This window comes from Lepisosteus platostomus, chromosome 11, assembly GCF_059453375.1.
Source record: "Lepisosteus platostomus isolate fLepPlt1 chromosome 11, fLepPlt1.hap1, whole genome shotgun sequence".
NCBI classification, from domain to species: Eukaryota; Metazoa; Chordata; class Actinopteri; order Semionotiformes; family Lepisosteidae; genus Lepisosteus; species Lepisosteus platostomus.
Window position 1 is genome coordinate 3,456,524 of NC_142621.1, and position 243,793 is coordinate 3,700,316.

At 45.5% G+C, this 243,793-nt stretch overlaps 10 protein-coding genes and 1 long non-coding RNA gene across 30 annotated transcripts; 4 read left to right on the plus strand and 7 right to left on the minus strand.

The window, feature by feature from the left end:
* Window positions 1-43,144: 43,144 nt before the first annotated feature.
* LOC148651778 (uncharacterized) lies at window positions 43,145-87,894 on the plus strand. Of its 2 annotated transcripts, none has more exons than XR_015925165.1 (4): window positions 43,145-43,225; window positions 85,397-85,454; window positions 86,508-86,595; window positions 87,212-87,894. It is a non-coding gene; the product is annotated as an uncharacterized LOC148651778 (long non-coding RNA). The 2 variants fall into 2 exon arrangements; XR_015925166.1 differs by lacking the exon at window positions 43,145-43,225 and adding an exon at window positions 59,823-60,214 and having other exon boundaries at window positions 80,243-85,454.
* tmem275a (transmembrane protein 275a) lies at window positions 52,930-61,265 on the minus strand. Of its 2 annotated transcripts, XM_088597896.1 has the most exons (4): window positions 61,080-61,265; window positions 60,255-60,387; window positions 56,075-56,111; window positions 52,930-54,687 (listed from the first exon to the last, which is right to left on the minus strand). In XM_088597896.1, the coding sequence occupies exon 4, from the start codon at window positions 54,588-54,590 to the stop codon at window positions 54,030-54,032; it is 561 nt and encodes a 186-aa protein (XP_088454022.1). In that variant the 5' UTR covers window positions 54,591-54,687; window positions 56,075-56,111; window positions 60,255-60,387; window positions 61,080-61,265; the 3' UTR covers window positions 52,930-54,029. The 2 variants fall into 2 exon arrangements, with proteins under 2 accessions (XP_088454022.1, XP_088454024.1); XM_088597898.1 differs by lacking the exon at window positions 61,080-61,265 and having other exon boundaries at window positions 52,930-54,690; window positions 60,255-61,068.
* Window positions 65,990-85,248, minus strand: kncn (kinocilin). The gene is made up of 5 exons (XM_088597899.1): window positions 85,101-85,248; window positions 79,016-79,084; window positions 73,686-73,757; window positions 70,794-70,884; window positions 65,990-66,212 (listed from the first exon to the last, which is right to left on the minus strand). Exons 1-5 carry the CDS (start codon window positions 85,246-85,248, stop codon window positions 66,137-66,139), a joined length of 456 nt encoding a protein of 151 aa, XP_088454025.1. The 3' UTR covers window positions 65,990-66,136.
* A 4,228-nt stretch (window positions 87,895-92,122) lies between the features above and the next one.
* mknk1 (MAPK interacting serine/threonine kinase 1) lies at window positions 92,123-107,977 on the minus strand. Its single transcript, XM_088597900.1, has 14 exons — window positions 107,851-107,977; window positions 106,767-106,829; window positions 105,661-105,784; window positions 104,442-104,543; window positions 103,838-103,935; window positions 103,373-103,452; window positions 101,508-101,581; window positions 101,076-101,180; window positions 100,062-100,117; window positions 98,657-98,752; window positions 98,362-98,556; window positions 97,566-97,730; window positions 97,004-97,047; window positions 92,123-95,157 (listed from the first exon to the last, which is right to left on the minus strand). The coding sequence occupies exons 1-14, from the start codon at window positions 107,899-107,901 to the stop codon at window positions 94,935-94,937; spliced, it is 1,476 nt and encodes a 491-aa protein (XP_088454026.1). The 5' UTR covers window positions 107,902-107,977; the 3' UTR covers window positions 92,123-94,934.
* Window positions 107,978-111,344: 3,367 nt separating this feature from the next.
* Window positions 111,345-133,869, minus strand: mob3c (MOB kinase activator 3C). Of its 2 annotated transcripts, XM_088597923.1 has the most exons (7): window positions 133,755-133,869; window positions 132,382-132,479; window positions 126,883-128,024; window positions 124,837-124,962; window positions 121,596-122,186; window positions 118,641-118,843; window positions 111,345-112,184 (listed from the first exon to the last, which is right to left on the minus strand). In XM_088597923.1, the coding sequence occupies exons 4-7, from the start codon at window positions 124,880-124,882 to the stop codon at window positions 112,155-112,157; spliced, it is 870 nt and encodes a 289-aa protein (XP_088454049.1). In that variant the 5' UTR covers window positions 124,883-124,962; window positions 126,883-128,024; window positions 132,382-132,479; window positions 133,755-133,869; the 3' UTR covers window positions 111,345-112,154. The 2 variants fall into 2 exon arrangements, with proteins under 2 accessions (XP_088454049.1, XP_088454050.1); XM_088597924.1 differs by lacking the exon at window positions 124,837-124,962 and having other exon boundaries at window positions 133,755-133,866.
* On the plus strand, window positions 133,868-163,170 carry elovl1a (ELOVL fatty acid elongase 1a). 9 transcript variants are annotated; one of them, XM_088597917.1, is made up of 11 exons: window positions 133,868-134,008; window positions 136,058-136,148; window positions 144,832-144,933; window positions 147,305-147,399; window positions 155,592-155,701; window positions 156,267-156,457; window positions 158,439-158,519; window positions 159,064-159,120; window positions 159,900-160,005; window positions 162,038-162,174; window positions 162,814-163,170. In XM_088597917.1, exons 5-11 carry the CDS (start codon window positions 155,641-155,643, stop codon window positions 163,111-163,113), a joined length of 933 nt encoding a protein of 310 aa, XP_088454043.1. In that variant the 5' UTR covers window positions 133,868-134,008; window positions 136,058-136,148; window positions 144,832-144,933; window positions 147,305-147,399; window positions 155,592-155,640; the 3' UTR covers window positions 163,114-163,170. The 9 variants fall into 9 exon arrangements, with proteins under 9 accessions (XP_088454043.1, XP_088454040.1, XP_088454046.1 ...); XM_088597919.1 differs by having other exon boundaries at window positions 133,874-134,008; window positions 136,061-136,148; XM_088597914.1 differs by lacking the exon at window positions 144,832-144,933.
* A 2,481-nt stretch (window positions 163,171-165,651) lies between these two features.
* Window positions 165,652-173,287, minus strand: cdc20 (cell division cycle 20 homolog). Of its 2 annotated transcripts, none has more exons than XM_088597910.1 (11): window positions 173,180-173,287; window positions 171,777-172,005; window positions 171,109-171,248; window positions 170,672-170,768; window positions 170,203-170,331; window positions 169,677-169,873; window positions 169,453-169,547; window positions 168,817-169,045; window positions 168,589-168,714; window positions 168,073-168,190; window positions 165,652-167,137 (listed from the first exon to the last, which is right to left on the minus strand). In XM_088597910.1, exons 2-11 carry the CDS (start codon window positions 171,979-171,981, stop codon window positions 166,959-166,961), a joined length of 1,515 nt encoding a protein of 504 aa, XP_088454036.1. In that variant the 5' UTR covers window positions 171,982-172,005; window positions 173,180-173,287; the 3' UTR covers window positions 165,652-166,958. The 2 variants fall into 2 exon arrangements, with proteins under 2 accessions (XP_088454036.1, XP_088454037.1); XM_088597911.1 differs by lacking the exon at window positions 173,180-173,287 and adding an exon at window positions 172,997-173,019.
* A 1,450-nt stretch (window positions 173,288-174,737) lies between these two features.
* Window positions 174,738-193,079, plus strand: cc2d1b (coiled-coil and C2 domain containing 1B). 3 transcript variants are annotated; one of them, XM_088597906.1, is made up of 25 exons: window positions 174,738-174,886; window positions 175,412-175,605; window positions 176,644-176,785; window positions 177,570-177,673; window positions 177,802-177,915; window positions 179,454-179,591; window positions 180,011-180,260; window positions 180,472-180,596; window positions 180,796-180,871; window positions 181,375-181,479; window positions 181,680-181,810; window positions 182,126-182,198; window positions 182,440-182,579; window positions 182,983-183,115; window positions 183,315-183,487; window positions 184,252-184,377; window positions 184,619-184,677; window positions 185,796-185,912; window positions 186,314-186,387; window positions 186,711-186,769; window positions 186,915-186,966; window positions 187,333-187,432; window positions 188,242-188,332; window positions 188,757-188,879; window positions 189,789-193,079. In XM_088597906.1, the coding sequence occupies exons 2-25, from the start codon at window positions 175,540-175,542 to the stop codon at window positions 189,798-189,800; spliced, it is 2,583 nt and encodes an 860-aa protein (XP_088454032.1). In that variant the 5' UTR covers window positions 174,738-174,886; window positions 175,412-175,539; the 3' UTR covers window positions 189,801-193,079. The 3 variants fall into 3 exon arrangements, with proteins under 3 accessions (XP_088454032.1, XP_088454034.1, XP_088454033.1); XM_088597907.1 differs by having other exon boundaries at window positions 174,778-174,978; XM_088597908.1 differs by lacking the exon at window positions 179,454-179,591.
* An 851-nt stretch (window positions 193,080-193,930) lies between these two features.
* zfyve9a (zinc finger, FYVE domain containing 9a) lies at window positions 193,931-224,972 on the minus strand. 5 transcript variants are annotated; one of them, XM_088597902.1, is made up of 20 exons: window positions 224,722-224,972; window positions 221,191-221,267; window positions 216,271-216,356; window positions 215,351-215,458; window positions 211,472-213,237; window positions 209,439-209,538; window positions 208,967-209,143; window positions 208,240-208,409; window positions 207,807-207,948; window positions 207,134-207,256; window positions 206,516-206,671; window positions 204,892-205,116; window positions 201,351-201,433; window positions 200,821-200,925; window positions 200,105-200,255; window positions 199,055-199,135; window positions 198,143-198,305; window positions 197,896-198,001; window positions 197,163-197,339; window positions 193,931-196,564 (listed from the first exon to the last, which is right to left on the minus strand). In XM_088597902.1, exons 4-20 carry the CDS (start codon window positions 215,418-215,420, stop codon window positions 196,403-196,405), a joined length of 3,957 nt encoding a protein of 1,318 aa, XP_088454028.1. In that variant the 5' UTR covers window positions 215,421-215,458; window positions 216,271-216,356; window positions 221,191-221,267; window positions 224,722-224,972; the 3' UTR covers window positions 193,931-196,402. The 5 variants fall into 5 exon arrangements, with proteins under 5 accessions (XP_088454028.1, XP_088454031.1, XP_088454027.1 ...); XM_088597905.1 differs by lacking the exon at window positions 221,191-221,267 and having other exon boundaries at window positions 207,828-207,948; XM_088597901.1 differs by lacking the exon at window positions 221,191-221,267.
* Window positions 224,973-227,250: 2,278 nt separating this feature from the next.
* Window positions 227,251-234,187, minus strand: btf3l4 (basic transcription factor 3 like 4). Of its 2 annotated transcripts, none has more exons than XM_088597927.1 (6): window positions 234,101-234,187; window positions 232,501-232,562; window positions 230,715-230,828; window positions 230,053-230,254; window positions 228,458-228,517; window positions 227,251-227,669 (listed from the first exon to the last, which is right to left on the minus strand). In XM_088597927.1, the coding sequence occupies exons 2-6, from the start codon at window positions 232,552-232,554 to the stop codon at window positions 227,623-227,625; spliced, it is 477 nt and encodes a 158-aa protein (XP_088454053.1). In that variant the 5' UTR covers window positions 232,555-232,562; window positions 234,101-234,187; the 3' UTR covers window positions 227,251-227,622. The 2 variants fall into 2 exon arrangements, with proteins under 2 accessions (XP_088454053.1, XP_088454052.1); XM_088597926.1 differs by lacking the exon at window positions 234,101-234,187 and adding an exon at window positions 233,405-233,566.
* Window positions 234,188-234,313: 126 nt separating this feature from the next.
* txndc12 (thioredoxin domain containing 12 (endoplasmic reticulum)) lies at window positions 234,314-243,109 on the plus strand. Its single transcript, XM_088597925.1, has 7 exons — window positions 234,314-234,528; window positions 236,519-236,579; window positions 238,130-238,182; window positions 238,937-239,010; window positions 239,677-239,746; window positions 240,855-240,938; window positions 241,616-243,109. The coding sequence occupies exons 1-7, from the start codon at window positions 234,441-234,443 to the stop codon at window positions 241,693-241,695; spliced, it is 510 nt and encodes a 169-aa protein (XP_088454051.1). The 5' UTR covers window positions 234,314-234,440; the 3' UTR covers window positions 241,696-243,109.
* Window positions 243,110-243,793: the final 684 nt, after the last annotated feature.

Below are 243,793 nucleotides of genomic sequence, written 5' to 3' on the forward strand. Positions count from 1 at the left end.
TCCTTCTCCAGTTAGGTCCAGGGTGCCTATCGCCTAGTTTATTGAATTGAATCAATATTTGTTCATTAGGATCTTATTTGAGACTCCTTTTCAAAATCTGACAATCTCTTCAAAGTACGCCTCACCCTGCGACATCCTAGCAAGCAGAAGTTTAGATTTTGTGAATTAACTAGTTTAACTGGCAGGGGGTGAATACTTATTTCTTGAGTCTGTAAGAACTTCTGTAGGGTTCGCTTCCACACAGATGAAGATGGAGTGCGTTCCACGGGCATTGTCAAATGCCCTGTCATGAAGAATATCCTGTCCAGATGTTCCGGGTGAAGACAAATGTTCGAGTGCCACTTTTATTTTCTTCACAAAACATGGCTGTGCATACCAGAGATATTTATTCAGCGTGTTCAGAGAGATAGGGGACCCGCCTCCCACACACACTCCTTCACTTCAAGTGCTTCTGGAGAGGAAAAATATTCATTGTCAGATCACAGCACTCAGCAAACTGTCAAAGTCAACAAGCCAGTCAAGGGAAACTGGGCACAGAAGGCAGGCGGAGAGAGAGAGAAAATGAGAGAATGAGAGAGGAGTTGAGGCTGAGGCTCCTGGAGATCAGGCCATCTGCGTGAGCCCTTGATGTAGCTTTTCACACATTCAGAAGCCACCCACAGTGTGTGCGATGGGTCTCTGTGCTCCCTGCCACCACAGCAGAGCTCAGGCAAGGAACCTCAGGGGACAGAAATGGGGCTGGGTTTAAAAAAAAAAAAGGCATTGGAATTTAAGATTTCATTTCCTTTCCTGAACCTTTTCTGATGATTAAATTGGATACTGAATAGCTAAATTACATAGAGATATAATAAAATACAAAAAAAACATGGCTTGTGGTATTTTAAATGAAAAGAAATACCAAGAAAAGCAGGAATGTTACAAAATCTTATCACTATCTTATAATAATAATAATGTAAAACTGCCTACTCGTCTTTGTCTGTCTTATTTTTTTTTCTATAAATTCCTCATATACATTCTCCCCCTTGTAAGCCTGTGTTCTGAGTGTTGACTCCATTATCAAAAGCATGCCAGAATGTGACACCTTGCCTATAAATACCTGCAATGAACTTCTCCTACAGCACTGGGCCCCCGATCCCAGCCTCGCACACCGCCGCCGCCCAGAGCGGACCTGGTGCCCCCTGGCCATACCTGGGCCATACCTGGGCCATACCTGGGCCATACCTGGGCCATACCTGAGCCACAGCTGCTGCAGCGCTGTCGACTGCTGGCAGGCTGATACAGTGTTGAGGTCCCTTGCATTTATCCTTTGTCCTTTTTGCTGCTGAATTCCAGAATAGGCCAACTTCGTACGCGAATTTTTAAAAACACCTCCTCGAAAAACGTATAATGTGCCAAAAGCAAACCACTTCGCATTTGCTCATGATTTTCGATGCTGTCTGTGCTGCTCTGTGAAACGGATGTCAAGAAGACGCTAGGCGCCCTCTTCTTCCGCAGAAAACCAGGGGAAGTGGCAGCAGAACGAGAAGGACGCAGGTGCCGGCTGGTCCTGCTGGACACATTTCTGATGGTGTCCGTGTGGGCAGTGTCAGTGGTGCCTAGCCTGGGAAAAACCAAGAGAAAATCCCCACGTGTGTGAGTAAAACTGACCACAACAGCAAGAGAATAATGCTGCTCTTATTTTCTATAACACCTTTCACGATGCATCAAATCAAGGTGCAGTCCAGTTAAACGGTTACTAAAGGTTACAGTTACACAAGATTAGATATAAATAAGGATTAGAGCATTTTCGAGACAGAGTTTTAAAGTCATTTCCTTGTCATGGAACAACAGAACAGACAGCACGGTGTCCCAGGGTGCCGAGCTTCTGGTTGGGAACTGAAAGGAAATGAGAGTCTGTAGAGCTCAGCCAGCATGCAGAACTGTAGGGGGTAAAGAGTTCACTGTTCTAGTCAGGAGCCCAACATTAAGACCAAGACTAGACCTTAAAAGTGAACATATTTTGAATTCTACCATCCACAATGATCCAGAGCAAGGAAGCTAAAAGAGATGATACAGTGTGTGTTTTTGCATGTTGGCTTTGGTTAAAATCCAATCAGCTGTGGACTGAGCATATTGCAGCTTGTTAAGAACACGTTAGAGCTACATTACAGTAATCAGGCCTGGACGAGACAAGCATGCATTAGCTGTCTTGCTCCAGACTGGGGTATGAGTCTGGTGTCTGATTGTGTATGGATTTGTGCAATGTTGCAATGATGAAAAAAAGACACTTTCGCAATACTATGAACAGGTGTTTCAGATGTGAGGCTCAGGTCAAAGATGATCCCGATTCCTGACTGATTGGTACTTGGACTGATTCCAGTTCTTAGTCTAAGATTAACACATTTGCGGGGTTCATGTAGAGCACCAATTAACACAACTCTGCTCTTGCGAGAGTTAAGATGATAAAAACTTTGTTGCATCCAGTTTTAGTCATCAAAACAGTGTGATGAAGCAGATAGTGTTTGAGTAATGTCAGGATTTGAAATTTGATTTGTGACACACTAATTCACATTGTAGCAATATACAGTATCTTATTAATTATGGGAGGGCATGATTTTCTTAACTCCAAAATAATACTCCTGCTTGTGATTCCCTCTAATTTACTGTATATTGAATGTGTTAAATCTGTTTATCTTTCAGTATTCTTTTGCATTTAGTGCTTTACCTTGTGTTTCAATATGAAACAAAGAAAACAGGTGTGAAAAAATGCCAGTTCATACACAGTACACGTGTATAATTCGAATTCTAAGAGATCTTAAACTCATCGCCTTGAACTGGCAGAGATGTAACGCAGGGTCCCCTCCCCCATGTACAAGACAAGTGTGAGACATGAACAGAGAAAAAAGTAAACAGACTCTCTCCAGGGCTTTGTCTTCTGTCCTATTTTCCACTGCCCCTTACGCTGTTAAAAAGTCTTTTTCAGAGAGAATTTATGAGCGGAGCTTGAGCTGTTGACAAAGACACTGGCCTTGTTTGCCTTTCGAATATTCGTTTGACAGCCTGTTGAGAGAACATGTCAGTGGGAGAGTTTCGAGTGTTTAGAAAAGACTCCATTTTACCTCTCACTGCTGAAGAATCCTTGCCTCTCTCTCATTTGCCCCCTCCTGCCCTCCAAACCTCAGCTCCCAAACCTGCCCCGGGATTTTCACAAGAGTTTGTTAGTGTTAATATTTACCCTGGCCTCTAGCTGAAGTGAGAGGGTCATGTTCTTTCTCAACATATATGAGCTGTTCCGTGTGTTTTTCCCTGCATTTGCATCCAGGCTGGAAAAATGACATTTGAGGGAGATTTACGAAGTGTGAGCTGCTTTTCTCTCCTTTCTCCTCCGTTTTTCTGTTTTTGTCTCTCCTTTCGCACAGCAGAGAGCAGGTCAGGGGCTGGATAGTCACAGGGCAGGGATAGACCGGCACACTGCAGGCTCTGGCCCAGCTTGGCAGAGCATAGAACAGATAGCATCTTTATGGATGAATTTACAGTTTCTTTCAAACTTACCTTACAGTTACCACTTGGCAAACAATCACCTGCTTTGACAGTAATGTTTCAAACCTCCGATGTTGCAAATAAAAATGATCCCTGCTCACCCCAGGGCCTCCAACTTTCACCCCTGTGCCGTCAGTCGGGCAGTAACACAATGTGCTTTGTGTTAATGAAAAAGAAAGCAGAAAGTTAACCCCACCACAGAAATACAGACCAGTTTTACAGCGAATGCATTTTTGGGATTTTGTGAAAGACAGTGTTGCTTTGATTTTCTGTTTGGTGTTTAGGAGTTCCTGAACTTAACCACATCCCTGGCAACTGATGCCTAATAAACCAGCAGCATTCCAAAGGATGCTCTTCCGGTCCCTTACCTGGAGTGTTCCTGGGACAAAATTTCTAATGCAGAGGTCTCCTACCCTAGTACCGGGGAGCCCCAGTGCAGTTATTCTTATAGGTCTCCCTAAATCGACTGTTCTATAAAGATCAAGAAGACTTATCTAAGCAGTTGATGAATTGAAGTAGTGTTTTAATGAAGAGCACAGGTTCTTGAGGGCTGAAATTTATTCAGATGTTTTTTGCAGATGTTCTATAATTGCTAAATTGAATACACCAGCTGTTCAATTGATCATAGTTAAGTTGTTCCAGTTTGGAAATTAAGAGTTTAAGGGCTGCCAATGAAACCGGCTGGACTGGAGCTCTCCAGGACAGGGCTGGAGACCCCTGTCCTGATGACTAGCGCAAGTTTGTGCCAGAGGATGGCAATACAGAAGAAGCTGAAGCAGGGTTTGCTACAGGGTTCAGCTGAACAAACGAAAGCTGCCCAGGGTCAGAGCTCCTTCACGGAACAGTCCCTTGATAACTAACGAGGATTAACCCGGACCCAAAGCCCCAGAGACCTGCCTGGACAGCTTCCTCGCTCATGTCTTCTCTGTTGACACTGGGAAGTTAACAGAGAACAGTGCCGTGTTGCACTTTAAGCATATAAGAGGCAATGAGCTGCAGGTTCTGCATAGGAGACCTACTACACTTACAGAGCCGAGAAACGTGAAAGCACAGTCAAACTATTACAAGTCTGGCAAATGAAGACTTCTCACGTACTGTACTTCAACTACAGAGTAGTGCACATTTTCACACGTCAGGAACATGTCCTACTACTACTACTAATAATAATAATAATAATAATCTGCATTGCACTCCTCATCCCAAAAGATATCAAAGGACTTTACATTGAAGAGGGCAACCACATCATACACCGTTTGGATCATGCACTGCAGACCCACTGCACAGATCAGATGGAGATGTCAAAAATTGCTTCGCCAGTTAAACATGGGGGGGAACGTTCGTGAGGATAGATAGTAAAAGCGCACAGTGACTGACAGCTTCTACAGCTGGGTGTCCCCAGTCATCGTACTGAGGCTTTGGTTCGGACATTTTGGTCCAGTAAATAGACCGCCACCTGTTGGTTCACCAACACCACTGTCAGCAGACCCCAGGGTGTCCTGTTTTCTCCTGACCATGTGACCTATGGATCTCCTGTAGGAAATATAATCTCAGCGATCACAAGGTCATCAGCATAGAAACTGTGGTCTGTTGCAAGTAACTCAGCTGACACAATTAAAGCACAAAGAAATCCACAATTGATCCAAAGCACATCAGAGAACGTATAATTGAGTGATTGTGTGCAACACTACCCACCGGGTGTACTGTGTACAAACAGGTGTAACGTATTTCACAAAACGTGCAGTTTATCTTTGGACCTCACACTTCAAAGATAACAACAACAGACCAACATTTAACATCATGAATGCCTGGCACTGATCAGAGGGTGCCCCCTGTTAAATAAGAAGAAAGCTTGGGACGCAGGCAAAATGTAATTTATGATTTGACTGAGACGTTTGTGTGTGCTGATATTCCATTCCTAGAATGCAGTGGTGTTAACAAACATTGCTGAAGAATGTCTGTTTTGAAAACTCACCTCTTTCAGACAACACAACAACAGTTGGGTAGATCGAATATAATGATTTTTAGAATAATTCGTGAAACAAAATAAAACAGTGGCAGTAAATATACTTTGTGTTAAAACCTTCAGTGAAAGTGGTGAAACACTGACCGTATACTACAACACGGACCAATTAAAAAAGAATGACTGTTTCATGCAACTGGTTCACAGATTCCCTAAGGCAGTCAACCTCATTAACCCAGAAGGAGTGTGCAGGTGGCGTGTAGATCTCCTCTTGTTAGGTTAGATTGCAGGCTTTGACGATGACTGGAAATCTGAAGCGGATCAATAGGCTAAGTTACATTTATGTGCTTCTTGCAAGATTTTATACAGGTTAGTTAGTTCTATTCCAGGATTCGCTTTCTGATCTCAGCGCTTCCCTTTTCTGCCGTTTCGCGTTTTTTAACCTGGCCTAACCAGTTGCGTAGCCTTCGTGCTTTATTTCTGCTTCTAACAGCTGGTGGACAGATGTGCTGGCTTGTCTGCTGGCCAGTGCACTTGCACTAAGAGGAGATAGGGGGCGCCCAGGAGACGGAAGCTTGGATTTACTGGAGCCAGCAGAGCCCTAATTCCAGCTCCAGGATTGTGGGGACTCAGCCGCTCACTCAGATATTCAGATTTTGCTTGGCTGCAATGTGGGAGCTGAGATATTCAAAGTGGGCTCCTCCCCGCTCTATTCAAAGGCTCTGGGAATCCTTCAGATGCTGTTAAGAAGAGATTAAGTTTGCTGTTGAGAGTTAAGCTCTTTAAAGAGGTATCTTTATGCCTCTCAGTCTCCTGGTCAGTGACGGACGCGCAGACCGCTGGCCACAGGCTTACTCAAGCACAGGGGTACTGTTTGGCTCTGGAGGAGACCCGCTGGCCAGCTGCAGATAGACACACTGCAGGCCACTGCTCTTTAGATTTTGTTTTTTTAAAAATGAGCAAAACGCGGGCTCCTCATTTTCATGCGGAAAGATGAACCACGTAACGGCGATGAGTCCCTGAAAAAGCATAGCATTGTCTAAAACTGTCAATGAGGAGAAAAGATATGAAGAGGTGTTAACCAGCTCAACTACGTTCATACTCCCAGAATATGTTGCCTTTTTCCATTGGTCTATTTTGGGAAAAGCCCAAGGAATGTTTCATGAGCGCAGGTACTAGAAAAAGGTGTTCACCGCTGGAATGTTTTTTGTATCCTTTTCCACAAAGGGCAAAGGGCTTAGCGATAGGTGGCGGATATCTTCTGGAAGTCTGCCGTTCCTCAGCTGGTGATGATCATTATTTTCTTTTTCGTGACTGCCGCCGTAGAAAGGAAACCACGCTTTTAACTGTTGCGTGTTCAGACTCCTAAAGGTGGGATTTGGGTTCTGTATTTCTCAAGTGGGAATTAGCTTGCCTCGCTGTGGTCACGTGACTCTTCAGTGATGTTTGTCGTCCCCCCCCCACAGCATGAACTCGGTGCTCTTTTAACTGTTCAGAGCCCTTAGACCAATGCCTCTTTTCCTCTGATTGGAGCAGGACTGCAGACAGACAGTGCTGTGAGTCTGCAGGGGTTGAGGAATACTAAGTGATGGTGTATTAACATTCTGAGACTTCGTCAAGTTTGGAAAGAAGGCGTCACGTGGGGCAGGTAAAATAAGAAGAGTCTGTTCTATTCGTGGGAAGTAAATATGCATAGGTAAGATTTTTTTCAAATAAAAAAAGTATATTTGTTTGTATGATTAGTGTCACTGCTACCCGAGGTTCAAAGGCTTTTGCTTTCCTAATTCAATTTCATGCTCTGTTTTTAAAAGCCGTTCTGGAGCGCCCAACATTACTGACAAAATGCCTTCCTGACTGTCTCGGTGTCATTAAGTCAGGCAAAAATGAATGCAACCAAATTAATTAATTAATAAAACTCACAGGTGACACTTCAGGCCTCTGATTGGGTCCAGCAAAGAGCTGTTAGCGAAATGGCTTCTGCATCTTACTTCTTTCTTCTGCATGTGGATTGGGGAGACCCCTAAAATGTATCCACAACCTCTGACCTTTACTCTCACAGGCCATGCATAATGCTCAGGATTTGCAGGGTAATGGTCTCTCCAACCCTTATCCAAACAGCAGCCTATAGGATTTAGGCCTTAAGCAGGGACACTGTAAAAGCTCAGTGTGTGGGGCAAACAGGACAATTGAACAGCTGACACATTCCAGTCGTCACCCGTCTGAAATTCGCATGGATTCACTTAACTTCTGTCCTCCGTTCGGTTGCTGGTGCATCCCACTGTTACACATGAGGACACTCATGTTGTCGGGAAAATAAATGTAACATTATTTTATCCACAAGTAACGATCTTCCTCAATTCTGTAAATGTCTGTCCCTGCATTTTCACGCTCTAAATGCAATTAAACTACAAAAAAAAGGAAAAATATAACAAGTGTGTTGTTAAACTTCAGTATTGAAATATTGTGGATATAAGGATAATTGTGTAATGTTTAATAGTTTGTGGCTTTGGATTTTGTGAATTTACATAACAGTCTGAACACTGCAGAAATGTGTATTTAGTTTTATACATCTTAATCCTATCTAACGTTTGACAGATTTGTTTTTCAATCTAAATGCAAAGAAAACAACACTTGCCTACTGTGGCCCAAGATCCCAAAGGTGGTTCTCACCTGGCGTTCTGTACTCGAAGTTCATGAAACGTTCAGGAATAGTTCGATAAATTTAAGAGTCTGAAAGTTTATGCAACTGTGTGGAGAAACACAGTTAAGGAATTGATTTGTTTTTATTTAAGCTCCTAAACTGTCTAGAGGGTTTGAAGAAGTGATGGGGCCCGTCCCTACTGATGAGGTTACGATGTTCCAGTCCCCTTCTGATCCAGGCTATGGCCAGGTGAAACCAGGAACACGCCCTGCTGCTTGATCCAGGAATGTTGGCTCAGCCGTCCGGTGTGTTGTTGTTTAGCAGGAGCTGTAACTTAACACAGCAAGAGTGTCTGGACGCAGAGGAAGGTCTGCACCCGTGACCCTGTGATTTGATCCGCACTATTTTGATGATTCTGAATAACTTTCAAGTGCTCTAAGCTCATGCAGCAAGCAGGAAGCTTAGTGCTCTGTAAACCTGCTCTGCCTCTTTTATCTCCTCATGCAATAGGCTATCAGATAGGTTGTCATAAAACACAATGTATTTCATGATGGATGCCACGTTCATTGAGCCCATAATAATAATAAACATTAATGTCTGACATTATACCCCAATAGCCAAAACGCTCCAATTAGTTTTCTGTAGATTTTCTGGAGTGTTTGACACTGAGAGGACTTTTAACCCTTTTGCTCCTTATTATGTCCCAACCTTTCCAGAACAAAAGCTTAAGTATTTTCTATGTCTGTGTTGACATATCAGTCAGGCTCATTGCAGTCCAAAAGTGTGGTGGGGAGCTGAATCTGAAACAACCTGACTTCCATTATTCGGATCTGTACTTACAGCACACTCATTGAGGATTCATTTGCATTGCCTTATTTTTTATGCAAGCTTTTATTTTTTTGCAGAAGTTGCTTATAAAACTTATCTGTTGGTCTATGTCTCCAAGTTTTATATTGTACCATGGGATAGTTAGAGTTTGAGGCATGGAAGGTAAAATTTGCTTACTTGAATTCAGTTTAGCAGGACATCAAGACACTGCCCCAAAATGTAATGTCTCTAGTTTTTAGTATTTCTCAGTCAGATCCTTCCCACGAAAAGATAACAAACGTCTGTCATAGGGGCTGTTTTAGTTTCTTCATTCGGAGGAAGAAATATTTTTTTCTTACCTGTTAAGATTTTTCTTCATTTTTTTTTTCTTTTTACAGATTACTGAATGTACAGTTAAAAAAGAGCTGTTCAGGATGGGTGAAAATCTGAAATTTCTTACTGGTGTTAACGATGAAAGCCAGCGAAAGAATTTGTCCAAAAAAAACATATTGATGTTTTCTCCAGGGTGGACTTTATTGGCTTTGATTGGCAGACAGACAGATGGAGTAAATGGAGCTGATTCCTGCATTAAAAACAGATTTAGACTCCTTTAACTCAGATAGAAAAGGTAGAAAAAATCCCTTACGCTTTCTTTTAGTTGATTAACAGTAATGATGACTTGGTTAAACTAAAAATCAAATCACTTATTCAGCTTTACGCCTGCACTGGAAAAGCCTTATCTGGTCAATTCAAAAGGCTGTTCTCTCTTGACGAGGGATAAATGCTACCGTTCGGGGAATATCAGTAGCTGCCAATTGCAATAATGGCTTCTAATTCCAAATTAATTCAGTTTAAATGAACTGTCAAGGGAAGATTGATTTGTTGGAGCCACTGTCTTGATGAGGGCTGTCTTGGGAGAGAGAGCGATCAGGCCTGGTCAGTCTAGCACAGCCTCAGGCTTGATTTGAAGGGCAGGCCCAGGTCTAAGCACCAGCTGTTAGGCTGGCTAGCACGGTGAGGTGCTGCCACAAGGGGGTGTAGTGACAGGGAGGGGGGTGATTTTTCTCCTTGAGTGCTGTTGTTCATGACAAGGTGGAAGTTGCATATTCTTTACGAGTAATTACAGATTTAAATGGGTGACATTGAGTTTCAGACAGTATACGTGTTTTCTGGATACTTTATGATGAAATAATAAGGTAGAATATACAAAATCTGTTGTACAACATGTGACAGAAATAATAAAAAGTTCACAAATCTACTAGTGTCTGCATTGGGTTATTGCAAGGTGGAAACATAAAACAAACAGATTCAGGAACAAGTAATCTGATTCATCAGGCAGCAATTGTGAACACAGGGGAAACCAACAGCAATTCGGTCAAGACAGTAACTTAAAAAGATCCAATTTTTTTTTCATGTGTTTATGTGCGTTTCGAATGTGTTTAGAATTTTTGTGTTTTCAGTTATCGGACTAAGTACTCATTCAGTCTCACCGTAATTATGAAAGGGTGCCCCATGACCAAAAACAATGAAAACCCCCCAGGCCCTAAAAATAAAGACCTGAATGTAGCCAATACCTTCATAAATCTCAAGATATAATATGAAATTAAAAGGCAATTAAAATATTGAAAGACACGATTACTGATGTCTATATTGTCACCTCACTGTTTAATTCTATGAACATGTAGTACTGCAAAGAACAAGGCCCTTTGTTCCAAAGAGGGATGCACAAAAAACAGGAGGCAGAAGGTACAGTATTTCAGTTGATTGGTTTGAATTTTTCCACAATGTGCGTCCGTGAGGAATATCTGAGAATTCTTCATTGAATGCAGGAGGTTAAAAGTGTGGAACAAGCATCACAAAAGTGAAATGTTTCACTCAGTCGAAGAACCTTTGGTTAAATTAATGATACGAGCTTGCGTAGTGTAAAGAAATGACTATCACTTCAAAAATTCCATGCATGTGTATCACGCCTTTCATCCAAACACACTTGACATATAGGAGGGGCCCACTTCACCTACGACTGGAGTGCAGCCACCACCTGGGGGGTGTGATATATGCAGCAGCCTATATCACACCACACAGAAGACCAGATAGCGAAGTAATACAGCTGAATGAAGGGAAAACTGGAGGTTGGTGTACAAGCTCAGCATGGTATTTACAGTATACTCTTGCAAACAGTGCCCCAGGATCATTAACGACCTGTGACAGGTCACAACTTGTATCATCTGAAGGAGGGCATGTCCTACAGCACAGTGTCCCTGGTCCACATGCAGGGGGACTGGTCTGGAAATATTGGTAAAGAGGGTAGAGCAACACCTACAGGTCTACTAGTGCTACTGCAGCCACCTGGTTTTCCTTAGGTCTTTTCTTAGTCACCCATGCCTGTACTGAACTGGAACTTGCTATATGAATAGAAATGCACCAAAGGCGTTGCAGTAATCCGACGCTTTTCTTTATTGAAATGAAGTACCGGTGGTGGTTTGTTCGAGCAAATTGTGCCCTGCAAATAATTGGCTATTAAAGGCTTTGTTGGTTGTCGGGGTGTTTCAAGACCTTCTACACAGTGCGTCATCGAACGGCAACAAATGTAGGTAAAAACAAAATAATGTAGTAGTATAGTAATGAAGGGAAGGGAATGGCAGTTAAAAAGTCACAGTTGTGAATTAAACATGAAAACGGTAAAAGAATAAACCGTTGGTGTAACTGAGTTACTGTAACTTATTATAAAGCTCAGGCATAAGGGCGAGGGTCTGTTTGGGTAGCGTTTGATGTTGAAATCACTTTCTTTCAAATAATATATTAACTCCGTGACGTAAAGTATTGGATACACTTTCAAGTACCCAAATGGCATTTGATTTACTGTTATTAATTTGGACAGTCCTAAAATATCAATATGAAAATCCAAAACACTTAACGTTATTTTTACTCATTTTTTATCCCACTCGCTACGGGATTTTCCACATTTTTTGGTATATAAAATGGTTTCTGCTTTAAAACTCCCCATTTGTTTTGAGAAAAGTCATTTTGTACAGACAAAAATGGCAAAAAGATTTGCAAAAACGGAGATAAAACCGACTACCTCTTTTTGCCCACTAGACTTGTGGAAACCAAAAACAAATGATAAGTTTTAATTGTTTTTCAATATTTTAACACGACTGGAAGAAATACGCCCGTGATCTTGTTAGATTTGAATTAAAGCTTTTTTACAGTGGTAGTATTGTATAAGCTGGTGTTTTTGCGCCCTCCTCTCGGTTTATTATTTATCTTTTAACATGTTCCTTTGCCACGATTGACGATGTGACACACAATTATTATTTTCAAAGAGAGAGCTGTCCTTTGCCTAACATTGGACTGTGAATATGAGGAAAGTAACCTCCTTGCGGAGATTCGAGCGATGCATTTCCCTTCGTTCTGCTGAGATCTCTTTATCGGAAAGAGTTTGGTTCCGATATGGCTCTTTAAATATTTTAACCCCCCCTAGCAAGGCATACCTGCTAGCAGAACGCAAAAAGACGAAAGCTTTGCAGACAGAAAATGAGCCACGCAGTTTCTCTCTCATTCAACCGCAGTTCGTTAACAAACGCCACGAATTTATATTCAATATAATATTGAATCTTCATTAAGCCAATCATTTTTTCTCATGTTTTTTTTTACTGACAGACATTTCGGTAGATGTGAGGCAGAGATCACCGAGAGAAACGGAAGGAAGAAAAAAAATAGTATAGAAATGGCTGCAAAACGTTAGCAACAAAGTCCGAAAAGAATAAATCGTGGGATTTGTTGACGCTGTTGCCTCGATATTGTTTGCAGTCCGATACTACATTTCTCAAGCATCGGGGGAAGTTACAGGTCTGATCATACTGCTACAACGACACAGGTACATTTTTGTACACCAGTGGCTGTGAAGTTCAAGCGGAAACTGCAGTTTAGTGCTAATATACCTGCTCTGAAAACTGATGGCATATTAGTATTTAACTTTTGACGGCATCCACTAAACTGCGTGAGTTTGCCTTTTCAATCAACGTTAATCGAATAAGAACAAAACTAGCTATGAAACACCGTGGTCTTCCTTTCTCTTCAGTTCCTGGCTGAATGTTAGGATTGTGAAATTATAGCCAATAAACATGAATGAAATGCAAACACAACAATCTCTGACTGAACCTTCCCCTTTTCACACTCTTAATTGTAAAAGAAAAACGTCCTCTAAAGATCATTCAGCATTTACAGATTTGGCTGTTTTATCTCTGTTTTTTTTTCTCCATTATAGACAGAAAGCTCAGCAAAATAACCTTGTTAAGGCACTTGACGGGCCTACAAAGATCGCATTTAAATTATCACGATATCTGAGCGACCCAGACGCGAGGTACTGTACACTGCGAGCGGGGCGCAAATAATGAAAGCCACCAAATCGTTAACACTACACTGGCTGCTATTAAATTTAAGGAAATGATTTTTTATGGTGAGCGCAGAGCAGACGGGGCTCTGGATGCGATTCCGTAGGTAACCGTTAAGCCCGCCAAGCAGTGCCGCGGTTTATGTTCCTAATACCCAGACTTTGGGACGTGTGGTCAAGTTAATGAAACTCCATAGGGTTGATCAGCTCTACCTCTCCTCCCCTGGCGCAAACTGCGGGTGATCGGGAAACGGTTTTACTGTCTCACAGATCAGCCCACAGGACAGGAGAGAGCTTCTCATCACTCGGCTGAATTCTTTTTTTTCCCCTCGGTGTTGCACTGACATTTTTTTTTCTGTCTAAGAGGAATATATATATATTTGAAAGCATATATTGCTGCACTACCACTTATCGTTTATTTCATTATTCTATAGGGATACCAAAGTGACATCGTAGTGCAGAAACGCGAGGCTGCAACGAGAGGAGCGAAATATTTAACTTCATGCTTTTAACTTCAAGTTCCCCTGATATCTCGACACTACGCGTACAAAAATACCGTTTCCGCCTTTGGTGCCGTTTTGTTCTATTTAATAAAACATTTTATTTAATTAATTGATTAAATACTGCTTCTAAAATGCTTCGGAGAAAGATGTTCTTCGTGTTTCTTGAGGAAGGAGTATCGGTGAGGAAATTGTTCGGTGTCAGAATAAGAGAATAGTAAGTAAATTTCCAAATGATTGTGCTTTCAAAAGTGCTGGCGTCAGTTTAAAAGTCTGACACATTTTGACACGCCTTGTCTACTGTAGCCGCGCACCTAAGCCACCTGTGTTGAAGGCCTGCTCTTCGTCTTGTGTGGGACTGGGAGGGATCATTGGTGGAGCTCAGTCCTTTGCAATTTACACTCACAGGGGAACGGTGTTTGGTTTAGGACGACGTTCCACCCTGCAGTACTCTATGGGTATTGACCCGTTTGCACAACAACAAAACAAAACAAAACAAAAAGTGCCCCCCAAAATTGTAATTATTCGAGTCCAGAAGGAATTAAATGGGCAAGAGTACATTAGTATCAATAGCAGCTAGAAACCTAGAAACTTCTTTTTTTTTTCACTAGGAAGGGGATGGATGAAGTTGCGAATTCTCCTTCGACTTCTTAACCGATTTGAAATGGTGATTCTTTTTTTCTCTCCTCGCCGTGCTGTGTGTACTTGTCTCTCTCTCCCGCCTGGCTTCTCTCCTGCTCTCTCCCTTTCCTGCGTTCTGTTTTTCTCCAAAGCTGTTGTTGCAGTTTAGGCTGGGGATCAATACCGGGGCTGAGTGACTGAATGCCTAATATACCTCTGTAGATTAGTTTATCAATAACATTTAAATACTTTTCGCGGCTGTGCCAGGTTGTGAATTATTTATTCGGCGCTGGTCAATTGCACATTATCTCGTTAACATTAGCCTGTAAATTATATCGGTATACCTCAGACTACTTTAACGACCAGCACACTGCTGCTCCCTTTAAACATATTTCATTCTGTCACCCCTTCACACACACACAAAAAAAGGAATTTGCGCACTTGTGGAGATGGAGAAAATAGCAGGACACAAACACGGACGCCGGCTCGCTGTTCCACTCCCTCAGTTTCGCCCGCAAGGAGAGGGGAGTGGGACGCATCTGGCGCGCAAAGTTGGGCAGAGGCCCGAGGAACGACCTTCACCACCGTTAGTGCGTAATTTCCCACACAAAATAAACCGTGAACGACCGCTTCCATTGAAACCCACTGAACACATGTGCAGTGTTCGGCGTTAATAAGACTCTCGTAGATTAAGGACAAAGCGTGCGTATCACGCTTATGGAGTACAAATGCAGGATCAGTTGCAAGTCATAATGCAGTACCCGTGCCTTTGGAAAGCAAAATGTTTAGTATGACATGCGCTTTTGCTGCATGTTCTGCTGTGTTCTTCTGTGGCGGCGACGTCGAGCTGCAGAAATCGAGCTTTAAATCACTTTACTGTCAGGAAGTGGTGCTTTTAATGTCGAGGCCGCGGCCTGTCAATTCATAAGATGGGGTTTCACGCTGAGCTATTTGCTTCAAAACCAGTCTGATATCAAAACAGTATTTAAGGGCAGTTTTATAAGGCTTGAAAATCCATATGCTTTCCGAGGAAAGAAATATTTTTTTTTGTCTTGTCCGTGTTCCTCTATTAGACACGGCAAAGGGTGTCACAAAAAAAACGACCCCTTTTTCTGGTAAGAGGTGCAAGTCACGAACATGCATAATATCGTGGGGATAGCGTTTATGCCTCTTGCTACGGTTCCTTTATTAGCGAGCAATCGCGCACTGTGCATTGTTCTTTTCATATTTTAAAGTCTAAATTTTCATTAAGGAATGAAGGAAATGAGCCGTGACCTCTCCCCGCACTTAGAAGAAATTCAATTTGCATTTATACACAACCCAAGTATTTGATTATTCATAATATTTATGTTGCTGAATACGGGACGTGTTTTTTTTTTTAGATCTGATATTTTGTAAGTGCCGAAAACAACTCTGCTTAATTAGCTTATGCTGGCTAAGTAGATTCTTACGTTTTGCGGTATTTTTCATGGTCTGAATCTTCCGGCGTCGCTGTAGTTTTGTAAACGTGAATATTTAATCACAACTGAACGTCTTCAGACTTAATGCAATGTTTGTTTAAAACACTGGGAATGGAGTCATGATGTATGAGCTTGTGCGCAGAGTGCACGCAGTTAAGTGTGTATACTTACAGCAAATGCACATGCATGTTGTGTGTAAGACGTGCTGTAATTAATGAAGCAATGGTGATAATAACTGGAGTTTTCCAGCATTCCTGCAGAACTGTGTTCATCTCTTGACGCACTAGTCCGGGTTAGGAGGTGACCATGTGTTTGTGCCTCCTCTCTTCTGTGCTTGCTGTTTTCTCTGCATCAAGGCTCTGTGTGTTTGAAAATGACAGGACTGTTCTTCTAACTGTTATGAATGAAAAATGTTCCAATACGTACTGTCATGTTATAAACCCCCTCAGCAAACTCCAGCACACGGGAGTGTGTTTGTGGAGGATTTCTCTGAGCGCTCAAAAGCTTGGCCCCCTCTTCTCAATCCTCCTGTACCCCAGCTTTGCCTCTTTGACAGACAACTAAGTAGGGCATTTCAGAAAAGAAATACACAATCCAGTGGCACACTGTCACTTCAAGAAGGGCCTTTTAAGGACCAGTCTAATCTACTTCTATCCACTTGGTCCTTGGATTTATAAATTCTCAGCAATCTGGATTCCCAAATCCTTGGCGATTTTGTGAGAGTGTGTGAGTGAAGTGGAGGGGGGTGCTGGAGTGTGTGTGTTGGGGGGGGGTGTTGTTTGCGCTCTTCTTTAGAAAAACAGCTTATGGGTTCAGCTGAAGAAACGCGGGGAGCTAATGTGAAGATTTAGGACTTTCTCCCAGTCTCGGTCCTGCCTAAGCTCTGTTTGCGTGAGCCATTTGTGGGGTCCTGTGTGCACTAAGTGGGGATTAATATTCCCCTCTCCAGCCATCCCAGACTCAACACCCCTCTCTTCTGCCCCTTCATGGCCTCCGTCTCTAATCCTCACCAATTTCTTGGGACTTATCACTTTATCTCAGCTAAGTAAGCACTTTATTTAAGGTTTATGTTCATGCATAAAAACGTAAATGTAAAAAAAAATGTTTTTCTTTACTCACCGTTAGCAGCCCTCTGTAAAGCCCTGCTGTGACAGGATCCTGAGGTGTTTAATTAGTCTTTACTTGGGCTAATTTACTACAGTCTTCCTAATCATCTTCATATGGAAAAACACATGTGTATTTTCTTTTGTTTCATCCCGTATTTATTGATGTTTTCTTCATTTTCACACTACTTTTTTTGCAAGCACACGGTATAGCCTGTGTTTTAGAGAGCTTTTTCATTATCGAAATATCATGGAATTGCAACAAATCGAATTTTATGTTTCCAAAGTTAATATTGTATTGTCAGTGTTTCATAACGCAAGGAGGGGGTTCACAGTTTGTCTAACATATTTTAGTCCTAGTCTATGCTAACATATTTTAGTCCTAGGTTGAAGCTTGGAAAAAGTGTGCCACATTTCTATTTGAGTTCTGCACGTGCATCACCACAAAAAGGTCTCATTTTACCACGTGGAAAGCTGAGGGATTATAAATTGATTTTGCGGGAGAATATTCTTTCTTAACTGCTCTTACGTCCACTATTCACACTTCACACCCTGTGCCCTATTCACAGCCCTGTGCTCCTTGACTACCTCGAGGTAGTCGTTCACTTCCTGTTGCCTCTGGTCAGAATCTAACAGCCCTGTGCAGTGGAGCTGTTCTCTTCCACACCCCAGCGGTAACAAAACCGCAGCCTCGGCGCCAAACACCTACCACCGTACTCTGCCGTGAGCGCCACTTTAGTGCAGTTGTTTTACAGATTGTTAGCTCTCCTGCCAAAATGCCATTCAAAGCCTCTTCTTTCTGTTTTTTTTTCTCCTCTCCTCCAGAGCGATTTGCAGAAAAGAGAATAACAAACGTATTTGGAGCAGAGAGAAAGAGGATGGGTTTAGCTAAAGAGGCTGTCTAAACCCATTACCTAAGTGTCCTTTATCTTCCCATATGCTTTGTTGCTTAATCAGCTTTGTATCTCTCTAAATCCGGGGATTGAGATAACAAACAAATGGATCAGCCCAGCACTAGGGGATGCTGTATTTTCTCCTCGCAGAGACAAAAGGCCGACGCACTGCAGTGGTTGAGCAGAGGTGGCACAGAACTGTGGGTGTGGGAAGGGTCCCTGCAGGTTGGTGACTCAGGAGCAGGGCTTGCGTTCTCAGAGTGGAGGGCTGTTCTGGGGGAAAGGCTGGTATTCAATTCTCAAGCAGGCGGGTCTTGATTCAGAAGTTGACCGGACGAAGAAGCAGTGGGGACACAGCGTGCACTCTGAGCCCCCAGCCGTCAGGATGTGCACCAGAGAGTCACAACTGGACCTCTGAGTCACAACTTACACCCTTTCTCTGCGTGTTTTTTCCTTTGCTCTCATCTTCCACAGCTACAACTCGCATGTAAATCAGAATCACACTAAGCTGTCAGCGGTAACAGTTTTAATTTTCTTGGAAGTGTGGTCAATCTCTTTCAAAACGCTGAACACCACAGAGGGAGCCTGCTGTGTCCTGCCTGATTTCTTTGAGCTCTGTGCAGAGATTTTAATTGACTTATAATATATAAGCTGCATAATAACAAGTTATCGAAGTGGTATGGTGCGGCGCCGAAGTCCCTTATTGTGTGGGACCCTGCATCAGATGTGGCTTAAATAAATAGCTCTATGTTTATATCAACCTGGATCTGGGCTTATCCAAATGAACAAGGGGCTACAGGTCTGAAGTGTAGAGTGACACTTGTGTAGGTGTCAGATGGGCTAAGTGACCCTAGTGGTGCTTTGCTGCCCACGATTGTCCAGTCATGTGCTCTGCAGAAGTAAACGGAAGTCCATCGCTCCCAGCCTAGGCTGGCTGGGAGCCCCTTGGTTCCATTCCTCCACGCCTTGAGGAAGCACGAGAAATTCCACCCCCCCCCCCCCCACAGCCTTGCATCCGGAAAAGCCCCCGTTTTCCACCAGCGCTCTCTCTCCCCCTCAAATCAATCGCAGCCTAATAACCACTGACAGCCCCGCACTCACGTTACAGACAAACAACAAACACAAGCTGACAGATGTGCCAGGACACAGGCCTGGTAATCTATATCAGACAAATTAGGACTGGAGACAAATTTGGAGTGAAAAGATTTACTCTTTGTGGTTAATTATATCAGCTAATTAAGAGTCTTTAAGAGGCTCTAATTAGAGTTGTTTGTTCACACTCCATGTGCTCCAGTTAATGGCTGAGGGACATCCTGTGGCTTTTAAATGATGCAGCTGAAGGGGCACAGGCTAATCAGGTTATTGAACATCATCAATTGTTAAAGGCAGCTAATAGGTTTGTGTGGCCAGGGATGTGCTACCTCAGGCAGGCTAAGCGTCAGAATGAGCCCTCATTAGAGAGGAAGGGGACGCCCGATCATTCTGCTCACTGATTAGCTTTCAGTGGATTATCCAATACAAATCTGCACTAAGTTTACTTCTTTGAATTGCTCCTCACGTTGTAAATGGTTTTGCTGCCTTGTTGAGGGGGCTGGGTGGGATTCAGTCGGGACCCTTGACAACATCTGATCCGCAGTGTGTGTGTCGTCCGTGTTTCGTTGCTCAGGCTGAAGAAGTCAGCTGGGTTGACTTTTTCCAGGCCTTTGAGAATTGTGAGTACTTATTTCAGGTCCCCTCAGGTAATCTTCTCTGTTCAAGACTAAAAAGGTTTAGTTCCTTTAGTTTGTCAGCGTAGGACTTTCCCTTAAGCTCCAGAAAACATCTGGATACTTCTCTCCGGACTGATTCCAGAGCAGTAGTATCACTGCTGCTGTCTGAACAGGCTCCTGCAATGCTATTCATTAGTTTGTAGTAGACTCTACTGGTTCGCTAAAAGAATAGAATTCTGATCTTTTACGTTTGTGATGGTGAACTAAAGGAATAGCACAATTATTTACCATGGAGCTGGGTTTACACTCAATGTTTCCATCTCCTGGAGGGAAAATACAATTAAAATGTAATAAGAACCACTAACCCTTTCTAAGACAAAACTGAAATTCTCTTTGATTTTGACTGAGAAAATTAGAAGTTCGCTTTTGTCTTTTCCACAAACGTGGTAAGAAATCACAGTCGTTTGTGGGTTCGTCCAGCTTCGACTGTGAAAGAGGGATTTTCAAAGGGAATGAACGGGAACAGGAATGGCGTACAGCGCTCACCCCCAGCTGCAAACCCTGCAGAGTGGGTGTCATGCTCTAGTACTGGATTGCTACCAACACCGTCAAAGTATTTGTCATTTGGACAGTGCTGTTTCCTAAGCGGGGCTCCTGTCGTATTAGGAAACAGGAGCTCATCCATCCCTCTTTGGGACAAATCGGTGAATCACTTCCAGATGCCTTTGAAGCAAAGGGGTTTCAAATCGTGGTGTGTCTTTCTCTTCCACTCGTGTAGGAAGAATGAGCAGGAATTGAAGCCCGTCCTTCATTTTCCAAGGCTCTTCCTTGCATCTTGTACAAGTCATTTCACCTGCCCTCTGCGCTTGGAGACCCGCGCGCACACACACGCACACACACACACATACACGCTCGCTCGCATGCAGACAAACACATCCCCTCCCAGCACAGCTATCAGATGGCACCAGCTTGCTGCTGACCTAGGCTGGAATAGAGCCGGTGAACCCAGAGGTGACGCGCGCGCTCCACATTCAGCCGCCCGTCCGCTGGGAGAGCCGAGCCCTCTCTCCTCCCTCCCTACGGCGACAGAAGTTTTACAAAAGAACGGAGCGGTTTGGGAAATAGGGGCCATTTATAACAGGCGTACATCCTGCGCTGTCCCCGGTCGAGCGAGCGCAGAGACAAAGCGAGTCTTCTCTGTGCTAATGTCACACAATTACCTCTTAACTGTTAAAACAAATAGCGTGGATGGGGAAAGTGACATCAAATCAAAACTGTCACAGGTGATCGAGTTGAGTCATCGAGTCATCCTGCTTCCTGTCAGGAGATGACTATGAGGAGGGGGCTGGGGGGAGGAGGGGGGGGGTTGATTTGAGGTGATAACACAGTGCTAATATTATATCAGGACTCCTTTATTTTTCGCTCTGCTCATTTTCGAGTTGGGGACAGTGAAAGATGAATAATATGCAGCACCTTTTGAGCAGTCCCTCTTTCTCCCTCTCCCTGTCTTTCTCCCTCCCTCTCTCGCGCTCTCTCTCTGGGGCTTGGGCTAGCAAGCATGGAGAATGGAGTGGTTTGGATTAATGATATTGAAAATGATAGAAAGAAGATTGAAAATTCCTTCCCCTCTGAACCATGCAGATTGTATACCTACCAAGGAACTGCTTTTTAATGGATTTAAAAAAAAAAGGGGGCACACTCCAAACTGTATTTTAGTGCATTGCTGTCAATGTCAATTTATCTTCTATATCTTTCATAAGACAACTTTGTACATGTTAGAATTATACACATATATCAAACCAATATTTTGCTTTGCATGTGATGCAATTCAAATGCAAACGCTGCTTTGGATTTGTGTGCTGTTTTTTGGTATACATTTAAGGAGATAACGTGGTGTGCATAAGGCTGTTGACTCGTGAGATTTAGTATCTGAGCCTTGCAACACGTGTGGATGGCTCAAAAATACTTGATTGCATGAAAGAGTTATCTGCGCAACGTGGGAATGTTCACGGGTATATATTCCTTTAAGAGTCGATTGTCTTGGCTGACACTGATAACAATACTACATTATGACATTGTTAACTCTCCCATTGTGTGACCTAATAAATGAGACTCTCAGACCCACTCGCATACGTACTCTCTTCAGCTCTATAAAAGACAAGTTCCTCTCAATTCCCGTGAGGGTCAGGGGATGCCGGTGGATTACAGAGGTTTTGCTGAAGGCCGAGGTTCTTAATAGAAATAATCTTGCAATGTTCATATCTGCTTAAATTCTCCTGACATGTGTGTCCTGCTGGTTTGGAATGGGTGGTCTCCATTAATCACGTTCCTATGTTGAAAACAGAAAATACTGCAGTCTGTAAATGTGGCCAGTTTTCATTTTCCATCAGTCGGGATTTATTTATAAATGGAAAATGCTAGGCTGGTCCATCAGAGCCACAAGAGACGCACCAGGTGTGAGGAGGAGTGACTAGGGTCTTCTGAACAAGGGGCTGTGCGTTTACATGCCCAGGTGAGACACTTCTTTCAGAAAGGCTACAAATGAAAAGAGGCCACTTGGTCTGTCTAGCTGGTTCTGGTGCTCGTAGCCGGTTGATCTAAGGATTTCATCCAACCATGGAAGAGCCTGCTTTGTGTGGAGAAACTACTCTCTACTCAGATTGCTCCAGCAAACGATCAACTCTGTCCCAAAAACACAGACAAAAGCTTCAGTCAGATAAATGAATAATTCAATCAATATTTTCTTGCATATATTTCAAAGGGTTTTCTTGCGAAGCTCCTTCCTCCCAGTGAGGAATAACCGAAGGTGGGCTGTGGTGATGTTTCGACAGCAGGTTGTAATGGTGGAGAGTCGCCTGTGATGAAGGATGATCGCGGCCTCTAAACCAGCCTTGGATGCCATGGTTTGTTCTATAACTGATTGGGAAGTCATCAGAAACAATGAGACCCCTTATTGGGTTGAGGTGGCTGAGTCAGTATACCTGTCTTTCCATCAAACATGTTGTGAATCAGGGCATTGTAAGGCAAGCAACAGACTGATAGTCAGTCTATTGAGTTTTTACAGTACTTCTTGATGCTGAAACTCTGAGTGCTACAAAACATTCACCTTCATCCTCCAGAGCTGGAGTACTATTAAACCTACTGTAAATGACACCTTTTCTCGTCTTGAGTTTCAAGGCAAATTTAGTCTTGTCAAAGCAGGGTAGCAACAAAAATATGATCTGGCTTAGCTGGGTTTTTGCAAACCCCAAATTTAATTAGCACTAGATTATGATCGCAGAGCTGAAAAAGGCTGTGTCTCTGCTCCTTAAGGGACCATAAAGACACACTTGCCTCCTGTGCACAAGCTTGGATTTTTGCATTCAGTTTCTGATGCTGGAGTTTGTCTTTTCTTTGTGCTGATTAAGAGTTGGTTAAGAGGACCTGAAGTCTGCGGCACCTCAGCAGGACTGTCAGAGCTAAATTGGGGGTCATTCTTCGTTAGCCTGTGGCTGGAAAACGCCACCTGGAGCTGGACTCTGAGGCCAGCGCTGAGACGGGGCCTACACTGTCCCGCCAGCGCCCAGAGAGTAGGGGGCTTCGGGCCGTACAGCTGATGGGACAGGTGAGGTCAGGCTGCTTCCTTAGGCTGCAAACACGTAAGAAGAAGGTAGGATGAAAAAAATGAAGGTTGCAGCAATGCTAATGATATGCTAATAGCATGCAAATTAAAAGTTCTGCGAGCCAAATGGGTAAAGTTTCCTTATGGAGCGAAGTGCGAGACACTCAGCTGAGTGGGATGGCTGGGTGAGCAGTGACTACACAGAGTGCCAGCAGAGAGGACCAGTTAGCAAGGAGAAAACAGCACAGGCAGGAGTTCTCCAACCCCCTTCCCTTAGGCTAATGTCTGCTGATTGATTTCCAAATTAAATTTTACCACCGTTTTTTTCCTCTCTCTCTCTCTTTGTTTTAATTTTTTTCCATCTCCATCAGCCCCCCCCCATCTCTCCTTTCGTCTGTGTGTGCTCTTACTGTGCAGAGACTAACTGACACCATGACTCTGCAGAAGTGGGGCAGGGTCTGTCGGTAAGATCACAGGCTGGGTTTTGATAGGAAATCACTACACTGGTAAAACGGGTTTAAATTCTGACTTGTGCCCATTACCAAAGGCATTAGAGGCCCTTTGTCCATTTCTTTGCACTGTGGGCTTCCCATCCTTAAAAATATAAAATGAAAAGCCCTCTTGCAGCTGAATAAGAGTGTCTTCAGACGAGAAATTTCCAGACTCCAGGAAGGTTTTCTGGAAGCGGGAGAGACCTGTGGGTCAGAGTGGTGTTCTACATCTTTTAACAACAGTTTGGACAAACCCGGGAGTTTTCGAGAAACTCTTTCTGAATAGCTAAAGAAACCCATTTCTCCTTTTCGCGGCAAGCGAGTCCTGTCCGCCTGATGTTTCTGGGCGCTGGCGAGATCTAAACACAGTCACGATTCACAGGACAGACGCCTGATCTTCCTTCCCCAGGCGGGTGCAGGACAGCAAGGCGGAGTAGGAATGTTCTGAAAGTCCGCAAACACTTTTTCCTAACCGAGGACGAGGCCTGCTCTCCACCTTGCTTGGAAAATGTTGGATAATAGATCAGAAAGCTATTGGGAGGAGGGTTAGGGTTGAGTGCTTCTTTTTATTCAAATAGATTGAGCTGGAGCGGGAGCGAGCAAGAGGCCACATTACATCGTCTGTTCAGCTTATTTATTTTCTCCTTAGTGCTTTTTTGTATCGTGTGCAATACAGGCCACGGTGAGGATCGCTGCCACGTTAATGTTAATGTTGTCACTTTGTCTTGTTCTCTGCCAAATCCGACAGTCCTATTCCACTGCTGTCATCATTTAAATTCTAAAGACTGTGGTGGGGGGGACTGAAATGGGGAGGAGAGTTAAGAGTGTAGGCATGTTTGGTTTGGGGGCGCGCGGGTTTGGCGGTACTGTACGTGTCAGGAGATGAGGTGTGTGTGTCGGGGGGAGGGGTTGCTGGTCTGCTTCGGCAGAAGTAGAAACAAACACAAAGGCGTAACTTTGAGCACAGCCACAAAGGTGAGAGCGAGCCCAGTGATGAGACGGGGGAGGAGAAAAAAAAATAGAGAAAGTCATTTTATTTTTTTAACGAAATATTAATGATCTTTCATTCGGGTTTCATTTGCGAGGCGGGCGGAAGAAATTGCATTCTATTTGTAAGTCCGGGAAAGCAGGGGCCTAGGTAATAGGTAATAGGTGCGCAGGAAAGAGGAGAGGAGGGGGCGTTTGGAAAGGTGGAGGCTAGGGTGAAAAAAAAGAGGAAGAGATTGGAAATTGAAATTTATGACATTGAAAATGACTGTGATAGAGACACCAGGGCGTTTTGTCTTTTCTTTTCCTCTCTCTCGCTCTCTCTTTTTTTTTTTTTTTAGAAATCACGCCAGCCAACCTTGCAATGAGGGCAAATCGAAGAAAAATAGGCTGGTGCGTGTGTGCGATAGGTGTGCGCTAGGAGAGCGCGGGCTGGGGAGAGAGAGAGGCCCTGAAACAGAGGGAGAAGGACATTAGCAGCAGATGATGTTGTCAGTGGCCAATGTAAATTGGCGTACTACATAGTCAACAGACACAGTTGGCTGCCTGCAAGTGGCTGTACTCACGGACCTGGCACTGATAAATGGAATATTTTTGGAGGACTTAATCAGAGGAAATGGGGTTTCATCAGCAGGTGACACGTCTCCCTGCTCCAGCGCTCACAAAGAGAAAAATGATTGCTTGCTTCACTTTTTTTTCCCCTCCCTCTCTCTTATGCCAAGCATAGCCTCAGAACCTCTGGAAGGTTATAAAGGGGATGTAGCAGCTTCGGCTTTCAGATTTAGAAAAGAAAGGGCAGAGAAAGACGCACAGTCTAGTGAGCGCGCACGCTTCACACTCGCGCTGCTCTGGGGAGCTGGCGGTCACCTCCTGCACCCAGCGGCTCGTTTCTACAGTCTTGGCTTTCTGCAGTCCTGTGCCGGCGGTGCAGTGAACACTGCCCTGCAGCTGAGCTGGGATTTCCGAAACTTCAAAGAACGTGAAAGAAATAAAGCACTACGCCCCTCATTACAATCATCCAATCGGGCTGCAGACTTTCTTCCTTTTATTCTGCGCTCTTCATCTTGAGTTGCTTTAGTCCCCAGTGCGCTTGGCATAGCGGAAGGCCAATGAGAGCTGTTTCCTAACGGCTTTTTGGCCCTGAGCTCGATCCCAGTTGGGGGCACCTTCTGCGTGGAGTTTGCAAGTTCACTTTGGGTTCGAATGCATTTTTTTCTCCAATCACCCCCCAAAGACATGATGATTAGGACTACGTGGTCCTAGATTGTCCTTGGGCCCGTGTGTCCCCTGCAATGGTCTGGTGTCATCTCCCCGTGAGCCCTGTGTCTGCTTGGGTTTCATCTCCTGAGATCCAGGAGCATGCAGTGGCTGTGGGTAATAGATGGATAGCTCTCAGTGCATGGACTGTGTATTATATGGTACACTTATAGTACGCATAATTTTGACAGTGTGAACAAAAGAGCTTTGCATTGAGGAAATCTTAGTAATTCCTGCGAACAGAAGCACACTCTGTGTAACGTGCACACTCATGGTTCTCTGTAGTGTGATTGGGTGACGCATGTGTCCCCCATTTCTGCTCATGTGTCAGTTACGAAGTCTTGGGGCTTCAAAACTGTCCTACCCCGGCTGACATCTCCAAAAAGTGAGGGTACTGCAGCTTCCCCATAGTTAAGGTTATGAACTTTCCCACATTCCTAAAATTAAGGCCAGCTTCCTACTTTTTAGCTATCTTTTCCTCCTTCCTGGTTGATGGTTAGAGTCTGTCTGCACAAGTGGCAGCGAGTTCATCAAACCAGGAGATGTCCGTGGTCAAGTAAGTTGAGTTGAGTTCATGCACATTGACTAGTTTTGTTTGCAGTGTTACCCTGTGACATCCTGCTCTCTACTTTTGCTGTCGGGCAAAATGACTTTAATGCTTTCAGTGAGCATATTGTGGCTGGATGATATTGATCAAATAAAATTAAAATAAAACTTTTTTAATGAGAGGATTTTTTGCAGAAAATCACCTACAAATTATGTATAGATAATTCTAGGAAGCTTCAAAAATACTTAATAGGACCTTATTAGCTTATAAATAAATAATCATACCTTCTGTCCATTACTCCTTTAGTAAGAACTGTAACTTCAAATACATTGACACTAAATATTCTGAGCAGCAGAACATATAATCGAATCCCAGAGTGCTGGGAGATATGCCAAAGAGGAAAAAAGCTAAATGTAAATGCTTTGTAAAGTTTAGTTAATTGAGAATGAGCAATATTACTGTACTACTTCTATGTAGGATTTCTTGATTTTGATATTGACAAATCCAGATTTTAAAGAGTTATTATTGGTGTCAATACTATGCAGTCTTTCATAAATGTACGTCTTTTCAGTAATTAAAAGCCATTTGTAATCCTTGACATTTTGGTTGTTTTGTCAAACATTAATCATTAGCGATGAAACACTGTCATAACATGCGTCACCATCGCTGGAGAGTCAGGAAGTTGTTAGCATGACCTCGCTAATTGCTGAACAGATGATTAGGCAGCTGGTTTAAGCAAAATGGAGTGGATTAAAAAGGGACACAAATTTAGAAAACCTGGTGAAATGCATCCAGTTTGCATAGGGGGCCCTGTTTAATCTACTGCGCTTTCAACTGAGTTGGAAAAAGTATTGCTTTCAACCAGGAGTGAATATCAGTGATCTAAAGCAATCCACACTGGCACGTTGGATGACTGCTTTATTACTGTGAGCTGGGCATTATTATAACAAGGACAGGACTAACCTCAAGGGCTGAAAGCAGCTACTGTCTAACCCAGCTCGTGCAGTATGCAGATGGGCTTTGCAGACTCTTTTTGTTGCCGTTCAAGCGGTTCAGGATTCTCGAGCCAGTACGATGTCATCTTTCCTTCTGCCCTACATCAGGAATCATCTTTATCTGATGCCGCATACCTAGCAGTGGTTTTAACGGCCCTTGTGATGCAGTATTATTCCGTATGATGTGGCTATAAGCAGTTTTTATGTGCCAGGAGGATCGAGGTGTCCGGTTTAAGCCTTAGTGGGTTTTGCTACACAAGTGCGGTGCGTATCAGATAAGGGGCTGGTGTGTGAGAAGGCAGTGTGCGGATGAGGCTGGGTGTGCTATATATTGATATCAGCGGCACAGTGCAAGGAGGATGAAATCAGCTCCCCCCCCACCCCCCCCTCCCATATGCCGCCCCCCCCCCCCCCCCCCAGTTCACAGCATGCTGGGCTCAGGCAGCTCAGATTGGACTCAGCCGCAGGTGACCGCCGAGCGCTGGATAAACAGTAATAAATCTTCCTGCCTGTACTGGCAATCAGTCATCTATCAGTGCTCAGAGAGCTGCCTCAAAGGGGGGGGGGTGGGGGTCACAAGAAAGTGGGGGTTGAGGGGTACTGTACTAAAGAGGCTGAGGAGGAGGACCGAGAGGGAGAAAGAGGAGCTACAGTACAATTCCCCAGCACTACGAGTGGATGGGGTCAGTGCGATGTCACGTTCCCCAGGACGGACGCTTTAAGGCGGGAGCCTTTCGGAGGAAAGCACTGGGGATCTGTGAGGCCTAGTGGAAGTGTCATTTAAGGGCACGATAATGAAAGAGTAGGACTGTCACGTGCGGCATTTGTCACATTCTTACCCGATTACAGAGTTTGTCAGCTCAGAACCGCCCATAGTCAATTGCACATCTCCTTTGACTGCCTGGTAAAGTGTGAGAAAGAGCTTTTCAAAAGTATGTCGCTTCATATGCTTCCATAAATACAAACATAAAAGGATTTTTTTACAGTACATGTTTTCTTGAATGTGAAGCTGGAGAGTTTGCTAATAAATGTATTAAATGATACTGCTTTTTTAAGAATGTGGCTGTGCTGGCATTTGTACCCAGTTACTATCAGTAGTAATTGTACAGGAACCTTTTGTCCCGTGATAATCTCTTAATTGTTAATGCTATATGTTGGAGAAACGTTTTGAGTATAGTCTTGTGATTTTGCCACGTTGTGGAATATTTGAATATTTGTTGTCTTGTCCGTTCTGTGTGTTTTATGAAATTCCCACCCCCAAGCAGGTTTGTGTAGATAATGACGCAGAAGAGACTTGAGTTGGACCTGTTCCTGCTGCAGCGTGGTGTTATTGTTTCAAGTGGGGAGTGAAGAGATGTGATTGCACATTCAGTATAGATCTTCATTGGTGTACAAGCTACACCTTTTGGCAAGAAGCTACAAAATATATTCAGCCTTTCAGAGCGAAGATAGCTTCAGGGCTTTATTCAAACATGAATATCATTTTTCACAGTTTTTTTCCATTTAAACAACAACAGCAAACCCTTCTGTAAAATCGAAGAGAAGAGTTTTATATGTGAAACAATTCGGTAACATTGTTCCAGATTGGAACTGGCACACACACCAGTCTTTTTCCTCTTTTATTCTGTATCCGTTCCCTCCAGTATAAATGACTTTTGGCACTGTCCAACCTGTAGATTGTGCTGCAGCTCCATCCGACGAAGGCATTATCTGTTTTTCTCCTGATAAATGTTACAATCTTCTGCTCACTTGCCCAGTCATTGTAATTTGTCCTGATCTGTCATACTGTTTTATGTTGTTGTTCCTGAGTGCGTGTGGCCAGGCAGAACCCAGCTGTGGGGATCTGAAAACGGGAATGGAGCCGCAGAGAAGGAAATTCTCATCGGCATGTTGGAGTTAAGAGTCAGCAGGGAAATCATGAAGCATTGATTAAGTCTGGAAGCCTAAGTGAACTGAATTCTTCTAGATACTGTGAAATTTACCTACTGTTGAATCTACAGCATATAAATATAGTTAGTGAAAAAGCTCGTCCTCCTGATTGACAATTTTAGGTATTGATTTCTTTCTTTAATGAGTCCTATAAGGGTGGTACTCCCTGTGTGTGTGTGTGTGTGTGTGTGTGTGTGTGTGTGTGTGTGAGTGAGTGTGTAAGAGAATGTGTAGGTGTGTGGGAGAGTGAGAGTGTGTGAGAGAGTGTGTGTGTGAGTGTGTGTGTATTTGCCCTGATAGACTGGTGTCTCATACAGGGTGCACTTCTAGTTTACACCCTATGCCTTCAGAATAGGCTTGGACTTCAATCAACCAATCATCCAATTAACCTATCATTCAATCAATCAATCTTATTCTTATACAGCACCTTTCAATACAGTGCAGTCTCAAGCACTTTATAGAATGTATACAATACAAACAAGCACTGTATACAGAACACACAATAGAACCAACTATAACTGAGAAATTAAAAGAAAGAAATAGATTATGAATCAAAAGCTGTCTAAAACACACGTTAACAGGTGAGTTGCTGTGAGCCTTGTCTGGCTTCTGCTAATAGGAGGACTTTGTAATAGACTTTGTAGAAAGCACAAGTTATGTATCCAGGTTTTACTTTTATTTCTCTGAGGTCTGTGAGAGGGTCCTACCTGTAGGGGGCAGTAGTGTGGTCTATGTATGCCCCCGTTCAGTTTTATATCGTCACTTGTGGCCAAGATCGTGAATTTAAGTCTTTTTTTTCAGTGACTCAGTGACTTCACAGTTATAAAACATTGATGAAAAAGAATCACATTTTTTATGAACCAGTTTACAAATTTAAATTGATTAAAAACAAAAAAGCAGGTATGCGTGTTGTTCGTGTATTGCCACCAGGAAGATTGGTTTGTAACATCTGAGCAAACACCTGTTTGTTTGCTGTGGAAGAAACCCGCAAAGGTGAGAATAAGTCATCACCTTCTAAAGAGGATGCAGTCCACTCCTGCTGTTTTTTTTAACAAAAGGAACAGCAACGTATTTCGTAAAATGCCCGTCTGTAGTTTTACATTTTTGTAAATCTTTACACTTCTACACTTAATTTTTCCAAATCTGTTTACCGCTTTATGACAACTCACAAACTCCCAACAGCGATGCTGACGAAATATTGAATGCCCGCAACCTGATTTCACAGCCGCATGCACACACACACACAAAAAAACACCTTCGAAACGAGGAATTTTCCAGGGGGCGCCTTTGGAAAGGCTGGGCCCCTGGTGGGTGCGAGGGCCGTCAGCTCTCCAGGCGCACCGCCGGAGCGGGGGGCGAGAAAGCCGGCTGCAGCCGGTCACCCGCGCCCGGGGGTGCCGACAGGGGCTAAAGCCGGGGCATTGCCCACGGGTGGACAAACGAGACGGGGCTTTCGTTACGTCGCCAGCGCTCCGTGCCGAACACCGGGTATGAATCAAGCGGCGTGACTGAGAAATTTGTCACGGCGCGCTAGATCAATGATAATTACCTCCCTGACACGAGTACAGTTATTACTTTACAGGGCTGCAAACAGGATCAGAGACAGGGAGTGAGGACTGGCGGCAGGGCCTGATCGATACCCACTGAAATATGGCTCTCAGCGGCCCCCGCCTGGCTTTGCTGCTCAACAAGCCATTACAGCACCGCGGCTGACAGCTTAGCAGTGGATCTGCGCGTTAAGCCTCACAGTCCCAGTCCCTTTTAGCTGGGAGCCCCACAGTGGGTTACAGTGCGCGGGTCCGCTGCTCAGCCCGCTACCGCCCCCCCTCTTCCTCCCCGACACTCAATCTCCCTCTTCTCCTTGAGAGAAAGAGCCAGCCACCTGCCGCCCCCGGCCTGCCTCTCCCGCGGTCCTGCAATGACTCGGAGGGGTCAGCTGGATGGCCGTGCTCGGTGCGCACTAGTAAGCGCGCGCGGAGCCAGATTGGGCTGTTCGATTCCCCTGCGCCCCCCACCTCACACCGTCTCTCGGCAGAGCGCCCAGAATTACCTGTCACGGGCTTCACGACACCCCCGGCCTGGCGGCTGGGGGGGGGTCCCTGCGAGAGCGCCCCACGAACACCACACAGCGGCTCGGACCTTCCTCGATGCCCCACCCCGGCCTGGAGCTCGCTCCCACCCCGCAGTCCGGCCCCCTTCGCGATGCCCCCTGCTGCCCGCCTGGGTTGCTCTCCAGTTATGAGGTTTCACTGAAGCGTAAAACGGCGCATCTCCTTCCTCCTCCTCTTGTCTCTCACACGTGACGTTAGCATCCCGGCTGACTTCTGCTTTTATCCCCCATTAGGAGTAAGTTGCTCCTGAGGCCCTCGCCGTGGAGAGCCCTAAATGCACAAGCCTCTCAGGTTGTGCTGTTCGTGGGCCGAAGGTCAGTGTTTATCAACTTGCTTGAACCAGGGACCGGTTGCCTAAGGTCATTCTCCTTTGCGAGGTGCCTGTTTCTTTAGATGACCAGCGGGGACTGGTCAGCAGCGCGCCAGGGTCCCCCCTGCTTGAGGTGGGGTTGAGAAACGTGGGCCATCAGCACGTCCTCCACCCCCGAGTGGGGAACAGTGGAGCAGTTCGGTGAATTGTCTGCTGGCGAACAGAGAAACCTCTTTAACTCCCAGTGCCCAGTGTTGCTGTTGTAGTGGGAACCTTCTTGACATAATTCATAGGTGACAGGTACTTAGTTATTTGTTGTTTAACTGTAAGAGCAACCAGATGCATTCAGAAGCTTAAGGGATAGTCCTGCACCGACAGGCTGAGAGAACTTTCAGAACCTTTTTTACTCTTGAGCAGCGAAGACTATGAGGGGACCGGAAACGGGTATTTTAGATTGCTCAGAGACAGTGGGAACCAAAACGAACAGGGACACGCAAACGAGAGGACGCGAGTGGAAACGTTGTGGAAGTGCACTTAAACGTGAGAACAGGAGGCGTTTTTTTTGCCCAAATGGTTGTGGGAGAGTTGTGCAACAAGTTGCCCAGCCACGCTGTTAGAGATGATATACTCTGGCATCTTTCAAGACGTGGTTGGATGAGACTCTTGGACCAATTAACTGCTAACTAGAAATGGGCGAGATGACCCAAGATGCCCTCCTCTAGCTCATAAGCTTTCTGATGCTCTTATAAGACTCAACTAGAACTTGTGATATCAATTAGACTTTGCTGATCCCTTGAGGACAGACACCAGACACTTTCCTTCACATTTAGCTACAGGCACACTCCACAAAAGTCACGCTACTTGCTAAAACCCCGAGTCTACCTCCTTAGCAAGGATACGTTTGACTGTAAGCCTCTAAACGTCAACAACTAAACCTTGTCGCCGCGCAGCCACAACATCATTAGGCCGTTTTAAAACATTTCCTACTAAATAAAGGCGGATTTGTCTGCGTCAGAAGCAAGGAGCTACCAGCTCTGTGTTATGGTATTTCATCTACAATTAAATAAACAGTCGTCTTTTCTAATTCCTGCGCTGTTCCTGCCATTCCAAGCCCACGCAGCTCAAGGGGCCCAATGGCGCTGAGCTCTTTTGTCCTGAGGAAATTAGCGCTAAAGAGAGTCTTTTGTTGGCTGTTGTTTTACCTGCAGCAGACGAACACAATGGGGAGTGTAAACCTTCTCCTCTCATCTAGGCTAATCAGGCCCTCGATTCGAACAAACACCGCATTCAGGGGGTCAAATTTAATCCTCCTCCGTTTTTGTGTTCAGATTAGAGACTAGGAAGGATTTGTGGAAGCCTGTAGTCTCTTGTTAAAAGACTGCGTTCTCCACTTAACCTGCAATTTACCTGTCACTTACACCATCACCACAATCCTCTACACCCACTGAATAGGAGGGTCTGTACAAAAACTCTCCCACAGTCGGCTGCTTAGCCTGAATGCTTGCTTTATGCTCACACAACAGCAAAGGGGGGAAAACCTGATCACAAATAAATGCAATCTGTTATTCCCCAAGAATATCACAGGGAGAACACGCAGCCTATCTGTCCTCCGCCCTTTGTGGGGAGTAGATTTCATTTTTACAAACAAGTGTGAAAGTTGATCCTGGGTAATTCAGCTAGCGAATGGACTCCTCCCAGATTTTTCCTCTTGGAAATTTCTCCCAGGCTCGGTCTGCATTAGAATGAAATGATCAGTTAAATCATTACAGAGCATACTGACAAAAAAACAGCAACTGCACTGGCCAGAAGGGGCTGCATGTTTTGCACTTTTTAAACCCTGTTAAGAAAAAAAGAGGCTTTTCTGCTGAAGGTCGCAGTAGATGAACGGCACTGTGGGAATTACTTGCAGTGACCTGGGCTGAAGTGCTTGCGGTCTGGAAGTGCAAAGTCCACTGTTTGTCCTACAATCTGCGAAGCTGCACTGTCCATCCATTCTGACTTCTCTTGACTCCAGATAATCGATTTCTGTTAGAATTTATCTACCGAAGCCCCTGCTGGAAAATCGCTTTTTTTTAACGGAAGGTTAATTGTAATTAATAGCAGAAATATAGTTCTGGTAGAAGAGATGTCAAATCACCTGGCAGCGTACTTGCGGAAGATTTGTAGAGAAGCATTCTCTTTCTTTAGTGTGCTCTGGCCTTTGTTTTGATGATGTGTGTAATATTCCAAAACCATCCTTTTTTTCCTCTGTCCCTTCTTTCTCTTATGTGTGTTTGTTTCAAGTGTCTGTCGCAAGAAAGCTCTGCTCAGAATCCAAACCTGTCGCTGTCACCCGTTTTGATATTCGATTACATTTTCTGCCCTTAAGTGACCGACATTTGGAGTCTTGATGGTCGGAAAAGTAATTCCCGTTGCTCCTGTTGTAGAGCTTCTTACGAGCATGTCAGAAAAAGCAGTGCCACGTGATTGGATAATTATTGTGTGTTTAAGCACATGACTGTGACACAGGGTGTTTTAGAGGAACTGTCCTCCTTCAAGGATTTCATTAACATCTACTTTCAACACAAGCTGAACGTTTCAAAATAGCAAGAAGGAGATCGAGAGGACAGCTGTGTTCCTGAGCATGCCTTTTTCGCCATCAGACGCAGAATGAAAATGTGCGTAAAACTGAGCTGACAGCACGAAAGGCGCTATACCAGCTACTGTTAGAGGCTGTTATTGTCAAGACAGTTTAGAGTTGTGATGGAACATCTTCCTCTGCCTGTTGTCGTTCGGGAACTGGACGTAGATGGTAGATTGGTTTGTTTCAGACCTGCAGGTTTTAGAGGGGACATGAACTTCTTAATGGCTAAAGACCTGTAAAGAAACAGTGGCGGTTTAGGCCAATTAAGTGGATAATTGATTCCTTTAAGTCGTTAAAGGCTCAGGTGACATGAGAATCAGAAGAGCCTAGAGCTGCTGGAGTGATATAGATTCTTCCTGACTCAAAGACACGCCAGATAATTACCCTTCATAATGTTTTATGATGTTTCGCAAGGATCGTTTAGACCAACACACGCATGGTTGTTTGATCAAAATAAAAGAGCAAAGTGTGATTTGCCTTATGGGTGTGTTCAGCCATAATTGTCTCGCCCACCGGTCCTTCCCTAACCTGTATAATTGACCATGACATCAGTCAAGTGTCCAGACCTGAGGGGATTAGCAGCACAGGGAAGGACAAGGTCAAAGACCCCCTGTTACTGCCCGCTGACGAGGGAGTTAAAGCGACTCAACACTTGAAAAAAAAAAAGTTTTTGTCTAGAAAGACAGTTTTCACGTGTTTCACGGCTTTTATTTCAATAAAACCACAGCTTCAGGCAGCAGGATTCTCACGGTCAGCAATATCTCCATTGACCTCCATTGTCAGGACACGGCAATCCTCATTTCCTCAATCCGCAGGCTGAAGAGCAGAAAATACAGGGGGTGGCAGAAAAATACAGGCTTAAAAGTGGAACCCAAATTGATAGAATTTAAATAGGGGCCTTTCTTAACTATTTTTGTAGAGAGGCGCAGCGTGCCGATAGGATGGACATTTCCCTCCTGCCCTGAACAAAACTTATTGCACGCTGTTAAAATCGAAGAGTTGACGGGGCAGGTGTCAACACCTCATCACGTACTACACTCTCATTGTGCGAGAGCAGGAGCACGGGGACTGTGCAGGACAGGAGTTAGGGATTCTTTTCCAGCATGGGGTTTGCAGCCTCGTTAAAATCCTTCAATTTCACACGGGACTATGTTCGGTGTGAGACTGCCCTGCGAGTACCCGCAACCGAAACTGCTTCTACTCTGTCCTGGACCTCCCACCCTCAGGACAGCTTCCAGTGCTGAAGACTGGAGCCTGCAAGAGCCCGTCGATTCTTTCTCCCCAACTGTTCCGGAGACTGAGGGGCAGGGCCCTGCCTGTCCGGGGTGAAGAAATTAAATTGAGCACAGGGGACGGCGTTGTCCTGCAATCCAAGTCACTGGTTAGCTACATTTCTTTCTTATCCTCTAGAGTAATTTTCCTCGTTGCAGAGTTTTAGCTGCCTTGCGGTGAAAAAGTCAGTGAAGACTCTCTTTATGGTTTTTATGACTTGATTTGTATTGTAAGCCTTTCTCATCTAAGGTGTAATAAATCCTTCCTGTTACCGAGCTGAAATCTGGACGATCGCGACGATTTTGCCTTTTCTAAGCTTCAGGGTACATGAGCCATAATACAGTCTTCAAAAACAATGAGGAAAACTCTCTGTATTTCACACACAAAGTGGCTGTCTTAATGGCTGGTAATATGAACAAACTGTACAGCAGGTGAAGCATGTTCCCACCACAGAAAACAGGATGACTTGTATCTCTTTCCCTGCCACCTGCTAAAATGTGGGAAGATTTTTGGGGGGATGTTCCACAGATTTAAAAAAAAAAAAAAAGGAAGAGTATTTTTCCACTTTCGGAACAGAAAGCCTAATTACCAGAAACACGCCTATGTCCCCATTTTAAAAGCTGGCTGCAGATTCGGGGTCACAGTCATGTGCCCAGAACCCACACAAGGTAAAATTGCACAGGCTCGACAATGCATTCATTGTGCACTTTGCTAAACTCTCATTAAAGAGTGGGGAAATATGCAGGAAATCTGATCTGATATTATATCGAAAAACAAGGCTTAAACCCTGTGCCTTTATCTGGCCCGAACTTACAGATGTGGCTCTATACAGTGTCTCTCACACCACAAAGGGACTATAGCTTTTGTGCTGGACTTCCCAGGCACTCTCCCCTGAATTTAACCAACTTCGAATCATTCTGCAGAAGCATCACTGGGGCTTTTAGATGGCTCTAGGACTGATCTGAGAAATCTCAAATGCTTGCTTTTTCTCGCTTACCATGAACCGTAAGTTAATTATGAAAAACACAGATCTGTGATTCGAACATCATCATTGAATTAACTGTTCAATGCGACTGTTTTTTTTTTTTACACTTCGGTTTATTCTTAAAATAAAATCTGAATGTACTTAGATGGGCAGCTGAACGTTTTGTCATTTTTAAGAAAAGATATGCAATGATAAGGGCAGTGCTTTAGCGAAAAAGCAGGTCAGTCGTCCACAAAGGAAATATTATTTTCATTTTTCTGTCATGCAGACCAGTGGAAAGTGTCTTTATTTTTAGAGCCTCTGTTCGCTTCCTGCAAAGTCCCCTTTTCTCCAGCGCTGAGGAGAAGGGCTTTTTTTTTTTATTAAACGACCTGTCGGACTGTGTATCAAGCCTGTCCCTGGTGGGGCTATATGTTAAACTCCATCATTAAAACCCATTACAGAGCTATCAAAACCCCCTGTAATTCCGTCTAATGACCTCATTTCCCTAAGTGTCAGTTATGTCAGTCAGTCCCGGGCTCTGCTGATGTGCATCTTGGACTCGGAGGCTTGAACAGTGGCCCGGCTGGCCTCTCGTCTCTCTCCCTCACTTTCCCTCTCTCTCTCCTCTCGCCGTTAAAAAAAAAAAAAGAGGTTGAAAAAAATCAATGGCTAAAGAAAATGACAAGCCAGGGTGGCTAGGGACTGGAGGGGTGGTGTTGGGGGGGTAAACTATTCCGATATTCCATTTGCCTTCCACTCTATTAGTGGCTGCAGTCAATCGGGGCCCCATTTTGATTTGATGGAAGGCCAAGGAGAGACTCGGGACGAGGCAAAATGGCTGCCAGTCGAGGTGAGGCTATTCCAGCCCAGCCGAAGCACTCCTAAAAGTAGGTGTGCAAAAAATAAATAAATGGATTATTGCATTAAAAGTTCAAAATGTTCCTTCTGCTCCGGTTAACGGAGAGGCGTGCGTGCTGGCAATGTCGGAGTTGAGGCAGTGTGTGAGTGTGTGTGTATATGAGTGTGTGTGTGTGTGTGTGTGTGCACGCGCGCAGGGGTCTTTTTTTTCTGCTCCTTCCATCCTGTTCTCCCTAGCTCCTTCCATCCACTTCCCGGGAAATCATTTCATAAATACGAGAATGGCCCCCCAGGCTACTTGAGCCTAGGCACTCATTTTTAGAGTGGATAATTGACTCCTTTCACTTGATAATTCATAGCTTGCATATGCTGGCTAATACATCAGCAATCGAGAGACTGACCCCCCCCGAACCTAGCCGCCCCCCCCTTCTCCCCAAGAGCCAGGAGCTGAGAGAGAAGAGGGCGAGAATTGAGGGGGGGGCGAATTCAGATGATAGATGAGTGCATTGCGGCTTTATGAATGAATTATGTCTCCTAAATACCTTGAGCAGCGCAGACTGTCAGTCTGTATCTATACTAATCTGGGACGAAATATGACTATTTTCACGTTGGGGGGGGGGGGTGTTGGCGAAAAGAGATGTGGAATTAATTGCGCAATCAGGCCATTAGAAACGAATGCAGGAGCAAGCTTAGCTGGCCGTCCGTTCATTTATCATACCCCTGCGCGGTTTTTTCCCCTCTTCCTTTTAATGTAGTTCTTGTCATAAAACAGATTAGGATTATTGTGACAAGACAAAGGCGTCTTTTGTCTTTTCAATGGCGGTGTCAGTGCCCACTGTATATATCTTAACTGTCACTCCACCAGCGTGCAAGCAGAGCCCCTTTTCTTCTTCGGAAAAAGAAGTTAACGATTCTGAGCTCAGGCACCGGCACGTTACAGCCTTCTAAAAACCGTACGATCGCTGTCAATGGCTCTTCACATGGCCACCCGTCCTGGAGCGAACATGTCGGCCCGGAGAAGGCTCTACAGCCTTCTTCGGCCTCACCCCCACCGACCCAGCCCTGTCCTGGGATTACACCTGCTGCGCCGTATCAACCCATCGGAGAGAGGTAACTTGGCTCTGTCTGTCCTCGGCTGTTGGAACAGAGGCTGTCTACTGTGAGGAGCTAATCATGACAAAAAGGCTTTGCCTGAATCCGCTCACCGCAGTCTGATAACCACGCTGTCACACAGCCCATACCTGGGGCCCAGCCTGCTCTTAGAACCGCGACCTCTGACCTCTTGTCAGCGGCACTGCTTGTCAGTCCCCCGCTGAAGCACTGTACGGTGAAGCTGGTGATCTCCCCTTTAGCTTCTTCTCTTTCCCATCATACAGGACAATCCGGCCAGCAGAATATTTACGTCGTTGATCATGAGATTAATAAACACAACCGGTAAGATTACAATCACACCAGCTGGGCAACGATAGTTTGAATTCTGACTGTGGCTTTCAAAGGACCAAAGACATTGTGTTTCTGCATTCCCTGGTGTCTAGCGAGTAACTCAGATACGACTGCCTCCCATTTCTCAGTATTGCGTTTGACAGAAAAATTGACATTCATCAAATTAATATGTGTTTATTTTTTAAATATTGGGCAATAAATGAATCGGCTCCATAATGTGCACAGCCAGAGCTGATTTGAATAAGATATCAAGAACTGACATGTGCTGCACAACGATGGCAGTGGTGATTGTTTAGTCCTGTATTGTTCCTGCTCCTAACAGGGCTGGGATGTCTGAGACTCGGTCCTTGGAATTACTGGCAGTTACGGACAAACATTTGGGATAAGAATGGTTACAATCGAGACAGAGCTATGCGGCCCACCTTTCCCATCCACCCCTTCCGTCTCCTGAAAGAAGCCAGGCTTCACCAACATGACAGGGCAGCTCGGCCCAGACTCCCACAACCCTTTGTGTAAAGAAGTGCCTCCTGGGCTCTAAATGCACATCCCCGCAGCTAAGACTCGTGTCCTCCAGTTCCTGTTTGCTTCAATGCCGATTCTGAAGAAATCCACTCTGCTGACTTGTGCCTGTGAAGATTGGGAAAACTTCAATCAGCTCCTCCTGTGGACTTCACTGTTCTCACAAGGTTTGTTTATTTTAGACTTTCCCTGCAGGAAAATCTCTGGGTGCTCCTCTCTGAATTGCGTTCTGAACAGCAGTGTCTTGGAGATCAGGATTGTTCACAGTATTCTGGGTGAGAGCAGACTAGTGCACTCCACAGTCATACCAAGACAGCTCTTTGCCATTTGCATCTGTTTTGCAAATGAAATGGAGAATTAACGGTAGTGTGATTTAGTGGCAGGCTGCCACGAATCGACAGGCAACAGTTCTGAAGATATCGATGCTCGAGACAAAGCCTGCTTGCACTGTTGCACACTTCACCATGGGTGTGTCATTGCTCTGTGTGACCGTAGGCCCAGTGGCTCATGGTCACACAGAACGCGCAGGGAGAGCAAGCAGGGGAGGCTGAATCGGAGCGTTCTGCATGACAGACAGTACGTTGGCCTTGCTGTTCTCCCATCTTCGCACAGCGTAACAAGAGTGGGAATGTATTCCCTAAGGACCGCTTTTGCTTAGCAGGCAGAGAAGGAATCTGCAAAGGCGTATGAATCTGAACACAACCCAGAAACAAGGACGTCTCAAGGCGACAGACTTTCGCAGACTGTACGTCCCTTTCTTCTTCTGCTGGGCTCCAACCCGCCCCGGTCTCCTCGACAGCGTGCGGCATCTGCCCACTGTCACTGTTTCAGTTCAAACTTCTTCCAAGTTAGACGATGAAAACCAACATACTCCACTTCACCTGGGAGTTTTCCCGAAGTCAGAGCTTTTGTTTTTTAGGGGGGGCCGGGACATGAAACAAAGAATCTGCCACGCATCAGAATTATGTCGAGCAGTTTTCCAAACCCACACACCGCTGCATCACTTTTTTTGAATGTCGGTGTTGTTGTTTTTTTTTTCACCTCGCTGCGTAGATTCCACTGACAAGACAAAAATGGTATCAAAATCCACATAATGTCCACAAACGTGGTGAATGTCTGAGGACACCACTACTGTATGTAGGCATGTGTGTTTGATGGGCTCTTGGACCTCATTGCGATGTGTGCCAGTAGACGGTGCTGGACTGGATTCAGACGGCCCGGTCTTGTGAGTTTCTCTGGCCCGCTGCAGCTCCTCGGCCTCTGCGTGAAGCGACTCCGCTATCCTCCCTTGCAGCTTCGTCACAAGAAGGTCCCATCGCACCTCGGCCCGACAGAAGGCCTGTCCTGACCGTTTCCACCTCCAGAATACTCCCTCGTGTTCAGATCTGCCGGAATCGCTTCTCCGCCGCCTTTCGGCATCAGCCTTGCGGTCGCTTGTCCTTTGCGAATAGCTTTATCTCCCTCTAGTGGTACGTCTGCCTATTGCAGATCGAACATTCTCCTGTGGTAGTTCAGGTGGGGAGCTGCGTCAGCATGCGTAGGCTGCAAAGGAACAAGTAATAGGTTTATTCCATGCTGAAAAAAAGAAGAAAGAGAACACAACGTTTCGGCCGTGGAGCCTTCTTCAGGTGTGAGGATAGCGATGGCTGTTGATAGCGATGGGTTAGGGCTCGGCTATAGCCCTATCACCTGAACTTCTTTACACACAGTGCACGCAGTAATCCCTCCCGTGACTGCGTTTGGTAATCTTTTGCTGTGTTGAGTGTCCTGTTGGAAGTGTGACGAACTCCCAGACGCTTATCGGACTTGTAGGCCTCATGCTTTACGTTTCCACCGCTTTTGTCCAGGAAAGGATAAAGGCTGCAGACTAGAGTTCACGTTTTGAGCTTGGGATCTCTGCAGCAGTTTATGGTGAGAGAGAGAGAAAAAAAAACTGTGTTTCCTCTGCTGTTTTCAGAGCCACGGCATTAGCATTTATAAAAACAATTGCTCAGAAATAATTGTACAGCCAATTGGTCGGTTTTACTCATGTCTGCCTCCAAATACTGTGCTAATATGTACAGTAACACAATAACAGTGCAGAATTCCGCAAAACAGCTCAAGGAACCCCTGAGCAATGCAGTCACAGTAAAAATGTTTTCCAGTGGTGGATCACGGTACATTGTGGTTCTGAGAACAGTCTTGTTTCCACCCAAAGCTTCCCAGAGGTTAGAGAGCAAGGCGACAAGGGAACTGAGTGCCACTGTACAAGTCCATAGGGCTTTAGCGTAGCCGAGCAGTGCTTGTTTCTAGACACAGACATAGATGTGCCTTTTTGTCTCTACTACCAGCCGATTGCTGGAAATCGGACAGGCAACCTGGGCAACTTCCTCTCATTATCAACCTTAAACCCCCAGGACCGTTGATGGTGCTGTTGTAAAATCCCATTGGCACTGGAATATCGGTTGTGGTTTTTCGTCCCTTGTTTAGGACCTGTCGTAGTGTTGGGGTCTGGCGGTGGTGCGCACAGCCAGCGATAAACTGCGGGTTTGAACGCGTGCTATCTTTGGGAAGCATTTCGGCATTTCTGCCACTAGGTGGCACGATAACACAATGCACTACCACACAATGCACTACTTGTTCTGTTCGTAATGTGATCATTGACATTATTACTGCTGCTACAGTTACTGCTGTTACTACAGCTACTGCCAGACCTAATGCAGTTGCTACCCGCACTGCTGTTTCTACAACCTCTGCCCTTATTGCCATTGCTGTTACCTCTACTGCTACTAAGACCGCTTCTCCTACTGCTGTCGATACCACTGGGGACCCATGACGCCACGCTGCTTCGCCAGCAATGACCCTGAATTGCGTCTATCTATAAAGTTAAAACACCTTTACATCGAGAAGAGGAACCGTGCCATTTTTGTCGATGGTGGCGTTCTGCAGCTCCGCCAAGAGACTGTTTGACCACCACGGGCTCCACGCAGTGGGAAAGCAGCCATGAAATGACCTTGTTTCAGGGGAAAGAGAGACGGAGAGCTTCCTTAGGTCCAAGGTTGTTCTCAGGCGAGCGCACATGCACCTCAGACCTACAGTACAACTGTGTGCCCTGGTAGCAGAGCCACAGGTTGCCTAGTAACTAATTTGCTCCCTGTTTATTGCCTTATCCGCAATTAGCTCCTGAGACTCGTGATAAGCTATTACAGTTGGAAAGTTCCCCCAAATGTAGAACAGGGCTGGTGAGGCTCCTGAATTAAGCAGAACTCCTTCGACAACCTCTCTGATGTTTTAAATGTCTTCCTCAGCACACGCATTAGAAATAAATATCCAAAACAAACCACACACACAGACAACACAGATTCATCATACTGTCTTTCTTTAAAAGTCAGTTTCTGGAGTTGTGTCCCGCCTAGGATGTAAGTTTTCTTTTGTAAGTCTTTTCTAACGAACATAAAACAAATCTGCAAGTTTGCGGGGTTTTTACACCTTTTTTTAACCTTTGTGGTATTTCTGCGCTTATTTAGTACTCGGGTTTAGTAACCTGCGCATTCTCTCAGAGAGGCGGGTTTAAGTCTCTGAATGGTCAGAATTCCCTGAATGACGGCTATTTTAACCTATCAGATGAGCTTTCTCTGCAGCCGGTCTATTTGAAGGTGTAGGAGGATTCCAGCGGCTGTTGTTACAAACCTGCGAACTTCCAGAGTACACTGAAAGCCATTATTTCAAGGTAAAGAAAAACATGATATCTTTTTGCGAATGTTTGCTTTTGCGCTTGCATTTTGCTTGTCAGCCGAAAAATATGGACATACTTTGCTCCTTTTCTAAACTGAGACTCAAGATGAATATTCCTATGAAAAGGGTTGATTTTGCTTCATGCTGATGTACCTAGTTACATGTACGAAACAGTTCTGAAAAGCTTAGACTGTCTTGTGTTTTGTGATATTTACTGCGCGGTGTTGTGTGTTTTTTTTTTTGTAATATAGATATTTACACGTTGTGCAGTTTCTCTCTAAAGCGCCGTGTCCGTTTTAGCACAGCTGCTCTGTACTATTGATTTGTTTATGACAAAATTAGTTTCACTGCAGTGAAGCCAAACTTAAGGGTCCTGTTTAGGGGACACTGGAGCTCACTTGCATTTGTGATGTTTTGTGAAACGATTAAAAAAATGTTTGGTTTTGGTCACGTAAAGTGTAGCCATAAAAGCAAACGCAGATTTAGGCGGATATGCCTACCCGGGGGTCTATATTGTTTTAACTTAACATGTTTTTGCGGCTACTACTATTACTGCTATTGCTTCTTATCATAGTCTCTATAGCTACTACAGCTACTGATATGATTACTACTGTTGCTAAACTGCTGTTGCTAGTACAACTACTGCTGCCTTTACTGCTCTTGCCTGTACCTGCTGTTGCTCCTCCTACTACTAGCAATAATCAGAAACCACCTGTTTGTATCATTGACCTTTATCAACTCTTTACTTTAGCATTTCTCTCCAAGAGCAAAGAACTGGCAGCCTTTTTGTTCTTTCATTCCCTGTGGTAATGATGGTAATTCCCTGCTTTTATATTGTACTTTTAGCCCCTAAGGATCCCAAAGTGATCTAGATATAAGTGGATACATTAGCCACCACTGAAGTACAGACAATTTTCTAAATTGCTACTAAATGTTCAGTTCTGCGAAGAGCTGCTCTGTACTTTTAAAAATGTCTCTGCATGTAAAGTACGGCAGCTATATTCTGCAAAAATCCAAAATGAAGCAGATGACAGGTGTATGGTACAAGTCTACGCAGAGGAGAGAAATGACTCCATGCAGAATGGCTGAGCTTACACCCAGATGGTTTGTATTGGATGAGGAAAAAGTTGGGACACTGTTCAGCCATGAAGTTCCCGTTTTTTAAAATGATGCATTGCGGAGTTTGAAAAGACGTTGTGGAGTGCGTACAGTGCAGAGGATGTTGAAAATCAACAGTACCAAACTCAGAGAGGTCTGGTGTTGGAAACTCCCCCTGCTCTCACTGACCTGTGAAGCGGTGAGGTCAGCGCTGTGCCCATGTGTGTAGAGGTGGACGGGATGAAAGCTGGAAGGTATCCCATGGTTCAGTTTTGTCTTCTGGCGAACGCAGGTTTCAATCATGGCAACGTGTGGAAGAGAGTCCAGATACATTTGTAGGGGATTTTTTTTGTGTCTTCGAGTATCATCACGTCTCTGCAGCACTTTCACAGTACTTCAGTTTGAAGTGCTTTAGTGAAAGAGAGCCGGATGAAGTTTTTAATGGATTGTTTCCTCTGGTAAAGATTAGGTGGCTCAGCAGTTTAAAGGGGAGTCCTACATTTCTAGTTAAGGGATTACTTTCATAGTAGAGGGTAGTGATAACAGAGATTTGGTAATTATGCTCAGCTGCATTCCTGGAGGCACTGACACTCTACTTGATAGTGTACCGGTTTCTCCCGGAAAAGAAATCTGAGTTTTGGAACTGTTGCTGTGAGACCTTTTTATTCATACAGTCTTAACTAACAGGGATTTTAGGATTAAAGAAGTGGAGATTATTTATAATGTCATGCACATACTGGTACAGCAGTCAATTTAAATGCCTGAATTATTTCAATAATCCCTCATACCATAATTTTAATTCATATCAAATGCTCTTTGTGAAAGCCATTTCAGTCTTCCTGTGCTGAACAGACTTCTATAATCTGATAGTGTGGTGAAGAATTCTGGTCTTAATATAATCTGATTGCACTGTGAAGAATTCTGGTCCTGTCAAGATGTTTCTGCAAAAATGAGAATATCTGGCTGGAAAAAGACCTGCACGTCACAAGCATGTTATTTTTATCTTCACTTGATGTTTAATTCACACACCCCAAAGTTTATTCTGCATCATCTTTAATGTACAGTAGCTTGTATTGGCAGTGCACAACTGAGTTTGTTGAAGTCTGCATGGAAGAACAGTGGAGCACACAACAGATGGGATCTACTGGAACACATATCCAGCTGTTTGTCAGTGGTGTAAAATAAATGACATGCATTCCCACAAGATCTATGGTGGTCAGATCGGGGGAAAAATAGCTTTCGGATGAGTATAAAGAGGATTGTGCACCTGAAGAATACTTAAATACTTAAGGATGGGTTAGAATAAAGGTAATGGAAAGGAAACTCCAAGACTAACACTGGCTTAGCTGGCTAACTGGTCTTCAACAAAAGATCTAGGAAAATTCTCACTCATGTCTTGAAATTCTTGGACTCAGAACTGCTCACTTTAAGAGAGTGCGTCTTATCTGAATGGCATATCAATCTTATCTGCAGTTATAATTAAACCATGAAAAAATAAAATCTGTTCTACTTTTTTTGTTTTGTTTTTGGGAGTAATCAATCGATACAAACGGTAGCTTATTTTTTCTGGCAAAGATCCGTCCAAGATTAGTTGTCAGAACTTCGTCATTGCGGTGGTGTGAGTCTGAAACTTTTCTCATCTCATTGAGCACCCCTACACCCCCGCCTCCCATCACTTTTAGAAAATGAGCCTTTGTTTTTAATCTCCTGCTCTATTGTTAGAAATAATAATTTATAATTTATTATACCTCAATCGGAGACCTTTCCATAGCACGGGTCTAACTTTAAAATGATTTAGAGTATACTGGGAGCATCGTCCCAAAGGTGCTGCCTTTAATATCCAAGCTCCTTACTGAATACAGGGCTTCAGTCTTCAGGGATGGTAGCTTCCTGCCCTGAATAACCAGGATCTGTAAAATATTTAAAACCCTTATCAAAGATGCACTGCATTCTTGTATCAAGAACAACGGTCTCTCTAGGCCGACTGCTTTTTATATAGAAAGGAGAATGAGCTCAGGCTGCATTGTTGATCCGTTTTTTAAACGTTTCCCTTGGTTGACTTTCTGTGTTCGTTTTGCAGTGCCCATCGAACGAGGCTGTTGGGCTTTTTCAGGGCAATCCCCATTCAAGGCCTGTGACGGACTGGGCATCACAGGGCCAAACGGCGGGGGAAGAGCCCAGCCAGGGAGACCACAGGGGCAGTGAGAGTGAGAGTGACAATGGCCCTGGGTCAGAAGGAGTGATCAGTGGGTGTCTCCCCAGTGCCACCTGGACGCAAGCTGAGGCCATGTGACGTCAACAGACCTTTGATCCCAGGGCACCTCGCGGATGATCTACCCGCGTGCGTTCCTCAAACACCGTGCCGACGTTATGGTTTGACCCCGGCGTTAGTGGAACGATATTGTGTAGGCTCTGTTGTGCACGCCCTGCTCTCTCCTGCACCACGCCTTCGCAGGCCTGTGGGCTCGTCTTTCACTGCCGCCGTTAGCCTGTTCTGCAGGGGTCTGCGTATCCACAGATGCAGTTCTCTGTTTACAGACATGTGGCAGGTGGGACGTCTAGCTACAGAAACCAAGCAGGAGAGGGGTCGGCTGGTTTCCTGCAACAGCTTTTCCACGATAAGGCTAATTTATTCCGAACGTATCCATCATGCTCTAACATAAGCTATTGTTTGATGTTGAAAGCTCAGGATAAATGGAGCTCCTGAAGAAGGGGGAGGTGAGGGGGAGGCTGACAACTGTACATCAGTTAATAAGTAGGTAGATTCTGTGTTGTGCTATATCTGTAACCTGCCCCAGTCTAAACAAATTAACCGCAGGTCACTGCTGTAAATGAGATGAGGCTCCTGTGTGAGTTTTACCTGATTAATTGTATTTTAATAGATTTAACTTCTTACGGTCTGGTGGAAAATGGGCAGCTGTGTTGTTCAAATCCCACTAGAAATCACATGCATGTGTACAGAATATTTCACCTGGACTATTTAAAAATCAAGCTGACGTTTTTGTCACAGGGTCTTTATAAGGGATGTCACACAGACATGGTTCGCCAACGCGAGCCGTTTGATTGTAACGGAAACCGGGCCGTACTGTGTCGGCTCTGTTCTTCAGCAGCTTTGGGTTTTTCCGTGGAGAGATTACACTGGCGGCTCGGCGGCAGTGCTGGTAGTGTGGGGTTTCGCTAAACCCTTCACTGCAAGGCTGAATCTGGGCTGTGCCTCTAGCCAGCTGTTACAGTGATTCCAAGGGCCAGGGGAATCGTGGCCGAAACCCGGGAGCTTGCGGTATTATTGACATGAAAGGCGTCTTGTGGTCTCAGGGCTGCTTTAGCGCTCTTGTGGGTTTGGTCGGCTCGAGGTGCAAAAGACGAGACCCGCGTAGGTCTGGGGAAACGGCTGTGTCCGTCTCTCCACAGGCAAATCCAGGGGCCGCAGCGCATGGTTGGCTTAAGACTAAAAGAGAAGACGGTCAGAATCATGTTTTAGACCTGTCCTCTGCTCCAGACCTCGGGCTTCTGACTTCCACAGCTTTTCCTGAGCCGCTCGGGGCAATCGGACCCGATTCAGGCGGATTCGCCTGCTACCGCTGGCTGGGGGATGCACAGAGATCGGGAGGCACGGCGTTTGTAGCTTACGATTCTCCTCTGGAAAGAGCAGTTTTTTTTTTTTGCCCGTTCACTGGGGACTTCTGTTAGCCTGTAAAAAAAAAAAAAAAAAAAAAAAAAAAACAGTATTGGCCCCCAACAGGGAGGGTCCAGGAGTCCAGAGGAGAACTGGACGGGGAAATGTTACAGTTGACCACACGCCTTAAAGCAGAATCGGGAAGCAGTGTGCAGTTTGCGCCTGTGTGCCCCCCATCAGGCATGGGAACAGGATGGACACCAAACGGCCTCACTGCAGGAATGCCCACTGAGTGGAAGTGAGCCAGTCTGAGAGCAGGTTTAACTATGGAGCCCTGCTGTCTCCCCAGCAGACAGGCTGCGGGCTGTTTCCCTTATGTTTCCAGTGCAATATCGCTCTTATCTGAAGAACTGACTCAACTTTCCTTCCGTGCTGGAAAATTAATTCACATGACGGGGTTTTTTTTGTTTTTCTTATTTATTCACTTGAGCTTTTTTTATACAGCATTTATGTTTAGACGAAATTTTGATCGTAACGGCATGAAACGGTAAACACATCAAATCATACCTGAAAAGCAAAATATATAACTTTTTTTTTTGCAGTTGAATACTGTACATCATTTGATTTGAGATTATCTAGATGCTAGTGATGATACTTACTAATGTACTTATTTATTAACATAACGTTATCAATAAAATGGGTAGTATAGGCATGGGGAAATTAGGAAGAACAGGACAACAGTAACATAAGATTACTAGCAAATATTTGCATTACAATCCGCATAAACACCTGCTTTAAACAGAAATTTGTAAAATGAAATGAGCTTTATTCTCAAACATGTAGGTTGTATGTACAGTATATGTATATCTTTTCTCTTTTGTTGTGTATTACATATGTGCTATTGTACAGTGATCTGTGTTGTTCTAAAGTGATAAACGATTGCACTATTAAATAACATGTAGTCCGTATGTACAGCCCTTATTATTAACCACAAATTAGGAAGAGACCCATCTCTCCCACTGCATTCTGACCTGCCTTGGCTCGCCTTCACTGACAAACAGCATGTTACCACATCCCTCTTATAAAACCTCTTCAGTCAATGACACGTGCAGCTCCCTCACATTGGAGTCCATTAAGAGTTCTTGCAGAGCTCACGTTGCAGAAAAATGCTAGATATGTTTCTTTTGTAGTCCGGTATAAAAACGTGCTGTATCTTCTAGAAAGATCTTGCTAGCGAAATGGTAGAAATCTTGAATACCACAAAAAAAAAAAGCTTGACTCTTTTTAAAATACTCTCGCCCAAAAGGTTGGAGGGTGTCTCGGAGGGGTGTGTACTCCTCTTGTTGACAGCTCGATACAGATTAAGAAAGCCCTTTTATGGTCTTTCAGGAGACCTTGATTGCTAAGGCAGTCACCCTACCCAGGGGACCTGAAATCTCTCACTGGCCTTGTCGCAGGAGATGGAAAAAGAGTAGGGAAGCAATATTGACTATTGGCTTTCACGTACGTCTTTCTGAATGTGCGGACAGATTTTCAAATTCTCTCGTAAAATGTTTCTGCGTGCTGGTTTAAAGGCACAGGCATGCAAATGATGCTTTTCCTTCCTACGAGCGGGATTACCTGGAGTTGGATTTGTGATGACGGTAGCGGGGGAGTGGGGACCAGGAGGGTTTGTAGTACTGGGGATTGTTATGGCTGCAAAAGCAAAAGCTGTTGTAAGTCTGTCTCGTAACGCTGACGTCAACCACGGATTCCTAGCCACAGAGAGAGTATATTTTATAGGGGTTCCTAATATTTTACTTATTTTTTTCTTGATATTTAAAAATAGTCTTTCAGGAATCGTGAGTGTGCGTGAATATGCCATGTATGCATAAAAAGGATCACGGGTATAGAAATTGAGGAATATTGTACATGTGTAATGTAAGGCCATAAGTGGGGAAAAAACAAAGAGAGTATCTTGAACATTGGGTGGAATAAGATATGTGGACCCCTGTGTGTTAAGAGGCGTGATGCTGATGCCAGCTGATGATTGATCGTACAGATATTTCTGTCAGAAACAAAGATGGCAATAAAAGGCAGCCAATTGCCTTTGCACAGGCCAATTTGTATAGCATGCAGATCACTGCTTAGACCAAATGTAGGATAGCAGTAAGCTGGTTCCCAGCACTCCAGGCAATGGGCATCTTGGGTACAAGACAGGATACATTCTGGACAGAACACCAGTCCATTATAAGGTGTATACTCTGCGTATAGAAATGGGGTCTTCTGAAGTCATACCATTTGAATTTGAATTGTCTTAAAAGATAAAAATCCTAAAGCTTGAGATATTTTTGTGGGTGGAAATCGAGACATCCGCTTTCCCGGATGTAAGATTATGAAGTAATTCCAAAAAGATTTAAAACCACAGCAGTGAGGGGCCAAACAGTTACCTGTGACCAGGACATATTGTAACATAAAACAGATCATTACCAAGCACAAGTGCAAGAAAAAAGAAGTCAGCAGTTTGAACAGATAACAAAGGATCAGATGTAAAAAGACGACAACATAACAGCAAATGTCCAGATGCTTAAGCATAAAATTAAAGGCAATCAATGAAACATGCACAAATGCAGAACTATACTAACTAGCTGAGAGAAAGTACATTCCACAGTTCTTCCATTCAATTCAATCGTTCGATGTCGGACCAAATGCAAAATAAATCAGCTCTGTGGCTTTAAGCCAACATGTAACACAACTGTGTTTTGCAAAAAAAATCCAAGCTAATGTTGTAACTACAGGACTGTCCATAAAAGAATGTACAATGACAGAGGGGAAAAAAAAAACAAAAAAAACTCTGGAAGTTTAACAATGAAGCAGTGAGTACAGTCCAGCCCATGAGATAAACACTGCTTTATGAGCTGTGAAGCTCAAAGGCAAATTGTTCAGCTTCATGTGCTGTGTCAAACCCGACGGGCTACCATAGATGATCTTCAGCCTGGCTGGGTAACGCAGGAAGTTTCCCCACTCGACGTGGGCGAAGGGATTTCTGCAAAACATTTTCTGCCCTGTACTGTGAGAGACACGCATAATGAAGTCAAAGATATCAAAGCATCTAATTTTCTGGCCACCTGAAGGATGAGCTGTCGGTCAGTATAGCAGAGAAGATTGATCATAAGAAGGCTGCCCTTATGCTTTTTCACTGGTCCACCCGGTGATGGTAGATGTTTTTTTTTTTTTAAATTAATAAGCCAAGGATAAGTAAATTAGATTGTTGGCTTCTATTCTCCAGTTTAAACATATGGTATTTAAACAGGGCTACTGTATCTCTTCCTCTGATTCTCCAGTGTTATCGCAGCTTTGGTGCTGCCCCACCTGCAGAATATCCACCAGTTTACTGGTTATTGTTATCGGATGACAGTGCAGTTGCAAACCTCTCTTTTGACTGCTGGAAGTGAGACTGGACGGCCTTAACATCAGTGAAGGGGTCTGTTTTGTGAGAGTTCGTGAAGCAACACACAATCAAATACCTCATTGAGCAGAGCCATGTATCGGAGAGTCATGGTAGTTGTCCCCGGTGAGTCATCACAGAGAAGTATGGTGTCTGCAGTTTCAGTCTAGGAGGTGAGCTCTTTCCTGGCTTGGGAAGAGGTGCCTGGATCCTATTCTGAGAAGTCATTTGTATTCTTATACAGCATTTTACTCAAAACTTAATTTAAAAAAAAACATGTTTGCTGGGCTTAAGAGTCTAAGAGTCTCCTAACAAGTCTAGGATCTTAGGAAGGAGCCTTTGGCAGTTTTCTAAAAAGAGTTTTTTTTCATATCGAGGAGGGATCTGATCTTTTCTGACAATTAACAATTTACATCCAAATGGATGTTACCAGATTATTTTTTTTAACAAAGAGAATTCTTGTATCACCGATGAGTCTGACTTAATTACTGCCACTGTGTTTTATTGTACTGTGTTCAAAGTATCTTTTCTCTGTTACAAGACCAACATTATTATGCTGTTTTACTGCGTCTCAATCTGTTACAAATCCTTGGAGGATGGAGATCTGGCAGAAAATTAGATGATGTTAAAACCTAATAGCCTGTTGCTTATGCAAAAACTCAGCCTAATAAAATAGTGGTTTCCCATCTAATTCTTGGAAAGGTTATATAACATCGTTATCGTGTTTATAAACTGTGCTAGTGCGCAATAAGCTGAAATCGGCCCCCAGCCCCATGTTAACTTGACTGTGGCAGTATGTGTTATATTACAGGTAATTAGACATACAGATGATGTTTTAATGTTACGTTTGGCAAGTATCTCTCTGTCTTTTATATGCTTATGAACCCTACAACTACATACTGAGGAGAATAAACGAGTGTAGGAGGAATTGGAGGGTAGGCATGTGTCCAACTGGGGTTGCTATGTCAATCCTGGGCAGGGCTAATCAATATCCCAGTATTCATAGCGATTTCTGCATTTAATTGCGTACCATTATGCTGAATGTGTTTTCTTACAGTATCCCCCCCCCCCCCCCCGTAGTCTAATAACTTACGTTGCGCACTTTTAAACGAAAGCAGCAATTTATTGTATTTTAATTTTCTCCTTGACTGCTTCCGTCATGTTTCTGATAAAATTATTTCTTCATAGTTCTCTGCACATACTAGAAATAAAACGGGGAAGCATGTTAGTTGCCAGTTAAAAAAAACGATGTTTAATACCGTGGTTTTATAGGTCTTATTGTGATTTTATAGATTTATAGATCTGATTGCACCAATACAACAGTCTAGGCACTCCTATCCAATACTGTTGCAGCCCCTAGAGGCCATGGAAGTGTAAACCGAACATGTTTTCAAACCTGCATTAACTCCCGAGACTCCAATTTGTTCACAAGACCACTGCTACACCTCAGTCCGATTAAAAATATAAGGAACCTAAGCTGAGAAATGAAGCTCACGGGATCATGATCGTGCAGTGTGAGGAATCAGAACTTCTGTGGGGTGACCAACAAGTACAGAAGGCAGTTGTAGACATTTACCCATTTTTACGTTAGCAGATGAAAATTTACAGTATATGTCGGTTACAAAAAACAGTTTTCAGACATGAAGAAATAAACCACAAAGCTGTAGACAAATTAAACGTATACTGTAAACAACCTATGTCCTGTCTCACTGTATACAAATATTGTTCTTCACAATGTACTGTACTCTCTTACCACACTGAATCTGGTAGATGTGTTTTGAGGCTTTCATAATCCCATTTTTGAGGAACAGTTTCTTAGGACTTTTCATAGGACCCTTAGGACTAAGTGAAAGGTGCCAACCCATAGGAGATTGATATTTTTTGTTGACTGGAACTTTGTACAAATGAAGCACAACAGAGATTTCCAACCCTGATCCTGAAGAACCCCAGTACCCGGGGCAGGGGAGGTCATCATTAAATCACCAATTTGTAAAGATATGGAACAAGTGCATTGTCATAGATTGAACATGCGATTTGTTAAGTCATTTAAACCTCATTCAGAGATCATTTAGGACAGTTCAGAGTTCTCTTAATTGAACAGATTTCCTGCTTGATTCACCAGTATCTTATGGGGGTTTCTAATCTTTAATGTACATAATCGGTAAATAATCTTTAAACAAAGCGTCCCATAAAACTGGATTGTGGCTCTCCAGGATTAGGGATGGAGAGCCCTGGACACGGTGCTTCTGCCTCAGAATACTGTAAATGCACTTTGCTCCTGCACTCGCCATCACAGAAGCACAGAAGGAGCCACGGTATCTTTAGACAAGAGCTAAATGCCTGAAATCCATCAGAAGGCCAAGGGAAAGCGGCCTTCTCTGACGAGCTCTCCTGCTTCAGAAGTTCAGACGTGCTGGTCGGCCGTTTCACTTCCGCAAAAGGCGGGATAGCACGCTCTCGGGTGTGAGGTCCCAGTTGCATTTCGCGTGGTATCATGTGGCTAAATCGGACAGAATCTCATTCTGCTGTAGTGGGTGTCTTTATTTGTTTTTGTGCGTCGCTCGCTGGACTGCTGGCCGGCCACATGGCCTCGGTTGTATCCGCAGCTGATGGAGGCTCTGCACGCGCTTTCCTCTAAAGCCCACACGCAGTGGTGTGCTAGGTGGCGGCCAAGTCTCGGGGCAGATTGAGCTGGACGGCCTCTCCCCCGGCCGAGTAGCGGGCGGCGGGCCCGTTGGCCTCCATGGTGAAGAGCTTGCAGGCCCGCGCGCCCTCGGGGGCGGGGCTGGACTTGGGCGAGGAGCAGGGGGAGTTCGTGGGGCTGAGCTGCACGGCCGTGGTGTCCTGCAGCGTGTGCTCGCTCATCTCGATCTCGAAGGCGGTGTTGCCGGCGTGGATGAGGCCCAGGTTGCTCCCCACTTTGGGCTTGCGGGAGCTCTGGGCGGGGGGGCGGCGGCTGCAGACGCAGCACGCGCCGAAGAAGGCGAACGCCACCACCAGCAGGATGGGCCCGATGATGATGGGCGGATTGTTCACGGGCATGAAGGTCCCGAAGGCGAAGGCTCCCACCAGGGTGATGTTGATGCCCGCTAGCATGATGCACAGCCCACAGGCGCAGCACAGGGCCGGGGAGGGAAGTCCCTGGGGCCTCGTCTTCTTCCTCTTCTTCTTCGGCCCTTTCTTGGGCACCGTGGTGGTGCTTTTATCCGTGAACATCATCCCTCCGCGCCGGCTCTCTCTAGCACTGCCTGAGGGTGGTGCACAGGAAAATCGGGCTGCCTGCGGCGGACATCTGCTTTTCTCAGTGGGAGCACATCTGCTAACGGGAGAGAGAAAATGAATTAAGAGCCAGGGTATCTAAAGAGAGGAACAGTGGTGCTGTGACAGTGCCCTCGCCCCCCCAGGATTATAAGTATTGCGCGCTCTTTTGAGAAAACATGAATCGCAAATCGGACAAAGCCCCATACAAAATGTACTGCAGTAAAAGATCTAAAATCTTAAAAGATGTAAATAATCATGCATTGTTCACCCTTTGTTGATTTTGCTCACAGTTACCTGCAGACCATTAGAAACAGCAGTAGCCGGAGTACAGTGTATGATGTGTGAAAGGCCTGTGTATACGCTGCCTGTGATACTGAGCTTTCATGTCATAGCATGCTTTGATGGAAATGCTAGGGGTGATCAAAGCTTGAACATACAAAAGGAGCAGATAGTGAGGAAGCAAAGGAGAAAATTACTAAGCCATGACAATCCTGAACCATGACAGTGAGCAAAGCTTAGATTTTAAACATTGAAAATTGATTTAAAGAAACACTTTACAGCTTTAGAGGTTTATATACGTTAGCAACGTGATTCTAAATGTGATAAGAAAATCCAGTTAAAGATCTTAGCAGGGCTCAGCAGGAAGTCAGTTTGGAGCAGAGAACTCTGCCTTCTTGACCGATTCTGTCCTCGTTCCCCTCCAGGTTAGACTTGGTAAGTTTACAAATTCCAAGTATTTCTGTCCTTTATTCTTTGTTTTTTTGGGGGGTCAGAGGGGAGGTGGACGTATTTTGTGCAGTTTCTACGTTCACTGCCGCAATTGTTATATACGGGGTTGTGTCGCTTGCAATCAATCACAACTATTATTCTTTGAATCTTTTTAATTGGGTTTTGTCCCAGTATTACATGTAAAACAATGCCCAGCTATTGCTCTCGATGAAAGGGCCTGGTACATTTATTGGGAAGCGGCTAAATTAGTTGTTGCCCTAAGAGGTGTGTTGAGTCTTTTGGGATGGAACTGGTGAAGGGAGACAAGTTGCTTCAGGGAATCGGGGTGAAATGAAATTGTTCGTTTCCTCTTTGCCCTGGTATTACCTGCTTTGCCTGCACAGAACTTCTGATACTTAAACCAGCCAGACAATAATTGTAGATCTGCTGTGGGGAGGCTCTGGCATAGGGAAGGCTAAATTTAGAAGGGAAAAGGCACAAATAAAATTGGGGCTAAAGTGTTAAAAAGCCTTTCTAAACTGCGTTTCTCCTCAGTCCGGTGACTTCAGAGCTTGTACATATTCATTTGCACGCTTTTAAACATCCCCGATGGGTCATGACACCTACCAAGGTTTAGAAGTGGTTGTGTATGAGCTCCTTATGTGATGAAGGGCTTTTTTGTCATATGATCTCGTACGAGATCTTTCATACACATACATTCGTTGTTTACTTACCTGTTTTATATCATTGGAATCCCGTTTCATCATCATCCTGCAGCATATATAAAGAAAAGCACATTTTTAGTATACCTGTCCTCATTGTTGTTATTCTTAATTGTGTATTAGATGTCTCTTGTTCTTGTACTTTTGTTTTTAGTATTTCCTGTGTATTACCTATTGTTGTGGTGTTTCCACACTAACACTAACTCATTTTTCTTGTTTCTTGTTGACTGTCCGTTTTGTCGGGTAACAGACCCTGACTCACCTTTGATTCACACAAATCCTTACCTGCCCATCAGGGCGAGCTGGGGATGGAGCCAGTCTTTGTTTAGATATAACCTAATCTTTTCTGTGTGCTGTTTCACAGATAGCTTTCATCTTAAAACTCTAATATGAAGCTTTCTTGAATAGAAACTTGTTCTGCACCTCATTTTGATTTCCTTTGCAGGTCCTTCTGACCTGCCCTGTGACGTAAGGCCAGGAAGTTTAATGACACTGTCCCATACAGTACCATTACTTTTACAGCAGCTTGATGATTTTTGACAATTCATCAGACAGGCCCATAGTGGGCGTGGTAATTCAACAGACACGCCCATAGTGGGAGTAACACCCAAAACGAGTTCTCTGTTTTATTCCGTAGAGATCCATTGTATGTCAGGCAACCCACCTGAATGAGAGAAGTTTCAAAACTCAGAAATCGGTACAGGGTTGACACCCAATTACGGATCCCGTTTGTAAAGAGCTGAAGAAAAATGTGCAAATATGCTCCAGATTTAAAACTGAAATCAATTAGGCTGCGATTAAGAACTTGATCAAAAATCAACAGACAGGACTGGGAACCATGCTATAGGGACACATCTGGACAGCTGGGATAGCAATAAATACCACCTCATTTTAAAAGTCATCTCACATAAGTAGAGTTAAAAAGAAGCTTTCTATGCAGATGTTTACCGTACTTATTTCTGCTGTTTTCAGATCATTTCTGGATGTGTGCTTACATAGTTAATTAAGGTGTTGTTAAATATGCATAAAGGACAGTACACTTATCACAGCTGCCCTTTTCCTGCAATAATACTGTTGCCCTAGGACTTTTACAGTGGAAGAGTAAAGACTCTGGGAACCTAAGGTAACAAGTACAGAAGCTGAAATGATATTGTACCATACTGTATTTCAACCAGCAAGCTGAAGAAGGGAAATTCTTCAAGCTGAAGAAAGGAAATGCAGACAGAACATCTTTTGAGCTAAACTATAATGAGTACTTCCAATCAGTGCATTCTAATGCAGATGATGTCATCAAATGTCTGTCCTTCAAATAGCTGGGGGGTATTGGTATTCAGAAACCAACCATATTGTATTAAAATTACTCCTATCAGTTCAGAGCTAATTTCTTATGCAGGATCATTTCAGCGGCGAGGATTATGCAGGACTGCAGAGCATTTAGAAATGAAGGACAGAAAATGTAGAAAGCACAGTGCTGAAATTGTGCAGCAATTGCACAATTGCCACACATTTAATAATACTGTCCAGCTTTGCCCTGGCAGGGTATTGATAATTAAAGTTTTGAGGGCCTACTGCATGATGTTTTCAGCTCAGTGTCTGTGAGAAGGAGCATCCTCTCAATGGCCAAGAGGGTTACTGGTTCCAGTCATTATCAGTGTTCTGCTGACATTTTAGGTTTTACATTGATATTTTATTACATTTTATTTCAGCTTCTTTTCAATAAGAATGATGGAATTATGCAGCATCTCCTGAGTTTTTGTACAAAGAAACAAAACAATCCTCCTTTTGATTTCAAAGGGATATGCATGAGACTCCAAAGAAATTTCCATCTGAAAAGTGATCCGTCTCCTCGGTTGTAAACTGTTGAGAAAATGTGCAAGATTCAGCTTACACTTTCCTACAGTCTGCCTAGGGTTGCAAACCCTCAACTAACTGAAACACTGACTATGTCCAGTGTCATTTATGTGTTGGTCACAGTCATGTATTCTTACAACATTTGACAGCCTAATATTCTTCCAGTTTAACCTGCTAAAGATATGGCACTCAGTGTTACTTCCTCTTTCTTATTCCTTCTGCTTTCTGTGATAATCCTCCATATCAAAGACTTCTTACTTGTTGGGATTTGTACACTATTGTAGTTTTTGCGCTTGTGTAATGATCTGTGTGGGCACCCAACAAGCTATTTTATGAGCTTGCTTGCATGCATTTCTGTATGCAAGATCTCATTTTCCACTTGGAGACTCGGAACACTACTGCTTGACAAAATTACACTGTGGATGTTGAAACGGAGCAAGAAAAGCCATCAGCACAACTGCTCAGTGTGTTGCAATTAAAACAGGCTGGAATAATTAGGAGCATCAAATCGAATCGGAATTAATGCAATATCTGATGAGAGCATGTGGATATCACTTCTGTGCTGTTTGCTCATTCAGCTCATGCTTTGTTTACATTTCCAAACCCTCCCACTCCTCAGAGAAGGGCTATCATCTGGTGAATGTGTTTCCTGAGCTCAAATTGACCTTGTTAAAGAACCATTGCATTTTAAGCTTTCCCACATTTCATTTAATAGTAATTCTATTAACGCTGTGTGTGCTTGTTGGGACCAAAAGTTCATACTTTTTGTCTTTTGCTATTGGGACCTATTTATTCAGCAACCTTTAGCCTGCGAAGTGCCAGCTACTGGAACATGCAACTTTTTTTGGGTTTCCCTAAAACTAAATCGTGCAAGTGATGAGTAAATATCTCCTCCTGCAAGTCGACATGCGTCTGAATGACGGGGCTCGGGTCTGATCAGAAAAAGTACACCATAATGTGCACGGAGGGCTCCAGGAGAGAGGGGCCGGGCAGGGATTGAGATACTGGATACAGGTGTGTGCAGGATACTGTGCTGACTCTGCCAGTGAAGGGTGGATTCGTAACGACACTTACAACCACAGTTAATACAACACCTGGGCAGAGCTGAACGTCGGCGAGATGAGTTGGGTCTTCTCTTGTGTTTGGAGCACTTTGGGATGTTTTAAGGCAAAAGGTCTAAACTCAAGGAATTATTATTAGATGTGCACTTAAATAAGCACTTGAGTTTGTTTTTCTCCTGCTGTTTGAATCTTCTGAAATCCTGTTGCTCATTTTCAGAGCCCTAGTGATGCCTCAGCAGATGGTATGATTTTCGCTCAGGGTTACAAAAATGGACAGGAAAATAGAGTAAGGACAAGGACTTCATGTGGGTTCCTTCAATTTTATTTTGTCTTGTAGATTTGATTTTTTTAAGAAAGCTATCAAATGACAGTATAATCATAGCTCCCTAATAAAACATTCGAACTATAAGAATTGTAAGCAAATTTAAGTGGTTTTCCCATCAGATGCAAACGAAATGAAATCCCTAACAGTTATCTTTGACATTTTCTATCAATCAGTGAAGAAACGTGATACCAAACACGCATACAATCTAGATGTTTTTTAAAGCCTGTAATATTCTAGTCTGGTAGCACTTGTTAGTCGTAATTCACTAATGAGGTTGGTTATTCTAATTATTCTTACAAAAACTAAAACAACAAATTACAAGCAAAAAGCGGCAGCATAAATAATGTGTTTTCTTCATTTCTTTTTTTTAACATAGCGTCTACTTATCGGGAGAAACCAAGCCATTCTTTATTCACCCGGGCGAACGACAAAACGATTATCTATAACTTCAAATCCAATCTCGCTGCTCATTGCCCTCCATCGCCTGTCCCACACCAGCGTCAAGCCTGCTAGATTATACGTATTCAACTCACAGCCGTGCGATTTTACATCAACCCAGTCAGCGCTGCGACTGAAACAAACATCAGTGTAATCTCGGTAATGATGACTGTCGCGTCCGTACGCTTCTGGAGCACTGGTGTGGTACTCATTAGAGGCTTGCGTCTGTGCCCTTTTCGCGTGTACAGACTAAAACTGGAAAATATGAATAAACGTGTATAAAAATATCGGAGCACAGACTACCCGCATACTTCAAATTAACAAATACAGAAGACAGGGGGAGAAAGTAGGAGACGTCGACGGTCGATTATAAAACGCATTTTAATATTGACTGTTGCAATTCAAAGGGTATGCAAACACTACTGCACTCCTTTGTTGAAGAGCACATCGGGGAATGATGCGATTTAAACGAACGGGGTGAGTGATGTTTTAAGTCCTATTATAACATTCGCCTTACCTTTTCAAAAATTCTTCAGGTGAGTCGTTTGCGCAAAGCTGTGGTGCGGGCGTGTTTTTTCCTCAGATCAACTCTGCCTTCTCCGAGTTACACAAGGGTTTTAAAACGCTGAAACACAGGCTTGCTTGCCTGACTGCTTGAGAGAGGGAAAAAAAAACGGGGAAAAGGGTGTGTTTTTTAAAAAAAAAACCTTGAAGAAAACACCGTTGTCGTTCTGCTCCGTTTTGAGATCGAACCAAGACGTCTTTTCGAAAACTTTGCATAAAACCAAAGAGCTACTCGCGCTTTGCATCTGCTCCCGTCCTTCGTCAGTCCTTATTCATTTTCGGGGGAGGGTTGTGTTGAGGGACAGCGGAGGATGTACTGTATCGTGGTTGGAGTGTTTAGGAGATCTTTTGCCCTCTCTCGAAAGCACAAGCAGACTAGCGGGCATGCGACTGTCTTGCCTCAGACCTTCCTCGTCTGAATGCAATACTTTAACGCTTGGACATCAACGCAGTTTCCTTCGCATAGTTTTAACTTCTTGTTTGTAAGAAGATGACTGAAGACTAAGTAACGCAACCTAAGACAAGTGTAGGTTTTCCGCCTCCTTGAACATCATCGCCCTTGCATTAACGTGCCGCAGCATTCGACCCCAAAAGTGACGACATCCCTGCATCTGATTTTCTGAGGAAAAAGTATAACCTTCCGCCTCTCATGCAACGTCACTGAGTGTTTTTAAGATATGCAGTTGCATGAACCTTGAATCAGCGTCCCTCTCTATCGCTCCTCGCGTTCATTCCCCTCCCCGTCTAACCCGCACACACACACTGTACACACACTCACCCTCTCTCCTGTCTGGCTCCTTGGGGTTTAAAAGTTCATCTTGCCCACTGGAGGCGCTGTGCAGTTCTAAATCAGGCCGCGGACAGCTCCCGGTTCTGAATCAAAATTTTGTTCGGTCGATTTTGATGGTCTTCCCGCTTGAAGCGCCTCGGTGTTAAGTCGTGAACAAGAGATGCAATATCCCGCCACCCCCTTTCAAGCACGTTAGCATGACGCTTATTACTGCGCAGAAAAAGATCTGGAAGCTTCTCGTCGTGCATGGAAAGAAAAAGTAAATTGATTAGGACAAGAGTGGAGGACAGTTACCTGGTACAATGTGAGGCTTCTGAACTTGCAACCTCAATCAGTCTAAACCTCTGTTTTAAGTCTCCAGGTTGTCACGGTCTCTCAACTTTCAGTTTATATATCACATCAGACAGACATGGTAACCTTAAACCTAGGTCCTGGGCTAGTTATGGACCTTGTAGATCAGGAAGAACGAAATGCAGTTTGACCATAGGTGGTGTTCAGGCTGCGTTGCTCAGTGTAATTGTGAATTATTCTTTACTGAGCAAACTTTGCTTGTGAGTGTCTCTAGATCCCCTGTGAAATATTTAATGCTCCTACCATATGTTGCCTTTTTAATTAGCAATGTGTGTGTGAATGTAATGAGTCACAACTGAATATATTATTTTATCTTCTCAGTGGTTAAGTATTAGAGTAGGGTCTGTAGACGTGTACAGTGTGAGGTTACACAAGTACTTGAGCACTTCTTCTTCAGAAGTGCTTTTCTCAGGGTTTGCCAGTCTCACAGAGTGCTCTGGACATTTGGAATAAGAAGCTCCTGAAGATCTTAATGGCCTTAACAGTGAAGACCTTCTTAGGGAGATGTAGTCAACCTCAAGACAACATGATGATTCACAGGTAGTCAATACAGCAATTATTATTGCTTAGTGTCAGGCAGCAGCCTTGGGGCTAAATTTTGAACAACCTTCTGATTTTCGCACGGGGAAGATCACCAGGTAAGCATCTGTGAAACAAGAAGTAGATTCGCATAATAACGCGTCGGCATCCCTCAAGTTAAGTATGTTTCAATCAAGCTGGGTTTCTGAGATGGTAAATCGCAGTCTTGATCGTAGAAGTCAAATGATACTCAAGAGAGCGCTCCGAGCATAGTGTAACATTCACATGGTTTATTCTCATAGATGGTACAGTAGCAGGTTCAATCAAGGATGTCGTGAATATGGTCGTGGGTTCCCAGCCACAATCTAGGGTCAATGAAGAAAATTGTTTGTTTCCCTGGTATTAAACACGTAACGGAATGATCCCTAATTCTTTTCTCACCGGCTTGGGGACAGTAATTCTGTGTCCTCACATGCTGCCGTTCAGGTACGTGGGTGAAGATGTACTTGGGAGACTCACCAATTATATGCCCACCACATTGCATGCACTAGACCTTTTCCACACACATCACAATTCATCTGGTCAGTGGGGTGCATAATGGACCCTTACTGAGACTCTAATGGCAGTAAGAAAGTATCTCACATCTTTTCTGTTAGATGAAATGAATATTATTCGCTTGGCTTAAACCTTAAGGGTAGTATTTCCATATGGTCCGCCAGCTGTTCTGTGAATCCAGTGGCACCCAGTGCATCTCTGCTCCCGTTGCATTGACATAGAGAGAGACGGAAAAGGTCTGTTTTTTCCGTTATCCTGACCCGTCAGAGAGCAGTTGACTGAATTCTAAATATCTTTCTTCAGCAGAAGTGAGTGGGCAGGAAGCACTCTGGTGAGTCATATTCCTAATTGGTGTGTTAACAGGATGTCTTTAGGGTCATGTTGGACTGAAACACACAGGCACTGCGTTGGTATGAAAGCTCCAATGAAAGTAGGTGGGTGAGCATCTCGATTTTTCCTTTAGTGGCTGGTCAGTGAGCAGGATTCCTCTGCTCAGAAATCTCTGGAGTTCAAGGTGGTGGGATACAGCAAATTCCACAGCTCTCCAAAGCGGGGAAGGCGATGGAGTGAGTATCTGGCTCTTGCTGAAAGTGTTTGTGACAGTTGTGCTGCAAACATTCGCAGCTTATTGGCCTTCCCCAACTGTTTACCTAGAATTACCTTTGTAGGAGGAGAGGATCGAGTGTTAAAGGAAAATGTTTTTCTTTCTGAAGAATCTGTATTTATTAATTTGAGGAAAAAGGTAGGGCCTTATTTCTTTGGGTTTAAGTGGATATTCACTACAATATAAACACATACAGTAGATCCTTAGAACATATGTATTTATTCTTTGTGCAACATTCACTCTAATTAAACTCTAAATTGGAATGTGATCATTTTGTAACGCTGGTTTACTATGATCTCAATGACGTATGGGGAATATCACTCTGGTCTCTGGAGGCTAACTGGTGTCTGTGCCCAGTGAGGACCTGGTGCTGTTGTCAAGGTCTAGTCTTGTTTTGCACCCTGTATGTGGAGATAGACTCCGCGTTGCCAAGACCTTTACTGGGATCACATGGTTTTCTGATAATGGAAGGATCAGGAGTATGCTTTCTCTTTCTCAAAGCCTTCCCCTGAGAACCAAATTATTTCCAATCCATTATTGATAATCTCTTGGGGCATGGAGGTCACCTGCTTTGTGGAATGAAAGCAGTATTTTTACCGGGCATGGCTGAATAAAAAAAAAAAACACAAAAAGAAAAGAAAATAGGCTGGATGGGGAAATTGCAGTTAATGAAAGCGTGCATACAATAGAACTGTCAATAATAGCTGACTTAGGTTTTCTGACACACTGAATGGGACATTTTTGTTCTATAATTGAGCTTAATTTCACTCGGGAAGAAAAACTGGAACAAGTTTCATTTTAGTCAAGAAAATAATATCAAAGAAAGAGTTTAATATAAACACAAATAAAATATCAAAGCATATGGGTTGTTAAGTCATCTGCAGAAGAAAATAGAATGGCTTATACCATACCTACCAAGTCGACTTCTAAGAGAAAGCACAAGCCATGATTTATTTTGTTGTGTTCTACTTTCTCATTCAAAATTGTTTCCTGTAAAAAAAAAAAAAGAATGACTTTTTGCATTTCTGATTAACAAGTGGCTTCTCTGACATTTAGCTCACAGCCTGTGGAGGCTGATCCATGATTCAGAACCAGTGAAGTGTGATTTAACCTCCAAACTCTCTGGACCTTCAGGCAAACACATTCACTGGCTGTTCTGTTTTCATTTTGTCCCTTTATCAGAGCCAAAGGTTTTCCAGCTGCCTGCATCTTCTGTGCACTTAGTCAGCAGCAATGTGACAGTCGGATCTACAGTCCACAGGCTTTTCTGTTCAGGATGGACAAAACAGAACAAAAGATGCATAAACCATTGTATGCAAGGGCGTTCTTCACTCTTTCCCTGTTTAGAAAGTTGGTAGTTTAGAAAGTTTATATACAGTATATGTGTAATGATTGTGCATGTGTATTGTTAATGAATCCTTCATGCCATTATACATGAAATGAAAACCAAAAAGGTGAACAGTCTTGCATTCTTTTCCACCCCAGCACATTGTTGAGATTTTTTTTCCCCAACAGAAGGTGAGGTCAGTCACAATGCTCACTATCTGATTTGCAAGGACAAACTCAATCTTTTCTTCTGCTTTAAACAGCCTCGAACAGCAGCTCTACCAGTGTCCTTCACCAGCTCTTTCACTACACTTCAGAAGGATTGCGCTGTTGTGTTCATGCTTTTGCATTTTAAATGCCTGTTGCTGTCTTGATTTAGGCAAAGGCTGAGGCAAATCATTCTTAGTAACTGACTGACGTTGTTCTGCTTTTTAGTCCAGAAAGGTCATGTGACCTCTTGAGCAAAACTGGATTCAAAGTATTCAGAGCTGACTACTGTAGGTTGTGCAGTGCTGTGAGATACCCCTGCATCAGAGCTATAATGCAACAGTTACACAATTGGCCAGATAAGCTACTGAGGTTATTTTGATTGTTTTACAATGTCTACTCTTACCTGAGACTCCATCCAAATCACCAGAACCATTACTGCTCTTGGCCAAATGATAGATTTTTAGTATTGAGTAAAAAATAACAGCAAGGGATCAGCAGAGAGTATTTGTGCATCATTTTGTTTTTAGCAAGGACGGCATTTATTTATCTGGCCAAACTTAAGTTTAGTGGTTGCAAATCAACGTTTTACAGTAGGACTGAAATTCATCGGTCAAACCAATAAAGCTTCTAGAATTGGATTTATGAGAAGAAAGTTGTAAATACATTTATAAATGTGTTTTTTAACTGTCTGAAACCAGATACAATCTGCAAATAGCCCTAGGTTTAGAGCTAGGTATGTTGTTCAGGATTAAGGTCTAATTATCATACAATTAATCTAAAGTATAGGGGGGGGGGTTAATATCACATTAATATAATTAAATTGACTTTAAACATGTTACTGTTCTTTTTACGTGATGAGCAATTTGGACAGTCATTAATCAGTTTAACACTACCTTCGTTATTTTCCTACTTTCACCCTTGCTATTTTACCTTCTTGGTTTGGGTTTTTACGAGATGCCGTAGAGATGTTGCAGAAACGAGAGGAGAGACACTGGCATTGCCTTTCTCTCCCGTCTTGCATTCCTGCAGTGTGACTGAGTGTGTCTGACTGTGTCTGTCTGTTACGGTGCTGACCCGCTAAATGGACCTTATCCAGGTGACACACAATACCTGCTGACTCCCAGCTCTGTGAGAGATCATGTCGTGAAAGAAGCAAAAAACGCTTGAAAATGTCAGTAAAAGGGAGCAGGGAGTGGTACTGGTAGGAAGTGGATATCTGACTTTCTTCATCTTGAGGAGTATGATAGAAAGCTGGCTGAGGGGGTACTGTTCTTTTGAGAAGAAATGTACTGGTGCTTAGCTGGTATACAAGATGAAACATTCAGACTCAATGTCTTAGTGAGCTATTTATTAACCAAAAGGGCAACGCAGAACCTCCAAGTTGCTGCATACATCATGTTTCATTTCCTTTGCTGTAAAGCATTTACCCTTTACAAAAAGGGTTTCATTTTTCCAAAACCTTGTTGAGATATCTTGGAGATCAATGGTCATCTGAATCGGACGGCGACTGTTTGAACTTCCGTTTGGCGATGATGTCAGGCGTGTCCGACGAAGGCCTGTGGGAGAAACAAAGATCAAATCAGATTTGAACGGCACCCGGATCTGAGAATACCAAAATGCAGCAGCCTATTCCCTTGCCTGAGCACAGAGAGATCCATTGAAGGCTGGCTTCCATTCAAGCAATGAATGGCACTGTGAATATCTACTGTGCACTGGTAACAACAGGGCTGCAAGAAAGCTGGCAGATTGTCCTTTCATTGCTTTAGAATGGGTGAGATTAAGGAGACATGTTTATCACAAGATGAACACGAAAAGTGAACTACAAGGAAGATCTCCCCGCGATTGACTTTCAGGTTGTATTTTTTTAATGAAAGTCAACATTGAAGCAGGGTATGATGAATATTGTTTTCATATTGAAGAATATATAATGTTATAAACATCTCCACTGTACCTTTGTGAAGTGTATACAGTAAATATGAATACTTACACGCTGTACCTGATGAAATATTTACATGAGTTATTGGATGCAGTATTAGCCTGTTTATAAAATACAAGACAAATACTGTAATTCCATTTAATGCATTTAAAGTTGAAGATGCATTTTAAAGTTAGAACAGTTTCATCAGCTCCAGCACTCCACTCCACCAATTGATATAAAAAAAAAGGTAACACACAGTTCATCACTGGTAACTGCTGTTAGTCTTCTGGGCTATCAGTGGTAAAATCATGACAACCACCCAAAAACCTTTTCTGGGGGGTCAACAGCAGTAACGGGAGAAAGGTGATGTTGTTTGTATGCAGTTGTAAGCAGTGAATGACGATGACTGAGAGATGAGTCTCTGTAACCACGGCAACAGATGGGAAAGCTGCTCAATGAGAGGCTGTAACTAACAGTGTAGCAGAACTGAATGAAGTTCCCTGTGGCTTTAAAGAGGAAGAGGGACACAGGTTGAAGTCACCTTCACCTTTGTGTCAGCACTGCACTTGCTACACATATTAGAAGGAACAGCTCTGAATGTGAAAATATTACCCGTGAGTGGAAGCTATCTGGCCCATCCAGGACACTTGGCTTTTCAATAGCTAAAAGAACCAGGATTCCCTCTGCGTTTCTGGAAAGAAACCGGGGCATCGGCTTCACCAACATGGCAGGGTAGCTTGTTCCACACTCCCACAACCCTTTGTGTGAAGAAGCACTTCCTGTTCCCAGTTTCTAAATGCACTTTGCTCTAGCAACTGGATGTCTGCTTCTGTGTTGACACTTGCCATCAGGACCTGACGCTATTAGAACATGCCAAACACCGCAAAGTGTTGTTTAAGGGGGAGATATATTCAATCCAAATGTTATAGCCCTTTTAGAAAAAAGTAAACTCATGCAACTCCCAGTGAGAAGGAATATAAGGCATTTGAAGTTTACAAAGAATCTTAAATGAACTATTTTTTTAGTTTTTATGTAAAAAAACCTGAGAATTCCCACTCTGTTTTTTTACTGTATGTGGTTTAATGATTTCTGTCCTTACCTTCGTTTTTTTATATTTTAACAGTTAATGCAACATTTTAAATGTTTTTTCAGACAGTAGTCATAGCAGTTGCTGCAGGTAAACATTACACCTTCTGAATCTTGTGCCATATGGTGCAAGGCTCTTTTATGAATGTTAAGAAACTCAGATTGTACAAATTATTGCCTTTTTCTAAATAAACATTGGCGTGTAACTCGCAGGGATCGCACTGCCTGTTATAAGCCTGTTGCTTTTATGCACTGGAGAATCCCAGTGGAATACGTTGCTGGAATCTAATAAAATCAACCAGCTTTTTTTTTTTTTTTTTGAAACAAGGAACACTTCAATCAAGATCTGTGTGAAAGTATACTTTAGCTGATGGCATCCTTGTCTATTGCATAGAAAGGCTAATAATCATAATCTGATGAAACTCATAGAGTATTGTTGACCCCCCTTTGAGAATGAAAGAGCTTTGATTATGCATTTTGGAGCCACACACATGATATTACAATTTCAATATATTTATAGCATAATTGAGGTTATATCGCATATACTGTGTTTCTTTCTGTCTACTCCTGGACACATCTGTGAAAACCTGCCATAATCTATGTTTCCAAAGTTTTTATCACTGATCCAAAATTCAAACATAACACTATCATTCTAACATACTACAAAATAGAAGAAAAAAATCTATGCTGGCATTACTCCCAGAATAGTACAGCAGCTCATTGCGAAACGGGTGTTTTTGATGTGCAATCCTGGCACAGTTTTGAATAGGATGTGATTGTGGTCTTCCAGCTTTATACATGCCAGAGAGTGCAGCTGATTTCAAACGGTAATCAGCTTCGTGTTTCAGGGGAACAGATTCCGCAAACATTTGCTCCTCGATGCCCGCCGTGGAGAAGAGGGGATTATCTGAGAGGCCATGCAGAGAGCAGAGGCCGGGCGCCTGAGCCAATGCCGCCCAGCTCCTGCCAGTTGTGTGAGAGATGGCCCTAAAGAAACTGGGCCCGAGTGCAGAGCTGTGGAAGAGGTCACTGGGGTTGCAGACGCGACACACATCGACCACCTGTAACTTCTCCCGCCCGGTGTCAATCAGAACAGGATGCGAACTACACTGTTCTCGTTATGAAGAAAAGGAAGTCGCCTCTGCAGTGAGTCAGGGGATGAGACTGGATCGCTCTTCATGGTCTTTTTTCAGGTTTTCTATGACCTTAATCCAGTTGATGCCAATAGGTAGGATTTCTTCTGTCCATCTGTTGTGCAACTCACTGGTCACACTTAAAAAGGGCCATGGCTCAGCCTCCTGATTTAGCTTAGTGTGGAGTCTGCATGGAGGGATTCACCGTCACTTGCTCACATCAGACGCAGAAAGTTCACAGGGAGCATGCGGCTGTGGGTGTCAGCGTCTCGCCAAGAGAGAGTGACACAGGCTATTAAATTCTTGAACAAATGATCCAAAACCATTAGACCATCGCGGTATCAGTTCTCATATCCAATTATCGTCACTCTGCCAGGCAGCGTGCCCTGAGTCTTCCTGGAAGTGTCTTTCCAGATATACCGTTGAACTGTAGCAAGGATGTGAGAGTCTGAATGCGATCCTTTGGTTTCAGTTTGAACTACAAATACAGTTTGGGTTTAGTGTAAACTTGAAGCATGTCAATATACAGGTGTCTCCTGCAGAACCCTCCCGAAAGCAGCACAGGCTCAGAGTACCTCACAATCCACCATAACCCAAAATATCTGTATTTTGGGGGTGGTGATTGAGTTAGACTTGTTATTCACAGTAAACGAAGAGAGGAGCATCCTCGGATTTCAAAATCATCACTAATCTGTTATTATATTCCTTCCCCTCTGCAAAACGTTTCTGAAGCCTTGCTGTCTGTGCCTTATTTGAATAAATAGTGTTACAATTCTGTGAATTATAATACAAGTTATAAATCTGTGATCCCTTCTTGAAATGGCACAGGGATTCGTTTCTGATGGGGAAACACCATGCCTGTAAAAGCTGGCAAGAATGAGGCACAGCTACCTCTCCCAGCCCCCTGTGCCGCTGATATGAAGCAGTATGATATCAGGTGTGAAAGTGGCTCATTTTCCTCAACCTAAGGCAAGTGTCATGATGCAAAACACATGGTCACAGTATTGTGCATATAATCTGGAAGTACATCGTAATGTCTTTACTTTGCTGAACAGATGTCTCATTCTGTAAACAGATTTTCCAATGTGCATTTTAAACAACTGTTCTCAGCCTAAACTTTGGTAAACAAGTTTTTTTTTTTAGGTTTTGTAAGCAGCATGGGTAACACTTCACAAAGAAGCAGATAAATCTTCAAAGCAAAATGAAAATGAGTTTATAAAAGGGCTGTGAATACCAGATGAAGGCACCAATAAGACAGCTCTCAAAAGAACATCTGCAGACTTTGACTTATTTACAGGCGTGTGGGAGATCTGTTGAAAAAACTAAAAACAAGGCAAATCTCCCACACACTGCAATAGGCAAAAGTCCAATTTTGCTGTAGAAAGAAAAGCTTTTTATTCTATGTACAATAATGTGTTTTGCATATTGCAATGTGTGTGTCTCGTTTTTTTCAAATGAGACAATTTGGCACTGTTGACAAATAATCAGTCTTCCTGCTCAATGTCACCTGTCAATCATCTAAAGATGAACAACCAATTAGGAACTTGCTGGGGAGGCAAGGACACAACACCTCATGATGTCATGACCAATCGCCAACCATGAGTTTTGTTGCTTTAAAGCTAGCTTTCATGTACTGTGCTTCAGAGTAGCAATTAATATTTGTTATACACACAGTGTTTTTCAAACAATCAAACCAGACAACAAAAAGAAAGACAAAAATTGATTATTACAATGAAATAAAAATGGAAAAGTCGTGATTTTACAATTATTCAAAGTCTGTAGTTTGGCAAACCTAAATTAATTTAGGTGCCCAAAATTGCATTAACAAACTATTTAATTGAAATGGCAGTCTTGTTGGACCCCGAGTAGGTGCATAATATTTGTGTTCCAGTGAACAGTGTGAAGTGTTGAGCTAATAAATGATCCATTAGCAATGAAGCAGCTGTGGATTCACCTGTTGGAAATGGAGAAAGAGATAATAGGGAAACAGCATGTCTTACCCCTCTTCTGGTGACAAATCCTTAGTCTGGGCATCCTGGAATGTTCCCATTCTGCTCTTCGACAGTTCTTGATCCAGGTGGGCTTGTGTTGCTAAAAAAAATAATACCCCCAAAATGTAGTAATGACACAACTTATTTGCCATGTCCTAGGGATAATCAAACTCGCATGCCCTCTTTCTCCTGTTTAGAGAACAAAAACAGTTTATTTTAACATGCTCTGCTTCCAAGGAATTTAAATGCGTAACAGGGCTTAACCTAAGCCTCTCTCTCATATTTCCAATTAATTAAAATGTGTTCGTTTGGAAAAAGATAACAGATTCGAATTCAAAAACAATATTTACTAGTAAGAACGTAAATGTGGTCCAACCAAAGCCTGAATAAATATTTATGGGTTCAAAGTCCTTGATGAGATTGAATTGAATAAATATCCTATTAGTGTCACAACACGAGACAATTAAAATAATTATTGATGAAGCAAATTAATCATTATTTGTAAAAAGGTTTTTGGACTTCTGTACACGTCTAAATAAAATGCAGATGATATCTCTAAGGAAATGAAGAAGGATTAAAATGAAAGAAGTGTGGGTTTTTTAATCAGCAGGTGCTCTAGGCAGTGCTCTGAAAATATTATTTAATAAACAAGGAAACAAAACGGCTACGACAGGCAACAACTGTGTTGACCGCACTGGAAAGACATCGTGGGTGAGGGTGTTGATCTAGGGAAGGGAGTAACAAACTCCTCGCTAACGATGAGCTGGAGCAACGCAGCTGAGGTTCATTCTCACAGCCAGAAACTTCTTACTGATCGGTCGGCAGTCCATTTCCATCAGGAGGAAAAGAGGGCTGGAAGCCTAAAAACCTGAAAACGTGTTCACTGTTCAATCAGCGTCCCACAGAGCTGCTCCTGTGAGGCGAGCAAGATGCGTTGAGGCAAAGACAGCGTGCACAGGCTCCTCTTTAAGTGTCGAAAGAGCAGGAGCTCACAGAGCCTCTTCGACGTGACATAGCTTTGTGGAATGCAAGAGAGGCTGTCGGTTGAGCAAATCCAGTTTGGGAATACGTGAAATGGACTCTGGGAATAAAGACTTAGCAGCACGGGATCTAGCCGGCATGTCAGCTTTGTAACAGGGTATTTCACACGTGAAAACACGGCAGCACAGGAGCGAAAAGGTCCCTTTCCGAATCGGTTTTTAAACCATATTTCACATACCACAGTCCAAATAGCATTGTTATCCTTTCCAAGAAAACCTGGTTACAGAGCAAATTGGAATAGAATATATTTGTTAAAACAGCCAAAGTGAGGGAACCCCAGAGAGCTGAAGTCTCAGCCTAAGAGGTGCACATGCATCTAAATTATATGTTAGAGGAAGAGAGAGCCACTGTGGCACTCTGCTGTAGACAGATCACCCATGGGAAGTCATGAACCTGTCTTCGGTAGAGGAATCTGATTTACTCCCCGCTGAGTGTTTTTTTCCAGCTGTTTATTCGATATTAAAAGGAATATGACCCTTTGGTTACTGCACTTTAATTTGATCTGCTTAGCCTATCACAGACGTAATTAGCCTTCATTGTTTCCTCTCCCTCGGTGATTATAAAGATTGTCACTTGCGCAAGAAGGCAGTCACGCACTGTGTCTGAGGTGTGGCCAGCTGACACAGAGAGAGAGACCAGCCAGGCAATCTGAACCTGAGCCTCTGACTCGGACTGTGTCCAGCTGGCTACATCAACAAGACGGTGAGGTTTTTTCATTCCTACGGAGATGCTATTGCTGTGTTACCGTTCAGTGTCTTTCACGGTAAGGGTCCATCCATCCCTTGGGAAGGGACCGACTTCTACAGCACAGGGAGTCTGGGCTTCATCATCATTTGTGCACAACAGGCAGAGAGCCCCCAGGTCAGGGTGGGTGTGAAGGAGCTAGAACGCCCTTGTCACGCTGTGCAGTGGGAGGCCTCTGACTTTCTGGACACCTGGCAGGGAATGATGATTGCCTTGTCCGTTTCTTCTGCAGTGCTATTTTCAGTATTTGTTGGGGGGGTGAGGTGGGGGATCGTGGCTGAGAAGAGTAAAAGTGACAAGGGGGAAATAAAGGGACATTTCCATGACCTCGTCTCGCCAAACTCAAGGGAGGTCTCAGCGTTGCAGTAGGAAACAGAAAAGTTCCCCTCCTATCACTATAAAAATCCGGTGCTAAATGACTTTATCATCATTAATTTCTGTACCCAACCACCGTGCTGAGCTTAACTGTGAGAAAGGCCATGTAAGGATTTGGCTTCGTCTCTTATTATCTATGCTAATTTTAGGCTCTCGGTTTTCAGTACTGTCCCAGCTTGATGTGGGAGACTTCAATCTATCTTGATGATTTCCTTCTAATAAAGTGTGTGCCCTGCATTATATTCACCCTTTTGCAACAATCCATCTCACATAGTGCTACGGTCGTCAACCACAATGCCACAAGATGATCAATAACGTAAATAACATGTTTCAGTCATTCTGTGGTTTCTTCCCACTGGGAGATCACACTGACTTACACATCGGACATTTCACTTCAGCATCGTAATCCAAACACAAGGGGGGTGGGGGGACAAGTTCTTTTTCTTGCAACCCTGCAGAAGTCCGAAAAATATCAACAAAGATGAAACAAAATTATAGGGTAAAACGGCTTAATTTTGTACTGTGTGAAAAAGTGGTTTTGTACTAGTAAGAAAGAATCTGAATCAAGGGTTTAGGATATCAGAAAATATTGGGTGTTTGCTGCTAGTCTGGTCTCTCTGTTGTTGATGAAATAATAGAGACACAGTGACCAAGAGAGTAATCTAGTGTTGAAATCTCCTGGGGTCTCCAGGAGACACTGTGTGTGCCATGTGACATTTCCATGATGCTGTGGGCACTTACCTTCTCGTTTAAATGCTTCTGCCGGTTGTTCTGCGTTGCTGAGGTGGGGCCTGGGGTGAACACGAAAATTTCCTGGAGGAAAGCGGAGAGGATTCCAGAAATAAGTGGAATTAGAACACTTTGTGAAAGCAGCCGGGGTCTGGGCTTTGACAGCGGGACTGGGCAGCTTGTTCCATTCTCCCAGAACCCTCTGTACATCGCAATGCCTCCTGCTTTCTGTGTTTAAAAGCGCTTTGTGTTGATTCTGAGGAGTTCACATGGGTTGACTTTTTATCAGTGCCTTTGGGGATTTATGAATCCTTTACTTTAGCACATTCCTTTAGACCAGGATTGCACCTGGAAACGGAACAGCAGGTGCAAACAACACCACTCTTTCCTCACCAAGTAGATGCATCTTTCACAATCCGCAAAACTGAGATCAGTCTTCGGGATGGGCTCCCTGAAAGATCTCTTGCTCTCGCCTTTTTTTTCCCCATGATCTTTGTACTGTACTTATTTTTTCTTTCTCTTCGTCTTTCCCTTTAATAGATCGGTGACTGAAGGGGAAGATTATGTAGATGATAGGATATTGTTAAACTCTGTTTTAAAAAAAAATGTCAGGTCAATATCTCAGTTTCAGGTACTGGGCCTCCATAAAAGCTTCAGATCTTAGCATTGTACTGCAGCTTAAAGTTGTGGTGATTGTAAAAGGGTTAGCTAAAGACAGAAATGAGAGCAGTAGAAGCCCGGTCTTGTAACAGATGTTTAATCAACAAGCCAAATGTGGTGACTGATGTGAGGGGTCAGCCTGAGTTTCTTTTACTGGACCTCTAGGTGTGGCTGTGAAGTCTCCAGTGTGGGGTGGTGACTACACCTGATAGCTAACATCTTCCCCGAAATTCAGCTGCACTCCTTGGGAACTGGCCACCTGCATGCTTAGGCTGGCAAAGGCCTTTCCAGGGAATGAACTGAACCACGCAATTAGAGAATCTACCAGTATCTAAAGAGAATCGGAGATCTCAACAGGCATGTTCCTTAACTGAGAGGAGATGTAAGACTTTTTGTAATACTCTAGTAAGAATTGCAGTACACCCTTCACTAAATCTGAATGCAATTATATAGTACTCGAAATAAAATCCTTGAACGATTTGTTATTTTTACCTTGTATTTTCAAGGAATGAATCTGACATCCTTTTGGGCTGTTTCGTACTTCTTTAGTGTTGTGAAGGTTCTTTCACTGTATAATCTCCAGCAGCAAAACTGTGACTCTCCAGTAACACTCTGTTATAATCCCTGTCACATCCTTCCATTGACATGACCCGGACTTGAACCTACAGTCACAGAGCTCAGGTGCGTACACCTGCGCATTCCAGAGCCCCCTGGAAGCCTTTCTAAATCTGTCTAATCCGACGGGACAAGAGCTAGCTCCAACCTGAGGATGAATGGGATGATCCCATGAATGTCTAGATGGAGGTATTTCAGACACAAAAAAGCCTATTAGCTCTGCACCGTTTTCTCTAGAAATTATTATTCAAATAGGAGTGATAGATGCAGAAATGCTATCAGCAAGCACTTCTGCCGTTGCTAAGATGACTGATACCTTTATTTCAAAATCATACAAATCATATAAAAAAAAGGCTTAATTGTGTCCATTCAGACCTTGGGTGAACAGATAATATATAATTACCAGTACAGAATGGAGATGGAAGGCAAATTCAGTTTGCCTTATGGCTTATCTTCCTGAAGGTTCTCTGCGGCTGTGCTTTGTAGTTCTATTCAAACCTTATAAAACGCTTTTGTCTCTCTTTAGTCGGCCCCGATCGATTGATCACCCTTATAAGTGCAATCCATGTACTTTATGATGTTGCTTTTATTATCTACAGTATAAAGGCTCTTTTTCTTAATAATAAAAGGGCTTGAAATGATTGTGTCCAGGAACAAGGTCAGAGCTCCCTGCCTCTTTGAGTGACTTCATTGGGTTGAATCTAATTTCAGCTTTGTTTTTTTGAAGATATGTCAGAATTGTTATAAGCAAAGAAGAGTGGAGGAACTTGAGACTTGAAATCAGAGCTGAAGGGTATTGAAATACTCCAAGATTGATTAGTCATGTTTGTTAGGCCCTCAGTTTCACCTATTTGTATGAAATAATTACTATTGAAACCGACATAAAGAATCCACAACTGCATCTTCTTAAACACTGGGAATGTTTTGTTCGTGATTTTTTCAAATGATGTGACATTGTCCCACCCGTATTCTGAGTGATTCACCAGCGTAATTGTCTTTCTGACATTCTAGGACCGTCACATTTTTATCACAATTAAACATATTGAGTAAAATAATTACAGGAGAGCAGATGAGAGTGGCAGTATTCTCTCCCGCTGAGTAAAGAGCAGATAAGGGCTGTGTTTTAACAGGTTTTACAAAAAGGAGCCAAGCATGAAGCATCAATAGGTTAGATCATTTGTAACGGTTGATAGTTAAAACCAAAGCCTTTATTCACAATAAGGCAATTTCAAAAACCTGCTCTCAAATGTACTGTCAAAAAATCACTATTAAATAGATTTTTAAATTAATTTGCTGACTAAATAATTGGAATTGTCCCCCGAGCAAAATTATTATTCATATCTCATTTCTAAAACTTGTCTTTATTTACGTTTTAATGCAATTAGCCTGCTGACTCTCCATTGCTGTATCTCGGGGAGCTCTTGTGCAAACAGGGGTGATGCACACATCTTCCAGGAGGGGGCAGTACTAATTACATGGGGCAGTTTCCCTATGTAAGGCACTCTGGGAAGAAAAGCACTATGTTAAATGCAGAGAATGATTAATTATTATAAATGGAACTCTCTTTGTTCTCCCCATTCTGAAAAACGTGCACTGAAACCCTGTGTTTCACTTCATACTGCCTGTAAAAAAGCGCCACATGACTGTACCTTATCCCTCTCATCTCCTGTCTTGTGTCCAACATGCTGTATATCTTTTGAATCAAGCTCTTTCAGGGTACAGGGATTCATGCTCTGAAAACGAAACCCTCCAGTGGCACTTGGGCATAGAATTAATGTCTATGTTTTGCATATAGAGCAGTTTTTCACCTGCAGCACATTCAGACAACTTGCAAACTAACGGAAGCGTGGAAACGAACTGGGACCCCTCCTGCACCAATGCAAAAGCACAAGACTGCAAATTTCAATCCAGTAACAAGACATGACCCAGAGCATGGCGTGATGACAAGGCTTCACCGAAAACCTTATTGTAGCAAAGGGTGTCTATACAGACAGAGTGGACAATATTCAGAAGCGGCAAGCACAAGGATTCCCAGAGAACATCAGAGGCATTTAAACGAGGATGGAGAGGGGAGAGAATAAAACATATACACTGTGTATCAGGCATTCCTTTTTTTTTTCCTACTGCAGAGGTCCAGTTGTTTGCACTTGAAGGGGGGCAGTTCTGCAACACTGAAATTGGTACAGGATTGATACCAATTACAAATCCTGTTTGACCTTTCAAAAGCTGAAAGCACATTTACAGATATCCCCCAAAGAGCAAACCGCATTCAAGATTTCCTGGGATTAGGAACTGAAAGCCTCAGATCAATTAACTAGAAAAAAAACAAACAAATGAGTTTAGATTGATAGGATGGCCTCCACTCCTTTGTGATATTTCTGGTGCTCTAATTATTTTGGAGTGCAAAAATGGTCCAAAAGTGTTCAAACACCCGTTATCATCCGGTGCCTTCAGAGCCATTACACCAATGCATGATTCTCGCATGCGTCTGGTGCTATTGTAAAGCATGTCACCTGCAATTTCAGCGCAACAAGGCTCTGGGAAACATACAGATCAGCAGGGATCAGAATAAATAAGGTTTAAAAACCAGTAGCAAACAGGTGTTGTGGCAATTCAGCTCAGTTGCCTAAATATGCACTTTAAAACCACATTTTTTAGTCAGCTTTGTTCCTCTGTTTCACAGTTACCTCTTACTCCTGTTCCGATCTCTGCTGAGAGAAAAGAACACAAACTTATCCTGACTTAAGTAAAAAAAAACCCAGACCGGATGAAAATTTAATAACTCCCTATAGGAAAACATGGAATTAACCGTGCTGGCGGCTATGCTATGGTTGCTATGGAAACCCACCTCGGCTGTACCGAGATAAAAGGCAGGACGGAGGATCTCCCGGGAGGGCTGGGAGTGCGGCCGCTTTCTGGGAGGGAGCAGCTCATCGGGGGGGGGTCCGAAGAAGGAACAGCCGGACTGCGGCTCCACCAGGCTGCGGTACGGCCCTGACCCCTAACCCCCGACCCCTGACCTCTCCCCTTTCCCCTCTCATCCAGGGCTCCTAGCAGCTTCCTCCTCCTACCCCCCGCTTCCGAAATGCGCGCGGCCTGCACGGCTCTCTGACCCCCGGAATCGTTGATCGGGCACGCCGGACGAAGCCGAGCTATCGAGAAGGATGTCGACTTGATTACGATTTCCTGCTCGTTTTCCCTCCCCCTCCCGCCCCCTCGGCTTCCCCCTTCTGGGAGGCGGGAGGAAGCTGTGAAAGCAGTTGGGCACCACGGACGCAGCCGAGACACAAGAAGTCTCTCCGATTATTTCCAGACCCCTGGACTGTCGGTGGCCACAGCTCTGTATCTGCTGCTCCACAGTGAGGAAACAACTGCTCCTCATTCCCAATATTAACCTTCTGTTAACAGAGGGATGCAAGGCCACGTGCTGCAGATCTCCAGCTCTGAGTGTTTGCTTACATTTACATTCTGGAGAGGGTTATAGAGGGTTATTTTTTTTCATGTGTCTTTGCTCACGACTTTTGAAGGTTAATATCTGCGTGGGGAGGGGGGTGTGGTGTTAAAGGCACTCTCTCGAGCTCTCAAAATACACTCAAGCGAGGATAGTTCCCAGAAACTATCATTAAAAAACAAAACCCAACATCCCCTTAAAACCTTAATTAATGGGAAATTAAAAGTGGTGCTGTTTGTTTAGTTTTACGTCGTGTACTCCTAAGTCTTGTTACGATGGAAAACTTAGCCCAAGAGTATACCTTCTCGAACAAAGACTGTTCAGTGTCCTAAAGTTAGTGTTTTTCTGATTTCTGTGATGATGTAAAGTCCTGGACCAAGTGTTCATGTATGTCTGATCTCAGTGAGGGCTCTGTACACTTTTGCTGCAAAGGTCTGCAGTTATGACATTCGAGCCAACAGGTCTTCTACTGTATGTGATGTAGTGACATGAATTTGGCCTTGATCCTTCAGTTTCTACGAGTTTGAGACACCACCTGCACACCAAAGGCAAGCATTGCCTGTTGTACTTGATGAGCATACAATGCTCATGAGAACAAGCAGAAGAGATGTCTTACCTAGAACTGGCAAAATGTGATTGAAGTTGAACCAGGCTTTTATAAAAGGGTAGATGGAGATGATGAGACCTGGAATGAAATAAGGACAAGCAGTTATTGAGCAGTGGGTGGCTCAACCACGAATCACAGTACAGTACATCAAATTATATTCTTAATGAATGGAAATGCTGTGTCAAAAGAAAATATTACTGTAAGTGTTCTAGATTGACTACTAGATTGCAAGAAGACGACCTGTGATGTAATACATAACCAAAGTAGACATGTAAAAGGAACATAAATCCTCCGTACATTTTCAGTAAGCATATTATCCTTGTAGGGTGTCAGTCCACAGGGACAGTACAGAAGATGGGAGTACTTCCCGGATGGGGTGCCAGTCTATCAAAGGGCACACACATGCAATTGTTCGCAGTCATATATGGTGGGCATACAGAGACACACAATAACCTGGGCAGCATGATTTCAGACTGTGGGATTAAACTGGAGCACTTGGAGAAAACTCACACAATCACGCACACTCACAGAACATGCAGACTTCATACAGAAGGTGACAAAGGGTAGTATCAAACCCAGGTCCCAGGAGCTGACCGCCATCCATACATGAATCATACTCTTAATAAACAGCAGTTGTGTGCATAGTTTACACAGTTCAGAAAGACAACATTCGTTTTCACACTAAGTACACTTTAAAATGAATGTCTTTATACCATGAATATTTTAATTCCCCTTGCTTATCCTTGTGATCATTAATATTGCAATGTATGGCATATTCAATTTAATTAGGGGAGCTGGACAAGAGAGATATTTCCTCTATCATTTTATAATTTCCTTTTTTCTTTAATTAAATACAGATATTTGTTCTGAATGGCACACTTATTCATTACGCATACTGTATATGTTAGGGTTGATCCTGTATTGTCCAGTGAGACACTTCTCTCCCCCGAAACATAAAGGGCTTTGGAAAACAGCAAAAAGTGGGTTGTGAAGTCTGTGTTTTTGAGTATCTGTGAATTCAGCTGTGAGGCAAACCAGAGGCCTAATTAACTTTTAAAGCCAGCTTAAAATGGAATTTTAAATAATTTTCTCCATGGTTAGCTTCTGAATAAATTTCAGGCCATACATAAAAGCCTAAATGCTAAACCCCATTAATCTATCATTTTTATGTGCTGCAAAACAGAAACCATGTCTTTGTCAGATAATAACCCTCCTTTTTTTCTTTTGTTATTTCAGCCACAAAAACAGCACCCAGGGTTGTCCTTCGGCTACGACAAGCCTAGTGGGTTAGTGCAAAAGCATTATCTATAAAACTACAAGCATTAACCAACTCCATGTCACGCACTGGAATAATACAGGTTCAATATTATCGATCTAGCGTTGTAAATCAGTCTTTATTCTATATTGCCAGCATCTCCAGGGACAAAGATAATTGCCCAGAATTCCCATTCCAACATAGCTATTGCTATGTAAACCGTTATGCTTGACTATACTGACCTAATCTACAGATGGTCTACTGAAAGCAACAACCAATCACATGTGACAGCTGCAGGTGAAATTACCCAGAACACAGTTGTTTCCTATTATTATTTTACCTCTTCACTGAATGACTTTTGCAGCCTCCCCTGCTGTGCAGATTCATACTGTGTGTTTCTGTACTGTACGTACATAGTTATTTGATAGTTTGTCAATTTGTGTTTCGAAGAATAAAAGAACAAACTGCACGTGCCAGGTCTAGATTGACTGGCTCTTTCATCAGCCAGTAGAATGACAATGTTTGCACAGTGAGATGTTAAGCAGTTTCCTGGCCTAGAGACAACATGGTACCAAAGCGTGCTTGATGGTTTTGGGTTGTAAACGGTGGCTGGTACAGTACAGCAGAGATGAATACATTACCTAAACAGATCTCAAACACATCACATCAGATTGGTGTGATAAGCTGGCCACGACTCACAGTGCTGCGCTGCTCCAGCTATACTGGACAAAAGTCTATTTGGTTTTATTGTTATTTGAGAGGAGAGTTTACTGCTTTCGCAATATGAATTCCTGACAGCAAATCTACTTTTCTTCTGAAATGATGTTTTGCTGGAAAGCACGTCATTCGTCTTCCTTTCATCTACAGTAGCTGTCACTGAGCAATCACCACAGTCTTGTGGACGCCTCTGTACAGCGTTAGCAATATGTATCAGAAAGAGATTTCAATTTGCACTTGAGTACCAGCTGCTACTTTAGAATGCCTGCAGTTAATTCTTCATGATTTTCATTTTTCTTTTTTTCCTAAGCAGCCAGATACTTCTGTACAGCAATAACTAGAGATTTGAAATGGTAACATCCAATCTCCAATGTCCAAAAGATTCCTCAAAACTGAATTGCAGGACACTCTGAAACAAGTAATAGTTTCTCAGGTGTGGTGCAGGTGCATCTCCTAAATGTGACCAGAATGACAAAAAGATTGATTTGTGTTATGGTCGACTCTGACAGGTTTTTTATCTCCGTATACAGAAAGAAACTATTCATCTCTACTCCGAGTCCTTGAGACAACAAGCATCTTTATAGGATATTCAACACTGAGCATGTCTACCATTCTGCACCTATTAATCAATTATTAATCAAAAATGATTCCAACAATTTTAGATTTGAATGTAGTTGAAATACAATACTAAAACACTAAACGTATTGATTCACAATATTAAATAAAAACAAAGTTTACTTAATGACTTAAAAAGCCAGAGAGTATGTGAGCTGCCTCTTAAATATAAATCCAGAATATTTTCTTTTAATTGACAGAAGTGCTTGAATAATATAACCTAATCCAGCAGAAGCCAAAGTGTGGTCAGAGTGCACCAGGACTCAGAAAACCCACTAAAAGGTCTGTTACAATTATTCTTTTAGTTTCTTGCTTCCTGAATTCTCAGTGCTCCAGTGACAGCTCCACATTCTTCACTGTAGTATCTCTTCTAAATAATGTAGAGCAGTGTTCAGGAGCTGGCTTCAGAAATCACAATTTCATATTCCCTTTTGGGATGATATGCGTCATTAATCACCGGCTCTTTGTGAGGGCTCTCCGAGTCTGAAGATAAAGACAAATACATCCTCCAGAGAGGCTTGGCCGACTACTCATCTCCCTCTTCCTCCTCCTCGCAGTGCTGGAACTTTTCCAGAATGACTTGCTTGTTGCTTCATGCAGTCTTTCCTTATTTCTGTATAGATCAAAGCTGCATCTCTCGAGTCACTTGTTTAACCTAGAACATGATCCAGATGTCTAAGGAATTGCTTGGCTCATGGGCATACTCACAGTCCTGGGAGCTTGCAGAGGAGGTTGGGTGTAATACATTCACATGACATCTGAGCACCTTCAGAGGCAAACCCTCTTTTTTATCAAGACTGGCCAGAGGGACAATACAGAATGAAGCCAGGAGACGCTATTAAATCTTGATTGCAGCCATATCCTACACGAGCTATCATTTTCATTGCTGACATCCACAGTCCGGTTTCAAAAGCTGAACATGTCAAGGGTAATGTGAAAACAAGTGTGAGAATCTAGGCTGGTGTATTAAAGCAGTGCCTTCTAGCAGAGCTACAAAAAATGGTTTTGAGACATGGGCAAGGCACTGCTTGAGAGTCTGTGTATCCGTGTCCGTGTAAACCGTGCTCTTCAACACTTATGAACATTACTGCACAACAATGACAAATGCTCAGTAAATGTAGTGAATGTCCAGCCATTGAAAGAATCAAACTGTGGAGAACGTTATAGGCTAATTTGCACATGATCACAGTATTTATGTCTGCATGGAGTTTCAAACATAAGATCGGGGGAGATCAAACCCTGCTCTCAACCACCTCCACCTCCCTGCATGTAACTATTACACTTCTCACACGTTTCTCCATTGAATCTGTTCCTCTGCCCCATCTTGGCCCGTGCTGCAGCTCCCTGGCTCATTCTCCATTGAAAAGAGAGGGTTCCAACAGGTTCATTCCCCTCAGGGGGAGGGAGTTAACCCAGTGAATCTCACCAGTCCATTCACGCCTCTTCTCCGCATTGATTAGGGATTGAGCAAACTACTGAGATAAATAATATTTATAAGGAAACAAAATATGTTTAATGGTTCAATGATAGCAAATGGATGTTGCATTGAAGAGGCTGGTTATAGTCCACAAGCTCCCAAAAGCCTGCTGTGCACCAGAAGTAAAATTCTCCTCTCTAATTGAAGGAGTTCAATAAATCACAATTTTGGGCTGTACCAAAAATACCTCTTGACATCCACAGGACATTTTTATAGGAAAGGCTTTGCTCTCTGTAGCTTTGAAAGGTAGAGGCTGCATCTCTTTGCTGGATTCAGTTTCATTGTGGCTTGATCTGGCTTTTCGTGAAGAAGAGAGCTGCTATCATATATTTGACTCTTAGCACTAAATGCCTGGAAGCCCAGGGTCCTGATTACCAGCCTGCATTGTGACTGGCGTCCTCAGGTTACACCCCAAGATCAGATGACATTTAATGTAGACAAGTGCAGATTGTGACATACAGGTAGAAGAAACACACTATAAATATAAGATAAGAAACACAGAAGAAGCTACTGCTGAAAAAGATAATTCTGATGTTCTAGACAATGTGGGGAAACAATGGAAACAAAGGCACACAACAATAGCATATATAGTGGTATAGTGTATAGAAATTAAATCAAGGGGTATTATGTTAGAATTGGGCTTTACATTAGTAAGACCTCATTCAGAACATTATATACAATTGCGGTCACCACGTTACAAAAGACACACTGCTACTCGGGAAGCTGTCCAGACAAGAGGCATCAGATATGTCTTTGCACTCCGAGGTATTGTCGACTCCGTCAGGTTAAAGGAACAGAATCTATTTGGTCTCGAGCACAGAGGGTGTGGGGAGATTTGATTTGAGTATTCAAGATCCCGAAGAGATTCAGCAAAGGCAGCCCAGAATCAAGAGGGGAACATGAACATGATTCGCTATAGGCAAATCAGAGGATCACAACTGAGAGGAGGAGGTTGTGTCGTTTACACAAAGTGTGGTAGGAGTCGCCGGCTTCCTTTAGAAATGAGCTGGCTTTCCTGAACAGACAATCTTCATGTCCGCTTACTCTCACTCACAGCACAGGCAGTGTCTAGAGCACAGTGCACCTCCTCCCTCAGCTGTGCTATTTCTTTACTGTATCATTTGTTTCAGTGAGACACTATTCGCCTCTGCTCTGCGTCCTTGGGGAGACGTGCGTCTTAGTAGAATATTCAACCTTGAACATGCTAAATATTCCTTATCTATTAAAATTTCATCAATCAAAAAGTTTTCAGTCAATTTCAGATCAGCTTGTAGCTGAAAAACAATACCAAAAATACTAAAGTGTCATTTCACAAGTATAGATTCTGATTATCGCTATAGATTATGGGACTGGCTCTTTTTAATTAAGCAAACCCACCCTGAACTTGCAAAATATTCCTTATCTATTAAAATTTCATCAATCAAAAAGTTTTCAGTCAATTTCAGATCAGCTTGTAGCTGAAAAACAATACCAAAAATACTAAAGTGTCATTTCACAAGTATAGATTCTGATTATCGCTATAGATTATGGGACTGGCTCTTTTTAATTAAGCAAACCCACCTTGAACATGCAAAATATTCCTTATCTATTAAAATTTAATATATCAAAAAGTTTTCAGTCAATTTCAGATCAGCTTGTAGCTGAAAAACAATACCAAAAATACTAAAGTGTCATTTCACAAGTATAGATTCTGATTCTCGCTATAGATTACGGGACTGGCTCTTTTAAATTAAGCAAAGTTCCTTTCTTTGCACTCAAGAGATGTGCTGCCACAATGTAACTAGAAGAGGCTAACTGTAGTTCTCTGGGGTCCGAGCACAGCAGGGCTTAAGGCCTCAGCAAACCTTCTCCTGCTTATAACCCTAAAAGAAGGGTTAAAGATATCCAGCTAAACAATTAATATTCCAGCTGTGTAAATCGGTGCCCTCAGCAGGACCGAAACTCTTCATAGCCATGACTTGTCCTCTGTGACCTGGAGACCTTTAAGTGCCTCATCGGCAGGGATGAGGTGCTGGGAGAACTGTACTCACCCAGCCCGCCTGCTCCCAGGAAGATGCCCCCCACTGCATCTGCGCCGCAGTCTCGGGACACCCCAATGATGATGCACCCCGCCACGATGCTGAGCAGGGCGCAGCTCACGCGCAGGCAGTGGAATTCACTGATACTGACAGCGTTCATCCGCCGCGCGGCCTGCCGGCGGCCAGCCTTCAGCCCCTACTGCACGGGCTGCACGGCTCACTTTCACTGCCTGCCACTCCACCGCCGGACTTCCTCCCCGCTCCTCGTGAAACTTGAACCACTGAGATTGTGTTTCCCCTGCGGGCAGGGCTCGCTCCTGCAGGGAAACTCCGGTCCAGATCCCCTGCACAACCTCAAATAATTCAGTAAGAATATTAAAATCCCCTGTCACTGCCCTGTGACACTGTACTGTTGCAAAACAGCTTCATATAGAGCCATACAGAGAATAGAGAGATGCTCTGATTGGCAAGTTACCATAAATCAGCACAAATGGAAGGGACCCCAGATGTACAATGTAAATTGTGACCTGCTGATTACTTATGTTGGGTGGCATGGCGGCACTGTAATTAACATTGCTGCCTCTACGCACGAGAGCCCCGGGTTCAATTCCTGAGGTGCTGTCTGCATGGAGTTTGTATGATCTTCTCATGGTCGGGTGAGCTTCCCACAGTCCAAAGAAGACATGGGGGTAGGCTGATGAGCTTCAGGGAAAACCGGCCCTGGTTTCAGTGTGCACCTGCTCTATGATAGACTGGCGTCCTGTCCCAGGGTGTGTCCTACCTTGCTTGCCATAATAGGCACCAGCTTCCCTCGCAAGCCTGTGTTTTAAAGCAGTTAGAAGACGGGTGGATGGATTACTTAAAAGCAGTCTTTTTCGCTGCAAAGTTTATGATAACAATGAAAAAGTACTCCACGTATTCTTACTCGGCACAACTTTTTTAGCTTTTTCAGACTCTACAGACAGCCCCATCTGCAGCCAGCAGCTCAGATCAGCATCACGGCTTCCGTCTGTGGTAGTCTCTCATGGACTGGGCTACAGAAGTGTGCCCTAAGTGTCTCACAAGCTGTGTTCTGCAGCTCTGTGAGCTCCGGAGCACACACTGAGTTCATTACCACAACACAGGGCAGGCTGGCCTTCAAGGACTGTCATAGAGACATTTCATCTTGCTTTTCAATAGCAGCACCGAAGGAATAGGGAGCAGAATGTTATTACTCAAATGCCAACTTCAATTTTCGGTGTTAACACAATTGCCTCTTAGGAAGTAAAAGATTACAGTTTGAAAGAGCTGAGGCTGGAGGATATGCTAATGAAAACAGTTTCTGGCTAGAGGAAGAATGAAAACCAAATGTTCATTTACTGGGATTTATTTTATAGAGGTGATATGGGAAAGTATTAAAGCACTACTGTATGGTTTCAGGGGGAGGTGATTACTACAGTCTTCGGCTGCAAGAATTAGATTGCATTCAAAACGCAATCTACAGGAAATGGAACTTGCAAAGGAACAGGTATTTAATTGCTCTTTTTACTCTTGCAAGACTTCTGAAACAAAAACCTCTCTTGGGGATCATAAAGTGTGTTTGGCTAATTAAACTCGGGGTCCCATTCGGAGCCGCGGTGCAATAAAGCATAAGGAAATCTCAATCGATGTGGCACCAGGGTGCTTCGTTTTGCTGTATCCTGAATGAGGTACAAGAATGAAGAAGCTGACATTAAGAACACCAGGCCAGAACCAAACAAAGACCGACGAGATGGGGATGAGCTGTGTGCTTTTGTTCAGCCTCTCATCTTCACCATTACCTGCTATATAGCTTGCTAGCATTGTTGCTTTTAGATGCATGGATGATAAGCGCAGAAGATTAGGGAATATTACTAGATATGGAGCACAGTATTGACTATTGACCTATTTTGAGTGTCGAACACACCAGTCAAATAACAAATCCTTTCCTTCTTATGTTACACATAAGCTTTAGCAGTTGTAGATTTTTTCAGATTTCTGATATTTTAGTTTGTACTCGAATGGTATCTGAAAATATACAACTCGCAAACAGTCGCTTCTTTAGACGGATGGTTTTCTTGTCAGATAGTATTTATCGTTTTCTCTTTTTCTTTCTTTGCCTCCAGAACTTAACAGTGCCCACCACGACTTGTGCAGTTGTTCCTCTTTCATCAAATTAATCCCAGAGGGAAGACATTGTAATAAAAAATGGATTTTGGAACTGTTTTGTCAGATCCATCTTGGCTGACTGCATGGTGCTTTTATAAGGAAGATCTCTACACTCTCACTTTCAGATCACATATGGTTCCTTTAAAACAACTGTTAAGAGCAACCAGAAACAGAAATAAAAAAATGTCAATCGCTTTTACTTTAACAGATCACCCTTTTGTGACACAAGGAAACAACGCAGGTATTATTATTCTGGGCAAGTCATAGTACAATGCAAAGCACAGTAATTTGTAAGAAGAGAGCAACACTTTTGCTGTGCTTTTATTAAGACTCAAAACAGACACTGAAGTAACTATTCCCAGATCGAGTTAGTTAAGAATGTCTTTGGAATACCAATGTTTAAACTGTTTAAGGCCTGTGACTGAAGTGATGTATCATTTAGAAATAGTATTGTTAAATTATATATTCAAAGCTTTAAATTAAGAAAGCAAAACTGAAATAAATATATGTTGCTGTAACCTTGTAAGTAACCCCCACTTTTAAAATATGCAGTAACTGCTGTTGTTCTGATTGCATATTTATGGACAAGCACCTTTCACGATTTCATTTTCTTCTTCCAATAACAATCCCATTCTTACTTTTTATGTACACTGTGTGTGTGTTATGGACATACATCTATTTTAGATGGCACCTGTATCCAGGGATATAATAAATAAAATGTAAAGCAGCAGAAGTACAAGAGCAGATTATACCAAGTGAATTTAAATGAGGAAATATGTGTTTGTCAAAAAACAATTCCACACAAGTAATGTAGTCTATACTAAGTAAACTAAAGTATTACAGTACAGTAGAATATATTATTATGTACAGCTAGTGGTAGATTTTGTCATGAAAAAAAATTGAAGTATCCTGTTTCTACGCAAAACAATTAGGAAAAAACAAATTTAATTTATGGACATAAGAAATTACCAATTTTATTTCCTGCAGACTGTTGGTGCCCATAGCAACTTAAATTACTTCTGGTGGTGACAGCATGAAGGACATCAATCCTTACTACAATATTGGAGGTTAACTTTATGTGTGGTATCATTTTCTTGTCCAGTAGGAGCCTGAGGAAATTTACAGCCCACAAAAACACATCCCAGTGATAAACACTCCAGTTTTGACCAACACTCAGCAGTAGGTTACACACACTTCAGAAAAAAAAGTATTTTGTTAAAATACAGTATTAGGTCAGTATTAGGGTGTTAGAAAGTGTGCAATACTTTGTTGTATACACCTTTTTAAAATGATACACAGAGCTGGCTATTGAAACAAAAACCTGAATCATAGTAATTTTAACAAAGTAACAGAGATATCGGAGTAGTTTTGACAGTATTATTTTAAAAAATTAGAATTGTTTTCCTCTGGAGAGCAATCTCTGATCAGTTTACCCAGACAATCAATGCTGACATAGCCCTTAAATAATATTTACAAGCTTCACAGCTTAGATAAACCTTTACCTACTGTAAGTAATGGAGAGGATAAAGTGTGGAGAAGGTCTGTGAAGCCTACCAGAGGTGGGGGTCATGGCTTGGGCATGCAGGGCACCTCTGGAACTGGCTCACTGGTCTTCTCGATCATGTAACTAATGATGGCAGCCGCAGAATGAACCCCCGAAGTTTCCAGAAATGTTGTGTTCTTCTGCTCTCCTCTGATCCTATTAGGCAAACTCATAAGTGCGTAGCGAAACTGCACGACACAAAAAGGCACAGCAAGACAGCAGGACTGGCCCCATGCATCGTGCCATAAAACAGAGTTCTGCGGATGTAACGTTTTCCCACTTCAGGCAATTAACTTGTCATCCTCGTTATTCCAGGCACCTGGGCTAAAGAACTATAGGATTACAGTCAGGAACCGAGGAAATAAAAAAGTAATGAGGGGAGCAAGCACCTAAGATCAAGTTCATCACAAATCCGACTAATTTGATGCCCCATTTATACTCTCTCTTCCAAGTGGAACTTCTCCAATTGCTATAACCCCACTCCTACATTGTTAAAGAGTTAGAGAGCTGGGGCACGATGTGAAGGTCACACACCGGACCTACAAGCTGGGACATGTGAAGAAATGTTTAATTAGCATAAAAAAAGATTGTTCATTTTACGTAAAAAATGGATTTTTGACACTGATTACATGTGCTGATTAACTGATTATTCATGACAGGGCACGAGGCACTCAAGTGACTTTGTTGCACTAGTAGCAACTCAGTCCATTAGTGAGAGAGCTGATTGGGCGCAGACAATGGGGTGATTTAACCTGTTGTTGAATGTCCCTCCTGGGGAAAATCAAGACAGGAAGAGACAGAAAAGAACCAAAGTGCCCTGCTTTATAAAGACAACAATGCCTTCAGTGTGCTCAACTCACCAGCAGTGGAACCAAGTCCTCTTTAGTGAGGTTTTGTGCAGACCACCCTGATGAACATCAGAAAGCGTTGGCGCACGCATGGAATGTTTTAATACTGTAATTACCAGATGCCACAGACCAGTCGATGGGGAGGTCCGAGTGTGATGGTCTGGGTAGGAGTGTCTAGCAGCTACAGGAGTCCTGGGCCCTCCCCGGCTGCCCTCCCCGCAAGACACCATTTCCTCCCGCTGTTGTAGTGTGAGATGAGAGGGAGACAGCGGAGCTCTGCTCACCAGACTTGACCACCACTGAACACTGTGGGATGAGCTGGGATGAGGGGGCTTGGGAGACCAGTGAAACGTTAATCCGCATAAAGAAGTTATACATCGTATCTGCTCACTATAATATCCGTGCACCATCTACAAAAAGCAGTAATTTTTCTAATGCCTTTATAAGCAGTATGTTATTTTTTTTATGCTCAATATACTGTACTTCCATATACTTGTCTTTGAAAATAGCATAATACTGCCATGTTACGTCAACACGAAGGATCAATTGTTTCTGTGAGCTCCATGAAAGTTATTTTCTATTAAGACAATTTAAAAATGGTTGATGTTTTTTGTAATCTTAGGCACTTTCAATAACTTCTTGCATTTATATGCCAAGTTTCATCAGGAAGAACAACTGAAGAGCACCTTCCACGACCTGTCGGCATCTCTACACAGAAGATCAGGCTGTGAACTGAGACGCTGCTTCACCCATTGAATTAAAGTGGAACTTTAGGGATGCCAGGTTGTGCCAGGCATTGCTCTCAGGATATTGTTTATACATCTCGATTTTTCCGCCTTAAATTCACATTTGAATACCTGGATTTGTTTTTTCAGACAGAACAATCGCCCGTTTAGCACAGCTCTTTCTATTGAAACTCAGAATACAGCCCAGGTCTTCGCTGGACAGCCTTGGTCACCCTCCCACAGACTTTGTAGGACTATGAAAAACAGGCCAGTGTTTATTTTGGTAAATAATGGGTTCAATTATGGACACCGGTTTAATGGACACAAACTCTGTGGCCCACGAAGACCTTGGTCATCTCCCGCCAACTTAAATCAGAGGCTCTGAGAAGCTCCTTCCTCTGTAGCAGAACCTGTGAAGGGTTCACAGTTGCTATGGGGATACAGTAGCCATGGCAACTGTGTTGAGATGCTGGTCTATGCAGTTTACACTGGAGATGGGGGAACAAATGAAGCCAAAAGGCTGGTGAAAATTCCTCTCTGCACAAAGTGCAGAATGGTACATTGCGCTAGGGTGGGTGTGTAGTTGACCAGCACTACGAGTAATTATCCCTCAGGAGGGCTGCAGGAAGCCACAACCAGTTCATGCTCAGGCAGAACCTTGACATGTCATGGCTGGGCTCTTGCTCTGGATGTGTCACCAGCCCTTTGTAGGGCCACAAAGAGAGGAGCAAATCAGAGGAGCCAATCAAATCCAGCCAGAAAAGCTCACGTGAACATGGGGAGAACATGCAAACTCAGTACAGACAGCTGAGGGCTGGAGCCCTGAGGCACAGGATAGCTACGACCCGATCTTTTAAAATCCCCTGGGGTACCCGGGTGGAATAAATCTGCACCTTCGATAATACATCTTACACATTTTATTTCAATTTAAAAATTGTTCAAAATTGAAGACTGAGAGTCAGTGGCAAAAACAACGGAATGAAAACGCTTTATACTCCAATACTCTCTGTGTGTTTTCTCCAAGAACTCCAATTTAAAATAAAAGAGCTTTTTACTATATTAAGTAATGCTCAGAACCTAAACTATCTAAAAAGCACAGGCACATATTAAAATGATAACTAAGGACATTACCACATACCATTTTGCTAGTACAGAATTCAATTTGCCGGAAAACATGTGACTTGCTGGGAAAACACTTAAAATTATTTGGGCCATAAAGACAAACGCGCACTAACATGGTTCACATCCTTCATTTACAATGCTGCTGAGCAATTATTCTTCAATTAATCGGTGTTCAGTACATGAAATGAGAAAACTAAAAATGTAATCAAATGCATTATAATATTCAGTATATTAACATTACTCCTTGACTAGAAAGAGGACCAAATTTCTTTATGCCATGCAACTACTGGCGTACCATTACTTTGCTGAAGCAGAATGCTTGAGTCCACATTACTCTAGCTGAACAAAATTACATCAAAGCTAAAACAAATGATACTTCTTCAATGTGAATTTTTCAACTCTTCTTTGGATTATGATATTGTCATGTCTGCTTCTTTCCAGATGGGTTGAAATAATGTAACTAAGCACAGTACTTCGGCTTATTTAACTTTTACTCCATGAAGTAACAGCAGTCTACAGATTCCATGCAATTTAACTATACAATACACACGTTACACAATACAAATTCAATTATTTTCTAAATGTTGTTTAGAGACTGAGGTAGTTAGAGAAAGAAAACGGCTGCAGACATGTACCAAAGAATAATCTTTATTTTTATAAATGGCTTAGATGAAACTTTGGGGCTCACAAACGAAATAGGTCACATTCCTATTATGTTCTTTCAACCAATAAAAAAAGTGACTTGCGTGTTCCAGGCAGACATTCAGTCTTATCAATATATCCAAAAGCAAAAAAAAATAAAAAGCCTGACCAAGTTCAGTATCTTTCTCACAAATCACACTGAACAGCTAACATTAAGTGGAAAATGTTTTAGGACCCACAGTATATAACCCAGTACTGCAGTGACCGAAAAACATCCCATTTTGTACTATAAGCCTCAGTAGGACACCAGGCTTCTCACAGACCAGACTTTACCTCCTTTAATGTAACTGGAGATTTCACTGGTGCTGCAAGAAGCCCTGAGCTTCTCGCGCAGTGCTGCCAACTCAAATCACTCCACTGCATTATGAGCTTTATAACAGGTTATTTTAGACAGAAGTCTAATCAACTCATCTGAACTATCGCACTGCTGTGCCGAAACGTAGGTTTTTGCATGAACGGATAATTATTTTCACATGCATTTTATACCCCTTTTAGGACCCTAAAAACACCTAGCTGTGCAGTCATTTATATGCAAATGTTTGCCATTTTACAGAGATGAGATGAAACATTAATATGGCTACCTAGCTGTCATCTGTTCCTTCACTTTGATCCTTCCATGTGGAGCTAGTTCACAGCCATCTATCACACAGTCTGTAAGCCGACGCCCCTTGACTCCCAGATCCACCAAGAAGGTGCCACTTGAAAAAAAAATGACATTTGGTAGTGTCTGACATTTATGACACACAAACACTACATCAGAATTCTGCAGAGATGGTGAAAAAAAATACATGAACCACAATGGATCCAAAACGCCACTGAACATTTGTTTTACCAGCTCAATAATGAGGTTTTCACAGAACTATCAACACTTAATCTACATCAGCCCTGAACTGTGCTTCAAACCAACATAAAAAGCACACTTAGAATGGGTACATAAGAACTATGCACTTCAACCAAAGATGACAATTCTTGACTTATAATTTACCCTACAAATCTAGTTAAAAATGAGTTAATGAGAGTCTGTAACAAATACAAACGAACTCAAATTTAGTATTCTGCATCAGGTGAATTCGTTTGACAGCATTCATCTGTTACACCGCGTTACTGATACAGAAGGAAAGCTCTGACAGGGCAGAAAGGGGTGTATTGATACATGTAAATCTAATGTGCAAACTGCAATGTGCAACTTTTGCATGAATCAAAAGACTGAGGTAATATGCACAATTTCAAAAATCAGGTTCTGCACACAGGAATTGCAGACTGTCACTAATTTTAGCAATCAGACACAATCATATCCAGTAAGAATTAATTTGCAGGTAATAGGAATGTAATACTCAGACAATGCAATAAATCTAAAAAAACTTATCAGCTATGCATACATTTCTATTTCAAACATAAAAGGTAACATTTAAGAGCTTCGACAAATTCATCATTTTCATTAAAAGTTCCAAGTTTAAAATGCAAAGCAGCTCAGTGGAAAATTTAAAAGTGCTGAACAGGCCTTTTTTCGGCTTGTTCAAACGGCATAAAAACTGCTTTGTCTTTTTAAATTCTAAGAAGCCTGTATAAAAAAAAATTCTAGAACAATAAAAAAGTAATTTGCAACAACACTGTGGGTGGATGCATTCTTGACATTTTGGAAATATCACCTCTATTTCTAAAATATTTTAAAATGTTCATGGAAGGATTCTGCAATTTAACACCCCAAGTGTCCCCAGATGTTCTTTTTAAGTATTCTAATGTAACTTCAATGTTTCTCTACAGACCACACAAACAAAGATGTTTACTCAGTACTTGTGGACGTCACATGCCCAGAAAAAATTAACTAGGTAATGTTTCATGTGACTTATTCAGAATCTGCAGCAAAGAAGTGCAGAAAGAACATTTATGCATGTAAGATAACAGCCCTGAGGCCCCGCCTCCAGGAATACAGCAGCCTCTCCACATCCTGACTTGATGATATTATCTGAAACTCAAATGAATATGAAGATTGGACTACATTCTACAAGAAATGAAGACCGCTATCCCAGTGGGGGGGACTACCATTTCTTACCAGTTATCCTTTCTTCACTGATAAAAACCCAAATGGCCCTTTAAGACTATCCATATCGAAACGCATGATCGACTTTCAGGTCTAGAAGCCTCCGAGGCTAGCTCACTGATCATGGGCCAAACACTACTGGGCAGAAACAACATCCTTGGGCCTGTTCTTACACGTTTAAAATTCCCAAAACCCCTCGCTTGAGATAGTGGCATACACGCACACTGAACCACACTTCACAGCTTGTTCTCAGGAAAAATAGCTTATTAAAATAAAATAAAACAAGGACAAAAAAAAGGAAGGAAACAGTAACCCAGTTCAGAGAGCACCTCACTGTCACTCATTACTCCGTTGATAAAATTTAAATTATGACGAACAACGATTACACAGGTTACCGCCAACCTGGGCTGTAATTTAGCACAATGGAGAACGCCTACGTAGTGTTATTTAGGCCTCCGGCCTTTGTTGTGATATAAAAGTCACATCATTACGGATATGCTGGCTGGCTACATTACTGCTCTGTTTGGAAAGTGTGCCGTTTCCTTTTACCTCTCATCTTGTGTAATCACAGTGAACACTGAACGAGGCTTCTGAACCCAAGGGGCACCTCCCCCTAAGCCCACCTATTCCTGCTGGGGATGTCACTGGCGGGCTAAAACTAAGCTGGAGCAATCGGCACACTGCTTGCGTCCCGTCAAGTTAAAACAAGCCCGAAGCGTCGGCACCAGACTGGAAGTCCTCGGCCCGGAGGGCGTGTGTCTGAGCCCTGCGCCGGGCCAGCCGGGAGTTGGACGGAGGGGAGAGTCTCATGGAGCAGATGATGGCGGTCATGTCTTCCTGCTCCTCGTCGTGCTGGGACAGCTGCCGGTTAAAGGCGATGGCGTCGGCTGCAAACTGGGTCAGGTCTTTCGTGCTGCTATTCCTGGAGAGCAGGTGGGAAGGACAAATAAAACATGCAGTCGAACTGGCCCGAAAGAATAAATCACTTGCCCGTCACTGGAGGTATTTTGTATAAAAATCCAGGAACAGCAGCACAGTTTCAGGAGATTAAGATTAAATGCAAAATTCAGCTGCTCATGCATGTTATACAGCTGAAGCACGGTTACTCATCAGGTCACCCATGTCTATGCAAGTAGGACAATCACCTCTTTTGCATTTATATTCCTATGAATGGATCACACACCCTCTGATCCCAGTCTGCCATTAAACACACAGATTACTTCCAGTGGTAGGAAACTATCTCTAGTATAAAACAACCTGACACACCTGCAATTTAGGTAACTTAATCTGACCACAAGCCATAGTTTTTAGGTTCAATTTGAAAGTTTTAAGAATTCTACCTGCAAATTCCAACATGCAATGCATATACCTGTCATTTAAAACATCATAGTTGTTATATACCTTTCTGGTCCATTATGGAAAGCTGAAGACTGTATTGCCCTGTCTTTAACAGATGAGGCTGTTTCCATATACAGTATAAATACACATCTGGAAAAACATTTCTGATTTTTGTGTCCATGCTGTGTAAAACGTCCACAGCCAGTCCAGGGCTTTTATATGGCACTCAAAGTAATTTCATTGTGAACTAATATGGAACTCCCAATCACATTACACTTCGCCAGTTAATGAGATTAAACATTTTTAGTTACTGAAATTTACCACTGTAGTGTAACCATTTCTGAAAGAAATCAGATGTATTCTTACATACACTTTCCACTCACTATATAAGAACTGTGCTTTTCAAAGCATCTACTTCCCAGCCATTAGCAAAAAACCTTACACTGCTGTGCCTTTCGATATAGGCCTAGCTATTCAACCTATTACCACTGACAAAGGTGTATAATGCACTGGCCTTTTAAACCAAGCTGTTCACTAATAAGATCTGTATTAAAGGCTATAACAAAGTTCAGCTCATCGCAGCAGCCACCACATGACGGGACATTTATCAAAAGAGCAAAGATTGTGGAAATGTCATCTGCATGCTATTAAGCAGCAATATTAACCCTGTTACAAAGTGTAAGATATTCATGCTCTTTCATTTTCCCACATCCACTTTTAGATATGATTACTGAAATGTCTAAGATGACAGATGCTGAGTATCACCCCTACAAAGGCAGTAAAGGCCTGTATTAAATTAGGAGACATCATCATCTTCTGCCCTGACCATCACAACAGCAGAGGAAAACAGCAAAAATTCTTCATTATTGTGTATTGAAGCAAGACAGCCACTTATGAAAATTAAGCTGTACTTCGTGCCGCGCTTCCCAATACCTTTAAAACGGACGTGTTATAGCTCCGTTAACGCACTGCTCCATTACCTTCAGTAAAGTGGAAGTTCATGTTTAATATAATTTACATGGTAATTGGAAAAAAAAAAGAGATAGTTTACTCTGACTTTCTAGGAGTCAGCGGCAAGAACAAAAACTTACAGTAATGACTAACCACCTCTTGGAAAATACTTCCTGAAATGCAAATGGTGTTCTGCCATTCAAACAGTCACACAACCATAATGAAGTAGTTGCTTATTAGGAGATAGCCAATCAGGTTAAATGGACTCTGAACACTGATGACTCACTCCGGAGCACAGAATCAGAAAACTAACATGACATTACATTGGTTTTCACAATACAGCTGTCGAGTTTCTTGCATGGCTACTTTTTTCGTGGATTCATTTCTTTCCACATCTCATACAGGTACTGCTGTTTCCTTCTTGCTGGCCTATTTTCTATCTCATTTCCGATGAGGATTATGTAGTCTGAGTAGCTCACCTTTGCAGTACATGCGGGGTAGGAAGGCCTCTCTCAGGAGCGTTCTGGAAGCAGAGCAAATTCAGAAAATAAAAGCTGACGAAGATCTCACAGAAGAGAGACGCTGGCCTTCTCTACAGGTCACGACAGGAACGTAATGAGCACACTCACACAAACCGCATGCAATTTAAGAGAGCAGATCGTGAATGAAGTGACCAAAGACACAACTAAGGAATTGAACAGTAAGTCTGCATGTTAGAAAGTGGAAATCTCTTGCAGTGAAACTTAAAATGAAAAGCATTCTTAACAGGAATTTTACGGTGGTGCTACTATGCCAACAAGCTTTTAGCAGCCTGTAAATGCCAGAACCCATTCCTTTATTCTGGTTTAATTACTCTGAAAACAACATAAGGGTGCCGTTTTCGCAGGTCATTTTAGGGCGAGATATTGCATTGAACTTTTGAAAGAACCTATAAGCATGACTAAGAATGCTTTGACGAAAAAGCAGCACAGTTGAAAGCTTTGAAAAAAAAATAGAACCTGGTCAGAATTTTACATTCGAAGTTGTCGGCAGAGCACTTACCCCCTGCACCCAGGGGTGCTGTAGGACCTGGGCAGCACTCAGTCTCTGCTTGGCATCACGCACAAGGAGCTTGGAAATGAGGTCTTTGGCCCCTTCGGATATGTGAGCCCAATCCTTCTCCGGAAACTCGTATTTCCCCTCTTGGATGCTCTCAAATAAGTTGTTCTAAAGAGAAATAAAAAAAATAAAAGATAAATTGGGTGGCCAAATAAACATATATTACTACTGTTACAAGATGCCAATTTGGCAATGCATTTACTAGACTTAAAATTCTAAATTATAAAGCCATAATTTCTGGACTAAGAAGAACACTCATTTTCCACAGTTGTAATCTATGAGGTGTAAAGTACACACATCCCTTGAAAGTCAACACCTGGTTTATGACGTTTCAGGGTCCAGGGTTGCACCCCTACTCTTTACAAGAAACGCCCTGGGATCTTTAAAGACCACAGAGAGTCAGGACCTCGGTTTTACGTCTCACCCGAAGGATGGCACCTTTTTACAGAATAGCGTCCCCATCGCTATACGGGGGCATTAGGACCCACACAGACTGCGGGGTGAGCGCCCCCTACTGGTCCCACTAACGCCTCTTCCAACAGCAACCTTAACTCTCCCAGCAGGTCTCCCATCCAGGTACTGGCCAGGCTCCCACCTGCTGAGCTCCAGTGGGCTGTCAGAGGTGGGGTTCGGGGCGATGCGGCTGCTGAAAACACCAAGTGACTTTCTAGGCCTCAGAAAGGGATCTGAATGGTTTTCCTCTCGTGAAGGTGTTTTCTGATGAACGGACCCCACACACCTGACAGGCGCGGCACGTCTCTCCCCGCTCCCAGCCGCAGTCCGTGCCACAGTGCCCGGTGAAGGGAGGGCAGCCGCTCAGGAGGATGTAGAGGATGACGCCCAGGCTCCACAGGTCGCAGCGCTTGTCGTAGAAGGAGGCCTCGTCCGTGAACACCTCCACCACTTCTGGAGCCATGTATTCTGCTGAGCCGCACTGCAAGACAGGCACAGGCACCTCGCATCCAAGAGCACGGGCTTATCTTAATAACAAGGCGCCAACGGAACAGGAAGCCTTCGGTCTTAGGCTGGATTACCGGGGTGGTGAGCTCGGGAGTTGTTATGGGCGTACAGGCACTGCTCAGCTTCACTCCACTCCCCAGGTCAAAGTCACAGATCTTCACCGGGGACACCTGAGGCAGGGATACGAGTGTCAACGCCATGCACCCCCTCTGCCACTGCTGAACTGTTCACCGAGCACCCGTTTCAAAGAAGCACGCCAGCCTTCAAATGCGAATACAGATAGACTCTGCCTTCAGCGAACTAAAAAAAAATCATTCGGTCACAACGAGGTCACTACTTAACAAGTGATCTGCCAACACTGGACCAATCCTGAAGGGCTCTTGCAGATGTCTAAAATCGCTACTGTAGATTTACTATTATGCCGGCAATAATAACTTTGAATAAAAAGATGTAGAGCACAGATAGGGCAAGAAAGAAAATCAGAGATGCGTCAACATCTATTATAACAGCAGTAAAGGCTGAGAACGAGATCCACTTGCTGTGGGCTGATCTTTTATCTTCTACAATCATGGAGCTCCCAGCTTTTCAGTGACGAGACAAAATGAAAACTGTGTCTCAATAAAGTATTCTTTTAAATTGATTAAGCTGAGTTCTCTCTAAAGCTCGCTTTATTTCACAAAGTACTGTACACAAAAGAGAAAATCTGTGAAGGTAGACATATGTGCTGGACAATCCAAGCCTAGATGTCAGAAATAGCACTTCATGATATAAAGTGTGCTTTTACACAGCTCTGAAACAAACACTGGCTACTTGCATATCATGCCTAGTTCTTTAAAAACTTAGTACACCTTAAAAAAAGCATTTCTAGTAATTAGGAAGGTTGAAAGGTTCTACATTTTTGTTATTTTAAGTCATTTTAAAAAAAGTTATTTTAGAACTTATTACACACTACCAAAAAAAGAACAATTCATATTGTCTATATATTTCTTATAACCACTCAAAATTATTTAAGAAGCATGATTGAGGATTTTATGAATAATGTTTATAACCGAGTATAAACTGTTAAAGAAAACTGAAAAATAGAATTTTTAAATGCTATTGAAGTTTCTTTTTAATTTTTTTATTTTAGAGAACAAATAGAACCATTAGAAATACAAATGATATTACACAACCATCCTTTTATAATACAAATTTGCAAACATACATTATACATAAGAATTTTGTCTGTTCTCTTAATATTTTACAATTATTTTGCTTGGTTCTTACCAAACTATATACATTCAAAATTCCGTGTTTATGATTATGAAGAAAGTTATATATACATTCTTATACAGAAGGTGCAGAATAAACTAATTCCAGTTTTAGTTATTCTGTATCTCAACAAATCCAGACTTTAAAGGTTTAATGTACTTAACCCATCGAGACCAACAGCAGAAAAACTTGCTCATCTGTAACTTACAGTAAGTGGACAAACCTTACCTGATCAGTGAATTCACAAAGAATATTCTCAGGTTTCAGGTCTCTGTGGGCAATGCCTGGAATGAATGCCAGCATTAGTGAAAAGTGACACCACAGATTTGAAAAAATAACATGTCTCAGTGATTCGGAGGGGGGGAAGAGTCGGGCATTTCCTGTTCCCTTACAACTCTTGGTCTGTTCGCCACTGGAGCGAACAAGCAAGGGAAACTAGTGATGACCCAAGCCAGGGCTTCTAGGTCTTATCCATCCCACGGCAAACTCACACAATTCTAAAAACGTTCACATCGCACCTCCCCGCACGCTACATCGTTATAAGCAATTCTAATTGCACCCTTTCATCCGAGTTTGCCTTAAAGCGTCTAGTCCCCTCTGGACACAGGAAAACCGGAGCTCTTCCCCCGCCTCTCTCAAGTGTTCTCCCTTTATGTTTATGCCTTGAACTTACCTCTCATGTCTCATGCAGAGTGTAAAATTAATAATAATAACAATAATAATAATTGCTTACACTCATATAGCGCTTTTCTGGACACTCCACTCAAAGCGCTTGATAGGTAATGGGGATCCCCTCCACCACCACCAGTGTGCAGCCCCCACCTGGATGATGCACCAGAACGCTCCCCACACACCAGCTCTCAGTGGGGAGGAGAGCAGAGTGATGAAGCCAATTCGTAGAGGGGGATTATTAGGAGGCCATGATTGGTAAGGGCCAATGGGAAATTTGGCCAGGAATTAACAGGGCTGCCATGTGGTGGCAAGGAACTGGCTGTGCCGCTATGGCGGTCACTGGCTAGCCAGGGTCCTCCTGTCATGCGGGGGAGGGGACCAAGGGTCCCGCAGGCCAGCAGAGACTGTGCGAGCCGTGCGAGAGACGGCCCTCCACCAGCTGGTGCAGACTCTCCTGACTGGCGCTGTGGAGCTCACGGCATGTGCCAGGAAAACACACGGCGAATTTCAGAGCGGGCAGGGGTGGGTGAACACTGCACTCGGAGAAGCACAACCGCCCGGCTTCCTCACCTTTCGTGTGGAGGAAATCCAAGGCTGTTGCGATGTCCCTCACCACCCGGCTGGCCTCCCTCTCGTCGAAGTGCTTGCGGCTCTGAATGTGAGTCAGAATGGAGCCTGAGGACAGGACAGGACAGGACATCAGAGTGAGGTACATTACAGAATACCCGTTACTTTTCACAGCTGCTTCTCACTTTTATTAACTCCTAATAATGATCAAAAAACATCTATTCAGTATACGTGACTGATAGGTCGCTGAATGTATAAACATTTAGCCAAACTAATTATTTCAATCATTTATTTGTATTTCCTTCCCATGCATGTCTGTCATATTAAATATCTTACTGAATGTATCCAAATTGTTATAAATCCGTTTGACTAGCAATATTTTTGTTTTGTTTTTTTTAACAGAAGAAAGGTTTCCTTAACAGGCCTATACTGTACCTCCTCGCAGCTTCTCGAACACCAAATAAAACCGGGTCTCATCTTCAAAAAATTCAATCAGCTCCAAAATATTCCTAAAAATAGAAACAGCTTTAACGTATGAAGCTACAAGATAAACAAATACAAGTGACACTACAGATTGCAGTGACCCTGTGTGTTTCTGGGCAGTTCCCCCTCAGTCGAGAGGTACAGTCAATGTGACAACGAGCAGAACTATACTACACACTACATCCCCCGCTCTGGTACAGCTCTGCTTCCGAAACACAGCACAGCTCTTTTCTAGTTTCGAGGAAAAACCGGTTTAGAGACAATCCACTCTGTGACCGCGACCGCCGCCTCAGGGTTTGCAAACCATTATCTCAATGAGCAAAATAATTCCTGTCCCCGCACAATATTCATCATACCTTATTACAGAACAGTCAGCAAACAGTCCTACTTTAATACCGTCCTTACAAGGAGGCAGCTTATCTACTGTAAAGTCACAGAAATGACACACATTAAGAATGTCAATTAATAACATTAACAAACAAGAGCTTGGTTTAATAATAGACCACCAGTAATTCCACTTTTACTTGTTTATGGTACACTACCTGGTGTGTACTGTTATCTGTTTTTTTAAAAAGCAACACTAAATGTCAGCACCTCAGTTTTTTTGGGGGAAAAGGAGTAACTGTAAAAAGATATAAATGAGATCAGTATTGCCCTGAATGCTAAAGGTACTGAACCTTTAGGTAGGTGAAACATGATACCCATACATCTCAGATGTTTTTTAATTGAATTATGCTGCAACCTGCTTAAAGTAGCACATGTTCTATGCTTTTTTTATATTTTAATTGTTACTCTGTGTAAAGAAAGTCAGCAAAACCTTATGATGATTGTGGTCATAATTATGCTTTCCACCTCTCACAGGTAAATATGTGCTACTGTACAATAATAATAATATACAGTAATACACTGTGTAATTAGGTTTCCCATATAGGATGGGCCCCACTTCATCCATCATTGACCTGCAGCATGAAGAGCCTGAAGCCCCACTATACTGCAGATCAGGTAGAAAAGTGAGACTGACAACTGAATTCAGAGAAGCCAGACTGTCCAAGCCCACGGGACGATGGAGTTAAGACCCCTCCCTACTTTATTAGTAGCGGCCTGGAATCTTTAATGGCACCTCCTGGTGCACTGCTAAAATACTGGTGCGGGTTTGGAAATCGCGCTCAAGATGGAAGAGTGCCACCTTCTGGTCACCTATGCCACTTACAGAACTAACTCATCTTTCCTTAGGTCTCCAATCCCAGCACTGACCAGCCTCAGCTGTGCATCACTCCCAAGATCTAATCAGGTCAGGTTAAGTGGTCGTAAATGCTGCTTTTGAGTTATTACCAACAGCCCCAGCAGCACTGCTTCAATACAAATAGCAGTATGGGGGACCTCCCTGCTGTTAAGATCTAGCTATCCACCATCAGGGAGTTGTGTTGAATCAGTGCCTAACTTGGAAGAAGAGGGCACAGAACAGGCCTGAGAACTCACAGCAGCTCCCCATCATGACAGAAAGCTTGTCCTTCACAGAGCAACAGGGCAAGAGTCAATCCAGCACTGGGAGGAGGCAGGAAACAAGCATTAAAAAAAAAAAAAAAAAAAAAAACCTGCTGTCTATACGTCTATAACTTATACCCCCAGGAAGAACACGCAGACTTCACCCAAGACCGGGATTAAAGTCAGGTGCAGCTCTGGGACAGCACCACCAAGCTACCCTACAGCACGGGCCGCGTTCCGGAACGGTTCAGGTATAGCCCGACTTCCTGCAAGCAGGAAACGAGAGACTCAACAAAAGACAGGATCCCAGGATTCCCCCGAGGTCTGCGTACCGGCTGCCCTGGCACTGGTAGAGCGTCTCCACCTCCCGGAACACGCGGCTGCGGCTGTGTCCCACGTTCTTCTCGATGATCTGCGGGGCACAAAACGCCGAGCGCTGACACCACGGCGAACCCCCGCGCGCGCGCGCGTGAGGGTTACTATACTAAGAGCACGGCCGACCTGCCGACCAGCGGTTCGGTTGTTGCTGCACGACCTGGGGCGCAGGAAGAGCGAACTGCTAACGTGACTGATCAGGTGGCCTCAAGCAGCACAACGCAGAACTGCTTCTTCCACCATGTCTCAAAAATTAAAAGCTGCAGTGTGCTTACAGTACACTTTTGATTCTATAATATAATATAAAGGAAATGTGCAGTTAATCCGTTCACTCCCAGTTATTTCTTATTGAGAGCCTACGTACACCTACAGCAATGCTGCCACTGCAGTAAAATGCAGAGACGCCTAACCAACCCCCTTACCTTGGCAGCAAATTCCTTCCCATTCTGCAGGCTGACACAACCCTGGACCTTAGCGTAGGCCCCCTGGCCCAGCAGCTCGTCCGTGAGTTTGTACACGTCTGGGGAAAACAAGGAAAAGGCCACGGAGTCACACCCCTTTCTTGCCTCACCCTTCATTTCACCAGGCGAGTCACCCCTGAACGAATTCTCAGCCGCGATGAAGACCTAGATGGTGCTCACTCACACAACGGGGTCACTGCAGCAGTCCTGCGTGAAGTGCCTTGCTCAAGGGTACAGAGTCGCGCCGCGGTTCAGAACCCAAGACCATCCAGAGTTCAGAGCTCTAACCACTAATCCCAGCTGCAGGGATGGTATCAGCCCTCCCTAGAACTGATACCTTTTTTTTTTAGTCAGCTGGACCTCTTCGCCCCCAGAAACATCTAAGAGCTTTCGAACATCGCTGTCCCTTCTTATTAATGGCACATATCATCTCAACATGTCATTATCAGTAATAAAACTGTTTCTTTTCTTGAGGCAGAGACCATGTTGTGCAAAAAAAAAAAAAACACGCAATATAAAAACTCCACCCAAGCATGCCTCCGATTTTAGAGGGGAAAGGTCTTACCGTTGAAGTTCCCGGTGAAGCTGTCAGTAGCTTTCGTTTTCCTTTTCTTCTTCCTCTTTTTCCCTGAATCCGGTATGCTGAGCGGCTCACGGGCTCCCACCACTGGGGCAGCAGATGCAGGGAATTCCATTGGAGGGATAAAGGTAGGCAGGCACATGAGTGTGGAGCAATGTTAAGGCACAAAGCACAGAAGAACTTGGCCAGACAAGACAATGGACGAAGTCAAGACAGACGTGGGCTCAAATTCTGCTTATACAAATAATACAGATACATTTTAAAAAGTCCATCGTTTTCCATTTTTTAATTCATAAGCTTGGAAAATCTTTCAAATAAAAAACATTTAATTTTTGGTCAACAAGCTATTCAGTCATGTGGAGTCCCTGGAACATAGACGCATCTCTTCCAACATCCAATCTGCCCAGATTATTTCTGAAAAGCTGCTGCTCTTGAGGCCTTTTCATGCCTTCATGCGTTACATCTGATCCTCACCTGACCTGAAGGGTTTCGTCTACACTGCTGCGCCAGTCCATTTTAACCCGAATCAAGACAACTGATCGCACTTCAATTAGGAATAAGAACAAAGTTCAAAAAGAGCACCGCTTAACTATTTATCTCGCGTAAACCAAAAGAAAAGCAGTACCAAAATCTAAATCAACAAAGGTAACTTCTTATTAACGTGTCACTTCCTCCTTGGTATGACTAATAGTAGCTTCAAGGGAATATCTACAGATCAGATCGCCGATTTCTTGAGAAACGCCAGTGTAGACACGCAAGGATGTTGCTACATAGTGTGGTGCCGATAAAGTCTTTATACGAACAAGAACCTATTGGCAAAGCATGAAGCAACGCGAGCCTTAAAACAACATGATATTTAAAAACATGCCACCAAATGACATCCGGCCCCATGAACGAGACCCTTCCTCATGCAAAAGCTGTACTATCCCGTCCAGTATCCTGACAGGCTCCCAGCCGATGAGAAGACTGTCCTTCCCATTGCTTAAAAAAAAAGCCACTCATTAATTAAGAATTATTCCTGTATTAAACAAAGCAGCCTATTTTAAATCCCTCAAGTACGCCGCTACTCATTTAAAAGTGGCGGGGGGAGTACCACTCTTGAGTGAGCTCTGCGCTTGCTAATTTACAGAATCCCAGCAGGCAGGCAGGCAGGCAGGAGATGCGCGGCAGTGAGGCGCTGCCCGCCTCGGAGGTGGGCTCTTACCGGCTGTGGCGCCTGTGTCAGGTGCCAGCTCCTCGGAGGTGGTGGCGGCGGAGCTCTGGGGGAGGCCGGCAAGTCCCGCACAGCCCCCCCCAGCTGGGACAGAGGCCAGGGAGCTGTTCTGCAACTGGAGGTGGGGGAACAAAAAAAAACACAAAACGGCACCATCGCCCTTCAACACGACTGCGTGCAAGCACACGGATTCAGTTTCCTCGTTTTTGCATGTTCGGCACGCGATCAGGCATAGGCGTTTCTGCTTTAAAGGGGTTAAATTTAGGGATCTTTCCAGAGGTATGAAACGGCGGAAAGCGAAACATCTACAGGAGGAATAAGAGACGCCTGAACTGGAAGCACACGAGGGGAACACCCAGTAGGATTTTCACTTCTGCTTTAAACGGGGTTTATTCCTCTTCCTGGTGATAACAAATGAAATACTGACCGAACACAGATCTCATAATGCTGCACTGACTGAAAAGGAAATGAAAGTGTTAAAACAGGCATCTTTTTTTCCCCAACAGATTTACACTAAAGTTCCTGACTCTTCGAATTTAATCCACCCCACAACTGACCACACTCTAAAAAACATAGCATCCATTCAAAACTGCATAACAGGAAGAATTAGAAAAAATGTGCAATCATTGATAAGATATTTTTAAAAAGGTTTCCCTACCATTTTTTCCCCACGAAGAAATAAAGGTCTTAAACTTCAACTGAGGAGACACCCCTCAACACTAACTGCACATGTAGTTTCATTCAAGTACTTTTTGCCCTTGTAACAGAGAATGCCAGGTTTCTCAGAAACTGCATTCTTTTTTAGTGCACAGGAACATGTGGGTTTGAGGTTTGCCTGGTGATGACAAAAAAAGTTAGGCTGCTCTTTTTGTTAAAAAAAAAGTAGCCTACATCACAGTGGTCTATTCTGCGGTCTGACCTAGGCGACACTGTCTTAGACGCTGTGAAGCCCTTCCCGAGTTCCCGACAGCTCTAGTAAGCTGTGTGTTTGCTGGGAGAGGGTGCTCTGTTGACCATAAAACCACATGAGAGGCAGGCAGGCGGATCCTGGCAAGGGGCAACTCGGGAACAAGATGAACACGGATCTGGGAGTTTACCTGCAGAGTGTGCTGAAAGGCCTGCAGCTCAGCAATCTTGCTGTGTCGCACCATCTCCGCCAGCTAGAAATGACAAAGCACATCCTCAACACACGCAGAAACCCTCTCCACGCAGGAAGTCAGAAAGGGAGCAAGCTCTGGTCTGTCGATCTCTTGCCGTGTGCATGTTGCAACCAGCAGGAGAAGGCTTAGGGTTGCACTCTTCCCGCCCAGTGCAATTTCTGCCTCCGCCACTGAAGATCATCCACATTGAACCACAAATGCACTGGGAAATATACTAAGCCCTTTCCAGACCAACATGACAACAGCGCTTGACAAGCATACCTCCGGAACATCCAAACACAGGCTGACAAGGGTCAAAGTAAATTTCCAGATCCTACGCAGATGAAACCGCCCTGTACTGACCAGCAGAATTCCTGTGTTTTAATTAAATTAGAATATATATCTCATGGCTGTGTGTGAACATTGTAACGGTACGAGAACAGCCCTTAACAGAAACTAGAGAGGGCAATGAACACGGATAACCAAACTGTCCACCAAACGGTCTCATCTGAAATATACGACTTAAGAAATACACTACAATATGTAACCACTGAAATATTAATAATTTAAAGTTAGTCACAGATTTTAGTCTAGTTGCGACCTCATTTAGTTCACAAACGTTTGCAGGCTACTATATCCCTAGTCTAGTTGATATAAATACATCATGTCTCAGAGACATTAAGTCGTCATATATTATTCTCTAACGAGCCGGCAACTACAATATTTCGCAATAACTAAATTGGTTACACAACAACAGAACAACGTTTCGCAAGAAACTGCAGATTTTTATCAAGTGTAGTACATTTTTATCAAGAAGGAGAGTGTTAAGCGTACTATACCGATGAAACTCACAATAAGTAAGAATTTACTGTACTACTACGTGTCCAGCACTGAAGTTAACCCCAAAGACGGAGCACATAGTCACCAGGGTAAACCGGTCGGTGCCCACTGAATAACCTCGGTGTTTTTTAAACTTAGTCACGCTGGAAATCAGAGTTTAGGTGTACATAAATGTACCTGCCCAACGTAAACAGACACAAACCTGAAAACTGCGCCCGTAGCAGCTTAACTCCGCCTTCAAACCCTCCGCCATCTTCCAAACCACAACATCAAACCCCTCGGTGCTGTCCAGCTGCTCCAGATCGCCTGCTGTCGGCCGCGGCGGGGGCTCTGTCTCCGCATGCGCAGATCGTACAATGGGCGTCACTGTCCGCCATCTTGGTAAGGTCTCCGTAATGCAGACGGCCAGATCGAAACTTGTCACCTTTGTGTTATACAGAGCCTTTAAAAGCAATCGTCCCCCCCCCCAGTGCTTTACTACACATGGGTGTACATTACGCAAAACAAAACCAAATTATACTATAAAAAGTCGTGAGTTTAAACTAGACTTTAAAGCTCTCGTGAATGTGTCTTTGATTTCTTTTGGGGTGGTGCTTTAGAGCTACAGTGTGAGGCATGGCAAAAAAGCAAGACCAAGTCCACTATGTATGGTATGTCATCTATATAGTGTACATAGAGGGACAAGGAGACTCCAGTCCCAGGATCCACGTAGTCTTACAGGTGCCTGCACTACCTGCTTATAAAGATTAGAAGCACTTAAATGTTATGGCTATTGCAGGATGAAGGGTCACAGCATTTTATTCCAGATGATCTTTAAATAAGCTAATTTAAGAAGTCACCTGTCTGAGCTGATGCCAGTTTAGTTGTTTCAGATCTTTAGAAACTGGTGGTTCAATGCTTATATGCAAAATGCGCTGGTCCTGGGCTCCCCGTGAGGTTCTGCAGGTTAGCACCTGTTCAAGCTGTTCAATTGGCCTCATTTAGCCAGTAACGAGCTGATTGAGCTCGTTAAGAGCTGAGCTGAAATGAGAACCTGCAGGCACTCTGGCCCTCCAGGAATAAGACTGGAAGCCCCGCACAATGACATGTGCCCAGAAGGACTTTCTGTTTTTCCTGTTGTCTCAGTCCTAACTCATCTGAGGCAGGATAAATATCCTGACAAACTTTCTACCAACATTTAATATGATTCAAGACATTGTTTCAAAATCTATTAATGCCTTTTGACATTTTAACTAATGTTCTAATTAATTGTTCATCAAAGACACTAATCTTTTTGCATGGACTCCTCTGCCTGTTATGGTACTGTGCTCATCTTCCCAGTATATTTCCTGGCAACCAACTAAGAGACATCTTAGCAAGAATCTAGCCATTAATCTAACAAACTGCTTTTTTGTCTTTCTGTTTAAACGCATTTATCAGCACAGCCTAGCCTGAACTGAATTAAAAAAAAATAAAGACCTGACTTGTTTTTCAAGTTCAGTAATGAAGTAGGTAAGGAATTGATGATAGGAGAGATGTGGCAATAGAACTAAATCTAATAAAACAACTTTTAAAGCTATAAAGTAGGTTTTTTTTTCCATTAGCTCCAGGGCAGAAGAAACCCAGACACTTTTCAGTTCAAAACTTCCAGACATTTCTGTAGGAATACGTCACATCCATCTGGAGACTGGACTTGCATCAGCTACGTTGCCTGCTGGCTTGCGGCCCGATTATTCTTGTCTTGGAAAGACAGGAGCTCCAAATCACCCTGAGAAAGAATGTGAACTGTTTTGCTTGGCTGAGGTTTCAGCTAGAGTACAACAGTTCACAGGGGTGTGGTGTATTTCGAGCTACCAACAGCGTGATTTTCCAAAGACGCTGAAGGGCACTTTAAGTACATTAAGTTAAATTTAGACAGCTGTTAAATTCTTCAGAAAGGCAATGCATCCAAGTTAAAGAATGTGAAAAACTGAACCGTGTTATAGGCACCTCTGGGGAATTCGTTTCCAGTGCTGATCAAGAGCAGTGCAGTGGGAGAGGAATTGTCAATGCTCTATATTTCTGATGAGATATTATATTGGGAAATTATATCAATATTAATTACTGTATATTAACAATATTAAGCTCATAACCACCTGACAGAGGCCTGGGTTCAGACTGCCAATAGTAAATATGCTTGGCAAATTGTACTTGTTCTTCTCAGAAAAAACAAAACAAGTTTCATGTCCAGATTTTTATTTGTGATGCATTTCAACCTGTAAAACAGAATAAAGTGCTTTTCAAGAGAGTTCCTCCGTCTAGTTCTCTGCATAGCAAAAGATATGAGAATGCCACACATTAGATGCATTTTGGCAAAATCTAAAGAAGATGAAATGGAATTCTAAGCAGCAGTATATCATAAAGAACATTCAGAATAATAAAAAAACAATAAATTCCCAATTTTCATATAACCACATACAGTATGTAGGAGTTAAGGAGTTGTTCCTTAATATCAGAATATTTGTACCATAGTGGTGGTTATAGTAATACACTAAATTAACAAATTTAGAGAATTTAGTATCACGCAATAGGAAACCACTGCTATTTCCCCAGCAGTGGCGGTGGAGCTGGAATATGCGTGTCTGTGGCATGTCCTGTATATGGGAGAGACAGAGGGAAGGAGCATGGGGAGTCTTTTCACAGGGCCTGGCGCTGACGCGTTACAGCAATGTGGCTGTGCAGCTGACATGCTAATGGGGCATCAGGAGGCAGCAGTGCGAGGTGCCTGCCTCAGAGATCAGTGCTGTGAGGAAATTGCTCACCGCCTGAACCAGGCAGCCTGCTGCCTTCTGCTCCTGACAGCTTCGTAACAAATGTGCCTTGAAAGAGAAAACAGAAAACTTCCTCATGGAGCAGAATAAAGATGGCTGACAGGTGTAGTTTTTTTCCCTGAAAACACTATTTTCAGTCCTATTGTAACCAACAAAAACATGGAAAAGAAATTAGGCGATTTGTCTAAGATTTCCTATACAACGCCATTAGCGGGACCAACGGACTTTTTATCTTAACTGCATTTTCGATCTTGTTGGTGTGTCTACGCCGCACGGATTTATCATCTTTCAAGGAGATAGGATTGTCTGATATCAGTATGTTTGCAAGTTTTCCAGGTCTCTTTAAAGCTTTATCAGCTAAAGAGCTAAGAGAAGCTGATCGATCGGTCCAGTTAAGTCAGTAACTAGCAGATTTAGCTTGTCCAGAGGTTTAGTTGGAATGACACCCGCCCACCAGGGCCAGAAGTGGACACCCCTGTCTTACATGCAGTTATATTCAGAAAGATTTTGGGTGAAGTTATGAAATGAGACTTTGACAAGCAATACGTCAATAGAGCTTTCGCAGTGGGCCAGAGAAAGGAGTTCTTAAGCTTTCACACTTGAACACATGAGATAAAATGTGGCACAGCGAGTCGAGGAGGGTATAAGAAAACAACTTAATCTACACATGGTTCAAAGCAGACCTTAAGAAAAGCATTCAGATTGAACCACTAAAGGGCAGCCATCTAGAAAGCCTTCTGCACCCACCACATTAAAAAGATAAGAGTGTACATTTGTCACTTCTGTAATTGGGACAGTAAAACAGCACCAGAATGTTAACCCTGTTCAATTCAGAGGTATTCAGTGAGCAGTCAATATAAGAGAGTAAAAGTGAGGAGGGTCAAATCAACAATAAAACAAAACACAATTTCGGTCTGTACAATAAATCAGTTTTACTGAAAAGATCATCATGTAAAATGCATCATCTGAAAATACAGGTAAAAAGTCATATAAAAATCAGAACACTATTTACAAAAAGCTTTTATTGCTGTTAATTGTTGAAGCTCTCTTTGTCACTGAGAGGAATGAAATGATATTCAAATGCAAAACCGGGGTGCAGATTGTACCTCTTCAGTAATGTATTATTTTTCAAACAAGCCCTGCACAGTACCTACACTTAGATATACTTATTTTACTTTAGTTTCTGGTTTAGGTTTAATTTGATAACCTGACCAGTCAATTGAACCCCGTCACTAAGAAAGAAGAAAAGAAATGTACGTTTTTTGTTTTTCTGCAGGTCCAAGGTAGACAGCACAAAATCTCTCTCTGTCAGGACCCCCAGTTTTGTAAGAATTTAAGAATAATTCTGCTGTGGTTCTACTATGGAATTGTGGTTCATCAAATTCACCTTCAACTCTGCCAGAGCAGATTTGACATTCCACCACCTTTGACACAGGAGAAAGGTTCCTCTTTGTATCCTGGGACCCACTGTCCTGGGAATGGACTCTGAAGACCTCTGGAGTCTCTGATCTCCTGAATGAAAACTCCTGATTTAGGTTCCATGTATAAGGTGGCCCAGTGATGATGTCTGTGAGTGTCCACATCTCAGTGTCAAACTACACTGCCCTACACAGTTTTGCACTGGAAAAAAAAAATCTGATTAAAAATCAGAAGGATTCTAACTGTTGGTCTCACGTCACATGTAAAGCTAATACGTTTTCCTAGAAATGTTTTTGGTTTAGGTGCAGATCTTTTCAGTCATTTCTTTCTGTAAGAAAAACAAAAGAGAGAAAAAGTCAAAGAACCTGTCATGGACAGTACAGTGCTGTATATACTTCATGGTCTACTACAGTATCTTTCCGCGGGTTTCGATAACGTTCTTGCTTGCTGGTAAATGTTTGCGAATTGTCTCTGCAAGGGATAATCTTCCAGCTTTCCTGATCAATACACACCGCAGCTTGGCCAAATTTGCAATGAAATGCTTCTTAGATTTTGTTTTTAAAGCATGATGACAAAGCCTTTGCAGACTTGCTGAGACCCGCGTCTCGCCCTGTCCCGATGCCAGAGAGCGAGAGAAACCGATTCCCACTGGCGTGACAAGCTATCTGGCTTGGGAGTGGTCAGTTCACTCACTATGCTCAGGCTCTCTGCCTGCAAGAGTCACAGAAGGGCTGCCACCCTCTGCAGCACCTCCCAGCCACTCGTCCTGACATCAAAGGCCTCATCACTAGGGGATCTTTTTCTTCATCCCCTAATTACCTCTAAACAAGCGCCCAAGTAGATGAAAGTCTTTTTTTCTGCCTGTGTTTTTTTGTGCAGTTATATTCAATTATCCCCGGGGATGCGCGACGAGATCGTCTGTTGTTGTTATCATTATCAAGGAGAGAAGTAGTATTTAATGACGGGAGTGATTGTAATCGCATGCTTGGCGGGAATAATGAGGTGTTTGCGACAGAAGCACTGTGCCGTTTCCAGGACACCTTCACAGCCCATTGGGAGGTGTAAATTCTTTCATCAATACAGTCCTGCTGATGAAGCTCATGGGAGACACGAGCAGCTTGTTGGCTTTTTAAAAAAAATGTTGGAGAGACAATGGCTGCTATCGCGTACACCAGAGAGTAATTATATAACCTGACAAAACCAGAGGTGACGCAGCATTAAAAGACTGGAAACGCCTGCTGTCTGTGGCCTCAGAGACTGAGCGAGACTGGTTCTGGTCAGCACTAGGAGGAGGGACTCTCCAGCTAATTCAGGCGCCTGCCTGAAGTGGCGCTGGTGGACCAATAGGTGGCGCCCTTCCTTTGGAAACCAATGCCATTGTGCAGTACAGGGGGATACTGTGTTATGGGCAGTGCCCTCCTTTGAATAAGACATTAAAGTAAAGTAGTGATATTAACCCCACTGTCCTGGCTAAATTCCACTCTGGGCTTGGACTGTCTGGCCTCCCTAAATCTCCCCTTTCACCCAGCTGCTGCTCCAGCTGATCCACAGTGTAGTGGGGTGCTGGGGCAGGATGGCAGCCACATGTCACCCCAGTGGGGGCTGCACTTGAGTGATTCCCCTCCTGTATATCAAGAGCCTTAAAATCCTTAAGGATCATAAACACTACAGCACATACAGCACATTAAGGGATTATTATATTTATTATCAAGTTATACTTCATACAACAGATATGAAGTACAACATAAAAAGCATCCAATGCAGAGAAGAAACATTGAAAAACATTCACTGAGCCCTGTAGCCCTAAAATTTATCCTAAACCTGCTTAATACACACTATATCACTCATTCGCTGCAACTGATTTTAGTACCAACTCAAAGACAAAGACATGAATACAGCAGGTGTAGGACAGGTACCTTCTGAGTGAACACCATCACACACACTCCTTTACAGAGCACTAGCAATTATCCTCCACTCAGTATGAGTGCTCTCCCGCTTTGCGGAATGAAGGGAATTACGATCAAAGGACAACATCCTGATTCCAAAATGGTTAATAAGAAAATAAAATACAATTCCCCAACTCCCTCTATCCCGAGTGCAATCAGTCGGTTTCTCTGTCTGTGAGCAGGAGAAACGAGGGAGTAATAAACTAATTCCATTCTAATGAAGGCTGATGCTAAACACAATTAAGGAGCCAAGGACAGGCAACAAAACTATCTGCTTCCTCGGAAAATCTTCACAGGAGGCAGGCTGTGGGGAAAGGCCAGCTGTCTCTATTGGCCGCAGTTTCCCCCGACAAACTGAGGGTCGGACCTCTCAGCAGGATGACAGCAGTAAGGCGCTACAGGTGATAATTACAAATGTAAGGTAACATGGCCAGGCTGTGCTGCAGAAAGACTGGATTGGAATAAGTTGGTTTGAAGAGAGACCTAAAATCTCTTGCACGATGCTGAGAGCTTAAACTGCTTGGTTGCTGATCTCAGTCAGCCTTTTGGATGGCTTTTTCAATTCCCCATAATTATCAAAACAGGATAATGATAATAAAAACCAATTACCACCACTGCAGGGTTTTGGCACTGGCTTGTGATGTGTTCCTTTCTGCTGCTTAGTGTTTGCACATCTTGGGTTAACAAAAGAAACTGAGAATCAGATGTGCATTTTTAACACGCTACTGTTATGTGTTACCACAAACATTCCAGTCCCCAAAAAAAGAAATTCTGCAGCATGGATAGAAGGTAATGAGAGGATTTGAAAATTAAGGATGCACAATGTTCTGAACACCATTAGTCCAGCGCTATGCTCCTGATCCTGTACATCTCTGCGTATTTCCCCAGCTTCCCCCTTTGGCTTGCAGTCTCCAGGAATATGTCCAGTGGCAGTCACTTATTCTGATGAATTGTTGAAGTAAAAGGAAGGGGAATACGTTTTCACATCCAGATTATGTTTTTTTATTGGTTTGCGTTTTATCAGAAACTGCATCTAAATTGGGTCTTTGTTTAGTTCACTGTAGATTTAGATTCCTCCAGGCACTAATTAGCACCACCTCATAAAACACAGTTGTAGAAAAAAAAAAGATGAAAAATAAAACATCCTCGGCTACAAGCAATCTCGATAATTGCAATAAAAGAGGATTTTAAAAAGACTCCTTAATATGTGGAGGTAGAAAAGGCATCTAAGTGAAGTCACCACAGTGGTTTCATCTCACCTTCTGTCTCAAATAATCAACAACTGGATTCTGTCCTGGCTCTGAGGTTCTGTGATGGCTGGTATACACAGAACACAGAACTGCCACCATACCTGGGGGGTCTGAACACAGAACAACAGTCATGGCTGGGGGGCTGGGCACAGTGTGGCATTGTGCTCTCATATCATTCTGAAATCTAAAACGAATACAGCGGCCCCCAGAAAAAAACTGCTGCCCTGCTCTTGATAACGCCAGCCAATGGGAGCCGCTGGCTGACAGATCTGGGCGCCCGGGGCAGTGGTCAGAGGATTATTAATAGGAATCTGACAGGCCGAGATGAAACTCTACCTAGAGCGACTCTGCCACACAGACAGGCCTGCGATACTGTCACTGTGAATAGCGAGAGAGCTGCACAAACTCCGCTGGAAGGTCAGACTGTTAATGCTGAGTATTCTCCCACCCTGACTGCATGGCATCTTGGCCCCAGCTGCAGGATTTAATTGTACACCTGACAGCATGCGGGCTGTGAGGCATTTCATTTTCTGTGCCGTCAGATAAAGACCCTCTGAGAATTGGTGTGCATGAGCTAATACTGCAAAATTACACTCTTGATCTTCCTCTTAGAGAGACTGTTTTCAGGCTGCCCCGTCAAACTAACGACCAGGGTCAGACGGTGCTTTTCAACAGTGCGCTCGGTTTGTTCAAAGAGCCGTCAGCCCCATCTTAACTTTTCAAAGATCTCAGATTCAGCTCAGCCTTGGTAAACGAAAAATCAGGCAAAAACGTGAGTATAAAAAAGCTTGTAATCTCTTCCAGCTGCGTCATGCAAATTGTAATCACTTCCAGACGTCCCCGATATTTACAGTTGTAAACCTGTAGAGCTTCCTATTTTTTTGTTTTCATTTTAACAGCTCATAAAAACGTAGCTCTCTATAACTGCAGCAGTGGCAAAAGCAAAGGTCACAAACTCTATGGGAGGAGAAAGGGAAAACTAGTATTCATTCACCAGGAAAACCATGAGTCTATCTGTGATAACGTGACACTGGATCCGTTTAAAACTTTGTACACAGAAACAGAAAACAGCATTTAATTGAACACAGAACGGAATTTCTGATTCAGTTTGTAATGTGTAATATATCTGAAGTCATGCACTTTGTCACAGGACACCAGCATTACATCAATTTCCCTACGGGATTAATAAAGTATTATTTATTATCTATCTATTAGCAGTGCATTCTCCAGTCACTAGTCTGCTCCAGATTAGAGGTCTCTGGTTACCAGTCACTGGTGTCCTACTGTACCTAGACGAAAGGTTTGTCTTTACTGGTCTGGCTTTACTTTTGAGAATTTCAGGTCATGAGTTTCTTGTTGAGAATTCAATGCATGGCAATGAGCAGCTGTATAGAATCAGCCAGGGGCACTCCATGTTTCATAAATGTAGTGTGGGTTTATGAGCACTCTAGGTAAATGTCGTTCATGTGATTTAAGCGCAATTATCTTCCACATGACAGCCACACAGATAGTCAAGCTGTAGGTTCAATACACTGTGAAAAAGCCAATTCAAACAGAAGGGCCACCCAGCATGCCCTGATAAACAGTCTGGCAAGTCATCTACAGATTTGCAGGCAGCAGTAAGGTGCAGTGGTTGGGGTTCTGGTCCTGTTACTAGAAAGTTGTGGGTTCATATCCTGGGTGAGAAATGGCTGTTCCAGTAACCCAGTACCCAGCTGTATGAATGAGTGCTAAATTGCTTTGGATAAAAGCATCATCCAGTACATTAGTAATTAAAGCACTAGAGGTTGTAAGAGCTTTAATTAGGATCTTTTCAAGGGGCACTGCAAGAATAAAATCTGTTCATCCCTGGAGAAGACAAAGAACGCATTCGATTTCAGAAGCACATTAGGAAATCCTCGGGCTGATTAAATGTTATGAAAAACCCATGCTTTGCTTGTTGCTTTGTTTATAGAACATATAATTTTTTAGATCCCCATAATGTGATCTCAGAGATTTGCAGAAGTAATGCGGGCAAAGTCATACCACGCTGTGTCGGCTTCAACACACGAGAAAAGCCTGTGTTTGAAAGATTTGTGTAAAACCCCCTCTGTCTTCACTTTCTTATTTTGAAAGAAATAATGTTTGTCCCAGAGTCTTGAAGCTTAAGAAGGGTCATGTCTATAGAAACTGCTGAAGCCCCTCTGCTTAACAAATGCACTGGACCTTTCTGCTCTCTTGAAATATTAACGTTGCTCTGCCCTGTACGCCTCCCCAAGGAGGCAGGGGGACAGCAGCACATCACAGCCAGGAAATCAAATGTCTCTGCTGAACAAGTCAAGGAACAGCTGCCCTTCACTCCTGTGTGACACAACCGCACTACTGGGAACACACTGAGCAGAGCCCAAGACTGCGGGCCTCCCTGCTCACACAGATCTTTTTTATTATCAAATACACACGTCCCCTTCCGTCTTCTCTCCTGCCTGCCCCTTTTCTTCTATTAACTTGGATTCCCCGACTGCACCCAACGAGCAGATGTCCTGAGCTACAGAGTGCAAAGAACATTCAAGTGTCAGACTGCAACAAACTTCCTGAAGCTCCGAAACTTCTCTTGCTCCAGTTGATCACGCTGGAGGTGCTGTTTCTTTAAAAGACACCTGTTTGGCAATGCTCTTTCAAATATCAGCTCTCTTTCCTGCACAACAGTGTCTCTACCTTTACATTGGGTACCAGGAATTGAGCATTCTGTACTGGGCATCAAGTTAAGGGGATGTAGAGGTTTGTCATTGAGCCGGAAGAGAGCAAGGGGATTACATAATACAGCCTAGTTTACACTTGGGTATTAACATAAGATTTTCCTGGAATCATTCATCTGGAATTTGAGGACCTGCCATTTTCAGGTTTATCCACTGGGATTTAATGCCTACCCGGAATAAAAGAGACAATCCAAGATTGATGCAAGCATTTCAATGAGGATTCCCTTCAGATCAGCTCTGGACATTAAAGGTCAACAACTGAAAAACGAATCTATACAACCTAATACCACGCTGGTAAAATTCATTAGTGCTGTTTCGTCATAGGAGTTCCAGATAGACTTCCATGAATTGTTGTGATTAGGGGTGTTTAATATAATGCGTTATTTGGTTATTTGGTTTTGGGTGGGTATAATAATAATTCCTTACAGTTATATATAAGCTTTTCTGGACACTCAACTCAAAGCACTTTACAGGTAATGGGGACTCTCCTCCACCACCACCAATGTGCAGCCCCACCTGGATGATGAGACGGCAGCCATAGTGCCCCAGAACTCTCACCACACACCAGCTCTCAGTGGGGAGGAGAGCAGAGTGATGGAGCCAGTTCAGAGAGGGGGATTATTAGGAAGCCATGACTGGTAAAGGCCAGGGGGAAATTTGGCCAGGACTCCAGGGTAACAGCCCTACTCTTTTCAAGAAATGCCCTGGGATTTTTAATGACCAAGGAGAGTCAGGACCTCGGTATTCCATCTCATCTGAAGGACGGCGGCTCTTTTACGGAACAATGTCTCCATTACCAACCGGAGGCATTAGGACCCACAGAAACCCCACCCACACACACACACACACTCACCAGGGGCTCCAGCTCGGAGTGCTCGATGAGGCTGAACTCGGTGATGAAGTAGTAGTAGTGCTTGTAGCAGGTGTTGATGTGGGCCTCCGCCCCCATGCTGCAGATGCGGTCGAAGTGGTGGATGTAGACGTGCACGAAGACCCGGAAGAGCCGGCTCAGGATCTTCTTACAGACCTGCTGGAAGTTCTTGGGGAAGGGGACCCCTAGAAAGAACGAGATCAGCCTGTCACAGCGACACAGGACACAGGGACACAGCCGCTCCTGCCTTCCTTCAGAGCTTTGCGCTGGTAGACAGATCCCCCCAGCATCCATGACTGCCTTTCCCCTGTAGCCAACTTCAGTGTTTACAAGTCAAATACTGGAGGCTGAAAGAACGACCATTCAAATCAGTTTCAGGAAATACCTAATATGGACCACAACAGGAAAGGCTAGAAGGGTGCTGGAGGCGTCTCTTTTGATGCAAAGGGTGTTTTGCATTATCATAGATAACAGTCCCCATTGAAAACAGAAGGCACTTGTTTCTTTATCCTGCCAATATATGTCCGGAATATGAAAAAAAACCCCAAAATATATCATATAGTGCTCCAGAGCTATCCATTGAATTATATTGGATTCCTTAAATTCTGTTTATGAATGTCATAAGCCCAGTATTCAATAAACAGTAGCACTGGTGCATTAGAACACAAGCACGGTCTCGGACGAGAGGAAGACTTTTTGGTAATTAGCCGCTAAATGATTGAAGACTTTCATCCAGCCGTTTCTTGGAACAAGCCAGGGTATCGACTTCAACAACATGACTGTGTAGCTTGTACCAAGCTCCCACAAACCTTGGTGTCAAGAATTACACCCTGTTCTCATTTTAAATGCATTTCTATGTAGCTTCCACTTGTGCCCCCTGGTGTACATTTCAGAATTCATTCTGAAGAAGGCGGCACATCATGAAGGTAACAGCTTTAATAATTCAAACCCAATGCACGGCAAGGACGCCATAGGCCAACACTGGGATCAACTGGGCAGTACTGTCTCCACGGCAGGCTGTTAATGATTTAAACTGGCCATTTCGGCTAATTGTTTTCCAGCCAAGCCCTCAATCCTCTCCCCAGCCCCTGCAGCTGCGTTACACTGATGTGTGAGGAACATATCCTCTCCCGTCACCCGGATGACTTCTTTCAAATGTCAGCATCACGATTTTAATTAACCCCTCTGACCCCTGCTGGATGACACCAAGTACAGAAGGCATTTTCACTGCTCGGCTGGCCTTCCCACTGCATCACAGAGAGCTTTGCAGATGCACCGTGCTGAACACAGACAATCAACCTGCATGCATCTATTTTCTAAAAGGATTTTTCTCAATCTCCGCGACGGACTAGCTCCCCATCCAAGGTGTGTCCTGCCCTGTGCCCATTGCCTGCTGGGTCAGGTCCGGGCTCCCCCAGGGAACCTGTACGGGATAAAGCGGTCAGAAAGTGGACAGATGGATCTTCTCCACCGATGGACCCCGACCGCGTCGCAAATGTGGTGCTCGGAAAAGCCGCAGTCCCACGTGGAAGAGAATCGCGACACACTGTGGAGCGCGAACACTGAACGGGTAATCTTACGGCGGAGTGTGGTCTAGCAAAGAAATGAAAGTGTAAGCCAATGTCAGTGCGTGGCTGCGGTGGTCAGACATGAAAGACAAACTGTAGATACTGCACCGTTAAGTACTGTAGGTGCTCTCCTCGTAATTATACAAAATTGGTTTAAAACCTGCAGAGCGGAAAATCAATATTCTTGCACGCTTGGAGCCGCTTTCAAAACCAGATGCATACTGTCTTCACGTTCAGAGCTTCTGTCTTTTTACTCTCTCCTGGTTTGGCCTTAAGGATACTTAAATAGAAAAACGTCATTAAGTTTCAAAGAAAAGCAGATGAGGAGCAAACGGACCATTATAATACAGCATAATCCCGTCTACCCAGAAGGGACAGCATGGCTGGGGATTTGGGTTGAGGGTTCGAGTGCCCAGTCCAGATATGGGTGTTTTTCTCTGCAGAGCAGTGCATTTTAATCCTGTTGCACTAATACTGTGAGTCCAGCATCCTCTGCTAAAACTAGTCTCCCAGGCAGGAGGAGATTGTTTCAATGTGCAAAACACTCAGGAGCTCAAGGACTGAGTCAGATCAGCTAAAGAAGAATGTTGAATCTACCAAACTAGGACCACAATCAGACCCTTTAACTGAAGCACTGAAAGGTCTTGTCAGCTCCTGATTATAGCTTAGATACAGTGCACTGACAAGCAAGTCCTGTAATCCTGCCTGTAATTGCTCCTTTAAAAACAAAATAAAATGTTTTTTATGTTTATTATTTTTTTAAGCATCATGAAAATGTAATTGAATGCTTCACATTAAAATAGAATAATTTCCCCGACACAGTAAATATGTAGATGTTGGTGCCAGTCAGGAAATGAACAGAGACGGGGATTTCTGCTCTATTGTCTGGAATACTACTAATATAAAAAACAATAAAAGAAATTATGTTGTCCTTAGGTTTCCTGCCCTCAGGACACAGTGGTGAAACTGTAGTTCTCACGTACGTAATTTACTGCATCCAAGAGGGTTCTTTATAGAAAGAATGTAACAAAGGCTGCATTTTTCAGGTTGGTCTGTTCAGATCGAGATGGTTCCAGCTCAGGGCGTGAGCAGCCATGCCCCCGAGCACAACAAGGTAGCACCCTACCGTTTCCAGAACAGGGCCAGACCCAGAGATGAGCACAGAGGAGGCTGTTTTTCTCTCCTATAGCCACAGGGGTGAACTTCTCCACGGTCCCAGCAGAGGTCGCCCTAACGCAGCTGCCTCTCTGCTAGGCCTATTACAGCCCTGGACGGTGCTGCGCCCAGACCTTTCACTCTCCTTTTATACATTCCAGAAGAGTGCACGTCCGCACTCGCCAGGGGCTCTTGGGCAGAAGCGCGCACCTACCTATCCGGGTGGGGAAGATGTTCTCGTTGTTGATGAGCGTCTCGATCCAGTCCATCAGCAGGTTCATGTACTGCAGGGCGGGCAGCTTGGTGGGCTTCTTGTAGAGGTGGCCGTCCTGCCAGCGGTACTCGTAGCGCTGGCCGCCGGACATGACGGGGCAGGAGCGCTCGGTGCAGAACTCGCTGACCGTGCCGTAGATGAGGTTGATGCGGTTGAAGAAGTCCACCACGTGCACGGCGATCCAGTCGTTGATGCTCTCCCCCTCGGGCAGCTGCACCACCTTCCTCAGGTCCAGCCCCGACTTGAGCGACGCCTGCGCTTTCTTGTACAGCTCGAAGCGCTGGGTCCCGGGTTCGAAGCGCTTCCGAGGCCTGAAGGTCTTATCCTTGCTGAAGACCTGTCCCAGACACAGGGCCATTCTGTTTAACGCCAGGGGGAGGGGCAATGGGAAGATTCCTGGGTATTTATCTGGGAAACCTCTGGGGGTCCTGGATTCCGGACGGGACGTCCCGACTGAACGGTCCAGCTCCTCCTCAAGAAGCAGAGCTCTCTGTCCTCTGAAGCAGCGGGTGGAAGGAGGGAGGGGTCCCGCTGTGAGGAACAGTGAGGGACAGTGACGTCAGTGAGAATCACCCACAATCCTTCGCTATCACTGAAAGAAATAAGGAGGCAACAAAATGGATTTACTTGGTCAAATTCTACAAGTCATAAAAAGAAAATAGAAAAAAAAATGCAAGTCGCTTCAGAAGCTCTGAAACGCTAGTAACGTTTTTTATTAGAAAGTTGCTGTTTATAGTAACCTCAAGCATGCAAAATCTTCAGTTTTCTATCTTTGTTCTTTCTCTTTTTTAGAAAGAGTGTGCCGAGCGACGCAGCTCCCTCAAGGAAGATGGAAGAAGGCTGTCTTTAACTTGCACCAGGAGTGGGCTGATCTTCAGGACTAGAATTATGAGAAATCTCGAGTTACGCTGAGGTATTATTTAGGGTCAGACGCAAGATTTCAGGATTCCCCATCTTGACGTAAAGACACGTAACGGCCTTCTTTGCTCCCCTTTAAGTTTGGACTGATGCTGCTCCAGAGGAAATTGATATTTTCCACACCCGTTTTATCAGCTGGGCAGCAGCAGCTTCTGTCATGTCTCCTCAACGCTGATTACTTGGAGGAGTGCAGAGGGGCGGGCTCGTGAGGCATGGGGAGCCTGAATTTGCACAGACGTGCTCATGTACTTCCCCATCTCACTTCCTGCCCAGCTGTAGCCAAACCTTCTTTTTGGCCGTGACTTCCCTTCCACGTGTTGTCCTGCACCTTTTCCCCTCCGCAAAAATCGGAACGGCGCGATTAGAAATCGTTTCGGACCGTTTGAAACAGACGGCAGGCAGGGGGCGGAACAGGACATTTTTTTTGGCCGTACGTGTGTCATCAGATCGGACTGCATTGCAAAGGCTTCCGCCAAGGCCGCGCACATCTGGTGGTCTGAGATAAGCAGCCGCAACAGCGGGAATGGGCCTCACAGCACTTGCTTCGCTGTCACCCGGGCCGGGCCAGGAAACTGCCCCTTTCTCGTCTACCCAGCCAAGAACGAAAAGCTTGTGTCACCATGTGCTTCGCTAACATCTGTCGCTTCCTTCCAATTAGTCATTGTCTTGCTGCGACCCCTTTCTGAGAAAGTCGGATGATTACAGATCACTAGTTCCTGATTTTACTGTACGCGCGACAACCTGCTTGCATCCACAGTATAACTGCGATTTGCAGCGCAAACAAAACTGTGATGATGTAAAATATCATCTAGCATTACTCAATCATCACGTTTTATAACATTGAAAACTAAAGGGAAAAAAATATTTGAGCAAATCATTTTTGTAATCAAGAATCTTTTTAAGTGTCTTTTAAGGACAAACATCATGTCATTGACCTTGATAAGTGATTGTCTTCTAATGTAAGTCTTGCAAGCTTAGATATATTTATTAATTTAACATGCCATGATTTCTGTGCACTTGGCCATTTCTATTATCTACTTGTTATATTATATGTCCCGATATCTTTTTTATACATGTTTCTTTTATCTTGTTTGTTGTGTCCTGCCCAAGGACTACAGATGCAAATGAGCTTCTGAGCTAGCTCTGGTGCAGCCTAAGAGCTGCCCCTGTTCACTAGACTAAACCAGGATCTCTTTCTTCAGCGTGGAGTCTCTCTCCTGCCTGCTGCACGAACAGGAACAGGTGAGAGTCTGCACCTGAGACAGAGCCTGTGTGGGCTGTCAGGTCAGGTCAGGCCACGGACAGCATACCACAGCAGTCCAGCAGCACTGAACAAGCAACTGGCCTTCCGACACAAACACAAAAAAACAGCCTAAGTATTTAGCTATCGTGATCACTGGAAATATATTAACAAACTGAATGTGTAAGAGAATGTATTAAGAAATGCAAAAGTGAGAATAATATAGAAAACATAGAACAGATTGTTTCTCTCTAGTTCTTATTTATCTCACCATGCTGTATGTACAGTATAACCAGACGATATTGAGTATGTAAAGTCAGATGAAATGGTATAGTGTTCAGACCTGCAGTATCAGAAAATTTATAAAAGTGTCAAGTTCCAAATATTTACGTTTTTTAGTTTAATAATGAATAAAAGAAGGAAGACCGAGACAAATATTATGTGAGGGTTTGTTTTTGCTTGCTCACCTAACAGATACAGCAGCATTAAAGGAAAAGACTGAACATGGAAACTCAGTTAATGGTGTCTCCAGTACATACTGGGGGCACTGTCCATCTCAGAATAGGGCAGTATAGGCCTGTGTCACATTGACTTCAGTAAGAGTCTGACCACTTGCACACAAGCAGCCAGCAGTTGTTGACAGTCACTGAGCTGATGGTAAAAATCAATATTTAAAATTAAAGTTAATGCAATTTCCCCACATACAATAAGCACAGAGGAATTTTAAAGTAAAGCAGCTCTTTCCCAGAAACAAACTCCTTACTAAATGCTAACCACATCTTCAACCAGCATGACTTGGGTTTGCACAGTCCATCAGCACTTGGACCAAAGGATTTAGGACTTGGATCAAATGGCCAGGATTATTCAGGACAGTAACAACACTGGAGCACTCTACCCAGCGTGCTATTCAGTGCAATGTGGTCACCCCCGGGGAAATTAAACACTGCAGTTTCTAATGCAGGCTTGAAATTAGATAAAAACTATAGCAGCTTTATAGCCTCATGTTCAGCTACAGAGACTTACTGGTCCTTAGCAATGTGTCAGTGCAGGAGAAGAAAAACAAACTCATCCATCACTTTGCGCCCAGTCCTCAGCACAAGAGACAAGGGTTTCAGTTTAACAGCTGTCTCAGTTAACTCACTGACACACCTATGAAAAAAAAACACAGATCATTTTTTTTAAATCTTAAAAAACGTTTAGTCTGTCTTGTTTCTAATTACTTGCTTGATAAGAACTACCTATTTTTGACACACACAACCCCCAAACCGAAATTGTTTGAATGACTAAGTTTCACTTAATTCTATTCATTGTATTATATCTAGTGTGTGTCAGATGCAATACATAGACAAACCATACTTAATAAAACAAACCCTACCCTCCCACTCAGGACAGCTTTAACCAAATAACACGAAATACGATACAAATATTCAAACGGGATGGGTGTTACATGATCAACTTATGCTAAACTCCTTCTGAAAATTTGACTAGGATTAGTCACACACCCTTTTTCACTGCCGGGATGGTAAGGGAAACTAATTGCGACTGGAGAAGAAGCACAAGTGGAATTAAGACCACAGGCAGCAACCACACATCAGAGACAGACTGAGGGAAGTTAGGAGGTGGATAATGAAATTGTCCGTCTCCTGAGATTCTACAGCCAGCCGAGCCGATACAGCCTGTCTGGAAGAGGGTGACCCTTTCCTAGCAAACAGATAATCAGACAACCTCTGAAGCAACTCTGATGTGTGAACTGGCTCAATAACGTCGCTGATTTGCAGATAAGGGACTGTACCACTGTCCAAAACTTGGTCCTGAACTACTTTTCTTTATAGGGGGAGTCAGTTAACAGAGACTTAGAGGCTAGTGGGCTATTAGTCAGTGTTTGTCATTCATCTAGCTGTGTTGGGCCTTTGGTTAAAGTACAGTACAGTGGCATTTCTACATCTGCATATGTGACCTGCATCCTGCTTCATTAAGGACTTGCTCTGCATTTCCTGTCTTTGTCTTATATCCTGCGTTTTCTACAGTATACTGTACATTTTACCCCTCTTGTGCTCCAGCAACGTATGCAACTTTGTGGGGAACCGAGAAACATCACTAAATCTCCATATGCAGATTCACCATCTTCTGATTTTGATTATAACAACATGCCAAAATGGGAACTTCAGTGTTTTTTCAAAAAGGGAATGCTGGGAGATATTTATAGTTTTTTTTTTTCCATTTGGTTTTGCTCTGCCCCTGCTCAGCAGGATACTGCTTCATAGTTCCCTTTCAAAGAAGGCTCAGTAAGAGGAAATGATCGATCTTCCTGGCAATGTGTTTTTCTTTCGTGAGACAACAGGTCTTCCCCTGAAAGGAGAGGCTGTCTGCCCTGCCTTCAGCCTCCATCTGATATCTGACACACGCACCACAGTGCCAGGAAACCAAAACAGGTCTGATATACGTTTGTCCCTGTGACGCAATGGCAATGATGGGCCAGAGGCTGAAGATTAATTCCACAAATATTTAAACTTCCCAGGCTGAATTAGAGAGCTTGTCTGTGAAATGGGCATAAAACATGAAGGAGCTGTATTAGTCAAAACTCTGACTCTTCATGCTTTACAAATCTCACAGTTAGCCTCTATGCCTGTATTGTCCCAAAAACGTCTTCTTAAAAAGTTATTGTAGAAGCCCTCTGCCTATCTTCAGCTGACAACGCAAAATGAAAAACCAAAGGAGCTTAAACCAACAGTGGAGTCTGAATCAGAAACTACTGTTCTCTGAACCCAGAGTGCCCCCAGAGATCTATAAGCCTTCATGTTTCAACATAAAAGCTGTTCTGCAGCACTACGAGGGTGAGTGGATCTAGAAACATCTGTGAACACCCCAGCAAGAGCCCAATACTCCAAAAAGTACGCACTGTGTGCCTCCTATACCCTCTTCCCAGATGGGATGACTAAGAACAAAAGTGAAACAGTAATGAAAGATTACTTTGGAAAAAAACACAAAGTGTATTAACAATTCATTAACAATATTGAATAATATATCAAAGGAAGAAGAAAATAAACTTCTTAACCATTAATACGGTACCTGGCCAGTTTCCCAGCATGGACAGATCGGATTGGAATGTCTGAAGCCGTTTGCTGTGTGGAGTGGCCGGAGACCACTGTCCGTCTCTTTTTAAACCTCCTTTCCTGAGAGGAATTAAATTTGGTACCAGTTTATTTCTGCTGTGGACACTCCCTCCAGATCAGCAATCGGGAGTTTTGGAGTCACCAGCTCCAGTTCACAGAGAGAAAAAAAAATAGGAAAAAAAAAGTTGTTTGGGGCTTCTTTTTTTTTTTGTGCTGGCAGTGATGTCACATCCTGATTTTGTCTTGCAGCCTCGGCTGTGTGTCTTTGGAAAGTGTAAGCTGATACAGGAGGGGTTACACTGATGAAGTGTGTGTGTCGGGAGGGGAGTCGCACATCTCTCCGCCCTTTTCCAAACTTCTCTGCCACTCCTCTTCCCTCCCCGTCTTCCCAAGCCATCCCACTGCCAGCTCTTCCTAACTCCCTTCTCTGCCTGAGTCAGTGAGGCACTGTGAAGGCAGCAGTGAATTGCAGTGCAGTACCACATACAGCACAGAGCTCCCCCTGCTGACTGAAGGAGGTCATTGTCATGAGCACAGCTCCAGGGTGCACCGAGAGGGCAGGGTCCGCTGTCACACCATGCTCCTGACAGCCTAGACTAGAGGAAAGTTGACAAGAGCACAATTCCCAAAATAAAAAGGCCTTTGAAACATAAAAAATGCTTCTTGACAAGCGTTGTGCACTGCAATGAAGGTATAATCCATAATTGTGGACTCTTTTGTCCATATTTGGCTTCCTACACATTTCAGAAAAGTTCCACGCATGCATCTGTTTACCAGTTAATAAGTACAGGTCAGTCTTGCTCTTCTGACGGGCACTGACCTGCAGGGTCCAGCTCCCAGCATACAGAGTAGGAATTTTTAAACCCAGCCTTTCAATGCAGCTACTTCTGGAGGTCTTTCTTCCACCACGCCTTCGGTTTATTTACTATAAGAAAGGTGACAAACGACAGGAGGCCATTTCCCCAGTGTAGCTCATCTGGCAGTCCGTAGCTAATTGATCAGGGGATCTCATCCAGCCATTTCCTTGAGAGAAGCCAGACTTCTTTTTTCAACCCTGGCCATGTTGCAATCAAACCACAAATGACCATATTTGCTTAGCTGAAAACAAACAAACAAACAGTTCCTTACTTATGCACATACTGTAATGATACATAATGATGTTCTTTGTTGACTTACGACACTGTTGATCTAAATATAGCTGAAAAGGCATCTTCCCAAAAGCCTGAGAATGCACTGGCCTGACAGAGAAAGCTCACATCTCCCCGAGATGCTCTGCAGACTGACGTCAGGGCAGCAGGACCTCACTGGATCACATGATCTCACACATGACCCAAGGGGGCTGGGACTCTGCTGTGTGGCCCATGTCCCTAGAGAATCCTAACGGCCTGGGGTGATCTTTGATGCCACGAATCGAAGTGGACAAAAAGCGGATAGATAGTGACCCCAAGACAAGCTACTGTGGGCCTGAAATTTACATCGTAAATAGGCGTGGAACTGTAGCAGCACGGAATCCGTAGGCATGTGGCTGAAGCTGACTGTCATTACTGTTGACCTTTGTGAAAAGTGAGCTCGATGTTTGAGAGAAGCATACAGTTGCGTGCATTAGGGCAAAATCTGAGCTGAAAACCTAAGCATGGCAGACTAACTTTTTCAAAGCAACTTTGTACAGAGTGTGTGCAGCAGAATGCACCAGCAATGATTACCTTGTTTTAAGCACGCCTACTATAAAATTGCAGGATAATGCATCAACTACTGGGATAACTTCATTCTGTTTTAATTTGGTGTTCTTGTGATGTGCAAAGTTCTGCTGGTGTTCAGTTTATAGAAGTGCAGAAATGTGGTCCTGGCCTGGGGCCTTACTCCTGACCTGGCTTGAGAGACACCTGCTGTTGTATGTGGCACCTCAGGAATAGCAGAAAGGTGGGAATAGCATCATCAGGAATAGCCACACAGGGGTTTTGGAACTTCTATTGCAGAATGGCATCCAAAACCCACATTACTCTTAAACTTGGATCACACCTCCCCCTTTCTCTCAACAAAAGAATGGTCTCCCTCTAAATCCCCTAAAATCATCTGTGGATTTCAGCTTTTCACACCTCTCCTGTTCTCCCTTAGGAGTCTGGACACTCCTCACCTGCTGTGCGTTCATTTCCTCCCTGCCCCCTGCCCCTTCTCCCCTGTGCTGCCCCTCGATCTCCTCTGGCTTCTTTCTGAGCAACTCTCCCTCTCTCCCTCACACCCGCGGAAGACTCGCAGTCGAAACGTTGTGTTTCTTCCCCCCCCATCTTTCAGCTGGGAATGAACCTCTGCCTGTTCCCTTTCAGCCTACACCTGCTGACGCAGCTCCCTGGTCACACCTTTCTAGATGTTATAGATAAACCGATTCAGCCCGGATTTGTTTGTTTTATTTTTTTTTAAGTTGATTGTGCTGCACAGACATTGTTACAGCTAACACATGTTGGATTAGCTCCTCGAAGCTGTTCCTTTCTGTGTGGCCTTGCGGTGGACTGGTGTCTCACCCAAAGAAAGAAGACAGCCATTTGCTTGCAGTTTTGTATTTTGGGTTCTAAAGACTCTCCGCAGGCTTTCTGACAGTGAATCGGAAGCAGAAATCTCTTCGTTTTTCTTTACTGACCAAAGATTTTCACAAGAGATACTGCAGTTTTCCTGACTACAACTGGTAGTTCTTCCTCGTGAGACTGAAATCCTTCCATACGCAGGCAGCTTGCAAATTCTGTGAGAACAATTTCATTATAATGGCTGCAAGGCCTGCAAATAATTGAGGGACTTTACAGAGTTTACTCATAGTAGAGCCACATGGTTGGGAAAATGCTAGAAAGTTCACTCCTAATTGATTTTTCAAAACGTAATCTATGAATTATTAAAATTATTATCCAGATAAAAATACAAAAAAAGTGGTAAACACTGCCCCCTGCAGGTAATAAAGGTCTTTCACATCACTTGTTCATAGCAAGCAGAAATTTCCATTTTTGTAGGTAGTTTTTGCAGGCACCAAATTAGAAACAAAAAATAAATTACTACACTGCATGTCCTTAAAATCAGAATTCCTGTTCATTTGAAGCCCTTTCTAAACCATAAAAGTCTTCATCTTATAAATTTAAATATACATTTAAATGTATACATTTAAAGGTATACATTAAAATGTTTTTCAAAAGTCATTGCTTAACTTTTAAAACTTAACAAAAGAGCGTTAAAGGGAATCAGTCACAAAGTCCTGGATTTGAAATTGAAATCTCCCCCATGGAAGTTAATATTTCTTTTCTCAGGTGCAATAAGAGTGTTGGAGCAGCAAAGAGTAGCAGGAGAGTTTATTTACGATTTGTCCAAAGATGAAAATCTGAGATCTGTGCTTTCTGTGTTTGGGAGGCAGCTTGATCCCAAAATCACGGACAAAAGACTCGTCTCTCCTTTTTCGTGTTTCTCTTGTCAGACTTGCTCTACACGTTTTTGCTGTTTTAGTTTTACTGCTACGGCAAATCATTTAGCAAGAGATTAGGGGAGTTCTTTACTCCCTGAGCCTCACCAAGAATCCTTACTTGAACATCCCCTCAGCATTAACAATGAACAATCCAGCCATTTACAGAACCCACGAGCTGTGAATTTCCAACTTACGTTCATGCTGGTCTATTATTTTCCTTTAAGGAGGCAAAATCAATTTTAAAGAATATAAAAAGTGTAACAAGCTAGTAAACTGTGATTAATTTGGAAAACGTAGATCTTTTATTCAAGAACAAATCCTTTATTCAGCAGTGCTCAATCTGTCATGAACAATGTGCTTAAAGAAGTGATTTACATATCAGACACTGTGTTTTCATTTGAATGAATTCACAGAGATAATTCCCATTATCTCTGCCTTTGAGAATCACTGTCATTTGTATTTATAACGGCTTTAAAGGAAAATCCCAAAACCTCTGTTTCTGTTTACAAATGCTTTCTCACATTGACAGGTGAGGAGAATTGCCTCATTTTCCTCTTCTATGGGGGGGACAAGCTATATATTCTAGTGGCCTTTCTTCATTTTTTAAAGGCTAAATCACCTCTTTCGGTATCACCACAACCCCGCCTTTCCTGATGAACCCAGCAGTCAGTTCCTACAGTTCCACTCCAAGGGCCTTTAGTGATTCAAAACATGTGTGTCTGACAGCCTGAAGTCCCTCATACCAACTGCTTATGGGACTCCACTGTTGTAATGGTGCAAGGGACAAAGGACGAGTGATCTCTGTGCTCTTGACCTGCTGTGTTCCTCTCGGACTCACGAGTGTACTCCAGTCTCATTCTGCTGGCTGGGACATTGCTGTGCCTCTCGTGGTCTTCCCTTATTTCTTATAATATGTATAATTTCTTTATTTCATTTAACGAACCATCTACAGTATATCATCTTCCACTCTGTACATGATACTACTTTTTATTGGAACACTTAGGGGATACCTCATTTGGATAAATGCCAGCTTAGTAATAAGTCAGGAGAAAACATAATCTTTGAATTCAATGGCCTGGAAAGACAGGGCTCCACTTACAAGTACAGGCAAAACTAAATTATTCCAGTTGGCCAACATGACGATAATTTCACCTCTTCTTCCTTTTGCACTTCTCTTTCTCATCTTGACAGTCCGTGAGCCAGTAAGAGGTGAGGTTGACTTCAAAGACTTGTATCCCTACTGTCATGTCTGAAAAGGCCAATTCTAGGGGTTCATGACATAAATAACTTTCAAAATAATTTCTGAAAGAGTCTACTTTATTGTATTGTGACGTTGTTTCCCCTGAAGCATCCCAAACATTATTCAACTATGTGAAGAAGCGCTATCCTAATTGTTGATCTCTAACTTAACCTGTTACTACAACCTCCTACGCAGAGAGAGAGGCGCTCAGTATAAAAGCTTGCTGATTGTATCAGTTCTATACAAATTCAGCCCTGCCACAGCACAGGAGGGCCTTCAGATGGAAATTTAGTGGAGTAGTATATTCCACGAATGCTTTTCAAGGCGAAGCTACAATCCAACACATGTAAGGAATAATCACTGTTTATCAACCAGGCTGATTCAAGTACAACTTTGTGAGCTTCTCTTCATTTACTCCTCACATAACTGCAACTGGAGGCAGAAGAAAACAAAAAGCCCCCAGGAGTTATTCAGCGAATCAGCTTAAATTGATATGAACATCAGTTCATACTAGTCATGAGTTAGAGGAGATCCAAGGCACAGAGGTGGGGAGGGGCATCTGTCCAACACCGGTGTTGCAGAATCACTTATAATAAGATCTTGGTTTAATGTTTCAAGCATGGAAGAGAGAACAAGGGTGTAGGGTTACATGTTCAGGGATGGGCAGCAAATCTATGAAATGCTGGACAACAAGCCCCAGTCCCTCAACGACAGGACCACTCAGCGTAACCAGGGGTGACACTCCAGATAATCAGTTATGCTTAGTCAGCACCTACCGCACCCAGCTGAGTAGCTCCTCGTGTAGATAAAGGCCTTTTATGCGTGGGTCAAGGGTCAGTTCGTCAGACGATTCCCCAGGCAACGCCTCTGTGCGCTGAAATGAAATTAATGGCGGCTTGAAGGTGAGCAAGCTCTTGGAAAAGCTTGGGCATCACCTGCTTCTTTTCGTCATCCAGACCACCCCCTCCAGAGCATGAAGGGTAACACACTGTAATACACTGGGCTAGTTCTCCCACTGAAGCCGCCTGGACGACAAGGCAACAGTAAACAGCCAAACTACTGTACATATCCATCCTGTTTCACTAACCACTCTGTCCCCAGAGTGATGTGGTGAACTGGAAACCCCAGGCACAGGACAGGACACAAGGCAGGACTATTGTGAGATGCCTAGACCTAACGTGACTTTCCTAACCTGGACCAGCATGCCTCTGAACCGTGCCAGGAAACAGTGAGCACAAGAAGAACATGCAGACTCCACACGGACAGCGCTCAATTCAAACCCAGGGTCCTGGTGCCGTGAGGCAGCAACACAGACCACTGCTCCAGTGTGCTGCTCTGCTGTACATCAGCTTGACAGCAGCTCACACTGTGTCACACAGCTGTGTCCAGGGTGCCGATTCGAGATCAAAGACCCGTGGATATCAACCAGTGACCCCTTACATCCAGCGCCCCATTTCTACATTAAAGGATCATATGAGGCATGCTCAACAAAATAAACGTCCTAAGGATTTCAGCTTGGTCATATCTACCACAGTAATTCTCATTTTAATCAGGCTGCGTAGATTGCAAAATCCGCCGACAGGCCCTTGTTGTCTGTTACTGTTTTTTTATTAAGTATGAACAAATGTTATCTTCAATTGTTGAAACCTTAACCGGAACCTAGGTGGCAGGGCTATATAAAAAGGTGGACGCTTTACTGATACTGATACTGTTTACTATATACCGATATGAAGGGCGCACCCACGGATAACATTAGCGGTGCAATCAGGGGAGGTATCTACCGGCTCTCCCCGAAACGCGCGTCTGGGGTTGGCGGACAGGCGAGTTTGCGCACAGGGGAGGAGGAGAGCGAATTTAGCTCTGTGGTGTCGACCTTTCCTCCGGAGCTAAATACTTTACCGAGATTTAATCCTCGGTACGGAAGAAGTATCATCCATTTCAGATTTCCAGCCATTGTTTAGTTTGGTGGTCGTGGTCGTGTACTGTGCGTAAATGATTAAATTCAATTTAGCACCAAGCGAGCCGCCCGACTTGTTTTGTTTCCAGTCCCTCTCGTACCCCTCGTTCACTAGACATTCGCGCTTGAAATTTACTTCACACTCGTCAAAAACGCCTCAGATTATCGGTGAATCATTTTTTTTTTCTATACCATGTGCTATGCCGGCTGTGCGTCGCTTAGGGAGGGCGGGATCGATGCGCTACTTCACAAATATCCTCTCGCCTCTACACCGCCCACCTGCCTGCCTTCACAAGGGGCTGGTTCTCCGGGTCTGCTTCCCAGAGAGAGAGAGAGAGGAGCGAGAATCATATGATACAGAAGTAGGCGGAACCCTAAAAAAAAGCAGCGTTTTTAAAATACAGAACTGGGGGGTCGTGGGGATCGTCTCTTCATGTGTTGTTAAGGTGGGTTTGGTTCATTTTCACCTACCTGGGCTGGTCAGCACCACAGGGTTGCTTGCGTTATGGTTTCTAGGCGGGACCGAGAAGCTGTGTGTTTTTTTTTTTAACTTTTCCAGTACTCATAGAAGTTCTTAGGGGGGAAAAACTGAGAGGGTTCGGCGTATTTAAAGGTTGCTGCGCGGCAGGAAAGATGCCCCCTAATAAAATCTACATGCACGACTCAAACTGCCCCTGCAGAAGATTCGTGACAATAGGTGTACAAGAAAAACGGTGCTAACTCTTTGGTTTTGTTGTAAAAAAAACTTGATATCTGCAGTTTGTTAAGTATGTTAGTTCTTTAAACGGTGTGACTGCCTATAATCATATGCTATATTGACACGGGGTTTTGCAGATATTTTAAAATGTAATCTTTTTTTCCCCACCAAACGTCAGTCTGATCGCTCCTGTGCTGAGTGGACACCTACCGATCCTTACCTTTGTAAAGTTCAGATAACTGGAGTAGATTGCTTCCGTCTCGTTCTGCAAGTGTGTCACATATATTATGATCTTCGTGTTGACAGCATTCGTCTCCGTTTCCTGTCGTTCAAAAGCCCCCCCTCAAAGCGCGTTTTCATCGTTTTCAAGGGTCTAAATAAGTAGATCCACGGTGCAGTTCTCAGACCCTTGAGATGCTGTCATGGGTTAATAAGGACCCACACATCTGGTTTTGTACTGATAATGTATCATCCAGCAAGAACTGTACAGCTGCTATTGTTAAAATTCTTTGTAGTACTTTTGTGAAATACACTAGAACTAGATTAACTCATGGAATAGGTTAAAAAAAGAACTCCACACATAAAGTTAAATATATGTACCAACACACATCCTCGCCCATAGAATGCCAGCTGCTTATTGTCAATCTGTTGAAAGGTGGCAATTATTTCTATAGAGATCTATGTCTTGCTGGAGCAATTCTGGTTTCGAATCGACTGGCTGTCCCTTTTCAGCGTGTTGAAAATGCCTCTTAAAGTGGGACACAGCCCAGGAACACAGACGGGTATGTGGTGAACAATTGGACAAGCTTCATTTCAGGTCTTCAAAATGGGCGAGGTCGTTTTGCACACAAAAAAAGGGTAGATCATAAAAAACTTTGGTATATCATAATATATGAACAAATGCGAAGCAACAATTAGGGCAAATGGTAACAGCTGTCAACAGCATAAAACACAGAGATAGGTTACCATTTAGCACATCTGGACTGCAAGATTTTGTCAGTACAGAAAACGTTCAGTGACCCTTGGGACATAAAAACAGGTCCTGATGGACTCAAAACAGGCATGGATTTAATGAATCACATCATGCCCGCAGCTTCACTGTTTTAAACGGACCCTGAGAATAATACCAAGGCTTAGAAAGACCTAAATTTTTCTGATTTTAGAAGTAAATGTTACAATTCTGGGGGGGGGGGGTTAATCAATCAGCATATTGTCTATAATGGAGGACATATGTAGAGGTATTTGGTTTTGTTAAAAAAAAATAAAAAGGCCATATAGTGGCAAGTTTTAAAAAATAAAGGTGCTTAAGAAACTGGTAAAACTGCTAAATGAATGTGTCCAAAAATAGCTTGAGATTAATGGAACTGTTCAATAATGTATGCCTGGTATAAAGGAGTGTGAATCAGTGGAGGTTTCACCCTTTATACGAACAAGTGCAAAAAGTTAGGAAGGGCCAATGAAATAGTGGACAGAGATATAGCCCAGCTTTCTGCCATGTGAAATTTAAATTGTATGCTGAAAACTAATGCTGGATGATTACGGATTGAGAAGTCTGCATAGGAACAGTAGTTGTTGTTTTTTTTTTTTTGAGTAAAGGCTTTTCATTTTTGAGAGGAGCCTAATTTAGAAAAGCTTTGGATAATCATTCTGGTCCTGCCCTCTCTGACATCTCATTGGCCAGGCCTGCTGCCAGTCGTGTTGAGGAGGGGGGGGGGAGCTGGCTGTTTCGGTTTCAGATTCTGTCTTTCCGGAAGAGTGAGGCTCAGCGTTTTTCTGCTCTCTTTGCTCTCTGGCTTAGAAGAAAGCTACTGCCGCCTTCAGAGCCTGGTGCCCGCAGGGACTGGTTTGCATCAGCAGGTGGAAGTTCAGGTCTTCTCTGCTGAGTCTGGGTGAGTTTGCACTTTATTCATTCTGCTGAGCTCCGAGTAGCTAGCACAAATAGCATTAGTGAGTATGTGAGTAGAGTATCAAATTACACCCCCAGCTTCACATGGCTTCAGAGTGAACATTCACAGAAACAACTTTTTCATGGCTAGAAGTATCGGTTTTGTTCAAAACTGTGCAAAGATCGGAATGAGATCTGCACAAAGATTCTTTTTCTTCAGAAGTGCATCTTTTTCTCAAGGCCATTAAAGTTCCTGGAATACATTTGGTTCAAAATTGTGGTCCCTTTTTGAGAGCTAAATTTCGGAGATGAACTCTTTCCGTGGTGAAAGACTCTAATGCTTTGAATTATTGTTGACCACCAAAGCTATCGTAAGGCAGTGTGCTATAGATCTGTGAGCAGGGAGGTTCCGTAAGTAGAGTACAGTTAAGAACCTGTGTGTCTGCTTGAGTAGTGCCCTGCTCTCTCCTCTTTGATCTCTGTTATGGTCTGGTTTGATGTCAGCTGACATGGTTCAAAATATGGAGGTTTACCACTCAAGTTTTATTGTAAGTGTACACATGCTGGGCAAACCCGTTCTTGTCTGCTCAGCAGGGGTCCAGAGACAAGTGCCCAGCTCACTTGGGCTGCCAGCTTGAGTCTGTGTCACACTGCAGTACCACTGGCTGAAACAGGCCAAAACCTTAGCCCCATTTACAGATATTTCACACAGGAAGGCTTAACGGCCGTGATGATTCTCCCTTACCATTTTTCTTGATTAAAAAAAGAGCCCAGCGTGTCTAGTTTATGGAAAACCGTGAAGGCTGCATACAGTATATAGAGCACTGCGGACAAGTTTGTCAATGAACTCAAAACGTTTTGCTCTTTACAAGTTTAGCATTGTTCTCAAATCGTGCATAATGTGAAACAATTGTGACGCGCAGATGTACCGAGTTGTAAATCCTCCATTATCAGAAGATCGCTATAGCCTGGACCCCATCCCAGAAGGACCGGGCGCAAGGAGGGGGGGCTACATTCGGGACACCGTGGGATCGCCGAGAAAATGAACCCTTTGTCCGGCTATCCGTGTTATTCAATGCTCCTGTTATCTATGTGAGATGGCACTGGCTTCCCAGTCGCGTTTTCGTGCTCCAGAATTTAACCATATCATGAGTGTCACATGTCAGTCATTTCTGAGTTCTAATGTATATCTCCTCCTGGGTGCGTGTTTGGGCCAGTGCTGATCACGCATGCGTGTGTTTCCGAAAGTCTCACCGTTAGCCGAGGTGCAGTGCATCATGGGATCCCCCGGTGGCAAATGGGGTTTCTGTTATATACAGTAATTACACATTGAGATCTGTTATTTTCTGACTTTGATCCAGGCTCTTTGCTGTCCTCTAAAGATCTCAAGGCTTAATTTAAGACACTTCAGAGCACCAGGATGCTTCAATTCCACCGACATGCAGTTGCCACCAGGGAAAAGAGGAGGAGAAGTAGCCCCTCTGTGTACTTTTACGAATATTTGGTGTCCAATGGAATTTTGTCATGAAATCTGTATTGGGCAGCCCAGTCTTTTGTATAATATTGCTCTAGCCCTGTCCTCACCTTGTTGTGTGACCGGTCACTATCGGATACGTTAGCACTGGTCAGACCGGAGACTTTCACGATATCTGTGTTTCTTCAGCTCGGCAAGGGCTAGTTTTTCGGCGTGCCATTTTCAGTTTCCATTCTGAAACATCCGTCCCATGGAGGTTTCGTTGAAGCTGTCACAGATGTTGAGCCTGCTGGGAATATGTCTCACTGGAGGATTTAAAGGTGCAAGGCAGAAGCTCCCAGCACGCTTTGTCTGCTTGAAGGCATGCTGTTCTCCCTCCGGCCACTGGGGGGCACCCACACCAGAACCGTGGGGCAGCAGAGAGCCCACATGAGCTAATAAGGTATCTGTTCCCGAATCAACTTGGAAAGATTTACAGGGGGCTTCTTCATTTAACACCGACCCTAAGATACAGATCCCCTGTGTTCAGGAGTACAAACAAGCTAGTCAGAAGGGAGGGTTCCTCAGTCTAGCGACATCTAAGTGTTCCCTTGTGGTGCTTAATTTGTTCACCATCTGACAGTGTTAGAATAAAATGTTTGCAACTGGAGTATGTTTGTTTTAACGGTCACAAGGCTCCCACCCGAAGGATGCCGACCTAATTATTCCCTGTTAAGGAGAACTGCAACAAGCGACCCGGTAAGAGAAATCAGGTCTGCTCTTTTAGTCGGGTCCCAGAGGACCGGGTGACTCCAGGGAGCAGGGTTTGCAGGAGATTTCAGCAGCAGGCTGTGGGACGTGTGAAGCCCGACCCCAGGATTTCTGTCTGGCCAAGATGAAACCAGATCCTCGACAGCCAGATGCAGGGCTCGTAGCAGGTGTTTGCTCGAGGCTCCTCGTCCGGGCCCGGCCCATCGGGGTGACAAGTTGGTCCGACTGGCACCCCAGTTGTACGGGGTCGCCCCGTGCCGGCAAGCCGCGTTGCACATGAGGGGTTGGGGCTGTGGCCGCTCTCGATGGCGATTCCCCGGGCTGGAGCTGCCTGACCCCCCTGCTCCTCGAGGTCCTGGGCGTTGTCTGGTCTCGCCCGATCGCCGCCGGGGACTCTGCTGCAGGCTGCGCTCGAGGACGCTGGTTCTCCCTGCGGGGCGCCGATGCCTGGCACAGAGGGAAGGGTGGCACCTAGCTGTGGGAAGGCAGCCTGAAGGTCCAGAGGCGCTTGTGATTGGCGGAGCCCCCAGTGGCCTGAGATTCCACTGTCACGGGCATCTGGCAGAACAGCCGTCACGCCGTGCCCGGCCCTGCCCGGCCTCCCTCCTCTTTCCCTCCCCTGCGGCTCTCTCACACTCCAGCTTTGTCTGGGCTCCGCAGTTCCTCAGGGCAGCTGAGAAAGCTCTTTCATTTCAGCCCTTTTTAATTGTTTGCACTGCCGTCGGAGGGAAGTGCTTTGGGTTCGTTCTGGGTTTTGTTTTTTAAGTCAATTAAAACTCTTCGAAAGGCTAAATTCAGGTGGAGTGAGCTCCGTGTGGCAGATCCTCGAGAGATGATGTCCTCGATCGCGTAACGCTCCTGAATCACATTGGGGGGGATTCTAGGGCAAGTCGTGATTTAAAAAAAACAAAACTAGATATACATTGCAGGAGATTTCAGCAGCAGGCTGTGGGAAGTGTGAAGCCCGACCCCAGGATTTCTGGGAACCGGGTCTCGGTGTACTCCCTGGTTCGTACATCTGCCGTCCTCGTCCGGGCTGGCCCTCCGTAGGCACAGAAATCGCCACCCAGCCAGGAGGGGACGCAGTGTTAATGCGTCGTGAAATATCCAGGTTATAATGACCAGGCGCCCGAGTCAGACCCTAGGAAAGGGGCGCCCGTTGAAGGTATGACTCGATTTGTCGAAAGTCGCGCCCCGTTCTTTAATCTCTGCAGTTAATGCCTTGACCCTTCATGCAGGACAGGGCTCCTGTACTGAAGCCTCTAGGGCTCTTCCTCTGTCACCTCCAAGCGGTCTGTTAATGTCGGCAGCTGTAACTGTCCGGATGATAAGAACGTGAAGCTGGAAACACGCTTTTACGCGCTGTAGACTGCGATCTGGCCCTGAAATTACATAGCCAGTGCAGACGTGCTGTGACGTAGAAAGAGTCATGCAATCGCAGAAGACATGGGCGCTCGTAAACCCCTTCGCGTGCAGTCCTCCTCTCTGTCCTTCACGCTTGAGGGAGGACATGCGTGCTTCTGGATGTCTTTAGTGAGTATTTAATGCCCTTCACTCAGTCCAGGGCTTGCAGTCACAGTACGAGCTTCCAGGCTCTACTTTCTCTATTTGCATCTCTGTTCTGCAGGGGTTGCATGCAACTGTGGAGTGGGGCTGTCTTTACACCCACTGCACAATGTGTACTAGGTGCATTTCCCACAGGGTACACAATCTGACTTCTGAAAGAGTAATAACTACTAGCAATCTCTTCTAACTCTACTAAGATGTTTGAAGCTGAAATCCTGGAGCAGCTGGATGAGATCCTGGGATCGATAAGTTACTGTACTAACATACAATTGGGCCTCCTGTCATTCATAAACCTTTCTCATATTCTGAGGTGTTTATGAAATGAAACAGGCAGTCTTGCTCCCCAGATAATATGATCTCTTCTCGTAGACAAGTTAAAATCAGTAAAAAAAAAAAGGTAAGATCTGGGATTTTCTTCAGATGCCTGTAAAGGACTTTTTTTATAGCACTGTCGTGCACAAGCAAGGAAATGGATTTGTTGCTAAATCAAACACAGAAACTGACCACCTACTAAGGTGCACTTGGCCAAGACTTTGACGCCACTGAAGGACATCTGTTAGCACGGTGGGTAATTCAGGACACTCTAGAAGTGGCATACAGTATATACTTCTCCATGGAGTCAATAGAATACCTTCTCTTATTAAATAAGAATCTTCAACGGGGCTTTGGCAGCTATAAAACTCAATCGAGAGCATGAATTTAGCAACGGCTGCTACTAGGGTCTATAAGTGAGGCAGCTAGTCTGCTATGTGTGCTCATTGTGCTGTGGGTGTAATGCAGTCTCTTCTCAAGCCTCCTAGAAAATCTGAAATCCAGCCGGTCGAAGGGGCTGGCAAAACCTCCTGTAGATTCTAATTGAAGCCGATATCGGTGCGATTGAGGCTCCAGAATAGCTTGTATCTCTCCGTTCTTTCTGCTGCAGCCGAAAATGTAATTTTGTTTGCTAACAGCTGTGATTAAGATGGATTTTAATCCCCCTTCCCATACAGCATCTGGATAGTTATGAAAATGTTCCAAAAATCCACACGGGAGAAGGAAGGGTGGTGTCCTTCTTGGAAATATTGATGATTTTAAAGTATACCTACAAATGGATCTGCGGGATTTTCTTTTCTTGTTCTAAGTCGTGTAGAATACATTGAGCTTGCTGGGATATCAGTCTTGATCAGTCCATTGAGACAAGGTGAGAAACTACTGTCAGAAAAAGCTGTTAACCTGTAGATTGTAGCGCTGATATACACATTAGTGCACGGGTCTTTTTTCTGGACTTATAGGGGACTGACAGAAGTGGATTTCCTAAACGATTTCCTCCGGTGTTTGTAAAAGGTGAACAAAGCAGAGCAGCATTCAAATAATGTGGTCTTGGAAATTTGAGTCGGTACGTTAAAACCATTCTGGTGTCTACGAATTGAACTCAGAAGGTCCAGCCTCAGAATGAGAAATAAACATGAAGCAGGTCTGTACATTCTGATGGAGAGATTGTTTGCTTTTAATGGAAGTGACACTCCAGCATACCTTTAATTGGATTACATCACACTAATAGCCCAGAGGTGAATGTTGCATAAGCTGAATGTTTCAGATTTAATATTTAACTCTGTTGGATGTTGAGTTTGTGTTTATTAAACAGTCTTCACATTTCTTTGATTCAAAAGACCTGTATTTAGCCTATAGTAACGTGCAAACCATAACAAAACCTAAACTGGTTTGAAGCGCTTTTTTCCACACATGAATATTTCCATTTTTTTCCAAGTTAAAAATAGGTAACCTCGTTGTTATAATGCCTAGAAAAAAATCGGTCATCACTAATTAAAGAGATCATCCATGTAACTGAGATTAATGGTGTGGCTGGATTAAAAATGAGAAAACTCTGCATTTCTCCAGGGCAGAAGAATGATGTCTGTTCATTAAAAAGCCACTGGAATTAGGATTTGCTGGGAATATTTAGCTTTTAAAACAGGATCTCTGCTCTGAACTGCGTGAACTGGCGGATTTCTGCAGAGTTCAAGTAGTGGACTCCAAACTACAGGTCCTTAATGTACTGTGGTAATCTAGTTCATCTCTCGTTTACTAATTTAATTAACAGGCTAAGGATCTGACAATGATCCAATTCTTAGTAATGGCAGCAGAATAGTTTAATGCCCATGCTGGGTTGTACATTACACTTGACTTCTCCAAGTGCTTAGGTTTCCTTATGATCAGTTTGATCATTTTAAATCAGATTAGGCTGTTTAAAAAATGAGCAGCGTGGAATTCAAACACTCAACCCTTCAGATGCTCTGCAGTCAGCTTGCCTGAATACAGCTTGTGCTGGATACAGAATTGCCCTCTGCGGTGTCATGCTAGAAATTGTGTAATCTGCTGCCACCACCCACCTCCTCCCTTATTCTAAGTTGAGCAACCACCTGCCATGTGAGTGAGTGCTGTGAGTAGCCAGGCTCGTCGGGCGAGTTTCTCCACTGGAATCTTCCCATGCCCTCCTCGCCCAGGGCCTGACTGTCTGCTTGCCCTCCTGGTTGAGCAGGGGGTCTCGTGTGAACAGGCTTGACCTCGAAGAGCAGAGGTACCCCTGGAGCTGAAATTCTCCGGAGATCAGGCGATCTCCATGGAGGCATTCCAGCTAGGGGTTAGAAAAATTCAGATTGCGTGCTGCCCCGTTTTGCTTTTCCTGACGCGAGCTCGGATAAATCAGTAGGGTGATAAAACATCAGCGGGTACAGAGAAGAGAACGCGGTAGCTATAGCGAGCGGATGTGGAGGCTCCCCAGACCTGTTGGTTCGAGGACCTGGGGAGCCTGAAGATAGCAGCCCAGCCACGGCCTCCCTGAAACCTGTCAAGAAAAAAGGCTGGATGAGATGCTCGGATCGACTGGCTCCCAGCCAACACAGGAGCTAGATTTTTGTCCGTTCCAGTCCGTCTCGTGTTCGGTGCCAGGCAGGAGCTCGTCGCGTTCCAGCAGCGAGCGAGGGAAGCTCAGGCTGGTGGCGACCGCTTTCTCTGCGGCCTTCGTCAGAAGCATGATCCAGACCGCCATTAAAAATGTTTTCGGCCCCAATTATAGACACAGGGGTTGACAGTCGTGTTCCACCACATAGCAGTTTCCTAAGATAAGAAAGGTGATAGGAGATAGGATACACCCCCTTTCACATGTGGGGGCTATAGTACTGCTCTTCAATCCAACCTGTTTTATCACAGCGGTGATACATTCTTCATTTCTCAGACCATCGGCGACCATTAAACGCCTTGAGTGTAGGCACTGCACAGAGTGGCATCTCTCTGTCTAGTACATTTTTCATCCCAGTGATTGCTGAGGGTGTGAAGCATTCCTTCATCAGAAACATGATCTATTGTTTTAGCTTCCATAGAAAGGGAGCTACCATGTGATTCTTTCCACAGACGGCATAATAGATACAAATCTTTTATCTATCTGCTGGGTGTATTAAGGAGTGTGTGTAACACAAGTCCTCGTGCCCATTGCTTGCCAGGATAGGCTCCGGTTCCCCGGCATCCCTGTATTGGAAAAATCGGTCAGAAGATGGATGGACGTAACTCAAAGCGATGGTTTTCCATGCACAAAATCAATTTGCGTTTATTCCATGATGAACTCTTGAGGCAGAAGTGTAGGCAGTGTTTGTGCTTTTACTCTCTGAAGCTGTGTATCTTCAGACATGGTTGCTGGTGCCTAACTCGTTCGCGAGCCTGCTCGTTGAAGCAGTGGCGCCACCTTTCCTGTCGCCACCCTGGGCGATGCCCTGCGAAGCCTCGGGCTGCGTTCCAGGAAGCTGCGCTGTCAGGCCCCTGTCTTCCAGCTCAATAGGTAGACGATGCCGGCCTCCTGCGTCCACTGTTGCCAGGAGACGACTGAAACGGCAGGGACCTTTGTCCGGCGGAGTTGGCGCCGAAATGAAAGCACGCACGGGTCAGATATACAGATATACGGGGGACAAGGCAGTGTTCTGAACTCTCTTGTCACTCAGGCAGCTGGCGACAAGGCGAGAGGCCGGGAGAGCCTGGCCGTTCTGTCTGTGAACGGCTCGAGCCGAAGCCCTTCCCGGGCAGCCAGCAAAGTGTGAAACGGGGATCGTGGATCCCTGCGTTCACCGGCCTTTCTTAGCCGAGGCTCCATTAATCCATTACTCGCAAAACAGCCCCCGCGCTGCTGGGAAGCCTCTTGGAAAATATTTTCCCCTTGGAGCGCGAGTCGAAAGTCACGTCTGTGGAATCCGAGTCACTTGGAAGAGAAAATGGGCTATTTCTTTTCTTGTGGGTGTGTGAAGATCCCACGGTCCAAGCGCATAAAACAATCCGCTATGAATTTAAATCATTCTTCCTACTTGGCGACTGTTGGAAATGCGGTTTCGGCGTAGCGACAGCTCTTTCGTTTTGGCTTTGCTGACCCTTAAGTGGCGTTTCCTGTAGCCTTTTAATAGGTTTCAGAGCCTCATCTGCTGGATATTTCACCACTCCTCCATGCGGAACCTCTCTGTACATCTAGGTTGCACTATTTTCTTCAGCTCATCTGGTCATCTTTTTGCCGGAGACTGAGATGGCCAGTCAAGATTTTTCATGCGGTCATTGAGGTTTGCGGTTCTTAACTTTGTAAAGAATGAGGTATGCGGGCTTTATAAAGCAAAAGGACTTTACAGTAGGACAGCAACCAAGCCTGAGCTTCCCAAGGGAGGGAAGATTTTGGCGAAAGTATTCTCACAACCTCGGCCGCCACTAGCCACGTGCGATGCCTGTGGCCGTTTTTTCTCACATCCTCTGCTTGAGTCCCCCGAAAGAAAGAGAGGGCAGGCTTTCACGGCCTGTGTTTCTACCCGGTATTTGCGCTTCTGCTCCATGGGAGGCTTCTGTCCCCCCACTGGACTCACCGCGGGGCGCTTGTGTTACCGTTTGACAGGTGTACCGCCCCGGCCCAGCTCCCACACCTGCTGCTGTCCCCCCGAGCGGGTCACAGCCAGCGGGCGCAGGCCCTTTGAGACCAAGAACAAAAACCTGCTGGGTAAGTGAGGAAACCACTGGGGATTTAGAAGGAGCCTCTCTGCGCACCTGTTTTTGTGCTGATTCTTGACGCATTCGTAATTTTCTGTCATTCTCACCCCGCTGACACTTCCCTGGACGAGGGGCTGGATTCCGACGGTCCGTCCCCCCCCCTCTCGCTCAGCCAGGGAAACGGGTTGGACCAGACCAGCTGGGTTGTGGTGAAACCAGCAAACCAGCTCCAGCAGCACGCCGGCATTCAGCGGCCCCGCGGCTGTGGAATAGACTGTTCTGGCATTTCAGCTATTTTTGTCACACAAACAGATCTGGTGTTACGTAATTTTTCTTTTTTTTAATGCAATTAACTGTTCAAGTAAACACGTTCGTGTTCAGTTGAACTGGGGAGGAGGGAGGCCAGGGAGCGAGGGACAGTCGAGCTGTTGCTGTGCTGTCCCCCTTCTTGCTCGTATGCGAGAGCAGCACGTTCCTGTGGTTCCAGTCCACAAGGCTTTGCAGGACTGGGCCCAGCCTCTGATCTGGCGGGGCTCCAGAGACGTGCCAGGCCCAGGGGGTAAGGGAGTAAGCTCCAGGGGGAGGAGTCGTGGATATTTCCAGGTGCCTCCGAATTCATTCATGCTTTTCATGAATGGTGGCTTTCAACCGAGCGTGATAACCCTGGTGTGCGTTCGGTATTTCTGTGATGCAAATAAACCACAGAATTTTAAAATATTGTGTGAACAGACAATATCGGTTGCAAATCGTTATGGGTATCTCCACATGCACGACGGTCAAATTTATTGAAACCTCAGCATGCACTAATTCGAGAGCACTCTTTTGGCTTTGCTGACCCTTAAGTGGCGTTTCCTGTAGCCTTTTAATAGGTTTCAGAGCTTCATCTGCTGGATATTTCACCACTCCTCCATGCGAAACCTCTCCGTACATCTAGGTTGCACTATTTTCTTCAGCTCATCTGGTCATCTTTTTGCCGGAGACTGAGATGGCCAGTCAAGATTTTTCATGCGGTCATTGAGGTTTGCGGTTCTTAACTTTGTAAAGAATGAGGTATGCGGGCTTTATAAAGCAAAAGGACTTTACAGTAGGACAGCAACCAAGCCTGAGCTTCCCAAGGGAGGGAAGATTTTGGCGAAAGTATTCTCACAACCTTCCGACAGGTTAGACTTCTGCTGCTATGTTGAGCCTTGTCCAATTCACATTACCAATCAGTGTGACTATAATATTTCACAGGCTTCATGAAACTATCAAAATGGGTAAAAAAAGAATAAAATTGACAGCATTGATTTCTACTGTCAAGGCATGTTTAAATTTGAACTTTGTGTATTTAGAAATGTCGGCTGTGCTCGACGGCGCTGCTCAGCAGTCACTCCGGGCGAGGGAGGTCTTCACTCCAGGGTGCGCTACTAGTGCAGCCAGCCCGTGCTCACCGGGAAAAGCATGACTCTGCTCTTGCGCGATGCTATTGCTTCTCCCTTAGCTCACAGGGGTTGTGTAAGTGTGAGATGGGGGAGATTGGCGTTTGCTGCAAGCTCTTCGCACGAGGGAGTCTCGAACTCTTCTAGATGCATGCGGTGGCCGTGTTCATCGAATCCCGGATGCTGGTTCCTTGGGCATGCTTGCCTTTTAGTCTGACGGGGGTAAAAACAGACAGCTCAACTCCCCAGAGAGCTGTCTGCGAGAAGCATTCATTTAAAACAGGGGTTCCCCTGGGGTTCGCTGCCTGAGTCATGGTTATTGTGGAAAATACTGCTGCCTAATTCATTAGTACAGATTGTGTCAGAAGAAGAGCACCCATTAAAAATAGTGCTGCTGGAATCCAGTTTGCTTATTTCTGATTACCCTGTCCTGGGGCAGTAGATGTTACCGTTTGCCATTGTGGGTGCCAAGAGAGGCCTGTTCGTCTATCCCTTCAGAGCACTTTGCTGTACAGTGAGAGCTTCATCCTACCACAGCTGCCTGGGATTTCTCGCGAGCGGGGCCCGAGGACTACAATCGGAAAGCTCTGCGTCTCTACCATGCTCACCTTCCACAGACAGAGCCAGTGGTTAGACAGGGGGAGGGGAAAGGGGAGGAATCGGAGCCCTCAAGTGCCGAGAGCGAGAGAGAGGCTGGGCGGACACTGTAACTTTTTTTTTTTTCCTCTGCTCCCCAGCGTGTGCATGTTTAAACTGAGGAGGGTGTGTTTCCTTGTAGGCCTGCTTTCTCTCTCTCTCTCTGTATTTCTGAGCCGGTTATTCATCCAGCCTGTGTGACTCAGGGAGGGTGGGGACACAGAGGGCTGCAGTACCAGTCGCACTTTGTCAGTTTGTTTCTCTCTCGCTTTTCTCGCTCTCTTTCTCTCTCTCTACCTCGTTTTCCTCTCTCCCCGTCCTTTCCAGCTTGCCTCCAGCGAGCCGTGACTTGGAGGTCAGTCCGGTCCCCACACACGCTCGGCCTTGCCCAGCTGTACGGAGCACAACGAGTCAAGAAACAGGTGAGTTTCGGATGGGAAACTTTTACCAGACGGCGAGAGATGCCAGCTTGACTTACCCTTTCTCTGTTCAAACTTTAAACTAGTTTAATTCTCTTCCCCTCTACGTTTAGGAATACTTTTATTGCCGTGTTGTCTACCTGTTACTTTCTTTAACTATGAGCTTAACTGAAATTTAGGCCTTTGAACTGAATGTTTAATACAGAAAGGCAACTTTGTAGGCAGCAGGGCGCAAGAGTTGGGGGCTGTTTTTCTGATGTTAGACTTGTTGAACCAGCACAGTGTGGTCGGTGCTTTTTTTCGGTGTTCTGTTTTGTAGCCTTTGTAGTGAATCTGGCATATATTATGGAGCTTGTGCATGAAGTGCCAGTTATTTTCCATTTCAGACCTCTGAAATCTCAGAGCCAGCGTTTGAGGTGGTAACTGAGACTGAGCTTTCAGAAATGTTTACAGTTTTGTACTTTTTATCCTCTCGGTTCTTTTCTACTTCCCTACTACTGTGGGCTCTCCTTCCCCCTGGCTGTGATTTCTCTGCCTGCCGCGGTCATGAGTTTCTGGGCAGCTGATGAGTGTTTCCCAGCAGATTCGTATTCTGGTCCGTTCATTATTAACCCTGACCCCCTGATGCGTTGACACAATCAGGCTGTGAGCTCACCTATGGACTTTTCTCTTCTGTTCCTCTCTCAACCACCCTCTCCCATTCCATTTACAAATTCCTTACTTGTAACTTGTAAAAGCTATTGGGTCCAAACTCTGGGTTGTATTTCCCACGTGCTCATGTTTTGTAGTTTTTAAGCCACATTAGTGGGAATTAGGATTTTTTTTGCCAAAAATTGTGGTGGTGAGGCTAGGAGTTCCTTAAGTTTAATCTTTAAAAAAGCATGTACTTGTATGCCTACTGGCATGCAGCCTGGTCTTCAGATTAAAAGCAGGTCCCTGTAACTACCAATTCAAGGTTATCAATGGCATGGGGGTATACCCTGTTCCTGTTCAGATTTCACTACACTCTTGAGAGGCCATGTGATGCAGTCTCCTGATTTATTTCACGTCTGTGTAAAAGCATGATGCTTTATTATAACTCAACCTGAGCCAGGCTACAGAGCTACTGTTATAGCTGTCCTTAGCACTGTACATGTATGTTGTAAATTACTGCACCTATTGACTCATAAAAAGGATTCATTTGTTACATTGTTTTTTTAATGTTTTAAACAGCACTGGAGTAAATGAGAAATTTCACAAGAACTGTGTAATTTAGTGTATGGAGGTGGTGGTGGGGGGGGGTTAATAATTTAGTAGTGCATCTTGAGTCCTTCATTGCTGTGCTAGTGGGGCCCAGTCAGTTCCTTCTCCCCAGTTTCTCTGCAGTGTTGCAAGCTGTCAGGCCTGTAATGTGGGATGGTGGTAGCGGACTAAAGAGGGAACAGGAAACTCGTATCTGTTGAGAAAAAGCTTGTAATCGGTAGGCAGCGGGAGACACGTGCGGCACAGGGATACGAAATATCTGTTGCCTGCGACCGGGGAGAATCGTCGTTCGTTAATCTGCTTGTGCAACACTGCATTAAGGGGCGTATGTGTTTAATTTCATACAGCACTCTGGCCTGTCTTGCACTGAATGCTGCTTACGCTACAGACGAATCGGTGAATGGTGTTTAGACCGCACGGCCAGGAATTTAAAACAAGGCTCCCAGATACCTCTAATCTAAGCTGGTGGGTGTGAGGCCCCATGAGCCAGGAGCGGGACCAGTAATTGCAGACAGCCCCTGATGAGAGATCAGAAACGTGCTCTGTACAGCGCAGAGGGGCCTGGCCGCTGCTCTGCACTTCGAGCAAACTTCAGTGGGATGAAAGCGAGTCAAAAACTGAAAGTACTTTCCAAACCGTGTGCCCAAGTACAACACTTTAAAAAAAAAAAAACTGCCTATTGTTGTTCCAGAGTAAATTGGACATAGCGTGTAGCATCACTTGTTTACAGTTGGGACCCTTGGAAGAGTTTTCTGTACTGAGGAATTGTACCCAAAGTTGTATCAAAGGCCATTCCATCTCCTTCTCTCATTCCTGTTTAGCAACTAGCCGGCTTTGGACTCTATCAGGGTGTGTGAACTCACATTTTTGCAAGAAAGGATTTTGTGTGAGTAATACTGTATACACTCCTCCTTTGTGGCGTGGAGCCAGACTGCATGTGCCGGTTTTGGAAATTTGAAGCATTTTCCATTTTCTTCGTAGACCGCCGTTATGTTTATTGTAATCTTCAAAAAGCCGAGGATAAATATTTCAGATGTAGACAGTGTTTTGTTCCGTTTTCAGAACAGTGTACTGTCTCCACATACTGTATCTTTTGTTTTGGGTATTTCAGATTGGTTTACTTTCTGCAGCACCTGGAAATTTAATATCGGGGTCTTTATAACTGCACTAGAAAGGTGTGGTACCAAACAGTATTCATGACCTTGTTTTGCAAAGCTCTGCATGTGGGCCTCACATGTCTTAAGTAGTCCATGCCTTCAGGCCACTCCTTGTTGTTTAAGGTTGACCCTGTGATAGGTCATAAATTGTACCCTTACAATGTACTATTTTTACCTGGTACTGAAGTGGTAAGTGATCATTAGTAGCTTTTTATCCAGGAGTCCTGAAAAGAGTGAAGATCTGGTTTGAGTTTTGAATGGCTCTGAAGGACCATGAGACAGCTCTCTGGCTTGCAGTGTTCCTAATTGGCTGTGTTAGCACAAGTGATATGTAAACTGTAAAATACAAGGGACAAAAGAGTTTCTGCTTGTTATGTATGTGACCATCTCTTCAGGAGTATTTTTGAATGGATTCATTAGTTCTGTAGTGGTACAGCACCAATTCCTAGTCATGCTCTTTTTAAAACTTTTTTTCAATGATAAAAGAACATTACTGAGTAACACTGCCTACTTTTAAAGCTATGACTATGATTCTCTTGTCATACTTTTTTTGTATTTCATTATACATCTTTCTTGTGTAAACTGTAAATTGTGCTGCTTATGTAGAAACGCAGCCTGCATTTTCGATTAAATGAATCCTGGCTAGGAATAATACTTAACACTCTGTCCAAGCACAATGCTGCAAGCAACATTCTGCCCTTTTGCATATGTAATTCAAAGTAAGCAGCCACATACAGTTGTTTTGCCCTTATTAGGACTTATCAGTGTGGCATAGCTGACCTTAATCGGCGATACAGGCTGATATCAGCACCTGGGCCCTGCAGTGTGATTCTGATCAGGATTCTGAGAAGGAGAGGGAGAAACTGCAAGACTTCTCGGTATCACTTTGTCCTCTTCTTTTTCAAGCGCCGGTTGGACCTGACCTCTCCAAACCAGGAGAGGGTGGCAGCACAACAGCAGGGAGCCATACGTTGCTTTTGCTCTGACGTGAGCGTGTCGTAGACCCTGTTTGGTCTTGTTCCATTCAGATCGACTGAAAAAGATGGAGACATTCAGCTTGCAGGTTTCCTTCCCCAGGCAGGGCTGTGGCCCTTAAAGAAAGTTTCTAGACTGCAGGGACACGCTGGATCACAAGACGCAAGGAGGTCTGGAGTAATGAGCACTAACAGAGTCAGCGTTTATACACGCATCCCTGCTGTATAGAACGCTTCCCTCCATACTTCTCAATCCATCTGTATTAATAAAACATTTGATTCAGTGTCTGGATTTATAGCACTGCTGAAATTAGGTCATATATTTCAGCTGCTGTGGAGCTGACAATTCTTTCTGTGCTCACTGTACATTTCCCTGCTGTCAGAGCGAGCGTTCTGGCATCATTCCGTTTTTAGGCAATTTCTGGCCTCAATAATGAAGAGGCTTGCAACCAACAAGGGATCAAATACCCCATACCTGGGCCAAGCAGGGTGGAGAAGACACCGGCTTGTAAGCAATCAAGGTTTATTGCAGTGTGTGTCACAGAAGGAAACTAAAAACACCCCCAATAGAAAGTGCATGGGAATATTGAATAATTTGACTATCACCTCAATCATGTAAAGAAGAGATCAGACGGACATTTTAGAGGATGCGAGACGTTGCAGTAAGGTTGAGCCGAAGCTTTGCGATGCGTTTTAACGTGTTGCGGCAAATGCGATTCTGGCGTGCAAGGTGCATCCCCAGCGGTGCTCCGAGTCTGAGTGTGGCTCTGGTTACAATCCGTTACCCCCACTGATGGGTGTAGAGAAGTGATCATTGCAAACGCATTGGATCTGTATTATAACTCCCACACATTGCACAGGGGATATTTCTGAAATCGGGCCCTCAGGCCTGGTTGGGGATGAACCCAGATCCGGTCGGGCTCTCCAGGCTGGAAAACCACCTTGTTTCAAAACCGCAGCTTCAGCAACAGACCCATCCGTATTCGTTTTTGTTTCTTCGGGGGGGGGGGGGGGGTTCTCTGCGAATTGGAGGGGTACGCTCATTTCATGTTTTCCAGATCGACCCGTTTAAGGCCGACGGTTGGGTAACAGCCCCCTCCCCCTTCCCCGCCCGTTCCTGAGCGCCGCTGCCGGTCTCCGCAGACGCAGCGTCTCGGGGTGTGGCCCCCCGTGCAGGAAGGGAGAGGGCAGCATGCGTCCCGGCTGTGGGGGGGGACAGTTTTCTGGGAAGTGACAGGATAGCTCTGCAGGTTTCCTCCGGAGAGAAATGGGAGGCTAGCACTCCAAGAAAAGGCAGAAACACGCTCTCAATAAGGTCCCGATGCTGCTGTCTAGCTACAGCTTTAAAGATCCTGGCCTCACTGTCACCTTTGTCCTACATAATGCAACAATGTGCGTGTCTGTTCCAGTGACACACCTCCTCGCAGTATGCTGATGCTTGGGTAAGGAGGTGCTGTAACTGTGGTATTGGCTCCGGTTCCGTACAGGGGAAGAGGAAGTGGAAGGATCCACATGTCAGACGTTTTCTGCTGTGAGTTTGCAGGTCAGAGCTGCAGCTGTGTGGCGCCGACAGCAGGGTCTGAATGTGACAGAGTCCGTGTTAGATCCTCGCTGGACTCTGTACAGACATATCCCCCGCCCCCCCCCCCCGTTAGCTTAATGCTCTGCACACAATGGGAGTCTTTAACAGCTGGCAGCACGAGAGAATAGGACAGAGCTGTTGTCAAAACAGAGAAAAACAATTCGTCTTGGTCTCCATTCTACAAACGTGGTTGTTTGGGCTTGTCTTTGAGTTATGACACTGGGGCTGGGGTACGTGGGAGAGTCTGAACAATGGGCTTCTGAACAGTGCGTGGCTTTTAGTTGGTAGATTGGAAAAACGGCCACTTTTCCCATTGTCTTGGGATTGGAATAACGTTTATCAAATTGCTATATAATTAGGGTAATTGTGGGTAGGGCACATGTCACCTGTCTATGCTGTGCTGTCATAATAGGTACTGACCTCGTTGCTCTCCCTAATGCCAGGTTATCTACAAAGCAGCTATACTATATTTCACGAACTGCAGCGCGTAGCTCTAATTGTTTGATTATGTGTTTTTCCGGCCTGTCAATTTAGACAGCTGTTCAAATACTTATAAACTAATTAATATGCTTTGCGGCTAGCACATGCACATCTTCCACATGGATGTGTTTCATTGTGTTTTTTGGATTGGGAAAATATCATCATGCATGGGAGATAGACATACCCTGGTTAGATTTCCCCATCCATTCATTTTGGCTCTGTCTTACAGAGGGAATGTGCTACTGAGAAAGAAAAGATGTAGTTACCGGACGGTGATTGAGTATTTTATAGCCCGTTGAGACTTGAAAGTCCTACCAGTAGAGAAAGTCTATGAACTCTGAATCTGAACTTCTTTCCTGGTGGGACTGCTAGCTTGTGATGATTTCTGGCACATTGCAGAGTTGAGGCAGACTGGTCACATTTCATCTTGCCACTTGTAAAATTGAATCTCAGCCATATTCATGTGCACACTCTGCACCACACATGACATAACATTAATGGTTTATTTAATTAAACTTGAGACACTGTTCCTGAATCATTGAAGAGGGCAATACATTCATTCTTAAAAGAGACTTGAATACATTCAACACAGGTGCAGAGAGATCTGTTCGAATACCAAACTAGTTCTGGCCGCCAATATTGTTGTACAACAATAAAACGTTTTTTCCAACCTATTTATCTACCAAAGGCAGGGTCCCAACAATGGATGAGCCCACCTTTTGTTTATACACTACAACAACATTTCCAGCCATAAAGGGTTAAAAGAAAGTCGGAATATTTAGCTTGGAAGTTCATAGGTCATTTAAGGACCCATTAATTATTTCCATTCTCAGTTCCAAAGTGGACACAAGCTGGAAGGTTGTTTTTTTTTTCCCTCCCCACTGGTGCCAGGTAGTCAGTCCAGATCTGCAGGTTATCTTCCTGTCCCACTGCTCTCCAGTGTCAGGCCTTGTCCTCAGGGGTCAGTTAAGAACAGCCCGGCCCAAGAGCCAACTGTAAGACACACCAAGGCTGGTTTCCTACCAGATACAGTACAAGACCTCAGACGTCATCTTCTTCTGGGGGCTCTGAGATGGCGTCCCACCAGACTCATGCCAGACCACAAATAGCAGTTGTAAGCTGATGAAGAAGCATATGGGAGCACTGCACTCTGGCCCCGTGTGCTGATTTCCTGAGTCATGCCCAGAGCAGGCCCTCTATAACAGAGCCTCCTGCACAGCTGCTCCCAGCTCCCAGCTCCCAGCGCAGACCCGCCTGCCTGTGGAATCACACCCTGCCAAAGCCGAACCCACTGACCTCATCCTTGGCGGCTCCAGGCTCCGGTTCGCTCCGCCTGCTGACTGGCACTGCGTGCTCTGCCAGCACTAGCACGGCGCTCCTGGCCGGGTGTGTTTGTGTGGGCTGGGAGCGGAGGGGGTTGTCCCTTGGAAGTCTCCACCGACACTCTGGAGTGTCACGGTGAATTCCTGCTCCCGTTTCCTCAAGCACAAGCAGGGTCTCTGCTCTGCTCAGCTGCAGGCTGTTTGGCCTGATAAGATTTGTTGTTTTTTTTTTTTATGGGAACAGGGAGATGAAGTGCTGGAACTGGATAAGTTATCTGTAATGAGTCTGTTCATTATCTTTATTTCCAAGATAATGAGGGCGCTGCTCTTTCTTTTGCGCTCTTGCGCTTCAGAGCCCGTGACAGGTTTCAATACAGGTAGCTTCTACAGAGAAAGCCACCTTTTTATATTCAAAAAAACATTTCTTCCCCCCTCCTCCTGCCCTCAAAGGGGCAGTTAAAAAAAGTAAGCGGGTTTCTGTCTCTACTCTCCCTTGAGTAGTGTCGCCTGTCTGCATTTCCTTTTCAGATGCTTTTCACTGTTTCTTATCCACAGCACATCACAGCATCGGAGTCCGACAGCTGGCTGTTTTAGCAAACAGGCAGCTACACAACACTGGCATCGCCCGTCGCCTGATTGGAAAAGGGACTTTGTACCCAATTTAAAAAATAAAATATCATTTCCAACAGGCCAGTGTGTCTAGTAGGTTTTCAAAAGCCTTATGTCAGCAGGCTGTGGGTATTCGTGTAGAAAGTTCATCCATCACACTCATCAGCGTGAGTGTGCCTGGCTGGGACATAAATCTGAAATAAACAAATGGCCTGTCTTCAGTTAAACATTCAGTCTCTGCTTATTAATTGGAGGAGCCACAAACATGATTTTATAAGGGCGGGGGGGTCATGTTTTTCTTCCAGTAAATGAAGCGCCTTTCGCTTTTTTAATTCCTTTTTAAAGAACCGCTTCGAGATGGAATCACGCGCGGAGTTTTGTTTTGTAGTTTTTCGCGGATCAGCTTATACACATGAGATATTACAGTATCTGAAAGAGTGGCGGTGGCGTGATCTCGGGAAGGACAGTTTAGTAGCTTCCACCAGTGAGCTCTGTAAACCATGTGTCACACTGTGTATCCCTGAATGAATCTTTCTCCTGCTGCGTCCCTTCGCTGCCTTATCTGCGACTAGTAGGGATGCCCCGATTGTCCGGTTCTCAGCCACAAAGCTTAGCTCGTCATTGATTTGAAAGCTATCCGCATTTTAACAAAAAGTCTTTTCCACTGAGCTTCTGTTTCTTCCTAAGACTCACCTGATCACAGGGTGTTTCTTGCTCGCAGCACGAGCTGGGTTTCGTACACAAGATGTTGAATAGCGAATAGCTTATGCCGTGTTAAACTACTCTCACGTCTGGGAACCTAACCATGCGGTTTGTTTGTTCTCCACAGGTCCTTAATTTTGACAGTCCCTTAGGAAAGACCGAAAACAGAAGTCAGGATGCTAATAGAACTGGGAACCAAAGCCATTGAAATGTACCGTGACTTCTTGAAGACAACCGGTATGAGCTCTCTTCAGGGTCCAGTGTCTTTCAAAGTGTGGTACAGTCTGGGATTCTGTAATACCGTATAAGCATTACTTGATCACTTCTGAGCTGAAGACGACTCCATAACTGAAGGATTGTTTTCTTCTTCCTTTTTAAACCTGTACGTGTTGATGTAGGCCTGTAGCAGCAGTCAAGAATGGAGGGGTTGATGGGTCTTGACTTTTCCACTTACCCCTGGCAGTGCTTTCTGCCATTGAGCCTTATTCCCTGTAGCCCTGCACTGTTATACATAAAGAGAAGTCACAAATTATAGTTACTTTATTTTAGTTAAAGCTTGTAGTGTACTACAATGTTGTAATATTTAATTTAATATTAGATATTTTATAATTAAATGTCTTGTTTTTAATACAATAAGACCCTTCTGTATTGGAAGGCATTTCTATTATTATTGATGTATCAGTGTGGCTCGTGAGCTGTGTTTCTCTGGAGGCTCCGCATGCGCTGGTCAGGGTGCCTGCTCACTCCTGGCCTGTGACTGAGTGCCAGGCGTGGCTGACGACAGGCTGTGCTCTGTCCTCAGATTCCCGGGTGAAGAGCTACCCCCTGATGCAGGGCGCCGTCCCGATGACTCTCATCCTGATGGCCTACGTGCTCTTCGTCCTATACGTGGGACCCCGCCTCATGGCCAAGAGGAAACCATTTCAGCTCAAGTGGCCCATGATCATCTATAACTTCTCGATGGTCGCCCTGTCCTCCTACATCGTCTATGAGGTGAGGCCCATGGGGAATCCAACAGCTGCTCTTCTGCACTCACCTGTCTGTCCCTGTTATCCATGTACTGTGTCCCCTTTCTGAACCTGCAGCTTCTCCGCTGAGCTACACACCAGTGCTCCCTGTGTTGAGTTCCTTAAAATGTATCAACGTTTCCTACTGCTTATTTAGCAGAATTGCATGTTGTTCCTTCGGACAGCTCGGGACCAGCACCTGCAGTGCGAGTGTTAGCGTCCGGATGTGCGCTGTGGTCTTCTGTCCTCCCGGCTTCTCTTGCTCCCCTGAGCCTCGGTCGAGCCTTAGTCACCACATTTCCATGCAAGGAGAGGAATTTATTTTCCTTTTATTTGAGTACATGCCAGCGAGGCAGACGAGAGAAGCATAAACCTGATTCATTATAAACCTCCTGGCGTTATTCCTGTTTCACTTTTCCACTTAAAAAATAAAAGATTAGTCTCGAATCCATCAGAAGCATTTCTTGATTGTTGAGTGTTGGGGCATTTTGGCCTGCCAGTTCTGCATTAACCTGGCAAGGGACACTGCAGCATAATTCACATTTAATCATTCAGCCATGAAATGAATACGTGAATTGGGTCCGTTTGGTATTTAGTACACCCAGTTCAGCATTTTCAGGAAGCTGTATGATAGTGGCTTGTAAAGCCTGAAAGATACTTGAGCAAGATTTGCTAAATGCGCCACATTTCTTTCACACATTTTTAAATGAATAAGCATGTTGAGCACTCCAACAGTCGGTGTGCCCGCGAAGGATGAGTGAAAAATACTGGAGCGCGTCCCGTGAAAAAAATATTTCTGTTTCGTGTCGTGGTGCTCTTGGTCACATACTGAGCGACTGAAAACTCACTCTGGCCGTGTGCAAGATCTTGCACAACAGCTGTATCACAGTTACACCAGAGTGGCAAGCAGAGACGCATTTCATAAAGGGAGTGGTGGACAAAAAGCCCTTCCCTTCACTTATTACAGTACCACAGCCTACAGCAGTACCACGTGGCAAGGCATTAATGCTAAAGTATACCGCGGCTTTCGGCTGCATTATTATTTCATTTTCAAAAGCCAAATAGTTTCCAGGCCTCAAGAGTTAATTTAGCAACTGCTTGCCAGGACAGAAGTGTCGGAAACAATCAAATGCGTTGCTGCAGTTATTGCCCATAGCAGTACTCAGATTTTCTTCTTCCCCAGCTTGAAATGCTCTCATCCCCCAGCATAATGTAAATCCACAAATCCCACTTCGGCTGTTAAGGGCATCTGGTAAACGTACTCTAATACCTTAGCTGATACCATTGCAATTATACTTGTACAAATACGCTCCAGCAGTTGTTTGAACGCATTGGCAGTAAGCCAGGTTTAAATGAGACCAAAGCAAAAACATATAGAGAAAATGTGACACTTAATTTTTTACGAGGAAAAATGATTACATTTTAAAACAGTGAATTTAGTTTAGTTATATTATAAAGCATAAATCATATTATTAAAAGTAAAAAAAAATATGTATTTCTTTATATTTTTAATGCACCAAAAATAATTGATTGCCCCATATCATTATATTGTCTTTGTCTTAGGTAATATTCACAGTTTTTCCTCCATTAAAATGAGTAAATAATGATCCACACATGTTTCAGAAGTGCTCAGAGGGAAAGGCCTGATTGCTGATTGTCCCCAGAGGACACAGGTGGTTTGAAGGTTTACCAGATTGAAAGAAATGGCTTTTGCTCGGTGTGAGCCAAGAGGAAATGCCAAAACTCAGCAGTTGAAATACGGAGCACGTATTAGCCTTCCAGACATGTTTTCTTTTTGGAAAACAGAGTTTAGGCTCTTTGTGTTGCGTTATCGCTGGGCTGATTACAGTAACAGTCCGTGACACCGTGCACACTTGTTTCTGTGGGGCACTGATAGTGTTAGAAAAAAATGACCGGAGGTCTTACTTCCTGGCTTATCGGCGCTTACAGTGCTTTCTCTTCTTCAGTTTCTGATGTCTGGATGGGCGACCACCTACACCTGGAGATGTGACCTCTGCGATTATTCAGACAGCCCAGAAGCCCTCAGAGTAAGTGTAGAGAGTCTTGGTTATTGATCTCTACGCCCTCGACAGTGGGTGGGGGGGGGCTGTGTTGACAAATTTACCAAGTGTGCGCCATCAAGAAGAGTCCCCAAGGGGGGTTAGAGGGTCTACAGAGCTGGAGCTTGGCTTTCACACCAGCAAAGTCTAAGCTGTTAAGAGGCCCCTAGAGTCTCGGCACAGGCTGCAACTCCCAATGACAAGCCGTTGAAACATAGCAGATGTTTTGCAGAGAAATGTGGCACCAGCTGACAAGCGAATAGATGCACCAGGATAATTTGAGGATAAATGAGTGGCTACCAGCTGAAGAAACTGCAGCTGGCTGAAGAAGGTCCTATGCTAAAAAGGCCTGCTTTTTTATCGGTGTGGAGAAATAAATAAAAACCCATCTATGGACAGCCAGCGTCTGGCTTCCTTACCTACAGCAAATCTGTTGGAAAAATGATCTGCTTGTCTAACGATGCCTGCAGTGGTTTGCTTGTTTAGTTTCATCATGACATTTTTCTGATTCCCTTTTCTTTTTTTGCTCCAGATGGTTCGAGTTGCCTGGTTGTTTTTTTTCTCTAAATTTATCGAGCTACTGGACACGGTATGTTGTTTCGTTTTACTGTGATGTTAATGTTTCCATCTTGTCCTTTTACATTGTTTGTATGATAAAATGAAACTGCCGCTGAAGTTGGATCATCATGGTTCTCATTATCCACATCCCAACAGAGTATGTATTAACCAGCAAACTGAGAGCAGAGTATATGGATGTCTCTGGGTGTTGCATACAGTTGTAGCTTATTGTTTAAGCAAACAATGGTCTAGTTTACGCTTATTCAGTTGGGACTGCTTTGGACACAGACAAAATCTGCATGGATGTCAAAACCATTGCAAAGATGAGGTGAGGACAGGTGCAGTTACTGTTAAAAGTTTGACATGTCTAAAGCTTGTAGGAGCCCAATCCAGTACTCAGATTCAAAGTGGAATCATCCATAATTTTTGGTTCAGTCGGGCCGGTTACAGAAAAGACGCAGCTGTGACTTTACAGAACTTCAAGATCTTCATAAAGTGTGTCTTTCACCACCGTTAAACAACAAAATGTCAAAATGTGGTACATAATGTAGCAAGCGTGTTGTTTTAATACACATGCCATTTGAATGAGTCAAAATGCGGACCGCGTGAAGGACCGAGACTTACCTTGGTGACTCGTGACTGTGACCCTGACCCGGGCTTGAGGTCTGCGGACCCAACTAAAGGCCCGACGGTTCTGCAGTTCGGCACCAGCAGGGCCTTTCCGGATCCCCCCAGTTTGGGCATTAGGCCGTGCCGGGCTGGTGTGACTTTGGGGTGACTGATGGTCTCGTTCCCGTGGCACCCGCACAGGTGTTCTTCGTCCTGAGGAAGAAGCACAGCCAGATCACTTTCCTCCACATCTTCCACCACTCCGTCATGCCCTGGACCTGGTGGTGGGGCGTCACCATTGCGCCTGGTAAGTGTTAGGTCCCTGCTGGTCTGCTCCTCTCGGAGCCTCTGAGAAGCATCTGGCCTTCCGGATGCTTGATTACCGTGTTTTATTTTAGTAGCATGATTTCCAAGTGACTGCCGAAAAGGAAAGAGACTATATAGATATATAACTCTGTTTCAAGGGGGAATCTGGTCTGCAGCAAAAAGCAAACATAAACTGTACCAAACTGCAGTTAATGAAGTATTACGCCATTGTGTGTTAATCAGTACGCGCAGGCATCTCCCCAGAGTCACCCCGCACATCCTGAAGTCCGTCTTGAGCCTGCAGATGCCTTCCTGCAGCACAGCCTGCATGAGCACCCTGCACTGTCTGTGTTCAGTCAAAACAGCAGCTGCAAAGGGCAAACGCGGTCTCACATGTCACCCTGAACACCGGCAGCGCTCTGCCTCCGTTAATTTAATCATGAGGCCTCCGCATTTCATTGTTAAATTTTGCATAGCTACCAGTGAGTAGGAGGTATTTTATGTTATAAATAATTACCTTTAATACTAATGCCTTGCGTTTTTAAAGGCCTCCTCACACAGAGGAGGACACTCGCTTCATCCACCGTTACACGGCGGCCATTCTGCACCAAGGGCCCCACGACTTGACAGCGTGGCAGACCGTTGAATGAAGGGGCCGACTTCTTGTCGCCCAGAGTAGAATTTGGCCAGGACGCCGAGGTTAACACCCCTACCCTTATGAGCAGCGCCACGCGATTTTAATGACCAAAGAGGCAGGGGGCTCGGTTTCATGTCTTAATCAAACGATAGCGGCACCATACTGAGGCATTGGTTTGGAAATTGTGTTCCATAGGGAACAGCTCCCCCTACTGGTCCACCAACGCCACTTACAGCCGCCCTTTTTTGTTTTTGCTAAGAGGTCTCTCAGTACTCTTACTGACCTGGTCCAGGCTTGCTAAGATTCTGAGATCTGTTGTCATTGTAGTGAGCAAGTAATATAGATGAATAATGACCGCTTTTGGTTCCCAATTCAGATAACGCATTGTGTAGTATCGACAGGATTGGTTTGCATTGACACTTCATCACATTTCCATCCTCCAAATATAATTGAAAAAGTTACGTACTTTTTTTTTGTCCGTTTTCTTCTCCGCCTCCATTTTTAAATATTAACGCCATAATAATCCTTTTATATCTACTCCTTCACAAGCAGTTAGAGTGCCACTTTTTTTTCAGAATCGGGGTAAGTATAGAGATGATCTAAACAGGGGTGGGTTTTCATACAGCTTCCTCTCATACTTGCAGATTTGTTTTCTCTCCATTGTTTTGGGTTTCTGCCAAAAAACACGGCAGACACTCCCACGATATCAATCTGCACATAACTGGAGTCAGAGGTCAAAACCCACCACTGTTTATATCGGAGTTCGTAAAACTACTGCCGGACATGGGACTCTGGGTGTTGGCCACTTTTTAATGTCTCTAACATTCTTTAAAGGTCAAAGGTTAAAACAACTGTGAATGTAACTGAGTAGCCAGAATAGAGCAGGCTCCTATTTTAGTGATGTGTTCAAAGGAATAACTAGACACGAGTACTTGATGCTCATGGTATACCCTTTCGGTAGCTGTTCCTCGAAACCTGACTAACATGGACTTTCTACACAAGGCAGACTGTTTTTCTTGAGGCCTGGTTTTTAAAAGCTGATATCTGAAGATTTTTCTTTTACAACCTACAGTGCATAAGTACAATAGAGATGAAATTCCAGAATTTAAAAGTCACATTTTCTCATGGTTTTTTTGGGGGGGCAAAAGAGATTAAGAATTGAAATACACCGAGGCTCCTATTCAGGCAACAGAAGGAACATGTGAGCAAAAACGACAAAAAAGCTCAGTTTTCAAATTCCGGGCCCAAACCGAAGTCTGTTCTGTATGGTTCTGCGGTTCATTCTCTTTTTCCAGCTGGGACTCATGGGATATGGAAACAAGCCAGTGCCAGACAGGTATTGTATCATCGGAATGTGAGAACTATACTATTTGCATGTTTTTCATAATTACTGCAGGAGGAATGGGTTCATTCCACGCCATGGTAAACTCAGTTGTCCACGTCATCATGTACTTTTACTATGGACTGTCTGCTGCTGGCCCCAGGTTCCAGAAGTACCTCTGGTGGAAAAAATACATGACAGCAATCCAACTTGTGAGTATAACTTCCTTTTTTTTCTCTGTTGGCCCTGTATGCAGTACTTTTATGGGAACTTGTTTTTTTTGTTTTGTACAAGAAGCTGACCGTTAACCAGTATGTCATCATGCACGTCAATGCACTCACGGGACAGCAGCGTGGGGCAATGGTTAGGGTTCGGGACTTGTAACTGGTGGGCTCAAATCGCAGTTGAGACGCTGTGTTGTACCCTAGACCAAGGCGCCCCTAATTGCTCCAGTCAGTTCTCCACCCAGTATCAATGAGCACAAATGTAAATTGTGATGCATAAAAACAGCACCGAATAAATACATGGAAATGAATGTCAGCATTCGTAAGTGAGGCTTTTGATCTTTTGCAGCCAAAAAGTGTTTTGTGTGATCTCGTGTGCAGACCTGATGTGCAGGTGATCATTGCACAGGGGGTTAGAAATGATCCGTTTGCTTATGCACTTCCTGGACAAAGGTCGAACCACGAGACAGAAATTAAGACTGTCACGGTGTACCCGAGTGTCAACGTTTGATCTTTTGTTGAAATGCAATGCCCATTCTCTCTCGGCACGCCAGCTGTTGATTACAAACCTACTCCTTAGCGCACGAGTTTCCCGCTCGGCTAACCTGGGCCTGTTTCCCCCCTCAGGTCCAGTTCGTCATGGTGTCCCTCCACGTCAGCCAGTACTACTTCATGGAGACGTGCGACTACCAGGTCCCCCTCTTCATCCACCTCATCTGGATGTACGGCACCTTCTTCTTCATCCTCTTCTCCAATTTCTGGTACCAGGCCTACGTGAAGGGCAAGAGGCTGCCCAAGGTGCTGGAGGCGGAGAAGGAGAAGCAGAACGGCGTGGAGCCCCTGGTGGCCAACGGCAAGCACGCGGAGAACGGGGTGGCGCACCGGGAGAACGGCACAGCCCACAACGGCAAGATGAAGGAAGTCTAACGGACAACGGGGGGGGGGGCGGAACAAAAACACAAAAGCGCCATGGATTCCAAAGTACATCTATATCAAATGAATATTTTTTCCAGATTACTTTTTTTACGCACAAGACGTGGGAGATGAAATGGCCGACGAACTCAAGGGGCGTTTTGTTTTTGTTGTTTTTTTTCCTCGTCTGGTCTCCGGACAGCGGCGGCTTGCGGCGAGCCACGTATGAAGAAGAAGACCACCCACGCGCGTGTCGCCTTCACCGATGTTACCTGCAAGCGAGCCCAGGGTCAAAACTGCCTGTGTTAGCCATCCAGGGCACCCCCCACCTCCTCCCGTTCCTCCTTAGGGCAGGGATGACACCCCGCCCCCGCAGCCTGAGAGACAGCGGGCTTCCTCTAGCGCAGTGGTGTACAGCTCCCCTTCGGACACGTGAAGCCGATTGTAAATAACCTGCAATGGCCAAAACCATGGGGGTCTTTGCGTCTCAGACACAAATTCCCGTGCTGTTCTGTCAATTAAAGACGACACGCACTATTAAAATAATTGAAAAGGTCAGTGGAAAAACACAGGCTGGCTTGTGGCCGTTTAGCCCCCCTCTCCCTTTTGTCCCCGCGCGGATGGTCCGTCGTCGTTTTTGTTTTCGGAAGACCTCGGGGCCGTGCTGTTCCCAGTAAGGCCCAGGCAGCCACCCCAACCCTCTCCTCGGCCGGTGTTCTATCGCCGCCTTTTGCTTGCTGTAGGGCAGCCGAGCCGGGACCCGGGAGAAGCTTCACGGAGGTACGGTAGGCCGCAGTGGCCTCCCCCACGGGCAGTTTTGACCCCTAGCTTCCTTTCGGCAGGTGGAAAGGTGGTCGCGGATCTATGTAGGATTGAGATATAAAAGCATTAGGAGAGAGAGAAGGAGCGAAATTTGGGGGGAAATGGTTGTTTTTTGTATTTTGTTTTTTAAAAGAAAGAATCCTATTTATAAGTTTGTATGATTCCTAACTGTTATAGTGTTGCACTTCCTTCCTTAGGCAGGTGGGAGGGAGGGAACGGGCAAGAGCTACAGTTTGATGAAAATGCCCCCTTTTTCCTTTTCCAGCTCGATCTAGTCAGGTCCTTTGTCTTTCAATGATGCGTAGCTCCACGGACCAAACGACAAACAAAACAAAATAAAAAAAAAATATACAAAAAGTGGGTTGGGAGGAGCTGAAATAGTACTGTAATGGCCGAATCATCATTTCAGCAGCAGGGAAGAGTGAAGACCACAAAGGTGAAAGAATCAGTTTGCAACAATATTTATGGATAGGGCAACATTTGTGAGAGAACAACACGCATGTAAAGATAATCATAGTCTGGGACATGCGTTATCCCAATATCCTTTACAAATTCACACCACTTGGGAATGTCACATATTGCTTTGTTCAGCCAGTACCATTAAGCTTAACACACATCAGAGGGGGTAAAAAGAGTGCTTCAGTTGGCTGTCTTAACTTAAAGGGTTATTATTAGCTGTTGGTTTTGGCAGCTCAGAACTTGCATGTCTAGAAACAGTGACAATCCTTGCTGTGGTCTCTATTCCTTCCTCCTTGGGACAATTTCTACAGGAAGGCTGGTGCAGGGTAGCAAGCTGTTTCCCCAGTAGTCTTTTTTTAGTCTTAGACTGAAATAGCTGTCCTGGGAGAACCCCTGTTTAACCCTCACCGCCCAGTCCTTCGAGTAGCTCATGGATAGGTACAGGTTAGGGGCCCTGCCAGACAACCCAGCTCCTTCCCATGTAAGTGGTTTCAATAAAAGCTGGGGCTCTCCGACTTGACCACTCCTAAACCCTTGCTTCATGTTGCATTTTTAGCAGTTGAGTTTGGATTCCTTTCTTTCAGCTGGTTGGAGGAGGAGTGGCTGGAGGGCTAGTGAAACAGACATTTTCCACACACAATGTTTTTATGGGCAAAATGGAAGTGCAGGGGGAGGGGACAGATTACAGAGGAGGAAGCTTGGAACCTTTTAGGTGGTGGAAACACTTCCCCCCCACACTGTAGTCCTGGCTGCCTGACTGATTTAACTAAAATACAACTGATCAAAATAAAATAACTATCTGTACACTTTTTACAGATGCATAAGTCAGTCAAAACATGAAGTACAAGTTTTATTTCAGAGGAAGCTACAGTTTTCTTCTATGGCCCCTCAGAAAGTGATAAACAAGCAGCCTGCCAGCAAATCGGGTTTAAGATTACCCATCCATTAAAAATCACCTCCCATAAAAGTATTCTCAAAACCCATAGGTAAGTTCAGGTACATCTATAACATAATTGGAGAGAATGCTTAAGCATACTTATTCTACCTTAGTAGAAAATGCATTGGTATTAACAGTTTTCTGTTCAAAGTGCATTAGTATAGGTCTTCACAACAGATACAACGCTATTGCAACTACCAAGTACAGAAAGACCCACCATCTTCCCCATCACTAGTGTCCAATGAAAGGTAGAAGAAGTGACATGTTCAAAACCACTCCTGGAACTATTTAATACAGTTTCTGCAGCTCAGACTGAATTATGCTCTTTCACCAAGTTACTTAAAAGTCCTTTATTAAAAGGATACAGTACAGCAGGGTATACAGTACTATCTAATGTAGTATGTTACATTGGCCACCCAATGTGGACATTTCATCTTCAAGTGAAATGCAGCTTTCATTTTTACACACTGGTCCTGGAAAGCCCCTCCTCCACCTGTTACATTGGTCTGCAATAGCACAAGTCTTGAGTAATTGGCTCTGTACATTAAAGCACCCAATTGGAATGAAGAAAAAAAACCTACAAACTCAGTGTGTACTTATGCATGTGACCCCATCGATATTGTACACTACCCAAGAAAATTAAAATGTAAAAAGGACAAATGACTGATAAAAATCCAACTGAAAAAGTTTAGGATACCTAGCAACACAGGAGATAAAAGATACAAGAGCATTAAGAAGGGCCCCATGAAGTCATGGGATGGCTATCAAATGCTGTGGCAGTTCTTAGCAAGGTTTTAACCCATCTTCTACACAAGGGCCGTGGGCAAGACCAGCTTAAGATGCCATCATGTAATAAAATAGTGAACCCTTGATAGTGATGGCAAAACCAACCATTTTAGAACTTCTGGCAACGTATGAAACCTCACCCACAAAGCTCAAATGTACACTGATCTGTGAACAAATGCAAAGTCAATCGATGAAAGATGATAAAGGTGCACAAATCAGTGTGCAGAGACCTTTGAGCTTAGTTGCATCAGAAGCACATCAAGACTTTTAGCTATTACAAGAAATGGAGGCACTGATGCAGGCATTAGGTTTTAAAATGGAAACACAAACCACAAGTGGCAAGAGATTAGACCACAGGGAACTAAGAAAATATCCCCCAGACAGCAAGGTTAATTCACTTTCCCAGGACAGGAGCCTTCTTGAAGTACTTCACACTACTACTAGCTATAGACCGAACAATTCACAAGGGAAAAATGCTCCTGGTCACAGCTCACAAAGCAGGAGGGGGGGAAAGGTGTGCAAATTTAAAACCACTGACTAACTGCTTTAAGAGTTTCTTTGAAGACTTGCCTAAAAAAAAAAATTTAAGATTGCATGCCAATTCAAGAAGCTCTCAAAAGAGAAGACGATGGATTGTGCCACTGCAGAACAGAATACACACGTGTAGTAAAAAATTTATTTCCAATAAAAAGTTGACAAAGTAAAAGCAGCAAATGTTAATAACAGTGACACCTTCTGGTGTGAAAATCCCTCTGCTACCATCATCATACAGGTGTACCACCATAATTCTTTAATTGACATTAAAACTGAACATCAGTAATAACCCATCTTCCCCACCCCAAGTCTGAATTAGTGCTCATCGGATTCCATGGTGAATTATGCTACCGGTTGACTTGGCAGTCCTCTCCTTGGCTTTTTTCTTCAAAGGATCCAATTCGAAACACTTCCACAAGCGCACCGTTTCATCCGCTGCTATAGATGCCACAGTCGAGCCATCCGGACTGAGCGTCATCGTTAGCACTCTTCCCTGGTGTCCTGATTCGAAACAAAGCTGCTTTAGTACCGGCAGGTTCACCACTGAAGCAATGGGGCTGGAGGATCACCATGGAGACTCACAGGCTTTTAAACCCCCCCCCCATCATATACAAGATTTTCTACTACTATATACAGTATCAACCTGCAAGGAGTGACCATGTGCTGACCAGCTCAAAATGCATTTTCCGTGGAGGATGAAAATTAGAAATGGAGTATTTTACATGCACAAGGCTATCAACTGTGGTTTCAGTCATTTGAAGTGACTTTCATATGAGCCAATTTGACAGAGAATGAGAATCTGTTTACTCTATTTATAAACAGCCTCTGTTTAGATCACAACTACACTATTAAACCCATCCCAATCCCCTGCTGTCAAGTTCTAGGGTAAATGCTTTATTACCACTCGGTTTAAGCATCAACATTATAGTGCCTGGTTGGGTATGATCAGAAACTGTACTTTCCAAAATGTAAGTGAACTATAGAGGAATCATACTGGTATGATTTGGCCATGCCATCCCAACCTCACTTTAACAGGAAATTGGCAAAAAAATAGCATATACTTTACTTGTAGAAAAATTAAAATGTACCCTCCACTTTAAAAAAAAAACCCCAAGGCAAGTAGAATTTATTAATGTTCCTGGTAAAGATGCAAAACCTAAAGCACCTTATAAACAAAGCGCATCAATCAACTTTAGTGCATTCACAAATGACCTCCCCCCCCCAACAGAAGTTAGGTATGATGTCTTGAACAAGCTAGCCTGCTGTTAAAGCTGATATCGGGCTCTTCTGAAAGAATCCAGGGGTCTTTGTATCAGTTAGATATTAAACAGGCCCAAAAGCCTCCCCTCTTGCAACAAGGAGCAAAAAAAAAAAAAAGTACAGAAGTTTCATTGTGGAAAATCCCATTTTAAGGCAGCTTTCCAATTCAGACTTACCTGCAAGCTCTGTGACTTTAGTCATAGCAGGATATTTCCAGATGATCAAGCTGTCAAGTGGATCTCCATGGCTAGAAATGAGTTCCTTGTAGTTTGATGAAAATGCCAGGGATGTGACCTGGATAATTTATATAAAAAACACACTTTACATTCAGTAACAAGCTAGGCCAAGGACCCTGGAACATTGCTTTAGATACAGTGCCTTTATATCGGTTAATCTCCCACTTAGAAAAACCTCCCACCCCCCCATTATACAATGGGGTAAATGCATTTGTAGCCAAAGATATTCAAGATCCTGGCTTTGAAATACTGCTGCTCACCTTCCAGGACCTGTTGTCAACTGCACACATTGGCCATTTTTAAACCCCAGCCTCCACAGCCAGCTCTCAAAACGAGGCTCTGGTCTTCATCAAGAATTTTATGGAATCATTTTCCACACTACATTACCCCAGTTTTGTACACAACTGGTGTTACTCTTAAAAACCATGAGGTATTCCACAAAGATCCATTTCCTACCTGTGATTGTACATCTTTGTATAAAAAACAAGCTCCTGAGTTTACATTCCATATGCGTATGTGTTGGTCACTTGTGCCACCACCTGTGGCAAGTGTGGTGGGCTGCCATGGGCACCAGGCTACTGCCTAAGGACAAAGACAGTTCACATTAAACTTCCCAGCTTGGAAGACCTCAAGGCTCAGAGCTGATGCACTGACCTAGAGTGCAAGAAATGTCATACTCCTCACCTTGACTGCTCCACGGTGAAGGTTAAAGGTGTGCAGTGCAGACTGGGTTGTGCCCTCCTGCACTCCTTGCCATACATACACCAGGTTATCGTTGCCCCCGCTGGCTAGGTATTTCCCATCAGGGGACCACTCCAGACCACACACCTCCTGTGAATGGCCAGCCAAGGTAGCCACATGGTGATTGGCCACTCGGACATCGTGATGATGAATGTGTCCAGACCTAGAACCACTAATAAAAAGGAGTTATATGCATTAGCTCCAATCCATACACTAATCATAAATACATTGCGTTATAGGACAAACGGCTGCTTAAAAAGGCAGAGATTTCATGAAATGGCCCCAGTGAAGAGTCACTAAGTTACAAATCAGGATGTGATGAGGTTCACCACAAAGCATAAAAGTCTACCATATAGCAAGGCCTGATCCATGATTCAGCCTCTTCAAATAGTGTTCTCCACGTGAGCATTGCAAGAGATTCAGAGTTCTTTCTTCCAGAACATGCTACACTAGGATGTAAACCTTCACAGGATGGGCAGGGGGCAGTCAACTTCACCTGATGCCATTGTACTCAATCTGATGAATCAGGCTCAGGTTCATCCCAACCCAAGTATATAGATAAAACCTATAGAAAGTTACCTAGACAGAATATGGTTGTTCCAGCTTAGACAGCCAACACGGACAGTGTGGCTCGCCATGCTTCGCAGCCGCTTCTGAGAATCCACATCCCAGAGCTAGAAGGTTTAAAAAGACCCCGATCACCAGACAGAAACTTAAACTTGCGTCACGCGACTCAAGACGAAATGGTAATCCCACCGCGCAGGACATCGAAACCCGAGCCACGTGCATCAATAGATCTTTACCTGCACTTTCCCATCACTTGTCCCAATAGCCAGGAAGTTTCCCTCTTTGACCCAGGACACGCAAGTGATGTAGTCCTCTTCATTCTCCAGTTTCATCAGTTGGGTAATCTCGCACGTGGAGGCGTTCCACAAGTACACACTGTTGTGCAGAGCTACAGCCATTACGTTCTGGCTGCTCCAGTCAATGAGGTTCAGATCTAGGGAAAACAGCAGGGCAATAAGAAACGGCATATGGGAAGATTCCTCAAGCGGAAAAGGAATTCATGAGTTTTAGTAGGAAAGGCAGCCAAACTAAGGTACGTCAGAAATATCTGGAGACGTTTAAGTAGCTCAAACAGTACCCTTACCCACCCCTTAAACTAATAAGCCACCTTGGATTACAGAGAAGTGTCCACTTAACCAAAGATCTTCCACATATAACCTGGACATGTCCTGTTACTGGTCCTACTGAAAAGATGAACAAACAACTAACATGATCAGCCACTATCTGCCATCTCTATAAGAAGTCCACAAGAAAACACCTTACAGAAATCATTCCTGAGATCGGGAGCATCCAGGATTCTGTCCGGCACAGAGGAGATGTATCGGCTCGTCTTTTTATTTGAAGCAGGTGTGGCTCCCTGGCTATAGAGGACTTTCAGGTTTTTCTGATAGCCTGTAAAACAGATTAGGCATGGAGTTTTAAATAAAAAAAAAAGCAAAATCAGTTACAGTAAGGGAAACCTGATTCTATATTGAATTCCTAAATAGTTCTTGACCAGACAAGGATGCCAGATAATACTAAGCTTAATTCATAGTTAATGCAACCCAAACCAAGAATACCGCTGAAAGAGCTTTAGCCTTAAAGAAAAAGGTCTTGTTTAATAAAACCCATATTTGAACACTGAATATTTAGAGATACTAGTTTGGTACATTAACAATACCTACCAAATGTGAAAGGGTAAATTTAAGCATGCTCTTGAAGGAGATTATATGGCACAGGGTGAAAGACTGACCTTCTGGTGCATTCATGGGGTTTCCTCCTAAATGCAAGATCTTGACATCCTCAACATCATAACCATTGAGGTTCACAGACCAGGCCTTCTGGTTGCCCTGGGAAGGAACATTGCCGTTTTAAACCAAGGCTCTCTGCATAACGAACATATAGTGGAAACTAGTTCAGGTGGGTAGCCGCGTCAGCATGCGTAGGCTGTAAAGGAACAAGGAATAGGTTTATTCCATGCTGAAAAAAAGGGAGAAAAAATGGTTTCGGCTGTGAAGCCTTCTTCAGGCGTGAAGACCTGAAGAAGGCTTCACGGCCGAAACATTTTTTCTCCTTTTTCCCCCCCGAGCATGGAATAAACCTATTACTCATTCCCATATAGTGGAAAGGAACAGGCTGGAGGAGGGAAGGGGGTTAAAACATGAGAAAACCCAAAGCCCACATGCTTACTGAAGATGAAGACTCCACCGGCTCATTCTCTTTACTCATCAAGAAACTGGCCACGTCCATTTGTTTGGGATTCCGGTGTGGGATGTAGCGGTCGCCCCCAGCTTTGGAGGGGGTGTTCTGGGCCTTGCTTGTGTTTCGACCTGTTGTGGGAAGGGAAGCACCAGTGTGAATTCAATTTCAATTCAGGCACCAAGCCCAAAGGTCTATTACAGTTTCCAAACCTGGTATTCTAGAAGATGCATTTGGAACCAAAAATATTTGTTACTTTAAGACCCTCCTCCATTTCTCAACCAAGTTGGTAACCAGCTACTACACTTATTCCAATGGACCATCCCCACTTTGCTGTGATGGGAACATTATACCGGTGGAATAATCTGATCTGCAAGTGTACACGCTCTGTTCAGGCATGGAAAGACTTAACTGCATTATACCGCATATAGAAACCAAATGTCAACTACCCACAAAGCTCAATGCCCATCTTGTCTGCAAACGTTTAAGCAATGAGAGGTATAAATGGACATCATTATGCCAGCACCTATAATTCACAATACCGTACTGTATGCCAGGACCGGCGATCAGTACACCAGCAGGGGGGTGGGGGCTACCCTAATGAACACCCCCCCGCCACTTCCCTGAAAGGACCAAGTGGCCGGGATCGTGCCACTTACCTGGCGTTTTCGCGGGCGTCTTGGACAAGCTCAGGGAGCGGCTCATCGACTTGCCAGGCGAGACGCTGCTGCTGTTGAGCGAGCCCTGCCCGGCCCCTGAGGTGGAGCTCGCCTTGCGCTGCCAGCGGGCCATGGGCGCGTTTGTGATGGGCATGTCCAGCTTGAGGATATTCTGCAGGTCGTTTTCAAACTCGAAGTGCGCCATGCTCGTCAGAAGCCGTCAGCCACCCTGCGGAGGTCGAAGCGGATGGGGAGAGGTGAGTGTAGTCCACTCGCCTAGACGCGTCATCGTTAACCCCCACCCACACACCGCTATGGCTTCAAGTGTGAAGCATCGTTTTAACAAACTGCGATACTTAATTCAAGAGTCAATTCCATGAGGTAGAAGGGTGGGACCATTCCTCCTAAAACGTAGACCGCCTCAGGCAGCAACAAACCGATGATACAATACTAGGAAATAAGATGCACACGATTGTTGTTGTTTGTTTTTTTTTTACAATAAGTAACTTTCAACAGAAAGCAAGGTCCTGACGTGGAACTACAGCCCAGTTAGCGCCAGAGGGGTTCGTGTAACTTACTGAACTACCACAAAAAAAAAGTTACGCTCGTATCTGCATGAAATTTCAAGTTAATTTAACGTTGAGCTGCATTTCTGACATGATCCACTTGGCAAAGTCGGACAACGAAAAGACACCGGTTCGACTTCAAAAGCCACATGCCATTTAGCACTGAAAAATACTTTTAAGTTTTTAAATCCAGAAGTAAAGATGCACTGTATACCCAGCGCTTTCGACATCTTTGTCATTAGCCAACTCTCAGTATTACTTGTACTTGATACTTGACAGACCACGCATAAGCACACAACCCTCCCTGAGCCTGTCACGTTAACGACTCAGCTAACCCAGCCTCACAGCGGCCCTGAGCGCTTAAGAAAGAGGCGTTAGAGACCGCTCAGTTACAGCTTGATCAAAGCTCAAGCTGGCCTGGAGAAAAAGAGACGACTCGATTAAACATCCATCTGTAGCAAATGACTAAAGAGAGCCGACAGAAACGTCTGGCAGCAACACCAGGTTAAGTTAGGTTCCCCGTTTCTCTGAACCGCTGAGGTAAGCTTTGCGTACTCATCTGCTCCAAGATAACTAGTTTAGGCAACAGAACTCAAACGCAATAATCTTTTGAATACTTTAAATTTCAAAGGATAAATATATCTACATAAACACCAGCTACGTCAAAACAACCAGGCCTCGCTCAGCACAAGTTGAAGGTTAGTAAAAAGTGCCTAGGATACTGAATACTTAACACAGTTAAACAAGAACTCCGTTCTTTAAGCATGTTCACGAACCTAGGAACATACGGTTTATTATTAAGACAAACGAGTCAGTAGTCAATTAAAATTCAGTTACCTTTCCTCCGAAAAACAGACACTCCGCATTTAAAAAAGAGAATAACCTCCCCCTTCCGCTACATTTTTAAATGCCCCGGGGAGGGCTTTCCGATTGGTGGATTCAAAATTCGTTAGGCCGTCACCCCGGTAACGGCGTCCAACGCAACGCGCTGATTGGGCTGAGGAAGAGGGGGAAGTGACGTAAAGCGCAACAAAGTTGGACTTCCTCAGGCTCGAAGAAGATTTTATAGCTGTATGACGCATTTATTTTTTTTTTTTTCGGGGATTACAGTTCTTTTTGGCATTGACCGGAATGAAGTAGAGGTTTTGGAAGCTAGGATTACCTTAGAGAGCTCACGTATTTACATTTTTGTACCTTTGGCGTGAAGTAAAGAATGTTGTTAATATTTATTTTAGTTGTCAACAGGTGAGATAAACTCCCTAAGGCGTGGCATTAATATCTATAATGTCCTAAAGTATTTAGACAGTCGGGTAGGCTGGAGAATACATAAAGCATGAGATAATTAAAAAGCAGGTGTAGATGTGGTCTAAGCAAATCAAAAGAGTTCAAACGCAACGCAGAATTACAATCTATGGAACATATTTATCAAGGTTATGGGGGGGGGACGTTTAAGTCCGGTTACAAACTAAACGTGTAGTAATTCTTACTTCGGCTTTGATTTTCGGTGATGACGATGGAAATAGATCAAACTGTTGTATAATTTCTTAGACCAACTACCCTGGTTACTTCAAGACCACCCGCTGCCCCTCACAGGCACCTTGTTGGAACAGCTCAAAAAACACGCTTAGTGATGCCAACAAAATATCCCTATTGGAACAATTTCATTCAAGCGCCCTGGCCATCGCACAAAAGTGCACAAAAGTGAAAAACACATAAAATTGACAACTAAGTCACGAGTTGGCACTGGGGAATTGAAAGCTGAAGCTTGCGTGACGACCAGCAGAGAGCCAGACCAGGGTCTCCCGTCACCGGCGTCAAATGACCTAGAAAGCACAAAATACAAATATGTAATTCGAGCAGGCAGCTGCGTCAGCATGCGTAGGCTGCAAAGGAGCAAGTAAAAGTTTTTTCCCGTGCTGAAAGAGAGAAGAGAAGAAGCAACGTTTTGGCTGGACAGCCTTCTTCTTCTCCACAGCCGAAACGTTGTGTTTCTTTTCGTCTCTTGTCAGCCTGGGATAAACCTATTACTCGTTCCTTCGCGGATATTTAATTCCTGTTGTCCCGCAAATGAGGCTCAGGGGGGGGGGGGCTCGCTTTTCAATCTGTTTGATCGGATGAAACAGATGCATGTTCTTACATTTGAATCAGAAGTATCCCAAAACGAAAACTCTCCAAAAAGTCTAGCCATGTCACACACACACACACACAGAGTGCATTGGCGTCCCCTGACTGCGCGTCTAGTGGATTTGTTGACCTGCAGCATTGCCTGTTATATATAACTTAGCGGGAAACGCAGATACAGAGTGCAAGTGATAAAAAGCAAGTGAAGGTCCAGCTCACCGGGTCGGGGCGAGGCGCGTCACTGCCGGCTCCGGCCTCCAGGTGTCGCTGTCTGCCAGGCGCGTCGCTGTTTCGCCCCGCCCCGTCTCTCGCCTGTATTTCCGAAGAGCGCTGTCACATGCTCGCTGAGTGGCTTGTTGTGACCAGGAAAGAAAGAATAATAATAATAATAAAAAAAAGTCTTACTAGGCATTGGGCTGTAAGGTAGGTTTACACTCGCGTCTGTTGTGTTTGTCAACCAAGGGGCGGAAGACGTGGAGTCACCCGTTCAGTAACTACACCAGTATTTGTTTAAGGTAATAACGTCAAGACACATTTGATTATTTTAAATTGAAGGGCTGCACTACCGTGTTCCGTGTCGTATATTATGCTACTCGGCTGGGAAGTTTCTCACTTTAGAGATCAGCGCTTTAGGTTATGTGGTGTACACGGATATTTGTGCCGGGCAGGCTAGTTTTATTTATTTCTGGGATTGCTTTCCTGGACTGGAGTTTCTGTTTGACAAATCGTCGTTGCGATTTAAAAAAAAAAAAAGTTCATGGATCTCCCCCACTGTTTAGAAACGTGACCTGCTCTCCCCCGATCGCAGTTAATTGGATCAGGCCTTTAGAAATTTGGCGATTTAACCGGGGGGAGAAATTAAAAGGAGGGTATTTGAACTTAACCGCTGAAGCGACGGAGCCGACTAGCTGGTAATGGGGTTGTTGTTGTTTTTTCCCGCACAACCAGGCCATCGTGACTCCCGGAGTCTGGCCCGACCCCGTTCCTGCCTGTTCTGGAGAGGTGATCCGTGTTTCGTCAACTCCCCGTGTAGGGGCGGCTCCCCCCGCGACAGCGTGGCCGCCTGTTGAGCCGACATGCTGGGCAAGAAGAACAGAAGAGCCCCGCTGCCGAAAGGCCAGGGCGCCGCCGCGGCCAGGCAGGTAAATAACTCTTCACCTCTTCACGGGAGGAAGTGGGTGTGTGAACGAGGAGACCTTGTTGTTGTTGTTGTTGGAAACAAATGGTTCTGACGAGCAGCTGTTCCCCCAGTCCGGTCAGTCTCAGGCAGGCTGATGGGCTGGAAAAATGACCTGTAAATCCTGAGCAGAGGCCATAAGTCGTGCAGCCATGTAGGAGAGCTTTGGTCCTTCAGAGCCGAGGGGCAAAAAAAGAAAAAAGAAAAAAAGACTGGTCCTAAACGATCCCTAAATGACGTAACCGAGCGACTCACCTGTTGAGCCGATCGCAGTTCAGGTGTCCCAGGCCTTTAGAAATGTGTGGTTTAATGATGAGCTCTGAAACCTGCTCTGCAGGACCAGGATTGAACCCCATCCCAATGTGCACTGAGCTACCTGCGGGATTAATTTTGCTCTTTGATGCTAGCTCGGTGCATCCATCGTGGGTTTAGGACAGGGAATAAGGAAGTTAGTTATGGGCCTAAACCCAGTGAGTGACTGCAACAGAAACTGGCCAGGAAGGTTATCCTTTGAGTACCTGCTTACCGAACGCCCCCTTTACAACAGGACCAGAGTATATTTTCAAATGTGTGTACCTGTATATGTTGGACCAGCACGGAGGTAACCGGCTACAGATACCCAGGAGCTCCACAGCAGTCAAAGTGTTGAAACCGGAAAGCTGATGGGGATCACGAGCCCTTCCGCTCTCTGTCAAACAGCGATGCTACGAAGGTGACGGTAGTAACTAGTAACCGGTAGTTACATTGTGGCCAGCTGGGGGCCACCCTGTTCGTCCGCAGTCCTGCTGTCACATTTGATAGTGTTCATTTCCTATCGGATGCGCCGGCTGGTGTGGATGGAGGTGCTGTGGGCCTGAGCTGGGGCGCGGGGAGTGCCGGGGGTCAGGGGCGCGTTGTGTAAAAGCACGCAGGGAGCTGTCCTTCACCGACCAGGCCCGGCTGGGCATTAAGTACACCCATGTGTGAGGTCGCCTCGCGCTTTCTCTCCCCCCCCCGCTGCCAGATGGGCCTGTTCGTGGACTTGAGCCCGGAGGAGATGATGGACATGGACGGGCAGCTGGACGACGCGGACCTGGAGGCGGAGTTTGCCGCCGTCGTGGGGAGGAGACCCGCCGGGGGGGCGAAGCCCAAGCCCAAGGGGAAGAGTGAGTGTGGTGCCGTTCCGGTGCCTGCCACCAGGGGGAGCCCACAGCGGGTGCACTCGGGGGGGTTGTAATAATAATTAATAATAATTGCTTACACTTATATAGCGCTTTTCTGGACGCTCCACTCAAAGCGCTTTACAGGTAATGGGGACTCCCCTCCACCACCAATGTGCAGCCCCACCTGGATGATGCGACGGCAGCCATAGTGCGCCAGAACGCTCACCACACAGTAGCAGAGTGATGTAGCCAATTCATAGAGGGGGATTATTAGGAGGCCATGATTGGTAAGGGCCAATGGGAAATTTGGCCAGGACGCCGGGGTTACACCCCTACTCTTTTCGAGAAATGCCCTGGGATTTTTAATGACCACAGAGAGTCAGGACCTCGGTTTTACGTTTCATCCGAAGGACGGCGCCTGTTTACAGTATAGTGTCCCCGTCACTATACTGGGGCATTAGGACCCACGTGGACCGCAGGGTGAGCGCCCCCTGCTGGCCCCACTAACACCTCTTCCAGCAGCAACCTAGTTTTTCCCTGGAGGTCTCCCATCCAGGTACTGACCAGGCTCACACCTGCTGAGCTCCAGTGGGCTGCCAGTTGTGAGTTGCAGGGTGATATGGCTGCTGGCGTTGTAGTGTGCTTGAAGGGCTGGGACCTGGAAGTGTTGTGGTGCCAAATGTTTTGGCTTCCCGAGCGCGAGAAGAACAAATGAGACAGTTGGGACAGTGAGGTCCTGCGCTCCTCGCGAGCTGTGGTGCGACAGCATGTCTCTTTCTCCTTGCAGCCCCCTTGCCAATGGAGCACATAGAGAAGCTGGCTGAGGAATGCATGAAAGATATAGACGACGGGGACAGCGATGGGGATCTGGAAGACGACGAGGACCTGCTGGTAATACGGACGCTGTCATTTCTACAAGCTCTGCCGGTGCTCTTTTTCTTCTGGAGGGAGGAGTAGCGCAGCTGTACTCGAAAACCTGTCGTTACGTCTTAATGCGGCGTCTCTCGTGACGTTTCCAGGCGGAGCTGCAGGAAGTGGTGGGTGAGGAGGAGGCCGAGGAGGATGAAGAGTCCGTTGAACCACCTGTGACTGTGAAAACGCCCCCCAGTGCTGAAACTCAGTCAAAAGAGCAGGTATAAACCTCAGTTCTGTCTGGAAGGGGTATCGTTTGTGCTCATGTGTTGTACATTGTAGATGAGAGACTTGCATGGTAGCTTTTAGAAAGCTCAGCTGTGTTTCTGATATTATATTGTTATATTGACAATTAAGAGCATTTCAGCAGTACTCTTCTACGACAGTGAAACGCTGTTACAGTTTACTGACAACCAAGTCGGTCTGCATGTACGACGGTAGATTGTCCACGTAGCTTTTTGCCGTGCCTGCTCCAGTTAATTTTGTTCTTGCCAAAGACTTTTGTATTCCAGTCAGACGTTAAACATCTCTCGCCAGCAAGCGAAAACAGTGGCTGTCCCAGTTCCAGCTTGAGTGTAAGCATTATTCTACACAGAAAGCAGCTTTAGTAACAGAATGGGCTGGGCAGCTCACTGTAAATTCCAAACGCACTTGGTCATTCGGGTTATTTCTGCAGTAGGAAAGAGCCGAGACGAAAGCCAGAAAAAGAACACAGAGGCTTCCTAAGACCAACCAGTTTGTTTGATCTTTTAGTCCCCGTGTAGGGAACCTGCGGTAGTTTTCCTATGATTTGTTTTGGCACATGGATCATAAATGTCCACCTTGGAAGTGGAGAAAGAGTGGGAGGATGGAGGATGTTGGGAATGGAAAATGCTGCCGATGTTTCCTGCCCTTCTCCCAGCAAGGCCATCCGAATGAAAGGCCTCCTTGTTGCGTTGCCCATCTGACCTGCAGTTTCCCTTTTGCATTTGACATTTGCTTTCTCTTTTGCGGTGGGCGTAGGCATAAGGACACAAAGGGGGGGAGCTTGTGAGCAAGCGCTGTCTCGTTCATCTGATTACATGTATATGACCGATGTTGAGGACGTCGTCCAGCCCTTTCCAGAAAGAAGCCAGAGTATCGGCTTCAACAGCTTCCAGACCCCTGTATCCCTATGTGTACTGAAGCGCCTCCTGTTCTCAGTCCTAAATGCATCTCGCCCACCCAGGCTTCTGCTTGTTTACTCTGGCTTGGGCTGCAATGTTGACCTTGAACAAGTCCATTGGATCGAAGCTGTTAGTGCTTTTTTTAGGGTTTGGGTATTGAATGCCTGACTCGGGACCTCTCGTAGTCTTTTCTCTTTTTAGGCTGAATTGATGTGGTTGTATTAACTGGAGGACAATCCCTCAAGCCTCAGAATGTACCTAGTAATTCTTGACTCGAGATCAGCATTGCAGTGTTTACACGGGCTGTGTGACAGAGAGCAGTCTGGATGTTAAGATGGAGGAGACATGACTGATAACAGTGGTTTCACCTGCCAAGTTATAGTGTAATGATGTAGGTTTCTCTGAACCGAAAGCAGTGAAGGAGCGAAACAAAGTATTTTGAAAACGTTTGTTCGGCTAATGTTCATTTCTGTTTGTTTTCTATAACGAAATGAGGGCACGCTGTTGTTAAATAATAAGTAGTATGTAATTCAGGAGACTGAGGACATGTGGAGGCTTGTACAGAAATACACGCACCGATGTGAATGCTCTCTCTTGTCTGCGTTGTGTTACAGGTAGCTAAAGTGCCTGCAGTGCCTGGTAGTGTAGAGCACACCTTAGAAGAAAGAATAGAAATGTACCAGGCTGCGATTAGCAATGCCAAGTCCGCGGGTGACTCCTCCAAAGCTCGGAGATACGAAAGGGGCCTGAAGGTAGGTTGGGCGAAGAGGAGAGTGGAAGTCGGAGCACGTGCGTGCTGTGCTTGACGTGAAACTAAAGTGCACGCAGCCGGATAAGAAGGCCAGGGACCATTGGAAAGTCAAGGGCAGAAGGGAAAGGAGTCATTCATGCCCAGACTGAGCCTTTCTGAGCTAAACCGAGTGAAAGCACGTCTTGACCTTGATACACTTGCTAAGAGCTGAGAAGTATAGAGGAGATATTGTACGCCTCCAATTCCATAGCAGGTGTGCAATGATTAGCTCATAAATTATTTCAGTTTTTATAGCAGCTGTGTAGTTGTAGTTTTACAGGCTGGTTGCAGCTTCTAGCAAACTGTGTTGTTGAATAGAACGTGGTCTTCTTAATTCTTATAAATGAGAGGTGGCTGGTGTTTTTTTTTTTTTTAACTTAGACCCTGCAGACAATGCTAGCATCTGTGCGGAAAGGAAACCAGATAAATGAAGCAGAAATACCGCCACCGGTAGCCAGCGGGAAACCGGCAGCCCGCGGCATAGCGGCACCGGCAGCAGTGCCAGAGCTCGTGTCCGATGCCGTTCCCGAGCACGCCGAGGCGCCCGCCGAGCATCCTGGGACAGCGCCCGAGACCGCGCCCTCGGCCGCCCCGGAGGAAGGGGAGGAGAGGGGCCGAGATGCAGCTGCCGGTGAGGTTTGATGTGTGATCTGCGCACGTGAGCACAGTCCAAGTAATGCCTTAAAAAAGCAAGTAGTTTGAAATGAAATGAACCCAGATTGCCCAGAGGTCAGTCACACACGCGCAGAGTAAACGTCCTCTTGCTGTGGTCTTGTGTGGACGCCTCTGATGGAACCGTTGTATTTATTTTTTGGCCTTTGCTTGATTTTTCACATTGACAGGGCCGGACCAGGAGTCCACCAAGGCGCTGCTGCAGGGGAGGCAGAGGGAGTATAAAATCGCAGCGGTTAAAGCAAAGCAAGAGGGAGACCTGGACCGAGCCAGGCAGTACATGAGGACGCTCAAGGTGAACCAGCGTCTGTTGTTAAGTGGCAACACTAAAAACCTGAAAATGTTGTGTTGTTGTGTTGTAATGCCATTTTGGACAGTTGCATTTTTGTTTGCAATGAGTTGTCGTGGGTGGGGACTGATCCTCCAGATCTTTTTACCTGCTCAGCCCAGTGGTTAAACGAGCACCTCTCTCTGCTTTGTGTTCGGGGGAACAGAAGTTTGACGTGGTGCTGGAAGCTCTGGAGAGCGGTCAGCCCGTGGATCTGAGCCAGATGCCCCCCCCGCCTGGAGGTAAGAGTCGGCACCAGAACCGGGTCAGGACAGAGCAAGAGATGCCTGCAGAGCTGAGGTGAATCAGCTCCAAGATAACAGCTTTGCTTCTGCGGGCCCGAAGAAACTCCAGTCTGCAAATTCTAATGAAATGGGTGACATCATTTGGATCCATCCAAGTTTATGGCTGGTGACGGATATTGTTGTAAGAATGTAGACGTTGAGTTTTTTTTTAGATAGGAGCAGTTTTGGTTTGCTTTGTTGTGTACTATTTTACCCCTTTCTGGCCTCCATGTTTTAGAATCACAGCTTCTGAAGGATGCTTTCACGCATAATTCTGGAGGCAGTTCTGCCTTTTAATGCAGTTGAATAGTTATGTAAATGCCCATGTGTTGTAACCCTGTGAATCGACCAAAGTGATTGAGTCAGCAGGAAAATCAGTAGTTACAGGGCTCGCCGCTTTTTATCGATGCAGTCTCTGTGTTCTGTGTTTATTTTAGTGACCAGGTTACTCTGTGTTTCAGCTGCAGAAGTGAAATTGAAAGAGCCTTCCCCTTCGCAGAAGACGGGTGGCGCTGTTGAGGAGAATCGCTCTTTGCAGGCAGCAGACAGCACATCAGTACCACCAGGTGAAGGAGAATTCAGCTTTTCTCTTATCAGTCCTGAGAAGGGCACAGAACTTAAAACGTTGGTTCAAATGATCCTTCATATTTCCATTAAGAGAAGGTTTACAGGAGATCTCTCCTGTCTCCTGTCTTCGGGATGCTGTTTCGTTGTGCGATCAGTCGAAGACAAGAAATTCAGTACAAAAATTCCTGCTCCTTCTCAGCTGCACCTCCCCAGCCCAGAAGCGTGCTGGAGGCTTTGGAACAGAGGATGGCCAAGTATAAGGAGGCGTGCGCTCAGGCCAAGCAGAGCGGAGACGACCGCAAAGCCAGGATGCATGACCGCATCGCCAAGGTGAGAGCGCCGGTGGTGTGAATTGGAGGGAGAGGGTGGTGGCGAGACTGGAGGAGTTAATAATAATAATAATAATAATAATTGCTTACACTTATATAGCGCTTTTCGTGACACTCCACTCAAAGCACTTTACAGGTAATGGGGATCCCCTCCACCCCCACCAGTGTGCAGCCCCACCTGGATGATGCAACGGCAGCCATAGTGCGCCAGAACGCTCACCACACATCAGCTATCAGTGGGGAGGAGAGCAGAGTAATGAAGCCAATTCACATATTGTCTTTATTAGATCTTCTGCCCTCTTCTGTCTCCATGCAGCAATACCAGAGCGCCATCCGAGCGCACAAAGCAGGGAGGCCAGTCAACCTTGAGGAGTTGCCAGTCCCACCAGGTAGGTAACTCGACCACAGCCAGCTCCTCCCAGGCAGCTGGTAGAAGGCACTGAGAGGTATTTTGAGCAGCTGAACGCTGCTTCGTCATGCGATCGATTGAAGACGGTGCTGCGAAGGGCCGTGCATTCGCCTGCGAGATCTCATGGGGAAAAGTCAGACGCTCCCATTGCGTCTCTTGTCTCGGGCCAGGCCGGGGTGCGGCGCGTCTTTGTGATGGGTGCCTTTTATTTCTCCCTGCAGGTTTCCCCCCGATCCCGGGGCTGGAGGGGGCCGGAGCGGACAAGGGCATCGCGGCCGCGCTGGAGGCAGCCTCCAGGCTGACTGCCGACGAGAACCAGGAGGGGGAGGACGATGACGGCGCAGAGGATGAAGAGCATGAGGTTGTGGGCGGCGGCGTCTCCTTCGATTAGCTGGTAGAATGGCCTGAGTCTGGCTGCCTCTGTCTAGGCCGAGGCACAGGAAGTCATGCTTCTTCAAGTGCGTTTCCGCTCATCAGATTACATTTCGAGACCATGGCATTGAGAATTTATCCCGAATTTATCTGCTCGTGCCCCTTTCGACTGCGTTCATCTAATGTTTGGTTTTAAAATGCAGGGTAAGCCGCCTTTTGTGTTCTTCCTGTGAAGGCGTTTGAAAGGCACCCCTGAGGATAGACGGCAGCTTTTAGAGGCTCAAGGCTCTCCATCGGCAAATTGCTTCTTCTTTGAACGTTCGCGAAAGGGGGGAATTTTGAATTGTCTGCTGTGCTCACTTCGTGTCTCTCTCTCTCCCTCCCTATGGCAGGTCAAGCAGTCTTCCTCCGTCCCTCAGAAGCCCAAAAAGCCGATGCTGGCAGTGCCGCCCACAATGCAGGGTCCCAAGACTCCGTCCCCTTTGCCAGAGAAACGTGTCCCGACAGCGGGGCTCAGTCACACAGGTACCTCCCTGAACAGCAGCACGTCACCTTGTGCTGCCAAGACACTCTTCACTCAGTTAGCATTTAAACAAATCTTTTTTTTTTTTGCAACGATGCTTAAAGTGTGCATCGGCTGCCCTGTCGAGCGATGGTGGTAAGGGTGCCCTGTTCCTTGCCGGGAACGGTCCCTGATTCCGTCCCCCCTCCCTGTCCTCCACAGCTCAGCAGCAGCTGGACTTCCTGGAGAGCCGCAGGAAGCAGTACATGAAGGCCGCTCTTCAGGCCAAGCAGAAGAACGACCTGGAGCAGGCCAGGCACTTCCTGAGAACCGCCAAGGTCTTCGAGCCCATGATCGAGGCAGCCAGGAGCGGGAAATCGGTCGACATAACCAAGGTACCCTCAAGCCGCCGGACCCTGCAGACACGGGCCAGGGGCGCAGGGGGCACAAATCCACATGGAACTCGGCGCAGTCTTTCACATCGCAGCAATTGTGATAAAAACGACAAACCTTAATAATACGGAGTCTGACGGAGTCTTATGCCAACAGGAAGTTGGCATGTTAGGTGATCAGTCTTTTCCTACTGTCAGTAAGCACACATTACTTGCATGTACATACGCTTATTGAATGCTTTGTAGGTATATCATTCTGCAGGCTTAGTGTTTGTTATACAGAGTATATATGAGTGGCTTAAGAGGTGTGCTGAAGCCACAGATTGTCGTAAAGCAGCAGTGTTAGCTCCTCCACCTGGATCTTGTCAACTCTTGGAAGCGAAGCAAGGCTGGGCCTCCTCATTGCTGGGATGGGATGCCTCCAGAAAAAGAAACAGGCTGCTGCTGTAAGTCTTGTTGATGACCACTAGGTGGTGCTCTTTCTCCAGTAGACCAGAATTTCAAGCCAGTATCCCTGCATGGTGGCCACTGCAGAGACCCTGTTTTTTTTTTTTTCAAATAAATAGAGGCGGCTCAGGTACACTTCTATCATGGCCTCCCTAAAGCCGTTCCTTAATTTAGTTGGCGAAGCCGTTTCTGACATCTCTGGCTGGCTGCTGTGCGTCGCTAAGGTGGAGCTTCTCCTGATTTGTAAAAGTGCTTGGGGTGGAAAAGCTCCATGGGTAATATACAGGCTTCTTTATAGAGTCTTGCTGTTCTCTTTTCAGGTGCCATCTCCCCCCGGTGACGAAGACGAGGACTTCATCTTAGTCCATCACAGTGACGTCCAGCTCTCGGAGAGAGCTGAGGAGGTTTACAGTCAGCTCGCCAAGATTCTGAAGGAACAGTACGAGGTGACTGAACCTAGCAGTGACCCACACACTGGCCCACTGTTTCTTTATCCATGAAGTGACACTTCAGTTCGTGTCATTTTAGAGTAGAAAGGCTAAGTCCAGTAAGCTCTGAGTTGGAATTGCTTTTTTTTTCTAAATTGTGCCTGTAGTAAGCAGCATAAATAGTTCAGTTCACAAATTGGATGCAGTTCCCTACTCAGTCCTCTGCTCTGACTCTCGCTTGTCCTGTGTTCTTTTACAGAAATGCGTTGCTTATTCGAAGCAGTTTACTCATCTTGGGAATATAACAGAAACTACAAAGTAAGTGGATCATTTCCGTTCGGTGTGTGCCTCCAAACTGACTTGAGAACACAAGGAGGTTTGCAAACCACATGAGGCCATTTGCCTCAGTTCCCCCTGTTGCTGGCTTAAGAGGTCACTGATCAGAGGACAGGGCTCTCCCAGCGGTGTCGGGGCTGCGCAGGAACACAAGGCGCTGTCGCCCCACGGTGTAGCAGATACCGCAGGGCATGGTGGTCAAATCTATAGATGTCAAAGCCGTTTTTCAGCCCCTGTGTTGAGTGTAGAATAGTAAATAAAACGGGAGGTTATCGTGAGGACAGAAAGACAACGTGAGTGTTTGTCGTCCTTCACGAAGGAGGCACCACTGCGCTCTAGAACGGGGGGGTTCAGTCCTACAGTACCAGGACAGCTGGGAGAAGTTCTTACAGTTGTGCCACTCAGCCAGCAGTGAGCTGATTGAGCTTGTTCACCTGCAGACACACGGGCCCCCCAGGACCAGCACTGCCCCCCCTGCCCTCAGCGCAGAGTGGGCTTAACTGCACAGTGCATGCGTGCTCTCTGCAGTGCCAGGGAGAGCTGCAGCGCTTAGCAGGCATGCTGGCTCCTGTCAGAGTGGCAGTCCTGTTGATGCTTAAGTTTAGCTTTTATTCTAAATCCTCTGGGCAAGCGAGAATACAGCTGCCCATCTCCTTAGACGAGAGGCGACACAGTGCTTCGGTATAGCCAAGTGTCTATCTGTGCTTTTGTCCTAGTGCCACTGACCGTTTTAGCAAATGAATTTCATTATTTCAAGGGTAAATGCTTCATATTTCAATTAAGTCCCGTTAATAGTAGTATTTTTCTCATTTCCATTCACTATAACCTACCCTTTAAACATGGTTTTAGTATCATTTTTGCTCTCATTAACATTATGAAAGTTTGCTTTCATTTGGATACTGTAGACTTTTTAAGATGTTTTACCGTTTTGTTTTCTGATTTCGTTCTGCCTGGGACTCGTTGGGGACTGTAAGAGCACTGTAATTGTAAGTGCTGCTGGAAGGTCAGCCCTGGCACAGATCTGCCTGACACTTGGATGTTAGAGGAGCCCAATGGTTTCTCTTACACTTGTAGTTCACTGTGATTCCTTCAATTTTTAGGTTTGAAAAGATGGCAGAAAGCTGTAAGAAGAGCCTGGAAATCCTAAAACTGTCCCAGAGCCAAGGTCTGGATCCTCCCAAACACCATTTTGAGGAGAGGACATACAAAACCATGCGGTAGGCCCATCATCAGTAGGACTGCAGACTATTTCAAATGATACACTCGGAGTTGCAGGGTGGGGGTTATGCATGTGAAAGTAAAGCTTATGTGTAGATTGTTTTATACCAAAAGAAAGAGTTTAATGTGTGCATGATATAAAAATCCAAACTTTTTACCGGCTAAGAAATTTGCCAAGGTGTTTTATGCTTAAAGCAAACTACTGTGTTGGTCACTCTTTTAGTTGTCATTCTGCACATCTTCCGTTAAAGGGCAGGGGACGACGATCCCTAACCCTGGTCATGAGGTGTGTGCTGGGTTTTGTTCCAGCCACCACTTGCAGTGCTCCAGTCTGGCCTATTTTAGTTGAAGGGAGAGCCTTCAGCTGAGCCAAATATTCCTTCTCTCTCCTTTTGTCAAGGATTTTCCCAGAGCTCAGCAGCACGGAGATGGTAGTAATCATTGCTAAAGGAATCAATCTGCCTGCGCCTCAAGGTATGAGACCAGATCCAACCAATACACGCTGTTTGTTCCACAGGAGCTACTGGCGCTGAACTACTTCGCTGACTCTTGCAGTTTTTAATCCTTTTTATTGGGAAGACGTTTCACTGTTAATTCCATTAAAAAATGTTTTCTACATGGATGCTTAAGACGTGCAGGGTCACCTTGAGTGACTGTGGTACAAGACCAAGCTGAAGAGAGCTGGGGTTAATGGTTCTCTTTCCTGTTCTACGAAGGCTTCTTGTGATTTTAGTTGTTGTTGTGGTCTGAGATCACATGGGTGTGAAAACGTCATGGTCTTTCTGCTCTTCCCCCAGGTGTAGTGCCAAATGATCTAGATGCATACGTGAAATTTGAATTCCCCTATCCCAGTGTGGTGAGCATCTTTGCATTTGGATTAAGACTTATGGAGATGCTATTGAAGTACTTTTCTTCAAAAGTATTATTTTTGTCCTTTTTATTGGGGAGATGGGAAGAAGGTGCTTTTAGGTTGTGCTCATACCTGTTTCTTGTCCTCGCAGGAACAAGCACAGAAGCATAAAACAGCAGTGATCAAGAATACTAACTGTCCGGGTATGTGTTTGTGTTCTTGCTCAGTCCCTGTCTAGAGTGGTGAAACACAGTTGTTTGGAAAAAGCTGAGGTTTCCGTCGGGCTCGGCCTGTTAAGGTGCTTGTTGTTTTGCTCATGTTGACGTCTGTGATCTAGATGTCGCGGTCTGGAACCCTTATCATAATTATTCTCGTGATCAGTAATGAGCTAGGTGTGACAGGGATAGCCAGTGAAATAAGAAACAAAGATTACTTATCAGAGAGGGGAATCGCCACTCGCACATTTTGGACACCATGCCTACTCCGAAGTCCGAACTGGCTTGGGAAATCGGGCAGACATTCCGATCGGGCAGCACAAGGCTCACCAGCTTGTGCCTTTTTTCCCCCAGAGTACAACCAGAGTTTCAAGCTCAGCATTAACAGGAACCACAGGGGCTTCAGGAGAGCCATTCAGTCCAAAGGCCTGAAGCTGGAGGTGTTCCACAAAGGGTGAGCTCTTCAGCTTTTATCTTCGCACCCTCAATGATTTGAATGTTTGGAAAGAAAGAGAACTGTTTTTTTCCAGCTGTCTCCAGTGGTGCTACCGAACCCCCTGCTTGCACATGGCTTGGTACGGGTGTGTTGGACTGCTGCACTTTAGGGTGCTTCTCTGGGTTCGTCTACTCTCTTTCATTTCACACTGGGGGGGGGGAGGAGATTTATGCCGAGTCCGTCTTCATTTCACTTGCTTTGTCTTCTCTTTTTCCCCACCTGCAATACAATCCTATGTCCGCTGTGCTTGCACAAATAATTTTAGTGCTCCACACCAGGCGCTGAGCAGGTCATAGTGAGCTGTCTGGCGTTCTTTAGACCCTTCCATCCATTTTCTAACGGCTTCATCTAATTCAGGGACAGTGCAAGGCAGGGTACACTGTGGGTGGGACGCCAGTCCATTGCAGGGCACAAACTCACACAAGGGCCAGTCTTCCCAGAAGCCCATCAACCTACCAGCATGTCTTTGGACTGTGGGGGGAAAACAGAGCCCCCAGTGGAAACCAGTGCGAGCATGGGGAGAACATGCAAACTCCACTCAGATAGGTCAGGAATTGAACCCAGGGCCCCAGTGCTGCTAACGGCTGTGCCACTAGGCCTTCCTCAGATCCTGATCCTTTGTGCGCAGTAATCCGTGTCTGCTGGACCTTTCAGCTGTCTTTTCTGGTGCTCCGTCAGTCGTTGCCTTTGCTCCTTACTCTTGCGGGTGGGGTGTGCAAAAGGACTTGCTGAGTCTAGACAACAGTGTCCGAATCCGTGTTCCACAGTGGCTTCCTGAGAAGCGATAAGCCGGTGGGCACGGCGCACCTGAAGCTGGAGAAGCTGGAAAAGGAGAGTGAAGTGCGAGAAATTATCGAGGTAAGGGCTCAGGCGGACCAAACCACCTGGGGCCAAGCGCCCAGGAACCCCACACTGCCTACAGAAAAGGCCGGCGTTAAAAGCAAAGGTGCTTGTTAACGCCGTCTGTGACTTCTAGATATTGACACTACCTTACAAGAACATGAAAGTATACAGCACATGGCCTACTACCGCCATTTAAACCTGTGATTTTTTTTTTTAACGGTTTTTATGTTGTTGTTTTTTAAACTTGTACATCTTGCGATTGATGGTCTGTGCCAAAGAGAAGTCAGTTTTCAGAAACAATACTGGGCTGGGAGAAACACCGAGGCCGCTGCTCGACATTTCCACCACCTCCCCACCCTGTCGGTTATGGAGGTTGCGGTTGTGTTGACAAGCGAAGTTCCCTGCCCGGGCTGACGGGGTCTTCTGTGCTCTGGGTAAGGTCATGGACGGGCGCAAGCCCACGGGGGGCAGGCTGGAGGTGAAGGTGCGTCTGCGAGAGCCGCTGAGCGGGCAGGACGTCCAGACGACCTCCGAGCGCTGGCTCGTGCTGGAGCAGCCCAAGGTAGGGCCGCCGGTGGCTCTGTGGCTGGCAGAGGAATCCTACTCCGCTGGGCCCCTGAGCAAGGCCCTTAACCCCAGTTGCGCCGTATAATAATAATAATAATAATAATAATAATAATTGCTTACACTTATATAGCGCTTTTCTGGACACTCCACTCAAAGTGCTTTACAGGTAATGGGGATCCCCTCCACCACCACCAATGTGCAGCCCCACCTGGATGATGCGACGGCAGCCATAGTGCGCCAGAACGCTCCCCACACATCAGCTATCAGTGGGGAGGAGAGCAGAGTGATGCCAATTCATAGATGGGGATTATTAGGAGGCCATGATTGATAAAGGCCGATGGGAAATTTGGCCAGGACGCTGGGGTTACACCCCTACTCTTTTCGAGAAACGCCCTGGGTTTTTTAATGACCACAGAGAGTCAGGACCTCGGTTTTACGTCTCATCCGAAGGACGGTGCTTGTTTACAGTATAGTGTCCCCGTCACTATACTGGGGCATTAGGACCCACGTGGACTGCAGGGTGAGCGCCCCCTGCTGGCCCCACTAACACCTCTTCCAGCAGCAACCTTAGTTTTTCCCAGGAGGTTCTCATCCAGGTACTGACCAGGCTCACACCTGCTTGAGCAATGGCTAATGGGACCATAATGGCACCATAAATGGCTGACCCTGCGCTCTGACCCCCAGCTTCTCTCCCTGTCTGTGTGTCTCATGGAGAGCAAGCTGGGCTCTGCGAAAAGACACATTCCTAATACAAGAAATTGTATACGGCCAATCAAGTGATCTTATCTTTCCCCTGTTTGCACCGGGCTCTCCTTTCCATAGCACTGATATCCCAAAACACTAAAAGGCTTGTTTATTCGCCCTCCTCCTGCTGCAGTTAATTTTTTTCTCGTCTTGATCTTAGGTCGTCCTGTAACCGTCGAGGCCGGTGCGGGACGGCTCGGCAGGTACGTGGCGCCCTCGTCCTTTCCTGTTTCTTCCTGCGGTGCAGCGAGAAAGACGGACGGGCGAGGAACCTGCTCAGCTTCGAGGCCGTCCAGAGAGCCCCGGAAAGTGGGTTATGCTCCAGTGGCCGGGGGAGTGTTGGCTTTCGCTGCTGTGCTGCAGGCTCCTGGTGTGTCCCTGGAGCGGCAGCCCTGTGTTGTGTGGTTGTGTGGTTCTTCACCTGCGCACAGGAATGAGCATCGCAAAACCTGACCCACAAATCAGTGGAGCTGCAGGGTCCTTGAAAAACCAGCTGTTTGAAACCAGTTTTAGCAGTACGTTCTATTTATATATTTAAGACCAAGTGATTTTGCATACTCTACAGGAATTGTGCCCCTTAGTACTTCAGGCTAATACAATAATAACGTAAATAGTTCCCTTTGCACAAAAAATATTTGTCGTAAAGGTTTTATTTCCAATCTATAAAATTTAGATTTTTTTTTTTGCATTTTTGTTTTTGCATTACTGCTCATTTAAAAAAAAACACAAATCTGTCTTTTATGCGCTAAAGCACGTTTTTACCATGTACTGTTAAGTAAAGTGAAGAGCAAGGGTGTAAGGCTACCTTTTTAAAAGGCCACCTATTTAGCTGTGCTGCAGTTAACCTTTAAGGCTATGGTGACAGACAGATCCTGGATAGTGTTTTATATCTTGCAGAACTCGCAAACAAGTTACAGTGCTCTTCTTTGCTTATAGTCACAGTCAATAGGCAAATATGCAATTACTTTATGCAAGCAATAAGCTGTCAATATAATCCTAATGCTGTTTAATATCACGTGTAGTATGAAGATTTATGCAAGTGAACCTAACCATTTCAAAACATTGTTTTTTTTTTTGCTATTGCTGAAGTAATGTTACCGTTGTGCACATTGAATGTTGTAAATGTTTATCGTTAATCTCCCAGGGTCTTGGTCATTCATCTGATACCTTTGTATTATGAGGTTTATCTTTGTTTTCCTGAAGTACATTCAGGTACGGCTACATTCATGCTGTTAACGGCTGCTCACTACCTGATTTCTGTAAATGGGGATTGTTCACCCTTAGAACTCTTGAATGTTAGCTTCTAGTTAATGCATCACTTTCAGAGAGCACTTGCTTTAATTACTGTTTGTTTGGTGTGCAGATATTTATGGATGTTTACTTTCCATGGAATTATTTAGTGGGGCTCCACATGAGCACTAGTGTCACTCAAGGACTAGCAGTGGGTTAGCTCTAGAAGTCACGTATGTGGATTAACCTCACTCTGCTGCTGGGGACGGACAATATACAGTAGCTGAAGACTGGTCAGTTCTGGGGTGCCTTGACGAATTAGCTGAACGGACTTCAGCCAGAGAAATAAGGAGGTGATCAGCAGGGGTTGGGAGAAACCTTCAGACCCTGTAATGCCAACAGACTACCAAATGCTTATAGAGTGTCATGTGTAATCTTGTTGAGTTGTGGACTACGGGTTAAATAGGACTTACTACACTGGCAGGTATCCAGCTACCATAAATGTTCTTAAGAGCACTTCAGTAAAATTCTTGTTAGTTTATTGTGCTGTACTGACCATGATAATTATTCTGATGCAACTTGACCATTGGAACACATAAGTGGTAACAAGTGTCTCATGTTTAATAACCATGTGATAATTTCTCTAGCCAAACTATCTGAAGCTAACCTAATGTGTTGTCTGAAGACCATGAATGTGGCAGTAACTCTCTGGACAAATTGTTTTGTTTTTCAGAAAGCCAATTCTCATCTAAACCACACATTGTATATGGATGATGACTGGATTCTCATATTATCATGTGGTTCTAGTTTACTGATATATTTTTGTACATATTTATAAAAGTGCGGTGTCTATAGGGTGATGTAATCTCAGCTGTTTACTGATTTAAAAATACTTCTGAAGCGGGTAATCTACTTAAAAATATGCACACTGCATGGTACCTTCACAATGTCAAACCTGAAGATGGTTTCGAGTGACGAACTGAAGCTCAGATACTTGTGTGATCGATTTTCAGACTGAATCCTGAAAGAATTTGGTTTCAGTGTGGAAAGGGAGAGACGTTCTAACCCATACCCACATTTGGCCTATACTGGGGCAATCTTTCACTCAGGAAATTTAACAGACTATGTTTTCAGCGTTTTGCTTAAAAGCCCCAAAGGCCGTTGTCTTAAGGTGAATATTCACCTCTAGCAATTCTAGGTGGAGGTGGGGGGGGTCAGCACTAAAGAGCTGTCCTTTTAATACTGAACTTTAACTATGTTGCTACTTAAAATATGTCAGCAGTTGAATGAGCATAAAGTGCAGTGCCAGAGGATGTCCTGACTACATCGGCATAAGGCCATAAATTACTGTAACTGCTTTCACAACTCTTATATACCAGAATAGCACTTTAAACATCTCTGGGCACAGAACCTTCATCAGCTAAGTACTGCAATAATTTACTCTTCTTGCGCTTTTTGACTTAAAGGTACTATTTTTGTGTTTTTCAGAAGATTCTGTATTACCAAAGTGTGGTACCCCAACCTATCAATTCTCCTTTTATATTTGTCTTCCATCTATGGTCTCCAAGACTGGCTCGCTTATGGACAGGCACCACTGAATGTTTTGTTAGGTGGGGGGGGGAGGAAATCTTGCCTGTATAAATTGTCTTGCTGTTTCTTTTTTGCAATTTCTGCTCTACTGGACAGTTGTATACTCGTATAGAGAACAGCTGCATACTGATCACCCAGCCTGTATGCAAGACTGTATTCTGGACACAGTCCGGGTCACTGGGGAAAGTCACCATAGAAAAGTAATTCACTACAGTGACAAAGTTCTTATGTCGAGGGCTACTTTTTTTTAAAGAATGGGGGAGATTTTTCTTTTAAAAGCGAATGTATTAAGTTCCTTAGCAACTATCCACACACTACATGGGTAACTAATTGCGGACATTAGTTTTCCCCCTCCAGCTTCAGTGTAGCTGTTCACCAGGTAGTGGATTGCTTTGAAAAGTGGCCTCCCCCAGCTGAGCTCAGTGCAGTTGGCATGGCCACTGGCTGCCTGCCTAAGCATGCGGTTTGAAGCCAGAGCTGTGCCTTAATCTAAAGCGCACATCCTCCTTATACACCAAGCTTTACTTGGAATGTCGGCACTCTGCTTTCAGAAGGGCTTTTCCCTGTTCACGCCAGATGTGGGTCTGTCGGACTGGATGTAAATACACAGCACAATAAAGTTCTGAAAAGATCCGTTTTTGGCTTTCTCTCACTACCCCTCCCCTCTCCCAGTCTAAAGGTATTCGGAGTTAATGTCAGAAAATGCAAGCTTCTGTTCCTTAAAGCACAACTGAATATTTTAATCAAGTATTTGCAAAATGTGTTAAATTCAAGGGAAACGATTGCCAGGATATATCAATGAGCCCAGTGCAGGTTTTGGATTATCAGAACCCTAACTTCTGCTGGGCAGAGACTTGGACCACACATACTACAACTTGTGGTCATTTGACTTAAGGGAAGAAAAAAAACCCCAAGGAGGTCATGTTCAAATTTGACACAGTACTAAGAATCTGTCATCTCAGTCCAGCCTAGAAACAGGTGTTTAAAATGGCAGCAGATCATCTGTTGTCTACAGTATCGAGCAAACTGGTAGCACAGTTCCTAAGAGTAACACGGTCTCCCCTGGTGAGCATGAGGAGACAGGCAAGACCCAGGGCTTCGGCCCTGAGCTGTGTCCCTCCCTCTGGCACAGTGAACACAGCATCATCTTATCCTGGACAGCAGCAACCTTACTGTCCCTGCAAGTCCCAGCTCCCAGCAGACGCTCCGAACACTGGGAGAGCACACAGCAGGGGCACGTTGGGATCGAGGGCACCGACTTGGTAATGCGGCACTCCTGAGCGAAAAAACCAGGCCTGCGCTCCTTGGAGGGTACCCCAGAAATGCTGGGGTCTCCCTGGCAAGAATCATTCATGGATTCCCTGGTTGAAAATAAAACAACAGGTATGATACCAGGAAAACAATATGCACTGGAAAGGGGTTTCAAATAATGGCGATTGAGTCCATAAGCTAATTTGGCATTTGAAACCATCACACGATGTGTCAGTTTTCTATAAGTTTTATTTTACAGATACTACAGTTTTCAATAAAGACTTCTTATTGACATTTGTAGTGTACATTAGAAAAAGATGTACAGTTTATTTTTTGGCTTTAAAATACATGTAACAGTTCTTTTATTTCTCCCTTTTTCGATGCCAGTGTTTCGGACAGTGTTGGGACTGATTTTTTTTTTTTGTCAGCTTGATGACTGTTTTAGAGAAACGTCCACTGAAGTGCTACAGATTTCAATGCTGGAGGAACACAAGCTGCCACACCTGCACAACTGCTGTGTTCATTAGTGTTAATAAACCCCACTCCGTCGCCCGTCCCACATACAACTCCCGATGGAAGTCTTTGGCCGATACAGATTCCCCAAGTCCGCCGGGGTCGCCCTCTTTGAGATGAAGCCAGTGTTTACTGACAAACGTTTGAAAGTTCTTGAAAATTGCATCGGCTCCCAGCAGGCGAGAATGAAATCACTTATGATAAGTGCCGTCACATTACGTAAGGAAAGGGGCGTTGATGGAAAGCTAACGCAGGTGTTGACGCACACTTTTCTTTCTTTAACACTGAAAGAACGAAGGGGGGGGGGGGAAGGCTAGTTTTAAGACGGTGTCGCGTCAAAGAAGTTTCTTTTCCTGCACAAAAGAGCCTGTGAATGAAGTTTTCTATGACGTCGTCTCCCGCCTGACAGAAGGCTTTGCCATCAGTGTATTCAGTAAGGGTTAGGCCTAGCCTCCTACAGAGCTGAGGAAAAATAAAAACTCTCCATGACCGCGGAGACATGTCTTCTCTCTTCCAGTTCCCCATCTCCGCAACACCTATCAAGACCATCCTCAAAGTGCAATATCTGGACCCATCTCGTTTTCCTCCCGGAACAGCAAACCTTGCTAGAGCTCTGCAGAAAAACACAGCTCCGCCGTGAACTTCCAGCAGTCTCAAGCGGGCTGGGAATATCGGGTAACTGCCCTTGTGTCGTTCAGTAGCAAGAAGAGCCATTAATCTGGGACAGGCTGTGCCAGTGGGAAAAGCAGGATACAGAAGCTGGCAGTGCGACGTTTTTTTGGTAGATCAGAAGAAAGCGCCCATCTCAGAATAATGACGTCTCGGTTTGCGGTCTGTGGAGGACACGGTGTGAAACAGTGTAAGCGGTGTAACAGGTAGACCAGTGCTTTTTCCCCCCTTGAATCTCCTTCAGCCTGCGAGTTTCAACCCTTGTCTGTTCAGGCTCTGCTGCCAATTCTTTACATTGGCATCTCTGCAGTCTTTGTTACGCATTTCAGAACATGAATCTTCTTCACCACTTTTTTTTTCATTTGTTCAATGGCTCAGGATCCATAAATTACATTGCATCTTTTAATTTTTACATATATATATATCTTAACAGAACTTGTCCATTTGCAAACAATTCATATTTTATGGTTAAGTGCTGAAACCAACTAACTGGTCAAAAGGTTTGTTTTTTTTTAAATACTACAAGATGAAGAGCTGATTGATCATGAGATGAACCTAGACGCTAATGTCCATTCACAACTGGGTCTTTGTCAGCTATACCACTAAGCCTTTTCAGTGAACCTCTGATTAAGATGAGAGACAGTGACATTTTCCAGTCCTATGAGTGGAGCTCAAGGAACCAAGATCCTCAGGCGGATGGAACGCACAACTTTAAAAATCACTCCACGTTGTACATCTGAATACTTCCAAAGCAAATGTCCCTCATTCCACTTAGCGCAGTTAAGCTAATTTGCATTAGGAAGAAACTACCAGGCACGTTTTTTTTTAAAAAAAAACTCCACCAAACGTGGGAAAAAAAAACAACAAGTTTCTTCCACGCAACAAAGCATCTCGCTGTTAATTTCGTCAAGCCGAGAAGTCAGAAAAGCTGCTTCTCCTCTACGTATCACAGCCCAAGCGCGGGGCACCCGAGTTACCGGGAGAACCGTCCCGATCAAGGAAGTAAACTCTGCCCTCTGGGAAAGGCCCAGTTGTGAAAGAGCGCGGCTGGCGTCTGGACGCAGGCCTGAGACGTCCTCCCGACGGGTGCCGGCGCTCTGCGGTAGAGCCAGCTGCCGGCAGACGCCCACCGGGGCCAACCGGAGCCGTGCACGGAAATCCACGCCAAGCGAGGGCGGGGGACAGTGCAGTCGCTGCCCAGGAGTGTCGACGCCCCACAAGACCATTCGGGAGAGGCAAACAACCTCCTAGGGACACACAGGTAACACATGGAAGCCCACTGGGTCGATAAGGCCGGCCGTGCTGTTCGCCACAAAAGCCGAAGTTGGATCTGCGGGTCCCCGTCCTGTTTCCGAGCTGCCCTGGCCGGGTACAGAAGTTGGATATGGTGCATAGAAGGTCAGGAGAAAGGTTTCCCAGCACAGCATTTAGGCTCTTTTTGAAGTGCAAATGAGAGGAGGCGAGCTGGATGCAGCGGGGGAGAGGGTGTGGGTTTGGGGGAGGGGGGAGGGGCACCCCGCTCTACGAGATATGCTCCAGGATGTAGAAGATGAGCTCCATGACCACTGGGCCCTCGCTGAGCTGGCAGGCGCCGCTGTGGATCACCGGCACCAGGGCGCTGTCCAGGTCGTTCATGTACTGAGGCAGGAGCGGCTGCCCGTTGCTGCCAGCCTGGTACCCCACCTGCATCCAGGCAACACAGCAGTTAGAGCACGGGCCGCTCTCCGGGCTCCGACAGGGGAGCGGCCCCCGCCCACGAGCGCGGCCAGGGGACACGCGGGAATAACTGCACTCAACAGTTTTCAGATGTAACCCTTCCGTTAAAAACACCAAAGACTACTGCCGTGATCTTAGAACAGGGGCTCCCAGTCCCGGAGGCTCACACACCTGCTGGCTGTCACTCCAGCACAGCTCTCCATTAAACACCAGGAGTACGGACTCCATCACAAAATTAACACCAACTGTTTGACCGTTCTCAGCTCTTACGTTGGTTTGACGATTGCGTTTCCCCAGTCAAATAAAATCCCAGTTGCAGATGGTCCAATCGGGTCACTCGTTAGTTCAATTAGGGCTTTGATTAGATCATTCCAGCCCAGCTTCATTAAGGCCTGTGGCTGTGTGGACCTCCAGACAGCAGGACTGGGAACACCTGTCTTAGACGATGAACTCCTCCCAACACGTCTCCTTTCTGCAGAGACTTTGCAGCGCCTACTGATATGCTTTGATCTGACAGCTTGACCGTTCTGCACAACAGACGCGCGCCGCTGAAGAACGAGCTCACCTGGTCCGCGTCCAGCGTGACGCGCAGGCCCAGCTTGGCCATGCCGTCCTCCTTGAGGAGCTTGAGGTGGGGGCACAGCGCCACGCAGAACGCCCGCGCGACGTTCTCAGTCAGGCGGCTGTGGTCGGCGGGGTCACTCAGCCCATTGGGCTGCTCGTCGCTCTGGAGGAAGAACGCCTGGAGGAGGAGGAGGAGGAGGAGGAGGAGGAGGAGGAGGAGGAGGAGGGGGGGGGGGTCAGACGTGCAGCCCCGAGACCCAGCTGACACACTGGCAAACAAAACGATCCACTTTCTATACACACACCCAGCCCCTCGATTGTCTCTAAAGAGATTTGTGCTATGACGGTGGCGTGTCCCTCGTCCCCAAGAGGTTACTACTGTATCAGGGTAAATAACCACCAAAGAACAAGAACAGTGCTGTTCCTTTGAAAATTCATGGCTCCACTAGGATCAAAACAACACATTGGAAGACTGCACCAGTGAAGTCATGGGAATTTCTCTATTGGCTAAAGAATTTTCACCTTCTAGAAAAATCTCCGAGGAACAAATTACGCTCGGACATCAAAGGGCGTGCTTTGTTTTACCAGGGGGGCTGTAAAGAGGGTAAAGTCTTTGACGTGTCACCCAGACCAACCGTGCCCTTCCTGAAAACTTCCCAGTTCAAGCGATGACAGATAAGCGCAAATCAAACATCAGGCACACAAGACGGCAGCAGGAAGACTCTCCCCGATACCTCTGTCCAGCGGATAACCTTCCCGCTGGCTTTGTACTCCGCCCCGTGGAAGATCTTGACGCTGGTGATGGACTCCAGGGAGCGGCCATCGATGGGGCTGATGACACTGCGTGGCAGAGCACAGGGACAGACGGGGTTAGCGGGGGAGGGGGAGAATTCCCAGCGCTCCGGTCTCTCCCCGCTCCCCTCCTGCAGCGGGACCTGCACAGGCCTCCCTCCCGCGGCCCGCCGGCACGCGCTGCCTCACCCCTTGTTGAAGCTGCGGTCGTCCTCCAGCCACTGCACGGAGACGTGCTCCTGGCTCTCCTCCTGGTCCGCCTTCCCGCAGGGGAAGGAGAAGTCCTTCATCTCCCGCAGCGCCTGGCGGAGGGCCTCCATCGTCTCGGCCGTGATCTGCACCATCATGCCATCTGGGGGAGGGGGTCAGACCGTCAGCGACAGCAAGGGCACACACGGACACACACACGGGGACACACACACGGACACACACACACGGGGACACCAGGGAAGAAGTTTACGGCACTGGACTTCAATTCAAGATGGCGGCAGATTCATTCATTCACCTCTGGCTAAACAATGAGGTTTTGGCTTAAGAATCCGGAAAAATGAGGACGGTAACAGACGAGAGGAGGGCATGCCGCCCATCTAGCTGGTTTGGTAGTTGGTGGTTAAAAGCTGTGATGATTTCAATTCAATGTCTAAGGTGGTTTTGTGCTGTTGAGGAGTTTGGGCTTGATCTGGATTCAGAGATTATTTTTTTTTATAAGTTCTTCAAGGGACCCTTTAACAGAGAATTTGTCAGAAGAATAGATGTTTCCACAAACACATTATATCATGTATAATCAGTTAAACACTGCTCCAAAGCCACGTGCGTTTGTACTGTACATCGTCTGTGCTTCACCTAGCACCTGAGACCTTACCAAGGCCGCACACTGCTGTGCTACTCTGCACCCCCAGGCACTTGTACAGACGTGATGCAAAACAATGACATTATCTTGGCCGGAACTGAGAAAAGCAGGTCTTCGTCCATTATGAAAGAGCTGGTAGGTATTTTAACTCCAGGCAGCCAAGGATAACAGCACAGTCCCCACAAAAAAAAATAATCAAATGGCGAAATTCAGCGGGATACAAAGAGAACAGCCAAAATGAAAACCTTTACCTTCCACGATGCTGGATTTGGCCAGGTATCCGGAGGAGGGTTTCAAAGCACCACTGAACACAAAGAAACAGGCTCCTGTAACTGAACCAGACAGGACAACTTTCAAAACCACACGGCTCAGGAGGATTCAAGCTTACCACCAGACTCCGCTTATTCATCAACCTTCCATCCCCCAACTCAGGGTTACTAAAATCTGCCACACTGTACAATGTTACTCCAACCTGCTTCTTAATTATTTAGACAACAGTTAGCAGGATCAGTAAAATAAAGGGATTGGCCTGCAGTAGGGCACCAACTCGCACTGAGCACAAGAACAACCACCAGCACAAGGCCACTCAGATTACCACGTGTGGTAGCCAATCCATCCAATTATCCAGACGTTTCTTGAAAGACGCCAGGCCTTCGGCTTCAATGCAGCTGGTTAGCTCGTTCCACACTCCCAACTCTTGGTGTAAAGAAGTGTAGTAATAACAATAATTCCTTCCACTTCTATAGCGCTTTTCTGGACACTCCCCTCAAAGCGCTTTACAGGTCATGGGGATCCCCTCCACCACCACCAGTGTGCAGCATCCACCTGGATGATGCACCAGTACTCTCCTCTCCCCACACACCAGCTCTCAGTGGGGAGGAGAGCAGAGTGATGAAGCCAGTTCACAGATGCGGATTATTAGGAGGCCATGATTGGTAAAGGTCAAGGGAAAACTTGGCCAGGACGCCGGGGTAACACCCTTACTCTTTTCAAGAAACGCCCTGGGATTTTTAATGACCACAGAGAGTCAGGAACTCATCCCAGGACTGTGCCTATTTTTTACACTGTACAGCGTCCCCGTCACTATACTGGGGCATTAGAGCCACACAGATCACAAGGTGAGCACCCCTTACTGGCCCCACTAACACCTCTTCCAGCAGGACCCTTAGTTTTTGCCAGGAGGTCTCCCCTCCAGGTGCTGGCCAGGCCCACGCCTGCTGGGCTTCAGTTGATTGCACAGTGTAAAGAAGTGCCTCCCATTAGAAAGACCCTGCCCTCAGCGCCACCATGCGTGGACCTACCTTTGCGAGGCTGGTTGTGGATGCTGATGGCCTGAGTCTGATAGTTCCCATCGTCGTTCTGCACGCACACCAGGTGAGAGTCCGCCCTTTCGTTGAAGCAGGCTCCCATGGCCAGCACGTGCTCGTTGGACTTGTTCATCGCCTTCATAAGCTGCCAAAGGAATCACACGGCCCATCTGTCTAGAGCCATTCTCAGCAGGAAGAGAACACTGACCACAAGCACGGCATTTATTACACCTGGAAATAAAGACCGCTCTTTACCAGTCATCTTCCTCGTAGGGTCCTGTCAGAAGACACCATACAGGCTCGCTCTCCACCTGCCCTGTCATTGATCTACTACCTCATCAAAGCAAAACCTGAAATGCATTCTTCTCCACCTGCTGGTGAACACGATCATTGCAGGGCACACCCGGCTCTGCCTCAGCACGAGCGACAGCAGGGAAGCTGTCCATGCGAGGTGGACTCCCTGCAAACATGTTCCCAACAAACAGGGTTGCGATTATTGCCACTACGTGCCGCGCAAATACAAATGAGCTTCGAGGATGCCCAGTTTTAGAAGAACGAGAAATGATCAATACTGACACGTTTGCATCACCTTTGCAGTCAGTAAAAGCCCAAGTACTTGTGTAAAGAGATCCATGGATCAGTGCCAAGGGGTAATAAGACAGTCGTGTTAAATGTCACGAGGTCCAAACTGAACCACAACAGAGACTCACCTCATTGTACCTATTGCTGGGAATCTTAATGCAGGTCTTTCTCACTTCCATGTCCACCATCAGCCCATTTACCACTGGCAATGTGTACTGGTAATTCCGGAAATCCTGGAAATATAACCACAGCAGTTACTGGAGAAGCAACAAGAGCAATACGGACAATTCTGCAGCATGCTACAGAAACGCACGCTCTGCGAACTTCATACTATTTCAGGAAAAAAACAACAACTTAGTAATGCTGACTTAGGAAAACAAGTACGATGTTTTTAACAAAGACAGCTATCAATGTCAAATACCAGCTTCAGAAAAATACATCTGGGATTTAAGTCTTGCAGGAGGTATCCCTCAGGGCCAGTAGGGCAGACTGATAGCTCATCCTGTTTCAGTAAGTACAGGTTATACATGTGCCCCTAAACTACAAGGAAATTAACCTCTGCAGATACAGTCATGATTTCCACAGGGGAATTCGAAGAGATGCAGACGTGAAGGATGAGGAGGAGGGGAGAGAGAGAGAGGAAGGCCTCAGCACTCACCGCCAGCAGGTTCATGATGGTGTGGCCGGTCTCCCCGAACAGAGGCTTCCGGAAGCGCACGCTGAACAGGGGGCAGGGATAGACTGTGAGGGGGAACAAGAGGGAAGAGCTGAACCTCACAGGCAGGACGGGCAGGGCGGGCTCTCCCCTCGCCACTCCGGTCTGGAGAAGCACGCGGCCAACCCACACAATACGAGCACGAACAGGCCCGAGAGTGGAGCCGCCGCCGGGAGCGAAGCAGCTTCCCCACACAAGTCGTTCAAGGCCGAGGGGATACAGTGCGTTTCTGTGGTTTTGCTTCCAGAAAAACCCTCGGCGTAAAAGAAGTAAAGTTCTCCACAGAAACCGTGTCTCTTTCGAGAGCATGAGCGCTGAGCCCTTCCAATTTAAAACACCGGCTCTATGTAAAACCCAGATTTTAGCACAGCATCCTGGATTAGGAAGCAGAAGTGTGGAGCTGTCCACATGGTCCGCATATTGCCAGGAGAGGAAGAGAGAGGGGGACACTGCAGATTACTGCCTCCCAGACTGCGAGGACACAGTGGTCAATCCTCCACGTTGTCTTCCCTCACCACTGCGCTCACGTCTCCTCGCCAGCCCCTGCCGGGCCTCACAGCCTCGACTCCAGGCCTCACTGTCTGTCTCCTCGCCAGCCCCCGCCGGGCCTCACAGCCTCGACTCCAGGCCTCACCGTCTGTCTCCTCGCCAGCCCCTGCCGGGCCTCACAGCCTCGACTCCAGGCCTCACTGTCTGTCTCCTCGCCAGCCCCTGCCGGGCCTCACAGCCTCGACTCCAGGCCTCACTGTCTGTCTCCTCGCCAGCCCCTGCCGGGCCTCACAACCTCGACTCCAGGCCTCACTGTCTGTCTCCTCGCCAGCCCCTGCCGGGCCTCACAGCCTCGACTCCAGGCCTCACTGTCTGTCTCCTCGCCAGCCCCTGCCGGGCCTCACAGCCTCGACTCCAGGCCTCACCATCTCCTCGCCAGCCCCTGCCGGGCCTCACAGCCTCGACTCCAGGCCTCACCGTCTCCTCGCCAGCCCCTGCCGGGCCTCACAGCCTCGACTCCAGGCCTCACCGTCTCCTCGCCAGCCCCTGCCGGGCCTCACAGCCTCGACTCCAGGCCTCACCGTCTCCTCGCCAGCCCCTGCCGGGCCTCACAGCCTCGACTCCAGGCCTCACCGTCTCCTCGCCAGCCCCTGCCGGGCCTCACAGCCTCGACTCCAGGCCTCACCGTCTCCTCGCCAGCCCCTGCCGGGCCTCACAGCCTCGACTCCAGGCCTCACCGTCTCCTCGCCAGCCCCTGCCGGGCCTCACAGCCTCGACTCCAGGCCTCACCGTCTCCTCGCCAGCCCCTGCCGGGCCTCACAGCCTCGACTCCAGGCCTCACCGTCTCCTCGCCAGCCCCTGCCGGGCCTCACAGCCTCGACTCCAGGCCTCAGTGTCTGTCTCCTCGCCAGCCCCTGCCGGGCCTCACAGCCTCGACTCCAGGCCTCACCGTCTCCTCGCCAGCCCCCGCCGGGCCTCACAGCCTCGACTCCAGGCCTCACCGTCTCCTCGCCAGCCCCCGCCGGGCCTCACAGCCTCGACTCCAGGCCTCACTGTCTGTCTCCTCGCCAGCCCCCGCCGGGCCTCACAGCCTCGACTCCAGGCCTCACCGTCTCCTCGCCAGCCCCTGCCGGGCCTCACAGCCTCGACTCCAGGCCTCACCGTCTCCTCGCCAGCCCCTGCCGGGCCTCACAGCCTCGACTCCAGGCCTCACCGTCTCCTCGCCAGCCCCCGCCGGGCCTCACAGCCTCAACTCCAGGCCTCAGTGTCTGTCTCCTCGCCAGCCCCCGCCGGGCCTCACAGCCTCGACTCCAGGCCTCACCGTCTCCTCGCCAGCCCCTGCCGGGCCTCACAGCCTCGACTCCAGGCCTCACCGTCTCCTCGCCAGCCCCTGCCGGGCCTCACAGCCTCGACTCCAGGCCTCACCGTCTCCTCGCTCCTCTAGAGGAGCTCTCCCTCTCTCAGTGCTGCACAGTGCTTTCAGGAAGCCATCGGCTTCTCACTGGTCCGCCCGTGTCTGGCTGACCAGCTGGCCGCCCGGAACGAACAGCCGTTCAGACGAGAACCCAGACGGGTGGCCCGCACGTCTGACAGCTACCTGCGCTCCATTTAAGAGCTCCTCTTGCAACAATTCTTGAATTAATCATCGACAAAACCAAACGGCACATAAAACACTACAAAACGGCTAAAGACGAAAATTAAAACATAGAGCCTATCAATAGGTTATATCCTTCTTAGAATCACCTCTTTCTTCAGTAAAGTAGTTTATTGGGGGATCTAATTTCTTTCTCTGTTTTTTACAATACATTATTGATACAATATGGTCTAAAGCAAAGGCTTATGATAAATGTTTATTACATCACCTGGTGGACTTATTCCATCTGACCCATTTAATCTTTATTTGTTGAGCCACATGGGATACTAGTGAGGGTTTTGTGGTGAACCTCAAAGGTCGTACTTAGGCTTGACATGCATTTCAGCCAATGTCTTTCATCACATGTGTGAAAGTCACTCATGTGGCATCGGAAAAATGTAAGTAACTGACTAATCTTCTCATGACGAAGGACATGCAACTTGTTGCTGGTCTAGCAATAAGCAAAATTGCTAATTCATAACACTGCTACGGTTTTAGATTGATAGTTACCCTTATCTGCTAGCAGATTTGAAGAAGATCCTGAAAAGGCAAAAATGCCGTTCATTTATACCAAATACTCTTAACCTTGTGAACACTAGATGGCGCTGTCAGCACTAAGAAAAGTAAAGCCAAGTAAATGATCTTATTGTGTGTTTAACCCTGTGCTTTTCAAACTCTGTGCCATGGCATCAGAAGAGATCAGGTTTAAAAAGTGTGGTCCAGGAGTGTCACACAGCTGTTTCCAGCACTGCGCCAAGTATGACATCACCCTGTTCACCAAAAAAAGTTCTCACTCTGAAAGTCAGGGCACGATAGCCAAGTCAAATATCTTCCTCAGTCTAAGACTGATCTTAAAATAAATGCGATTTCTAGAAATGCTAGCTCCGTTTTTAAAATGATTTGCTCTGTGCCATGAAAAACTTGGGAAGTGCTGGTTTTAAGCTGGCCACACATGGTTACACGTGATCAAACGCGGACAGGTTCAGATCCAAAGATCAAGGTGGCGTAGTTATCAGGTGAAGTACTGGAAGGTACCAGATGCCCCGCATTGCGAGATCACAGGGGTTACTGCTGGACCTCCGTGCCCACTGCTGTGGTAAATACTGAACAGATTTTTTCTGCCATTCAGAAGTTTAGCTAATTGGACACAAACCACATGCTCACCACTAGGGCAACACCGAGTTCATTTCACCTGCGCTCGTGCGCGTGCGTGAAAGCAAAGCGCCGACTGGTGAAAGCCAGGTTCATTCTGCAAAGCACCTGGAACAAAACCCACTGGTTCTAAAAAGGTATGTTCACAGCCCCCGCTTTGGGAACCTGTGCCAAGTGGTCCCTGAAGCCGGTTGGCTTAGCTGTGCTCACATCGGTACTCTGCTCCCAGCCGCAGCATGAGGCGAATGGGGAAGACCTTGGCCCAGGGGGTCTCCCACTTCTGGATGAGGATGCCGAAGAGGTAGGGAGGGTTGGGCAGGAGCAGGTCCTGCAGGGACTGGAAGGTGGGGCTGATGTAGAGAAATCCGCCGTGCTCCTTGCTGCCCAGGAAACTCTGCGTGAAGAAGGAGTGACCCAGGTTGCTCACTACGTTCCCTGCAAACACACAACATGCAGAGTCAATGGAGGGCAAAAGAGGGGGGGGGCTTTTAAATCCAGCCCCGGGGATGAATCTGAACAGCTTCTCCAGCTAGGCACTGCAGAGAAGAGCAGAACGAGCTGCCCTGACTGGCCGGGTCAGGAAGGAAGAGCTAGGCTTTTGCATCTCCTGGTATAGAACAGCAATTCATGGCAAATCCCAGCAAAACGGGCCACCATGGGCCAGCCTGTCTCAGCATGCCAGCAGTAAGATTTATTTTCGTGCCAAAATAAAACAAATAAGCAGTATATACATCTAAGAATGCAAAAACATCCCTCAGGCCCGAGCGGGCAGTATTAAACAGCTGGGGTGGAAGAGGAGACAATGTGGCTTTGACACGCAGTGGGAGGCCAGACAAAGCGTCAGTCAGCAGCAAAGCCTGCTCTGCCCGTGCAGGACCCAGGCGTCGCCAGCCCGCACAGAGACCGAAAGAGAAAAGTGTGAAGTGTTTCAGTGAAACGCCACTAAATCAGCAGAGGAACATTAACTCTGCTCTTGGAGAGGTGCCCGAGCCGAAGCCACTGGCTCAAACCAGCGCTGTGACCACGTTCAGCAGCTCGACTCGGATAATGCCTGCGCGTTAAAAACCGACGGCAGGCCACGACAAAATTAACTTCCGCACGGGAGACCACCCTTCATCGCCCAGATAATTCCCTGACGTTTTTACGATCAACCAAAGCTGACGCAGATCATCTCCCGATAATAAAACTGAACCACTTCCCAAAGTAGGGTGGATAGATTTCTCCTCACGGACTTGACGTGACTATAAACAATCTATTTCATGGCGGTGGAGGGGTGGGCTTTTCACCCTTGTACAGCAGTTATTCCCTATGGGGGTGTATATCCTCACTTACAAATACACTGAAGGCATTTTACTAATTGAATGCTACCAGCACTTCTACACATCCAAACAAGCGCTTTCAGGACTCCGTCAAACAAGTCAAACGCATCTGCCAGGCCGAGGGATAACTGGCACCAGTCAAGTCCTGAACATTTCTCAGGCTCACAGTGTAGCCCCGCCACCTGCTCCGGCAGGGGTCCAACTGGGTTTTGCTACACAGCTTCAGGAACCAAGCCAACTTCCTGTCCAGAAACTGAACTCGTGTGAGGCTCCTGGGGGGCGTGATGACAGGGAGAGGTCGCCCTGATCAGGAATTGAAGCCAAGCTCACATCCCAATGGCCCGGACTCGGAGGACCAAAAGTGCCCAGAAGCAGGGGTGTCTGCAGGATGTTACTCCCGAGGGGCTATGGTCAAGGTCACAGGGGTCACCCTGTCGCCAAGAGCCATGGGCCACCGCCAGCAAAGGCCGTGAACCCGGACTCGAACCCGTGACTCAGCCGGGCCTGCCGCTCACCTGCCAGCGCGTCCTGGTAGAGCTGGACGAAGTGGCTGAAGACGTCCTTGGGGATGCTCTTCTCGTCGGGGAGACACTGCAGCAGCACCACCGCCTCGGCCTGGCCCACCGCGTGCATCCCCTTCGTCGTCACGCACCAGCACTTCCTGTTCACGTCTGGGGCGAGAGAGCAGCGTCAGATCCGCGGCCGACTGTACCCCTCCCTCGCCCCCACGCCGCCAAGACAAACCGAACCCCACTGGACAGCAGGCCTGAAGCCGTCACAAACACCAAGTTAGTAGCAAGCCAAGTTAATGACTAACTATTCTAGACCCAGGCTTGACAATATATAAGCATGTATAAAACACTACAGAGCCGTATTGCCCCCTAAAAATATCAAGTGCTCTGCTAGTATCTTGAAAATAACCAGAGCTGTTTATTCAAACAGTAAGCAAAAAACCTTAAATGCCTCTTCAATTTGTTTACTAAACACGTTTTCATTATTATATCCTAAGGAAAATCCCAGCATGGGGAGGATCTTGGTTTTCTAAGCCACTGCAAGGTAACGCCATTATTCTGCTGCAAGAACAGCTTTCAGCCGCCCAGACCGATGAGGGACAGCAGGCGCAGCGAACTCACAGTTGACCAGCTTGACCATGGCCAGCAGGTTGGCGTTGAGAACGAAGACCAGCGGGTCGGGGCCGCCCTCCTCCAGCTGCTGCATCACCGCGATCTCCGAGGGCCGCTCCTCCACGGCGTAGTCTGAGGGGTGGGAGCACAGGCGTCAGGGAGGGGCCGGGCGCCAGCGCGGTACGACAACGGGGGGGGGGGGGGCGGGGCAGCCACTCCGCCGCCACCACTCCCCCTCAACAGGGGCGGCGGGCACCGCAGTGAGCCGGCCCGCGCCAGGGGGGGACACTCGTCTGACTTCTGAGGAAGTGGGCGCCCGGAGGAAACCGAGCGGAGCTCCTCACCCGACGGGGCAGGCGCACACCCATCGAAACGAGCTGCGACGGGAGCTCATCCGATTGGCGAAGCTCCAGCACAGCTCTTACGGATTATTGATGAGTCCCCCGGGAGTCAGATCAAGAGCTGGTGTCCAAGGGCACAGAGAGCCTGCCAATTGTTTTGTACCGGACGAACTGCGTATCATGCGTTGAGCTGTAGGGAATAAGTTCTCACACCATCCGGATCCAGTAACGCTGCTCGCCTATTTACAGTAAACGTTCTCAAACGGGTTTCTAGGGGCACGGGACACGCTCGACCGCAGGGGTCGGACCACAGCGGAGACTCAGGAGGCATGAACAAGCACCTGTGAGCTGGCTCCCCGTACCTCCTTTGACGCCGGTGGAGATGAGGATGGGAGGGAGACCGTCCTCGGGGATCAGGTTCACCGAGCTGCCCACGGGGCTGCCCACAGCGGGGGCGGCGGCGGCCCGCGCTGGTGAGGCGGCCTGCGGAGAACAGCGCCGGGGTTAGCGGGGACAAGCCCTCCTGAGCCGACAGCCGATGACAGTCGGATGCCGGCTGAACCGAGACCAGATGAGCACAAGCCAGTAAAAGCATTTCAAGAGGTATTAAGACTTTTCCCAGGCGTGTAGCACGCACCGAGGCTTTCTACAGACTCGCGGCAAATGAGACCGAATACGACTTTCAGGCCGAGCGCAGTATTTAAGGGAAGGCGTGCCGTCAGCAAACCCTGCACATGCAGCTCACAAAGGGTTAACCCCCGCTAGCGGCTTTACCTCTGAAGCGCAGGGATTGGCTGCTGGGGGCTTGCAAGAGTCATGTGACACCGTCAGGGGTCCTGAAGGGGCTGCCCCACTCACTGCCACCTTTGACGAGTCGGCTACCTCTCCATTCGGGAGGATCCCATCCGCAAACCAAACCCTCCTCTGTTCCCTGGGGAGCGAGCCTACAGCCGTGGGGTACAAACACAGACAGTTACCTGTGCATCTCATGGAGAGCAGGTTGGGGTATGCGAAAAAGACAAAAAGAGATTGTATATGGCCAATAAAGTGATTCTAAGAGAGGGAAACGTCTGCTCCATTGAACACGGCCAGAGGCTTTTATACCTGAATCCTTTACTGGTAATACTGCTTTAATAAAAGTTAGAAACCATTTCTAACAGGAGCTCCAGCAAACATTCCGAAGCTTTTCTTCAAGCGTTTCCCGATAAAGAGTTTTCTTCTACAAAAAGAGACGACACCCTTTTCTGGAGTTTCTATTCACGTTATAGATAACCACCCTGCAAGGGGACCCAAAACCTACCCCGTGCAAGAACTCAGTTTTACACAGTTTACCGAACATGCATGATTTGAAGATCTTCTTCAAAACCAAAAAGGAACTCAAAATCCCGAAAACTACAACCCCAAAGCAAAAACGTTCGTGACCGTATGATGTTCTACGGGACTGAGCGCGGTGCAGCCTATCAGTGGAGTGGTGGTACACCACAAGCGACCGGCATCCTACCTTCAGTCCCAGGATGCTTCAGGACACCCACAGGCACCATGACGGTGGGAGGGGGCGAGCTGAGAGCCCCAGAAGCCTGAGCCTGCTGCAGCGGAGGAATAGTGGAACAGTATTCTGCAGGATTGTTGGGGTTGGGGCTCTGGTTACAGGTGCTCACCATGCTCTCCCAGGCTTGAACTGATTAAAGGGAGAGAAAACGTTCTTTTAAAAGGTATGCTGGGTTTATTTGAAAGGTTGGGGGACGGGAAGGGAAGGGGGGGTAATTAAAAAGCTCCTCTTAAGCGCCCAGTGCTCGTGAGAGGCTACGTCAAGGACAAACATGATGCAAAAAACATCCTGTTACTATAGAAATATCAAAAAAGCCCCCCCCCCCCGCGCGGCAAATCAGTACTACCAACACGCTTCGCCGGAATTCCGCCGTGCAGGGCCCCAGGAGCTGCACAGCTGCTGCGACCGCCGTGCGAATACTCACCATTCATCAGCACCGAGTGACAGGTGACACAGACGCGGGCTTCCTTCCTGTCCATGTACACCAGCCTGCACTTCAGGCTGCAGCACGCCGCGCAGAACACCTGCACACAAACAGAGCGGGCGACGCCAACAGGTCTTTGACTGCAGTTTAATGGGTCGGAAAAACAATGCGCTGAGCCATTGAAAAGCCGCCCTCTGATTATCTAATATCTGCTCAAATATCCAAGGTGCGTGGCGTCTGTGGAACACGGCTTAACCTTCAGATTTATAATCTACACAAGCTGAGAAATACCTGCCTTACTATTAAACCGACGAGACACCTACAAGAACGCCAGTACAATTAAACCACCAGCCTTCTGCTACAACAGCTTTGCGTTGCCGTGTAGGACACCCGCACTAGAATTGCTGTTATCACCTGAGGAAGTACGACCCCTGCCAGTTAACTGCTTGAGCCCCACCCTCGTCTTGAAAGTGAAATCTTTGTGAAGGCCGCAGGGAAGACTCCCGCAGCCTCTCTCCCGCAGGGACCGGAGAGGAAAGGACACAGCCAAGTCCTCTCTGAGCTGCTCGAGAACGGCCGCGGACTGATGCCACAACCCAGCTGACCGAGCTGTCACGAGACTCTAACTCTCGTGTAACTCTCTGGACAACGGCTCAGAGTCGCTGAGCTCCCTCTTGTATTCAAGAACAAGCTAACTGAGCCCGAGACGCTCAGAGTCGCTGAGCTCCCTCTTGGACATCAACGGACGTGCAGAGGGAGTCCTCTGGGAGACGCGTGTGTACACACACACGCACACAACATTTTCAGACGTCGGTTCGAAACCAAAAACAAAACTTTTCACAGTTCTCCATCTCCAGTCTGAACCCTCAGATCAAAACACTATAGCTTACTGTAAATCAGGACATTACAGAACACACAAAATCAATATTAAATGGTGCTGAGGCTAATGATTTTTTTAATTACTTTTACAAATTCATTAAGCTTCAGCTGCTTTGCAAAGCTTACATCACCATTTTCTCGGTGGTGTAACTGATTGTAAGGGGCAGGCTAACTACACTAGTAGCAGAGAAACGACTACGCCATATGAAACTTTAAAACGTTTCAAGCTTCTCTTTAACACTTCAGTGTCCGCGCAAGATGGGGAAAAAAAATGGAAATATGATTTTAATCCCAAACCTCAGCTCCAGATATACTGCATTCAGAAGCATCTAAATCAGACATGTCCTATCCTGATCCTTGATGACTGGTATGTCTGCAGGTTTCGCTGGTATCTTTAAAGCAGAAGCATCTCCAAGCACCTCCTGGAGTCGCTGAGCTCCCTCTTGTACTCAAGCACAAGCTAACTGAGCCCGAGACGCTCAAGAGTCGCTGAGCTCCCTCTTGTATTCAAGCACAAGCTAACTGAGCCCGAGACGCTCAGAGTCGCTGAGCTCCCTCTTGTATTCAAGCACAAGCTAACTGAGCCCGAGACGCTCAGAGTCGCTGAGCTCCCTCTTGTACTCAAGCACAAGCTAACTGAGCCCGAGACGCTCAGAGTCGCTGAGCTCCCTCTCGTATTCAAGCACAAGCTAACTGAGCCCGAGACGCTCAGAGTCGCTGAACTCCCTCTCGTATTCAAGCACAAGCTAACTGAGCCCGAGACGCTCAGAGTCGCTCAGCTCCCTCTTGTACTCAAGCACAAGCTAACTGAGCCCGAGACGCTCAGAGTCGCTCAGCTCCCTCTTGTACTCAAGCACAAGCTAACTGAGCCCGAGACGCTCAAGAGTTGCTCAGCTCCCTCTTGTATTCAAGCACAAGCTAACTGAGCCCAAGACGCTCAGAGTCGCTGAGCTCCCTCTTGTATTCAAGCACAAGCTAACTGAGCCCGAGACGCTCAGAGTCGCTGAGCTCCCTCTCGTATTCAAGCACAAGCTAACTGAGCCCGAGACGCTCAGAGTCGCTGAGCTCCCTCTCGTACTCAAGCACAAGCTAACTGAGCCCGAGACGCTCTTGGACAGAAACGGCACTGTCCCGCCGTGCGTGGAAGCCCTCACCTTGCCACAAGCCCGGCAGTGGTGCCTCCTCTTGGTGAAAGTGAACTTGACCTCGCATTTCATGCAGATCGGCGCCTGGGAATCTGGGACCCACACCGGGGCCACCTCTCCGAGGGCGGTGAACGTTTTTTTCGAAAGCTGCCCAAGGTGCCCCGCCTGGAGGTCGTTATCGGGGCTCTCCGCAGGCAGCAGCAGCCCCGGCGGAGCGAGTGACGCCCCGGAGTCGAACGCCCCCTCGTTCTCGCCGTTCACCCCCGTTGTCCCTGCCTCCTCGCTGTAGCCGTTGGCACAGGACAGGTCTCCAGCACAGGGCCGGCCCTGCGGCTCCAGGTTTTTGTTCTTGCCGTGCGGACCGAGCTCGTTCTGCACCTGGCCCGACAGCGGCCGCGGGATCTGCAGCTTCAGACTGACCGGCTGCTTGGGCCGAGCCCCTCCGTAGGGGATGCTGACGGGCTGCACGCTGCTGTTGTTCAGCTTCTGCACTGCGGGAGAAGCTCCAGTATTCCCCTGCCCGGCCTCCAAGCCTCTCGTCTGCTCGTAGCATTCCATCTTGCTCTCCTCCACCTCCTTCTCCTCGGTCACAGAGTCCTCTTTAGAGGGCAGAGGCTGGGAAGACTCATCGTCCTGGTCTTTGCCCAAGCCCTCCCCATCCAGGCCATTGGGAAGGAAGGAAACGGTGGAAGGGGACTCGGACGAGAAAGCACACTCGAGATCCTTTTCTCCGTTGGAGGAGGCGGAGGACTGTCCCGGCCCGAGTCTCTCCTCCATCTTCTTCAGTTCCCCAGTCGAGGAAACCTGGGGCCGCGAGGGTTGATTCCCCTCCTCCTGTGGAGATTCGTCTAGACCCATCGATACGTCACACATGACCCCTCCCGAGTGAGCACGGGCTTCGGATGCCGGCTGAGCCGTTCCCAGTAGCGACTCGTCCGGAGAATCGGATTCTCCGTTGCCGCAACCCAATTCTTCAGCAAGAGCTGCATGTCCCGTTCCCCCTTCGAACCCGAGACCGCCTGCGTTCTGATCTCCCTTTGGCGAGCCGTTAGCCGCGTCGTCACACCCAGGTGGCTGTGAAGCAGTCCTGCCTGTCGGGTCCTTGAAAGTGCATTCGTTTGCCGCAACCAAACCGTCCTTCTCTTTCCCCTCGGCAAACGTGCCGAGGAACGCACAATCCCTATCCTTCTTAACGGAACCCCCTTCCTGGGTCGCGTTCGAGCAATTCACGTCGATAATCCCATTCCAGTCGGGAGAGCCGGCCTCAAACGGAGGCCGATCACAGAGGACTCCCTCCGCGCATCCGTTGACGTCCGGTACGGCCGGACCGCCGTTGTCCAGAGCCGTGTTTTCCTTGCCACAGACTGCCGGACGGCTCCAAACGTCTTTGCTCAGCAATGTCCTGCCGTCACCCGCGCTGGCTGAAACCTGCCCATCTCCGCCCCCTGCGTTTCCGTCCACATTTCGCCGCGACGGCGGCGGGTGTGGGCCGGAGTCCCCATTCCGGCCGAGGGAGCCGAACTGCTCCCCGGACCGCCGGTCCTGGATCGCCGAGGCCGCGGACTCGGGAGTCTGGGGGTCCTGGCTCCCGTTAGCGCAGCAGTCCCCTTGCGTTCCCTCCCGGCTCGCCGTGGGATTCTCGGGGAGGGGCAGCTGGCCATCGCTGGTGTTCCCTCCTGGGCAGGCCAAGGCGGGATTCAGGGAAAGCAGGTGAGGAGACGGGGTTAAAATCTGAGTCCACTTTGTATCCGACACCGCGGGGGGGTCCGTTTCATCTGTGGAGAGAATTAAAAAAAACGAGCGAAAGGAGTAGCAGAGAATCGACTACGCTACAACGAACTAGAAACCGAACCACCAGAACCACCGCAAGGTCACGACATCATCGGACAACAGTTATTCAGACATGCACCATTAACCCAGAACCCTTGAGCCGCACGGCAAACTCGTATTGGAAATTCATCCTGCTGCAGCAGCACCAACGCTTGGGACTGTACCAGTCCCGACAGGACATTTGTTTTCGCGCCAGGGGAAATGATTTGAGAAAAAAAAAAATAATCAGCCGAGCGTTAAGCATCCATCCCAGCAGGAGCCTGTGCCAGGCCCAGTGGTGTTTCTGGGTGCGTGCCCGGTGCTGCCATGCTTTCTCTGGGTCCCGGCCTGATCTTGCTCCTGCAGCCCTGCCCCCTTTCATCCAACGCCCCCCCCTCCCCTCCCCTCCCCGTCCCATCCATCACACTGACACCTGAATGCTTCACGCGGAGAGCAAGAACTCCACAGACCCCACCCCTCCCCACGCACTCCTCCGAGAGAACCGCATTCTTTCAATACGCCACCACTGCACTGCTGCCACTCCCCGCATCACAGTAACACAGGAGTGATATATAACCCGCACGGCTACACGTGCACGTGCACCAACGAGAAGGGGTACAGGGAGCGCCCCCCATTTGCTACAGAACTGGTACGTGCCAAGGCATGGCCTGTCAAGCACAAGAACACCCTTCGTCACACAAGCATCACATGGCTGCCACACTAGTGTCGACGGATGCACAGCAACGCACGACGACAAAAAAAAAAATAAGAATACAGTGCAGTGCCTGGAAGAAAAAGCACCCGAATAGGCACGAAAATGCGCTCATGTCATTTAAGGTGAAGGAATTCGAAGTTTTTTGGATACTTGTATAAGACCAATTCAAGTAGGGGTCTGTGTCAGCATGAGTAGGACGCAAAGGAACAGGAAAAGGTTTATTTCCTGCAGAAAAGAGACCACGTTTTGGCTGTCAGGGCTTCTTCAAGTGTCAAGAAGAAGGCTCCACAGCTGAAATGTTGTGTCTCTTCTTTTCCTCTCAGCATGGAATTCCAATACCGAACCTTTCTTGCAGTCCTTTCAGCAAATCAGTGTTAACTGTTGCATTTCCCCGAAGAACATCCTGCTTTTCCCTGTCCGATGTTAAACAGCTGAGCGATCCAGCTTGGTTTTAACTCTCAAGGGAAGACGCAGCCTCGAGCACGATTCTGTGTTGCTTGTGCAGCTTTCCCCGAAACTGCTGTCTGATCAAAGCTGCTACTTCTGGAAAGGTGTAACTGAAGAACTGTCAGTGCCTCTTTCACAAAACTACAAACCAACTGCAAACCTAGAGGCATTTCTGTGGCTTATTCATACAAGTTAGTCAGGTGAGGATTTTCTCAGCGACACCCACTGCACTGGCCCCACAGCGCATTCAGAAACTACCGTGAACCCCTAGTTTTGACAAAAAAAAAACTAAAAATGAATCCTTGTGCTTACATGAACCTCAGTCACGTGAACTTGCTCAGTGGTTGTGAAGCTGGGAGTCATACTGGAAGGAGACACTTAAAAATGACATCTCAAGCGCTCAAATAAACAATACAGTGTGAACTGAAGGACAACCCAGGAAGCCGAAGCCACATGGCTCTTCAATCACGTCAGGTCATGTAATACAGTATTTTAGACCTTGAATTTATTAACTACTCTGAATATAGTTCCCCACCTCATTTGTCTTCCCCACAACAGAATGCATGCTCTAAAGCCTCTGAAAACGCCAAGCTCAACAGGAGTTCAACAGCTTTCTGTCAGAGCAGAAACTTTTAGGAAGGAGGTTCAGGTTCAACGTACAGTATAGCAGGGAGCCAGAGGGTTCACCGCACGGACTTGTAATGGCTCACAGCTTAATTTCACAAACAAAAACTGCACAGATTATCAATGGAGATACCAGCAGTCTAAATAGCAGGCTGTAGGCTGTGCAGCAGCATCGTTACAGAACCCCTTACAGAAACCAGTCAGGCACTCAGAAGGATAGTTCCAGCTCAGCCCAGAAACGTTACTACCTTGTGACGAGACAGGCTGCCCACAGACAAAGAGCAGTGACTCACCTTCATTCTGTTCGAACTCATCCAGCACCTTGTCAAGGTTAAAGGCCTCTGCCTGGAAATAATTCTCCATTTGTCAGGACGTCCCACCCTGCCGGGCGGCGTGTGAACCTGAAGGGAAGGAGAAAACAGAAACAGAAAGAGATCAAGCTGTGACCAAGAAGACAGCCCGACACGAGACTACTATTGTGACAACAGGGGCGTGCTCTGGAAGGATTCCAATTGTATTACACAAGAGAAGAAATAATTACGCTACACGAGGAGCGCATCTTCTATTTAAACCATCACTCTTTGTTTAATGCATTTATCAGTTGCTCCTTCTTTAAAGATTGGCTCAGGCACACAGCTTTGAATAACCCAAAAGACGAAGAAGGACACAAGCTAATACAAGAATGCAAATAACACACATTTCGCCCCGAACTGCTCACTGATCTTGAAGAGAACCAGAGCACGTTTCCCCTCTTGTTTCGGTTCTGCAGCGACTACATGCTCTTGTGTTTCTGCATTTCAATCCCCTTCCCCCTCCTCCCCCGCCCACATGCCTCTGGACAGGAGCAGAGGGTAGGCTGCCACATCTACTGGCACACAGCGCGACCATGTGGCACCCCATCCTGGCAACCGGTCAATACCCGCCTGGCACAGGGCCTCATCCCCGCCTTCTGAATTCTTTGCTGTGCTGGTCACACATCCACCAGAACTGGAGGGCAGCGTCCCGAGGACTCGGATGGAAAGAGGATGTGGACAGCAGCCCGTGGGTGAAAATAATCTTCTTTAACCACCACGGCATCTGGGCAGCTGGAAGCACCATACCTGTCACCACTGGCAGCTGGTACCGTGGCATTTCCTCCTCACCCATAACACCTTGCATTTCACGTTGTCATCTCCTAGACGGAGCCTCTCCTGGGCACACCTCCCCCACTCACCTGCTCACAGGTCCGCTTTAACACAGATGCTGGTCACGGGCTGGGCGGTCTCGCCGGCGAGTCACGCATGCGCTGCGCACCCACACCTGCAACGGGAGGCACGGCACACAGGGTTCGGAGATCAGAGGAGAGGGCGTGGGCACGGCGCTCAACACACGGGCTCTCGCGCACACATCCAGACTGCGGAATGGGTCAAGACTGCAGGCTTTATTTAAAACGGGGAACCTCAATACAGCTTAGTCAGAGTTTTTCAGCCCTGCAACAGCTGTAGAAATGCTGCAGCAAGCGAATTCACATACAGAATGAGACCTGGGTGCGAAGGTGAGGAGAATTTTGAATCACACTTGGGCCCTATGAGGAGATTCTGTTGCTAATGCAGCCACTCAGCAGGAATGAGGTAAAGAGGCGTTTCTGTAGCTTTCTGTGGACCCTCAATAGATCATTCAGGGAGCCTTAAACCTGTGTTTACGCAGGGATCTAAGCCGTGGATGAATCTGGCGACCTGTAGACCCCAGGACGAGAGAGAACCATACCAGACTTTGATATTTAATCCCATCCTGGCACCCCATTTGTATCTCTCCACCAGATCATGTGCTTGCTGCAGCCATGCTCTGAATTATTTAACCTTAACAATTAAGCCAGCTCCTTAGGTAATTAATAATTTAATTACAGTTTTAACCCTGCAGCACAATGGCCCTTTAGGAGCAGATTAAGCCCAATGCTGAACAAGACCTAGATTTGAAAAATATATATTCTTAGGACCATCCGTTACATCAGCAAGAGGTTCATCGCTGTTGATTTTTTTAAAAAGCCTAAGGAATGACACTTCATTACAGAGAAGTTCAGGTGCACGCCGCAATGCAGCACAGGTGGATATGATTTCTGATGCTATGGCTACAGGTAAAATCCTCCAAAATGTTACAATGTATGCAGGCAAAGCTACGCTTACAGACTATGGGAGAGTCTGCACTGATATCACAATGCTAAAGATTTAGATTACACATTTTATGAATCACACTACAGAACCAACCCACTGGGCACAGTTTGTTTGGTAAGCTAATGTCAAATGACCACACGTTAAATCACCACGTCTCAAGTGCAGGTAATGATTCACAATTAAAGTGTGATCTCAAAGTCTAAGATTTTACAGCTCAAAAAATGGTAGTTTTTACCATCACAGCTAAACCCCTCTGTACTTCACACAAGAAAGAAGCCGATGTTTTTGGAATGTAAACTGCTCGTTTTTAAGTGAATATAAGATAAGATCACTTTATTGGCTACATAAAATTTTCTTGCATTAGGAATTTGTCTTTTCGCATACCCCAGCTTGCTCTCCATGAGACACACAGACAGGGAGAGAAGCTGGGGGTCAGAGCACAGGGTCAGCCATTTATACAGCGCCCCTGGAGCAGCTGGGGTGAAGGGCCTTGCTCAGGGGCCCAACAGAGTAGGATTCCTCTGCCGGCTGCGGGATACGAACCGGCAACCATTCCAGCCACAGGCGCAGATCCTGAGCCACAGGGCCACCGTTCCACCCCACTTACCGACTGATAAACACACCTACCAGGCAGGTTAGACAAACGTTAGACAATGTTTTGTTTCTACTCCCAGCATTCCGAGAATGTCTTTGAAAACAGGGCAAGGGCGTTACCCAACATCCGCAGCAGCTGATGCAGTCTGCTGCCCCTCTCTTTCATTCCCTGCGTTTCTGGGGTTACAACACCAGAGCTTCCCAAGTGAGCAGCTACACGGGCTCTAAAAAACCGAGAACGAAGCCGATCACGTCTATTTGTTCCCCAAAATAAAAACACGAGAAAGATCGCAAATGTGAAAAGGCCCTTCGGCCCGTCCAGCCCACATGGTGGCCAGTAACCAATCGATTCCAGCAGCGTCTTGAGTGAAGCCAGATCAATAGCATGGCTTGCTGCACATGTCCACCACCACTTGTCTAACGAGAAGTCCCTCGCATTCTGAAGTTTGAAATGCACGTCACTGTACTTTGGTAAATAGAAATTAGAATGAGCAGTGCTCTGTGCGCATGGACTCCACAGGCTCCAGCAGGCCCAGACCAAGTCTTGGACTGGATCCTGCCCAGGGCTCTCCTGGGCCACAACTGGGCTGTGGTCACTACATTTAAAACCACAGGCCTAAAACATTCTCATTAAATCAGGGATACTTCATCATTTTCTGTTGAAATAATGAAAAAGCTCATTTATTTTAGCCTCCATGAAAATATTCTTCTCTCTCGGGTTTGTAAAACATCCTCTTTAACTCGTGCTGGCAATTTATGGTACTCCATTTTTAAAAAAAGGTTAAGAAAAAGCAGTAATCATTTTTATGCTTTCGGATATTTTTCTTGACCGATTTAATTAACCGCTTGGGTCACAGATTTCGAGCCTTTGATTTGCTAACTCTAGAGATGCATTTGGTCTGTGCTTCAAGCAGAATATATTTTAAAACTTTGAACCATTTAACCTTCTCCCACAGTTGGCTTTCCTGAAACTGTATCCTACAATCGGTGGGGGGCGTAACTCTCCTCCAATCGGTGCTGAACCACCGGGATGGGGCTGTTTAGCCAATGACAGGTTAGAAGACCAGAGATGGACAGCGGGGGGAGCCTACCTACACTTCCTCCTTCTCCTGTGTGCAGCTACAGGGTTCAGAACTGCTAGCTAAGATGAGAAAAAAAGATAACTGGCTATTCCAGACTGGGTGGGTTCAACAATCATCACTAGCGAATACAAAATATAGGTGAAAACGCTGTGCACGAAACTGTACAATAGCTGTGATGCGGAAAGCCTTTTAATCTCTGGTCTAGGATTAAATATTCTCTCATCTTGGACATTTCCAATATCCGTCCTATTTACCGTGTTGCTTACTTAGCACTATGTCACTCTCGGACGCATTTAATAAGAACCTCCAGACCAGAAGAAGCACCTATTGCAATTCATGGAGCATCTCTCCTCAGCAACGCGTTAAATGGATTAACGCCAAGGCTCTGTTAAAACCTCTTGCAATGACGGCAGCAGGGACTCATTTTTCTCCCTCCCCCCCTTTTCGGCATAAAGATTCGGATTTGTTGGGGAGTTTTTTCCAGCATTAGGACCACCATACCTCTGTGAACAGGTATTTTTTTATACAATACACACGAGTGTCCCTCTCTCAGCCAGTTAAAGCAGAACTGCAATGCTATTTTTATATTTCTGGGTTAGAAAGGATCGGCACTGATGTGCGCATTTCAAACCACAATGAAAGTAAAATGTACACAGTAACTTGTAAAGCCTCCAATTTCCCTTCGGGATCAATAAAGTATTATCTACATCACAAAATGTATTTACATACATTTCCAGGTATGTGCAACACCATGTTCTGCGATTCAGAATGAGGCAGCAAAACTTCTGCTGACCTGTGCGGCCCTATTACACTGTGAACACATCTCTTTTAATCCCATACAAATATTGCTCTTGACTTTGAGCGCAGATAAACGGAGCTTATTTGTTAACTCATGCTGATCATGTTGGAACATTTCTGTGGCGAAATGTCTGCTGCACAACCTGTACTTATCCCCTCACACATCACAGTATACCAGTTGGTACAGTGACTAGTGAGCAGGAAGCGCTGCACCATGTCACAATTCTCTTGAATTCTCGCTCTCACCCGCGGTGAGACCAAGGGTTTAATTGGAAATTTGTTGAATTTGTCAATGCATTTATCTTTTTACTGACATGTCATAACCAGTCTGGGAAATCGGGACTGCAGTTCCCCGTTAACAACTGAACTCAACAAGGGAGAGCATCACGCTCAATGTGCCTCTTCATAAATTAATTTTAGACATATTTTAATATTAAATTTTGATGACTCAATAAAGGTCCTACTTACATTTTGGCATGCAAATCCGTAAGAACGAGTGCACGAGCTAACCCCTTCTGACCGGCCCCTGGCCTCGAGCTTCAAACTCCACACAACCTTGCACAGTCACGAGCGACAGCGAACCAGGAACTGGACAGAACTGCGCCTCACGAGCCAACATTCCCTATACCCCTCATTCAGCACTTCCATCTACACCTGCACAGCGAGATCCCTGTACCTACAGCGCAGAACTCCCACCCTAATCTGATGAATCTGAAACCAGGGGGTGTGCATACACCGCCCAAAACGCGGCCAGGAAGATTTAGCTAACGCCACCTGTCTGTCCTGCCTCTCAAGTGATGCCTGTACCCCCAGATAAAGAAAATACTGGATTTCAGCCTGTGGCAGAGGTCCAGTTTCCAGCTGCCTCCCGAGTTTCACAGCGGCATTCCTGGCAGCGCTGTTAAGCGACTCGCCACATGTAAATATGAGGCCGTGCGCTACATTCCAAGCCGAGGCCTTACAGTCTCGTCCGGCCTTTTCCTCAAGACTTTCTTTTCGCGTTCTTCGGAGTGGGAGGAACCGAGTACGAGGAGCTCCTACCAGGCAACCAGAGGCACAGAGAGGGGACGTGTCATGGGGCCTGGGAGCCCGGAAGGGCCAACCAGGGTTCTGCGGCTCCACGCCTCAGTTCCTGTCCCAAGTGCTATGTGCCCTGGCCATGCTGGGAGAGACAGGGCGGCAACAGGAAATGCCGATTAATGATTTCCTTGGGTGAAGAATGGTGGGGGGCGGGTGGGAGAGGGAGATCAGGGGTGTATCCTCACACGGGAGAATGCCTGGCCTCTCCCAGTTTTTACAATGCTCTGTTTCCAGCCGGAGAGCTGCTCAGTCTGGATTTAAGCTCAGTGTGGAGCTACAATATAGGCTTGAGATTCGGGGAACACGAGCGCTCACTGAAGGCCTCCAAACCACTTGACAACTGTTTTTTTTTTTCTGCACACGACGGCGACATGCAGTCCGTTAGCGGCCTCATCTAAAAGGAGGTAAGAAACAGATGGTCACACAAACCTGGGCAAGAAATGGGAGCTCCAGTGCTGGCCAACAGTACTTTCCAACGGGACACACCGCGCCCAAAAACTTTCTGGCTAAAAAAAGAGAAAGGTCTCAAACATTTAAAAAACCCGAGAGCAAGAACACACATTCCCTTGAATTTTTATCCAGGTAGGGGGGAAAAAATTGGCCAAGAAAACCTCATTTTTACACCGATATTGAACTGAAAACCAAAAATGGCACGAAACAGCGTCTGCTTGCCAAATAACGGGATGTGTGCTGTGCAGCGCTACAGCGAGCCTTGACAGCTATTACAAGACTCTCTCCTGTGCTTTGAACTAGATCTCACTGGAGGCGACGAAACAACACGAAGAACAACCTGACACCCCCGAGGGTTGACGCTGGAATGAAGTGACCTAAACATCTTACAAGACTGCAGCGGAGACTGCGACAGCACGCACACAGTGATCAGACAGCAGACTCGCAGCTCTGCCCTCCTGCACGAGCGCAGGTAAATCTTCCAGGAGAGGTCAGACGTCCCCTCTCCAGTGAGCAGAGCACTCCTCTCCTTTTTCATGCGCCTCCTGAAAAAAAGACCAGCCACCGACACGCAGACAAAGCCCGACTTTACGAGGCTCAGACAGCAAATCGGGGTGTAACACAGGGATTCCCCAATGACCTAGTGACCCACACACCTGGTGGTTTTCAATCCTCCTCTCCTTCAATAGAACACTGAAGCTTTGGTTGACCTAAAAAGCCATTTCACCTTTTGGGATATTTGCATTTTATTTCACTTACAAATCACAACATGTCAACTAAAGCTCCAACGCGTTGAAGAGCTGGGAACAAATAGTTCGGGCTTATCTTATTATTAAGCCAATGAAGGCGTTGGATTGTGTCACCGAGAAAGGAAAACAATGGGAGTGGGGGGTCACCCTGACCCACTGGTGTACCAGGAAAGACTCTCAGTCCCGTCACACCCACCTCCTCCCATCATCACGTCCCTGGGGGCATCACTTCAGCACCAAGTGCTGGTTTACAAAACCGAGGCTACAGAGCGAGCAGGAGTATTTTCTGATCAAGCTCAGGCGGGTATTTATATCCTCCGCTTCATTCCAGTGGAGAAATTAGCAGAAAGCAAAACCTCGTGCTGGATTATGCAAATGCCCCCATTACAATATAAGAAGTTTCAGGATGGCGTCAAAGTGACAGTTATTTAAGAATGGATTAGGGAGCCCTGGATTCTCTCTTTGAAGTACCCCCCCCCCCAACACTGAGTATAATCACAGTAATCTTCCGTCTTAATTATGCTTATAAAACAGAAGACTCCAGCATATGTACAGAAACTGCAAAATAAGGAGGGATGTCGAACCCAACCCGATTACTTCAGAATCTGTATGAGGAATTCTTGTGCAGCGAGTACACACTCTTTGTTAAGGACTAGATATGGATGCAAAGCTCCAGCCCCTAAAACAGAGCCCACAAACACGGTCTTCTCCCTCCAGAAATCCGTTGTGGAGAGCAGGGCGGTGAAGCACCAGTTTAACGGCTGACAACCTGATCCTCCGCATGAACGAAAATGACAGCTCACCTGAAGTGGGGTGAATCACTTTTTAAACAGCCGACACACGAAGGCCTGCCACCCCAAACAGTGAAGTGCCGTGAGCGGGACCAAAATAAAATACCTTTTCCATACACCGGTTTTTATGGGCTTACTGACTTTTAGGACGCGCCTTTACAAATCCAAGTCTTAAAACGATGCGAGCGACGCAACGACGTCATACTGAGAGTGTGTGTTGTGTGTGTGTGTGTGTGTGTTTTTTTGTCTTAAAACACAATTTGAAAGAAAATAAACCGTGATAGGCGGGTACCGCAACAGGGCGAAGACTTCTCAAGCGGGTTCCTGCTGCAGCAGGGCAAAGAGCCGGGATACCACCGCCAGGGACAAATGCAGGTAGCCGAGAGTCTTATAAAACGATGAGGAAGAGGAAGAGGATAACATGCCATCGTGCCTTTTCTGCTAGCACCGGGTGGGTGGGCGCTGAGGCGTCCTCGGCTGACCATGCAGGCCACGAGCGGCTTTACATTCGGCCTGTGACGTGCCGCCCCGCCGCAGCCAATCACGGCGCGGCGTCGGTGCGCACCCCGGCTCGAGACCCCACATCGTTCCGCCGCCCACCCGTCTCCGCGAGCCGCTCAAGACCCCCTCCTTGCAAAGACACCAGCGAGGGAATGATGTGGCTTCATTCCACTTGATAAAATATGCAAATTCCCCATGTACGGAATGACTCAACTCCCCTACTGTGACATAAGATCGGCGTCTTTTCAGGAACAGATTTTCTTTTTCTACGATTGCAGTCATCTAGACATCCAGCAAGCAAATTATTATAAACTAAAAAAAAAATACAATAGTGGGGTATGATCCGAGACGTTGAGCTCCTTTCTGTATACATGACAAAGCTACTCGGTGAGGAGTTTCTCTTCATAGACTAAACTGGGCGATAGTCAGCTCTTGGGGACATAAATCGGCAATAGCAAATCCGATCTCGAAACACGCAGGACTCCAGGACGCCGACGGATCCCCCAGACCAATTTAACTTTTATCTGAAAGGAAAGGGAAAGTCACTCGCTCTCTCCAAATCACATGCTGTTGGGGTGTTTTCCCGCCCCGTTTCTCGAAAACAACCAAAAAAAATGCCACCCCAAGACGAGGCGAGAGAGCGTGTGCGATTCAGCAGTCTCAGCTCGACACTTATCAATCGCCTGAAAGGGCATGCGTCCACGGCCCAGGCCAGCCGTGAACACGGGTCAGAAAAATGAACAGGACGGGGGTGCTCTCCGCATTGAGGAACAGCGGCGGGGGGTCCCCCCGATCCTGCACCAGTCCGTCCCGCTGTCACTGCGGCTGGGACAGGGCTCTGCCGCGGCCGGGGGGGTAGGATAAAGGCCGAGCTTCAACTTCGTGTAAACAACGGGACCAACCGCGGCTTTACAAAATAAAAACACTCGTGCTGAAGCCACAGCCCTTCGCGAGGAAACCGCTTACCCTGTGTCCCGCATTAGCCGGAAAGCGCCAAGACCGTAGAGGAGGCGGACGACGAGACCAAACTCTATGATGCACTTTTGGAAATAACAACAGCCTCTGCAGTGACTTTCCACGGCCGGGCTCAGGCATGATCACCGATTTGCAGAACGAAATGCGATCACGCTCCGGGGAGCCGGTTCCTCTTCAGATTATTGTACAACTGGCAGAGCACCGTGGTCTACGCTGCTAAAGAATGTTACACGCTAGGATCTTCGTCTGAGGAATTGCGACCCTTTAGGTTTTATTCACCGGCAGGTTAAAAAAAAAAAGACAACAGACACCTTTCCAGCCTCCGATTTCACTGCGTTTTCCCGAAGCTTGCAATTTTATTTTGCGTGTAAAATGAGACACACAGCCCGCTTGCAATCTGGGGTGTGAATTAATTAATATCCACACACCCCCCCCTCCTTCAAAAATCATTGCTTCAACATGACACGCAACAAACTCGAACGTTTCTGTCTCACCTGCGGTCCCCTCATCTTCTCAAGATCCTAAAACGCCACGAAACACGTCCCTCCACATCCCGCGTATTTTCGGGGAACTAACGGGTCCGAAAGGCTTCTCCTTGGATATCTATTTCTTTTTTTTTCTATATTAACGATCTATAAGTCTCCTCGTTTGAACTCCCGATGTCTCCAGGCTCCAGAACAAGTCGGGTAGTTGAGATAGGGAACAGAAGGACACCTCCCCCAAGTATTATAACGTAGAGAAGGTTAAGGAAACTGCACGGCAGCACGCCATTTTGGCTCCGAGTGCTGCAAATATTTATCGCTCCGCCGGGTTCTCAGTTGGAGCCGGAATGGCATCCGCGTCACACTAGCCCTGTTCGACAATTCTCCCAGCTCAGGCCAATAGAATCTGCGGATAGTGTGAGTCAAGAAAAACACAGCCCCCTCTAGGCCGGAGGAAAGGTAGGCGCAGGCATCTTATGATGCAAAATAAATAACCGTAGCTCTTCTACTTAGGTAGGCAAACAGGCAATCGGCTTGTTATCCCGTCTTCTTTACAATGTTTCTTGAACCGAGATGCACAGCCAGAACAGAGTGTGGTCTGTGCTGTAAAACAAACATCGATAATTATGTCAGAAACGCCAGGACTCTCATGCTGCCCGCGAAGGAGCTGCTAAATAATTATCCCCCCCTCACTTAAGCACGTGAATATTGTGCCTTAATACGAATATACAACTATTTTTTTTTAAATCTTAAAGTCTGCGGCAGACGGCATTTTACACCGAAAGCTCGCGTTGCGGATGAAGGTGCAGAAAAATTAACCTGGTCGCCGGTCGGCTAATCTCTGTGAATGACTGATGCGCACTAAGATTAAAGCGGCGAAAGGTCTGTAAAATTTGAACCGTGGAAGACATCGCCTCCGGCGCCTCATTGGGCGCTGAAAAAGATGCTACAAGATAGCGTTACGACTCGTACAAAAAGTGTCTTTCAAACCGGGTTTCACTTTAAGTCAAGGGCTCGGAGAAGCAATGCGAAATTATTAAAAGACGAGACCGCTTTTACAGATGTCACAGCGATCGTAGATTTCTGAATTCCTAACAAATTAAAAGTTGGGATTAATTCGACTCACCGTTTTGTCGGGATGTCACAGTAATCGGACGGATCCGTGAATTCCTGAATGCCTCACACATTTACCAGTTGGATTCATGAGACTCACCGACCAATAGAAAATGTAAAAACGGAGTTAAATCGTCCTGTGACTCACACCATGATCTGCAGTGCATTCACAACTTCTGAGTCCACGTCTGAAACACTTCATCTTGCGTGCACCTTATCGTGTGACCTGTCACCTTGAACAGACACGGAGAGTACTCCCTGGGCACCGCTTGCCCTGCATAAAAGCTTCATTTTCATTGGAAGCAAGCGTGTGGTACAGGTTTCTAGAAAAGTCGTCACATTTAAACACAAAAATCGTAAAATAAACGTGAAAAGTTTGATATTTTTAATACATTAAGCGATTCACCCGCATATAATTACAGGTTATGTTTTAGCCTTTGTATTGGTCAGAAGAAATGCTATTACGCCTTTACCTTAACTTTTTATTGGCCTCCATCTCTGTCCTAGTGAAACTGCATTAATACGCCACTAGCAACGATGCCGGATCGCTGGCAAAACTTTCTTGCTCAAGCTGAAACCTGTGCCAGAGAGTAACCAGTATCTAACTCTATTCCCCCAAGTACAGATATTAAAAAGAAAAAAAACAGTGCCCCCTGTTGGATATTTTCATTTTGGGGGAAAAAAATGACCGCTGGATTATTTATTTTTTTCAGGTTACGGAATATATAGAAAATGTTCATCGAAATTCGCTGCGTTAATTGATGGATTATTTTGACGGCTGGACATGAAACCTCTTCCCCGCAGGCCCGTTACAGGCACCGCTGCAGTGGGAAGTCGATTTCAACCCAGGAACACAAAAGCATGATTTACAGTCCCCGGCTGAACCCGGATTATTGCCTTTAGGCTCCAGGCTGGCCGAACTATTAAATCGGCTCACTCAAGAGATCCGGTCCAGCTGCCCGAGGTGCGAGGCATAAGAACATGTGAGCAGGTACTAATGAGAGAGGACTACCCAGGCCACTTGGTGCTTAAGCAGTTAACTGATCCAAGGCCACGTGGCTGGGTAGCTTGTTCCATACACCCACTAAATTAGCCTTTGGGCGATAAGAGCATCGTTTGAGCTGCGACACTAGCAGACCGTGACTGGGCTCCAGCCAGCCAGAGTACGGCACCCCTCCCATCGATGCCAATTGTCCTGCAATGCTTTATGGGGTTTACAGTGTGTGAAATGACCTTACAAAAGCCGGTTTCTGAGAAGAGAACGGACAGTACTCATGTCCCTTGTGCCCTCATGAACATCCCAGGGTCAAGCCAAGGTGATTCACAAGCACCATTCCCCTTAATAAAACGGCTATCAAATCTGTTTATCCTTTACCAGCCGTATTCATACAAAGTGTTGCGTTGTCTAATGAAACAGCACCATATAGAAAAGGTTAATCAATCTTTTATTGTGGAGTTTGCAAGGAGAAAAAAAAAATTAAATAAGACTAGCTTTTCACCTTCACCACTGCATTTGCAGCCGGCATACCAGGCCGCTTTAAAACAAAAAATTAAATGCTGGGAACCCTTTTTTTTCAGGAAATTGTGTCGATGGCGTTTTAGTGCACAAATCGGTCCAGAATGGAAGATCCCGAAGCGGGCAGCCTGTTAAAAATACAAAAAAGTCTTTTCGTCCGTCGCAACGCTGAAATCATAACTCTTGTTTCTAAAGGTTAAAACACTGAAACGAGCCGCTTCCCTGGGACGCCGTCGCCCCTGCCCGCCGCAGGAAGAGCTCCGGCCCCTCCTCTCCGGCCGGCCTCAGTTCGCCTCGTTCTTGGACGCTTCGTCGAAGTTCTCTACGAGGTCTGCAAGGGGAGAAAGAGTCGGCCAGGTGGGGTCAGCTCGAGAAACGCCAGGGCTCACACTTCAGCACAAAAGACACAGCCTTCACGTCCCGCCATCTCCTTGCTCTGGCTCTTCTGGAGGCTGTGGAGCGGGTAGCGACCGCCCCGTGCCTCCTCATCGCAGGCATTTCAATCCTGTGACGATTCCTTTTCATGAACGCGCCCCCCCCCCCGGTCACGAGTCCGTGAGTAATTCAATAAATTTCACTGCACTGCTCCGGCATCGACCCAAAGACGTAACCAGCACTGTGCCGACTGCCTCAAGCATCTGGTGTTTTTACACAATCTTTAACTCCCTCCTACTACAGCCATCTGGAGTAAAGACTTGATTTAGGGGGAAAAAAAAACAGCCAGCTTCAGAGGAAAGACCAACAGCAGTCTGCTGATGCATAACCACACAGTTCTAGATGCAGGAGAAGACAAGTATGCACGTCTCAAGGAGATCTCGGTCCTCTCCTCAAGCTGCAAACACATTTTGTCAGCCATGTCCATCAAGTAAATAAAGTTAGTTACTTGCTTCTCCAGTCATGCATTTCCAACCCAACAACAAACATTCATAGATATAACGAAATTAGAGAATATCATCTAAAGTCGTCACTAAACTGAGCGATTCAAAAGCTACTTATAATTACATAAGTCAATACTTTTATCAGAGTGGACATGAAGGTTCACCAGACTCTTAACACAATGTTAAGTTTTAGTTAATTCATCTTGCAGGTCGGATATAATGAGCGTAAACACATCAGTACCTGGGACATCGTCGTCTTCTTCGTCAATATCCTCTGCTTTGGGTGCTTTGTTATCAAGCACTACATGGGACAAAAAAAAAAAAGCACGTCAAGTTTACTCAATCTATTCATTTATACAAGGTTTGGATCCCTCAAAAGATATTCTTTTGACATACTGCCAGCTCTTTTCAGAGAAGATGGCAGTAAAAGAGTTCTGCAACTTGAACAGATGAGGAGGCAGGGTGTATGTGAGCAAACACGTTGGGGTGGGTAAAAAATATGCCTTTCCATAGGCATTATGGGTGCACCTCACAAAACACTCCTGCATTCTGGACATTTGAAAGCACTCAAGTCTTCATCCACTGCAGCCAACATTAAAATATTGTAAAAATTGTAAATAACACCTGACTCATGCGAAATTGTAAAACGCAATTTACAATATACAATAAATACTGATTGTGTACCAGTGATGGATGCACCTCCACTGCGGTGCACGGCAGTGATGCGCTACAAGGCCAGTGGCCCAGAGATGGCCGAGTCTCAGGAACATGCCTACACTCCCTCACCCCCCCGCGTGCATATCGTGGGGCGCACAGCCGAGAGCCGGGGCGCTGGAGGCGCGCAGCTGGCGATCACAAACCGGGAGGGCACGTAAACAAGATAACTCTTCACTGGCAATTCTAACCCTTCCAAAAAAAATACACAGTTCCCTAAAGAAAACGACACACCCATCCATTCTCTCACCCCTTCATCCAATTTAAGGACGTGGGGGGAGGGCTAGAGAGTGTCGCAGCCAGAATTTTATATTGGGGGGGGGGGGGGGGGGTGACATTTTTAAATGATGTTATTTGCCTTCTAAAATAGGATGTTGTACAAGAAAGGTGTACTACTGCACTTCTGTTTGGCACCAGGGGCGAAGGCGGGACTGACGCACAAGCCAGGGCCAAAATCTCACGCTGCTTTCACAACGAGCGGCGTAGGGACGGTCTACTACAGTCGGCCGCCTGTCTGCCCACACCGACCCCTGCTAACAGAGGCTATGTGTACGCTCTCTGAAAAAACAGCTTAGATGCGTCAATTGTTTCCTACATTTACTTTTTATTTTGTGGGTAAATTTATGACGGTGCAGGATTTCAGGTAACGCCGAAAATAGAGAGGCAGCTGGGGAGGCAAAGCCATATTTAGTGCTTTCCCTCTGGCTGCACCCCCGGAGCTGGAGCCCATCCCAGCAAGCAACGGGCGAAAAGCAGGATACACCCTGGACAGGACGTCGATCCATCACGGGGCAGACAGACACCAACCAACACGCACACCCCCCCCACACCGGGCCCACTTTTCTCAGGAGCCAATTAACCTACCAGTAGGTCGTTGGACAGCGGGAGGAAACCGGAGCACCCAAAGAAGGAAACCAAAGCAAACCAGGGGAGAACATGCAAACTCCCCCCAGATAGCTCCCCGGGTCTTGGAATTGAACTCAGGGGGGGCCCCAGCGCTGGGAGGCAGCAATGCTCACCCACTGCGCCACCGCAACAGCCTTAAACGGCACACATCACTCATCAAAACAAAAGCGGGCATCTCGAGATCCCTTGACCTGCAATCACCTGCAGGACACACACCTTGCCGCGGGAACTGCTCTGCGAGTTTGCGGAGGCTGGTCAGGCTGTCGGCGCCCAGCTGGCTGAGGATGCCCGGGAGCATCTCTGTGAGCTGCTTGGTTTCCGCGTGGCCGGTGATGGCGAAGGTGTTGGCAGACAGGGAGGCCTGCACCTTGGGGTTGTTAAAGTGAATCACGGTCCCGTCGTCTTTGATCATGTTCACCTGCGGAGACAACCCGCCGATCAGAACAAGCTCCCGATGGGGGGGGGATAAATCGCGTTGCTATCCGGGTCTTTTCTTTTTACTATCAACATCTGCCTTCACATGCCACATTAAAGACAGTCAGGCTAAACGAAGTGGTTTTGCTATTTTGCGCACGTTAAGGAACTCCTTTCAAGATTGTTTCAGATCACGAAAGGGCCAGAAGATCCTTAAGTACATAACTATCAGTTGGCTCATACTTTTATCCAATGTGACTTACCTTTGTACCTATTTTATACAGCTGGGCGTTCTACAAAAACAACCCAAGTGAAGTGCCATGCTAAAACGTCCAACTCCAGTGCCTCACCCAGGATTTGAACCCACAACTTTCTCAATACAAGCCCAGATCCCTCACCGCTACTTTACACTGGTGTCCAATGAAACAGACCCTGTGACACTGGGCTTGTATGAGGTTACTCACCTCCTCAATGCCTGCAATGTTGTTCACAGCCAGTTTCTTGAGAGAACTTTGAAGTTTTTTGTCATCAGCCGTTGCTGTTCTGTGTACCACCTTCTTCTTCCTACGCGCTGTTCCCTGCAGACCGAACAGGAGAAAACGTGGGACAGAGGCACACATGCGCGCACACAAAAACAACAGGAGTGGAGGAAGCCAGGAACAGTTTTGAGGATCCAGGATGTGGAAAGCAATGAATAACCAAAACAAAACTGCAAGAGAATGACAACATTTCTCTTTGAGATTAAGCTAACATTTCAGCCAATTCCCGTTAATCACAAAGAACATAGGTTTTCATCAAAAACCTGGAAGAACTGGCTTAAATTAAACCCGTGGATGTTTTCCATCATCTATCCCAAAACCCAGAGTCCAAAATTTGCTAGAAGCCATACTACTAAACGAACTTCTACAGAATGGCTTTGAAGAGATGGGACAGTAGAGGGACATGAGCCTCTTGTCCTTTTGAAATCGCAGAGCTGGTAAAAGCCACCAGCCCCTGCATGAATGGCACAAACCAAACACCACCATGAAAGGAATGCCGATGCAAGCAGAACTAGGGCCTGTGTGGACAGCACGAAGAGCTGGGTTTGTTTTTTTTACCCCTTTGCTTTGACCAAGCGGCAAATAACAGAGGTATCCAAACAGTGCTCAACGGGTCCGTGTCCCACTCCACTGACCGGAGGGTGAGCTTCAAAGTCATCCCCTTCATCCGCCATTATCAAGGGATGCTCAGCTCTATCAAAGCCGCAAGACTATTAAATGGATGAGTCACAGAACGACAGGTTCACTGACACGGCCATTTCTGATTCTCATCCGATCAACCCCAGTAGACCTTGACCCCACTCCCAGAACGGCAGGGTGAATGACTGTGGACCCTGCCTCGGACTGCACCTTCTCCTCAGGGGTGTGCCGGCTTCCCAGGAAGAGGGACGAACAGCTTCACTCGTGACCGACGTCATTAAGAGCACAAGAAAGGCTACAAACGAGACGAGGCCATCCGGCCCCTCTTGTCCCTTTTGTAGTTACAAGCTTAAAGCCATGAGGATCCTACGGGGCCGCTCCTCGTGGGAAGCCATGAGTATCAGCTTCAGCCATGTGGCGGTCTGATCCCGTGCAAATGCTCAGACCGAGCAAGCGTCGAGCAGCTGATGTTGCCGCTGATGGCAAAAAGAAATGTCGCCCAGAATGCCCATCGAGTAAAACCTGGCCTCCATGTGCTGGTGTTGCATTGACTGGCAGCACGACACTGTATAACCAGGAGAGTTACTGAGTTACTGATCTCGGGGCTAACCGCACTGCTGATCCAACCTAGAGTGGACTGTAAACGCAGGGCTTCTCATCACGATCAACCGTTCGAGATCGTCTGATCCCGACTGGGACCGGCAGCGTCAACGCCCCTAGAGCTGGAAGTTGACAGGGTCAGGCCTGGTGTGGCTTTATCGACGGGTTTACAGGTACAGCGTGTCAAAACAGACCGTCCGCCAGCAAGCAGAACTCAGTCCTTATCTATCAATTAAACAAGCCAGGTGGCCTCCTGGCTTGTGACCTTGCGTTCTTGAAGAAGCGCTAGTCAGCGATGGGAAGAAATCACAAAAGTACATAACAAAAGAACAAGACATACGGTTCAAAATAACTGTACTAATGAAAGCCATTTGAGAGGGATAACTTGACCGGATTTTATTCTGTTACTACTTTGAATAGCAAAGACAAGCTGTAGAGGAGATCGGGGGGTGAGAAAAAAAAAGACTCCTACCTTTCCACCTATTCGAACCTGGGCCTGAAGCTTGGCTAATTTTTCTTGATTCATAGCGTTATCTGAAACACAAAAAGAACACAGCAGCTTCTGTTACTTTTACAAGAAAGAGCTGGTACCTCACTCAGCAGCTGTGCCTGACGGAGCACAGGAGAGGCAGCTGGTGAATAAAGCTGTTAAGTTACAGTCATCTACAGGAGTTTTTAAGAACTTCAGTCAAAACCTCAAACTTACTTTCTTCTGCAGGGGGACAACTGAGTTTTACTTAAGTGCTTTAAAAACCTTTTTTTGGAAGAGCTTCCAACCTAAAACTCGGCTTAGATGCAAAAAAAAAAATACAGGAATAATCATAGTGACCCTTCACGCAAAAACCAAGGCTGTCCCCAACAGATCCACTTCACATGAGAAGGGACAGACATAAATGTCAATAAAAACACGTGTTAACGACAGAGGACATTTCATCGGCGCCTTGATAAAACCTCACTCTTTCACGGGCATGTCAGCACACACTGGCTGATCAGGAAAGAAAAAAAAAAAGAGAAACTGCAACTGGGTTCTGCCCTCGGCGCACTGCCTAGCGTACGAGATAAAACACACACACCGTAGTCACAATGAACGTGCCTTTATTAAAATGACCAGCACACCCAGCAAGAATGCGCCCACTTGTTCTGATACGCGATATTAGTATCACATACGAACAAAAATACCCACAAATCCAGCTCCAGGTTTATGCCAGCACTTCAATTTCTTACGAATAAACGCTAAGGCCCATTTTCAGCCAACACAGTAGTATTTACGCAGGCTACCATTAGCAAATACCACACTGTCCACACACTGTGGCCGGGGAAAAAAAGATGACAACATTCTATGGGTTCGTTTCGCACGGTAACCTTCTTCCCCGCACCTTTTTTACTGTTTTTCTATTTTCCGTCCCCTCTGCACCACTACAGCAGAGATGGCCTCTCTCTTGACGGGGATCCAGACACAGACGCAGAGACAGGAACACGCGGCGACGAAAGATGGCGGATCTAAGGGAGAACCTGCGTCCGCTATCACGTGACGGCCAGAGGCCCCGCCCCCCGCCTTGGCGGAAGAGAGGGCTGTCGCGGTGTCGCAGTAAATAACAGTCCGCCGGCACGACTTCCGGTGGTCACAAGAATTTATAATTCAGTATACTAGATAGAAAATTCTGTAACAGTAGTTTTACTTAATGACTTTTAACACTTAATAATTCCTTAAATATCACAAAATTATAATATTGTATTTAAATTATATCACAAATTATTTTCAATAATACAATAATTTTGGAACGTCAAACTACTGCTCAATAATATTTTAGCCAAATATGTATTTTGTTGCTTCATCCCATCGCTGACTGCTCTCACATATTGCCAACCGCATCACATGTTGTAGCCAATATTAAAATAGACCGTCCATTTCTAGAATTTTAGATTGTTTTATTTCATAGAAGCCATGCACTGATATAATAGCAATTAACAACAACACTGTTATCTGAACGTTGAGTTTAATAGTTTAAAATATTTGATCACATATAAAAGAGGTTAAAATTCCCCTTTAAGCAACCGTATATGAGTGCTACCTTTTATTTCATTTAAATAATATACAAAAATATTGCTGGAATAGTTTTTCGTCTCAAAAGTAACTCAAGATAGAGTGGCAATCCCCCGGACGGCGGCTTGAAAACGTGTTCTTCTCTGCTTAGCACTGCCGTGCGCCTGTGTGGAAAATGGAGGTGAAATATTTACGATCCCTTTAATTACAAAAAAACGCAGACCGAGCCAGCAGCTTGTCGTCACTTCCTCGATGAGGTCGGACCAGGAGAGTAAAATTACGCTGGGGGTGGGGGGTTGGATTTTTGTTTTGTTTTGGTGGCTTGGCACAAGGTTGAGTCCTATATTTACCGAAATCTGAAACTCATAATGAAGATGCAGATGCCGCTGGTTAATTTTACTGTGCTGTGTTTTTTAGTCGTTCTCTCTGTGGCTACAGGAGAGGGGCTTGGCAGAGGTGAGGTGTGCTATATTTTGGTGATGAATGTTGAATTCATGTTGGTCGGCAGCGCGTTTCACTGAAGGCATCACTGCATGTCTGTTACAGAAATCTTTGTGAACCTTGTGTGGGTGAGAGAGAGAGAGAGTGACGAACTGTTTTTTTTTTTTAGTTAATGGTTATTTAATCTCCGAAAATCGTGAAATTCATACTGCAGTTCTACTAGTGAGATCCATGTACAGTAGTAGCATGTAGATTTCATTTGAGACTGAAGAGGTGAACTAATCATGTTTTCTGGTGTATAAATAAAATCCTTCGTGAAATATCTATTATGCTCGCATGTACTATACTCAAACAATATTTTATCTTGCATAATCACACTCACAAATCCTTATTGGCCTGGCTGATGCGTTACAGTGTTGCGAAAGTATTTAGGGATACGTTTACACATTTGTAACAAATCGTTTACGCAAACGAGGTTCCACGACAATGCCAGCAAGTTAAGTTCGAAAAGTGTTGTCTAATGTGCTGTTAATGGAAATCCGATTCTCTTTGCGTCAAAAATAAGTAGTTTCGCTGCAAAATATATCTGGTTATCTCCTTTTAAATGCTACGGTTTTGTTTTTCCATTTGTACTGTTTTCTACAATAAAACTTCGCCATTCATGTGATTCTCCAATTCCCCATAAATGAAGGGAGGTCATCGGACTTTCTTATTTTAGGACAGACGGTTTGATCTTTATTTAATACGGTAAATCAGATTCATTTAGGACATGAGAACGGTTACAAACGTGAGCAGGCCGTTGTTGAGCATTTTTGTTGGATTATTGTTAACTTTTTCAAAACCTAAGCACACTGACCTGCTCCTCAAATTGCAGTTGTCCTGCGGGTTTCTAATTTCCCGTGAATATGCTGAAAACTGTAAAACCAGTGGAATGAGCTTAGCCATCACAGTTTAAGGAAAGGTAGGTTCCATGAGGGACTAACCAGCTTGGGTAAAAGGAAAGCTCGAAAGCAGTGCCTATTGGGGCTGCCAGTTGTGCACTGGTCCTTCATCATTTACGTCCTCTTCCTCAGTGTTTTAAGCCTCCTCTCTTTCCTGCATCCAGTGGAGAAGAGAGTCCTGACAATAAGTGCACAGCAGGAAAGGCAACCTGTTCTGTAGAGAGGAATGGGTAATCTGCTGTCAGAATACAATATGATATACAAAACTGAAATATAAGACTAGGAGTGTCGCAAAACACTAAAGGCCGGTCAAGCTAGTGAATAAGATCATTGTTGTACCTGGAGCTGTCACAGTCAGGTTTTGTAGTAACAGAACAATGGTTATGAAAGATATTCATTGCCATTACTTTGTCCTTCTGACACTTCAGTACAGAATGACCTATTTATACAGCTAGGTTTCTTACTGAAGAAGTCTCTGGGAAGTTCTCAAGGGTACAACAGCAATACCTCGCACAGGAACTGAAACTACTACCTGACAGTGAGCAGCCCGGAGGCCTCAACACTACTCCTCACTGCTGCCTCAATCTAAAACATCACTGTAACTCTGAGAGACCTCCTCTTGCTTTCTTTGAGTTCATTAAAGAAGGAAGCATATCTTCATTAGCACTTTCAGCGCGTTTTTCCCCACTGACTGCATTTTTATGTGCAGTATGTGACTCTTGTTAGCGGTTTTGGTTTGATCTTGCTAGTAAACTATTAAAATAGCTCCTGAAATGAATTCTCCAAGCTGTCTGTTAGCAAGTGTACAGGAGGAGGTAACTGGTATGGCGCACAGTGCACTGAAAGCCATTTACTGGTATTCTATTCAAAGGATGGTTACGGTATCAGTCAAAGCCATCTTACTGAAGCCTTTGAAGAACGTTTTCCCTCATTCCAGTCTAGATGCTTTGGCTACTCTTTTGTTTTTTTTTTAAAGACCAAAGAGAGTAAAACTCCCTCTGAGCTTGTCGGCTTAACTCCGCCACTGGCAGAGGGATGATCCCACTGTTCCTGTTGTTCTGCAGGGTTTGGTGATAATATTCACTGGAGGAGTTTGGAGGATGGCAAAAGGGAAGCGGATGCTAGGTAAGAACCTGAGACGCCCCAGCCAGCCCGTTCGGCATATAGTCGCCAATTGGACCCAGGATCTCACGCAGCCAGTGTATCGGATTCAACTGCATGGCAGGGTAGCTTGTTCAACACCCCCGCCACTCTTTGTGTGAAGAAGTGTGTCATGTTCTCAATTTTACAGCCCCTTTTCCCCCATTGTTTCCACTGTGATCTGCTGGTTTGTGTTGGTCTGGTCCCCTTTGTAACATCCTCTCTTTCCAGACGAAAATATTTAGTTCTTTTAGCTTGTTGACGTGGCACATGTTAAGTCTGAGAATGTATCTGGTCACTCTTCTGAGGACTGATTCCAAAGCAGCAATATTTATTTTTGTAAGAAAGAAAATCGTACACAATATTCTAAATGAGGTATTAGTTGATTGTTGTACAAGTTTGGCATCCAATTCCTCAAATTAAACCCTACACTTCAAATTAGATATCCTAACATTATTTAATTAGAACTATATCAGTTATATACTACATTTACCCAAAAAATACCAAAGCTCTTGTTATTGTTTAAACCTAAACATCATTCACCCCTTGTTTAATATTGAGTAGAAGAGCAATACAAGGTATCATTCAAGGGTATCGGCTTCCACAACTGGGCTGGGCAGCTTGTTCCAGACTCCTGCAACAACTTATTAAATTCACAACTTCTGAGTTTCCACCCACGTCCCCTTTCTTTCATTTTCACTGTCGATCTTTGCAGGATAGACATCTTTAAATATTTACCCCTTCCAAATTGCTTGTGTATGAAATTTAAAAAATATTGAATATAAATTAATAAAAAAAAAACTGATCTGAGCTAGACTTAAGAGGGAAACGTAAGAGTTGAAAGGAATAGGGTGTTTATCTTCTGTGCCAGCCTCTGTATTAGAACATGAAATTCGTTGATCCACTCGCACTTATGGCGTGCTGCACTTGAAGTGCAGTGGACGCCAGTTTTGATCTGATATTTTCATTTCAACGGAGTAATCGGATTAATTTGTGAAATAGGAGCTTCTGGCTGCATGTTCAACAAAAGTCCGAGAGCTCCCGTAATTCTCGAGGACATTGAGAAATACAGGAGTTCTCCCTGCTGGAAAAGTCAAGTTCACTCCTTTCAGCTGCATCACAGTTGGTCCACTCGCTTTCACGTAACCTCTGTCGTTCTCAAAAAAGCCTCGACATACTGTATGATCTTGGTTGTCAAGAGACGCAGGTGGAAAGAGTGAGAGACTTCCCTTTGGGATCTAGTGTTCATCTCTGTCACCTGCTGCAGTAACCCAATACTTTGAAGCACAGGGACTGTACTGTAGTTTGCTTTCTTCTTTGATGTGATCCCTTTATGTCTGTACTTAATGCAGTACTCACGATAGGATTACAGATGTCCAAAACAAGCATGATAACAGACAACTAGACAATACAGCAACTGGGACACAATAAAGTGCCTTCTGTGACGAGGTGCTGCAGAGCGGACTGGGATGTACTTGTAAGTGATGATCAGTGACCACGTGGTCTGACTGTGTGTTCTGTGTCCTCATGTGCAGTGGCCTGCCCCTCATGGTCATCATACACAAGTCCTGGTGTGGAGCCTGCAAAGGTAATATTTTATACAGCGCCTTTCAAGAATCATCAAGGCGCTTTACAGTAAAACATAGCAAACGCAAAGACACGAGAAATGCACAGGTGCACATTTGAATACGGAAAACAAAATTAGACGTGGGATAAAAGTGGTTTTTATGATGGGTTTTAAAAGATGTGCCCACTACTGTCCTTCCTTCCTTCTGTGAGCCTGTCAGCTGTACAGTCTTTCTGCAGTTCCCCCTGTATTTCCAAAGCAACACATGTGTAAATTAGCATGCTGCTGTACAGGAAGGACAGCAAGATTACAAATCAGAGGAGGCCATACAAATTACAGGTAGCAATGTGAAATGTAAGAAACTAAATAGAAAAAAGTGCAATGTATTTCCTAATTCTTCCTGAGCATTATTTGATGTGCAAACTCACCTTCTTATAAAATGTTCATTTCTTTTGTATTTTGAAATCAACTACTTAAACAATTTACAATATTTTTACACTTATAATTTTGCAAAATAACTTTTACGCACCCTCTGCCCTAGTTAGTTCGTCCTTTTTAATCCGGCATCCGGATATCTGAACTGATCCGGAATTCTCGAGCTCCTTCTGGTCGCCCACACTGTATTGTCTGCTGCTTGTGTTGAGTTATAGCATTACAGGAATCTTTATTTTGATGGAAATCACAGTACATAAATGTGCCCATATATTATTGACCTGACAGGTGGTGAATGCGGAGGTGAGGTTTAATTTTCCTTTCCCTATTCGTGTCTCAAAAGCCCTGAAGCCCAAGTTCGCGGAGTCTAAAGAGATTTCTGAGCTGGCCCACAACTTTGTCATGGTCAACCTTGAGGTGAGGATACCGTCATACTTTTGGGTTTTCGTTTGGTATCTAAAAGAATACATGGTTCACAAATAGGGTTAATAAACAGTCGGTTCGAGATTATATGAAATGTTTTCAAGTTGCAACAGGTAGGTAAGACGCCTGTCTAGCTGTGCTCTGGTTTAGAAGTTCAGGTGGGTAGCTGCGTCAGCATGCGTAGGCTGCAAAGGAACAAGTAATAGGTTTATTCCATGCTGAAAAAAAGAAGAAAGAGAACACAACGTTTCGGCCGTGGAGCCTTCTTCAGGTGTTTAGAATGTTCTTCTTCTGGTTTAGAATGTTATGCGGCCAGCTGAGAGACTGGAAATAATTCCCATGAGTACTGGGATCAGTAAAAAGCTTATAACCCACCTAAAATACACCACTGAATTTATTTTTTTCGTTCTCAAAGATCAATAGATAACAATCTGATCAATTTCATCCCACTGCAAGACTTGGTACCTTTGCATGATGTTATCAGCAGCTACAATGTTAAGAGTCTTTTCCCTGTCAGAATAGTTTGTTTTTCTCCCCCAGTTTTTCCACCTTTTAAGGTGTTGTGTTGAGAAGGTAATGAGGGGTTGCTGCCCTTGGATGAGTGAGTGATTTTACCTCGTAGCAGGGAGCTAATGAAATGAAACTGCTTCACGCTTGCAGGATGAAGAGGAGCCCAAAGATGACGCTTTCAGCCCCGATGGCGGCTACATTCCCAGAATTCTCTTCCTCGGTAAGAGACTTGCCAACAGGCATTCAACAGAAACCCACTGCTGAATTCTGCTGTGTCCCAGAAGTCGCGTAGAGCCCTAGGCCTTTCCGCCAGGACTGCGCTTTAGTGACGTACAGTAGAGCAGGTGTGTCCTTAGGGTACACAAGCATTCGTATTGGGACACCCTCGCATGACATCACTCGCTGGTCACAGCTCCCTGTCTAAATAAGGCAGGCCTGGCAATGCCTCTCTCTGTGCATTCAAAATTCTGTACTATCAAATACTTTCTTTCCATGTACAAAATAAAACTGAGGTAAACAAACACTCATCGGTAGAAATGGGGTACTCAGTTAATGAACTAATAGCTTTACGTCCACACTTTGCAACTAGAATACGTATGCATCTGAAGCAGCCTAATGAATTTTTTACATAAAATGCCGTGAGTTTTAAAACTGTAAAAAAAAAAAGATGTTTTACTTTATTCAACATGCACTTGAATATTTTATTCTCTGTGCAGCTTCACTCCACTTTGATAGCTTAGAACATGAAACGTCACCTCGTTGCAAGGAATTTGGGGTATCGGCTCTGATGTAGACTTACGGGGAGGGCATGTAAAGGGCTCATTGGGGGAGCCCGTGAGCACCCTTGTTAAACACGAACTAGAAATGAGACCCTTAGCTCTTGCAGACCCCTGCAGGAAGGCACATATGAAGGCCACAAGACCGCAGGTGTGGACACTGGGGCACGTCCTTAGTGCAGATGACAAAGCCCTTTGAAAGTCTCAATTAATTACAACACCCTAGTCCTTGCTGATTAAGTAACTGCATTATATGGGTCCTTCAGGTGACCTACATTCATCTTTACATCCAAAATACATGCTCACAGCTGCACTGAGAATCAGTAAAAAGGTATGTCATTGGACATGAATGGAAATGATAAATGTGAGCTCTGAATTTGAACAGCTTGTGTGCTTTGCCTATAAAACAATATTACAGTTATTCTTTTTTTAGTGCAGGAATATGATTTAGCCGACATATTAATAGTCCTCTTTGTTTTTGTTATTTTATTTTTTATATATATATATAAATGTTTTTTCATAAAACAGCTCTTTGCTTTGGTTTTTTTTCAGACCCCTCTGGCAAGGTGCGCCCGGAGATAACCAACAAGAATGGAAACCCCAACTACAAGTACTTCTACAGCAACGCTGACCAAGGTAAGATGGGCATCATCGTGGTCTCCACTGGCTCTTGGCTTTCTGCTTTGTAGCTAAACGGCAACCATTCCAAATTTTCCAGGTTTTCCTAGAGGCTCAGCCGGTAAGGGCGCTAGCTTTAGCACAGGTTGAGCTCTGAGATCCAGGTGTCGTGGGTCCGAGCCCCAGTTATGACACTAGCGACACAGCGACCCCTTGTGGCACCACTGGCAATGGCGGGCACGCCTCTCCTCCGGTCAACACTGAACCTCTGGGACTGGGAGGCGGGGCCTGTGACGTGTGGAAGGGGAGTGGCTTGTATGGTCTCATTCTCTCCCGTGTGCGGCTATGGGGTTGGTAGGCATGAGCAGAGACAACACACGAAACACAACTGGCTGTTTCAGGTTGGCTCTATACTGTGTAGTAAAACAACTCTACATTCATGTTAAAAATTGGCACTTGACACGGACCTGGCCATGAACCTTTAGGGTTTCACATGTGGAAACGGTCTAGTGAAAATGATAGTATGTCAAAGACGGACTGTGAAGCGAAGGTGTGCATTACCCTGACTGACCAGTAGGTGGGGGCAGTGCGCTGCCAGCAATCATTCTAAAGGCCACCCCGCACGGTGCGAGAGGAGGTGGGGTGGGGAGGTGCTCACGGTGCTGTCCATCTCTCCCCTGTCCGGTGCTCTGCAGTCGTGGCCGGAATGAAGGAAGCCCAGGGGCGGCTGACGGGAGATGCCTTCCGACAGGCCCACGCCGCGGACGAGCTGTAGAGACACACGGCCCCGCGCCGCCGCCGCCCGGGGTGGTGGGGGGCGGGGCGTGGGGGGAAGGGGAGGGGCCAGGGAGCCGGCGGCGCGCCCGCTGCGCGCCAGGACGCGCACGCCGCCGGATCCTTGCAGCCCGGCACAAGCGCAAGACGTGTGAAATTGAAAACCTACCGAGACCCGCATCTCCCTCAGGGCTGCCAGCAGACCCAGCCGCTCGTCCACCCACTACACTCCAGCTCGCTGCTGTCAGTAAAGAACTGAAGGAAAAGCTCTCCGTGTCACTAGCAGGCGTCAAGGGCGATGAAGTCTGTAGTTCCCCCTTACAGGGGGAACACGCTGCATTTGAGTTCGTTTTTGTATCAACCTTTTCTAAGCCAGTGTTGTACTGCTAGGGTATCTACCGTTGACTGACAAACTGCAATAAGGTTTATAAACCCTGTGCTTATGTTTTTAAAAGAGTGTTACCTCGAAGCAGTTGTTCTCATGCAGACCTGTTATGTTTGAAGTGTCCCTTTCTGGACTGTGAGATGAAGAAATCTGATTTTTATTTGAGCAGAGCCACATGTCATAACTACAAGATTTCAATGTTTTTTTTTTATAAAGCGAAGCCAATAGGACTTTTGAAAAGAACGCTAAATATAAATGTATCTTTTTAGCGCTGCTGTCTGAATGTTAAAACTGGTTTGTGTGGCCTTACGAGAACTAAACCTCACTGGAATAATGGCCAGGTTTAGTTTTTTTTTTTAAATTCAGCTGCTTTTTGTATTTTATTTGTGGGAAGACGTTTTCTCCCAATTTAAAATGTCCAGAAATTAAAACAAATGCTTTACTGTAAACGAGGAAGCCGTCCTAAAATAATCTCAATATTATCATTCACAAACTATGTTTAATTTGAACTCCTGTGATAAAAACCACAACGTCAAAGTCGCAGTGTTGTGATTACTTTGGCTAGCATTAACATTGTTCAGGCAGTTGCAGTAAGGTATGTAGTATTACTCACCATACTGCTTCATCAGGATATTAATTGTGTGAGCAGAAATAATCATTTACTAATTTATTGACTCCTGAATTCCAGACTTGCTCTGGTGAAAACACCCTCTTCTTGGGAAGTCGATGTGAAAAGGCCTGTCTGGTGTCTGTTTTCATTGGCATGGCAATTAAAGTGCATGTTTAAAAGCTTTTTAATTTTGACCGCATACAAACAATGTTTTTTTTTTCTAACAGTCATGTACTTTTGATTCTTTGTGTTAAAATACAGACGTAGTGTGCAACCTGTGATTTATACCTAAATTCCTGAGCTTTGTATCCCTGTCTCTCTGATGGGCATGTGAGTATTGTCTGCAGTGAAAGGTGGTGTTTCCACACTCTCTTGTTTCTTTTTATATGGCTAACTGTACAATAAAGTTTTGAACAGAAAGGGTTCACCTTGTGCTTTGCTAATGTCCACGTACAAGGTTTTTCACACTGTGTAGTTTATCATCGCTGCCTCTTATTTTCATATGAATGCAGAGAAGTTGAAGAATAATTGCTTACACTCATATAGCGCTTTTCTGGACACTCCAGTCAAAGTGCTTTACAGCTAATGGGGATCCCCTCCACCACCAGTGTGCAGCCCCACCTGGATGATGCGACAGCAGCCAGAGTGCACCAGTACACTCCCCACACACCAGCTCTCAGTGATGAGGCCAGTTCATAGATGGGGATTACTAGGAGGCCATGATTGGTAAAGGCCGGGGGGGGTAACACCCCTACTCTTTTTGAGAGACACCCTGGGATTATTAATGACTACAGAGCACCAGAACCTCTGTTTTGCATCTCATCCAAAGGATGGTCCCTGTTTACAGTATAGTGTCCCCGTCACTATACTGGGGCATTAGGACCCACATGGACTGCAGGGTGAGCGCCCCCTGCTGGCCCCACTAACACCTCTTCCAGCAGCAACCTTAGTTTTTCCCAGGAGGTCTCCCATGCAGGTACTGGCGGGGCTGGGCTCACACCTGCTGAGCTTCAGTGGGCTGCCAGTGGTGAGCTGCCGTGTCATATAGCCACTGGCTACCAGTTGAGCTGTGCTCTTTCTACAATGTCAATTCGCAGGCCTTCC

Excerpts from the sequence above, each read along its gene's own strand:
- tmem275a (XM_088597896.1), bottom strand. The coding sequence starts at position 54,590 with ATGATGTTCACGGATAAAAGCACCACCACGGTGCCCAAGAAAGGGCCG.
- kncn (XM_088597899.1), bottom strand. The coding sequence starts at position 85,248 with ATGAACGCTGTCAGTATCAGTGAATTCCACTGCCTGCGCGTGAGCTGC. Across the intron at positions 79,085-85,100 it reads CCTGGGAGCAGGCGGGCTGG|GTCTCATCATCTCCATCTAC; the intron begins GTGAGTACAGTT and ends ATTTCATTCCAG. Across the intron at positions 73,758-79,015 it reads TCACATTTTGCCAGTTCTAG|GAAATTTTCGTGTTCACCCC; the intron begins GTAAGACATCTC and ends GCTTTCCTCCAG.
- mknk1 (XM_088597900.1), bottom strand. The coding sequence starts at position 107,901 with ATGGCGGAGGGTTTGAAGGCGGAGTTAAGCTGCTACGGGCGCAGTTTT. Across the intron at positions 97,731-98,361 it reads AGACGTGCCGCGCCTGTCAG|AACAACTTATTTGAGAGCAT; the intron begins GTGTGTGGGGTC and ends ATTTCTCTTTAG. Across the intron at positions 97,048-97,565 it reads AGCACCCCTGGGTGCAGGGG|AACGCTCCTGAGAGAGGCCT; the intron begins GTAAGTGCTCTG and ends CTCTGCTTCCAG.
- mob3c (XM_088597923.1), bottom strand. The coding sequence starts at position 124,882 with ATGAGTTTGTTTTTCTTCTCCTGCACTGACACATTGCTAAGGACCA. Across the intron at positions 122,187-124,836 it reads TGACACATTGCTAAGGACCA|CGGGACCCCTCCCTCCTTCC; the intron begins GTAAGTCTCTGT and ends TGTTCCTCACAG. Across the intron at positions 118,844-121,595 it reads CATCTTCCCCACCCGGATAG|GGGTCCCCTTCCCCAAGAAC; the intron begins GTAGGTGCGCGC and ends CGTTCTTTCTAG.
- elovl1a (XM_088597917.1), top strand. The coding sequence starts at position 155,641 with ATGCTAATAGAACTGGGAACCAAAGCCATTGAAATGTACCGTGACTTC. Across the intron at positions 156,458-158,438 it reads CCTCCTACATCGTCTATGAG|TTTCTGATGTCTGGATGGGC; the intron begins GTGAGGCCCATG and ends TCTCTTCTTCAG. Across the intron at positions 158,520-159,063 it reads ACAGCCCAGAAGCCCTCAGA|ATGGTTCGAGTTGCCTGGTT; the intron begins GTAAGTGTAGAG and ends TTTTTGCTCCAG.
- cdc20 (XM_088597910.1), bottom strand. The coding sequence starts at position 171,981 with ATGGCGCACTTCGAGTTTGAAAACGACCTGCAGAATATCCTCAAGCTG. Across the intron at positions 170,769-171,108 it reads CGGTGGAGTCTTCATCTTCA|GGCAACCAGAAGGCCTGGTC; the intron begins GTAAGCATGTGG and ends GTTCCTTCCCAG. Across the intron at positions 169,874-170,202 it reads CGATCTCAGGAATGATTTCT|ATCTGAACCTCATTGACTGG; the intron begins GTAAGGTGTTTT and ends TGTTTTCCCTAG.
- cc2d1b (XM_088597906.1), top strand. The coding sequence starts at position 175,540 with ATGCTGGGCAAGAAGAACAGAAGAGCCCCGCTGCCGAAAGGCCAGGGC. Across the intron at positions 180,261-180,471 it reads GGGCCGAGATGCAGCTGCCG|GGCCGGACCAGGAGTCCACC; the intron begins GTGAGGTTTGAT and ends TCACATTGACAG. Across the intron at positions 180,597-180,795 it reads AGTACATGAGGACGCTCAAG|AAGTTTGACGTGGTGCTGGA; the intron begins GTGAACCAGCGT and ends TCGGGGGAACAG.
- zfyve9a (XM_088597901.1), bottom strand. The coding sequence starts at position 215,420 with ATGGAGAATTATTTCCAGGCAGAGGCCTTTAACCTTGACAAGGTGCTG. Across the intron at positions 208,410-208,966 it reads GAAGCATCCTGGGACTGAAG|GCTCGCTCCCCAGGGAACAG; the intron begins GTAGGATGCCGG and ends CCACGGCTGTAG. Across the intron at positions 205,117-206,515 it reads CTACCAGGACGCGCTGGCAG|GGAACGTAGTGAGCAACCTG; the intron begins GTGAGCGGCAGG and ends GTGTGTTTGCAG.
- btf3l4 (XM_088597927.1), bottom strand. The coding sequence starts at position 232,554 with ATGAATCAAGAAAAATTAGCCAAGCTTCAGGCCCAGGTTCGAATAGGT. Across the intron at positions 230,829-232,500 it reads AGGTTCGAATAGGTGGAAAG|GGAACAGCGCGTAGGAAGAA; the intron begins GTAGGAGTCTTT and ends TTCGGTCTGCAG. Across the intron at positions 230,255-230,714 it reads ACATTGCAGGCATTGAGGAG|GTGAACATGATCAAAGACGA; the intron begins GTGAGTAACCTC and ends TTGTCTCCGCAG.
- txndc12 (XM_088597925.1), top strand. The coding sequence starts at position 234,441 with ATGAAGATGCAGATGCCGCTGGTTAATTTTACTGTGCTGTGTTTTTTA. Across the intron at positions 234,529-236,518 it reads AGGAGAGGGGCTTGGCAGAG|GGTTTGGTGATAATATTCAC; the intron begins GTGAGGTGTGCT and ends GTTGTTCTGCAG. Across the intron at positions 240,939-241,615 it reads CTACAGCAACGCTGACCAAG|TCGTGGCCGGAATGAAGGAA; the intron begins GTAAGATGGGCA and ends GGTGCTCTGCAG.